At 40.8% G+C, this 259,610-nt stretch overlaps 6 protein-coding genes, 1 long non-coding RNA gene and 2 pseudogenes across 13 annotated transcripts; 3 read left to right on the forward strand and 6 right to left on the reverse strand.

Annotated features, from left to right (window-relative positions):
• Positions 1-1,582: 1,582 nt before the first annotated feature.
• LOC146575405 (uncharacterized) lies at positions 1,583-9,544 on the reverse strand (annotated as a pseudogene).
• Positions 9,545-22,325: 12,781 nt separating this feature from the next.
• On the forward strand, positions 22,326-29,261 carry LOC146575406 (uncharacterized; annotated as a pseudogene).
• Positions 29,262-37,656: 8,395 nt separating this feature from the next.
• Positions 37,657-95,787, reverse strand: LOC146575407 (uncharacterized). Of its 3 annotated transcripts, XM_085270110.1 has the most exons (15): positions 95,655-95,787; positions 70,918-70,983; positions 70,545-70,604; positions 69,703-69,765; positions 69,496-69,594; positions 69,297-69,390; positions 68,995-69,051; positions 67,998-68,030; positions 65,656-66,612; positions 56,053-56,070; positions 55,885-55,905; positions 54,840-54,934; positions 42,547-42,582; positions 41,936-41,983; positions 37,657-38,201 (listed from the first exon to the last, which is right to left on the reverse strand). In XM_085270110.1, the coding sequence occupies exons 1-15, from the start codon at positions 95,724-95,726 to the stop codon at positions 38,121-38,123; spliced, it is 1,800 nt and encodes a 599-aa protein (XP_085126236.1). In that variant the 5' UTR covers positions 95,727-95,787; the 3' UTR covers positions 37,657-38,120. The 3 variants fall into 3 exon arrangements, with proteins under 3 accessions (XP_085126236.1, XP_085126235.1, XP_085126234.1); XM_085270109.1 differs by lacking the exons at positions 37,657-38,201; positions 41,936-41,983; positions 42,547-42,582 and adding an exon at positions 43,532-46,016; XM_085270108.1 differs by lacking the exons at positions 37,657-38,201; positions 41,936-41,983; positions 42,547-42,582; positions 95,655-95,787 and adding exons at positions 43,532-46,016; positions 91,980-92,104.
• Positions 95,788-96,906: 1,119 nt separating this feature from the next.
• On the reverse strand, positions 96,907-107,232 carry LOC146575408 (uncharacterized). 2 transcript variants are annotated; one of them, XM_085270112.1, is made up of 6 exons: positions 107,221-107,232; positions 105,049-105,100; positions 99,453-100,005; positions 98,433-98,588; positions 98,103-98,198; positions 96,907-97,977 (listed from the first exon to the last, which is right to left on the reverse strand). In XM_085270112.1, the coding sequence occupies exons 3-6, from the start codon at positions 99,552-99,554 to the stop codon at positions 97,660-97,662; spliced, it is 672 nt and encodes a 223-aa protein (XP_085126238.1). In that variant the 5' UTR covers positions 99,555-100,005; positions 105,049-105,100; positions 107,221-107,232; the 3' UTR covers positions 96,907-97,659. The 2 variants fall into 2 exon arrangements, with proteins under 2 accessions (XP_085126238.1, XP_085126237.1); XM_085270111.1 differs by lacking the exon at positions 107,221-107,232 and having other exon boundaries at positions 105,049-105,690.
• A 4,759-nt stretch (positions 107,233-111,991) lies between these two features.
• LOC146575409 (carnitine O-palmitoyltransferase 1, liver isoform-like) lies at positions 111,992-171,055 on the reverse strand. Its single transcript, XM_085270113.1, has 19 exons — positions 170,951-171,055; positions 165,771-165,913; positions 157,078-157,217; positions 151,436-151,613; positions 150,479-150,580; positions 150,215-150,352; positions 148,531-148,608; positions 148,114-148,221; positions 145,956-146,043; positions 145,364-145,559; positions 143,448-143,636; positions 140,670-140,775; positions 137,796-137,912; positions 123,101-123,265; positions 122,060-122,188; positions 121,389-121,544; positions 119,405-119,518; positions 119,202-119,294; positions 111,992-114,428 (listed from the first exon to the last, which is right to left on the reverse strand). The coding sequence occupies exons 2-19, from the start codon at positions 165,909-165,911 to the stop codon at positions 114,300-114,302; spliced, it is 2,367 nt and encodes a 788-aa protein (XP_085126239.1). The 5' UTR covers positions 165,912-165,913; positions 170,951-171,055; the 3' UTR covers positions 111,992-114,299.
• Positions 171,056-172,098: 1,043 nt separating this feature from the next.
• LOC146575410 (uncharacterized) lies at positions 172,099-174,919 on the forward strand. The gene is made up of 6 exons (XR_014892119.1): positions 172,099-172,520; positions 173,262-173,422; positions 174,136-174,161; positions 174,471-174,556; positions 174,705-174,737; positions 174,830-174,919. It is a non-coding gene; the product is annotated as an uncharacterized LOC146575410 (long non-coding RNA).
• Positions 174,920-174,921: 2 nt separating this feature from the next.
• Positions 174,922-177,600, forward strand: LOC146575411 (uncharacterized). The gene is made up of 7 exons (XM_085272483.1): positions 174,922-174,936; positions 175,376-175,478; positions 175,558-175,610; positions 175,718-175,796; positions 176,017-176,513; positions 176,713-176,906; positions 177,015-177,600. The coding sequence occupies exons 1-7, from the start codon at positions 174,922-174,924 to the stop codon at positions 177,157-177,159; spliced, it is 1,086 nt and encodes a 361-aa protein (XP_085128609.1). The 3' UTR covers positions 177,160-177,600.
• Positions 177,601-177,864: 264 nt separating this feature from the next.
• On the reverse strand, positions 177,865-183,771 carry LOC146575412 (uncharacterized). Of its 3 annotated transcripts, XM_085270117.1 has the most exons (6): positions 183,577-183,771; positions 181,838-182,747; positions 181,473-181,569; positions 180,989-181,099; positions 180,376-180,542; positions 177,866-180,043 (listed from the first exon to the last, which is right to left on the reverse strand). In XM_085270117.1, exons 2-6 carry the CDS (start codon positions 182,743-182,745, stop codon positions 179,581-179,583), a joined length of 1,746 nt encoding a protein of 581 aa, XP_085126243.1. In that variant the 5' UTR covers positions 182,746-182,747; positions 183,577-183,771; the 3' UTR covers positions 177,866-179,580. The 3 variants fall into 3 exon arrangements, with proteins under 3 accessions (XP_085126245.1, XP_085126244.1, XP_085126243.1); XM_085270119.1 differs by lacking the exon at positions 181,838-182,747 and having other exon boundaries at positions 177,865-180,043; positions 183,577-183,766; XM_085270118.1 differs by lacking the exon at positions 183,577-183,771 and having other exon boundaries at positions 177,865-180,043; positions 181,671-181,980.
• A 3,975-nt stretch (positions 183,772-187,746) lies between these two features.
• On the reverse strand, positions 187,747-225,632 carry LOC146575413 (serine/threonine-protein kinase BRSK1-like). 2 transcript variants are annotated; one of them, XM_085270116.1, is made up of 20 exons: positions 224,508-225,632; positions 224,034-224,128; positions 220,605-220,690; positions 220,257-220,397; positions 218,588-218,704; positions 218,174-218,207; positions 218,027-218,095; positions 216,719-216,865; positions 212,026-212,057; positions 211,192-211,356; positions 209,050-209,147; positions 208,739-208,889; positions 208,552-208,612; positions 206,652-206,922; positions 206,357-206,405; positions 203,895-204,018; positions 203,669-203,770; positions 198,172-198,280; positions 194,474-194,563; positions 187,747-194,381 (listed from the first exon to the last, which is right to left on the reverse strand). In XM_085270116.1, the coding sequence occupies exons 1-20, from the start codon at positions 224,593-224,595 to the stop codon at positions 194,167-194,169; spliced, it is 2,244 nt and encodes a 747-aa protein (XP_085126242.1). In that variant the 5' UTR covers positions 224,596-225,632; the 3' UTR covers positions 187,747-194,166. The 2 variants fall into 2 exon arrangements, with proteins under 2 accessions (XP_085126242.1, XP_085126240.1); XM_085270114.1 differs by having other exon boundaries at positions 206,652-207,258.
• Between the last annotated feature and the right edge of the window lie 33,978 nt (positions 225,633-259,610).

Consider the following 259,610-nt stretch of genomic DNA (forward strand, 5'->3'; position numbering starts at 1 on the left):
TCACACGTTGGTCGACCTCCACAGCATTGGTCATAACTTGCTCGCAGACATCCGCCTGTAGTTTAATTGCATGTTTTAAAGCACCCACCTCAGCACACAGCTGGTCCATTCGCCGTAGTAGACAACACACATCCATGCTGGAGTATGTAACAGGCGGCAAATCATCCAGGTGATGAAAGACAAATCTTGGGATATTCTCCCCACACTCATTCAGCACTTTAATACAGAGTTTAATATTGTGCAGAACATGAAGTGTTTTAAGAACCAAAAAAAAGTAAAAAAAAAAAAATGTATCATGCAGATTTCATTTTGGGACACTTTGGGCTCCTTAGTAGACACAGTATTTATCACTAGTGCTCCCGTCTTCTATCGGCTACTTTCAGCAGAAAGTGCCACATGAAAGCTCATTCATATCAAACTCTTTCTTGAAGATGGCAGTAAGTTCAGAGTACGATCTCCACATTCATAGCGTGTGTGTGTGTGTGCGTGCGCCTCACGGAAAATATGCAGCAGTCTGAGGATCAAAACAAAAGAATAGAAAACATTTCTCCGCCTACATCCCTCTGGTCGTATTTTAGGGAAATCCAGGTGTGACTCAGTGAGCAGCTTAAATCACATCACACAGATTTGTGGGAAAGATTACTAGACACACAGCAGCTGATAGCATCTGCCAACAAAAGCTAAAGATTAGAAACTGATTACTATATTTGTGTTTCACTTCACTAATCTCCTGCCACCCTGTGTACTACTCTGTTGGTATTTTAGGGGAATCCAGCCATAGCAGAGGTGGAGGTGTGTGTCTGTGTGTGCACGGAGGCATGTAGGGTACTCTTCCACTCTTACAATCTGAGCTCAGTTTAGTAAATTCAGTCCATTCATTGTAGTATTTATCCCTATCAATTCTATCTCTATAGCTCCAAATCAAAACAATCACCCCACTGGTGGTGGTGGTGGTTGGTGGTTGGTGGTGGTGGGGGGGGTGATGAAGTTGATGGGATGCTGAAGAGGTAATCAAACCATTTGATTCAGCTGTGTTGGAGTAGGGATGCATCTAAAAACTGCAGGATAGTAGCTCTTGAGGACTGGAATTGGGCACCCCTCCTCTACCTCATCCTACTGCAAGTAAGCCTGCCTGAGTCAAGTACTTGTTTGGAGTAACATGGTACTTTCCGGTTTTTAAAATAAGATGAACCCTGATTACCCGAAACCTAACATGCAGGAGAAAAAGATCATTTTTCCTATGTGGAAAATATCAACATCACATTACATAATTCTTACATGGACAGACGGATGCAATCAGTTCTTAAATATCACCAACTGTCTTCCAATAAATGGCACGGTATTCCCAGAGCATTACATACTGATGGTGAACATTCTCTTGGCCATGTAATCTACTTTAAGTGGTGATGTATCTTTTGTCTCTGAGAAGAACCACCTATTACTACAAATCTAACTTTACTTTCACATTTTTATACAATGCTCACTGCAGTTGGGCTCTTGAATTAAGACAGAAGTCACTACACACAGTTTTAAATATACCAGGTTCATAAACACCCCCCACACAGGTTCCTTAGTGACCTCCTCACCTGTCATAACATTTCCCATGAAGCAGAGACTTGGCATAGCAGTCCAAGTTCCCCTCTGGGTCATCTCCCCTCATGCCTTGCTCCTCGTCGTCCAAGGTTACAAAGAAAGCCGCCCTCTCAATGGTATCCAGCGATCTCTTGTTGACCCCAGAGCTGAAGTACTGCTTCCTCATCTGAGCCCAAGGGATTCTGGGAGGGCATTACATGTCTTTATTATCAATTATTATTTTGCTCATGGGCCTGTACTTACTGCCAGTACATCTTTTTGCAAAATTGTCCTAGCAAAAAAAAAAGTACTAAAGTAACCCCAGAAGTGTACAAAGTTCACAGAAAAGTCAACTCAGCGGAAACTGCAGACTGTCCATAATATTTATGAGGAAACATACTCCACTAAACACTGCATCTTTCTCAAGTATCGTCTCAACTCCAAGATAAACTAAGACAATCTGAAAGTTCTCAATCATCCAGGAAAGTAAATCTCCAAAAAGTTGATTCTGTTCATCTGGACGTAGCGTTTTGTGCGAGAAACGTTTCGTCACTCATCCAAATGACTTCTTCAGTCTCAGCTGACTGCAGGTTTCCAATCTTATAAACAGTACATTTGCATAATGACTGAAACCAGCCCACTGAAGGAACAATGGGCTGGGAGGTCAGTTCCTTAATCTTAATTATGCAAATTCTCATGACCACTGATCAGTAACCACTGACCAAAACCCACTGATCAAAGCCCACTGATCAAAGCCCACTGATCAATGGCCATGAGTACCATTCACAGAGAGTTGGGGAATGGCTACAATCACAGCATTGTAAGATGGTGACAGATGGACCCTTAGGCCCCCTCCTCGATTCAGAGGTGGTCTTTCCCTTTTCACGTAAATGGCCTCCTTGACTCCGCCCTCAAACCAGCGTTCCTCCCTGTCCAGGATGTTACATCCTCATCATTGAAAGAGTGTCCACTGGCCTGTAGGTGTAAAGACTGCAGAGTCCTGGCCTGACGAGGTAGCTCTTCTGTGTTGTGCCATCCGCTTCGCCAGAGGTTGTTTGGTTTCCCCGATGTATAAATCCTGACAATCCTCCTGGCACTTAACAGCGTGCACTATGTTACTCTGTTTGTGTCGGGGGACCCGATCCTTGGGGTGGACCAATTTCTGGCGCAGCGTGTTTTGGGGTTTAAAAGCCACAGAGACCCGGTGTTTAGAAAAAATGTGTCTCAACTCAGCTTTCTTTAGGAGCCTTTCCTGCTTTGAAAAAGTCCAGCTGGGATAACCACATTTACTCAGGGCCTTCCTGATGTTCTTCTGCCTCCCTGGCTGCTGTGTCAGTGGGGCTGGTGTTCGCTCTGTGTTGTAGCGTCCTGATGACACCCAGTTTGTGCTCCAGTGGATGATGAGAGTCAAACCTTAAATACTGATCTGTATGTGTAGGTTTACGGTACACGTCAGCTTTTAGATGTCCCCCATTACTGATGGAAATCTCACAGTCTAAGAAGGCTAACCTGCCACTTTTCATATCCTCCCTGGTGAATTTGATGGGTCGGTCCACTGAGTTAATGTGATCCGTGAAATGTGAAACGTCCTGAGATTTGATTTTCACCCAGGTGTCATCCACATATCTGAACCAATGGCTTGGTGGTGTTCCAGGGTAGGATAGCAAAGCCCTCTTTTCTTGGTCGATGCTGAGAGTGGTCCTGTTGCTGAGGTTGGTGTCATCCTGTAATCTCTTATGAACTACCTCCAACGCTTTCGTGACTGGGATGCAAGTGAAGAGAGATGTAAAGTCGTACAAGACCATGGTTTCATCTGCCTCCATAATGACATCTCTCACCTTCTCAACAAAGTCCAGGGTGTTCTGGATGTGGTGTTCAGAGCTGCCCACCAGCGGGTTGAGGATCGAAGACAGAAACTTGGAGCTGTTATAGGTGACCAAGTTGATTATGCAGACAATCGGTCTTAAAGGTGCACCCTGTTTATGTATTTTTGGTAAACCGTACAGGTTTGGTGTAGACTCCCCTGGGTACAGCCTGTGGTATGAGGTCCGGTCAATAGCCTTGTCTTGTTCTAACTGCTTCAGACAGCCTATCACCCTCTTCCTGTAGCCACTTCCTGGGTCTCGTTTCAGGGGCTCATAAGTATTTTCATCACTGAGTAGTGACAAAATTTTCTCATGACAGTCTTTCTGGTTTAGCAATACTGTGCACCTACCCTTGTCTGCCGAAAGGATGATAATGTTGTTGTCATCACTAAGTGATGTGAGTGCCTTCTTCTCCTCCATGGTGATGTTGGATGCTGGAGGCTTTGCATTGCTGAGACAGGCCAAAACTTTCATCTGTAGTTGCTCTGCTTCCACTTCTGCAATATTGTTGTTACGAATTGCTGTTTCTGTGGCTGTGATCAGCTCCACTAGCGGGATTTGTCTCAGTGTGACAGCAAAATTCAACCCTTTAGCAAGGATGTTTTTCTCTGTTTGGGTGAGCTGTCTGTCAGACAAATTCTTCACCCACTTGTCCACATCCTCGGTGTCGCATCCTTCTCTCTTCTGGTCACTGAGGACACTCTCCGTATTTTGCGGTGGTTTCTGATGTACAACAAGTAAGTCAAACTTCCTTTGTTGCCTGTACTGTTTATAAGATTGGGGAAACCTGCAGTCAGCTGAGACTGAAGAAGTCATTTGGATGAGTGACGAAACGTTTCTCGCACAAAAAACGCTGAATGAAGATGAACAGAATCAACTTTTGGACATTAATTCAAGGACACACGGGACTTGGATTGCTTTAAGCCGTGCTCCATGCAAACTAAACCAAATAATGTGTTTGCAGCACAATATCCACATTGCAAGTTCTGATGTCACTACCAACTTTTCATTGATTAAGCACAATACTAATCATGCTGGAGAACAAAACAGCACGACACTAGCAACATGACACTTCCTGTTGCTAGTGTCTGCCTGCTAAAGGCACCCAGTCTAAAACAGGGAATCCTGAAGGCAGGGAGACATGTATATATGCCAAGTCTTAATGGCCTTTGGAGAAAAGTGCAATTAAACGCTCAATCATGTGAGTTTATCAAAGAAGAAAAATAAGCATGTGTAGATTTCTATCAGTGAGTGAGGGCGTTAAGAAACAACCAGTTTTGGGTAAGTTACTTTAAAATAGTAACTTAGTTACATTACTAGTTACTTCTCTCAAAAGTAACTCAGTTACTTCAAGTTACTCGTTACTTTCAGAGTAACTAGTTACTAGGGAAAGTAACTTTGGTTTTACTCAGAATTCTCTTGTTAATGTGTTTCTTCCATAACTTTGCCAGTCTTCTAGCTTGCTTACTTGCCACAAGTGCACTGTGCCACCTACCAATAGAAAGGAAAAAATAATGTGCATATTTCCACGAGAGAAATCCCAAGCCTGGACCGTCATTGACTGCTGCCATGATTCTAGCCTACGTCACAGAGTCATGTGCGCCTTTTACATCCAACACAAAAACTGCAGTCGTGGTGCTTTCGATTGTACTCAGAACTCAGAAATTCTGTCTTCTGAATAGGAAGATGTAGGTAACACCAGACTGCAGATGAGCTGCATACAGGGCTGGACTGGGACAGAAAATCGTCCCGGGCATTTTGACTAGAGACTGGCCCACCATTATAGGAAAAATCATAAAGCCTTTGAATGAAAACAAACACTGTTGTGACAGTGATGTTCACTGTTTTGATGGTATATATGCATCAATCTATCAATCGTTTGTTGTAAGATTCAGATAATTATTTTTTAAAAGCTAGACATTTTAAATGAGAATAAGAAAGAAAAGTATTTCTTTGTGCCCCCCTTTCCCTGTTAATGCCCTACCTGCCCCCCTGGCAACACTTTGCTAGATCCGCACCTGCACAGTTACCAGCTGTCAGCTACTTAGAAAAGGATCCTGGTGTTATTTGTCTCTCAGAAACAGTTCATAACTTCCCTTCAACTCATTCCTGTCACCTGAAAGGTAAACCTGTTTCTCCATCAGCTGTTCAGCTCTGATGATTCAGTAAGGACATCTCCTGGTTTCATCTTCATGTTTCCCTCTCACCAGATATACAAACCATATCATGACCAGCAGCTTTACAGCTGTGGCTCCAGCCAACATCAGCTGATACTAGAAATTAATATTAAATAAATTCTAACAACAGCTGATCAAGCTTAAACGTGCTGCTGTTGTTTAGCGCGACATCCGCTGGTTTCCTCTTTCGGCGCAAAGTGGGCGATAAACAAACAAGAGAGCCGATCAGCTGATCATTGATCAGTTTCATGATTGAAGTAGAAATGGGAGAGAGAGGGGGAGAGGATGAGAGAAGAAGAGGCAGCTGTGCAGCATAACGACAGAATAACTCCAGCTTTGTGCCTTTTTCATTGTAGCTGAATTACGGGACAAACTGTTCCTTTTCACCTCAACAAGAAACGCGTAATATTTCTCTGAATACCAGACGGGACGGTTGGCAACTCTAATAACTTATGAACAAAATAAAGTTCAACATCAGTAACATAGCACCCACCCAGCTGTATAGAAACTCCATCATGCTAGCTAGCACGCAGTACGGAAAAAGTCAGAATAACGAAAATAAACTCCGCCTAAACTTGGTTCATATCTGACCCAGAGAGACTGCAGGTCATAACTTCTTACCTGAAGTTCAGTTCACACTTGGACCGGCGGCCGCCTCGGGTCTCTTTTCCTTCTGCGTCCCTTTTCCTTCATCCACCTGCTGCCTCCACCACTTGCTAATGTTACTGAATCTGTGGAAGCTCCGCGATAGCCACCACACGAAGTAACGAGTAACGACCCTATCTAAATCCCAGTAACGACTAACGCGTTCCTGATTTTGGCATAATAACTAGTTACCGTGCTCGTTACCACAATAATAACGTAGTTACTGTAACCAACAGTTACTGTGTCCCATCACTGGAAACAACACACTGATGTGCGGGTGTTTCATGTGTTTTTCACACGTCAAAGGCAAAGAGTTCAACAGCACACTTATTTGTCATGATTGCCAGCACAAGCACACATAGGCTATGACTGAACAAAGGCACACATGTTCTCATTTCCTTCACAGTGTCTCATGGGATCCTGCTAGCAATCCATTTGCTGACACACCAGGGGTGCCAAACTCATTTTAGTTCAGGGCCCAAATGGACAAATGTCTATTCTCATGTAGGCCGGACTGGGAATGGACAGTTCAAAAAGTACAAGCACAACATAGCTGTTAATTACAAAACACCTCAAGTTATTTAAGAAATTCTGAAGACAAAGAACACAAACACACAGTGTCTCAGTGATTCACAGGACTATCATGCAGCACTTTCACAGTTAGGTCGCATAGTTTATTTGACTCCCGATACCTGGCATCTTTTAGCTTTCTCCAGCTCATCAATATCAGGTGTCACATTCTGAGTGGTAGCTAACTTCAGGATGTGATTCAAGTGCTTGTGTGTGAGCCTTGAGCGCAGTTTTATTTTATTTTTGCTCATTGCAGAGAAAACTTGCTCACAAAGATAATTGGTTGTGAACATGCACAACAGTTTTGCAGCGAGGACTGTCAAGTTGGGGTAACCTGTCAAGAGATTATGATAAAATGTGTTTGAGCCAGTTGTGGCAAATTTGCCCTTCAAATCCGAGTCACGCTGCAAGTCTATTATTTTAAGTTGGACGCTGACGGGCAGAGAGAGGGATTCACGGAGGGACGCAACTGGAACAGGAGTTTCTTTTTTGAAAAATTGCAGCTCATTTTTTACTTTACAAAATCATCTCGTGGGCCGGATTAAACCTGTTTGCTTCAATAAGCTCCTTGGTTGCTTTGTCTCATGTTTTGGGACATTATGCATCTGCATTATGAAACAGTGCCTAATCAGTTTTACTACATTTAGCTGATGTGAGCAGACAGTATGTGTCTGAACACCCCAGAATTCAGTCGGCTGCTTCTGTCCTGTGTTACATCATCAATAAACAGAATCACCTGCACTGATAGCTAAGCTATTTATTTTCCAGGATATAGTTACATCGTTACTTTGTTAGAGTTATTTGATATTATATTTTGCAACTGTATATTACTGTATACTAGTATTCTTATGGCATATATTTGTATATCTTATTCCCATGTTCCTCTGTCTCTTTTGCTGCATTGAGCATGTGCATGACAAAAGAATTTCCCAAGGGATAAAGTTCTTCTTATCTTATCTTAGTGTCCCAATGCCACTGGCAGCTGTGCACACTCAAACCTGCACGTTTTACAGATGTGGTGTGCTTTGGATCATGAGCGGTTCCAGGAGCTCTGATTAGCAGTGGCGTGTCTAGAAAATTTTTGTTGGGGGGGCCAGGTAGGGGCACAGATTTGGAGAAGGGTGGCAGATGTAATTGGCAGATAATGTTTAAAAAAAATTATACCAACCGTTAACCATAATTCAATAACCCTATAAACATAATAACCGAATGCGCTTTTAACTCTTATTAGAATGAGATTTTAACCACTACGGTGCAAAGTTTTTAGATACTGCGTTGATAAAGTACAAGAGATACAATCAGTCAGTGTTTACTCAGCATTCAAGGACAGCAATATTTGCATAGTATTTTTACTGACATATAGTGCACATATGTTTTGGGCAAAAAACAAACAATTGACAAATTAGCCAGTTCCAATGTAAAACTTTATCTGCCTGTTAAAAAAAGAAGATAATCTTCTCACAAACTGGTGTTTGATTTTGAAACAGGAAAAAAGTGGGGAAACAACTGAAAAGACTAACATTTGAATAAAACCTGAAAGCAAGTAAATATTTTCTATGCTGCCTTATGGTAAACTTTGGTAATATTGATAAAGAACAACACTGGCTGATGATGAAATACAGTCAGCTGGCATGGTGACACTGCCAGTATTAACCTGCAGGACTGGACTGGGACAGAAAATCGGGCATTTTGACTACAGACCGGCCCCCCAGGTATTAAAGCCATAAAGACTTTGAATGAAAACAAATGCTGTTGTGACAGTGCCATATGGAAAAGAAATAGTAAAAACTTATATGACTTAACTCATGAAAGTGGCCACTTTCTCATTACTTTCATATATTGTTTTAGTAAGTATCCAAAACATACAAGATTCATTATATAATCTTTCAAGGGATCTTATACCTGTTTTTACTCTTGTATGCTTTTCATACAAGTTTCACACAAGACAGATACAAACTTTATAAGATTTAACTGACGGTAAAAAGTCAGCACAACGAAAATAAACTCCACCTAAACTTGGTTTATATCTGACCCAGATAGACTGCAGGTCATAACTTCTTACCTGAAGTTCAGTTCACCTGACACTCGGACTGGTGGCTGCCTCGGGTCTCTCCTCCTGCCTCCCCTTCCCTCATCCACCTGCTGGCCTCTGTGGAAGCTCCGCCATAGCCACCACCAAACAACTGAGTTATTTTCACACATCGACCAGCATCTGGCCAATCCACCACCTCTCATTGTTCATGCCCTTACAAAAAAAAATAAAAAATAAGTCACCAGGCATATACCCGGTATGCCCGATGGCCAGTCCAGCTATGTTAACCTGCAACCAAATCTGCAGCTCCATACAGCAATGTTACGACTTAGATTATATCTTATAACTCATAACTCTTATGTTAGCTGCCCTCAGTAGCATACTGTCTGAAATATTCCACAGCTGCAATAATTCTTTAAGTGTTATTTTTTCCTTGGTATTCTAATTTCACCGAAGTTTACTAAACTCAACAAACTTAATATTACTTACTGGGACATTTATTCTGTCCTCATTTTCTTTCACCGAAAAATTGTTTCCTGCAGTGCCGTCTTTCTGCTTGGCTCTCCTACCTTTCATTCTGACATTCTGACCTTAATATAACTCCTAACCTTAGCTCAGAATGTAAACATGTAATTGTATAAAGAAGCAGTGGTTACCATTCCATAGTAGTTACTGTTGACCATTATGGGACCTCGGCTCCTTAAATAGACGTATTCCTCCCACCAGTCACTCATCTAGAGCCAAAACAGGAATCTAAAGTCTTTCATTCCAAACCACGAAGCAGTGATCACTCACAGATTACAGAGCTGGCAAAATAACATTTACTAAAGTAAAAGTTTACTGAACCCAAGTATTATCCTGAGATACTTTCATTAATAAAAATGCAAATACTGAACGTATGCATTTCATGCTTTAAATAATCATATATTTAGAAGATGCTATACTTTTCTGCACTGGCAGGCGAGGACAGGAAACATTTCAGGCACCTTCACATCAATATTATGGCTGTGAAGCGACTCACTGTGAGTAAAACAAAGTGTTTGTCAAAACTGCAGCAGAGCCACCACAAACACATTTAACTCATTCAAAGCTCAGAGCCAGAAGCTTCAGGTTAAAAGTAGTGCTGTCAAAATTATACGTTAACGCAAATGAATCCGCCATCACGGTCAACGTAATATATAACGTATCTGGAGTGAAGAATAGTGATGGGATTTCCGGCTCTTTTTAGAGATCCGGCTCTTTCGGCTCAGCTCACTAAAAAGAGCCGGATCTTTCGGCTCCGAACCGGCTCTTCAGGTTGTTTTGTTGCTTTAATTAATTTATTATTAACAATAATATAAAATTATGCACAAAAGGAATTACTAATGTAAAAAAAAGTGGTTTTATTTATATATGTTTATATATAAATATTTACGGTGGCCCCGTAAATATTTTTATTTATACTTATATTTATATATTTATACTTATATTTATATTTATACTTTATACTTTTATTTATTCACTCCACATAAAATGTAATAAATAAATCATATAATACAAAAACAAACTATTCACAGGTCAACTTTTATCTATTTCAATTTTCATTTTTTTCCTTTTAAACAATTTAAAGTGAAACAACACAAAACACTGCAAATCACAACACAATTAAATATAAATTAAAATATGAAAACAAAAAGAACATGCATATTCTCTGTCATATGGGCCTGCATGAATAAACTTTCTGAATCCTTTATCATCTGCAACTGAAAATAGTTGTGGATGATTACTATACCTTTCTAATGCTGGGCTCACACTGTGCGATTTTTGGCCCATTTTGAGCCGATTTTTGAGTCGTGCGACCGTTTTGGCGATCGGCCCGATTTTGGCCTTCATCATGCGTTGTGCATCGTGTAGTATACGTGGGGTAACGAGAAGCGATTGACACCTCACGACCAGCTCCCGATCATTAATCGCTTGGTCGTGAGGATTTCAAACCTGTTTGAAATCCTCGCGACCGTCGTGAGGGTGTCACCGCAGTTTCTCACACTGCGCACGCGCAAACACAAATGTCAGCGAAAAAGACGGCGCAGCACAGCTGTGCAGCGTGTGATCTGGACACAAGCGATGGAGGCACAACTTGTAGAACTTTGGGAAGCTCATCCGAGCCTTTTCGATGTGGCCTCACAAAATTATCACGAACACAACAACCGTGAAAATAGTTGGATCTACACTGCTGCTCAATCACAGCTGCCTGATCATGTTTTTCATTAGCAATTTAGCAAAGTTGATGGTGGTGGTGTGTCTGTGTGAGTGAAAGACGGAGAGGGAGAGCGAGCGACAGAATTTCTGTTATAACCTTCATTTTATGGACGCACAGTAGGGCTGGGTATCGTCACTGATTTCTAGAATCGATTCAATTCCGATTCACAAGGCCCCGAATCGATTCGATCCACGATTCGATTTAATTCGATTCGATTTAAATCTGGGAAATTTTGACAGTCAGAAATATTATAATTCAGATCAGTACATTTACATATTTTTGTATCAATAAAAAGGAAGCTGACACACGCAAGACTTTATCACAGGTGTGAGCATCACAGCAGAGGCCTTTGTGTCAAAGTAGCTGAGGATAAAACACAGAAAAACATGAAGGTGATTTTCCTGGCCTGGGATTTTATAAAAATATTCTGCAGTACATCAAAAACGAAAGAAAACCATTAATCAACATATGAACATCACATCTGACGTTACAGCGGTTTTATTAGAGACACGGTTCTGTCCACCATTTCAGAAGTTTTGGCGCGAGATATGTGAGGACTTATCAAAGTGTCTGAAATGTAACATTCCAACCTCCCCCTTAGTGCGGCGGAGCTGGCCCCAGGGAGGGGTCACCTGCCCCTCCCTTCCTTCCCTCCCCATCTCCAGCTGCCTCCCTCTTCCCGCTCCACCACAACCACCCACACATGCAGGACCTTGGAGTAGGGGTATGTCACCAGGGTGCAGAGGAGGCCACCCCCCCCCCCCTCTGTCCCCTTCTGGCTGCCTCTGCCTCAATTTTATCCCACAACTTAGACATTCACATTACTCACACTCTCATTACACATACATATAGGATCTTGGGGGTGGGCACGATACACGGAATCCAAAGTACCATCAGGGTGTACACCTCACCCCTGGCGTCGTTGCCCACCTCTCAATTTTAAATACACTTAGACATTGAGGGCTAGCAGGAGGGACTATGCGCTTACCTGCTGCTCCTTGGCAGGTAGCTCCATGCCCTCCTGGGTTTTAAATGCACCTTAGAACACACATGCATCAACACTACAATGAGCGGGTGGAGGGAGGTTTGGAGTCTTCTCTCACCCCCGTTCTCTGCGACCTGCTGGAGCGGGGGGGCTAGGAGGAGGAGTTGGCCGTCCGACTGCGGTCTGGAGTGTGGGGCCTTCCTGCTGCTGCGGAGTCGGGGCGGTCTGCCTCCCCCCACCGCAGGGAAAAGGGTAACACCACCTGGGTCTGGGTGCAGTTTCCCTCTCCAGGGGCAAGGGTACCTAGACCCGGTGTGTAGAGTACGCTTGGGGAGTGTGATCGTGTGTACAGCGTCTCTTTATGTCTGTCTCCACGTTGGTTGAGTGTGGAGTAAGTGCATATGAGAGCATGAGGGTGGGAATGGATGTTTGTATCTGTGTGTGCCTGTATTTCTGTGTCTATATGTCAGGTTGGGTGTCAGGCGCCACCTCTCTGGGGACATCTCAGGCCCTCCAAGGTTTGGAGGCCTATCTCCCCCTACCACCACTTCCCCTGTCAGTGGCGGACTCCCTCAGACATCGGTGCGTTGGTGGTTCTTTGTGTCTGGGGATGGGCGTCCAGGTACACACCGGCTCACTCCTTGGCGGCCGCTTATCGGGGCCTGGAGCCTGGGGCTCGCTCGGGCCACTTCGGAGGTGATGTGCCCCCGGCCTCTCGGCCTGGGGCTCGGTCACTCAGGCGCAGCTGGCTGCCGGCGGAGCTCACGGGCGCGTCACTGCAACTCCCCCTGGCTTCTGCTCCGCGGCTGCTGAGTGAGCCCTCATCTGGGACTCTCCTCAGCTCTTTCTGGGACAGTGGCGCAGCTGCCCCTCTGTTGGTCTTCCTTGGTCTCTTGTGTTCTGGGGGCCTCTGGATGTCTGGAGTTTTGATCTCCTCATTACCTGCTTCATGCCCTGGAGGACGGGGCTGTGGCCCCCCCACACCCTCTAGCAGATTATTACATGAAGGAACCTTTTAAAAAACAAAAACCAAGCGCGTCCATGCTCACAGGTGTACACACGGGTGATCACACCCACAAACTACACCCTTTTTGGCTCCTACCTCAAAGCACACTGTGTTCTGTTGATCTTATGTGCTGCACAATAATGTTTAACATTTAGTATTTACTGTCATATTCCCATATATCATTGTGATGTTGTTTATTCTATTACTCTTGTTCTCTTCTGCTTGCTTTCTTTTTTCTTTCTCAGCAGGTGATCCAGGTGATTGATATATGCATTTTTTTTTCTCTGCCCGTTCTGTTGGTTTTTGTCTTTTGCCCTTCTCCCCCGTCCCTCTTCTCAGCTGTTTCTCTTTCCCTCTTTCTTTCTCCCCTTCTTTCCCCCAGTCAAGTCTGTCCCGTATTCAGTAAGTGAAAATAAAATGAACAATAAAAGGTGAATCAAATGGACCATTACGGCAAGGCTGGGATGGTCAGTTTGGTAAAGTAAATCCGTTGGGCATCTTTCTTTGCCTTTAGACAACAATTCTGATGCAAAAGAGCCAAACGGGACAGGCAAAAAAAATAAAATAAATAAATAAATAAAAATTTGATATGCCCAAGAAAAAAAAAAAAAAAAAAAAGGAAAACTTCTGATAGAAATGAATGGACACTGCACTCTCCTGGCACAGCAAAGTGTTCCAGGGACTGCAGTGCAGGATTATCCAGATGAGAGCTGCCGCTGACCTGTGCACTCAAGAGATGAGCGTTTACTGTCAATGCACGAGCTGTTCCTGTGCCACGTGGGATGTACCAATGAGAGGTTTATGAAGGTTTGTACTGCCACTGTGGCGTCTGGAGCAGCACGCATACTGCTGTTCCAGAAGTCACATTTTTCCTGGCTGTCGTACCCCCATTCCCAGAAAAGCTACTCAATGTGTGTGTGTGTGTGTGTGTGTGTGTGTGTGTGTGTGTGTGTGTGTGTGTGTGTGTGTGTGTGTGTGTGTGTGTGTGTGTGTGTGCAGAGCTGGCACAGATGTTTGATTGCTTTGGCGTCAGTTGTATGTAGACTGCTATGAAAACTCAGTAAGGGTCAGGGATTGCTCAGTTGTCTGATAGCACTTCTTTGTGTCACGGTCCTGAGTCTGTGGACTCAGTGTTTTTCTGTTTGTATTAGTTATCTTTGTTTTCATGATGTGTTTTGATTCTCTTGGGTTTGATTTCTGTCACTGTATCCCCTAGTTTAGTCCACGTCTGTTCAGTTTCCTGTTTTACTTTGAAAGTCTGTGTACTATGTCAATGTGTTGAGTTTTGCCTCCCGTTGTCTTGTCATGTCTGATGAGTCCCAGCTGTGTTCTCCTCCTGTTTCACATTCCCTAATCACCTCAGTATGTATTTAAGCCCTGTGTTTTTCCCTGCCAGTTGTTGCGTCCTCCACGTTTGTTGTGTGTGTATCCATGGTCGGCTACCTTCAGCATCTCCTGTCTAGTTAGTTTAAGTTGTTGTTTATGTATCGTCCAAGGGTGACTCTCCAGCAAATAAAGCCGTCGTTTAAGTTAATGTTTTGTCTCCGAGTCCTGCACGTGGGTCCAGCCACTGACAGCCACACAACTCATCGTGACACTTTGTGGTTTTGGCGCTCCCTTCTCCTCTGCATTTACTGTGGCCACAGAGCTGTGATTGAAGTCTGACGTACTCTTTGTCCAGGGCAACTGCTCCAACCCTGAGCCTATGGTGTAGGTATTTTATTATGACTCCAGGAAAAGAGAACTGGCAGAGCTTCTTTTTCCACTTTATTCAGTTCTCCAGTAGTCACAAAAAACTGTCCTTAAAATGCCTGGGAAACAGATCTTTTTGTTGGACTAAAGTTGACTCTGCAGATTTTGATTAGTGACTATGCTTTAACTGTGGCATCAACAGGAAACGGAATTACACGAGCAGGAATCATAGCGAGAGGAACTGGAACAACAATGTCATGCCGACTTTCTCACCTGCTGGAAAAGTCGCTTTTCTCTAATCCTAAACTTGCTCATCCCTATTTATCCGCTAGCTCATCCACTTGATGTTGTATGGGTTATTTTTGTGCCACTGTTCTGAGCGCACGTAAAAAAAAATTGCAGGTGCAAGACTTGCATTTTAAGGAGAAATTTATTTTGAGCAAAGAAAAGCTAAATTTGAGTAAACAAAATTCATTGCTGCGTGCAAAAAATGTATTTCAGTGTTTGCTAATATCTAGGGTGACCAGCCGTCCTCTTTTCTCCAGACATGTCCACTTTTCACGTTCTGTCCAGGGGGATTTTCGAGACGGGTAAAAATGTCTGGGGTTTTCCTATCGGCCTACAGAGGACCCATATGTGCAACGCCATCCCCGAACTGCTGTGTTAAGTGTTGTTCCGCGCTCACAGAAAGGACAGCGGCGCACTGAAAAGATGTCAAAGCGCAAGAGCATCTTTTCAGACAAACTGCAAAAGAAATTTCCCTCGTACCATCCCGCTCGGAATAAATGGAAAGCGTAGTGCACTGTATGCAGAGCTGGCACAGACGTTTGTGTGTCTAACAAAGGTACCGTAGATCTTGCTGCTTACATGGACACAGAAAAACATAAAAAGGTTGTGCGAGGTGAAAACACCTGGGAAAAACGAGGATGCTGTTGTATCTGCAGCAGCAGGTGCACTGGCATTTCATATGAAGCATCCCAATAGCTACTGATCTATGGATAGTGTGTTGCTAACAACAATAATAATAACTTAAAAAAATCAAAAGCATTTCCAGACTTTAACACAGCTAAAAAGTTCAGCAGTGCCCCACCAAGACTGAAGCTGTTGTCAGTGGTGTGATAGTGCTACACTCAGTGGAAATCACTCTTGAAGCTCTTAATGAAATCCAGTACTGTGGCATTTCTCAGACTTAAGTAATCATGGAACCTTGGTCTCTTGTGCTCTGGGGGCCTCTGGATGTCTGGAGCCTGGATCTCCTCCATACCTGCTTCATACCCTGGAGGACGGGGCTGTGGCCCCCCCACACCCTCTAACAGATCATTACATGAAGGAACCTTTTAAAAACAAGCGCGTCCATGCTCACAGGTGCACACACGGGTGATCACACCCACAAACTACACCCTTTTTGGCTCCTACCTCAAAGCACACTGTGTGCTGTTGATCTTACGTGCTGCACAATAATGTTTAATATTTAGTATTTACTGTTATATTCACATAGATCATCATGATGTTGTTTATTATGTTGCTCTTCTTTTTTTCTTTTTTTTGCTTGTTTTCTCTTTTTTCTTTCTCAACAGCTGATCCAGGTGATTGATATTTGTATTTTTGTCTGTTAGTTTTGTTGGTTTTTGTTTTGTGCCCTTTATCACTGTTCCTCTTCCCCGCTGTTTTTCTTTCCCTCTTTCTTTCTCCCCTTTTCCCCAGTCAAGTCTGTCCTGTATTTAACAAGTGAAAATAAGATAAAATAAAATATAAAAGGTGAATCAAATAGACCAATACTGTAAGGCTGGGATGGTCCATTTGGTAAAGTTAACCCGTTGGGCATCAAAAAAAGTAATCATGGAGCAGAGAAAATATTCCCGATCATACTTTGACTGGAAGAATGGTAGTGTGCAAACAAAATTAATTGAGGTTAGAAACGACAAATGAGGCAGCAGAAACCACTGCACAATACCTCACTGGCAATATTTCTTACACAGATGAAGCATTATTTCTGTAACATTATTTAATTCCAGAGGTTTTTAAGTTTTGGGGGTTTTTTTGCACTTGTTGACTTGTAAAAGCTTATATGACATTTTTTATTTCACCATTCATTAACCGCACAGATAAGGTATCTTTTAAATATGTTAAAATGTTCTTTAAACAAACAGTATTATTAAAATTCTTCATGACTGGGCCAAGTGTCCTCTTTTTTTGGAAATCAAAATGTGGTCACCCTACTATTAAATATTATGCCACTAATAGAAATACTTTTCTTTCTTATTGTCATTTAAAATGTCGAGCTTTTAATAAATAATCATCTGAATCTTACAACCAAAGTTTTCATCTGATGTAAAATGTATAGAAATCCATTATTGTATTCAGTAAATATCAAGTCTAGTATATACTCTAGTAAGTTGTGGTATTCTTTCCTTTGGGAAGGTACCATCAGTGCAGTCTGCAATTCTGTTGAAGAAAGATGTTGAATCTACTTAATTACTGGAGAAAAATAATAGATTTCTGTGCATTTGTTTTATACGTGCATTAAATTAAAATCGGTTTTGTCAATTAAGCATCTTGAGGCAGAGGGTGGGGGAGTGGTTCCCTATTTTTTTCTTTTCTTTTTTTGCTGGGAGTTGGCAACCCTATTAGTGAGGTATATGTAATTATAAATCAGGTTGTTTTATATTTTTGCTAAGTACTGTTTAGAATACCAGAATAGGGAGGATGGTGTAAGTTTAAGTTTATTATAAAGGCTTTATGGCTTTTCCTATTATACCACGGTGGGCCAGTCAATGGTCAAAATGCCTGGGCTGATTTTTTGTCCCAGTCCTGCCCTCCTCCAAAGACAGCGTGTAGTGGTAGAGGCCCCGTACAGAGAGAGACGGAGAGACGGATTTAAATGCGAGCGTGATGTGAGCTTCTGTAGTAGCAGCTTCTTCTCTTCTCTTTTATCTTCTCCCCTCCTCATTATTCACCTCCCAGTGTTCAAACAGTTTGACTTAGTAAAAGAAAAACACTCCTTATCCACCCCATCCATCAAACCCACCCTCTCTCTGTTTTATCACCCCTCTCCACCTGCCCTGTGGCATCCCTCCATTTGTCTAGTGAGGTCATCCCTCTGTTCCATCTAATCCTGCGAGGTGCTCATCTTTCTGCCTCCCTTTAATCCGCCTGTGGCCCCTGGCTCCAGCCACACATACACATGTGCATGCTTTTGCACACAGACTTGCAGTTATTCTTGTATTGTATAGTCAGACACTCAGTAATTCTCACACGCATAGTCATTCAGATAGCACACGTGCACTCACTGTGCCACACCGCCGCTCTCTATAAAACTGCCCTGGTCTCTGTACAAAAGCCATTCTGTCTGTCCCTGTCCCTCTGTTTGCCTTTGTCGTCTGCTGATACCCCATCATCACACAGGTATGTCTTTCAGGTTTTTAATGAGATCTTTCTGGGGTTTTATTCTCACCAGTTAGCATAATTAAACAGTTAGACAATTAAACATCATAGAGTGCAAATTTTATAACCTTTTTTTTCTAATTTGATTTTTCTGGAGGTTTTTTTTCCCTCTGTGGGATAATATAAGTAAAACTAAATTTGTAGTATGTTCATCCCTGAACGCACCACAAAGAAGAAATCTGTAAAATCCGAATATTAAAATCAGCAATTCAGGCCAGATAAAATAAATGGAAAACACGGCAAACTTAAATGTGTTAATATGAGAGAAAAATCCAAATAAATTTCAGATTTGTTACTGCACAGGACAATTGTTAAGGCAGCAATTAAGTGTTCAAGGAGAGGTCAACACAACACAGTTGTTGTATAGCTTCTTCAGAGTTTGCTGTCTGACAGCAAATGAACTCTTATGAGTATGTGTGTGCGTGTGTAGCATATAGGGCTGGGTATCGTCACTGATTTCTAGAATCGATTCAATTCCGATTCACAAGGCCCCGAATCGATTCGATCCACGATTCGATTTAATTTGATTCGATTCGATTTAAATCTGGGAAATTTTGACAGTCAGAAATATAATTCAGATCAGTACATTTACATATTTTTGTATCCATAAAAAGGAAGCTGACACACGCAAGACTTTATCACAGGTGTGAGCGTCACAGCAGATGCTTTTGTGTCAAAGTAGCTGAAGATAAAACACAGAAAAACATGAAGGTGATTTTCCTGTTCTGGGATTTTATAAAAAATATTCTGCAGTACATCAAAAACGAAAGAAAACCATTAATCAACATATGAACATCACCTCTGACGTTACAGCGGTTTTATTACAGACACAGCGTTTTGCATTTTGAATAATTTTAAAAAGTTTAAAGTTGTTCAGTATTGAACAGCAGAAATGAGGTTTTCTTTTCGGAAGAATGTAAAAGGGAAAAAAACAGCGGCTGACAGCCTGTAAACAACAGTAGACTTGTGCGTAACAAGCAAGCGAATAATGAAGAAAGGGAAACTGTTCTTGAAGTACAGAGAGAGAGAGCTGTGCATCGCGGTGGAAGCAAAACAGTAAAAGTCAGAGTGAATTCATGACGATGTTTATGTGAAGCGTTTGGATCTTCTTTTGCTGCTGGTTCGGTCAATATTGTTTGGAGAGAGATCAAACTAACAGCTTTAGAATCGGCTCATAAAGGGCGTGAACACAAAGCGCAGACCCGCCGACAGATCAGAATCAGCGAGCTGTCGGCTTTCAGCCCCGACTGTGAGAAAAGCGACATCTCACTGATTCTGATCCGCGGGTCGCGCTGTGTGTTTAAGTCTTTGTGCAGAATCCGTGTTCCTGCTCTCATTTACTGTTTTAACTGTTTGGTGGTTCTTGAAATTTTGTGAGATGTCACCTGAGATTCTGGCATTTTGGGCAAAATAAATTTATATTAAAAAATCGATTCAGGATTTTAATGAATCGATTTTACGTTATCCAAGCCAGAATCGATTTTAATCGATGAATCGATTATAAAAACCCACCCCTAACGCACAGTGTGAGCACTCAGGTCGCATCAGAGCATCGGGTCATATAGTGTGAGACCCTGCATCGTGACCTATGAACTTCTAAACCCTGCGAGTCAACCGTAGAGTTTGAGCAGAAGCTGAATCGCGCGACTGAAAAAATCGCACAGTGTCTGCCCAGCTTAATGTGACGTTGTTGTCCCTGGCTCTCTCTCTCTCCCTCCCGCTCTGTTCCTGTGCTACTGAGAGTGTACCTATCGCCCCTCCCCCCTCTGCCCAGCGCAAAGCACAAGGCTCGCACGCAAGTGAAGCGGAAAAATAGTGTGAGTGAGACGGTGAGAGAGAAAAAAAAAAACAACCCACGGCAAGCGATAAAGAGCCGGTGTTGTGCCAAAGTAGTTACCCCCGGCAAAAATTGTTTCCCCATCTACGAGAACGCGCAAAGTAGGAGGAGCCACTTGCCCAGCTCCGTTCTGTACGCTACTTGTCACTGATCTGCAGTCGACGCAATAAAGAGTAAAAGCTGGAAAACAGCAGACTCTATTAATTTCATAGTTTCGTGACATTGTAATGTGTCGTGTGGAAGACAATTTACCTTAAACTGTACACTGAAATAACCTGCTGGGAATACTTTGTCTAGAAAAAGACTTTGATACTATAATACTGTAAAACCCGACGCGATTATGGAAACACGTCGCTCTCCGGTGAATTTGCACTCAGTTTACACTTTGCAGCGAAGCTATCATGAAGGAGTTTATTTGCAAAATAAGTCACAGTATAACCAATAAGTACAGTAACTTTGAAGAGGATTTCTTCTTCACAGCAAAAGTTATGGAGGGATACAGATTTTATCAGGCTGTGTGGCATCAGTTGTTAAAATGTGTGCCCCCCCCCCATCTATAATGCACATTGGCAGACTTTTTCTTTGTAAATAAATAAAATTTAAAACAACATTTAAATACATATATTTATCGTCTTTGTAAGTAACAGGGCTTTTCAAAATTTTGCAAGTTAGTTTTGGCCAACCTTTTGTAGGCCTACTTGACTCAAACATTGTCAAATTTTTCCAAAATCTCCGGTCACGTGGGTTTTCCTCATCAATTATGCAAATTAGCTCACGTTGTGCACACAAACCGAAAAACCAGAGTGCCTCTGAGATTACTTTACAATTTGTTTTCGAAAATAACAAACACCACAAGAGGATGGAACCAGACGAGTACAAGATTTTGGTTACATATGAACTGAAAGGCGATTATCCAGCGCTTTTCAACGAAAAAGAGAAATTTCTTCTCCGAAGAAAAGCTGCTATTTATGACATTGAAGGTAATAACTGCAACTTCGTAGCGTTTATAAATGTCATCAATACATATATATTAACACATATACAATTTTTTACTGACAGAATGTGGAATTGAACTACTTTGAGTTGATATTTGTATTAAAAATAACTCCATGATATCTGAAGGCCATTAGTTATAATTACTTTACACATCCATCACTTTTTTTAGTATCAGTAATACAGTCTTGTGTGTGGCATAATCTTTTTGGCTTCTGAAGTAGTCATACTGTCATAAATATAGAGAACCAGTCCAATAGTCACCCCCAAATTATATCACATACATAACTGATTCATTACATTCAAGATGTATTGTCATGACTTTTACCACATATAGACCTGTCGTGGTTTAAACAGCTATGATAAACTTTTCTATTTTCTTGTTTATGTTTAGGGGAGCAGCTGTTTTACTGGCGCTACAAAGGCACAGACAAAACCATAAAGACAACGGTAGTCTGTGGGGCTGATGAGGCAAACACAATTTTTTCAGATTTTTATGCCAGTCCTACTGGGGCCCATTGCGGGCAAACAAAAACAAGAGAAGCCATTTCAAAGCGGCTCTACTGGCCAGGGATGTCAGTGGACATCAATAACTGGGTGGGTACTCCAAAACAAACTCTATGTAATTCTACTACAGCTAACTTATTTTAAGAGGAACACAGCAATGTTTTTGTATCTCTCAAAATAAGTTATGTAAACCTTGATCATCAACTCTTGTGTTTCTTATTGAATTGAATTACCTTTGACTGGATGCTGTAATGTTTGGACTCAGAACTAAAAAACAAGTGACCACCAAATACTCGCCTTATTACCTAATGTTTGGCAGAGAGGCTCGCTATCCTTCCGAAATCCCAGAAGAGTTCATGGTATGTCTTTCTGTCTGTGACAAACTACACGAAAATCCCACACAATGAAACTTTTTTAGTTTTTGAGGCACAGGCAGATCAGTTTCACCGCCATAAAAGCACTACACCACTGAATATTTTTATGGATCGTTCCACCCCTCAATAACAGTTTTCTTCATGTCCAATCAATACACTGAAGCTTTGCCAGAAATACATTGTGTCTTAAAACTTAAGACACTTAATGTCAATTTTTGCAAAGTTGGTGACAAAGTTTTAAGAGCTAACATAAGAAGCCAGCAGAGGAAACTTGAAGCAAACTTTTTAGGGCCTTACATTATTACAGCAATCCAAGGTAAAAGTGCAGATCTTCAGGATTCCAATGGGACAATCATTCCAAAAGTAAATAAGTTAAGCAAAGACAGCATGCCAAGAGTGCCACACCGGGGTTTAAAGAAAACAGCAGCCACATTACTAACAGCACAAGGTCCAGCAGTACCACAAGCTGCAGCAGCTCCAGCATCTGCTCTAGCTTGACAGGCTACAGCAGCACCAGTGGCGGTAGCACCATCACCACCTCCTCCGAGAGCTACACAGGCTACACCACCAATGGCATCACTTACATCACTACCAGTTCAAACACAACATCCATCTCCAGTTCCACAAGGTATAGCAATAACGGTGTCAGATCCAGAGTCAGGAGCAACAGCACAGAAAGAGAACGAACCACCAGAACCAGCCACAAGTGCTACAGCACCAGAACACGCTACAGCTCTACAAACCAAATCCCAAACAGCAGCAGACCCAGCCTCACAGACCATAACAGCAGACCAGGGGTCCGTTCTTCGTACCTCGCTAAGTAAGTTAGCTGGATTTGATTGTTGACGATTTCGCGTGATCTTGGATCGTTCGGTTCTCCGAAGCTCATCCAGGACTTGCTGTCATAGCAACAGAGCCGTAAGCGTAAACCTGCTCAGGAGCAGGTTCACTTTATGTAAACAGGATTAGATCGCGGCCACTCAGGTATGTCCGCTTCATGTATACGAAAGCAACAGCGATATTTTACCACTGTTTCACCATAAATAAATATTATCAATGTAACTAAAGATAATGCAGTACTTGATCCTTTTATTGATTCCATACAGATACATACAGGTCATTTCCTAAAAAAAGGGAAATGTACTATTAATCATTCTATTTCATGTATGTGATTATTACAGATGTAATTCATATTTCAGAGTAGTAATTGTAAATTACTTCGTGTAATCAAGATGAGAGACCACGGCTATAAAAGCGAAGGTGGATTTGGGAAGTCTGTCGCAGCCATGTCCTGTCCGTTTACGCGAGCCACCCATTGCGGAAGGTGCAAGATTGATAAGGAGAGTTTTCAGAATTCAGCGTATATTGCGGGATAGACAGGATCCTTTAGCTCAGCGCGACAGTGTGCTCATAGAGAGATATCGATAACTTGTTGACGAGGGGGTGCAGGACCACCACCTGTCTTTTTTTGCTCTGCCCTTTTCTTGGTTGCTGTTATGAACAAACAAACAGATTATTTCAGGGTCTCTTTTCAAGAGACGAAAAGCAATATAAGTGATAAATATTACCATTCTGTAGAATATTCTTATATTTCACTTTTACTTGTTCCCATGTTCTAGTGGGTCCTGTCGTGGCTCTAATGTGAAAGGGGATATAATGTAATATAATATAATAAATTTACCCTACCGTCTACTGGTGATGGCCAGATCGAGGGGCCGATGGCGCGATATAGCAGCCTCGCTTCTGTCAGTCTGCCCCAGGGCAGCTGTGGCTACAACCGTAGCTGCCTCCACCAGTGTGTGAATGTGAGAGTGAATGAATAGTGGCATTGTAAAGCGCTTTGGGTGCCTTGAAAAGCGCTATATCAATCCACTCCATTATTATTGTTATTATTAAATCACTTACGAGTTTGATTTGTCAGCAACTTTCTGCCAGCCCTCTCTCCTTGCTTTTGCAGCCTTTGCAGTGTTCCCTTGCGTTTTAATTAAACTCTGAAACTCCTGAAATCCCTCAATCAAGAGTTCTTGCTCTGCTGCCGAAAAATACCGAGCGCGCTCCTTCGACATTTTCGCCGACCAATCAGAGGGTTGCCGATCAATGTTTCTACTATCGATGCGTAGCTCCTGTTAAGCCACCCAGTGATCTCACATTACTTCATCCAGCTATACTAATCGTCAACAACAGGTGTGTTCGGAGAACCGGAATAGCGAGCTCAAAGTTAGCGCGATGATTTGATCTTGGATGTGTCATTTGATCTTGGATGTAGTAAGCGAGGTACGAAGAACGGACCCCAGGCCTCAAAGACCACAACAGCAGACCCAGCCTCAAAGACCATGTTAGAGCCAATCTATAGAGAAATATTTTTGATACTGTTTCAGTTATTATGTTACATGTTTAATTTTGTATAATATGTTGTTAGAGAATAAATGCTGCGCGTTTAATTTGTGTCGGGTAAGAAAACATTACAGCGCATGTGTGGTAGCAGGTTAGAGTGAGCCAGGACGGCAATGGAAATGTGCGCTGTAGCAGCAAATAGTTTTTTGACCGTGACATCTTTTGTTTGTATGTACGAGTCAGAAATAAATCTGAACAGCTCACATTAAGAAGTGGAAGAAGTATTTTTTCGAAGCTTGGGACAGAAATTCGCCACTACAGACCACAACAGCAGACCCAGCCTCACAGACCACAACAGCAGACCCAGCCTCACAGACCACAGCTTCAAATGCTACAACCACATAAGCCTCACCTCCACAGATTACAGCCCAGCAATCTACAGCACAAACCATAGAAGCAACAGTTCCACCTGTGACACCAGCCCCAGCAACAGCCTCACAAGCTACCCCTGCACCACCTCCAGCATCACCACCTCAAAGATACACTGAACCTGTTGCAGAGAAATGTAAATAAATATAATATTTTTTAATTTTTTTAAAAAGGACTTTTGTTCCTATGACAGTGTTTGTTTCAGTACTCTGTAGATCATGGCATAGCAAATTTTACACCTTTAACCAGATTTTTTTTAGGTATATTTCTTAAAAGAATCTTTAAATTTAACAATATGTTAATGCTTAAAAAAAAAAAAAAAAAAACCTTCATGGGGCAAAACATTATAGAAAACTTGTAAAAGGATGTAAGCCACGTGTGTAAAATTACACAAATGAAAAAGTGAGTCCTTCAAAACTGAATCTTTCTTTTGTTGTTGTGTAACCCAGAATGTTCATGATTGATATTGTACATCTGATGTACACTAAGAGTGAAAAGTTTGGACACACTTTCATTTTAATGTTGCTTCTTAATTTCCTTGTCTATTTTGTAGATTCATTGTTGATTAGAACTCCAGGCATCAAAACTATGAATGGACACATATGGAGCACTAACCCTAACACAAAGGATGTAGTAAACCAGTATGAAAGAACCAAAAATATTTTTTATATCTTGGATTCTTCAAATTAGCCACTCTTTGCTTTGATCACTGCTTTGCACACTCTAGGCCTTCTGTCAGTGAGCTTCATGGGGTAGTCACCTAAGATGATTGTCACTGCATGAAAAGCATGAACACACAGAAAAACACTGAATGGGAAGGTGTGTCCCTAACTAGTAGTGTATGTTCATCATTTTCTTCTTTTCTAAAATTGCTGTCATATATGCTGCTAGTGACATAGAATGCCCACTACAAGAAGTATATTAATGTTGTGATGATGACTGCCTGCCAGCAACAGTTCGAAAGATCAAATACTCTTTAAGACGCTGCTTTTAACAGCCCAGAAATTGACACTCTATTTTAGAGATGATAAAACTAGTTTTGGAGGAGAAAAATAACATTTTTCCAGAAATGGTTATGTAATAGTAAAGGCCACAGGTGCAAGCCTTGAGCCTGAGTATTTTAAAATATATTCATGTAGCTTCAACTAAACATAATTTAAAAAAAATTGTTGTAATAGGTGTTTCTGCTGGAAAAAAGATTTGATAGGGGGCAAGAGCATTTCTATTTCTATTTTTTCTAAATTCCTTTTCTTTTATTAATATGAATTTATTTAAATTTATTTAAATTTAAACATTGTAAGTGTAACTTTACCCCCAAATAAAAGCAAATTTAAGTGCTCTTTTTTTCCTACAAAATACATTGTTAAACCATGTGCCCATTTTAACAGCATTTTAAAAGTATTTACCCTGAAACACGCCTTTTGTCAGACAACTACATAAGAAATTATGCATTTTAAATTTTGATTTACATTTTGCCCTGCTGACTTATCTCTTTTTCTCATTACTTTTTGTAGATATAATGGATGCCTGGGCTGGAAAGAGTCCTCACATTCTACTCTCAAAAATTGGTGCTTACAAATTATTCTACTGGGATATCCAACAAATTGGTCCGGAGATGGAGTTGGAAAGTGAGGTACAGTGATCTTTACTGACAACAATGCAACTATCAGTGTTTTATTCCTTGACAACAGTTAAAAGTCTATTAATGCATATCTTGCGATCATGGTGAGACAATGCAATCATCATAATTTAGCAAAAGCAGCATTCATTGATTCATTTTCAATGACTGCCATTTGGAAGAGAAAAGCTCCAAGACTCAAGGTAGGTATCTCTAGAAAGAACCTTGTGTGTATTGTTTAAGTACCTCGGATCATATCCACATCCAGATTTAGATTGGATAACAGCTTATGGAGAAAGAATGAATTGAGACTGGGGTTTGTAGATGTGGATAGTTTATTAGACTTGCCAGTTCTGTTTTGTTCTGTGCTTGTCTGGTTTCCTCCTTTTTTATTTTTTGTACACACTCCAATCAATGCTGAGATTTGCAAACATTTGGGCTAATATCTCTTTTGAAATCATCAACACTGCTTCATCTCTTTAATAGGTACCTTTTTATTCTCAAGTGATTCATACGTCACTGTTAAAGAGGCTTAAACATTATTCTGCAGATGGTACAAGGATCGCATTGAAAATGAGTGAAAAATGAACTCCATGTCCAAAAAAATCCTTAGAAAGACCTTTATTAGTCTTGGAGGAAGTAATGTGCAAAACCACTTCTAAAAAATATAAGATAGTTCAGCTTCTTGCACAGGTTAAAGAAATGAGGGGTGAATCATGGCTGTTGCAGAGTACTTTATAAGTGGATGATATATAATATATCATAAATTGCTTTAATAAAAAAGGACTCTAAACAACATGTTATTGCATTTCTTTTTTTTTAATGTCTGAAGTTAATATTTTTATTCTTTTGTTTCAATTTAAGATCAAACCCATGGAGCATGAAGTCATTCTGGGAACTGTAAATGAACATCATCACTGGACGTTAGTGGTAAAAAAAAAAATTGCATTTAAAATATTCATCAAATCAGTTTTATAAGACAAATGCATGGCATACAGATAGTCTTAAGTATTGAATTATTACATGTAATTCTCCACATAATTTTACTGTAGGTCATTTACCCACAAGAAAATTAGTCGCTGTATCTTGATCCACTCGGAGAAACTAAACAAGGTATCCAAAATTGTTTGGAATCAACAAGGTAAGGATAAATGTTGAAATTTATTTTGACCCTTTTTTAAACTCTTTGTTGCTGTTGTTATTTTTGTGTTTATTATGACAATTATAAGTATGATGTCAATCAAAAAAAAATGGTACTCACAATTAAAAAACTAGCAGTAACAGTTTTAAATGTTTGTGTTGGCCTTCTGATATTGTGGTGTTATGGGTTAATTTTGCCTTTAAAGAGAAGTCTCCCCATGTTTCAATGTTTATTTGAGGACCTGATGTCTGTATGAGATGTTTTTACATTAGAAAATAGAGCACGGGGAGAATAATGTTTAGTAGTTGCATAAAGTGTTGTGGAGGTTTAGCAATAAAACATCAGACAAATGTCTAAAATAATTTCACATAGGTTATACATGTGTGAATTTCATCTTTGCTCCTCCTCCACATCTCTTCAAAGTGTACTGTGTAAGTGATTGATTTCTATATCATGGGCCGAAACAGGGGAAAAAAGCACAAGTAATTGTTCACGGAAATGCGTTGTAGACTTTTTAAAAAGTAATGATTTTAACAAAACAGTGTGGTCAGTGTTCCTAACTTGATGTTCAACAGACACTTAAGCTCTCCATACTGTTCGCCTTTTTGTGTCACCAAAATTTTACGATATTAGCCTATTTAGTCATCTTAGAATCTCTTTTTCAGTTTGCTGAAAAGATCTTGCGAAAAGAGTCAATAGACTTTCCGTCTACAAAAAAAGGCCAGAAACACACACAGGCTGCAAATTGCCACCACTCCTCTCCTAGAGACAGGTAACTCATTTTCCACCATTCAGTGTTCAGACATCGTGAATATTTTCATCATGATGGCTGTAGAAACAAACCATATAGTTGTTTGAATGAACTAATAAGTGCAGTAGGTAGTATACTCTATGTGCAATTTTTCACTTTTTAAAACAGATGACTTGACAAACATCTGTCATTTCTGCGGGGAAGAAGAGCATGCAACTGACAACAAATGGGTAATGACATCAAGAAAGACTGCTAAATGTTATGATCAATTCCCATAAATGAAATTTTAACATTGGGATTTTTAATTATTTATTTTTTTACAGATTTAGTGTGAGATGTGTTTGCGGTGGTTCCACCAGCTCTGCGTGAAAAGCCCACCACCAGAAGATGTGTTTATTTGTTTCGCTTGTACATAGTTGACACTAAAGGTCCACAGCTAGTGTTCTTATGGCACACATTGTTGAGAACACATATCTACATATATAGATGTAGATGTTAAATTAAGAAGTCTAAAAAAACAAAATGGTCTCCAAAGTTATTTGTCACGGTTGGACAGTTCTTTCCGGACGACCCTGCTTGTGTTTATGTTTTCTGTGTGTGTGTGTTTGCTTCTCCCTCCCTGGTCCTCGGGGCTGTTTACGGAAGTGCGCGCCATGGGAGAGGCGTGTCCTGGCGACTGTCGTCATTGGGAGTCCCTCTTCGCTGTTGCCGGCCCACCTGCAGCTGATTACCTGACCAGCGGTTGGTAATCATTCCTCCAGGCTAGAAAGGGGTATTTAACCTGGACTCGCGGCGACAGTCGACATGGGATTATTACTCCGAACTGGTATAGTCTGTGCGATCAGTGTGAGCTTGTTATTCGGCTAGCGTGTGGCTAACGGTGGATTTTCCTTCTTCCTCCAGGAGGGGCAAGCGGAGAAGCGAGTTGGGGAGCACACACACTAAGGGAGTTACAACATGGAACGCACTGGGAGCAAGGGACGAGCATGATTGGAAAATTGCACTTTTGAGTGAATTGTAGGACTTGTCTGTCTGTTTCACTGTAAATAAACGCACTGTGTTTCTGTGAAGAAGAACCGCGCCTGGGTCCCTCTTTTCCGTGACATTATTGTAGTTATTAGCTATATGACTTATTTTGCAAATATACCCTTTGTGATAGCAACGCCAATATGGATGGGGGGGGGGCACACATTTTGGCAGCCAATGCCACACAGCCTGATAAAATCTGTATCCCTCCATAACTTTTTCTGTGAAGAAGAAATCCTCTCCAAAGTTACTGTACTTATTGGTTATACTGTGATTGATTTTGCAAATAAACTCCTTCGTGATAGCTTCGCTACAAAGTGTAAACTGAGTGTAAATTCACCGGAGAGCGACGTGTTTCCATAATCGCGTCTGGTTTTACAGTATTATAGTATCAAAGTCTTTTTCTAGACAAAGTATTCCCAGCAGGTTATTTCAGTGTACAGTTTAAGGTAAATTGTCTTCCACACGGCACATTACAATGTCACGAAACTATGAAATTAATAGAGTCTGCTGTTTTCCAGCTTTTACTCTTTATTGCGTCGACTGCAGATCAGTGACAAGTAGCGTACAGAACGGAGCTGGGCAAGTGGCTCCTCCTACTTTGCGCGTTCTCGTAGATGGGGAAACAATTTTTGCCGGGGGTAACTACTTTGGCACAACACCGGCTCGCGTCGTTCACGTCAAAGATCCGGTCTATTTCGTTCGCGACCGACACATCACTAGTGTAGAATGACTCAAACTCTCTGAAATGTTTCTGTCAACGCATTTTGGGCAGTTTGTCCAAGTAGAGTTACCTTCGCACATACGCAAATGGGCAGTTGATGTGGTAGTGACGCAGCTGAGCCAATCAACTATGCAAGATGATAAACGCACATTTGCCATCTAGATAGGAAAAAGTATTATGCACATTGTGCAAGAAGGAATTTTCTTTTCACCAAAGCACTTCCAGCATAAACTATCACATTGACGTGAAGCATACGTTAGTCGGGGATGCTGCTAGGACTTTGGCTAACGCATCACCCAACTTGCGACAAATTACTCACGAAGCATCAAGGACTCAGTAAGTCAGCCTCGAACATATTGATTGGCACAATGCCAAGTGGATTGCAACAAACTGCTGAGCTGTTAATATCGTTGAGAACACGCGCTTTACAGAGCTTTGATTCCTCATCTCAAAGACTTTAAGTGCCTCCTCGAGAGTGACAGAGAGGAGTGGATAAATGTTTACAGAGTTTTCTGTTAACATGAATGTTCAAGATGTTCAATAAACGCGTTAAGTGTGTATATTTCCCCTTTTTTCTCGAATCCGTTTGCTCATGCAAGATGAAATGCTATTAATATAAATAAAAAAAATTAATGATATTTAATTGTGATTAATCAAAAGTAATCCACATTAACCCTGTGATGAATCAGATTGAACATTTTAATTGTTTGAGAGCACTAATATATATTATATATTAGTGTACTATTAGTATGTAGGTTTAGCTTGATTACACCCAACACTGATGAGGCTGAAGTGCTAATCAGTGAAATCATGAACACAGAAAAGTAGTGTCAGCTTGAGATCCACCATCCAGCAACATTTGGAAAGTGTCAGATTGGCAACAGCTTCAAGAAGGCTGATTTCTTTTTTGTCTTTATTTTGATAAGTTTATTTGCCACATAATGCTTTGGACACGTCAGATCTGTGTTGAGAGGACTCAGAAGTACAACACAAAAGCAAAGCTTTTAAAGCCGAAAAAGGGCCTTTATTTGCAAAAATACATTGCAGGTCTATATATATCTATATCTATATCTACTATATCTATCTATCTATATCTATCTATATATATATCTATATATATCTATCTATCTATAGATATAGATATATATATATATATATATCTCTATAAACACCCAGCACGCCCCTGCGGGCGGTTTATCCTCCAAGCTCGGGTCCTCTACCAGAGGCCTGGGAGCTTGAGGGTCCTGCGCAGTATCTTAGCTGTTCCCAGGACTGCGCTCTTCTGGACAGAGATCTCCAATGTTGTTCCCGGGATCTGCTGGAGCCACTCGCCTAGTTTGGGAGTCACCGCACCTAGTGCTCCGATTACCACTAGGACCACCGTCACCTTCAACCTCCACATCTTCTCGAGCTCTTCTCTGAGCCCTTGGTATTTCTCGAGCTTCTCGTGTTCCTTCCTCCTGATGTTGCTGTCATTCGGAACCGCTACATCGATCACTGCGGCCGTCTTCTTCTGTTTGTCGACCACCACTATGTCCGGTTGGTTAGCCACCACCATTTTTTCCCGTCTGTATCTGGAAGTCCCACAGGATCTTAGCTCGGTCATTCTCCACCACCCTTGGGGGCATCTCCCATTTTGACCTCGGGACTTCCAGGTTATACTCGGCACAGATGTTCCTGTACACTATGCTGACCACTTGGTTATGGCGTTCCATGTATGCCTTGCCTGCTAGCATCTTGCACCCTGCTGTTATGTGCTGGATTGTCTCTGGGGCATCTTTACACAGCCTGCACCTGGGGTCTTGCCTGGTGTGATAGACCCCAGCCTCAATGGATCTTGTGCTCAGTGCTTGTTCCTGTGCAGGCATGTAAAGTAAGTAAGTAAAACTTTATTTATATAGCACCTTTCAAGATAAAAATCACAAAGTGCTTCACAGAAGCTAAAACCTAAAAATAAAAATCAACTAAAAGCAAGTTTAAAAAGATGGGTTTTTAGCCGTTTGTTAAAAGCAACCACTGAGTCCACAGATCTCAGGCTCAAAGGGAGAGAGTTCCACAATCTGGGGGCCACAGTTCCAAAAGGTTTGTCGCCTTTTGTTTTCAGCCTCGTGTGCTGGACAGCAAGCAAGCCCTGGTCACATGACCTCAGGGACCTGCTGGGAATGTATGGATGTAAAAGTTCACTTATATATGTTGGTGCTTGTCCATGCAGGGCCCTGAAAGTCAAGGTCAAAACCTTAAACTGGATCCTGAATTTAACGGGGAGCCAGTGCAGCTGAATCAGCAGGGGTGTGACATGGGAGGACTTGGAGGACTTGGTCAGAAGCTTTGCAGCAGCGTTCTGAACAACTTGCAGACGCTCCAAAGAGGCTTTACATAAACAAGTAAACAAAGAATTACAGTAGTCCAGACGAGATGAAACAAATGCATTAATGACAATTTCTAATTCGGAGCGCGATACAATGGGACTCAGCTTAGCAATGTTTCTCAAATGATAAAAACAGGAGCGAACCAAAGATTTTACATGGGCATCCAAAGTCAGAGCTGAGTCAATACTAACACCAAGGCTCCTGATAGACTGTTTTGCAAATGTAGCAATGATTAGTGCTTCCGTGCTGTCTTTCAGTCCAGCTTTGTACAGCCACTGGTAGGATTTCTGGATATCAGCCACCTCCTCTATCTGCTGGTGGTACATACCGTGCAGGGGCCTGTCCTTCCATGATGGTTCCTCGCCTTCCTCCACTTTCTTGGGTTTCTGCTCCCTGAGGTATTCACTGAGCACTCGGTCAGTTGGGGCCATCTTCCCAATGTATTCTTGGATGTTCGTTGTCTCATCCTGGACTGTGGTGCTGACACTCACCAGTCCCCGGCCCCCTTCCTTCCGCTTAGCGTACAGCCTCAGGGTGCTGGACTTGGGGTGAAACCCTCCATGCATGGTAAGGAGCTTTCTTGTCTCGATGTCAGTGGCTTCTATCTCCTTCTTTGGCCAGCCTATTACCCCAGCTGGGTACCTGATCACGGGCAGGGCGTACGTGTTGATGGCCCGGATCTTGTTCTTACCATTCAGCTGACTCCTCAGGACTTGCCTGACCCTCTGCAGGTACTTGGTGGTTCAGCTTTCCTAGTGGCCTCTTCGTGGTTCCCATTCGCCTGCGGGATCCCCAGGTACTTGTAACTGTCCTCTATGTCTGCAATGTTGCCTTCTGGTAGTTTGATCCCCTCTGTTCTGGCTACCTTCCCTCTCTTTGTTATCATCCAACTACACTTCTCCAGTCCGAACGACATTCTGATGTCATTGCTGTATATCCTGGTAGTGTGGATCAGTGAATCGATGTCTCGTTCACTCTTGGCATACAGCTTGATGTCATCCATGTACAGGAGGTGGCTGACAACTGCTTCATTCCGTAGTCTGTATCCATAGCCAGTATTGTTAATGATCTCACTGAGGGGGTTCAGGCCTATGCAGAACAGCAGTGGGGACAGAGCATCTCCTTGGTAGATCCCGCACTTGATGGTGACTTGTGCTATGGGCTTGAGTATGTCCGCCACATCCCCATTGAGTTCCTGATGAAGGCTCTCAGGGTCCTGTTGATCTTATATAGTTCTAGGCATTCCAGGATCCAGCTGTGGGGCATTGAGTCATAGGCCTTCTTGTAATCAATCCAGGCAGTGCACAGGTTGGTCAGTCTGGTCTTGCAGTCTCGGCTGACTGCTTGGTCTGCCAGTAGCTGGCGTTTTGCGCCTCTGGTATTCTTGCCCATCCCTTTCTGTGCCCCGCTCATGTATTGACCCATGTGCCTGTTCATCTTAGCCGCCATGATGCCTGATAGGAGCTTCCACGTGGTGCTGAGGCAGATTATTGGTCGGTAGTTTGAGGGGACTGGTCACTTCTGGGGGTCCTTGAGTATCAGGACTGTCCGGCCTTCGGTTAGCCATTCCGGGTGTCTCTCGTTAACTAGCAGCTGGTTCATTATTCATTCAGGTGCTCGTGGAGTGCAGTCAGCTTCTTCAGCCAGTAGGCGTGAACAATGTCAGGGCCAATGTTCCCTCTAAGCTGCTCATGTGCGCAATTGCGCACTGCTGGCACAGTCTCTGTGCACATAAAATCTGCGTTGCGCACAAAAAAAAAAAAAAATCTAACCTGAATTGAAATTAAAATTAATACTTCAACAATCCTGTTTTGCAGTGTTAGTGAGTGACTGGCTGCTCCCATTTGGGATTAGAACGATGCCAACTTATCCCATAGTTCAGCCAATAATGCGTATATACGCAGCCAATCAACGTCATTGACAGGCTATGACAGCGTCCTTATGTGCCGACACCGGTGTTTTAGCAAAGCTGATGTGGAGTGAAGCCACGTTAATGACAACGTGTACAACCATTGGAGATGTGAGCAGGACAGACGGAACAACAGACGGAAAAAGTGTGGACTTTATACCAGTTTTTAAATTGTGTTGATCGGCCACGTAAAACCAGAGTTGTGATAAAAAAATAAAAATAAAATAAAAATAGGCAATGTTTGTTTTTCTTCCTGAATACTATAATTGTTTATATTTACTGCGGGAAGAAACGGTAAAAACGGCGTTTTATAAGAAAAAAGGCTCGAAAGCCTGTGAGCAAAAACAAACCCCACCCCCCTCTTCCTTTCCTATTCGTCCAAGAAAGTACCATGTCGACCAATCAAAAAATGATATGGCAACGTGGCATCTAGTTGTTAAGAAACGGGGTGAATTTTTAGGAGTGACGGCGGTGTTTTGAGATGTGAGAGATTTGAGACGTTTAGTGCAAATCTTGTGTAGTTAGTGTGTAGTGTAGTTTCGTTGTGTGTGTCAGAACAATGAGGCGACGGCTGAATGTTACAGGTGTTACAGCAGTGATACATCTGCTGCTGTCAGGCCTGCAGGTATCAGGATGTTGTTCTCCTTCATCGCATAGTGGACAGAAATTATTTTTTTGGAGTGGCACAAATAATTTTGTGTGGCATCAGATTTGATGCAGAACAGCTGATTGTTCTGTAAATAGTTTGAAATGTTTATTGAAAAAAAAAAATCGCCTTGGCTGCATTAAAAAAAAAAATAGCTGCAAAAAACTTTGTTTGCATAACTCAGTTACTTTTTTTGAAGAACTATATAAATAATTGCCCAACATTGGTCGTTATATACTGTATTTTGCAGACAGAGTTACAGGACTCTCTCCCAGACCACAGACTCATAATACAAGTCAGAGATTTAAAAAATAAATTAAAAAAAAAACAAAAGAAAGACAGTTGTGTTTTCAAAATTGGAGTTCAAGTTATTTTTACTTCCAATAGTGTTAACATACTGCACAGGTCAATGACTAGAATTTTTTAATTTTTCATTGTAAGTGGGGCCAAAGCAGTTAATTAAAAGTCGTCTAACATAAATGTAAATGCTGTAATTTGATTATTTTAAACAGTAGCACTGCCAGGCTTCTACCTTTCTACCTTTAAAACCCGGAGAGCAGCCAAATGGCTTTTAGCTAAGCTTTAGCTTCAGCGAAGTGGAAGCTAAATTGGCTAGTCATTCATATGTAAATTAGGTTGTTACCTGGGAATTCTGGAGGGGAGGGGGGGGGTGTGTGATTGAGGGGGTGGGGGAGCTGCTAAAAGCTGTGAACTTCCTTTTGTGTTCGTCTTGATGCATTCTCAATCATCCAGGGAAATAAATCTCCAAAAGTCACCAACTTGGAGTGTTTCAGTTTGCCATCTTAGGGAGAAATCAACACACATGGGTGTATGTTCTTTGTTGCTGAGATTTATTGATAAAAACAGTACAAAAAAAAAAACAAAAAAAAACAACCATTTGTACACATATTTACAAATGGCCTGCTGAGTGGTGCACGGAGCATGTTCATTGGTTCATGGACCTCCCTGAACTAATGGCATTTATTGCAATTGTCATCTTGCGGGGGGTTAACAGGGTTCCATCTCTAAATGACTGCTGGTCAGCAAACCTGGGAAACCCACAGATCATTGGAACTATGGCACGAAACCGCTTCCAAGACATCATGCAACACCTACGCTTTGATGACAAGTCCACCCGCAGTGATCGAGCAAAGACTGATAAGTTCGCTGCAATTTCCAGTGTGTGGGGATCATTTGTCACCAACTGCATCACGTGCTACAACCCTGGTCTACATATCACCGTTGATGAACAGCTTTTCCCATCAAAGACTCGGTGCTGTTTCCTGCAGAATATTGCAAGTAAACCTGACAAGTTTGGGATCAAGTTTTGGGTGGCTTGCGACCTAAAATCCAAGTACATTTGCAATGTCTTCCCATATCTTGGCAAGGACCCCAATCATCCCACTGGGGAGAGACTTTCTGACAATGTAGTAATGAGGCTGATGGAACCATTCCTAGACAAGGGCAGAAATGTTACCACGGACAATTTTTTCACATCGCTTTCACTTGCGCAAAAACTTCTTAGACGGAAAACCACCATCCTCGGCCCAGTCAACAAGATTCGCAGGAAAATTCCTCAATCCACTAGACAGATCGCAATGAATTCACCACTCAGGTATGTTGCAGGTCTTTTGTGGTTCTATGTTTATGTGTTTCATTGTGTGTAAAAGGGCTATGGAAATAACAATTTATCTTATTTCTTAGGTGTTTTCAGGAACACGGCAACTGGCCAGTGCCGTGTTCCTCTGCGGACAGTGTACTCCCGAACCATCTGGTCCATCACATCCACGCCACACTTTGTTTTGTTGTAAAGGGTGACAGTGTTTGGCTTCCTTTTGATAGTGTTATCAGTCTGAACCACGCTGTGCATGCTGCTAAGAATATAGACTTCTTCCGTTTGGCCGCATATGCCGTCAGCGTGGCAGCAGAGGTTGAAAACACCTAAGAAATAAGATAAATGGATAGTACTGGATGGTACTTGGATTTTAGGTCGCAAGCCACCCAAAACTTGATCCCAAACTTGTCAGGTTTACTTGCAATATTCTGCAGGAAACAGCACCGAGTCTTTGATGGGAAAAGCTGTTCATCAACGGTGATATGTAGACCAGGGTTGTAGCACGTGATGCAGTTGGTGACAAATGATCCCCACACACTGGAAATTGCAGCGAACTTATCAGTCTTTGCTCGATCACTGCGGGTGGACTTGTCATCAAAGCGTAGGTGTTGCATGATGTCTTGGAAGCGGTTTCGTGCCATAGTTCCAATGATCTGTGGGTTTCCCAGGTTTGCTGACCAGCAGTCACGTAGAGATGGAACCCTGTTAACCCCCCGCAAGATGACAATTGCAATAAATGCCATTAGTTCAGGGAGGTCCATGAACCAATGAACATGCTCCGTGCACCACTCAGCAGGCCATTTGTAAATATGTGTACAAATGGTTGGTTTTTTGTACTGTTTTTATCAATAAATCTCAGCAACAAAGAACATACACCCATGTGTGTTGATTTCTCCCTAAGATGGCAAACTGAAACACTCCAAGTTGGTGACTTTTGGAGATTTATTTCCCTGGATGATTGAGAATGCATCAAGACGAACACAAAAGGAAGTTCACAGCTTTTAGCAGCTCCCCCACCCCCTCATCCACACACCCCCCCTCCCCTCCAGAATTCCCAGGTAACAACCTAATTCACATATGAATGACTAGCCAATTTAGCTTCCACTTCGCTGAAGCTAAAGCCTAGCTAAAAGCCATTTGGCTGCTCTCTGGGTTTTAAAGGTAGAAAAGCCAAATGGCTGCTCTCCGGGAGTTTAATTAATAAACCATGTGACTGGGCTGGATTAGATGCCGGCAGACTCCCTCATCGGCACCAATATTCCTAATGTAACAAGCCCGGTGTAGTTCTTCTGGCAAGAACTTGGTCACTTAAAACCAGTACAGCAGTAAAACATTTTACATGAGGTGGACAGTTTATTGCTTGGACGTGGAGCTGGGGTAATCCACAAAACCTTCTTGATTTGCGACTGCAGAGCAGGTACATGAATAGGCATGCTGCGGCTTGTTCGGTCTCACTCTTCTTCACATTCTTCACAAGTTTATCCTCCTTTCGAGCTCAGAGTCATTCACAGACCACCTTTTCTTCATCTGGAGTGTTAACAAGCTGTATAGAGCAGATCCTCGTACCCAGATTCTGCGATGGCCAAATTTAGAAAAGATTTTCTCATCAGTCCGGAACTTCTAAAGATGTGTTCTGTGTGGGCAAGGGCTTTCAATTATGGTGGTTTCAGGTGAATTTATGATGATGGAACTTTCAGGTGTCTGTATGATAAAGAGAAAGAGAGAAGTGTTTAGTCTGTGTATTATCAAGTCAAGTGTTTGCTTGACTCGTGAAACAAACAAACTGAGACTGGACACTTGTAGATGCACGAGGGGGGCGACAGCTAAGCTGGGTTAGAACAGATCTAACCCAGGCAGCTGAAAAATCAAGCCACTGTTGCAGTCCCCAATCTGCAGTTGCTCTAATCAGGTCCCTTGAGTATGTTTACAGCCTGTTAGAGAAAATGCCCAGGGTCTCTGTGGCAGAATGAATGGCTGTAGTCAGCTCTTATCAGTCCAAAAGTTATGGCTGCGTAGTCCATATCTTTGGGTAAGCTTTCAAGTGGAGCGGAGTAGAGCTCGCTTTACACCCTGGGCTGTGTATCTGAACTGTGATCTTTTCCAAAACCTAAGTAGTTTTGTTGCTTAGACCTCCATGTATCAGACAATACAATAGAAATAGAGGTAGTCAGTAAGTGAAAGTACATTTAAAATCCATGCGTCAAACAAAATGTCTGTGTTGACAGTCATGTGGCCTAAATCTTTCTTTTTGCATCGTTGTGGAAATTTGGGGATTTCTTGGGACTGTTATAAAAGCGTACATCTTTTATAACTTTACGAAAACAAGAATTTGGTGCAAATGTTTGAATTTATTTTGGACATTCTCTAATCCGCACCGTGTCAGAATTATACACGCATGCTCCAATATATAGATCAACCACCCCTATTAATATTAATGTCACGGCGAGTGAGATGAGCCGTGTGGGAAATAAAGGAGGATCCAAAAGCAGGCACTTGTAAAGGGGTGAGGGTGGTTTATTATATACGAAATAAATATAGACAAACAGCAAATGGAGCACGAACTAAACTAGACTGGAAACAACTAAACTACAGAGCAGAAACCTGGACAAGAATGAGAACGAGCAGAGGAGAATGACAATGGACAGCAGGGAGAACACATGGGTGAGACATGGTGGATACACAGACGGACCAGCAACTACAAACACAGAAGACGCGACTTAAATACACACAGAGAAACACAGGGAGATTACACACAGGTGGGGAACACAGCTGAGAGTAATCAACAAGACGAGACAGAGGTAAAACTGAACACACACTCACACGAGACTCAGACCTTCACAATAAAACAGGAACAAGAAACCATCACACAAAGACGCAGACTCGACACAGAGACAGACAGAAAAAACAATATTGTTATTATTGTTTTATAGTATTGTTCTGTTTGTTCTTATCCTCCTGCTGCTAAACTAATTTCCCCTTGTGGGACAATAAAGAAATTGAATTGAAAATGACACATGGAACTAAACTAAACCTGCAAAAACATGACAACTCAAAATACTGGGTCAAACTGACCCAGAACCGTGACAATTAATGTAAATGTCCTTTAGCCAGTTGCACAACAACCAGGTGCTTTTCATAGCCAAGAACCGTCTTATGGTTGGATGCTTGAACCCTCTTCTTGGCTGAACTGGTAAAGAGTCATTCGTCTCAAATTCTGTAGAATTTTAGCTTTAAATATCACACATACTTTACATACTACATACTAACATTTTCAGTGGCCTTTCTTGCCATCAAAATAAACCTGGATCTGTAATTTGGGACCGGTACATTAAAAAAAAAATGTCTGCGTGCTGACAAGTTAAATATATATATATATTTTTTTTAATACAGGGAGTGCAGAATTATTAGGCAAATGAGTATTTTGTCCACATCATCCTCTTCATGCATGTTGTCTTACTCCAAGCTGTATAGGCTCGAAAGCCTACTACCAATTAAGCATATTAGGTGATGTGCATCTCTGTAATGAGAAGGGGTGTGGTCTAATGACATCAACACCCTATATCAGGTGTGCATAATTATTAGGCAACGTCCTTTCCTTTGGCAAAATGGGTCAAAAGAAGGACTTGACAGGCTCAGAAAAGTCAAAAATAGTGAGATATCTTGCAGAGGGATGCAGCAGTCTCAAAATTGCAAAGCTTCTGAAGCGTGATCATCGAACAATCAAGCGTTTCATTCAAAATAGTCAACAGGGTCGCAAGAAGCGTGTGGAAAAACCAAGGCGCAAAATAACTGCCCATGAACTGAGAAAAGTCAAGCGTGCAGCTGCCAAGATGCCACTTGCCACCAGTTTGGCCATATTTCAGAGCTGCAACATCACTGGAGTGCCCAAAAGCACAAGGTGTGCAATACTCAGAGACATGGCCAAGGTAAGAAAGGCTGAAAGACGACCACCACTGAACAAGACACACAAGCTGAAACGTCAAGACTGGGCCAAGAAATATCTCAAGACTGGTTTTTCTAAGGTTTTATGGACTGATGAAATGAGAGTGAGTCTTGATGGGCCAGATGGATGGGCCCGTGGCTGGATTGGTAAAGGGCAGAGAGCTCCAGTCCCACTCAGACGCCAGCAAGGTGGAGGTGGAGTACTGGTCTGGGCTGGTATCATCAAAGATGAGCTTGTGGGGCCTTTTCGGGTTGAGGATGGAGTCAAGCTCAACTCCCAGTCCTACTGCCAGTTTCTGGAAGACACCTTCTTCAAGCAGTGGTACAGGAAGAAGTCTGCATCCTTCAAGAAAAACATGATTTTCATGCAGGACAATGCTCCATCACACGCGTCCAAGTACTCCACAGCGTGGCTGCAAGAAAGGGTATAAAAGAAGAAAAACTAATGACATGGCCTCCTTGTTCACCTGATCTGAACCCCATTGAGAACCTGTGGTCCATCATCAAATGTGAGATTTACAAGGAGGGAAAACAGTCCACCTCTCTGAACAGTGTCTGGGAGGCTGTGGTTGCTGCTGCACGCAATGTTGATGGTGAACAGATCAAAACACTGACAGAATCCATGGATGGCAGGCTTTTGAGTGTCCTTGCAAAGAAAGGTGGCTATATTGGTCGCTGATTTGTTTGTTTTGTTTTTGAATGTCAGAAATGTATATTTGTGAATGTGGAGATGTTATATTGGTGTCACTGGTAAAAATAAATAATTGAAATGGGTATATATTTGTTTTTTGTTAAGTTGCCTAATAATTATGCACAGTAATAGTCACCTGCACACACAGATATCCCCCTAAAATAGCTAAAACTAAAAACAAACTAAAAACTACTTCCAAAAACATTCAGCTTTGATATTAATGAGTTTTTTGGGTTCATTGAGAACATGGTTGTTGTTCAATAATAAAATTATTCCTAAAAAAATACAACTTGCCTAATAATTCTGCACTCCCTGTATGTCCCATATTTGTACAGACACTAGTAAAAAAACTTGCAAAAGGGATAATTTCTGAATGGTGTATTACTGAATTTCCCAATGCAAAAAACAGGTAATTTCTTTTCAACATAAAATTGTTAGCCACAAAAAAAGAAAAAAGAAAGAAAGAAAATCACTTCTCTTTTCAGCTCCTTGCAAAAGAAATTTATCCCAGTGAACTGTGTGTTTCTTCCCAGCAGAGAGAAGTCCAGTATGGAGCACACAAACAGACCTGGATTATTATTCTTTTTCAAGAGCTGTTGGAAAAGAACATTTTAGTAGCTACAACTTGATGCCTTCTGACAAAAAAGCAAACTTATTATTAAATCAGTCAAGGCTGCGTTTCTGTTTGTTTTATAATCCATTCTGGTCTAATTCAACCATCAGTCGAGGAAACCACGTGTGTGAAACATTAAGTCTTTTAAAAGGCACCGTTTATGAAAGTAGTAGTATAGTAAAAAATTACCATTAATAAAATGGAACCCTCTCCAATGTCGCTGCGAAATGTGTTACGCTAAAAAGAGAAGAAAATAATACTGTTAAAGCACAAACACCCTGACCAGGGTTTAACACAAAGTGGACTCCACAAATGTTAAGAAACAGACAAATCACTTCTGTTGTTCTTATTACTGAAATTCATTAGCAAGTAAGACTATAATAAAGACTCAGTCACAAATAGCTGAGTTGAAAACATTTCAAAGTATATTAAAAATTATATTAAAGAGACAATGTCCTAAGTAAACACGAGCTGTTACACTGTGGTTGAAAGGTTTGTCACTGAAATCTGAGTTTGTTTGCACCTTTATTTTCCATTATCTGCATTTGTCATTCAAAATCTAGTTTAAACTTCATTCCATCGAGCACAGCGACTAGGCTTTCATGAAAATCCTTTCATAAATATTTGTGATATGATGTGATATTCAGATCCCCCCCTTATAATAGAGACATGCAAGAGCCCACCCCTCTCACTTCATGCTTTCAAATAACTGCAACTTTAATTGGATCCTAATTCTCCGAGCTTCAGTCACAGTGTAGCATCCATCAGTAGCATCCAGTCTTAAAAAAAAATATCTGTACCACTGTCATCGCCTCTTCTTCTTTCAAGTTTGGAATCTGAAGCAGAAATGAGACAGAAGCCAAAGTCAAAGTTAATTTCCTCATCAAAGTGACAAATTTGCTATTACGTAAAGTTTAACACATACTCTGTCATGTTCTCACAGAAATTATACAGGAATTGATCTTCTGATTCTGATGAATAACAATATGTCTGGATAAATGCTGCTATACCCTTGTATAGAGCAGGACGATATGACCTAAAATATTTATCACGATATACTTTTGAAAATTTGAGATAACGATATAACTGACAATATAATTGACACGAGACAAAATTCTTTACAACTCCACAACTTTATTAGTGCAAAAAAAAAAATAAAATAAAATAAAATAACCAATGATTTTCACTTAAACAAGCAGCTGTTTTTTATGTCCAAGTTATGTAAAAATTTAACAGTGCAAATGCAAATTCCTCACTGACAGTTTAACCAAAAAGCATTTCCAGTGGAAACTGGCTGACATATCCTCAGCATAACCATGTATAATATCCACAAAACTTAAAAAGAGCTTATACATACACACACACACACAATACAGTAATATTATGTTGAAGCACAGTACGCATCGCTCCGCCTACGATAGCCGTAATGCTCCGGCAATCCATCAAGCGGTGCGGCTTCGTAGCTTAGCAAAGTCGTACTGAAACATTTGACAGATTTTCGAGCGCCGTGCACATAAAATCGTTTCGAGGTCAGTAAACACAACCAGAGTTCATACATAAGGCACACGGGATTATAAGGGCTCTGTCGACTTTCAGAAAAATCAAAGGATTTGAAGGAAATTGCCTTCCCGGGTTTCCTCCGTGGCGTGAGCGATAAGCAGAGTTCTGTCCTTTCCTTCTAAGATTCCTAATTATTTAAAGTAACACTCAGGTATGCCATTCAGCTGGGTTAGTTACGACGTCGGGAGCAGCTTGGGAGAACAAGGAAACACAGACTGCTTCAGGTTGTCTTCCCAAATCGACTCAAAGGTTTATTTGATACACAGCAGTTTATATAGATGAAAAAAAAGGTTCGTGTGTCAGCTTTCCCAGTTCAAACCGGTACAGACCAAATAAGGAAACGTCTTCCTGCCTTGTGAGCAAAGTATCCCTTGTGTAGTTTATCAGTTCAGCTATAATTTATGATCATCCCAGCAAAATACACTCCTAGACATAAAATACAGAGTTCTTTCATTAGTGAATTCTGAAACGAACCACCTAGCCTTTAACGAGCCTTTTCCAGGAGATAAAGAAGAAGGGAGGATGGGAGTAAGGAAGTGGTCTCATCTCTGTGGTGTTTTCGACCTTGGGGTACCAGCTTGTGAGTCCTACACATTAATTCTTGGGTCACAGAGAAAGAGAAAAACAACTAGTAGATGGGCCTTATTGAGTAACAGTTTTCCTGTATAAAACAATATCCTGTAAATGCTACTATGGTATCAAAATACCTAACAGTTCCCCTCTTTTATTATTTTTTAAAAATAATAACTCAAATAGAAAGGAAAAATCACAAATGTAATAACATAATATAAAAAGCAAATCATAAAATGTAATAGTTCACAACCTAATGTTCAATATACACATCAGGAACATCATTGGTAACATCTGACACATAATCTGGGTCAATTTGTGCCAATTGCAAATACATTGAAGTAGCTGTACTAGTAGCTATACGGGTTATCATTGAACGTACACAGGGTACCACACAACAGACAATAATCATCAAAAACATGCTGCAACGGTTACAAAGGCTACAATTAGTTCCTTCCATCTTCCAAACGTGTCCTGTAGCCACTTATGTAGCCACTGACCGTGACCTGTATTGGCAATTAGTTCTATCTGCAATGCTTCAAGTTTATTCATAGCTTGTGTGAATGAACCGTTAGGAGCGGTATTATTGGGAATGAAAGTACAGCATACATCAACGGTTACTAGACCACAGGTACCGGTCCAATTAACAGGTAAAGCTAATCTAAGGGTATTATTGCACAACCAATAAGCATGTGGGATTGGTCTGGTCAGGCGCGTGACCATGTGTGATTTAACTAACTCCCCCCAGTCAGTGTCATTTAAGACACCGTCTGGGGGAACAATGATCGATTCTCTGCTCGAACTTGAACTGTGTGTGTGTTCCTCCAGATATGATACAACTTCAGCCACAGAGACAGCTAGCCATGTCTCATTACAGCGTGCACCTGGGGAGTCAGAGAAGAATGTATAGTTATCCTTTGTATAATCTATGTGTGTGTCTGGGCCAGTTAACTTTAGTCTGCGCAGACATATCATACTAGTATTAAAATGGAGAGGGATCTGTCCTAAGGGCAGTGAGGGCTTTAACCTATTCTTAGGGCGTTTCATTGGGGCGCAGGTCCCTGCGGTGTCATTAGATAACTTCAATAATTCGCCTAATGGAGTCTCAGGGTTAGTTGGTGTGTGTGTGTGTCTAAGTAGGCAGTCGAGAGGGCTCAGAGTCAACTGTAAAGCGTCTTTAAAGAGAGCATTATATCCGCTGATTTTCTCTAGTCCCTCAGTGAGGGGGAAACCGGATATGGGGTATCCTACTATTACCTGTTCTGGATTAGCCTTTGAACAGACATAACAGTTACTGTTTCCTAAATCACGAGCGGCTGTTCTGGCATTTTCATACCAGGCGTTAGCTCCTGTTCTAGAGGGTGCATAAAATGGTTTATTAGTGGCGTCTATGTTGCTATTTACTGATTTTAGAGAACGTGAGGAGTGCATTAAGTAGGTGTCTTGCAAAATGGAGCATGAGGTATAGTCAGCAAAATATGACCTGCAGAAATGTGAACATGGTTGCAGTTTACAATACAAAATAGCAAAGAGAAATCCTAAGGTTAATGCGATAGATATGATAAATAACCTAAATATATAAGAAAGTATATAAGAAAAACAGTTCTTCAGTTGTCTCCTGGCCTGGTCCCAGGTTCGAGAGACATTGAATAAGCGTCGTATGATGACAATGGGCATTTCATTTTCTCCATTATCAGGATGAAATGAGTCTGGCTTTATCAGGTTAGACATCATGTGGTACTTTTGGCTTTCTGTTCCTGCTGGATGTTTGAGTACCTTGTCGTTGTTCTTTCAGACGTTGTGTGTTAATCAGTGATTGCGTGTGTGCACTGGATCCGGGCGCTGGCTCGCCTGGGATGTCATCTACCCGTGTGTGTTTATTTGCTCTAGTTCCGGGCGCTGGCTCGCCGGAGATGTCGTCTGCTTGATCCGACGCCTGAGATGGTCCGATTGGGCTGGTCTTAACCCTGCTGGCATGAATCCACTGAGGTTGTCCGTCTGTGAGGATGCTGGTTCTTCGTCACTGCCAGTAAAGCCTGGGGGCTGGAAAACGCGCGGCCTCCCAGAGTGTCCTTGGTTTTAGTGGCTTCTCCAACATGCGTCTCCTTGTCTCCACTGGTGGAACTGTGGAGGGGAAAAGCTGAGAGAGACAAACTTTCTGATAGTTATTATTCAGTTTTTCTATCAGGTTGTGAACATCAGTGGACAATGCAATATACATCACCTTCTACTAGCGGTGCCCCTCTGGAAGCTGACCATGGTGTTGGAAATAGTCTTATTTCAAATGGAGATAATTTGGTTACTGCAGATTGAGTCCTTCTAATCTCACACAGGACTTAAGTAAGTAATTTGACCCAGGTCATTAAAGTTTTAGCACACTTTTGAATTACTTCTGATGTGAATGAAGATCCTCTATCACTGTTAATCTGGTGAGGTATTCCGAATCTGGGTATTATTTCATTGCTCAACTTTTGACAGACTACTTCTGCAGTTTCTTTTGAGGTTGGATAAGCTTCTACTCATTTACTAAATTGATCCACTATTACCAGTAAGTACTTGATGCTTCCTTGTGCTGGCATATGTGTGAAATCAATTTGTAATGTATGAAATGGAAAATCTGGTTGTGGTAAATGCTGATGTTTCGCTTTTGATTTTCCTACATTAGTTCGTGCACATGTTAGACAGGTTGCTAATATGCTTTTACTGCATGTGATGTTTTCTCAATTACAAATCTTGATTTTATTGCCCCTATTACCCCTCTTTGTCCGACATGACTCACACCGTGAAAATGTCGGGCAAGGACTGGCATCAGGGAATATGGGAGGGCAATCAAACCCTTAAGATTTTGTATAAGCCATCTCTGTCATCTAAGGTACAGTCATTATTCTCCCAATAGGTGTAATCACATGCAGAGGCTTGCTCTTGTATGAATTTTAAATCAACATTTGTGTCTAAATAGTCTGGGAGTGTAACAAGTGGCAGCTGTAGGGGCACAGATAATACTTCCTGCGGAGGTGGGAGCTGTGATGCAGCTGCAGCCTTGGCTGTCACGTCTGCTAAGGCATTACCTGTTGCTTCGTCTGTGTCAGCTGTACTGTGTCCATTCGTTTTTACAACTGCAACGGCCGATGGCAGCTGTATAGCTTGAAAAAGTCTTTGAACAAAATCAGAATTTAGCAATTTATTTTCCATCAGCAGATCTAAATCCTCTCTGTCTCCACAATGTGCCAAAGTCATGCACAACGCCAAATGCATAGCGGCTGTCTGTGTAAATCGTCACATGCTTATCCAAATGTAGCTCACAGGCGCGTATTAAAGCCATGAGCTCTGCTTTTTGTGCTGAGTGAAATGGTAATGAGTGAGCCTCTAGTATGATGTCAGGCACTGTTACCACTGAATAGCCACAAAGAAATGAGTTGTCATTCGGCCTTGAACAGGACCCGTCCACATAAACCGTGGCTGAGTCTGGGATAGGTGTTTGCTCTAAATCTGGACGTGGTGCTGTGGATTCCTGTATACGTGTCATGCAGTCATGAACGTCAAGCCTGTCTGAGCCATCCTGTCGGTCAGAAGAACACAGAATAGTATCAATAAATGTGAGATTTGCATATGTTGTGTAGTTATGTTTGACCTGGTGATTGGTGTGTAGAATAGTGTCATGTGAGAGTGTGAGCTTCTCGCAGTCCCTTATCATGATAGAGCAAGCTGCTACTGCCCTCAGGCAGGCCGGCATTCCTGAACAATTCAGGCAGCACCTTTGAGTGGCGGAGGTCAGCACTCCCTGTAATGCATTGAAAGAGACAGTCATTTCTGTGGATCACAGTATTCGAGGAGGCTTGTCTTTTTTACAACAGTCACGCAGAATGTGGTCATGAAAAGAACAGTCTGGTATCCACTGTCTGCAATAGTTCACCATGCCTAAGAAGGACGACATTTCCTTCTGTGTAGTGGGACGAGGGACAGAGGTCACAGCTTTGACCCTGTCTGCAGTCATGGAACGTTTTCCGTGAGACAGTGTGAATCCCAAATATTGAACAGAAGTCTGACAGTACTGCATTTTCTTTGCTGATGCTTTGTGGCCAGTCTTTTGGAGGTGCTGGAGAAGCATGTGTGTAGCAGTTTGACACAGTTTTTTCACTTTCAGCACAGAGGAGGAGGTCATCCACATGTGGATCAGGGTGCAGCCCTGGAGGAGTGCAGCACCATTGAGAAAGCAGCAGAGCCGTCCATCATGCCTTGGGGCAAACGAGTCCAAGTGTACTGCTTATTTCTATGTGTGAATGCAAATAACGGCTGTGTGTCACAGGTACTGAGAAAAAGGAGCGGAGCATAAATCCACCACGGTAAAATGTGTATGCAATGCATGTCAATATGCTGTGAACATCTGAAACGAGAGGTGGCAGAGGAATGTTGACTGCATTAATTTGCCTTAAGTCTTGTATGAAACGCCATACGCCAGGTTTGTTAGGCTTTGGCACAGGATTGACAGGAGTGTGGGCTTTATTACTCCTGTAGTCAATAAATCTCCTATCATGACATCTAGAGCTGCGGCTTTTTCGGCAGAAATGGGATGTTGCTTGACATATACTCGCTTTTTGTTTTTTAGCTGTGCGTGATAAGGTATGCAGTCAATAAATCCTATATCATTCTCACTTTTTGACCATAATGTCATATTCTGGTATTCAGCTGGCAATGTAACTGCAGAAATAGTACAGTCGATAGGGTAGGTTAGATCTATGTCACGACATATTTCGTAACCTATGTCTGAGTTATGTAACAAAATCACTGTTTGACCTTCACTTGTGTGAGCAGTTATCATGTTGTTGAACAGTGTGAGAGAAACAAAAGTGTGGCTCCCAGTCATGGGATTACCTGTTAGTGGCGTCTGTACACGTTTTTTTTTTTGGCACAGTGTGTGACATAGAGTACCGGACAAAAAGGATGTTGAGTTCATTCTCTGCTGAGGGTCCAGCTGACACAGAGGATGTTCCTTCTCCATCATGTCGGTACATAGGGCAGAGAAAACATAAGCTGTTATCAGTGTCAGCAAACATTTCACCCTTTATGTTAAATGAAATACACAAATTCATTTTTGCTTTGGGTGTCTGCGGCTGCTGGAAAACTGAGCTAAATTTGCACCTCTAGCTTGTCCAACAGTGCATAAAGCGTTTTATGAATACTAGGATGGATTCATCAGGCTTCTGTTTACACATAGTTACTGCATTTAAGTCAATTTTGTCTCTGGACATTGTTAGCAGGAATTTCTTTAGATTCTTAAAGAAATCGGCGACTTTGTCATTATTTACCCTCCTTTTGTCCATAGCGGTAACATTTGATGCATCACGTCGCGGCATTCTATCATATATTTTCTACAGGACTTTTTAAGCAGACTACTTTTCTTATCACAAATGATATTCAACATTTCTACTGACCTGTTTTCTGGCGATAATCGTTCGGGATAAGGCTCCGGAAATAAATTAGAATGCATTGAACTTCTTAAGTTGTAAACAAAGTCAGTCACATAAGCACTCCCGCATGTTCTGGATAGGTGATCATGGACGTCTTCACCGATTCGCGGACGTAGGTTACACGTAACCGGAAATGGGAGTTATACTGAGCCGTTATTTGAGACTTTATTTTGTATTTTATTAATTTTTGGTTTTACAGGTACTTTAGATTTTTTATCGGACCTGTCTGTGGTCTTTGAATAATTCTGACCCATGTTCAGTGATTTCCAGAGGGGTTTACACGCTAGGAGGATTTATGTTAGTATTTTCGCTGCGGCACAGCTGAGGTCACTTTAAATTTATTGCTAGCAATTTTTTGTTTGTGTGAGCAACTCTCACTTAGCGAGCAACTTCTCGCTTAACGAGCAACTTCTCGTAAAACAACAGGCAACTTCCTGTGTCTTTCTGCTTTTAATTTACTGCTTTTAACCCTTGTATGGTAATCGGGTCTGTGAGACCCGTTTTCAGTTTTCTTTCGTTTGTTTTTTTTTTAACAAAATTAAATTTAATTATTTACTAGCTTTCTGTGAGTGAGCAACTTCTCACTTTTTAACGTACGTTTCAAGATAACAGGCAACTCCCTGTGTCACTCTTTGATGAGCAACTTCTCACTTAACGAGAAGTATTTAAGACAACAGGCAACTTTCTGTGTCACTTTTTCTGAGTGAGCAACTTCTCACTTTTTAACGTACGTTTAATTAAACAATTAATTATTATTATTATTATTATTATTTTTTAAACAAAATTAAAATATTCAAGACAACAGGCAACTTCCTGTGTCCACCAACACCACACAAGGGTTAATTTACTTTATTCGGGGACTGAGGAAGTCAGTCAGTGTATCTCTCTGGATCACTAAGTGAAACTTCGTCAGCATATCCCGTTTCTTTATTCGGGGACTGAGGAAGTCAGTCAGTGTATCTCTCTGGATCACTAAGTGAAACTTCGTCAGCATATCCCGTTTTTTTATGGATCGATCACTGAGAGAGGTATAATATGGTCTCTATATAAATATGAAAGACACATATTTACCTTCTGTCAGCATCCCACTTCTGACACCAAAATTGAAGGAAATTGCCTTCCCGGGTTTCCTCCGTGGCGTGAGCGATAAGCAGAGTTCTGTCCTTTCCTTCTAAGATTCCTAATTATTTAAAGTAACACTCAGGTATGCCATTCAGCTGGGTTAGTTACGACGTCGGGAGCAGCTTGGGAGAACAAGGAAACACAGACTGCTTCAGGTTGTCTTCCCAAATCGACTCAAAGGTTTATTTGATACACAGCAGTTTATATAGATGAAAAAAAAGGTTCGTGTGTCAGCTTTCCCAGTTCAAACCGGTACAGACCAAATAAGGAAACGTCTTCCTGCCTTGTGAGCAAAGTATCCCTTGTGTAGTTTATCAGTTCAGCTATAATTTATGATCATCCCAGCAAAATACACTCCTAGACATAAAATACAGAGTTCTTTCATTAGTGAATTCTGAAACGAACCACCTAGCCTTTAACGAGCCTTTTCCAGGAGATAAAGAAGAAGGGAGGATGGGAGTAAGGAAGTGGTCTCATCTCTGTGGTGTTTTCGACCTTGGGGTACCAGCTTGTGAGTCCTACACATTAATTCTTGGGTCACAGAGAAAGAGAAAAACAACTAGTAGATGGGCCTTATTGAGTAACAGTTTTCCTGTATAAAACAATATCCTGTAAATGCTACTATGGTATCAAAATACCTAACAGGATTGATTTTAAGTGTGCCGTATTTTCCAAACAACACGGTAATAACGACGGCCCGCTAGCATGCGCTACCAAAAATAGTGCTTTGTTGTGTATCTGACGGACGAAAGCTGAACCAGTTCCACACCAGTGAAGCTGCAGCATTTTTACAAACCTGGGGCCCGTTCTTCGTACCTCGCTAAGTAAGTTAGCTGGATTTGATTGTTGACGATTTCGTGTGATCTTGGATCGTTCGGTTCCCCGAAGCTCATCCGGGACTTGCTGCCATAGCAACAGAGCCGTAAGCGTAAACCTGCTCGGAAGCAGGCTTACTTTATGTAAACAGGATTAGATCGCGGCCACGCAGGTATGTCCGCTTCATTTATACGAAAGCAACAGCGATATTCCACCACTGTTTCACCATAAATAAATATTATCAATGTAACTAAAGATAATGCAGCACTTGATCCATTTATTGATTTCACACAGATACATACAGGTCATTTCCTAAAAAAGGGAAATGTACTATTAACATTCTATTACATGTATGTGATTATTACAGATGTAATTCATATTTCAGAGTAGTAATAGTAAATTACTTTGTGTAATCAAGATGGGAGACCACGGCTATAAAAGCGAAGGGGGATTTGGGAAGCCTGTCGCAGCCATGTCCTGTCCGTTTACGCGAGCAACCCATTGCGGAAGGTGCAAGATTGATAAGGAGAGTCCTCAGAATTCAGCGTATATTGCGGGACAGACAGGATCCTTTAGCTCAGCGCGACAGTGTGCTCATAGAGAGATATCGATTTTCCCGTGAGGGTATTATTTACTTAACCAACTTGTTGACGAGGGGGTGCAGGACCACCACCTGTCTTTTTTTTTGCTCTGCCCTTTTCTTGGTTGCTGTTATAAACAAACAGATTATTCCAGGGTCTCTTTTCAAGAGACTAAAAGCAATATAAGTGATAAATATTACCATTCTGTAGAATATTCTTATATTCCACTTTTACTTGTTCCCATGTGCTAGTGGGTCCTGTCGTGGCTCTAATGTGAAAGAGGATATAATGTAATATAATATGATATAATGTAATATAATATAATATAATAAATCTACCCTACCGTCTACTGGTTTTGGCCAGAGGGGCCGATGGCGCGATATGGCAGCCTCGCTTCTGTCAGTCTGCCCCAGGGCAGCTGTGGCTACAACTGTAGCTGCCTCCACCAGTGTGTGAATGTGAGAGTGAATGAACAGTGGCATTGTAAAGCGCTTTGGGTGCCTTGGAAAGCGCTATATAAATCCAATCCATTATTATTGTTATTATTATTAAATTACTTACGAGTTTAATTTGTCAGCAACTTCCTGCCAGCCCTCTCTCCTTGCTTTTGCAGCCTTTGCAGTGTTCCCTTGCGTTTTAATTAAACTCTGAAACTCCTGAAATCCCTCACTCAAGAGTTCTTGCTCTGCTGCCGAAAAATACCGAGCGCGCTCCTTCGACATTTTCGCCGACCAATCAGAGGGTTGCCGATCAATGTTTCTACTATCGATGCGTAGCCCCTTTTACGGCACCCAGTGATCTCACATTACTTCATCCAACTGTACTGATCGTCAACAGCAGGTGTGTTCGGGGAACCGGATTGGCGAGCTCACGGTTAGCGCGATGGTTTGGTCTTGGATGTGTCATTTGATCTTGGATGTAGTAAGCGACGTACGAAGAACGGGCCCCAGTTCTGGTTTCATTCATCAATCCGCTTTCGCTCTTCTCATTCTCCGTCGCCGCCATGCTTTTTCCGCCATGTGCGTATGAAAACAAAGGCACTGCACATGCGTGTTTCACCCATATTCTATCGCGATATTTTCTTATCGTTGCCCAACATTATACCGATGTTACCGTGAACGGTATGATATGGCCCAGCCCTACCCTTGTATTCTTTAAGCCACAGGTATCACACACATGGAGAAGTTTCAGATTTCTGACGTTTTACTGTATTGTCATAGCTTTTCACAATTTTCTCTACTGATAAAGACCTTGCTATCATAATACACAAAACAAATTAGATAAGAGTTCAATAATAACCATTAAAAAAACAAAACATCAAATTTCCTCCTTTTCAGTATTACTGTAAATTTCAATTCCACAAAGGAAGACCGTTTATTTGAAAAACTGGAAATTTATGTGAATTTATGGGAATTATTCTCCTTTTTTCTGTAATTTTACACATTTAGCCATGCTGGAAGATTTCTTTCATGTACTATAGCAGCATTTGTTTATGATTTAGAAAAACTGAGAGAATACTGTTGAAACTGCACTATTTTTATACACTCAACAAAAATATAAACGCAACACCTTTGTTACTGCTCCCATTCCCCATGGGATGGACGTAGAGACCTAAAATTCATTCCAGATACACAATATAACCATCCCTCCCAAACAGTGGTCACAAATCAGTCCAAATGTGTGGTAGTGGGCACATCTGCTATATTGAGATAATCCATCCCACCTCACAGGTGTGCCACATCAGGATGCTGATCTGACATCATGAGTAGTGCACAGGTGTACCTCAGACTGCCCACAACAAAAGGCCACCCTGGAATGTGCAGTTTTGTCTCACAGCAAAATGCCACAGATACCACAAGCAATGAGGGAGCGTGCAATTGGCATGCTGACAGCAGGAATGTCAACCAGATCTGTCGCCCGTGCATTGAATGTTCATTTCTCAACCATAAGCCGTCTCCACAGGCATTTCAGAGAATATGGCAGCACATCCAACCGGCCTCACAACCGCAGACCTCGTGTAACCACACCAGCCCAGGACCTCCACATCCAGCAGGTTCACCTCCAAGATCGTCTGAGACCAGCCACCCAGACAGCTGCTGGAACAATTGGTTTGCACAACCAAACAATTTCTGCACAAACTGTCAGAAACCGTCTCAGGGACGCTCAACTGCATGCCCGTCGTCCTCATCGGGGTCTTGACCTGACTCCAGCTCGTCGCCGTAACAGACTTGTGTGGGCAAATGCTCACATTCGATGGCGTCTGGCACGTTGGAGAGGTGTGCGCTTCACGGATGAATCATGGTTCACATTGTTCAGGGCAGATGGCAGCTGAGAATGTCCCAGTTCTTGCATGGCCAGCATACTCACCGGACATGTCACCCATTGAGCATGTTCGGGATGTGCTTGACCGGCGTATACGACAGCGTGTACCAGTTCCCACGAATATCCAACAACCTCGCACAGCCATTGAAGTGGAGTGGACCAACATTCCACAGGCCACAATTGACAATCTGATAGACTCCATGCGACGATGTGTTGCACTGCATGAGGCAAATGGTGGTCACACCAGATACTGACCGGTTCTGGGTCCCCAGACCCCCAATAGCGCAAAAAACTGCACATTCCAGGGTGGCCTTTTGTTGTGGGCAGTCTGAGGTACACCTGTGCACTACTCATGATGTCAGATCAGCATCCTGATGTGGCACACCTGTGAGGTGGGATGGATTATCTCATTATAGCAGATGTGCCCACTACCACACATTTGGACTGATTTGTGACCACTGTTTGGGAGGGATGGTTATATTGTGTATCTGGAATGAATTTTAGGTCTCTACGTCCATCCCATGGGGAATGGGAGCAGTAACAAAGGTGTTGTGTTTATATTTTTGTTGAGTGTATTAAATATGGATTAAATGTGTAGTTGGACATCCTTACATCTCTGCTTTAAGCAACAATCACATCTGAGCTCCCACTCACCTCATTACTCCTTTGAAGCCTCTGCGTGTACATGTAAAAAGCCACCGCCCAAAGGAAGTTGGTGAAGGTAAGGACACCTATTATAATGTGTAGGACTGTTTAAGAAGAGATTGAATATCTATTAAGTTCAAAATAACAGTCCCTTGATAACACATATTTATGCATGAATAAAAATTGTTGGGCTACTAAGAAACTTGTGCTCTAACAGAAAAGGCTCCAAAAAAGGGCCTAGAAAACTTTTTATATTTAACTAGACTATGTCTATATTTAATAGATATAGTACACACTGTATAGTTGCGCTTTTTTAAAGCGCTAAAATATGGTGCAAAATCTCCAAAAGTGGATTCTGATCATCTGAACGTAGCATTTGTGGGAGAAACGGTCTTTCCCTTTTCACGTAGATGGCCTCCTTGACTCCGCGCTCAAACCAGCGTTCCTCCCTGTCCAGGATGTTACATCCTCATCATTGAGTGTCCACTGGCCTGTAGGTGTAAAGACTGCAGAGTCCTGGCCTGACGAGGTAGCTCTTCTGTGTTGTGCCATCCTCTTAGCCAGAGGTTGTTTGGTTTCCCCGATGTATAAATCCTGACAATCCTCCTGCACTTAACAGCGTACACTATGTTACTCTGTGTCGAGGGACCGATCCTTGGGGTGGACCAATTTTTGGCGCAGCGTGTTTTGGGGTTTAAAAGCCACAGAGACCCGGTGTTTAGAAAAAAAATCTCAACTTCTCCAATACTCCTGACACGTACGGGATCACTACAGGTTTTTGCTTTGGCAGGACGCTACGTCCAGATGAACAGAATCAACTTTTGGCGATTTACTTACCTGGATGATTGAGCATCGTCAAGTGCAAAATTCTGTAATTAGTTTTATTATTTAAAAAATTATTTTTAGTTTAAGAATTTGATTTTTTTTTTTTTTTCAAAGTGGCGGATCGCTTTTTGAATTCACCAGTTTCATTAAAGCATGTTTGGTACTACAACAAAATTGTCCATATACATTTTACTGAAGTAAGAAAAAGTTACGAATAAAACAAGCTTACTGCGCGCTTTTTTTCCAGCACCTATGGAAGAAAGGAAAGACTGTATGAGAGCAATGCAATTGAACACATTACATCAGAGCAAAAACAAAAACAAAGTCAGGAAAAACTATACTAGTAATATAGTATAACTATGAACTACATTCTTTGTTTATTTCAGTAAAAACTTACTTTCGCCCTGCAATGTTTCTGTGAAAGAAAGAAAAGACTGTATAAGTACAACAGCAAAAAACCCTTTTTAATCCGAGTACAGCATCAAGACAGTTAAACTTGTGGGACATTGTTGTGGTCAGGAAAGTAGCAGAGGAGGTTGTTAGTCATTTTCAGCTGCTTTGGTGTTAATGAAATCCACAATGCACTAGAGGGACAACAACGAGACAAAAAGGAATGGTTGCATAGCTGGACTGCTTTTCGCTAGTTTTGCATTTGACTGGGGCCAGTGTCATTACTGGTAGCGTGATGGGATGCCTGAACCCTACAGAGGTCACACAGATAGTCCAGAAGGTTTTCCGTCTCTCCCAGCACAGTTTCAAGAGCATAGAGGAGATTCTACGACAGGTAGTTACTCAGAGAGCTCGACAGGATTTTAGAAGGTCCTTAACCCATCAGCGTGACCGGTATCTGCTCCTTTGTGCAAGGAGGAACAAGATGAGCACTGCTAGGCTACATAATGATCTCGAGCAGGCCACTGGTGTGAATGTCTCTAACCAAACAATCAGAAACAGACTTCATGGTCTGAGGGCCCGAATTTATAAAATACCAGAACTGGCAGGTTCCCCACTGGCGCCCTGTATTTTTCACCAATGAGTGCAGGTTTTAGGGTCTTGTTCACGAGTGAGTGGAGAGGAAACTGAGAGACTGACAAACGCATTGGGGTGGTGAACAAATTCCTGAGTCACTGCCATCAGTAGACTGTAGTGAAAACCTGATTGATAGGAACTCAATGTTCCTCACATCAGTGGAGGAAAAAGAAATAATTGACATTGTACACATGTGTAAATATAAAACATCTACTGATTGTAATGATATTGACATGAAAATCGTCAAGAAGGTGATTGAAGGAATTGTAGGACCTCTAACATATATTTGCAACTTATCATTTCAGACGGAAAAGTGCCAAACAAAATGAAAATAGCTAAAGTTGTGCCGCTGTATAAAACCGGGGATAGACGCCACTTCACAAATTACAGGCCTGTTTCTTTACTACCACAATTCTCCAAAATCCTAGAAAACCTGTTTAATAAACATTAGACAAATTCTTAGATAAATATAAATTACTCTGACAGTCAATATGGATTCAGATCAAAAAGATCAACATCTCTGGCATTAATCGAATCAATTGAGGAGATTACGAATGCTATAGATCAGAAACAGTATGCAGCTGGAGTATTTCTGGATCTCAAGAAAGCATTCGACACAATCAATCATGACATATTAATTAATAAACTGGAACGGTACGGGATCAGGGGGGTTGTACTGCAATGGGTGAAAAATTATTTATTTGATCAACTGGTCTCTGAATGCTATTGACACCCTTTTCTCAACGAGAAATCTGGGCTCGGGAGAGCCTGAGTGCCCTGGAGGGACTTTCCCTGCCGGATACACGATGGACGGGTGGCAGAACTGGAGGATCATGTGCCTGGCGGGACTGTCGATCGAGGACGCTGAAGATATCTATCTATTCGGAACCATGATAACAGGGTTCATGCTGATCGGAGTTGGCTTAGCCCTGGTTTATCGGAGAAATAAGAGAGCGGAACCGGCTGTTCAAACCCCCCCCCCCCCCCAAAGGCTGCCCGCTGGAATCGAAATGGAATGAGGCGCAACCTCTCACAACGAACGTAATATGGTCAACACCTTGGAGACGCTTGCAGCTGCTGTGAAGGCTCAAAACAACACCATTGAGCGTATGAGGGGAAACATCAGAGAGAGGCCTGCTCAAAATGAGACCCTTGAGCGACAGTTGGAAAACATCGTGGAACGGATCACTGCAGTTGTGAGGTCTCAGAATCAAAAGAATGATAACACCATGGAACAGAAGTTTGATACCATCATGGGGAGGCTCGCGACTCTCCAACGGAAATTAACAAAACCAACATAAACATTGCGGATCCCCATCACGGCGCCAGCTGCAGGCCCAAGGCTGGAGCCAAACAATCACTCCCTGATAACGACTGTGTTACGGCTATTCTTCCCATCCCATGCAAGGACACCTGGATTGGCTGGAGGACTGTTTACTTAGCCTGATAGGCCGAAGGACACTGTCTCAGCGCACGTGAAGAAACGATCACGCCAACAACACAAGCCCTCCACAGCAGCACCGAGGCACTCTGGCAGGCCACAGCCAGCAGGCCACAGCCAGGCTCCACCATCAGCCAGCAGGCCACAGCCAGGCTCCACCATCAGCCAGCAGGCCACAGCCAGGCTCCACCATCAGCCAGCAGGCCACAGCCAGGCTCCACCATCAGCCAGCAGGCCACAGCCAGGCTCCACCATCAGCCAGCAGGCAACAGCCAGGCTCCACCATCAGCCAGCAGGCCACAGCCAGGCTCCACCATCAGCCAGCAGGCCACAGCCAGGCTCCACCATCAGCCAGCAGGCCACAGCCAGGCTCCACCATCAGCCAGCAGGCCACAGCCAGGCTCCACCATCAGCCAGCAGGCCACAGCCAGGCTCCACCATCAGCCAGCAGGCCTAGCCAGGCGCCATCATCAGAAATTCCGCTTCCGGGTCCCTCGTGGTGGCCGCCTCGTGCTCTCGCTTCAGTATGCCACCCAAGAAAGGCCCAACACCAGAGGAGGTTGAGGACATTAAAACCTCCCTTGGAGCGCTGTGCGGAGACGTGGGCGCAGTCAGGGCGCAGCAGGAGCTGCTTCTGGGGCTTCTGGAGGAGGTAAAACAGCTACGCCTCCAAAATGCCGAGAAGGACAGACGGATCATGGATCTCGAGCGGCGGGTGGCTGAGCTGGAGCAGTACACCCGTACGAACGACGTGGTCATCAGCGGTATTAAAATCAAGCCGCGCTCATACGCGCGCGCGGTGACCGGGAACGTCGGGGAGCCCAGCGACGAGGAGACCCGCTCGGTAGAGCAACAGGTGGCGTCCTTCCTCCAAAGCAAGGGGATAGAGATGGACCTGGAGCACATAGAAGAATGTCACTCACTGCCCAGGAGGAGTGACAGACTGCCGGCCATCATTATGAGATTTGTCAATCGGAAGAACAAGGTCGCACTGCTGAAACAAGGACGCAAACTGAAAGGCACGGACGTTTTCATTAATGAGCATCTGACACGAAAAAACGCAGACATCGCGAGGAAGGCAAGGCAACTGAAGAAGAACGGTAAAATACAACATACATGGGTAACAAACTGTAAGATTTTCATTAAGCTAAACGGGACACCAGAAGAGGCAAAAGTACTGATAGTGAGGAACATGGAGGATCTGGACAAGTATAACTGACACCAATGTATCAATTACACCAGGAAATGACATGGACACGTTGAAATTAGTTCTTCAACAGAAAGTAATTGATCTAGATTGTGAATATAAGGAGCATAATATAATAGATCCAGAAATAGATTCTGAAAGTAACTTTCTCTCTACTTTTGTTAAAAATTGTAATTATTTCACTCAGGAACAATATGAAAAAGAAATTAACCTAGACGGGAAGCTCTCATTAATTCACTTTAACAGCAGAAGTATGTACTCTAATTTTGATCTCATTAAGGACTATTTGCAACAATTTTCTCGCCCCTTTAGTGTTATAGCCATCACTGAAACTTGGTTCAATGTCGATAAAGGAATAGATTTTTGTTTGAATGGATATGATTTAAAATACATGAATAGATTAAATAAGGCGGGCGGCAGGGTTGCTATATATGTTCATAACTCTATAAAATATAATGTTGTAACAACTATGTCTATGGCTATTGATGGAATTTTGGAATGTTTGACTATTGAGATTATGAATGAAAAAAAGAGAAATGTTATAATAAGTTGCATATATCGGACACCCAGTTCAAGTATTGACACTTTTAATGAATGGATAGAAAAAAACGTTTGCTTCGGTGAACCAAAAATTACTATTTATCTGTGGTGATTTTAACATTGATTTGCTAAATCCAACAAGGTTAAAAGCCATTGATGACTTTACTGACACGATGTACAGCTTATCACTATATCCAACAATAACAAAGCCAAGCAGAATAACTTCACATAGCGCCACTATTATTGACAACATTTTTACTAATGTCATGGATTTCCAAATTAATAGTGGTCTGCTTGTCTGTGATATAACTGACCACTTACCAGTTTTTACTTTGTGTGACTGTGATTTAAAAAAAATAGATACCAAGATCATGATAGCAAAGCGAACAATAAATGAAGAAGCAATTCATGCCTTCAATTTCGATTTAGCACAACAAGATTGGAGTTCGGTGTATGAAGAGTCAGATGTGGACAAGGCTTATGATAATTTTCTAGATATTTTTACTATGTGGTACAATAAACATTGTCCTGTAAACGAACACATGACAAAGAAAAAAAAAGATAAAAAGTCCTTGGCTCACAAAAGGAATTATTAATGCTTGCAAAAAGAAAAACAATCTGTATAAACAGTTTATCAAAGTAAAAACAAAAGAAGTGGAACAAAGATATAAAGCATATAGAAATAAATTGACTGATATTATAAGAACGAGCAAACAACTTTATTATAGAAGAAGATTATATGAAAATAAAAACAACATAAAAGGAACTTGGGATGTGTTAAACAACTTAATTAAACAAGGATCTTCTGGAACATCATATCCTGAATATTTTACTGATGCAAATGGTGAAAATCACAACATGAGTAATATTGTCAATGGGTTCAATAAATTCTTCATAAATGTTGGCCCTGAACTAGCAGCGGACATCCCGTGTCATAAAAATGAAAATATCAGTAATATAAAATCAAATCCCTTTTCACTGTTCCTCTCAGCTACAAATGAGCAAGAAGTAATAAATATCACATTAAAATGTAAAAGTAAGTCTTCAATGGATTATCATGACATAAATATGTCTGTAGTTAAACAGGTTATTCTGAATATTGCTAGTCCCTTAACATATATCTGTAATTTATCATTTCAGTCCGGTTGTTTTCCAAAAAAAATGAAAATTGCGAAAGTAATACCACTATATAAAAGTAATGACAAACACAGTTTTACCAATTATAGGCCTATTTCTCTACTGCCTCAATTCTCAAAAATTCTAGAAAAACTTTTTAATTCAAGATTAGAAAAATTCCTTGAAAAACATCAAATAATAAATGTTGGTCAGTATGGTTTCAGAACGCAAAGAACCACTTCAATGGCGATAATTGAGGCAGTAGAAGAAATTACTGATACACTGGATAAAAATAAATATGCAGTTGGTATTTTTGTTGACCTCAAAAAGGCCTTCGACACAATCAATCACTCAATATTATTGGATAAATTGGAAAGATATGGTATTCGAGGGAAAGCTGGTAACTGGTTAAAAAGTTACCTAACAGGTCGGGAACAATATGTTAGCATAGGGCATTACCACTCAGAGAAACTTGGTATTACATGTGGTGTTCCCCAAGGGTCAGTGTTGGGACCAAAACTTTTCAATGTATACATAAATGATATTTTTGATGTTTCTCAAGTACTTAAACTCATACTGTTCGCAGATGACACCAACATATTTTTCAGTAGCGATGATTATACTGATCTTGTAATGACCGTAAACAGGGAGCTAAAATTAATAAAAAAAATGGATGGACATAAATAAATTATCATTAAATATAAATAAAACTAAAGCAATGTTTTTTGGTAATTTAAAATATAATATAGAATTACCAATTATCATTGAAGGTGTACCAATTGATAATGTGAGTGAAAACAAATTTTTGGGAGTTGTAATTGATAACAAAATTTCATGGAAACCCCACGTCAGACACATAAAAACCAAAATTTCCAGAAGCCTCGCAGTTTTGAACAAAGTGAAACAATTCCTTGATAAAGATGCACTTCGTACTCTGTACCGTACCCTGGTTCTTCCATATCTTACATATTGTGTGGAAGTGTGGGGAAATACATATAAAAATACAACTAATCCATTAGTCACAGTACAGAAACGAGCACTGCGTATTATTCACAAGGCTGGTTATCTAGATCATACTCACAAATTCTTTCTTCAGGCAAAGTTACTTAAATTCCAGGATCTGGTTAATTACAATACATCCATAATTTTGTATAAAGCTTTTACTAAACTTTTACCGGCAAATTTACAAACTAGATTTGAAATTCGAGAAAAGGTTTATAATGTGAGAGGCTTTGGAGAATTCAAATTACCCAGAACTCGAACAACCCGTAAAGGCTTTTGTGTGTCTGTATGTGGTGTGAAAATCTGGAACAGTCTGAGTTTACAATTGAAACAATGCAAAAATATTCATAGATTTAAATTTCTCTACAAACAGTTGGTCTGGTCACAGTATACTCAATGATGGGTTTTAGTGTGCTCTGTAATGTCTGTCCTCTTACCATTGCTGGTATGGATTCCAAAATAAAAAATAAAGTGTGCGTATGTATGTACATATATGTACATGTGTGTGTAGATATATATGTATGTATATGTATGTGTGTTTGTTACTTGTAGTTATTACTGCCTGTTACCTGTGGTAATGCAATTTATAATTTATATATTCTGTATTCAGTTATGAAGGCTCTAATTGTTGGTTGCGAGCTGCCGCTTAGATGCTTGTATCTGCCCGGGGCTGTTGATGGGTCTGTATGCAATGATGGGCGTAGCTGCGGGAAGTTTATTGTTTTTTTTTGTTGATGAGTGAGTATAGGGGTGGGATTTAATAAGTTTTCTTCGTCCCACTCCTTTTTCAGGCAAGTTTTGTTTTTTGTTTTGTGTATTTTATGTTCAATATAGGTATTTGTTGTGCCTGAAAATGAATAAATAAATGAATGAAAAAAAACTATGGACACGCGCACACACACACACACACACACACACACACTTACACTGATAAGCACTCACTCATCCCCCCTCCCTTTCCAAACGCCTTCGATGCTTGTGCCCTACCGGGGAAGATAGCAGTCAACTGGACCAGCACAGATGCTGCAGGACCGGATGCGCTGTCTACACCGGCTCTCTCTTACCCTTTACCCGCCCCTGTTGCTTGTCTTGTGTTTCTATGGTGTATTGATAGTCATGTGCTTTTGTGCTGAGGTGTTTTTTCTGTTATCAAACTGTTCTCCCACTAGGAGCTCAGTCTGAGTGGAGTTTTTTTTTTCTCCTCCTCTTACCTCATGTTATGTATTTTCGTTGTTTTTTTTCCCTATCAGCCTACCTTTCTGACATGTCTGCCCAATGTGATGTTTGTGTAAAGTTGGTAAGAAGGTTCCTTTGTAAGTGCGCATGCGCCATTAGCGTGCTGCCTGCTGTAACCCTAATTTCCCTCGGGATGAATAAAGTATTCTGATTCTGATTCCTCATCATGCTTGGACATTGCTTGTGGTGTTCCACAAGGCTCTGTACTGGGTCCAAAATTATTTATTATTTATATAAATGATATTTGTAAGGCATCTGATATATTAAAATTAGTATTATTTGCAGATGACACAAATATTTTTTGTTCTGGGGGAATCTAAAGGAGCTGCTGGATACAATTACTTCAGAAATGTGCAAAATTAAAAAATGGTTTAACAGGAACAAACTATCGCTAAATCCAAGTAAAACTAAAATAATCTTATTTGGGAATTCCCTTAGAAATGCACAAGTGCAGATTCATTTAGATGGTGTGGAAATTGAAGGAGTACTTGAACATAAGTTTCTTGGTGTGATTATAGATGATAAATTAAACTGGAAGTCTCATATAAATCATATACATAACAAAATTTCAAGAAGTGTCTCAATCTTGAGTAAAGTAAAACACATTCTGGACCACAAATCACTCCACATTCTCTATTGTTCCCTGATTGCACCGTATTTGAATTACTGTGCAGAGGTTTGGGGCAATACTTACAAATGTTCGCTATCATCAATCTTTATATTACAAAAAAGGGCCATAAGGATAATCCATAAAACTGGTTACAGAGATCATACAAATCCACTATTCTTAAAATCAAAAATTCTAAAATTCACAGATCTGGTTCATTTTCTCACAGCACAAATTATATATAAAGCAATAAATAACCTGCTTCCTGACAATATTCTAAAAATGTTTTCTAAAAGGGAACGGGGATACAATTTGAGGGGGGAATTAAATTTAAAACATCCTCGTATCCGTACAACATTAAAAAGTTTTTGCATCTCTGTGTGTGGAGTGAAGCTGTGGAACAGACTAAGTAAAGATATGAAGCAATGTCCAAGCATGGCGCAGTTTAAAAAGCGGTTTAAGGAGACTGTTTTTACAGGGTACAGGGAAAAGGTAGAGATTTGATAGGGTGTTCTTGTCTAATATTTTCATGTGTGTGCGCGCGTCTCACACACACACACACACACACACACACACACACGTTTCTATATATATAAAAAAAATACACATGACATATAATGTAATTGCAAGGAGGTATTTCTGTAGTCTATTGATACTAGATAGTGGAAAAGGGGTGGAATTAAATAAGCTTATGCTTCTTCCTGCTCCTTTTTGAACATGAAAGTTATTTGGAGTTGTGGTTGCTCGTTTTCCTTTTGTTTTGCTTTGTTCATTTGTCTCTTTTAATTCTATTTTGTTGTACTTTTTCAACATGTTCAAAATAAAGATTCAATCAATCAATGGTACTGCAATGAAATTTCAGCAAAACGGACTGCTGTATCATATTTTACTTTGATTTTCAGGCCTACTTTGAATTCAGCCCTCTGTAGGTTGTCCATTCATTCCTGACACATTATCCAGTTCTTGTCAGTATAAATTTCCAACAAAAATCTTCCCCTTTGTGATCTTAAGGAAAAAATCATATTGCTAAATTTTTTTCAGCAGTGTTTGATAGTCAGAATTTTTATTGTTGTTGTTGTTTTTAAACTTTGAGACATTCCAACAATCAAGAATGACAACAACAGATTGGTGCAGCATAGAGTTTTGCATAGCAAATTTCTGGTGCTGACAGGGGCAGTGTTTAAAAAAAAAAAGTGCGACAAAGTGCCTTTAACTCTCATTCCTTACAATGGCCAAGAGCATAAGGTATGAAACTGCTGGTCTTTCAGATTAAAGAGACTTTCAAATAAAGTAATTTCATTAGCAAAATTTAGGAAAGTATCTTTTAAAAATGAAGAAGAAAACATTATGGGCGATCGTGGCTCAAGAGTTGGGCGTTCGCCTTGTAATCGGAAGGTTGCCGGTTCGAGCCCCGGCTTGGACAGTCTCGGTCGTTGTGTCCTTGGGCAAGACACTTCACCCATTGCCTACTGGTGGTGGTCAGAGGGCCCGGTGGCACCAGTGTCCGGCAGCCTCGCCTCTGTCAGTGCGCCCCAGGGTGGCTGTGGCTACAATGTAGCTGCCATCACCAGTGTGTGAATGTGTGTGTGAATGGATGTGTAAAGCGCTTTGGGGTCCTTAGGGACTAGTAAAGCGCTATATAAATACAGGCCATTTACCATTTATCCTAACTAGTAGTGCAATATCTTTTCACAAAAGTTTTTATTATTATTACCCTTACCTGGACATTAGCTATGCATGCTATGCAATTCTCTTTACTGGATGGTTGATTCAGCTGCAGCTGAATACGTTGTCAGAATGATCATTAATCACTGACGTAACTTACCATCCTTCTGTTGCAAATTCAACGGGGATGATGGAGTTGTTATTGTTGAAACTGCTGTTGTTGAGACTTGTGGGTTTTTTGTTGTTGCTTCTGTGGTTGCTGTTGCAGAAGGTGTCGCTGTCGTCTTATTTGTTGTTGCTTCTGTGGTTGCTGTTGCAGAAGGTGTCGCTGTCGTCTTATTTGTTGTTGCTTCTGTGGTTGCTGTTGCAGAAGGTGTCGCTGTCGTCTTATTTGTTGTTGCTTCTGTGGTTGTTGTTGCAGAAGGTGTCGCTGTCGTCTTATTTGTTGTTGCTTCTGTGGTTGCTGTTGCAGAAGGTGTCGCTGTCGTCTTATTTGTTGTTGCTTCTGTGGTTGCTGTTGCAGAAGGTGTCGCTGTCGTCTTATTTGTTGTTGCTTCTGTGGTTGCTGTTGCAGAAGGTGTCGCTGTCGTCTTATTTGTTGTTGCTTCTGTGGTTGTTGTTGCAGAAGGTGTCGCTGTCGTCTTATTTGTTGTTGCTTCTGTGGTTGCTGTTGCAGAAGGTGTCGCTGTCGTCTTATTTGTTGTTGCTTCTGTGGTTGCTGTTGCAGAAGGTGTCGCTGTCGTCTTATTTGTTGTTGCTTCTGTGGTTGTTGTTGCAGAAGGTGTCGCTGTCGTCTTATTTGTTGTTGCTTCTGTGGTTGTTGTTGCAGAAGGTGTCGCTGTCACCTTATTTGTTGTTGCTTCTGTGGTTGTTGTTGCAGAAGGTGTCGCTGTCGTCTTATTTGTTGTTGCTTCTGTGGTTGTTGTTGCAGAAGGTGTCGCTGTCGTCTTATTTGTTGTTGCTTCTGTGGTTGTTGTTGCAGAAGGTGTCGCTGTCACCTTATTTGTTGTTGCTTCTGTGGTTGTTGTTGCAGAAGGTGTCGCTGTCATCTTATTTGTTGTTGCTTCTGTGGTTGGTGTTGTAGCAGTACAGGCTGTTGGTGTTGTCGTTTTTGCTGCTGATGTTGGTGGTGGATTGAGTAAACATAAAGGTGGTTTAATAAATGTAATCACAGGGATTTTAAAGGTACAGAAAACTTAAGTATTTAGAGTTTGTCATACATTAATTATGTTAGTGGTCATAAAAATACATTTTGGGGGAAATTTCAGACCGTTTCCAAATTAATTATTAAGATTCTAAATCACTGGGTGATTTAACAGGTTGGTGTGAGAACTTCAGAAACTGCCTGAGATTTTCCTGTATACCCGTCTGTAGGGACCACACAGAGGACCTTTCTGTGAAGGGCTGCACACTGACCAGTACATTTAAAACATGACACTGTTTTACAAATGACTTTTTGTAAATTTGTGAATTTTCTATTACAAAATGTTTATTTAGCTGCTTTACAACAGTTTGGTGTTCTCTAGCTCAAAACACAGAAAAGCTTACTTGCAAAATACTGAAATGTTTCCAAATGTTAATCTTAACAGATAAAGCTTAGGAAATATGATCAAATATGTATTTCGTCCATGTGTGAAACTCAAAGTTTCTTTAAAGTCAGGATATTTACATAAAACAAAAACAAAATAAAAAAACAAAAAAGAAACTTTGAGGTTTCTTTAAACATTTTTCTTGAATATACCTCTGTTAGCGTGAATTGTTATGTTGTCATTTTTATGCTTGCCAACTCTGATGAAAGAATTCCACTGTCCCCACACACACACACACACACACACACACACACACCCTTGTCTTAGAACCACGTGGACGTTGCTTTGCTGTGATGTGTTTTGTGTGAACTGTTTCTCAATAAAAAGCAGCGAGAGGAGGCCAGATTTGGGGCACCTAATCAGAAAGTGCAAGTGAAACGATCGATCGCTTTTGCCTTGTTTTTTTTTTTTTTTTTCCTCACGGGAATAAGTCCTGGATACTGGATGGGTCTGAGTTTAGACCCAACAACCTCCATTGGATGGAGTCTGACTGCTTTTAATCTCATTTTTGGGCAAAGAATAGAAAGACAGCAGCAGCTGCCAAGCACTGGAAAAAAATGTCTTTTTTTTTTTCCATCTGCTAAACAGCAATTTCCAAAATAGAAAAACAAATATTCATCTTTTCCAATAAAATGAAAAATATAAGTCGCACTGTATGTGTGTGCATCCTCTTTTAGAAGTGAAAAGAAATTTCTTGTTCAGTCAAACACGGAGAACACACTTTGTTGTCGTTTTTCTGCTTTTAATGGCTAATCTTGATCAAATATAAAGTTTATGGCTGTATGATGGTCAACTGGGTATTTTTAGGATTTTTTTTTTTTTTTTAAAGTAAATTTCTAGGATCTGACATCAGCTAGAAGCAAAACACACACATGCACTGTTTCAGCATTAATAAATAAAATGTGTTTCCTACCTGGGTTGGGAGAATCTCGCTTACACACTTTTTCTAAACAAAAAAGAAAAGAGAAAAATATGGAGACAAGGTTGTGAATTTTAAAGTCAACACACTGTAAAACATCCCAGTCACACATTGTTTAAAACCGAAACAAAACAACAGAAAATGTGGATGTAGGTTTCAGTACCTGTACACACATCTCTACACCGGCAGACACAATAGCAGCATGGACACACATGCTTACAATGACGTAAATACAAAGCGCCGACCCGACGCATCAGAATTGTGAGATGTCGGCTTTCTCATCCGACGGCACGAACGCAGACACGCTGTCGGGGCTGAAACCCGACATGTCACAGATTCTGATGCTGCAGGTTTCATCACTCTCCAACCAAAGTTCACTGAACCAGCAGGAAAAGAAAATCAAAACTACGCTTCACATTTGATAAACATCGTCTGTGTACTTCGAGGACAGTTTCCCATCTCAAATTTCTGTTTTCTGCATTATTTGCTTGCTTTTTAGTCTACTGTTGTGCACAGCACTGCACTGCCGTTTTGTTTGTTCAAAAATTACCTGTGACAAGAAAGTTTAAAGAAATGTAAACTTTTTAAAATTATACCAAATTGCAAATCTCTTAGCTATGTCTCTGATAACACCTCTGTAACTTTGCTCAGCAGCATCAGGTAATGTTCATATGCTGAGTTCAGTTTCAACTGCAGAATATTTTTAGGGTTATCTGCTATAAAAAAAAATAAATTAAAAAAAAAAACAGGCCAGGAAAATCACCTTCATGTTTTTTCTGTTTCATCCTCAGTTACTACAAAGGCATCTGCTGTGATGGTTACACCTTTGATAAAGTCTCACAAGTGTCAGTACTGATACGTGATCAGAATTATAATATTTCTGACTGTCTGAGGCAAAATTTCCCCGATTGAAATCGAATCGAAACCTTGTGAATGGGAATCGAATCGGTCATAGAAATCAGTGACCATAGACCTGTGTATGTGTACTTACCGTACACTTTACAGATGTCTTCTGCAGTGGGTTTTTGTGATCCTCCATTTGTTTTGTCTTTGGTGAAAAAGAAGAAAAATGTTAGCGGTAAGAACCAGAAGTTCATTTTAGGTTTATTGTAGGAGATCCACATTTTACGGTTTGAGGAAGACCTGCTCCTTTTCTTTCTCTGAATTTCTAAAACGTCTAAGCTCGTTACAACAGTCGGTGTCACAGTGTTGCTTCTCACAAAGCCATTCAAGCAGCAAGTCTTTAAACTAACCACAGCTGAATGTTAGACAAGTATCAAAATGAGGCGATACCTCGTAGACCCTTGGCTATATTTGTCAAGCACATGAAGTGGTAGAAAGGGACACTGATGTTCTCATCCGTCTCGTTACATGGCGGTTTATAGTCCTGCAGGACAAACAACATGTTTATCAGATATATTCCTTGTTTAACCTGAGCAGGAGTAGAAAAAACAAACAAAACTTTAAGAAGAAGAGATTTTTGTTTCCTTGCCATGTTATTCTCGTCCTTAAAACAGTCCCGTAGAAAGCAGGTTTCTTCTTTTTTGTTATCACAGTCTTTGGCTTCCGTTAAACTACATACAATGATGTCCTGCAATGAAAGGGCACATTTATCATTAACCAAATATAAGTCACTCCAACATAAACTTAAATACATTTGGACATTTTCTAGTTTTTAAACAATGTTTCACAAAGTTACCTCAGACTTGTTCATTATTTTGACGGTAATATTCTCTGGCAGCCTGTGTAGTGTAGTTGTATTCTAAACATAGAGAAATGGTAAAGAAGCAAAATACATCAATAGTTATGTTTATTTTTAGTGAGTGATCATCACAACTGAAACTGCAAAAATCCAAAGAGAGTGAAATATATTGGCTGCTAAAACACAAATCTGCTGGGGTTGGAGGCCCCCAGAGGGCTGCTGGTTGTCTAGAACCTGATCCCAACACCCAAATCTGATTGTTGGCTTTGTCTGTCATTTCATTGTTTTAAATAAAAATGTAATCATTCAGAATTACAAGAAAATGGAAACAAAAAAATGTCACCAAAGGCACCAGGAAGTTTTTGTATCATATATCTTTAACTAAACTTTTTTTGGGAAAGTAATGTACAAGCTATAATGACACCAAACCCTTGTTTTATATTCTCAACAGATTGCATACAAAGCTTACAATCTCTGACCTTGTGCTCACCACAAGTCCTTAAAAATGTTGTCAGTGATGGAAAAAATACAAGTAAAAACTTAACTTGGAGCTCTGTGTGTTTCACACTGAAACAGACGCAGACTTCCACACTTTCTTTACAGACCATTTAAATATGGGACCACTTTTAAAGTAGCTTATTAGCTCCTAAGATGTAGACAACAGCATAATGCAGTTAAGCAGAAGTAAACACTCATTACAGTCTTTGAATATTTGTTGTTTTGGGGCCTGATTTACATCATCCTCATATTACCTTTTATCTTAACACCCTTGTCATCCAGCATTAGAGATCAGCCTATTAAGAAATTTAATAATTAGGGAAAATAACATTTTTTGTTACCCAGTCTTTTTTTGTGAAGTGGTCCATACAACCTGCTTCTGATGGCTCGATCAGGATTACCTGGTAGACAAAACGTTGTTTAATTTGACGGACAGAATTACCACCATATAATGAACAGAACTTGTATAACACTATATAAACTAAACTAATGCAGACCTAAATTTAAGAAGGACAGGCTACCAAAAAAAATGACAAATGAGTACTTTAGGTCTCATAGCTTTTTAATAAAACCAGAAGTTACAGTAATCAACAAAACATTAAAACTAAAAACATTCGCGCTCCTCTCGAAACTATTAAGTTCGGATCACCAAGAGCACATTTTACAGCACTTATATAAAAGCAAATAGAGTAAAACTGCAAAGAGAACACTCACACTAAAAAGCAACAGGCAGAGAAAACAGCCGTGTGACGTCATGATGCCCTCTGTGATCTTTGCAAACTACAGTGAAACAAAAAAAAGCAGGAGAAAGGTATATTATGGACACAGACACACAGAAGATTTAAAAAATAAAACGAAATCCCAGAAATAAACCCTAGACAAAACATATCTGTCAACTAAGGTGTAGGTCTGTTAGGTTATGTTGTGGTCAATGTTCCCTCTAATTTTTCACGTGTCTGAGCGAACACACAAACTCCCTGAGCGATCTCTTGGACCACTGTGAGCGACATCAGACGTGTGCACTGTGGTCATGCTGGCATCGAATCCATCGAAGTTTCATGGTTTATTAAAATAATCAAATTACAGCATTTACATTTATGTTAGATGACTTTTAATTAACTGCTTTAGCCCACTTACAATGAAAATGGAAAAAAAAAAAAAAAAATCTTGTTCATGACCATGTTAACACTATTGGAAGCAAAAATAACTTGCACTCCAATTTTGAAAACAATTTTCTTTTCTTTTTTTATAAAGCTCTGAGAGAGTCTGTAACTCTGTCGGCAAAATACAGTATATAATGACCAATGGTGGGCAATTAATTATATAGTTACTTCTTCAAAAAAGTAACTCAGTTTGGCAAACAAAGTTTTTTGCAGCTTTTTTTTTTTTTTTTTTTAATGCAGCCAAGGCGTTTTTTAAATAAACATTTCAAACTATTTACAGAACAGCTGTTCTGCATCAAATCTGATGCCACACAAATTATTTGTGCCACTCCAAAAAAATAATTCCTGTCCACTATGAGATGAAGGAGACCAACAGCCTGATACCTGCAGGCCTGACAGCAGCAGATGTATCACTGCTGTAACACCTGTAACACTCAGCAGTCGCCTCATTGTTCTGACACACAACAACACTATTGACTACACTACACACTAACTACACAAGATTTGCGCTAAACGTCGCAAATCTCTCACATCTCAAAACACCGCCATAACTCCTAAAACTTCCCCCTTCCTAAACAACTAAATGCCACGTTGCCATATCATTTTTTGATTGGTCGACATGGTACTTTTTTGGACGAATAGGAAAGGCAGAGGGGGGTGGGGTTTGTTTTTGCTCACAGGTGGAGAGTGCTTTCAAGCCTTTTCTCTTATAAATCGCAGACCAAGAGGACCGGAAGTGCGAGGCTATGAAATGGGACCGTTCAGCCTTCAGGAGTTTATTAAAGGCAGCCATCTGCTCCTTGCTCCCTAAAATATAACAGGACATTGGAGTCCATCTCACACTTCAGTTCAATCAGTTTTCTGTTTGACGTTTATTCAGCTGTGTGAAAACTGGAACTTTAATTTCAGCAAAACCGATTTAATCAAGGACAAATAAAACACTGAAAAAAGCCAAACAATAACATTTTTGTGACTTATATATTGTGCTTAACCCAAGTAGCGAAAGACCACGGAGGTCTGAAAACAATGTTCCGGGAGTCCGATGTTCTCGGTGGCTCTAATGAGCCTTAAACCCCGGGTCCCCTATTGAGCTGGTATGGAGGACCACAAGAGCCACGCGCATCGAAATAAAAAAAAAAAAAATTCGTGCTTAAATAATGAATTGTAGAATAAAATCTGCATTTGTAAATTCATTTTTGAATTCCAATTTAATAAACTGATTTTTAAAATGCTTTTTAAGTCTTCATTTCAAAAACCTTTTTTTGAATTGCACTTTAATAAACTGCATTTCAAAATCCATTTCCCTTTCCTGTTCGCTCAGGGATTAACATGTGGATTAGCAGTTGGATTAACAACTTCATTTTAAAAATCCTGCTGCTATTCAAAGGAGATTGGTTGGTCAGACACAGGCTGTCTGCCAGCCTGGATTTTTCTAGCTCATAGCTTCACCCTGCTAAGAAGCGTGTGTGCTTGTACAAAGGCCGTTCAGCCTCGGGAGGGACCCTGCAGCGAAACGGAGAGCACAACCTCTGACTGAGTGCCTGTCTGACCACCTGTGAAGGTAACGTGCTAACATGGCTAACGCTAGCATCACCGCACGTAGCCCCGTTATTTTAAGGTCATCTTAGCTCGTGAAAGTTTTACGTCGCAGCTGTACGAGCTCGCTACGTGTTCTCTAAGCTGCTGTGCTCTTCACAAATAAAGCTGGAAGCAGCTCAGACTATTAGAACCCGTAGGGTTGCCAACCGTCCCTTAAAATACGGAATCGTCCCGTATTTAGAAACAAAAGTACACGTCCCGTATTGAGCTAATAAGGGACGCACTTTGTCCCGTAATACAGTGAGAATCAAAAGTAGTCTATAACTTTTAATGGAATTAACGCTTTGTTGGAAAACATAATTCCCAGCCCCTCTCCTGCTTTGTGACCAATGAGCTGACAGCACACTTATGACAATTCGAGTATGACAATTCAGATTACCGCTCATCTCATTGGTCGAGGAAAGGTCGCTTGCGGAGAAAATACCGGAAGACAACAGATGACCACAACAAGAAGCATGGCCAACAGGGAAACAAACGCCGACACTGCGGTGCAAGTCTCGGACGACAGTACACCTAAAGCTGGGCAGACACTGTGCAATTTTTTTCAGTCACGTTATTCAGCTCCTGCTCAAACTGCACGATTGACTCGCAGGGATTAGAAGTTGGTAGGTCACGATGCAGGTCTCACACTATACCGCCCGATGCTCTGATGCGACCTGAGTGCTCACACTGTGCCTCCATAACATGAAGGTTATAACAGAAAATCTGTCACTCTCTCTCTCTGTCTTTCACTCACACAGACACACCACCACCATCAACTTTGCTAAATTGCTAATGAAAAACATGATCAGGCAGCTGTGATTGAGCAGCAGTGTAAATCCAACTATTTTCACGGTTGTTGTGGTCGTGATAATTTTGTGATGCCACATCGAAAAGGCTCGGATGAGCTTTCCAAAGTTCTACAAGTTGTGCCTCCATCGCTTGTGTCCAGATCACACGCTGCACTGCTGTGCTGCTCCGTCTTTTTCACCAACGTTTACGTGTTTGCGCGCGAGCAGTGTGAGCGGCTGTGGTGACACCCTCACGAGCGATTGATGATCGGGAGCTGGTCGTGAGGTGTTAATCACTTCTCGTTACCCCACGTATACTACACGACGCACGATGAAGGCCAAAATCAGTCCGATCACTCAAAAAAATCGGCTCAAAATGGGCCTAAAACTGCACAGTGTAAGCCCAGCATTAGAGCAGCAATGTTTGTTCCCCTCAGAGAAAGGGAAGAATGGGAAAAGGAAAACACCTGGCTGGAAAACGTTAATATGGGCATGTGCAGTGAATATCAGCGCTATGTGGCCAGAAGTGTGATAATATAATTTATTTTGTGTAATAAACAACTGCAAGGATAGATGATTACAACAAATTGATGACTAATACATAAAAGTAATACATAGATGAATAATGATGATGAGTTATGATGCGTAATCAAGGGAACAAGCGGGTTTACAAACAGGAGCAGCTGATTAGCATTAAGCCAATTGTACTAAATGCACTAAATGTGCACTGTTACAAGAATGTTTTTCTTTCTATTGTTTTCTATTATTTTAAGTTAAGCAGGACAGAGTTCTTTTAAAGAAAGATTTACTTATATTCTCAAAAGTTAAGCATGACAGGCTTCTGTTTAAGAAAGAGACCTGTTTTATCGTGTTAATGTTGTCATTTTGAGCTAAAAATAAATGGCTAAATGATCATTTGTTTCACATGTGTTCATATCACAAAGAATAGAATATGCATCTACTTAAATCAACTTCAAGTCAAATGGTTAAAAAAATAATTTCACACACAAAAAAAAGAGCTAGAAAATTCACCACACTGGGAAGGGTGAAGACAACTGGGTCGCCCGGCCCTGGCCACGAGGTGTCCCTTATTTATTTTTCAGGGAGTTGGCAACCCTAAGAACCAGCACTGAGGCCTGTTACATTTATACAGCGTTAGAGCAACAGCTGCAGCCTACAGCCTTTAAACTAGCGATTAAAATGCTGACAGTAAACTCGTCAGTCCAGATGTTACCACATTACTTTGTGATACTTAAGAGTTAAAACAACTGAGACAGGCTGATTAAAATAACATCTGTCAGTTCTCACATTTAATATATCAAGACTGGAGATCACACTACTGATTTCAGTTCATTTAATATGTGAGTGCACAGATTCATTCTCAACTGGACATAAACGATGATCAAAGGTTGTATATATGATGAATTCATCAAATCCCAGCCTCTAACACGGTGCGCTGAATCTTAGCTTTGAATGTCCAGTATATTCTAATCAGTGCAATGTAAGAATTCACTGAACCCACAGTATCTACACCTGTGTGGCAAAGACACAGATAATGAAATTTAATTGTTAATACAATATATATCATGAGAAACGAAAACTGAAATTGATTCAGCTCAGTACTTTTCTCTGTATGCTCTGATTATAAAGGCCTTAAATTCTGTGATATATACTGTAAATGATTTTCACAGAGGTCTTAAAGTAGTTAAATCTCTGCTGATAGTCTGGTTGTTTATATTTTCACGTTTTTGTCTCTGTAGGGCTGTTTGATGACGATTTGGACTCCTCTGGGAGATGTCACACCCACATCTGTTCCATGCTGCAGCCATGGATGGTGTTATAGCTCTGAGTCAGCTTTGGGCCATCAGACGCACACACTGGAAAACCAGCACCTGGACTTCGTCATGCTGCTGTTGTGAAAATACTGGTTACTTGTAGTTTTCTCAGTATAATAAAGTGATCCATTGCTCCCACTTCAAAAGTGTTAATTAGCTCTGACATCTGTCTCTGTAAGCAGTGATTTATCAGCACAAAGTATTGACAGATCAAAGGCATTCATTACAGTGATCCACAGCACCACATGTTAATGTGTTTGTTTTATTTAGTATCACTGATCCGTCTGTGCTGCAAATTTCCTCACTGTCAGGGTTTTGACTAAAGTCTATCTTTATTGTTTCTGCACACCACACAGTTTGTTTCCTCCATTATTTTATCATTTAAATTATTATTAACTCATTCACTGCCATTGACGTCTATAGACGTCAATTGAAAAACTTACGTTGACTGCCATTGACGTCCATAGACGTCAATGGCAGTCAACGTAAGTTGAACTGAAGCCCACCAGCAGTAAAAGTAGACCTGCAAGGAGGTGCAGGGTTTGAGCACGTATGGGATTGCGCAGTGAGACAAAAATGTGGTGCAAGTCTTGTTGTGTTTCACTGCCAGCCATTTGAAAATGGCTGGCAGTGAATGAGTTAATAACGATTATAGATACAAACCCAAATCCAATTTTGTTAATAAATCTAAAGGCAAAATACAATGATTTTCAAATCTCATTGTGACAAAGTGGGTGAGAACACCATTTGTCCATTTTCTTAGTTGACGTTCTTGTTTTGAATTAACCATATTTCATATGTAGTGTTGCGGCTCCTTCAACCAATGGCCGCGGCAGGCTAAACATGAGGACACAGATGACTCGCAACAACAAACTGATAAAATACACTTCTGTACCATTTGCTCCTTTTATTCCACATGCAACTGTCCAATATATAAATCAGCACATGGGATTAACTATTAAACAAATGCACAAACAAATAACTGCAACTCACCAATAACTAGGGTTGCCAACTCCCTGAAAAATAAATAAGGGACACCTCGTGGCCAGGGCCGGGCGACCCAATTGTCTTCACCCTTCCCAGTGTGGTGAATTTTCTGGCTCTTTTTTTGTGTGTGAAATTATTTTTTTAACCATTTGACTTGAATTTGATTTAAGTAGATGTGTATTCTTTGTGATATGAACACATGTGAAACAAATGATCATTTAGCCATTTATTTTTAGCTCAAAATGACAACATTAACACAGTAAAACAGGTCTCCTTCTTAAACAGAAGCCTGTCATGCTTAACTTTTGAGAATATAAGTAAATCTTTCTTTAAAAGAACTCTGTCCTGCTTAACTTAAAATAATAGAAAACAATAGAAAGAAAAATATTCTTGTAACAGTGCACATTTAGTGCATTTAGTACAATTGGCTTCAGTTGAGGTATTATTTCAGCTTTTCTAATGCTAATCAGCTGCTCCTGTTTGTAAACCCGCTTGTTCCCATGATTACGCATCATAACTCATCATCATTATTCATCTATGTATTACTTTTATTTATTAGTCATCTATTTGTTGTAATCATCTATCCTTGCAGTTGTTTATTACACAAAATAAATTATATTATCACACTTCTGGCCACATAGCGCTGATATTCACTGCACATGCCCATATTAACGTTTTCCAGCCAGGTGTTTTCCTTTTCCCATTCTTCCCTTTCTCTGAGGGGAACAAACATTGCTGCTCTAATGCTGGGCTCACACTGTGCGGTTTTAGGCCCATTTTGAGCCGATTTTTGAGTGATCGGACCGATTTTGGCCTTCATCGTGCGTCGTGTAGTATACGTGGGGTAACGAGAAGTGATTAACACCTCACGACCAGCTCCCGATCATCAATCGCTCGTGAGGGTGTCACCACAGCCGCTCACACTGCTCGCGCGCAAACACGTAAACGTTGGTGTAAAAGATGGAGCAGCACGGCTGTGCAGCGTGTGATCTGGACACAAGCGATGGAGGCACAACTTGTAGAACTTTGGAAAGCTCATCCGAGCCTTTTCGATGTGGCATCACAAAATTATCACGACCACAACAACCGTGAAAATAGTTGGATCTACATGCTGCTCAATCACAGCTGCCTGATCATGTTTTTCATTAGCAATTTAGCAAAGTTGATGGTGGTGGTGTGTCTGTGTGAGTGAAAGACAGAGAGAGCGACAGATTTTCTGTTATAACCTTCATGTTATGGAGGCACAGTGTGAGCACTCAGGTCGCATCAGAGCATCGGGCGGTATAGTGTGAGACCTGCATCGTGACCTACCAACTGCGAGTCAATCGTGCAGTTTGAGCAGGAGCTGAATAACGTGACTGAAAAAAAAAAAAAAAAAAAAAAAAAAAAAAATCGCACAGTGTCTGCCCAGCTTTAGGTTTACTGTCGTCCGAGACTTGCACCGCAGTGTCTGCGTTTGTTCCCCTGTTGGCCATGCTTCTTGTTGTGGTCATCTGTTGTCTTCCGGTATTTTCTCCGTAAGCGACCTTTCCTCGACCAATGAGATGAGTGGTAATCTGAATTGTCATACTCGTCAGTGTGCTGTCAGCTCATTGGTCACAAAGCAGGAGAGGGGCTGGGAATTATGTTTTCAAACAAAGTGTTAATTCCATTAAAAGTTATAGACTACTTTTGATTCTCACTGTATTACGGGACAAAGTGCGTCCCTTATTAGCTCAATACGGGACGTGTACTTTTGTTTTGAAATACGGGACGATTCCGTATTTTAAGGGACGGTTGGCAACCCTACCAATAACTGCACTAATTACAATGCCAACTTACAGTTTGGCCTATGGCATCAATTAGTGAACAAATATACATAAACCATCAAGTTCCAGTCAAAATACATCAAAATCATTCAAGCTGCAGTCAACAGAAAGTTTTGCCTCATGCTCATCCTACCTTTCTGCTCATCAACATCAGGTGCCGTGAACAGGCGAGTGCAACCACATTTATCATCTACCACACCCATGAGACACGCCCCACACCCATGCACCAATACAGTGAGTCCATTTAAACCAACCCACTTAGTCAAAAAGGAACAACTCATATGGCTCCTACATACCGGCCCCTAATTATTTTAGAGCAATAATTACATCATACTTACCATGTAGGAGACGAAGGCTACATTCACACTGCAGGTCTTAATGCTCAATTCCGATTGTTTGATCAAATCTGATTTTTTTGTCTGCTTGTTCACACTACAAATAAAATGCGACAGCAAACGCGCTCTAGTGTGAACGTGTTACACCACTCCAGGACAACTTGGTGTAAACAGCAGAACCGAGTTTATTTGGGTACTTCAGAACCGTGGCTTTCACATACAGAGCCCAAGAATACACTCTTCTTCTTTTCCTTTTTCGAACATAGTTTCTTTTTTCGTGACTGCCCCCTACTGGTGGAAAAACATGTAGCAGCCAAAAATCCAAACATATAGTTGAATAACACAAATACCAACAGATTTATGCAATGTTTTGGACATATTTTAGCTTTACACTTTACCAAGTGCTACATTCCTCCCCTGCTAAATAAATGTTGTCCCAACATTGAGGAAACATGACAATAAGAAACAAAAATAAACAACTATACTTCTCTTTTCCTTGTGACAACGTAGAGATGGCGTAAGTCGGAATAGGGTTTAGCAGTGCTTTAAGATCACTTTCACGATGCACTATTGGACCTCAGGTGACAGAATCGCATGTTACTCTCTTACCAGATAAGCATCGGCTTATAACAATGCTGAGTTGTTTCCAACAGTCCACATACAAGCACCGCAGCAATTTCCTAATGTTGTAAACCTGCTCAACATTTGGCAATAAACCCCATTATGATTCTGATTATTACCCTCTAAGACATTACTATCACTTTATCATGTGCTCCGGAGCTTATCAACTTAGATAGTAACCATTTAATCACAATTAACCTCATCAAACATAACGATCCAATGTCTTACGCTACCATCCCCAAAAGTATCAAATACTTGTGTCACCATACTGGTAAGGCCTTGTAAGTCCCCATACATTTTTGAAAAATAACATCATTTAAATTAAAAAAAAACTCTTTCACAGTTCAATAATAACTAACTGGCACATAAGCTGCATAGTAAGGCATTTGTAGAGCAGGCCAAGGTACTCCAAACTGGTCATAGAATGGCGGTGCTGCTGCACTGGCATACAATGGGTTAACACTGTGACCAATTGCTCTTTGAACTGGTTGGCCAAACGCATCATAAGTCAATATTTTCCGTGGACATCTGTCCCTCTGAGATCTTCTCGGCTGCGGTTCCGACAGTTCTGGGTTCATTTCACTGGGCTGACCTGGCAAAGCAACAGTGTCTGATGATGCTGAGGTGTCATGTTCAGCGTTACCTTGTCCATTCACCATTTCTACTTGAAACTCTTCAGTATCCACTCTAAGCTCCGTGCTCTTTCGCTGAAGGTCCTGGTCCAGTTCAGTAGCAGGTGCAGACACCATTAAATCCCCTTGAGGCTGACAGTGGTGGTGCCTCACTCTCTGAGACCAATACTGTTCTTCATCATCTGAGCTCTCTATATGGTTCGATGCGTCTTGTTAGCATGTTTTGGTTCGTGCAACTGGTCCGTCCGGTTATTGTCTCCCCAGAAACATTTCCGTTGTCTTTTTTCCTATTTCCATTGTGTTGTGTGTGCTTTTGCAGCGTTTTTCTTCTTGCAAGCGGTTTTCTTCTTGCAAGCGGTTTCTGAAGTTGCAGTCCGTTTGGCCTCTCAGGGCCACCGTACATTTGCATCAACAGCATGAACTAAAATGGCCATTTTAATCTCTGGATCATTTAAAGAGATCTTTCCAAAATCAAGGTTCACTGGCCAATTAATTTCTGGTTCAGCAAGAAACTTTGGCCATGACAACCAGGAATCATCCATTTTTACCTGATTGCACCTAAAAGGTAAACCAATGGTCTAATGACCATCAACCAATTTAAGAGTCCATCACTGACTTCATAAACTGCTGATCTTCTCTAGACAAAGCAAATTGCTCATCCTGAATACATTCTGGAAAATCAGCCTTCATTTGACGTTCCCACAGCTCATCCAATCTTGCCACGGAAATCCTATTGAAACTCACATCAAAAATGTCAGTCTTACGATCCTCTCTGAGAGGACCATTCACCGTCCAACCCAGCATAGTTTTTACTGCATAGGGACCTCCATCCTGACTTCTAACAACCTCCCATGGCTCTAAAGCCTTGGGCACATTGGTCCCGATCAACAGGTCTACCCCGGAATTTATCTCCAGTATCTTAACAGGGCTCTAGAGTGCGACCAAATTTTTCAGTGGTGCGACTAAAAATATATATATATTTGGTTGCACCTGTGCGACCAACTGTTCGGGTAGCAAAAAATAAATAAATAAATAAAAAAAAAATAAAAAAATCTGCAACCTTCCCTGTGGTCAACAACAGACACACATTATGCCCCTATCGTGGAAGTGCAGGTGGAAGTGGGAGGTGAGTAGCTTGACTAAAGCGACATCAATTCATTATATCCTGAATCGACTTTTAAATATAACCGTGTTTTGCCAGAAACGCCAGATTCTCAGATTAAAGCTCACAAAACCATTTCAACAACAACCAAACAGCAGATGAGAGCAGGTACACGGACTCCACACAAAGACGTAAACACAGACCCGACGCATCAGAATCAGCTTTGTCTTTCTCGGCTTTCTCACCCGACGGCCCGTAGACGGACACGCTGTCGGAGCTCAGCGATCCCGATGCGTCCGGTCCGCGCTGTGTTTACGTCTTTTTGCGCCGATTCTGAGCTGCAGGTTTTGTCTCTCCAACCAAAATCCACCGAGCCAGCAGCAAAAGAAGCAGCAAACTGCGCTTCACATTTGATCAATGTCGTCATGAATTTTGCTGTTTTGCTTCCACGACTATTAAAATCACACTTCATCTTGAGAGGGGCGTGCTTCCACCCACCCTAAACCTTGCCCATATATCCCTGATCTTAAAGAAGGATAAACCCGCGGATCTGTGTACATCCTACAGACCTATAAGTCTACTTAGTGTGGATTGTAAGATTCTGTCCAAAATTTTATCCAGACGTTTGGAGGAGGTTCTGCCGGTTCTGATAAAGCCTGACCAGACGGGATTCGTCAAGGATAGATACTCCCGCTCCAATGTCCACCGACTCATAAATGTTGCGCAGTTCTCTCAGAACGCCAATTATAGGGCTCTTGCGATCTCTTTGGATGCTGAGAAAGCATTTGATCGGGTGGAGTGGGAGTATCTATTTGATGTTTTGGACAGGTTTGGTTTGGGATCTGAATTTGTCAAGTGGGTCAAACTGCTGTATGGGGCCCCAGCTGCAAGGGTCTTGGTTAATGGCTCGGTCTCGGATGTCTTCCCACTGGGTAGGGGAACGCGGCAAGGATGCCCCCTCTCTCCCCTGTTGTTTGCACTTGCTTTGGAGCCACTGGCAGAGGCTATAAGAACTGATCCTGAGATCTGTGGGGTGACCTTGTCGAATACTGAATACAGGATTTCCCTTTATGCAGATGACGTGTTGCTCTTTCTCACTAAGCCAGAAACTTCTATTCCTGCACTGACACATATCATCAACCAATTTGGCCTCTTCTCAGGGTATAAGATAAATTATGATAAATCTGAAGCTTTGCCACTGGGTGACGGGGGGAGGTGGGACGCTCCTCCTAATTTCCCTTTCAGGTGGTCGACCACAGGTTTCACATATTTAGGTATCAGGGTGTCCGCAGACACAGCGGAGTTGTACAAGTTGAACTTCAAGCCGATTGTGGCCTCAATCAAGAATGACCTCAATAGGTGGTTTGACCTCCCCCTGTCTTGGACGGGTAGAATAAGTTTAATCAAGATGAATGTGCTACCCAGAATATTATACCCCATTCAAATGTTGCCTCTCAGGATCAACAGAAAAACATTCATAGAGATTGAGGGATGTCTTTCTAAATTCATATGGCGTGGGAAGAAATCTAGACTAAAGATACAGATTTTACAACTGCCCACGGATGAGGGGGGTCAGGCACTGCCTAACTTTTTATATTACTACTGGGCTTGCCATGCACAAATAATCTCAGGGTGGTTACATTCCTTCCTTCACCGGGGCGAACCATCGGTAGATGCCTGGTGCTGTGACCCTCTCTCACCTCTTAGTCTCTTATCCACTGACCTGGCGGACCTCCCTCTTGGTGTTAGAACTAATTCCGTCTTGATGCCCACTTTAAAGGTTTGGCGTAATATTACTGCCCACGTCGGAAGAAGAGGTTTCTCTAGTGCACTGCAGCCTCTAACTAGGAATAAAGCTTTCCCCCCGGGTATTGGCATTAATATATTTGATGATTGGTATTCTAAAGGTATAAGATTTATTTGTGATCTGTTCGAAAGGGGTAGTTTTATGGCCTTTAATCAAGTTCAAGTTAAGTATAATTTACCACAGAAACACTTCTTTGGATTCCTGCAAGTAAGGCATTATGTGAACTCCCTTAAATTTCCAGCCAATCAACCAGTTTTGAACCCTGTTGAAAGCTTTCTTCTCAAAGTTAACGAGGAAATGACTACAAAAAAGAAATTTATTTCTCTTTGTTATGGGAAATTGTTGTCTTTGAACTTTATAACCACTGATAAGGCCAGGGTTCGGTGGGAAACCGACCTCGAAGCTCAGGTTGGTGCGGAAGCATGGTCCAAAACTTTCAGATCTGCCATGAAATTGTTTCCCTGTAACAGACTAAAGGAAAGCCAGTACAGAATCTTACATAGACTACAGCGTACGCCGGAGTTCCTAAATAAAATTCACCCTCAGATTTCTGCTCTTTGTGTGAAGTGCAATACGGCTGTAGGGACCTATTACCACTGCATATGGCAATGTCCTTTAATTACTAGATTTTGGAAGAATATTGCTATAGAGCTTTGCTCTATTTTCCACCGAACGATCCCACTGAACCCTATGCTGTTCGTTCTGGGTCTATCTATAGAAGGGCTCTCTCTGTCTTCTGTACAGATGCTTTTGTTAAGTAAACTTTTACATTTGGCGAGGCGATGTGTACTGTTTCAATGGATTCAGAGACGGCCCCCTACTGTTACACAGTGGTACAGAGAACTGCTCAGGGTGCTGCCGATGGAGCGCCTCAGTGCCATCATAAAGGGCAATTGTAATGCATTCTGTAGCATATGGCAGCCTCTGCTTGATCACCTACCTCATGACCTTACTGTGCTATTACATAAAGGGGACTCGCAGTTTGTTTTTAAACACACTGATTAATGTCTGTGTTTCCCCCCCCCCCTTTTTTTTTTTTTTTTTTTTTTTTTTATTGTTTCCCTTGACTTCGAATGTAAAACGCTTTACATATTTTGTCCCAGGCGTGTGTACTGGTAACTCATATACCTGCATTTGCTTTGTTTTTTTTTGTTTTTTTTGTGCTTGGCTGTGCTGACTTGTTGCTGTTCGTGTTGTTCTGACAAAATCAATAAATCATCGTTTCAAAAAAAAAAAAAAAAAATCACACTTCATGCACAGCTAGCTCTCTCTCTATCTCTCTCTGTACTTCAAGAACAGTTTCCCGTCTCCAATCTCTGTTTTCTGAGTTATTCATTCACTTATTACCCACCAGTCTACCGTTGTTTACAGCGCTGTGGCTGCTGTCTTTTTCTTTTTGTCACTTAAATGACCTCGGACAAGAAAGCCTGTTTTTTCTGTTGTTCAATACTGAAGAAATTTAAACTTTATATGCAGAACATTGTAGAATATTTTTAAGGTTATCTGCTATAAAAAGCCAGACCAGGAAAATCTCCTTCATGTTTTTCTGTGTTTTATTCTCAGTTACTTTCACACAAAGGCATCTGCTGTGATGTTCACAATTCTGATAAAGTCAGTACTGATAAATGATCAGAATTATAATATTTCTGACTGTCTGAGGCTAAGTTGAATCGAATCGGGACTTTGAAAACCGGAATCGAATGGATTATAGAGATCAGTGATGATACCCAGCCCTAGTGAGCAGCCTAGGCACGACAGAAGTGGATGTAGCTGTAATAGGAAAAGAACTATTGCTAACTTTTCTGTTAAGGCCTGATCCTTCTGAAATTCATAGCCAGTGCTCTGACACGGTGTCATCAATCTTTGAATGCTGAAAAAGCACAGTGTATCCAGAAAAACACATATTATATCAATTATAAAATTTGTGTGCGCCTAACTTTTGTACCGGTACGCCTAACTTTAAAAAGTTAGGCGTACCGGTACGCCCATGGCAAAAAGTTAGTCTAGAGCCCTGCTTAATATAGCGCAAATGTGGCCATCTATCGAGATCTTCCTGTCGAGGAATATTACATTGATGAACAGGCATGCTTTTCTGAGTAAATAAGTCAGGCAAGTCACAGTAGTGATCTAAATCCAAACCAGCTACTTCAAAATCTGAAACAACATAACTACTGACCATTTTCTCCTGACCCATTGTCCGCAAAAGAATGCCAGTTTTCCTTCCTGAAAGATTCAGCCTATTCATGAGCCCTTCAGTACAAAATGAAGCTGGGCTCCCAGGATCTAGGAAAGCATAGGTTATCAGTGACTGATTACCTTTCTTGGCCTTCACTCTAACGGGTATTATGGACAGAGCACTATTTTACTCACTGGCCCCAGTAACACCACTGCTTTGCACAGCACATGAAGGACCTTCATCTGGTGGTTCTCCCCCTCCTATAGTTTGCACTGCAACACTTTCCCTCCGCTTGGAGTGAATATGTAAGAGTGTGGGGTGTTTCTGTTTACAGACTTTACACAAGAGACGTTTCCTACAGTCCTTGCTTCTGTGCCCAATGCGCAGACAACCATAACACACGCCATTCTCTTTCAAAAAAGATAATCTTTCAAAGTGCAACTTTCTTTCAAATGAAGGACACAAATCCAACATATGCCCTGCTCCACAAAACAAGCAAACCTTGGTCACAACTGAACCACTCTCTCGCCTCAATCTTCCCTTCCACCTTGGCCACTGTAGTAGCAAAACTACTCCGCTTAGCCTTAGGGTAAAACTGAGACTTACCATTCCTCGCCTCTTTTCTGGTGGCTGTCGGAGGATCATGTATATCTCCAAACAATGGGTCACTTGCGATCTTAACTTGCCTTTCAACAAACTCAACATCGCTAAAAACCACTTTACGTTGAAACCTCTCCTGCAGATCGCAGACAACATTCCTCCATTTATCCCTGAGCTTATAGGGTAACTTTTTTTTTTTTTATAACTGCTTGCATATTAGCAGAGACATCCAACTCATGCAAGGACTCAACATCTCCCATTGCATTACAACATTGCCTTAATAAAAACCCATATTCCTGCAAAGCCTTCACATCATCAGATTTTATAGGTGGCCATTTACTGACCCTTTCAATGTAGGCAGCAGCAATTTTCAGCGAATTGCCAAAGTTCTCTTGGAGCAAAGATTTAGCTTTAGCATATCCATACTCAACAGGCATATACTGACAGCTTCGGACCATTTCTCTGGGATGGCCTCTAGTGTATTGCACGAGAAAATATAAACAAATCTTAGCACTGTGAGCTTGACTCTCCACCATGTGCTCAAAAGCTCTCATAAATGTTTGATATTGCAAAGGATCGCCATCAAATAACTGAATGTCACGACTTGGTAGCAAAAACAGAGACTGCTGCTCAGCCAGTAAAGTTGTCATTTCATTTTGTTTCTTCAAAACTGACTAGATGATCATAACCCTCACCACCTTGCACTGTATGTGTAAGAGGTTTCGATTGTGCGTGAGACTGCGACATCATCCGAGTAGTCGAAACTGCACCTGGAAATACTTGATATAACTTCGTCTCCGACTGTTCCAACGAAACAACCTTAGGCTGAGAAGTATTTTTAACCTCGGGCCTCACATCCAATACATGTGCTTGATGATCACTTGCATCGACACCCTGATATGGTTGCTCTGGTAACACAGGCTTGAACGTCGGAGCATTGGGATTTAAAAACGACTAAACGCCCCTGCTCTCGTTCTAAATACGAATTCATTCCATCAGATTTACCATTAACAGCACTTGAGACTCGGGACATTTCAGAAGCTTTTAAAACATTCACCTTTGCTGCTGAGGCTGCTATTTCAGTCAAGCAGCTCCTTTCTTTTCTTAGGCTGTGTTTCTTGTTCTTCCAAAGCATGCTTTTCTTTCAACAACCTCTGTCGAACAAGAAGGGCAGCCATGTCAGCCTCTGCCGTTATGTGTGCTGACAAGGCAGATGAAACCATTGAGCCACTGAGTGATGATTTACTTTTCCTACAACTTCTGCTTGCAACATTAGAGACGTTATCACTTGGATTAACATCATCTATCGCAGCACCTTTACCAACATTCCCGGCGTGCCTAGAAGCACCAGAACCATTTCCAGCAGGTAATACATCAGAAGACTCAACACCAGGTGGATTTAAATGTGGCAAATCAAGCTCAGACACCTGATTTCTACTCTTCAGGTTTCCCTTTGCATCATGAAGCAATTTCTTTATCTCTTCCATAAACTCAGTATTATGTGCTTGCACACTTATAAACCAAGCAGTTTGTTTTTCTTGCTCCTCTTGAGGAAGCAAAGGAAGCAAGGTTTCATGCAGACGAGTTGCCTCATTAAGCAACACAGACAAATTCTCTAACTGAGCCTGAACAGTGGAAACATTATCTTCAGATTGCTTTAATTCTTTAACCTTTATGACCTTTTTAATTTTATTAATCTTAGTGTGACGTTCTGTTTGAAGCTGTCTTTTCTTTCCATCTGCATCACCACATTGTATTAATTGGCGTGTCTCCATTTTTTTCAAAACATTACAAAATCCAAACACTAAACTGCAACTATGCCACACATATTGATTCCAACACATCAACTTGATGACATTCCCTTCAATAAACCTTGGACACACACAATTAACAGGAGCAATATCCCCCACTATCTGCCTATTAAACCTAACTCAACCTAGTCTTCCGTACATACTAGCGGTGGGTATTTATGTACCTCCATACTGTCAGCTGTGAGGAAGACAAACTGTCTTAAACACAAACTGCGGCGGTACTCCCAAGCCAATGGCTTCAGCCGCCTGATGCACAATACCTAGAAAGCAAATCAGTACAACGCCTAGTGCAGCTGTACTGCTGAAACCTAACGGGAATAAGACTCCTGAAAGAAATCTGTTGTGTGTAGCCAAAGGCTTCGTCTAAAAGCTGCATGGACAAAGGCAACAGCAAACTATAAAACTCATCTATATATAAATAATCCAATAAAACCTACAAACTTTTCTGTTGACAATTTGTTGCGGCTCCTCCAACCAATGGCCGCGGCAGGCTAAACATGAGGACACAGATGACGCACAACAATAAATGCATAAAATACACTTCTGTATCATTTGCTCCTTTTATTCCACATGCAACTGTCCAATATATAAATCAGCACATGGGATTAACTATTAAACAAATGCACAGATTGCACAAACAAACAACTGCAACTCACCAATAACTGCACTAATTACAATGCCAACACACAGTTTGGCCTATGGCATCAATTAGTGCACAAATATACATAAACTAGTGATGGCCCGCTTGAAGCTGACGCTCCGGAGCGTGTGTCGAAAAAAACAACACACTGGTTCAGAAGCACTGTGTCGAGGCTTGCTTCGTTTGGCAAAAGTCACGTGACCAGTGACGTCCGAAGCTTCATTACGCACGTAACTGCTTCGGTACCTGATTCAAACGGATATAAGGAAGTGAATCATCCACGGGATTCGTGGAGTGTGTTGATGGTGACAGATAGCGACGAGGTGATCATTCCACTGACAGATATGGAGCCAGCGAGGAAGAGAGGACGTTCTGGCGTGTGGGAATATTTTGAGTTGATTTTGCTCAATTCATTTTATCTGCCGAAGTGAAAAACTTGAAATGTCCAAAATCATGTTTTCATAATGTAAATATCATTACAGCATATGACTTCAGGAACACTTCCATGTGAATTAAAGCTGATGAAGACTACAACAATGTATTTGACACTATACGTACATGACATTGCTACAGTTTAGAAAATCATTTTGTTTATTGTTTTTAGGTGATAGTCTGCAGGACCCAGGAATACCTGCATATCTACCAGCTTGCAGTGTAGTTCCTGCACTCCACAGCCTCTTCTGTTCCATGCAAGTGGATTTTCTCCAGGGCAGGAGAAACTATTTCTAAGAAAAGAAACAGACTCAGCCAGCGCACAGTAACACTAATCCTCTTGTTAACTGTAAATAACAAAAGGGCTACCTTACATTGATCATGTTTTTACTTTGCAAGTTCTTGATTAGGGGTGGGTTTTGATTATCGCTTTTCTGATTACAATCCATGCTAAATTGAATAAAGTGATATTGATTCATTAAAATCCCGTGTCGATTTGTAAATTAACGTTATCATGCCTGAAACGCCAGCATCTCAGGTTAAACCTCACAACATGTCGTCAAACACCATGCAGCTAAAACAGTAACTGGGAGCAGGTTTACGGATTCTGCATACAAACGTGAACACAGAGCGCGGACCCGACGCGTCAGAGTCAGATTTTGGTGTGTCGTCGGGTCCGCGCTGTGTTTGCCTCTTTTTTTCCCCGCTGGCTTCTGCAGCTGCAGGTTTCATAACTCTCTGTTTACATCTCTAATTAAGTCTCACATGTGTCAGCTTTCTTTTAATAGATACGAAATTATGGATATATACTGTTAAATGATCAGACTTGTAATATTTCTGACTGAGGCAAAACTTTCCAGATTCCAATCAAATTGAATCGGATCCTGTATCGAATCAAAATGATTCTACAAATCAGTGACGATGCAGCCGTACTCAGCTTCCTAAGCATTTTCCCTTTCCAGTTCACAATCAATCCCACCCCTAGGTCAAAAATATGTATAGGACAATTGGCCTAATCTAATATTTTGTATGAACCTGTCCAGCTGTGATTAAATGACAAGTAGATGGAGGCAGGACTTCACAGCAGGGGCATACTCCATAATGTGCTGTGCATTATCATATGTATATTATATATATTGCTCACTTATTGTATTTACCAACATCAAGGAGTTATGAGCAAAGAAAGGCCACCATAGTGCATGTTTAAATAGGGAAAGTTTATTGATCAAAATGTATTACGCAAATACGCATTACATTTTTTTCAGCCCCCCAATCGAGAAAACAAAACCAATTACATGTTCAAAGCAACGGAACGGTGGCCCAATATCAGAGAGAACTCCACTCTTGAGTGAGCAGTGATAATTGAGCAGTCCGTTTTATTTTGCAGATTCAAGCTGCTCTTCAAAATTTTCACCACCAGATGTCACCGGAGAGGACTGTGTTGAAAAGCTTCGAGTAATGAACCGTTTTTCAATACAAGCTTCAGTGCTTCGGAAAGCTTCATTTGGCCATCACTAACATAAACCATCAAGTTCCAGTCAAAATACATCAAAATCATTCAAGCTGCAGTCAACAGAAAGTTTTGCCTCATGCTCATCCTACCTTTCTGCTCATCAACACCAGGTACGGTGAACAGGTGAGTGCAACCAGATTTATCATCTACCACACCCATGAGACACGCCCCACACCCGTGCACCAATACAGTGAGTCCATTTAAACCAACCCACTTAGTCAAAAAGGAACAACTCATATGGCTCCTACATGTAGTCTGCAATAGGCAAACATCTACTATCCCAGGTTTCTTTATGTTTTGCACTTTTACAGATTATATAATATAACATCTTGGTTTAAATCAATTCCTACGAGTTTGTTAAGTTAACATGTTCTTTATTTCAACTGTTAATTTTTATTGTTTAAAGTTACCTTACCTACCTGTCTTACAGAAACAAAAGGAGGAAATGTTGTTTTACTTCCTGCTTTATACCTTCTGGGTTAATCTGAGATCACAGGAAGAGACCAAGTAGTTTACATTGAGTAGGCTAACCACGTTATCAAATTAATGCATTTAAGGTGAACTAGCAAACACCGTCGTAGTTACATGCGGCTGTCTTGTTTGATGGCAGATACTCCCTTCTCCCTGGACAAAAAGGCTAAAATGACCAAAGAAAAAGTGGAAAACAGCTAAACGTGAGAGGTTTTTGGATAAAGTTGGTGTTTATTTTTTTTCAATGATTAAGCACTGCTTCCAGCCAAGAGTGATACCATATATGCCCCATAGCTGCAGAAAAGGCTAACATTGTTATCTTTTTACAAAAAACAGCTAAACATGAGAGGTTTTAGGACAAAGTTTGTGTTTTTGATTCTTTAAGCACCGATTCGAGCACCGTTTAAGCACCAGCACCGTTTCAAAAGTACCGGTATGGGATAAAACCTAAACGATACCCATCCCTAATGATGGTAACAATCTCCAACCTCCTCTGAGCCTTCCTTCAAAACACCGAGCAATGCACAGCTTCTCAGACGTAAAGACTGGCAGAATCTCATCATCTGCAGTACATCTAATCGAAACACTCAGCCAAAAGTCTGAAAATTAGTTGATCCTGTAATGGATATTAGTGCATGGGCTCAGCACCACACTTTGAGAGATCACTATCTGTGAACTCTGTTCACTGTGTGATCCGCATCTGCATTGAGGATGTTTGAAACACTGTCATTTTCTCTGAGCCAAAGCTCATTTAAAATAAAAAATCTAAATTTTAAATTTCTTTCAACTTCAAAACATGTTGATGATGTAATTTAGCCATTTAAATCAGCTGTGTTCAAGATATATCTAAAACCCTGCAGGACCCCAGCCTTGAGGCCTGGAGCTTCCCAACCCTGTTTTAAAGTAACATCTGCTCCCATCCAGATGACGCCTCTTGAATATAGCACAAAAATAGCAAGACGATGCTAAAACACACGCACTGCATCTATTACAGTAGAAGTAGAAGAAAACAGTAGAAGAAAAGCCTGCCTGCCATGCACACCTTTTAACAAGTCACACATTTAAGGTGTGATGAAACAAAAAAAAAAGGAAAAAGCAGACCCGGACTGCTGAGCAGATAGAGTCCTCCAGGATAGCATTCCTCTCAAGCATCTGCCTGCTATGTTCCCAGACTGTAGTTACAGGAAGAGCTGATGTTATAGTGTGGTAAACTTGACACTATCCAGATGGTTTTGAGACATGCTCTAGTTATCAACATTATTATTAAACAACAACATGTCTGTTGTGTAAATCAGATCAGTAACAGGCAAAGATTAGTCCCAATTTTGGTTCCGATCATCACATAAACTTTTGTTCCTAAACAAGCAACAGGTCAGCTGAAGAATCCTTATTGTTACCTAGAAATGTACCTGGGACAGAATTTTTAAATCAAACTTTTGTTTCACAATTGTTGCGCTTTGTTTTGAAATCTTACTTGGTAAAAGGTTAAAATGAAGCATGAATGCTGGTGACCAAGTTCGCCACGTATGTAGCTCACGCCGAAGGCAATAGTCATGCACAGTGGCGGTCCTAGCCTGTTTGGCGCCCTGGGTGAACACTCCATCTGACATCCCCCCCCACACACACACACACGCACACAAAGACACACACACACGGACACACATACATAAAACATATTAAGGGTTGTACATTAACATAAAACTGTTGTCGGGACCACACTGAATTTCACCAGAGAAGCACACACACATGTGAAGAGAGAGAGAGAGTATGCATTGTATGCAAACAGCTACCAAACAGCCATCATAATTCGTCATACAATGAGAACAGGACAAATCAACAACTGACAATGACTAATTAATATTAAACTGTGTATCATAATGTATTGTTTGGAGTTTAGTCTGTTACTGTTGCTATTTTTTCCATTTCTTCTTGGAGCAACTGTAACTCACATAATTTCCTTAGGGATTAATAAAGTATTCTGATTCTCATTGTTTCAGGATGACCTGCCATTATCCAATGACACATCTGCTTACCTGTATCTGTTGCTCGTTTCTCCTCCTCTTCTTTTCTCTTTTTTCTAAACTGAGCACCTGATGGCTTTGAACTTTTCTTTCCTACACCTTAGTTCACAGATTCGCTTTGTCTTTATTTCTGGGATTTCGCTCAACCCAGGATTCAAATCATGCAAGGGCGTAGATTTGGCATGGACCACCAATATTCAGCGATTATTGAATTGTCCCCACCAATAATTTGATCTCTTCGAGTAAAGAAAAACAAACCCAATAGAAAGAAAAAAAAACGATCTGTCGACATCTCATTCACCCAGCGGTGCAGAAAGAGTTCAATTACATTCTCTACTGGAGTCCTACGTCATGTGACAAATATGGCAATGTGATTGGCTGTGCCTTTCAGGGAGCTCTGCAGCAAACCTGCGCTGCCAGGAGGAGAGGAGGACGGCAGCAAAAAGGAAGAACCTGGATATAAGAAAGTATTTTTCAAAGAAACCTGTAAGTCACTTAAAGCCAAGTTCACTCATAAAATGTGTCATAATAATGTTACAGGCTATGCTAGGCTTTGGCCCACATCAGTCTAAAACTGTATGTAACCATGAATAACGTGTTTTGGAAACTAACTGCACAACAGGCGGCACTATTAGTTCTCTCAGTCTCAGAGCAGCATTTCTAATTTTGATTGAAACTGTCAGAGAAAACGGCAGCCTCGAGCAGCCAGGATATTAGTTTACAGAGGCTGTTAAAATTATATGTCTAACGTTAAAATGTTGGTGACACAATAATTTCATCCTAATGGTGCTGACATATTCATAGGGTTAATTTTTGAGACAAAATGTCATGAGGTAGTCATGATTTTGCAAATATTCCAACCAACACAAAGCTCAGAGAGTAATGGTGACACAGGTGAAATGATGACTTGATGGTTCATGACTGTATTTGAAGCACATGTGTGACTGCATGTATGTGGAGTGTCTCACTGTTATTCATCAGGTGACAGAGGCAGCTCTGCCATGTTGTAGCTCAGAGGTGGAGAGGCGAGGTCACAGGTGACTGATGAGTTGGTGCTATAGATTAACTAGTATTTATTATCATGACAATTGTTAGGCTGCTGATATAAATTGATTCATTAGTGTATGTTTGACAAAGAATCTGAATTGACATGTCTCACTTTTTATATGGCACGAATCAATGTGTTATTTTATCAGGTGGCAATATGTCCTAGTGCAGTCAGAGGGGAGGAGCCAGGGCCAAAGCTGAGGCACATCAAGCACAGAATAATACTTTTAATCTGAGGATAAAACGCAGGTACTGAGGCTGTAAGAAGCTTCAGTGCTCTCAGAAGACTAAAAAGATGGGTAAGGTTAACAATGACTCAAAAGAGATTAAACAATGCTGCTGTGTGTCCACCAGGAGAGGCTGGACAGTATAGATGTAAAACCAATATGCCAGCAGTTTATCTCAGTTAACGAGAGGAGCAGGCATGTGTTTGGCTGCTTCACATAGTGGACATTGAGTTGTTGTGTGGGACACCAGTAGTCCATGTCTGTTGCTGTAACAGTAGTTCATGTTTGGAATAAAAAAATCCCAGCTCACTGAGTTAATCGGGGCAGTAGTGCCTAAAATGTTGCATAATTTTGCTGAGAGATCTTTTACTTTGTGGTAATCTTAGATGAGTAGTTTTATGGACAAAACCCAGCAGGTCATTCAGTGTTCCCTTAGTGCTAATAAGAGATGTTGGTGTAACTGAAGTAATGTTGTTAAGTCCTTAAAGTCATATTATTTTATTGTCATGACTGTATTTGAAGCTATTTTTATACCTGATTTATATGGAATATGGCTGAAGTGAACTAAAGCCTAAAATAGTCATTTGTTTAATAGTAATTTAACATTATATAATTCACATATAAAACTATGAATTGTGATTTTAAATGGTTTAAAAGCATGTAGAATAACATATGTACCAAGTATATTTCTCCTCTTTTTATTAAGAAGCAAAAACAAAAAGGAAAAAAGAAACAGGGCAGGGTTCGGTGGTTGAATCATCCGTCCCCACCAATGCCAAAACCAAATCTATGCCCTTGAAATCATGAATACATAATGGGCTTGGATTGACAATATTAGGAATGAAATGCGCTCTATTTGGAAGCAGCCGGCCCCGCCCCTTTCGACGGGTTGTGTGTGTGTGTGAGACTTTAAATCATCAAACTGTAAATTATAAATTTTAAATTGTTATTGATCCCTTTACCCCGAGTCCTAAAGTGTATATTTGTTTTCTTACTCTTCTTATATTTATTGTTTGTTTACTTGCACTGCTGTAACTGGAGCGTCGTCTCGTCTCTGGACTGTATGGAGCGGCGATGACAATAAAGTTTACTTTGACTTCAGCAGCGAGCATGCGCACCGAGGGCTCTCACGCTCACTTTTCGCACACAGAATTTCGAAAAAACATCGGTGCAAATTATAAGTCTGTATCATGATGTCTGGTGTTTTCGTGTTTGTTGGTTATTAGATGCAGCTCCAGCCAGAGACTCCCCCGCCGACCCGCCCTCTCCTCCCTGTGCCGCAAGCAGCAGGCGCACCTCGCAAACGGAGGGCGCCCTTACTCCCGACAAAAGGGCGATAGAAAACCGATCCTAAAATGCGCTGGCCCTCCACCACGATGCACCCCTGGGCCACCGCCCGTATCAAAAACCGCTACTGGTCACGCAGGCATGATACCCACGAATCCGCTCTTTGTACGTGTTTCTATCGTTAACGGTGAACGGCGACGGGATTAAAACACTCTGAAGTCGGATGATTGTTTCTGATTTACCCCCTCGGATGTGTGCGTGTATCGACAGATCGATAACAGCTGACCTAGAACTCAAGCATGTTCTTTATTCTGAAAACGCGCTCTGCTCACGGCGCACACATTATATGCCTGAACCAACTTTGCACAAATTTCACATTATTTTCGCTCGTCACACTGCGCACAAGATACTTTGACAGGCGTCACAGCGCTACTGCTCAGCCACATGTCTATGTCCAGTTAACTGAACACGCGCAACACCGATTTCGCAGAAAAGCTAAAGATGACCCAATTTCAGCGACACACACTGAACACACAGTTAGAATGAAGAATGCTCTTTGCTGCCTACCTTGGAGAGATGCTGATTCGTTCTGGCATCTTTACTTTCACTTTCAGCTTTTGTAGTGTTGCACGTCGTCATCGCCGGAGTCTCCAGACTATTGCCCGGGGCCTATTTAAATTGAATTATTATGAATTATTTTTGTCACAAAAGCAGAGGCGGAGCCAGACATTTGAAAGGGTAGTATGCATGTGGGATTTTCTTTGGGGGGGGGGGGGGGAGGTTATAAATGACTGAAAGATTAATTGGCTCTGTTTTGAGTTTTGTTTAAAAAAATGGCTTCATATAGGGAAAAATATATATCACATGTGCAGGACACCTTAAACTAGTTTTTTAATTAAGCAGCGAGGCAGAACAAAGTCGGGGCTGTATCAAGACACAGGGACTAAACCCCAATTCAACCAGACCCAGAACTGATCCAGAATTAAAGCAGGACTACAACAGTTCAAAATCAGGACTACTGAGGACTTAACCAAGACAGAATCAGAACTAGATGATAGTAGCACTAAAAATCATCATAGACCTGCACTACACTTATTTTTTAATTCTACCAAAGTACACTATTTAGATTGAGAAAAGTTTATATAATTATTTATCCTTGTTGTGCAAACAAGCCTGCATAACTTAATAAATATAGAATTTGAAAAATAACAAACCTAAAAAGAAACACTAGGTACGAGATACATGAGGACCTGTGATACGGTGATACTTGTGGTAAACAACCATTTGACTAACGTGTGTCTCACCTGCTCTTGTTCATCTCTGTTCTGTCCTCATTCTCTCTCTCCCTCTTTGTGCTGACAATCAAGCCAAACACCAACATCATCAAATATACATGTACACTGAAAAATGTTTTGTTCAATTTACTAAATTTTTTTATGACAAGTGGTTGCACGAAATAAATTTGTTTGAATCCAGAAATATTTTTTAAGTTAACAGAATTTAATTTAAGCGAGTAAAGCCAACATATATTTTTTAAGCTACTTTAACTTAACTGTTGTGGATACGACTTAGTCAAATAATATTAGTAATTCCAACTAAGGTTGTGTTAAGTGTACCAGAATAATTTGTTTCCTTTAAACTTATGTCCCAAAGTTATATTCAAATCAATAAAATTGTTAATTTCTCTCTATTTCAATTAAGTAAATTTTACTTAAAAAAAATATTGCTTACCCTGATTTGTAGTTCTTTTTAATAACGCCAATAATGAAAACTACAAAATTCTTTCACATCATTTATTAATGCAAAATTTGTTGCAAACAGAATAAGAATCCACATGTAAGGGAAATTGCTGTAATTTGTATAATACAAATTACAAAACTTTTGCCTATGAACTAATAGCTTTAAAAAGCTCTATTCAAACAAAACAGAAACAACAGACAAGAGAAATGTTAACCAATGTTTCTCTTCCTCTAACAAAGAATAAAACACTGCCAGCAGTATAAAGTATCACAATTACAAACTGATGCATCCACAAACTAACCAAAGTTTCAGACTTGCTGTTCTGCGATCCATATTTAGAAATTGCATTTTAATAAGGTAATTAGACTTAAAACTAAACTTGTGTTTTCCTTACTGCTTTCCATTCTAGTCCTTCCTTGAGGATTCTTAATGTTTTACATGTTTTCTGACCTAACATACTTGCTTCAAAACAATAGTCCTAAAGTGTTACCAGTGTGCTGCAGTGTGGTAATCATGCAATTATTATTTATTTATTTATTTATTTTTAAATCAGGTGAGTTAACACTGATTATAGGGCAGCAGCTATCAAGGACCGGAATAAAGAAAAATTGCTTCGGTAAACTGAATAATTACAAAGTTGCTCTTCAAGCTACTCAAATGTACCAAACGTGAAACATTCATTATTGAAAGTGAAAATGTTCAATCAAAACATAACACAGAACGTGAGAACGAATGATGGTTATACAAATATTTCACTCCTTTTCACAAGAGCACCAGTCATTGGTAATTTACATAACAAAATGTAAATGGATGTGTGGTTTTAGAAATCTTCCTATCCAGTAGCAATTTTGTTCTTCAGCCCAAGGACTTTGGGGGAGAGCTTTTTCCCATCCAATCCCATCAACACTTTCTGAATGAATTCATAATAGTGCCTCAATTCCTTGGGGTAGGCTAGGTTTAGTGCATAGATTACTCCAAGCATCAATGCACAAGCTTGGGCCGGAGATCCAATGTTGTCCATGACCATCTCCCCTTCAACAAATATTCCAATGTCATCATAATGTCCATTTTGTCCATCCTCCTTGTTGATGACATAAATGCCCATGGTGTGCTTCTTTAGGCCTCTCTGGATGTCATCTCCTTCAATGTCCTAAACATTTAATAAAAAGGTAAAAGAAAAATTAACTCTACAATTAAATTCCAATCTAGTCGTTTGTGTGTGTGTGCAAATATCTAAGAAGTGTGTGTATAGATGACTTGCTAACAATGACTTACCAAGTACTCCCGAATAAGGCTTCCGTCCTCTTCACCAAGGTAGAGGCAAAGTGCCCTGAGAACTGCTTCCCTCTTCACTTTAACATCACTTTCAGCCTGTTTAAAGAGAGTTGCTGATTAAACCAATTTGGAAAAAAGAACAATGTCTGACATTCGCAATAAGTAAATTTTATCATAAGTCAGTTCAAACATAGTAAATAAAATTTATATATGAAAATTTCAAAATTTAGATTGCTTGGCCGGTCACCTAAAATGGCTTATTTGACTCACCAGTGACTTGCCACTTAAGACAAATTAAATCCAAATAGAATTTGCAATATTCAGATTTACCTCTTGCATGATCTGCAAGTGGTGGGCAAGTTTCTGCCCAGAAACACCGCCCTTCTTCTGGAAAACTGTCATCAGCCGAGGTGTAATTCTGTCTAACTGTGCCGCGAAGGTCGTCTCCAGTTGAAGTGTTGTAATACGCTGGAATTCAGCATTTACCTGTATCACACACACAGAGAAAAAAAAAAAAAAAAAAAAAAAAGAAGACTGGTGCTTAATCATTGGTATGGTTATTTTGTTATTTCTTCATTAAATGCTACAATGTAATTGCCATCACTTCATAAAGCATGATTATGCACTGTATACTAACCCATATGCTAAAGGATGTTACTACTGTTAATCAAAGAAGAAATGAATGGCATCAGTCCATTTAGCGGGTTTAAAGGGTTTTAAAAAGCAGATATTTGTCTGTTTCAGGTGGTTGGCAACACATTTTCCTGTGCTCTTTGTCCGCTGGTGGGAGTGTCTCACCTGTGAGGTCAGCACCTCTCGGTGGTGAGAGGTCTTAGGGGTTTTAACTTGACCCATTTATTTTTTTATCTTATGAGCAACAAAGTTTGTTCATCACATTTTTAATTTACATTTGTTTAGCACATGCTTTTAACAATCTGAGGCTAACTAAAAACTAATAGCTAAATGAAAGGTTTTAGGTTAATTCACAATTGATAATCTGATTTCACTCTATTAATTATTGAGATGATTAATCAATCATTTCAATAATCAAACTCACTATAAAATAGTTTGGGCCCTATATGTAGTGCAAACTTACTTAAACAATCAAAAATTTATTTTATTCATGTTTCTACACTTTAAGTCACTTATGTTTTTCATACACAACTTGTATTTTAAGTGCTGCTCAAATAAATACTCTGTACGGTACACAGGTCAATCACTATAAATGCCAGCCTCTTTATACCTATATTAGGGATCGTCTTAATCCAAGTGGCCCAGATTAATTAATGTATAACATAAGGAATTACTGAAAAGAACACTCAGCAAAAAAAAAAAAAAGCATGCCTTTACCTCATTAATCTGGAAAAGTGCAGGCCACCTAGCTTTAAACTCCCCAGCAGTTGGACTTCCCTGCACCACCTCTTGTCTACGGTAGGAAAATGTTCTTGACATCTTCTGTCTTACATCTGAGGCACTGTTTCTTCGTCTGACGTCGGTCAAAAGCTCAACCCTGATGTTTTCTAGACTGTCATCCGTTTCGCCAGCTGGGTGTAATGGACAAAAATTGACCTCAGCCTTTTTAGGCTGAGGTCAATTTTGCATGTGGGATACTGTGTGGGATACTGCTTTGACAAAGATGCACTTGTATCCAGATTTGCCATGTACACAAGTTTGATTGTACTTCGGTCTTGAATGTCTTGCATTGATGTTATGTTCATAAACTCATTATTGAAGTCAGGATCCATGAATTGAATACGAAAGTCTCTTTCAATTCCAAATGCTTGGCAAATTGTGCTCTGAAGATCAGTCAAAGTTCTTGGCATCCCAGATGGAACGTCAAGTCTCCTAAAATCATCATCTGCCACAATGACTCTCAGCTTCAGCTGCTCTGCCATTCTTCAATCTGATTTTTAAAGACATTAGGAGAAAAAAAAAAGTTAAAATACTTTGCATTGAATAATTTTATTAGGGAGCACAAGAGTGCAGAACTGCAACACAGGTTTTACGGGTAAAAAGCAGTTTATTTAATTTTATTCTATAGCTTCATACTGGGTTTTTTGCATACGTCAGCCAGAATCCTCAAAAAGTGTCACTTTGCTTTTAGTGGTATGTGTTGCAATTCATCCTTTATCAAAATGTTTTGAGCATCATCAATGATGTTTTTTTAAGACACATGACAACATGAGGCATGTTTGGCCAAAAGAACTCAAATGTAATGGAAAAAAAAAATATTACCCTTGTGGGAAGTATCCAATCCTTATTAAAAATAAGCTAAACATTTGTGGTACCCCTCCTGTTGCCATGAAGATAACTGCAACTGAACACATGCAACTGAACACATGCAATTGAAGACAACATTTACTACCTTCTATATGTATGAATCTTTTAAGTATGACCATTCGCCGGCCTCCAATCCTGTAATCTGCCAAGGGGTACTGGTCTACCAAGGCACCAAGTGTGATGTGGGAAAAAGTTCAAAACCTCTAAAATGCTCCCTATACCAGGCACCCATCTCTTTGACAATGAAGCTCAGGTTTTCCTCCACAACAACCATTTGGACAACTTCTGCAAATTCAGGCAATCCAGCAGAGGAGCCATAAACTACAATCATGCCAGGCCTGTAGTTTGTTCCATTCACAGAAGCATTCTTTGTGAGCTGAATATGGGTAATATCAGGGAATTTAATCTTCAAGTCTCGCTGTACATCATGATGCAGAATGTCAACAGAGACAGTAGAAACAGCTGAGACAGTTAGGCTCGGCCTTACAGTTGTGACAGACTCCAAGTGGTATGCCATCATGAACTGATGTTTCACTGCCAGTGACAGTAGCACATTTTTAAAGCACCGTGTGTGACGAACAACCTGTTTGAAAAAACTGTGCTTTGCCTCGAACCTCATGGTCCACATGCCAACAAGTGGCCCAAAGAATTTAATCATCTGTGGATAATGCTCCACAAAATGATGTTTTGGTAACAGCTTCAGTCCTGGAAACAGCTCTTTCAACCTACATCTGTGGTCAGAGACTCTAGACTCAAGGAAAGCAATTGATTTTTCTGTGTGTGCTGGTGCAACAACTAGTTCAACAATATCCTTTAGGTCCAAAATTACCTGCCAAGCTGTTTCATCTGGAGGTACCAAGTGTCCTACCAACAATGGAAGGAATCGTAAGAGACTCCAATTTTCATGAGCATTTCCTCCAATGCTTTTGTTCTGCATGAAAGTCCTGGGAATAGCATGAGGGCGATTACTCTTGTCTGCCCATTTGTAGGGAAATGTCAGAATGGACTCATTGAGGCTGTCAAGTGTAAAAAAAATTTTCAAAATTAAGATATTCAGGCAGTATGCCAACTCAACTGGTAATATGCCCTCAAATATGTCATGTGCAATATCTGGAGGATATCCACTGCAAACACTGAAATGGGAGAGATGTGCAGAGAAAACACACCGTCTTTTAACACCGTGACATGGTTTTGCAGAACTCTGTGCAGAACTTACATGCATTTCATGTGTCTCTTTGCTTCTCAGAGTAAACACACCTGAACTAACCTGTTTCTTGAATATCAGATCTTTTGGCCTCACAAAATCTGCAAAAGTATTCACCTGAAAAACTCTCAATAAATCCAGAAATACTGTGTGCTCCTAAATTATCTGCTATGACACACTGTATTGTGCCCCTGACAAATTCTCCAAGATGTGCAATAAAAATCCCTTGACTTTCCAAAGTAACAAGATCACTCAACAAGGGCTCTAGAATCTTTTCATATCCATATGTCTTTACATCTTCAGACTTGCAGAGTAAAGCCAGATAAATGGAAGTCAGTGATGAATGGCAAGCAGGTGGTAAATTGCTAAGAGTCCAATATATGGCACAGATTTTGTGCTTTTTACGGGAAGTGCCAAGTGGATTGCAAATCTCAAAATCGTCAATATACAAATTCAGTAAAACTCGCAATTCACCTGCTGATAAAAAACTGTTTTCTTTGAAAAACAACCCCTCCCTAAAAGACCTGTAAATCACTTCTTCCCCACTTTGTTCTGTTATGCGACTACCATCCAAAACCTTAGCAAGAAGGTGGCAATCACTGAAAAGCTGCTGTAAAACCTTTAAAACTGGAACATACTGAAATGTTCTTTTATTTTTTTCATCCAAAACATACTCTACAGGCTCTACAACTTTAAAATTTTCCTTGTAGAAATTTTTGCGCTTAAAGGATGTTGCTAGGGGACAACCTTTACCTACCGATTTATACACAGGATTAGATGTACACAGTGCAGATGCAAGTTCTTCAATGACTGACTGGTCTATTTGCAAGCTGTGACTGTTCAATGTGTCTTGGATAACTTTTGCTGCCGTACACAAAGATGCTGTGCCCAACAAATACTGAAGTTCCTCCAAAAGTTCATCAACTGCAGCACTTGGAACGTGAAAAATATTTTCTAGTTTTAATAACACTGCCGCAAGCTTTAGCTGAACTACGTCTTCATGATCATTTGATGTCTCTAAATCAACAGGCTGTTCGCCACCCCACAATTCCTCAGCATTTGAAGCATCATGCTCTGCAGTTTCAGTTGCAAAAGATCCTCTGACAATATCCTCTTTGAAGTCTACCAGCGAGTGTAAACTGTGCTTGCAACTTTTGTGTGACTTAAAGGTACTGTAAATATTTGATTTGTAGTCACAACCTTTAAACATACATGTTACTGTCTCATTGTTTTTTAAATGACGGCTAATGTGCACTAAATATTCACGCTCTGTTCCTAATTCACTACAACAACATAACTGACAGGAAAAAGTTGTAAATTTGTCAGAGTGCTCTGGGGTATTGCTATGATTCCTTGACAAGTGTATCAGAAGTGAATTCCAAGTAGGGCTGGGCGATATATCGAGTTTTTAAAAAATATCGATATATTTTCATACGAGATATAAGATGTGACAATATCGTTTATATCGATATAGTCTATGTTACGTTATAATTATACTTGTGGAGCCGCAGGTTTGCCTCTCTTTCGTCCACTTTTGTCTCTACGCAACGTTACTCGGCCTCGCCTCTCCTGCACTGAACACAACTCCCCCATAGCTTCACCTGCAGGCAATGACAAGATGAAAGCGGAAAATCTCCGTTAGCGAGTTACCGTGCGTGGGGCTGGATGGCGTCAACGTGTTAGCGAGCTAACCGCGCTAACGACATGCAGCCCAGAGGGGCTGCACGGCCTAAAATCCTTTCCTTTTCTCAAAAATCGACAGTGCGCCTTATGTATGAATTCTGGTTGTGCTTACTGACCGCGAACCGATTTTATGTGGTACACAGCGCTCAGCAATCTGTCAAAAAATGTTTTAATATGACTTTGCTAAGCTACGGAGCTGCACCGCTTGATGGATTGTCGGAGAATTACGGCTACAGAGGAGGAGCCTCGCGGAGTGATACGTACTGTGTGTGTATAAGGACCTGTTCAGAGACGTGGAGCAGCTGTGAAATCTGTCTCTTTGTTATTATGCTCAGCGTCTATTAGTTTACATTTTGACTGCACAATTGTGAGCTTTTTGTTATGCACAAAAACAACATTGTTTTCTTTTATTTATGGACCATGATTATTTAATATATGCTGATAATTTATTTTTGAGTAATATCTACGCTGTATGTAAATAAAAGTGCCCGTGTGACATCTGGGACACAGTGTGACTAAGAACTCTCTTTTTGTTCTTAACTTATGGCTTAAAAAAAAAAAAAAAAAAAAATCGAGATATATATCTTATATCGCCATCCAGCTAAAAAATATCGAGATATGAATTTTGGGTCATATCGCCCAGCCCTAATTCCAAGTCTTTAAAAGACATGGACACTCAGGATATAGGCACTTAATGTGATGGCCACGCCCAAAATGACTATGTTTCAGTCTATAGTGCTTAAGAAGTTCTGATCGTCTAGAAACTTCTGCACTGCAGTCTTTACACTTCCACATAAACTGGACAAAGAGAGAAAATTTGAAACAAAAACAAAAAACACACTTAGTACTTTACACAAAGAAAACTTTAGCCGTGGTTAACCTACAAGAATGGATGCATCTTAGAAGTATGCTTGTAGGCTGTATTATCTAGAGCAGGGGTGCTCAATCCCAGTCCTCGAGAGCTACTGTCCTGCAGCTTTTAGATGCATCCCTACTCCAACACAGCTGAATCAAATGTTTGATCACCTCTTCAGCATGCCATCAAGTTTGGAGAAGGCCTGATAACAAGCCATTCATTTGATTCAGCTGTGTCGGAACAAGGATGCATCTAAAAGCTGCAGGACAGTAGCTCTCGAGGACTGGGATTGAGCACCCCTGATCTAGAGCATTCTTTTCCCAACTCTGTTCCTTGAGGATGCCCATCCTGCATATTTTTGATGTTTCTCTGCTTCAGTGCACCCTGACATATTAACTATGTCAGTGACAGACTTGTGCACAACTTGAAGAAATTAGGCTAAACATTAGTTCAAATCAGTGTGGCGATGCAAGGAGGCATCTAAAAAAATGCAGAACAGAGGTCTTTGAGGAACAGGGTTGGGAAACACTGATCTAGAGTGCACCTAAAATCTGATCAGGTTAGAAAGCAATACCATAACAGTGCCAATTGAACAATCAAATAAAAGGAAAAAATAAAAACTAATATGTTACAGCCACCAACTTTCATGTTCAACTTTAAATAATTTTCTCTAAAGGATGGGAACTGTTGGCAACACATGGAATCAGTGTTCTACGCCCTAGTCTTTATATATTAAAAAAAACAAAAACAAAAAACTGTACAAAATATAGAGGCATCTTTTCTTAAACTATATTAATCATATGTAATAATTGATATTAATTAATATCAATATTAATAATCACAAGAACCCTTAAGATGAGATAGATAAACTTGTCAATGCAATACTGTCGTGATAAATATGTAAAGAATTTGCATGTACTTACCAAAATAACACAGTTTCCTCGAATAAACAATAACACATAAGGGGAAGAAAATCTGCCAGAAAAGGAACACAAATACAAAAAATTAAAATGAGGACTTTAGAAAGACAAACAATTACCATTTCCAAGCTACTTCATGATACTCCCTTGTAAAAAAAACAAATCTTACTTGTGCCTCTGTAAAAACTACAGATGGCACGATACCATTTTTTTTAATGTCCGATACCGATATCATAACTTTGATTATCTGCCGATGCGAATCCGATAGTGTATTTTATAATAAATAAAACTGGGTTTTTTAAATAAATATTTTGCTGCATTTTGTATAAGTTCATACTCAGTTTAAAAAAAAACATTAAAACTATTCTGTTATACCTGTATGCAAAAAATACACTGCACTCAAAATATTTTATACTTCAGCAATACTGATCAACCTAAAAAAAACTTACACCATCCTCCTTATTCAGGTATTCTAAACAGTACATAGAAATATTAAACAACCTAACTAATAGGGCTGCCAACTCCCAGCAAAAATATTAGGAAACCACCCCCCACCCTCTGTCTCATAATGCTTAATTGACGTAATCTACTTTAATGCACAGAAACAATTATTTTCCTACAATAATTCGATTCAACATATTTCTATACATTTAACCAGATCACCACTTTGCTTGTAAGATTTAGATAATTATTTATTAAAAGCTAGACATTTTAAATGAGAATAAGAAAGAAAATTATTTATACCCCCCTTTCCTTGTTAATGCCCTACCTGCCCCCCTGACAACACTTTGCTAGACCCGCCCCTGCACAGTTACCAGCTGTCAGCTACTTAGAAAAGGATCCTGGTGTTATTTGTCTCTCAGAAACAGTTCATAACTTCCTTTCAACTCATTCATGTCACCTAAAATGTAAACCTGTTTCTTCATTACCTGTTCAGCTCTAATGATTCAGTAAAAACTTCTCCTGGTTTCACCTTCATGTTTCCTTCTCACCACATATACAAACTGATATCATGACCAGCAGCTATTACGGCTGTGCCTTCAGAAAACACAAGCAGATACTAGAAAGTAATATTAAAAAAATTCTAGTAACAGCTGATCAAGCTTAAAAGTGCTGCTGTTGTTTATCTGCCGTTTTCCACTTTCTAGCGCAAACTGGGCGATTAACAAACAAGAGAGGCAGGACTAGCGACAGAAAAGCCGATCAGCTGATAATCGATCAGTTTCATGATTGAAGTAGCAACAGGAGAGGGAGGGGGGAGAATGAGGGAAGAAGTTTTAGCTGTTCAGCATGAAGACACCGAATAACTCCAGCTTTGTGTCTTTTTTCATTCTAGCTGAAGTACGAAACAAATCGCTTCCTTTCTCCCTCAATACAAAACTCTGACAGCCAGTCCAGCTGTGGCTCCATACATCGGTTGTTAAGCTCAACATGGAAATACTATGCAAACATACAGAGATGAACTTACACACTTGCTTTACTTCTCTGTGTTAGTTTTCTCTGAGATTAAATGCAGCGGTTTGGAAGCAGGTAGCGAGGCTTCAAATGCTAAACCAGACCGCTGACAGGTCTCGCACTCAGCTCTATCAAGTGAAGCAACTTCTTTTCTGAGTTAATTTCAGTCCTGACAAACATCACTCTCAGTGCCTTTTGATCTCACATTTTTGGCAACCACTGAGTTATTCTCCTCCACAGTTTACAACCATTATTTGTTTCTGCACAAAAGACGTTGTGCAACGCCAATCCTACTTATTTCCTACTGCACCCCTGACTGTGCAGGTGCGTTCAGAAGCCCCCTCCCCCGCCCGACTATTCCTTAATGCCAATGTTGTGGCGGGAGGGACGATTTCTCCACTTAAAACTGCAGGCGACTGTAAAGTGAACTTCACAGCTAACTACAACAGAGAAATTGCCTCGTTACATAATTTGTTAGTACAACGTGTGCCACCAGAACTAAGCTAAAAACATGACAATTTAACGTAGCAGTTTTAAATTACTCTTTTAATAGAGCAGTAGCTAATAGAGCACATAGCTAGCTTAAGTCAAATCACGACAAAGTTCAGAGGTGTACAACTACTTAGACTTCTTTCTCCATGTGCACACGTCTTAAAGAGTCAACATGCTTTGACTGAGGTAAAAAAATAAAACAAAAACGACCGGAAAAGGTTTACTTACCAAAGCTAGTCCACCTTTACACGAAGTTGTGTGATTAACTTGAGCCCGCTTGCAGCACACAAAACGTCTGCTTTCAGTCCGCGCGCAAAATGGTGGCCTGTCCTAACGCATGCGCAAAATGGCCCAGCAGGAGGCTATGAAAAACATACTTAAGCATTTTGAGCTACATTTAATTAACTAAAATTAATTGGATTAAAACGCAGGGAATGTATTCTGGAGTTACTCGAATTATATATGTAGACAGGAATTACTCATTTGAATTAAAAAGATATACCAAAATAAAATATGCTATATCTAAAAGGAGCTAATATCACTTTTTTCAGTGTATATTTGATAATACATAGTACATAAATATCTGGTTTCAACTGCAGTTGAAACCAGATATTTATGTACTCTTCAGATAAAAAACTTTTTTAATTGTAACATCAAATCAGACTAAATGTTTATTTTTTTAGATTGATAAATATAAAAAACATATTTGTTAACTTTAAGAGTAAAGAGAGAAACTGTCTGTATTTCTTAATTGCAAATGGCACCAAATTGTATTCAAAACTGAGCCACACTTATGGAGCTCCACAATTCTGACACAGAAACAGCCTCTGTGTTTTGCCTTATATGCATCCACAGGTGTGCCACCAGTTTACTCACATGGACTCTACTAACCTATCAGAAGCTTCTTCAGCTCAGAATGGAATCGTCTGGAGTTTCTTATTAATTAACAATAAACTTAATTCAATTCAATTCAATTTTATTTATATAGCGCCAAATCACAACAAAAGTCGCCTCAAGGCGCTTCATAGATACAGAGAAAAACCCAACAATCATATGACCCCCTATGAGCAAGCACTTTGGCGACAGTGGGAAGGAAAAACTCCCTTTTAACAGGAAGAAACCTCCGGCAGAACCAGGCTCAGGGAGGGGCGGGGCCATCTGCTGCGACCGGTTGGGGTGAGAGAAGGAAGACAGGATAAAGACATGCTGTGGAAGAGAGACAGAGGTTAATAACAGATATGATTCGATGCAGAGAGGTCTGTTAACACATAGTGAGTGAGAAAGGTGACTGGAAAGGAAAAACTCAATGCATCATGGGAATCCCCGGCAGCCTAAGTCTATTGCAGCATAACTAAGGGAGGATTCAGGATCACCTGGTCCAGCCCTAAATATATGCTTTAGAAAAAAAGGAAAGTTTGAAGCCTAATCTTGAAAGTAGAGATAGTGTCTGTCTCCCGAATCCAAACTGGAAGCTGGTTCCACAGAAGAGGGGCCTGAAAACTGAAGGCTCTCCCTCCCATTCTACTTTTAAATACTCTAGGAACAACAAGTAGGCCTGCAGAGCGAGAGCGAAGTGCTCTAATAGGGTGATATGGTACTACAAGGTCATTAAGATAAGATGGGGCCTGATTATTTAAGACCTTGTATGTGAGGAGCAGGATTTTGAATTCAATTCTGGATTTAACAGGAAGCCAAAACAGGAGAAATATGCTCTCTCTTTCTAGTCCCTGTCAGGACTCTTGCTGCAGCATTTTGGATTAGCTGAAGGCTTTTCAGTGAGTTTTTTGGACATCCTGATAATAATGAATTACAGTCGTCCAGCCTGGAAGTAATAAATGCATGAACTAGTTTTTCAGCGTCACTCTGAGACAGGATATTTCTAATTTTAGAGATGTTGCGCAAATGGAAGAAAGCAGTCTTACATATTTGTTTAATATGTGCACTGAAGGACATGTCCTGGTCAAAAATGACTCCAAGGTTCCTCACAGTGTTACTGGAGGCCAAGGTAATGCCATCCAGAGTAAGAATCTGGTTAGATACCATATTTCTAAGATTTTCAGGGCCGAGTACAATAACCTCAGTTTGATCTGAATTAAGAAGCAGAAAGTTAGCAGCCATCCAGGTCTTTATGTCTTTAAGACATTCCTGCAGTTTAACTAATTGGTGTGTGTTATCTGGCTTCATGGACAGATAGAGCTGGGTGTCATCTGCATAGCAGTGAAAATGTATGCTATGTCTTCTAATGATGCTGCCTAAGGGAAGCATGTATAATGTAAACAGAATTGGTCCTAGCACTGAACCCTGTGGAACTCCATAATTAACCTCAGTGTGTGAAGAGGACTCTCCATTTACATGCACAAACTGGAGTCTATTAGATAGATATGATACAAACCACTGCAGCGCAGTACCTGTAATACCTACAGCATGTTCTAATCGCTGTAATAGGATATTATGGTCGACAGTATCGAACGCTGCACTGAGGTCTAGCAGGACAAGCACAGAGATGAGTCCACTGTCAGAGGCCATAAGAAGATCATTTGTAACCTTCACTAAAGCTGTTTCTGTGCTGTGCTGAGCTCTGAAACCTGACTGAAACTCTTCAAATAAACCTCTGCAGATGATCTGTTAGCTGTTTGACAACTACTCTTTCAAGGATTTTTGATATGAAAGGAAGGTTGGAGATTGACCTATAATTAGCTAAGACTGCTGGGTCTAGAGATGCTTTTTGAGTAAAGGTTTAACTACAGCCAGCTTGAAGGCCTGTGGTACATAGCCGATCATTAGAGATAGGTTGATCATATTTAAGATCGAAGCATTTATTAATGGCAGGACTTCTTTGAGCAGTTTTGTAGGAATGGGGTCTAAAAGACACGTTGATGGTTTGGAGGAAGTAATTATTGAAGTTAACTCAGAAAGATCAATTAGAGAAAAAGAGTCTAACTTAACATCAATGGTACTAAGAGTAGCTGTAGATAATATTACATCTGTGGGATGAAAGTTTTATTTGTAAAGAAATTAATGAAGTCATTACTAGTTAATGTTGAAGGAATGCTTAGCTCAACAGAGCTCTGACATTTTATGGAGCCTTGCAGACTCGCTACTGCTCTGTGATTGTGAAATAATAGACTGGGTTAATTTAGACACATCAGCAGGATGCAATGAGGCATCTCTGCAGCCAAAAACTGGATCAGTAATGAAGATAGATAGTTTGTTTCCGTGGTTCGCCTTAAGACAACCTACTATCCACCTCTAAGGGTTTGACATGAAACATATGGAAATAAAAGTAACAGAATGAGAAAATAAACTGACTGCAAGCATTGAAAATCCTCCATATTCTCCATCTGTCCATCCCAGGAATAGTCCCAACTACCAAGACTGTATGTGGTAACATCCAGCATGGAAGCTATTCGTAATGAATGAAAAAACTATTGCTGTGCCTGGTTTCCTATGCACGAGGCCATTTGTGATGTTTGCTGGAGTATGAACAAAATCACATGTCAGATCTCTGATTAATCCATGTTGGTACTGCACATATACAGATTTTGTGAAGCAGGCTCACTGTCTCCAATATGGAAAAGTGCACCTCCGGGTGCTGCTACTTCCTCCCACATTCCAAAACCACAAAGTCAATATTTTCATGTTAACTTGTTTTAGGATGTGAACTCTGTGACAGTCTGGACACGTCCCCAGACTGTTTGGCATTATGTTCTTTTCATTAAATGCTAGCTATGCCAGATATAACCTCCCGATCAGCTGCCAAAAAGTGGTTTCTGATGTTTTTACGTCCAATATCTTTACTTATATTAGTAAATTGACTGTAGGGAACAGGATTCATGAAGGGGGCATATATAAAATACATAAACGACCTGTTTTTGAAGTACTGTATCTTTATCACTCTGCCTATTTGTACCCATATTGTCATCAATCCAGTTCTTGTTGATCTGTTAAGTAAGTCAAGTAAGTTTAGAAAACTGTGATGCTGTTGCAATTTTTGCTGCCATCTTGGCTAAACTTCGAGGAAAACACATTTTTAATGTCAATAATGTTTTTTACCTAAATGAAATACAAAAGACGCTTTGCCAAAAACTGATTGCAGTGATAGGAATGTTCTTTGTGAGAGATATGACTGACACATTTTTGAGACTTTAGGGTGAAGTCATTTATAACAGCTTAAATTCCCGCAATTACTTTTTCCACAACACTGGAACCATTTGAAAAGTCACGTATTGCGTTAGAACCCGAATTCTGAACCCTGCTGCCGTAACTCTGAGGCTCTGGCCTCACCATCATCGCCATCACCGTACTTCCCAAAGCGTCAGAAATGGCTTTGTAGCCCTTGGATGACTGATTGTTTCTCATCCTTTTCTTTAGATGTGTTGCTTTTTCTTTTTAGCCTACTTCACTTTGGCAGTGATTTCTTGATGCAACATATCTGGCAAAACTGAACTGAGCTTTCAGTTAAATCAGTTAATTAAATAAATAAGTGCATTTAATCAGTTAATTCATGATTTAAAAAAACCAAAAAGCATTTCTTTATCTAGAAGGGTAAGCATTTTCCCCATGTATGGCCAGGTATGTTTGGATAAAATTTGTCTACTTTTACAAACCAATTAATCATTTTAAAATCTGCACTTTGCATTTTCTTGAATCATCCTTGAATATTAAAATTTTGACAATCTGAAGTATTCGTGTGACAAACATGCAATGATGCAATGCAAATAAGAATCACAAAGAAGGCAAATACTTCTTTCACAACAGTGAATTCGCTTCCGTTCTTAACTTCAGATCATCTGTAGCAAATATTTAAATCTTTATTCAGCTGGCATGTGACTTTGAGACACAGACACATAAAGACTCGGCTCTAATTATAGAATTTGACCCAGTCGGAAAACTGGAGCACTTCTGGGCTTCTTGTCCAAAGCAGAGCTGGGACTAAGCAATTTGATAAATTCAACACATAATTATGATAACAATACGACATCAGCTACAGACACGCTGGTGCAGACAGTAAATATTTTATTTTACACAACGCATCAGATCCATCTGTGGAAGGTGATCAGAGTCCACAAATGCATACAATGCAGATTTATATGCATTTTAGAAAGAAAACGATGTACTAAGGGGAAAAAACCCAAAACCCAGCAACCAAAGAAAATCATGAAACAACTCGAGCAGTTACAAAAGTGTTACCAGGTTACACACACATGTCAAGAAAAAAAAACAAAAACAAACAAGCATCAAACTTGTTTTTACATCAAACACCTCAAAGCATTTAAAACCAAGAAAGAAACAGTTAATAATAACAAAAAGACACGTTACAAGGTTTGCTGCAGGAAGTATACTAATTGGAGAAAAATGCACTGAAAGAGTTTCACTTTGTGAACATGTTTCTTAAACCTGAATACAGAAGAGGCTCTGTGGGAACGATCCACTTTATGTCCCGTGGAAAATTGTAAAATAACAAGTGGGCTGTTAGTACTTCTGTCACTCTGCCCTTAAATGGCAAGCAGCTGGCAGGAACAAATCATGTCTGGCACAAACAGATAACAAATATAACTTTGTATAGTGACATGAATGCAGCGAGACACAGAAACACAGCTGTATTCCCAGCTGTCAACATCTGTAGATCACATGCTGCCATCTTGCCCTTCCCATAACCCCTGTAACAACTGTTACTAAAATACAGAAGTATAGCCACAAATTTATCAAAAGCGACATTCACCTTTTTAATCGCTACGCTAAGCACACGACACAAAGAACATCATTGTTCTGTTCCCTTCTTAAAATGCTGCACTTTTAATAACATCCCTGGATCCCAGACAGAACACAGCCTGAAAGCTCTAACTTGATGTTGTGAGCCATCAGAGACGCCCATTCGGTCATTTCACAGCGTTTTCTCATCACTCTGTCTTGCTTTGCAGTCTGTTTCTGGTGCTCTCAGCACTTCCCCGATAAAGAAAGAACAACAGACGCGAAATCTTCCAGCTGGGCCAAAGACTTCTCATTTAACGTTTGTTCTAGTTACATCGCATTTGATCCAAAAGTTCAAAGCCTCTGGTAAATAACTTGTCTCACGTTGTTTACTCAATGCCAGTTAGTGTCTTCTTAAGCTGTGTTTTGGACAGTGTCTGGACAGTTAAAAGGAATATTTGTCTAACTTTTCTTTGCCGTTTTACTCGAGCTTCTTGGACTGGATGGCCTGTGAATGTGAGGAGAGCCAAATCTCAAGCTTGAAATGATAAGAGACTTTTGAAGCTTGTTGTCTGGAGGTCTGAGTTGTAGTTGGCTTTTCCCCCCCTTTCTTTACACTTTTACCACCTTTATCCAAAAGCACATTTATTGATAATACTTGAACTTGAGGAGATCTTTGAATGCAGGACTCTTACTTGCACTACTATGAGCAGTGTTTTGTAAGTATCAACAAGCCTTAGCAGAGCGTGGCTAAGCACCAGCAAGATAAGTGAAGAAAAAGCCCACACGCTAGCAAACAAACTAAAAACAGCATTTTAAAAAAATAAAACGTGACAATCGTTTTAAAATGCGGCTTTGATTCCCGAAGCTTCCCTAAAACTCGCCCACATATAAAGCGATGTGCTTTGTGGCTGAACAGTCGGTTCTCTCTCCGGTTTTAAAAATTAAACTAAATTGTTAATTATTGATTCAGGCTTATGTACTGCTTTTATCTGGAGAGCGAGTGACCAGGTTTACAGAGACTAGACTTTCACTGGAAACCATCACTCCCAGCTGATAAACCAACCTTTTCTGTGTCCACTGACTTTAACAAAGCCCAACATGCACAGTAACCTCCAACATAATGCTGTAATGAATGGTGTCAGTGCGCTCTTCACTTTTAGTGAGATTAAGGGCGTCTTAATGCTTTCCGCCGATTATCAGGGACATTCGTCTCACTTTCTCTGCCTCCAAACATTTCCTCCTCGAGCGATGACATCTGCCCCCATTTTTTCCCAACATAAATACATATTTTGCTGATCACAGATTTTCATATACTGACAGAAAACTTTAAAAAGTTGAATTATTAAAGTTCAGAATACAAGAATGTTTGTGTGTTTAGTGCTGATGCACAAGAGGCTTCCGAACGGATGAGGTACGGGAGCGTCGTGGCTTATCTTTTGTCACTGAGTAGGAGGTTTTAAAAAAAGAACAACAACAGTAGTTATGTTAATCTGTTGGCCTGTGAAAGACTGCTGTAAATGTTTGTTTTGTCTAAAGACCGCAGAAGACAAAATATCTGTATCTCTGAAACAAGCTCTCTGTTGTTTGGCTCCGACTTTCCTTCGCTTTTGTTTTTACTGGAGCTTCTTGGACTGTGGCTGGCCTGTGCCTTTGGATGACAAGGTGGTTTTGGGATCAGCTGAGAGAAGAGCCATGATGTCCTGCATAGCCTTACTTATCTGAACTCCAAACCTGTGAGAGTCCTGGGAAGGAAAAAAAGAAAAAAAGTATTGAGAAGTGAAAGGGAAGTGTAGAAAGCAGACAAACGTGTTATTGGGTACATAAATAAAACCACAGAGAAGGAAGAAAGAACATGGACAGAAGTGAGAAGTCAACCCCTCTTTAGAATGAAGAAGGGATATTTAGCAAGTTTCAAAATAAAAAGAACAAAATGTTTATAGACACTGATCTCATACATTAATTTCAATTTCATTTCAAGGGTCCTTGGGTCCCAGCATTCATGTGGCCCCTTCTTAAAAATCACTAAACCCATTTATACAGTCTTGCCACCAAAACACACATTAAAAGCTCGGGGAAAAGGACACAACGTGTGAGGCATCCGAATGTCCCGAATTCCAGTCTGACTGCACAATGAGTGCGTTCTGCAAAACCAGAGGCTCATCTGAGGAACATTTCCTGGCCGAAATGTTCCTCAGATGAGCCTCTGGTTTTGCAGAACGCACTCATTGTGCAGTCAGACTGGAATTCGGGACATTCGGATGCCTCACACGTTGTGTCCTTTTCCCCGAGCTTTTAATGTGTGTTTTGGTGGCAAGACTGTATAAATGGGTTTAGTGATTTTTAAGAAGGGGCCACATGAATGCTGGGACCCAAGGACCCCTGACTAACAAAAAGTATGTTATGTGAAGGCCACATGATGAAAAACTGAATAGGCCTTAAAAGGTGCACATTAGTCTCAACTCCATGAACTGGAGGGCATAACAGACTGCTTTAAAACAGGACCGAGTTCTCGTTCCAAAACCCAAGTACTGTCAGAAAATGCTTAAATTTTTCTTGCATAAAGTGAATCAGACGAATCTCAACATTCTCAGAAAAAACAGGAACAAATGTTGTCATTGCTTTTTCCTGTCAGAGGTTGTGTTTTCAGGTTGTCTTGTCTTTCTGTCTGAGAAGACTCAGTCCAGACATTATGTCCTTTAATCAAAAAGACTGATTTCCCGATAAGCCCAGGGAAATCAAGGTTTCTCACTGTATCCTCAACCGGCCCTACCGTCACGTTTGCATCATGTAAACTGAGTATTTTAGGGATCCAAACATTTAATACTATTTAATTCTGTTTTATCAAGATTGTGCGCTTATTGTGAAAACTCCCGCAATAAGTTACCACTGTGAGGCTCGGTTCATCGTCGTGTTTTTGCCCCATTCGAAAAATGTTGATGCTTTTTTTTTTTTATTACCAGCAAAACAGAAATATTGTTGATATTTTTTTGACTTTTCAAAGGAAACTTCCCAGGGTTTTATTCTTTTGTGAGTTGGGATTCATTTAAGCTTAGATAAGAGCCTAAGATACATTTTTTTTGTTCCCAAAACCCCCAAAATTTGAAGGTTTCTTAATTTCAGGTAACCAATTTTGAGCCAGAACTAACATTTAGGTCTGATACGAGTTGTGCCTGTGCTGTGCAAAGGAACCAAGTTGTCTACACTGATGATAAATTACAAAAAAAATAAATAAAATACAGCAACTTAGTGTATATGGAGCTAAATTGATGTCCTTAGTTTGCAGACTGTTCCCCTTTTCTCATCATCAGACACATACTTCACTGGAAATCCAATGCGGTTTTCCTCTGAAAAGGCCTTTCATCTTCTAGACTTTTTTTTGTTGCTGACGACGTCATCAAAGCTTGCTGCACACTTGGAATCAACCCACAGTCACATTAAGTGCGGAAAGATTTGGTATTGAGGCTCAGAATTGCGAGGATCACCAGGTAAAAATCAAATGGCTGTTTTTGGCATTTATTCTGAAATTTAAAAAAAAAAAAAAAAAAAAGAAAAAAAAAAAAGATTTTAGATGAATGTGTGTTGACTATGAAGAGCTGATGATTAAAAAGGAAGTGAAAATGAGCGAAAGCGTACATTCTTCCCTTTCGTGGAACAATGGCCTAACCTGTATACATGACATCATAGCCTGTCTTATGAAATGATTCTGTGAAAATTCAGTGACAACTGTCATTTAAAACCACAAACCCATCCCAAACATGAAAAATCCTCCACCGTTTGTGGTCATGCTGATGTGTGATGTTAACCTTAGTCAAAGTGTTTGTTTACTGTGTAAATACAAGGATGAGAGGTGCACAAGTGTCAAGCTGGCTTCAAGCATGACATTTCAACTACACTGAACAAAAATATAAACGCAACACTTTTGTTTTTGCTCCCATTCCCCATGGGATGGACGTAGAGACCTAAAATTCATTCCAGGTACACAATATAACCATCCCTCCCAAACAGTGGTCACAAATCAGTCCAAATGTGTGGTAGTGGGCACATCTGCTATATTGAGATAATCCATCCCACCTCACAGGTGTGCCACATCAGGATGCTGATCTGACATGAGTAGTGCACAGGTGTACCTCAGACTGCCCACAACAAAAGGCCACCCTGGAATGTGCAGTTTTGTCTCACAGCAAAATGCCACAGATGCCACAAGCAATGAGGGAGCGTGCAATTGGCATGCTGACAGCAGGAATGTCAACCAGATCTGTCGCCCGTGCATTGAATGTTCATTTCTCAACCATAAGCCGTCTCCACAGGCGTTTCAGAGAATATGGCAGCACATCCAACCGGCCTCACAACCGCAGACCTCGTGTAACCACACCAGCCCAGGACCTCCACATCCAGCAGGTTCACCTCCAAGATCGTCTGAGACCAGCCACCCAGACAGCTGCTGGAACAATTGGTTTGCACAACCAAACAATTTCTGCACAAACTGTCAGAAACCGTCTCAGGGACGCTCAACTGCATGCCCGTCGTCCTCATCGGGGTCTTGACCTGACTCCAGCTCGTCGCCGTAACAGACTTGTGTGGGCAAATGCTCACATTCGATGGCGTCTGGCACGTTGGAGAGGTGTGCGCTTCACGGATGAATCATGGTTCACATTGTTCAGGGCAGACGGCAGCTGAGAATGTCCCAGTTCTTGCATGGCCAGCATACTCACCGGACATGTCACCCATTGAGCATGTTCGGGATGTGCTTGACCGGCGTATACGACAGCGTGTACCAGTTCCCACGAATATCCAACAACCTCGCACAGCCATTGAAGTGGAGTGGAGCAACATTCCACAGGCCACAATTGACAATCTGATAGACTCCATGCGACGATGTGTTGCACTGCATGAGGCAAATGGTGGTCACACCAGATACTGACCGGTTCTGGGTCCCCAGACCCCCAATAGCGCAAAAAACTGCACATTCCAGGGTGGCCTTTTGTTGTGGGCAGTCTGAGGTACACCTGTGCACTACTCATGATGTCAGATCAGCATCCTGATGTGGCACACCTGTGAGGTGGGATGGATTATCTCAATATAGCAGATGTGCCCACTACCACACATTTGGACTGATTTGTGACCACTGTTTGGGAGGGATGGTTATATTGTGTATCTGGAATGAATTTTAGGTCTCTACGTCCATCCCATGGGGAATGGGAGCAAAAACAAAAGTGTTGCGTTTATATTTTTGTTGAGTGTATTTAAAGGATTGGAAGTCTGAAGGAGGCCATGTTTTTAAAAGTTGGATTTGGTTTTGGCACCATTTAGAGCAGCGGTCCCCAACCCCCGGGCCACGGACCGGCCCGTGAGTTGTTTGGCACCGGGCCGCTAGAGTTGAGGCTCGGGTGTGAAATTTATGGTTTTCATCATTAACTCAGTTTCCCTGGGTCTTTTCCTGTGTTGTAGTTTTTATTTTGAAAGAAATATTTATGCGTTACCATGGTGACCAGAAGAGCATCAAAGGGCAGACAGGAGGACGTTACTCTCACTGTTGTTGGCGCATTTCATTTTATTAGCAGCTTGACAGTGCTAATAAAGTTACTCAATCACACAGTTTTGGTCTTGGTCATATAATTTTATTTTGTTGTATCTGCGACACCTTAAAGGCCAGGCCATGAAAATATTGTCTGACATTAAACCGGTCCGTGGTGCAAAAAAGGTTGGGCACCGCTGACTTTGTGAGAACCAACTTCTAACTTGTACTGTAGGGACTTATCCAAAGGTCCATCTGAGCCAAGGAAAACTAAAAACTATTCAGCATAAAACCAACACTTTAGGATTGACAGAGCCAAGATAAACATCCTGGCTTTTTGGGTCTGTATGCTGGGTTCACACAGTAAAAAATCTTGTTTACAAATGTGTTACATGGGGTGGGACTACAGCTCAGGAGGTAGAGCAGGTCATCTACTGACTGGAAGGTTGGATCCAAGGGAGGAAATACTTCCAATTTAGTGAAGCACCTAACAGGCCAACACCCAGATCTGTTCAAAAAATTCAAGTTAAGCATGTTTCAGTTCAGAGTATGTTGTCCTGAAATGCACATCTCCATTGGGTTTGAGAAAGCTGACACTGCCATTGAGAAGTCAACAAAAATTTCTGCAATGGCTAACACCAAATGCTAATGCTATGCTACCATAAAAGCACTATAACACCAACAGGATACCATGGCAACCATCTTAACATTTCAGCTTGTGTCTTGTCATCAAAGCATGTTGTCAACATTTTAAATAAATGAGCAGCCACCGTGTCAATGTTTTAAAACGACTTAAACTTAAAGTTTAAATATGTTGTTATCAAGAATTCTACTGGTATTGGACACTGGAATACCAGTACTACCATTCTGGGATTTGCGATCTTCTCTTTCCAAGACTGTGCCAAGTTTAAAAGGCTTGAGAATATTGTCTGGTGTAAATGTGATTTCCTACAACAGTGTGTGATGTCTCTGAACTCCAAGACACGGAGACGTTACTTACAGTCTGACTGCAGGAGTATTTGGAAGACACGTGGAAGTTGACCATATCTTCACCCACGATGATGTATGAAACTCCATAACCATCGTCAGCGACCTGACATGACAGTGAAGACACGAGGTTTCGCGTTAACGCCTCACATACCACCCACCACAAATACATTATCTAGTCTCCTTGTCTTAAAAGATGTAAATGTGCCCACTCACAGGTCCAAAGCCCCCACCAAGCGAGATGAAATCTGGGTGGTTCTTCAGGTCGAACAGATTCATCTGCTGAACTGGAGTCTGACTGGTGGAGAGACGCCAAGGCTCAGACAGAACCTTTAATGAGGGATTGAGTGAGAAAAACATGGGGTGAAGCAGAAGCAGACGTGACCAGCTAGAAGACACCAAATTACACAAAACCTAATTATGATCTTTTGAGTGTCGCTGTGGTTAGCACTGTCGCTGCGGAGCACGAAGGTCCTGAGTTCAATTCCACCATCAGGCCGGGGCCTTTCTGTGTGAGTGCTGAAGATATGCGTAGCCTATTTGAGAGTTTAGAAATGTGTTGGAAGGTAGAATTATTGTAGAGACGCTGCCCTCGATGTAATAAAGGCCTGAGTGTGTCACGAATTTAGGAGTAGATTTCTAGGAGCCCCCCCCCCCCAGTTTGAACTGAAAGTGAGACAAAGAGAAGTGAATGTTGAGTGGAAATTCCCAGGGGATACCTGGGTGGGAGTCTCAGTGTTTGCAGTTTGTTAACTCTGTTTTGTATGTGCTTTAAAGGAATTTGGTGGGTGAGGACATTACTTTTATGACCCCCAGGAAGTCACAGACATAGACACACACATCCACACTCACGTGTGCACACACATACACACAGGTACGCGCATACATTCACTCACATAGACATACGGGTACGCGCGCACACAGGCACTCACGTGCTCGTGCACATAGACAGTGTTACACTGTCGGCTCAAAAGCCGCAACATAAAAAAGGAGATGAATACCAGAGTGTTAGTGAGAAGAGGCTTTATCTTAAAATGGCATAGCAGGTTGGCTCAAATGGCTGGTACCACCGAGGCAAAGACTAGTGAGCTCTCTGGGAAGCTTGCCTCAGGTGTGCTTTTATCCACACCTGACTAGGTGTGGTCAATTAGCACCAGCTGAACACACTGAGCAGATTAGAGGCGGCAGAGGGACGTAACAACAGACACAGTTTGCAGCACACCGTGGGGGTTTTATGATGGGGTCGCTCCTACAAAACTGTGTTTCACAGACAAAGGAGTGAAGATTTTGCAGAGGGACGGCCTGGCAAGTCTTCCCTTCTAGAAGATTGCATGCTTAAATGAAGATGAATAAAGATGAATAAAGTTTTTGTGAAAATGACTACTGAGTCCGGTGCCGTCTCTGGATGCCCGAGGAATAAAAGAACCGAGGTGAATGGTTGTCTGTCGCTATGTGTTAGCCCTGCAAAATGTCCAGGGTGTACCCTGCCCCTCACCCTGTGGTAGCTGGAATAGGCTGCAGCCTGGATGGAAGGACAGCTTTGCATTCTTGACTGATTATATACATCGACTCTTTATTGGATCAATATGGATTGCACAAAGGGAGCCAATAGTCATGTATTCATAATATGTTAGATATGCATCTTTAAAGCAGCTGATCAATGACACACTCCATTTTGTTGTTGCGCTCTTAATTGTTTTATGGTTTGTATTAATAAAACTGAGACAGTGTTAAATTTCTACATTTATATGAGCTCTCCAATCCATCAATAAGACTGTAGGGTCACCGGAAATCCTTTTTCTCTTTACTCAAAGCATGCTGTGTGCAGTATAACTGGAAACTAGAGCCTGAGGACATAACGTCATCAGGACAGTGTTCTGATCTGAAAGCTACACCCACACTTGGGCATATATGGGAGCGTTCACTGGCTTTCACTTTCTTCTGTCCACCTGACATCAGAGTCTTTGGTGTTTGTGTCTTGGTGCAAGTTTGTTTTGTCCAACAAGAATGCTGCTAAAGAAGTGCACGTCCATTTAAATCAATGCAATCTGTTTACATATGAAGACAGTCACGACTTTTCAAAGAGCTGAAACTCATTCGCGTTGGTCCCGTTTAACCTGTTTGGACTTTTAAACCAAACAGTGTATGAATATCAGTACATCTAAATGTAGCCATCCTCTGGAAAAGAGCCAAGGCTTACTTCTTTGAGGAAAGGCGACTCCACTCCCAAGTATTTGGAGACTACGTAAAGGCAGAAGAGATGTCTGTCGATTCCTGCTCCAGTCATAGCCATCCGATAAAGGTTCTGGTGCCTCTCAGAAGCCAGTTGGAAAAGGCGTCTGCATTCCTCCTCTGTCTGTCAAAGCAAACAAACTTCTGTCACGACCAGTCCTGTCCGTACTTAGTAGCACTTATGAACTTACTGCTGTGCTATGTGGGTGGATGTGTACACATGTTGCTCCTGCTGGACGATTTAACACATAATTACCAACAGTTTGATCCACACAGCTTACCAGCTGGATTTCTGTAGACCCACTCCAAGTGTTAAAAGGTGTGTGTGTGTGTAATTGCTGGTGAATACAGTGTAGTGCCCTGCAGTGTGTGTTCTACATACACTGCAGGGCACATTAACTTTCATGTTCACTGCTGCATGCAGAGAGGCGCTATGAACGGTATCCTTTCTGCCATTACCCAACTTGTTGACCTTAGGCCTACGGCTGAGGAACTTGAGCAATATTCCAATGTAGTTCTCACTGGTTCACTCAGCTAAGTTTGGACAGGCACCTTGAACACTGGCACTCTGCATTCGTTTTTATTTTTTCAACTTTAAGCTTAAAAAAATGAATAACAAGTATTTTAGTACTTCGGTACCTCTCCACTCTCCAGAGCTGTGATGAAAGCACAGCTCTCGTTGGAGCAGGAGCGCACAGTCTCTGTCCGGCCCTCCCTGAACAGACGGGTCATCGATGCCTCGTAAGTCAGACAAAAGCCACCGCGATCCTGGAAGCAGAAAAGTGAAAGCAGGTGGGGAGAAGTGGTTTGAAGCACTAAAAGCCAAACTGGACATGCTAGCTGATATGTGTGTGCGCTACAGATCTGTTCTGAATGGAGGATTTTTCCACTTTGATAATACAAAAAGAATATTGTGTTTCAATTGAAGAGGGAAAAAAGGGGGCAAAGCTTCCTTTGAAGGCTGGGAGATAACTACTCCAGGGATCAGGAAAGTCAATTTTGATGAAAGTCTACTATTATAAAGAAAATGGTTATTAAGGAGTTACACAGGACTTAAGGAATGAAAAAATCTCCACCTGATAAGCAGATTCACTAACACCATCAACACAAATATCCATCCTTAATGACAGGTCGTCTCATGGGAACACAGGAAGATTGAAAAGTTGCACAGACTGAATACAGGCCTGCAGTTGTGTTTTCTTGGCTTGTAAAGCCAGAGATTAACAAAACAATTCATATACAGGGTGTGTCGAAAAGAATAATCTGATTTCAGAAGGCAAGATATTTTAAAATATGTATTGTAGGGAGCTGTCTGCTCAGTATGTTATTTGTACAAGCTGAGATGTTGTTGCGTTCTTTGAGTATTGTACATAATAACTGTAAATTAAATAATGGTATATTACTGATAAACAACTGTATTTGTGGAGTTTCTAAATCCAAACGGTGTGCAGGATGCCCACCGTCCTTATTTATTTTTGGTTGATGTTTTTGTTTAATGTTTTACTCCAGTACTGCTACCGGGACTGAATGAATACATCAGTTGTCTTGCGATAGTATTTAAAGGAACAAAATGTCTGTGTGTGCTCGCCACTTCTTTATTTAACTCTAATCCAGTAGGACTGTTAAAGATTCAGCTGCAGGCTCGGTTTGGAAACTGAGAAGTCTTTCACTGTGTGGTACCCTGTAGTATGCCAGTTGTAAGCTGATCTGGATGAAGGCGTCTGGGCTGACTCGGCATTTCTTGATTCGTCCTTTGCCAAACTCTCTGAATGGAAACACATGACAGTCGACATCATCTGCCAGCGCCTGTGCAACAGCTAGAGAGCTGCTGACCTGAGCCTGAACCTGAAACACAGAGAATCACACTGCAAAATTAGCATTGCGTGTAGAGCAGGGCGATATGGCCAAAAATATTTATCACGATATATATTTGAAAATTTGCGATAACGATATAACTGACGATATAATTGATGCGAGACAAAATACAACTCCACAACATTACTAGCACAAAAAGACAACCTTCCATTTATTTTCACTTAAACAAGAAGCTGGTTTTTATGTACATTAAAGCTTTATAAAAATGTAACAGTGCAAATGCAAATTCCTTGCTGAACGTTTAACCCAAAGGCATTTCCAGTAGAAATGGGCTGACATATCCTGAGCATAACCATGTATAATATCCACTGAAGTTAAAAAGAGGTGCTTTGCAACATTAAACTGCAGTGTGCAGTACGCATTTTTTGGACCATAAGGTGCACGGGATTATAAGGCACATTAAGCGAAACAAAGCAGTCAGATAAATCAAACTTTATTAAACTCATTCTTCTTGCTTCCTCCACTTCTGTACCATTGATTCATTAATGTTGAATTCTCTGGCAGCTGCTCTGTTCCCATGTTGTTGCAGTATATTAATGACTAACCTCGTATTGTGGATGGATTATCTCAGTTGTTCTCCTGACTGAAGTTTGGTCCGTTTACAGCATCCTGCCATGCGATTGCATTTGTCTCTAACCATGAGGAACCTTCACGTTAACTTTTATAAGTGGAAAAGTGTTAGTGTTCGTCCTCCAGCTTCACTGTTTATGTTATGCTAACATAGCTGTGTCGCTAGCGATCACGTAGCACATAATTATATACCAGCTAGCCCAACTTCAGTAACCCTACAAACGTCACCACTGTTTAGTTTCCTGTCTTCATTTATGTTGGAAGTGATAGCAGAGCTGTACGTTTGAATTTTTTCAGAAATCTCTCAGTCAGAACATGCAATATCATGCTTAGGTAACTAGCGAAACTAGCGAGCTAACTTCCGCTAGCTTCCTGCTAACTTCTAACTCCGTTAAATGTAATAACTTTTGTTTTCATGGATGCCTGGAAGTTAAACTTTATAGTTACACCTGGTAAAGCAGCAATGCTGATCGTTTTATTAAAGATGAAAGAATTTAGACAGTTTTCAACTCTCAGTGATGCTGCAGTGTTCGTTTGACCTGAAGTATACGGAGTTTGGGACCCAGATTACTCCCAGATTTAAGAGCATCTTAGTCCGACAAATACGACAATAACAACGGCCGCTTGCATGTTCTGCAAAAAAATGTGCTTTGTTGTGTATCTGACGGACAAACACCAAACCAGTTCCACATCATGGAAGTTGCACCATTTTTACAAACCAATTCTGGTTCCTCAACAGTCGGCCATGTGCGTATGAAAACAAAGGCACTGCGCATGCGCATTTTACTCCCATTCTATCGCGATATTTCATTTTCCTATCGTTGCCTAACATTATACCGGTATTACCGTGAACGGTATAATATGGCCCAGCCCTAATTGCGTGACAAGATTTTGAGTGAAAGTCAAAAAGCCCCAGATGTTGTCGTGCAAATCAGTTTACAGCTGCCATACAAGGCAACACCCTTTAAAAGAACGCACACATTTGAGCAAAAACCCAGTACAGTCTGGTTTCTTACCAATTCTGTATAGAAAAATTTTTCTCTAGATTACAGTGGTGAAAAGACCACAGCAGATAAAGGTGGAAGCAGTTTTGTGTTTTGTCCATTTCTAGTGAAAGCTAAAGACTGAAGGAGTGAGCAGAGGTCAAACAGAGCCTGTATCCATAACTGTACAAAATGAACAATTCCAAAATTGTTAAGATATTATGAGATATGTCTGAAAGTTCTCAGTCATCCCGGTCATCGTAGACTTCTGTTTGAAAGAGGCACTTACTCTCTTTCCTCCACTTCTGCCAATGTGCACAAACCTGGACTTCCTTTTATGAGGCCACATATAACATCTGTTATTCCAAAATGTGGGCCTGTTGAAATCGGTGCTGATTTTTTTTCAGTGGTTTACCAAAAATTAATACAATACAGTCACAGAAAGAAAAATAACAGTACTTTGTCAGTTTCAGCCTTGTTTAAGATTAGTGTGACAGATTGAGATGTACAGTGATATCTGCAGAGTCTTTGACATCAGTTGGTCCAATGTTAACTTCCATCTTTGTCAAAGGAGCTTGCAAAGAAAAGCGTCTGGACTTCTTTAAGTTGCTTGAAGACGTTTCACCTCTCATCCGAGAAGCTTCTTCAGTTCTAAGGTCAAATGGTGGAGAGTCCCAGATATAAACCTAGTGGGAGTATCCCCCCACAGAGGGACAAAAGGACCCCCTGATGATCCTCTAATCGCCTGAGCCAAGGTGGGAAACTGGGCGTGGGTCCCAATCAGCCAGAGTTTCGGGTGTGTTCATTGTGAAACCTGGCCCCACCTTATCATGCGAATTCCTGAGGTCAGATGGCCCAGGATGTGAGTGGGCATTAAGGCGTCTGGGAAGGGATCTCAAAACTGGATTATAGATGGCAGAGAGTTGGTGTCGTAAACCCCCGCCTCTGTTCAAAGATGGTCGCTCACAGTGGACATAGACATCTTTGTACATTTTCTTCTGTAGATGAATTACAAGACAAAGCAACGCCTACTTGACTCCACAGTGTGCCGAGGTCACTCCACTGTAGCTACAGTCCTATTCCTGTCCTCACCGGATGAATTTATATTCCTATTCAGGTGGAACGTGGGTACTAGCTCACAGTGTGAGATGCTCGAGAATATACTCCGGTGTCCCGTTATATTATAGATAGCAAGGAGTTTATTAAACTTCACCGAAACAATCTTCAAACTTCATTATTTTTAGTTAGCACATACCTTAAACACTTAAAGCTGTAAGCTAATGATATATAAGAGCAGATGCTGCTGGTGCAATAAGCTGTACGTTTTACGTCCAATGGATGATGATCTGATTAGTCGACTAATCGCAAATATAATCGGTGACTAGTCGACTATCAAAATAATGGTTTGTGGCAGCCCTACAGCCCACACCTACAAACAGTCAGACTCCAACCTCCACCATGGCCAAGACCAGAGAGCTGTCTAAGGACACCAGGGATAAGATTGTACACCTGCACAAGCCTATCTCAAACAGGCAGGAGTTTGGTGAGAAGAGATCGACTGTTGGAGCAATTATTAGAAAATGGAATAAAAACAAGACCACTGACTATTTAAAACAATATCAATACCCATTATCTATGACATACTCCTACATGTTTGTGTAATCCATGTAAACATCTGTCATGCCCTTATCTGCTTTACTTCCTGAAAGAAAAAAAGAAAACAAAATGACTCAACAGAATACAGCACTGTCTCCTTAAAAGTAAATACTGCCAGGAGAGAGAGTCACTCTGGCAGAATTTATGTTCCAAGTGCTTCTTGTTGATTTTAATGATGTTGAGGCCAGAAGTTGGAGGACCAAGTGAATGTTGGAAAGAATAAGCAGCAGCCTTTACGCTTCTTTCAGAAACCAAGTCTTTCCTCTTTTTACTGACTGTATGTGTTAAGAGAAGGTCACTTTTATATAGAAGCAATTTTAAAAAAAAAAACAAGAAAAACCATGGCTAAGTACACAGGCCACTTAGAGCTTTTCAGAGTGCTTCACATTAAAAGGTTCATTAACAAACACACGACACACACTCATCTGTGGACGCACAGACATAAACGTTTCCGATATTTTGGTTTACAAGGTTACAAGACTCAGCTCACAGCTAGGGCTGGGCCATATCATACCGTTCACGGTAATACGGTGTAATGTTGGGCAACGATAAGAAAATGAAATATCGCGATAGAACATGGGTAAAACACGCATGTGCAGTGCCTTTGTTTTCATACGCACATGGCGGAAAAAGCATTTCGGCGACGGAGAATGTGAAGGGCGAAAGCAGATCGTTGAATGAAACCAGAAGTGGTTTGTAAAAATGCTGCAACTTCACTGGTGTGGAACTGGTTCAGCTTTTGTCTGTCAGATACACAACAAAGCACTATTTTTGGTAGCGCATGCTAGCGGGCCGTCGTTATTACCATGTTGTTTGGAAAATACGGCACACTTAAAATCAATCCTTTGATTTTTCTGAAAATCGACAGAGCCCCTTATAATCCCGTGTGCCTTATGTATGAACTCTGGTTGTGTTTACTGACCTCGAAATGATTTCATGTACACGGCGCTCGAAAATCTGTCAAATGTTTCAGTACGACTTTGCTAAGCTACGAAGCCGCACCGCTTGATAGATTGTCGGAGCATTACAGTGATACGTACTGTGCTTCAACATAATATTACCGTATTGTGTGTGTATAACCTCTTTTTAAGTTTTGTGGATATTATACATGGTTATGCTGAGGATGTGTCGGACAGTTTCTACTGGAAACGCCTTTTGGTTAAACTGTCAGCGAGGAATTTGCACTGTTACATGTTTATATAACTTTAATGCAGATAAAAAACAGCTGCTTGTTTAAGTGAAAATACATTGATGGGTTTTTTTTGCACTAATAAAGTTGTGGAGTTGTAAAGTATTTTGTCTAGTATCAATTATGTCATCAGTTATATGGTTATCGCAAATTTTCAAATGTATATCGTGATAAATATTTTTGGTCATATCGCCCTGCTCTACTCACTACGCAGATATGTCTGTACATGGAAAGAGTACGCTTGAGTGGGTAATCAACCTCATCCACACAGGCAAGATCACGGAAAATCAATTTCCAATGTGCAATTCAAACATGGCAAACAAACAGCTGGTGTATACTCTAATTGACAGTTAAGACTGAATACTCATTTGTATTACTTGTAATACTTACTTCTCTAGGAATCAATAACCAAGATATAACCAGGACAAGCAGGATGCACACGCACACACACGTGCGCGCACACGTGGCCACTTTCATGAGTAATCACATATAAGTTTTTACTATTTCTTTTCTGTATGGGAACCAACATTAGCTGACACTAAAAACAAAAATTAAACAAATAAAATAAAAATGTGAGCATAAGTACAGAGTCCTGTTGCCTGCGCCAACAACAATTTAATGACACAGTTGTGGACTATTTAAACTGTCTGAATGAAATGCATTCAAAGCACAGTGGCTTGGACCTTCCAAGCCACAGCGAGATGCAGAGTTAGCCAAGACCCAAAGCACAAACATATGTACACACTCATGCAAAAAGAGAGATTTGACACGACTGAGGTTGAATGATTTGGAGAAGAGAGAGAGAAGGAAAAAAAGGAGACTAAAGGAGATTAAAAACACTCCTCCACTCCTTACAGATGCCCGCCCACTGAGTCAGTGATAACACAAACCGAATCCAAAACTGGGGAGATCGAAACTGTAAGAGCGGGGGATATTCCAGTGACTTAATACAAGAAAATAACAACATGAAAACACCGAATTCTGTCATCATTTGTTGGATCTTTCATGGAAAGACTGCGTTATCAAGAAAGCATGCTCCCTGTCCTCTGTACTTTCACCCAGCACATGAAATGTCCCACCAGAGACAAAACTTTGGACTTATGGTATACCCTGTAATTAAGTAATCTGCCGTGTTCAGTTGAGTTCTCACCCTACTGACTTGGATATTGTGGGAATGTTTAGCTTATTTTAGAGTTTAGGAAAGTGTTAGAAGGATATAGAATTAGTGTAAAGACACTGACGCTGCCCTGGATGTAAAAAAAGGCCTGAGTGTGTCATGTGTCCCTTTGTCCCACACGCCATCAGACTGTTTAACTCCTCTCTGGAGGGGAGAGGGAGGGGAAACAGGAGGACAAAGGAGGGGGGAACAACTAAGCTGTAGTGCCTCTGCACCTCACTGTACAATACCTTGTGCAATACTTTTTGTAAATAGTCAACAGTGCAATAGACTCAATACTTGAAATGTGCAATTCACTTGTATTTTTATTTTTTATTCTTATTTATTCTATTTATCCCCTTTGTATATTTTATTTATATTGTCTATGTATTTATATATGTGTGTGTGTATATATATATAACAGTTCTGTAACTGTAACTTCGGTCGTTGCTGTGCTTTTTTTGGAAGTCGAATTTCCCAGAGGAACCCACCCGAGGGATTAATAAAGTTCTATCTTATCTTATCTTATCTTAAGCTTAGGAGTAGATTTCTCGGAGACCCTGCCCCAGTTGAACTGTGAAAGTGAGACAAAGAGAGGTTAATGTTGAGTGGAAATTCCTCAGGGCATGCCTGGGTGGGAGTCTCAAAGTTTGTAACTAAATAACTTTGGTTTGGAAGGGAGATGGACTTTTATGACCCTCAGGAAGGCGCGTACATAGAGATATACGCACATAGTGCTTTAACTGTTACGCCCACACATCCACACGCACACTCACACTCACCTGCACTCACATACACACAGGTACTGTTTCACAGACAAAGGAGTGATTTTGATTTTGCAGAGGGGCGGCCTGGCAAGTCTTCCCTTCTAGAAGATGCATTGTTAGAGTGAATTGTTAAATGTTTGTCATTTTTATGTTTACCATTTGTACATTGTTTTAAGGAATTCTTTCTGTCCTCCCCTCCCCAGATTCTTAAGATTCTGGGAGGGGGGCGGTAGTGTTTTTTATCACAGGAGCATCCTTGTGAAGGTCTGTTTGATGTTGGTAAACTTCCTCCCCTTTGTATGGCTTCACTGTGTTATCTAGGGTGAACCATCTAGGGTGTGGGGGAGACTACCCCCTTTATGACCAAGGATGTTCCTCCTGCTTTTACACACACACACACACACACACACACACACACACACACACACACACACACACACAATGCTTTGTCTTAGAACCAAGGGGGCGTGGCTTTGTTCTGACGTGTTTTGTGTGAACTGTCTCTCAATAAAAGGCAGCAGGAGGAGGTCAGATCTGGAGGTCATTTTCGTGGTGGACACAGACGAGGCCTCATTGCGCAAATAATCGATCGATCGACTGTCTTGTTTTCTTCATGATGAATAAGTCTCTAGAATTAGCGGGGCTTGTAGAAACACAGACCCAACATGCATGCTTAAATGAAGATGAATAAAGATGAATAAAGTTTTTGTGAAAATGACTACTGAGTCCGGTGCATCTCTGGAGGCCCGAGGAATAAAAAAGAACCGGGGTAAAACTGATTTCCCAACAGTTTACGAGCAGATGTTTTATAGCGAATGAGAACGCAGGAAGCCCGATAAGGGGCAGGTCTTGGGAAGTGTTAAATTTCTACCTACTCCCAAAGCTTTCACTAAAACTGACACTGCAGACTGCACCAAGTTATGAATTATCCATCATCAAAAACCAACTCATGACCACTATACTTTTCATATCCAAAACGAAACCAAAATTCCAGGCAAAGGCTCAAATATTATGTACAAGCTGCCGCTACCACAGAAAAACACACTTTAAGTTGTCTAGGCTGGTGGTATTGTGTTGTGAAAGGGAGATGAAGAAAATCCCCGCCCGTTTCCTCACGCTTATTTGGCTTCAGTGGGATTTTTCCATTATAGGAAAACACCTCAGTCCCCAGAATGAGAGCATGAGTGTTCTTGACAAACATTTCCACTAACCAATACAAATACAGAAAACCAATTAGACATGTACTGTACCATACAAACGTGACACATTCCTCACCACTGTATTTTTAATCTTTTCCTCCCTTTGTCTAGTTGACTGTGCACTTTGTGGATGAATGAATAAGATTCAACCTGCAATCAGAGCATTTCTCAAAAGACAAAACAAAAAAAACAACCAAAAAAGTTAAAAACTTTAAAAATAAAATGAACGAATAACATCTGTCTACACCCATAATCACCAAGAAGAACAACTTTTAGCCAATCTAGTCAGCTGTCCTTATCCCTTGCCTCTGAGCTTTGTGCACGTGAGCACATGTAGGTGTGGCACTAAATGATTAACACATCTTCCATAAAACACTGGACCCTCTTGTGCTGCAGTCTATTCTAGTGCACAATCAACAGATTTTATGCACTAAACGGGAAGACGCCACTGCAGAACTAATAACACTAATGTATCACTAATATCACACTAATGTTATGAGTAGACAAAAGACCCACAGACTCGCATTAATGTTTCAAAAACAACTGCGCATTGTGTGACATCGGTTGGAGCTACCGTATTTTTTGGACCATAAGGCACACCGGCTTATAAGGCACATTAAGCGTCTCTCTCTCTCTCTCTCTCTCTCTCTCTCTCGCAAGCCCTGGTCACATGACCTCAGGGACCTGCTGGGAATGTATGGATGCAAAAGTTCACTTATATATGTTGGTGCTTGTCTATGCAGAGCCCTGAAAGTCAAGGTCAAAACCTTAAACTGGATCCTGAATTTAACGGGGAGCCAGTGTAGCTGAATCAGCAGGGGTGTGACATGGGAGTACTTGGAGGACTTGGTCAGAAGCTTTGCAGCAGCGTTCTGAACAACTTGCAGACGCTCCAAATAGGCTTTACATAAACAAGTAAACAAAGAATTACAATAATCCAGACGAGATGAAACAAATGCATGAATGACAATTTCTAATTCGGAGCAATGGGACTCAGCTTAGCAATGTTTCTCAAGTGATAAAAACAGGAGCGAACCAAAGATTTTACATGAGGATCCAAAGTCAGAGCTGAGTCAATACTAACACCAAGGCTCCTGATAGACGGTTTGGCAAATGTAGCAAGTGGACCCAAGTTTTCCATAACACAAGGTAAATGGTAGGGGTGCAACGATATTCGTATCGATATTGAACCGTTCGATACAGTGCTTTCGGTTCGGTACGCATATGTATCGAACAATACAACATTTGTAATTTATTTTATCAACTTTCCTTCTGACGATGCTGTCTGTGTTGAGCGCTCAGTGAATCTGCGTTCGACTACTCCGCCTAGGGTCGACAGTGCAGCCTAGGCGGAGTAGTCGAACGCAGATCCACTGAGCGCTCAACACAGACAGCATAGTCAGAAGGAAGAGCGCAGGGCACCTCCCCCACTCTCATTCAGATCTGGCGTTTGGAATTATTTTGGTTTTCATGTGACGTATGACCCTGAAGGTAAGCGAGTCATGGATTAAAGTAAAACAGTATGTTGGATGTGCCATGCAATGCTCAATTACATGGGTGGGAACTAGTGTGTTAGCGCAGTTAGCTCGTTAACGTGTTGGCCATCTAGCCCCATGCACGGAGCGATCGGCGGTAGCTCGTTAACGGAGATTTGCCGTGTTGTGGCGTTAAGGTCATTTCAACGAGATTAACCTGAAAGCACTAGTGGGAACACAACGAATATGACTGCACATTTATGCTGACATCATCCTAGTGCAAAGACAAGTGGAAGCAGACAAAAACAACAACAAGCATGCTACTAACTTTAGCCGAGTCATTTAGACAGCTGTTAGCACATGATTCTCCTTATGCTGCTGAGAATATAGCCCAGAAGAAGCGGATAGTATAGCTTTTATTTTGGAAAGAGACATTTCTCTGTAATAAACTCTCTTTTACAAAGATGAGTGATTCCTCAATCAGATACAGGGCTTGCAATATCACTAGCCCGACGTCCTGGGGCTAGCGATTTTTTTCAGTCGGGCTACCAAAATCTATCTCTGCCCTGCCCGTCGGGCTATTGTAGGAAAAATATATGTCAATGCTTTTGCATTCTTTCGGAAATGTAGCTGGGTAATTATGTCATTGGCATCGGTGAGCCACTGTCAATATGTGACATATTGAAGTCGCGTTTGAATTTGCGCTTGTTTTTTTGCTTTCACTTTGCAATCGTGCGAACTGTGTATAGAGAGCGACAGCACTGATCTGTGAGTGATGATAATTTGCGCACCAATTCCTCTGACATCGTCTTATTAATCGTTAGCTTACTATGCAAACATGACAAGTGAAATCTCCCGCAGCAAGCTTAAACATGTGAGGTTGATCGCGCAGAGAATCGCTGAGCTTATGTGAGTGCGTGTGTAAAAGCAGCAGGATATATATTTTAGTTCTGCTGAGCCAAATAAGACAGGTCAGGGTGAAGAAGTGACAGCCAAAGAAAAGCTTACCACAAAACGGAAAAGTTATGACAAATCAGACTATAAGGCAAAAAGAAAGTGCAGCTTTATGGTTTCATGGACAAAATAATTTCTGTGGCTGCAATATGACGAGCTAAATAACCAGGGCTGCACATAAGTGGTCCGCAGGTGCGCATTCGCTGTCAAAATAAAAAACACGCACAAGGGTTAGGGTTAAATTTAAAAACTGTACTTTTGAGTTAAAATATATATTTATAATTTTAATAAATGACAAATTAAAAAGGCATGAACATTTTTTTTGTATCGAAAAAATATCGAACCGTGACACCAAAGTATCGAACTGAACCGTGAATTTTGTGTATCGTTGCACCCCTAATCAACGCGTATATTAAAATCCCCGACTATAACCAGTCTGGACAGCTTCGAAGTCGAGGATAAAAAGTCACTGAACTCCTTTAAAAACATACCGTTTAGGCCAGGTGGACGATGCACTACAGCGCAGTAGAACAGTCGCTCCTTATACTGTAGATTTTTCTATAAGAAGACAATCTGACTTAGTTGAAAGTCAGGTTAAGCAAGACCTACTTAGAGTTTACAGAAGTCTTCAGGAAGAGGTTCTTATCCATGTCTGTGTGTGATTTTTAAGACATGCAGATAACACAGTAACTATTATCTCAATGAGTATAAAATGGAATTACTACTGTTTAACACAGACTGGAATATGTTCACCCACACAGACATATTCAATCTGTCCTTGGCCCACGCTGTGGTACCGGCCTGCTTCAAATCCACCTCCATCGTCCCGATACCCAAAAACTCCAACCCATCTTGCCTCAATGATTACCGCCCAGTAGCACTCACCCCCATCATCACTAAGTGCTTAGAGCGACTGGTCCTAGCACACTTCAAATCCTGTCTCCCCCCCACCCTGGACCCCCACCAATTCGCATACCGCCAGAACAGGAGCACAGAGGATGCAGTCTCCATCGCACTGCACTCTGTCTGTCTCACACCTGGACAACAACAACACCTACGCCAGAATGCTGTTTATAGACTTCAGTTCAGCATTCAATACAATCCACCCCTCACAACTCATCAGGAAACTGACAGACCTGGGCATCAGTTCCCTAATCTGCAAATGGTTACTGGACTTCCTGACCAACCGCCCCCAACATGTCCGGCTGGATAACCGCTGCTCATCTACCATCACAATGTACCACAAGGCTGTGTGATGAGCCCTTTCCTCTACTCCCTCTTCACCCACGACTGCAGACCTGCTGATGGTTCCAACACCATCATTAAGTTTGCAGATGACACCACGGTGATTGGCCTCATCAGTGACAACGATGAGGCCGCCTACAGGGAGGAGGTGGATCGTCTGGCTGAGTGGTGTGACAGAAACAACCTGCTGCTTAACACCGAGAAGACCAAGGAGCTCATCGTGGACTACAGGAGGAATGCTGACCCACATCCACCCATCCACATTAAGGGGACGGCTGTGGAGCGTGTGAGCAGCTTCAAGTTCCTGGGAGTCCACATCTCCGAGGATCTCACCTGGACGACCAACTGCTCCAAGCTGGTCAAGAAGGCTCACCAGCGCCTCTTCTTCTTGAGGACCCTGAGGAAGAACCACCTGTCCTCAGACATCCTGGTGAACTTCTATCGTTGCACCATCGAGAGCATCCTGACCAACTGTATAACAGTCTGGTACGGGAACTGCTCTGCCTCGGACCGGAAGGCGTTGCAGAGGGTCGTGAAAACTGCCCAGCGCATCGCCGGAGCACCACTTCCTGCCATAAAAGACATCTACAGGAAGCGGTGTCTGAAAAGGGCTGGGAAAATCATCAAAGACCCCAGTCACCCATCACATGGACTCTTCACCCTCCTGCCCTCTGGGAGGCGCCACAGGAGCCTCCGGACTAAGACCACCAGGTACCGGAACAGCTTCTTCCCCACAGCTGTCAGACTCCTGAACTCTGCCTCCTGACATCTGACCCACGTTAAACTCATGGACTGAACATACACACACCCACAATGGACAACTGTACCCTCAAACACAATAATAACATGGACTGAACCACCACTCACAACCACTAGCACTTTATATAGCCTCTGTAGAAACTATCTACACCCTCACTTATCTTAACTGCACTACTGTATAGCTCTGTGTAAATAATCATTCTGTACATTCGATAATCTTTAATCCTACAACTGTTTACAACTTGCATAGTTCCCATTTCTGTATAGCTGTATATCTCAGATTCTGTAAAGTTATTTATTTCATATTCTGTATAGTTTTTCATATTTATATCCTGTTCATAGCCTGTACATAGCTTGTACTCACTACAGCCTGTACATACTTATAGTTATAGAATATTCACAACATACTTCATACCGTGTACATTATAACATACCATAATAGACCCATTTCTGTAATATACTCACATATCTATATTATTGCTAATATATATTGTAATATATCTATATCACTAAAGCACTTCTGGATGGATGCAAACTGCATTTCGTTGCCCTGTACCTGTGCATGTGCAATGACAATAAAGTTGAATTCTATTCTATTCTATTAAACATCAAATTGGTTGCTGGGAAAGGATAAGACCTGTTACATCATGCTTTCATTTTACTGCGATGTTTTCAGTTCCTTTTAACCTGCAGTAGTTTTGAGGACTAATTATTTTGTGCGTCCTAATTTCCATCCGTGGCAGCACTTTGTACACTAAAAATAAATAATAGGATGCAGTTTCATGCACCTCCTGCTATTGAATAATGCGCTGGGCTTGCTCTGTCAGGATGTCAGTGGGTGGGGGAGACATTGTGGAATAAAATATAGGTCAGCTTTTCTCCAACAGAAGATTTATGTGTTGCTCATGAACGTAGTCACTGCTGCAGTCCCAAAGTGGAGCCACAGGTCTTACAGAAGAAGGCTTAATGGCGTCTGAAATCCTTCAATTGTTTCCGCTTCCGCTGACAACAATTGACATTGTCATAGCTGTGAGTGTTGCCACGGCCCACAATATCTTTTACTTTATTCAAACACTTGCAAAGGCAGAGGGAGCAGTACAGAAACACTGTTTTAATGCTAGCATGGAGAAACTTGAACAAAGTTCATAAAAACAAAAAAGAAAACCAGAGTGAAAACAGCTCAAGGAAAGAGGGCAGCAGAGTTGTTCGATACTTCGCGACCCTTGAGCCCTCACTGCTGAATTGCACCTGCCTTCCTCCCACCCTGTTGACAGCATTTAGCACCATGACAAGTATCATTTTGAGCTAAAAAAGCTTCTGCTGTGGACGTAACCTCACAGCTTAGACGGTTTGGGAGTGAGACCGGAACTCTTTCTCAAAATGCAAAGTGACAGTTGAACTGGAAACGAACCCATGCTAACACAATTATTAGCATATCAGTAGAATAGAGTAGTTAGGTTTGTGGTTGAAACCTCAAACTGTTCCTGTGTGAAGTTTGCCTGCTCTCCCTGATGACCTGACTGGAAAGCAGTAGGAAATCTCCCAGTTCAATTATAACTCGCTTCAGTGACAGTGAAAGTTATAGTTTAGAATAGTTTCACTCAAATCCTGATGAGGAAGATGGGGTCATTAATTGCACCATCGGTTAATGTTGTGGGATAGAATTAAAATTCACCCCTCAAACTGCTGAGCTGGTCTTATACTCTGACAGTGCTCTCGCTGTCAGCCAAGGGCTCAGTCACGCAGGCCTAGAGACTGGTTAACCACCACCTGGTAATCTGACTGCAAGTGAAAAAAAATGCAAAAAAATCCCTTACAGATTTCAGGATAATATTCTTCAACACAAAAACGCTGCAGAGAAGAACGGAACATGATCAAGAAATGCCAAAGCCAACCCAGGACTGTTCCAAATGGAAAGACATTCAATTTCATAGAAATCATCTATGTCCACTGTGAACGACCATCTTTGAACAGAGGCGCTGGCTTACGACACCAACTGTGTCTCTATAATCCAGTTTCGAGATCATTTCCCAGACGCCTTTATGCCCACTCACACCCTGGGCCTTTTGACTTCAGGAAATCATATGATGGGGTGCGGCTAGGTTTCACAGTGAGCTCACCCGAAACCCTGGCTGACTGTGACCTACACCTCGACTTGTGCGATAAGGTAGAGGATCAACGGGGGGTTTATGACCCTCTTGGGGAGACACTCCACCATTTGACCCTAAAACTGAAAGCTTCTCAGATAAGAGGTGAAACGTCTTCAAGTAACTTCAAGAAGTTCAGATGCCTTTTTTTCCAAGCTCCTTAGACTATGATCACCTGCATGACGGAGAACCTTCACAGACTAAACAGTGAGACTTAAATCACATCTGATGTACATCAGACTAGAGTCTGTAAGGGCAAGATGGTCTAACATGGTGTCAAGACTACATGCATACATCGTATATACACACGAGATTCCAGCGAGTTACTTTGCCCTATCTTGAGACAAGTGAGGGCAGTTTCACACTAATCAGACACACACATGTTGCCCAGCATTCCTACCTCTGCCGGGATGTTCCAGACAAGTCTCTGAGGTTGGGGTAGAGAAGGCTCCACATCACCTTTACAGTGGCCGTCCTCGGTGTAGCCTAGCTGGAAGGCATCTGTGGCCAGCGTGTACTGGAGGAAAAAATAATAGTGAAGGAAAAGATTATTGAGACTTAGTATGAGAGTTAGCACAGCCATACTTGCAAAAATGTACCCCATTATAAAAGGGGAAAAAAGGTTTTTTTTAATGGACGACACAAAAATACAAGAGAGCTGATGAGTGCTTGAAAACTCAGCATAAGCATTTTTTAAGTTGCTGCTAATGCACTTGATTAACTGATTATCTACAATTGTTAACATTAAATGTTACATTTCATGACAGCCCAATTACAAAAAGACGGAACTAATTTTTGGAAAAGTTGCCAGGACGAAGTCTGTTCTCTCTAAAGAGCAGAGTTAGGTTTGCAACACTGCATCAAACAAACCACAAAATCTGTGACAAGCTGGACTTATTAAGCCAGAATCAACAGCGCAACATTTGGAAACCTTTTATAGACAGGAAACTACAGAAAGTCTAGAGTTTTTGGATTTTCAGACTAAACCAGATAACAATGGTAAGACCCTTGTGCATAATTCAGGCTAGCTGGCAACATCAAAGCTTAACAAATGAACTCAAGGATCGAATATTTCTTTATCACTGGCCAAAAGAAGAAGCTACTTAAAGTAGAATATTTAAAATGAGCTCAGACAAACATGATGCATTCATGTGTATGTGATATACACATGAATGCACTCTATTCTTTTCAGCTGCCCGGATCATTGGCTGCAGCTAACCCTCTCTATTCCAGCACACCAACCGCCTGCACGTCCTCCTTTCACTACATCCATGAAGCTCCTCTGAGGTCCTCCTCTTCTCCTCCTGACTGGCAGCTCCATATTTAACATCCTATATTCAATGTTCCCTCTAATTTTTCATGTGTGTGAGCGAACACACAAACTCCCTGAGCGTCCCTTGGACCATTGTGAGCGACAGCAGACGTGTGCACTGTGGTCACGCCAGCATCCAAGTTACATGTTTATTAAAATAATCAAATTACAGCATTTACATTTATGTTAGCCGACTTTTAATTAACTGCTTTAGCCCACTTACAATGAAAATGAAAATAAATCTTCTTCATGACCTGTGTAGCATGTTAACACTATTGGAAGTAAAAATTACTTGAACTCCAATTTTGAAAACATTACCTAAAAATGCAGCCAAGGCGTTTTTTTAAACAAACATTTCAAACTATTTACAGAACAATCAGCTGTTCTGCATCAAATCTGATGCCAGATTTGATCCAGATTTGATTCCTGTCCACTATGAGATGAAGGAGAACATCAGCCTGATACCTGCAGGCCTGACAGCAGCAGATGTATCACTGCTGTAACACCTGTAACACTCAGCAGTCGCCTCATTGTTCTGACACACAACAACACTATTGACTACACTACACACTAACTACACACTCACTACACACTAACTACACAAGATTTGTACTAAAAGTCACAAATCTCTCACATCTCAAAACACTGCCGTCACTCCTAAAACTTCCCCCTCCCTAAACAACATGTTGCTATATCATTTTTTGATTGGTCGACATGGTACATTTTTCCACCAATAGGAAAGGCTGGGTTTTTTTCGAGCGTTTTCCTTATAAAACGCCGTTTTTACCGTTTCTTCCCGCAGTAAATATAAACGACGACAGTATTCAGGAAGAAAACCAAACATTGCAGATATTTTATCATAACTCTGGTTTTACGTGGCCGATCAACACAATTTAAAAATATAAAGTCCACACTTTCTCCGTCAGTTGTTCCGTCTGTCCTGCTCACATCTCCAATGGTTGTACACGTTGTCATTAACGTGGCTTCACTCCACATCAGCCGCTTTGCTAAAACACCGGTGTCGGCACATAAGGACGCTGTCATATCCTGTCAACCACGTTGATTGGCTGCGTATATACGAATGTGAATCGCATTATTGGCTAGACTATGGGATAAGGTGGCATCGTTCTGATCCCATACAGGAGCAGCCAGTCACTGACTAACACTGCAAAACAGGATTGTTAAAGTTTTAACTTTAATTTCAGTTCAGGTTAGATTTTTTTTTGTGCGCAACGCAGATTTTCTGTGCGCAGAGACGTGCCAGCAGTGCGCAATCAGAGAGTAGCTTAGAGGGAACATTGCTTATATCTGATATATCCACCATCTCTCCCCTGCACATGTCCAAAGCATCTCAGCCTTTCCTCCAAAATGCTCGACCCAAGCGGTTCCTCTGACGTACTCATTTCTAAATCTGTCCAATGAAAATTCCTCTTTTGGTACCCCATCATACGCTTTCTCAGTGCAGCTCCTTCTGACATTCTCCACCATCCACCATCAAACGTGCAGTTTAAGGTGCTCTTTCTCAGCGTGAAACCATACTGCTGCCTAAAGATAATCTCTGCTCTCCTCTCTTCTTAACCCAGGGTTAGAAATGTTCATTCTTAAACATCATCATGTAACTGAAACACAGATTTCTGCAGTCTTAGTAGTTTTGCTTCTTATATCAAGTCAAATTAATAAATGCTGCTAATATTATCAGATAGCATGTTTTAGTCTTGCTTTTATCTCACTGTGGTAAAAATGGTGGGTGTTGAAGGCCATTAGTTCAAGTCTGATTGTGTCCCCGTAAGTGTCACTTCCTCTTTGCTGTGCTTTCTAAGATAATACTGTAACACAATCAGATTCTTTTAACACAGCCAGTTCCTGGAACTGGCTCCATCTGGAACTTTCAACTTGCAGCTGTGCTATCCCTGTGTGATAAATGCATGTCAGCACAAATTCAGAAATAAGACCAAGGATCACCTCCCAAAGGTGCGCTACAGTTGGTGCATCAGCCCAGGAGTGCTCTGCATTCAGCCCGCTCTTCCCATTCTTGTAGATCACAACGGAGAAGGATTTATCAAACCACCTGGGAGAGGAGAGAAGATAAAGCATAAAAGGAGATGCGTGTTGCCACAGCTTGTGTAAAGGACACCCGAGTCGAGTCGCAGATGCAGAAATAAGAATCCTGGCTTTAGACCAGACAAAACAGATTGGAACAGGGCAGGTCTATAACCAGTGTCACAACAATGATACCGATGCCATGCAGATATGCATCTTATTTTTCCTTGTATTCTTAAAACGCATTTAGTTTAGACAACTACCCTGCGAGACAAACTGCTCCACGCACCATCCCCCACACAGAAAGCTTTAAATCTGTCAATCCTTTCTGTCAAGGTTTCCTGTGTGGAGTCCAAATCAGCCTCAGGTGTCTGTTTGGTGTCTGTAGCTGAATTTCAATGAAGAAAGTAAAGGATTAAATAAAGGATTCATCACAATCCTTTATTTTTACATGTCTGATAGTGGTTTTTGTCACCATCACAAACCAAAGGAGAATCCTTGGCAGCCTGAGGCCTGTGAGAAGTGGAGTAATCACAGACATGTTGCTGTGGAGGAATGATTCTGTGACCTCAGTCCTGAACTCCTAGTAATGCACATTTATTCTCCAGAGATGTAAGTATTACTGTTAGCATCACAAGTTTTTTGCCAGGTGTGACTCACTGAGCAGCTGAAATCACGTTACACTGTTTTGCAAGAAAGATGACTAGATACACATAGCAGCTGACAGCATCTGTCATAAGACAACAAAAGCTAAACATTAGAAACTGATTACTAGGGCTGGGTTATATCATACCGTTCACGGTAATACCGGTGTAATGTCGGGTAACGATAGGAAAATGAAATATGGCGATAGACTATGGGTAAAACACGCAGTGCCTTTGTTTACATACGTACATGGCGGCGACGCAGAACGAGAAGAGCGAAAGTGGATCATTAAATGAAACGGATGAACCAGAGTTGGTTTGTAAAAATGCTGCAACTTCAGTGGTGTGGAACTGGTTTAGCTTTCGTCCGTCAGATACACAACAAAGCACTATTTTTGGTAGCGCATGCTAGCGGGCCGTCGTTATTACCGTGTTGTTTGGAAAATACAGCGCACTTAAAATCAATCCTTTGATTTTTCTGAAAATCGACAGAGCCCATTATAACCCCGTGTGCCTTATGTATGAACTCTGGTTGTGTTTACTGACCTCGAAACGATTTCATGTACACGGCGCTCCAAAATCTGTCAAATGTTTGCTAAGCTACGAACCCGCACCGCTTGATGGATTGTGGGAGCATTACGGCTATCGTAGGCGGAGCCTCGCGGAGTGATACGTACTGTGCTTCAACATAATATTACCGTATTGTGTGTGTATAACCTCTTTTTAAGTTTTGTGAATATTATACATGGTTATGCTGAGGATATGTCGGCCAGTTTCCACTGGAAATGCCTTTTGGTTAAACTGTCAGCGAGGAATTTGCATTTGCACTGTTACATTTTTATATAACTTTAATGCACATAAAAAACAGCTGCTTGTTTAAGTGAAAATACATTGATGGGGTTTTTGCACTAATAAAGTTGTGGAGTTGTAAAGTATTTTGTCTAGTGTCAATTATGTCGTCAGTTATATCGTTATCGCAAATTTTCAAATGTATATCGTGATAAATATTTTTGGTCATATCGCCCTGCTCTACTGATTACTATATTTTTGTTTCACTTCACTAATCTCCTGCCATCCTGTGTATTACTCTGTTGGTATTTCAGGTGAAACCAGCCATTATTATGTACAAATCTTGCCACGCTAACCAGTATGTTTTTGACACGATTGAATGAACTGACAAAAGACACCAAAACAAAGCATAAAAAAGTGTCTAGCACAGGTGGAGATGTTTGGTGTGTGTGCAGGCATGCGTGTGGAGTACTCTTCCACTCTTACAATCTGAGCTCAATAGTTTAGTAAATTCAGTCCATTTTTTGCAGTAGTTATCAAATTTGTCCCTATTAAGTGTCCAAATCAAAACAACAGTCACCTCATGGCACTTTATACTGCGAGGGAAAGCCCCTACAAGAAAGTCCAATGATATGAGCTAGCACTTGGCAACAGTGGGAACACTCTCCCCCTGCAACTAAGGCATGGGGTGTTAAGGGTCATGTGACTCAGCCCTAACTATATGCTTTATAAAAATGGAAAGTTTAAACCTAATCTTAAATGCAGAGAAAGTGTCCGTCTCACTAATCCAAACTTGGAGCTGAAGAGGGGCCTAAAGGCTGAAGGTGCTACCTCATCCTACTTTTAAATATCCTCGGAGGCACTGAGTGAAGTACTTGTTTGGAGTAACATGGTACTTTCAGGTCTTTACAATAAGATGGACCACGATTAGCCAAGATCTTATATGCATGGAGATAAAGATCATTTTTCCTATGTGGAAAACATCAGCATCACATTACATCATTCTTACATGGACGGACTATGAAGCGATCAGTTGCCACAGGATTCCCAGAGCATTCCCTTGGGTATGTATTCTACTCGAAGTGGTGATGTGATGAAGTATCTTTTGTCTCCATGATGAACCAAATAATGCTACAAATCTACCTTCACTTTCCAATTTTTATACAATGCTTACTGCAGTTAGGCTCTTGAAGGCACCAAACACCGTTTTAAATATACCAGATCCATAAAACCCCTCCCCACACAGGTTCCTTAGTGACCTCCTCACCTGTCATAACATTTCCCATGAAGCAGAGACTTGGCGTAGCGGTCCAAGTTCCCCTCTGGGTCATCTCCCCTCATGCCTTGCTCCTCGTCGTCCAAGGTTACAAAGAAGGCCGCCCTCTCAATGATATCCAGCGATCTCTTGTTGACCCCAGAGCTGAAGTACTGCTTCCTCATCTGAGCCCAAGGGATTCTGGGAGGAGATGACATATATATATTATAAATCATTGCTTTGCTCACGGGTCTGTACTCACAGTCAGCAAGTCTTTTTGCACAATTGTCCTAAAACAAAGTACTAAAAGAGCCTCGGAAGTGGAGAAAGTTCACAGAAGGCTCAACTCAGCGGAAACTACAGACGCTCCATAACAATCATGAGAAAACGTACTTCACTAAACACTGCATCCTTCTCAAGTACTTAGTCCACTCTAAGATAACTTAAGACAATCTGAAAACTCACAAAACATCAAACTATTGTTTCCATCAAGCAGACTGAAGCTTCCAACAAAGTTTCCACACAGTCAAAGACATCAGCATGTGCTGCAAATGTCAAAATCAGATGACAGTTCTTGGACAAAAGCCCAGTGATGTTTTCTAAGATCTCGTACTGTGTCCGATTTGCTGGTCGGCTCACTACTTTAGTAATACACACAGCTTGACGGACGGGCCATTAATGCAAAGGCTCATTGGACTGTTCCTGCTAAGCACGTCGGTGGCACTTTTCACACTTTGTTTGCTTTAAGCCATGCATAATGTGCAGGCAGCACAATATCCAGACTGTAGTTCTGATGTCATTTCCATCTTTTTGTAAATTCTGCACAATACTGATCATACCAGAAAACAAACCAGCACGAGACTAGTAACAGGATGGGAGCGCCTGCTAAAGACACCCAGTCTAAAACAGATTTAACATACACAACAATATTTAGCTTTAATCACAACAGGGAATCCTGAAGAGAGGGAGACGTGCATATATGCCAAGTCTTAATGGCCTTTGGAGAAAAGCGCAATTGAAAGTTAAATCATGTGAGCTTATCAAAGAAAATCAGTATGCATAGATTTCTATCAGTGAGGGCATTAAGAAACAACACACTGACATGTGGGTGTTTCGTGTGGGTTTTTTTCCACATGTCAAAGGCAAACAGTTCACCAGCACACTTATTTCTCATGATTGCCAGCACAAACACACATAGGCTATTATTTTATTACTACCTGTAATTTATTGCAGATTACTTGTATTTGCTTAATTGTTTACTAAATGTTTGAGGTGTTAAATAAACCAAAATGGAGCAAAATATGGGCGTGTGCGGTTGGAGGATGAGTGCGTGCGTGCGCACGTGCGAGAAGGGGGGGGGGGGGGGGGGGGGGGGGGGGCGCGAACATTTTTCTTGTAAAACAAGGGGGGCCCAGCAAAAAAGTTTGGGAACCTCTGGTATAACTAATCATATGTATCAGTAAAGAGCTCTGATTAGTATATTATGGTGCCATCCAGTGGTCGCGCTGTAGCTGCCTCTGAGCAACCTGCTAAATATAAAGACAGCAGGTTCAAACAGCTTTATACAAACTGGCTGTGTTTCAGTAAAGAAATAAAAAAAATGTAATTATTTTATTTTAATGAAAGAAAATAGTTTATTTTAACCTTAAAAGGTTTATTCAGTTTTAAAGAACCTCTTATCAATAAACCTTAAATACAGACTAGAACCTGTTCATATTTCTCCCAAATATTTCAGTTAGTCAAGTTAGAAAATGTATCAAAATTGCCTACTATAGCCTGTATATAAAAAGGGATAAAAAGGCATGTGACGTCACCCGCTTTTCCCCGACATTTAGAAAATTCCAACAGCAGCACAGTGTGCCATGTCAAATTTTTGGAGCCAGTAGTAAGCATATCAGGATGATAGGGGGCTGCCACTTTGTACGCACCTGTCTCCAGCAGTGAGAGCTCCCAGCTTCTCCTCTCCAGGAAGCGGGGGTGAAGCGTCATCCAGGATTCTCTGGATCTGGTCTTCAATCTCCCTGGGGGACAGCAGGCGGCCTGCCCGGTACACCCACAGGCGAAAATAGCGCCCCCTGTGGTACACTGCTACAAACTCGCTGTCTAGCCAGTGCTGGAGCACATCTGTGAAAAAGAGTAGGGCCGTGCCAAATTATACAGTCTGCAACAACAATAAGATATAACCATGAGATGTGTTTACATTGCCTAAAGTGTGTAAAAAGACAAGCCCGGGCATGTCTGAGTGTAAGAGCGCATCAGCCTCCGATGATAATTTAGTACCTGATAATGAACTTCAATACCATACTTCAATAATGCTACTTCAATAGCCTCATATCCTGAATATCTGGCTTCAGGTAATAGAAATAAAACGGGCATATAATAGAAGAACAGCAATCAATAGAATTTAGCAGAGAAACAGCTTCCCTTATTAAAGACACTTGAGCGAGAGAAATACAACTGCAACAATCAAAGTGCATGTTTATGTGCTGCATCTACTCTGAGTATGTGTGTGTTTGTTACCAGTCTCGACTCCTGGTGTGCGCGTTGTGTTGAACATCCTCTCACACTGAGCAGCACACAGGGGGATGACGGTACCCGGAACGCGGCTCTACAGCACAAAGACACAAACACACTGGCTATTTTCCATTTGTTTTAGATGGACATTAGACCCTTAGATAACACAACCCATTGTTATTTGAATCAATGGAAATCAGCAGCCACACAACAGCCACTGACCACTAAATACAGCCTACACAGATGGCTGCACCCTTCCGTTGCTCTCGCTTTAAAGGGGAGCTGTAAAAAAGCAAGGTGGGTAGTAGACAGACGATTTTGGAGCACATCAAAGGTTCTGCAGTACCTCACGAAACAAGAGTCACTGCCAGAATAAACTGACTATCAAAGGCATGTGCACCCATATTACACAATGGGCTGTGGACTACCTTCCAAAATTAATGATAAGTTTAGGACTTTTTACTCTCAACATTACACCTTCCCGCAGGAAAGCACCTTAATGGATAACTTTAACCCTTTAAGACCCACCATAGAACCAAGTCTGCCAGAGCATATCGTTATATTTTTACATGTAAACTGATCTCCTGCTATTTTAAAGTGGAGGTTAGTATAGTCATACACTGGTGCCCTTCCATCCACAGGAAACAACTCACTTTTATATAGGTTGAGCTTGTATCCTGAAAACTGACCAAATTGGTGAAATTCAATTTAATTTTATTAACAATTCAATCAGAGAACAGTTGGAGGGGTGCTTTACTGAGCTGTAGGTCCTAAAAGAATAAATGCCTTTTTACATGCCAGCCCAGCAATTTCCTTCATCACCACGAAGGAAAACAGTCTGTGTGTGTCCGAGTTTGGTTATTTTTTGTGTCACAGGTTAACCTGCTTATACAGAGACCCCCAGTATGGGCTACTCCAGAGCCTTTTCAACAGAGATAGAAACGACAGGGAGCAGGCGCATCTAGTACACGTAGAGGTGCCGCAAAACCCCACAGAGCTCAGCAGCCAGCGCAACAAATTCTGGATCCTTGGCTTTTAGTTAGCAGTTAGCAGCTGTTTCTGCTGTGAAGGGGCCTTTATGTTTTTTGTGTGTTTGTTTTATTTTGTTCTGCTTTGTCCTGTTGTACTTGCAATGGCGTTTTTTGTTTCTGTTTCTTGTTTTTGTACTTGTCCTGAGGGATAGGGCTACTATGTGGTATGGGTAGGGGGGTAAACTGCTTAACGCAATTACAAGATATGTGAGTGTGTCATTATTCTGTATTCTGTTCCTTCCTATCCCACGCAAAGCCACCTGGGTCGGCTGGAAGACTGTTTACTTAGCCTGGCTGGGCCAAGGACACTCTCTCAGCTAAACTCAGGATACACACAAGCATGTGCTGTCTACACCGGCTCTCCCTCACCCTTTACTCACCCCTGTTGCTTATCTTGTGTGTCTGTGGTGTACTGACAGTCATGTGCTTTTTGTGCTGGGGTGTTTTTTTCTGTTCTCAAACTGTTCTCCCATTAGGAGCTCAGTCTGAGTGGAGGTTTTTCCCCCTCCTCTCACCTCATGTTGTGTATTTTCGTTGTTTTTTTCCCACCAGTCTCTCTCTCTGACATGTCTCCCTAATGTAATGTTTGTGTAAAGTATGTTTGGTCATAGGGTTTCTTTGCATGTGCCATTTAGCATGCTGCCTGCTGTAACCCATAATTTCCTTCGGGATTAAAGTATTTCTGATTCTGATTCAGTTCAAACAGTCATTGTGAAACCTACTTGTTTGTTGTTTAACAATTCTGTGTGCATCTGTTTTTCTTTGTTACTTCAATTTAATAAAAATATCTTTGAGAAAAAAAACTTGTCTTTTATTCTGATCAGTCCAATTACATCTGAGACCATGTGTTTAAAAGCAATGCCACAATATTAATGCAATATTTCCATTGAATCCCTCTGTATTAAAACTGAATCTGAACTTTGAATACATTCTGGTCAACATAATAAAACAGGAGCTCATCATTTCAGCCTGAGAGACACTGACCTTTTTAAGATTACTGATGCAAACTTCTGACAGTGACAGGTATCATCAGAAATTTTATTTTTATTAATTTTAAAAACAAACAGCGCAACAGACGCAAACCCACTCCATCGCATTATTTTTCCAATCTGCAGAAATGTGTGCAGCCTCACCGGCTTCAGTTCCTCCCGGTTCACCTTGCGGCGGTAGAGCAGCAGGGCAGTGATCGTGTTCCCTGCCCTGGCCGCCTGCACTGAGGTTGGTGTCACGTACAGAAAATCCTGGAAGGACCACACAAGGGATAGATTTAAATAAAAGACAACTATCAGAAGATTTTTGATTTAGAACCAGAGGAAGGAGAATGAAATGTTGGATGATTCCCTCGTCTCTCTAAAAACACAGCCAACAAGATAAGGCTAAAAGGTTGAGCTGGACTGACAGGAAGCTCAGGTTTAAAAATGACAACAGGATATGAGGTGTAGATTTAATCAGGATCACGGGTAAAGAAAATAAAACATTCTGACTTTAATATAACTCCTAACCTTAGCTCAGAATGTAAACATGTAATTGTATAAAGAAGCAGTGGTTACCATTCCATAGTAGTTACTGTTGACCATTATGGGACCTCGGCTCCTTAAATAGACGTATTCCTCCCACCAGTCACTCACCTAGAGCCAAAACAGGAATCTAAAGTCTTTGTTCTTTTCAAACCAGGAGCACAAAGCATGAGGATTAAAAGTTGCAAAATGTATTGCTTTACAGTTGCAAGCTTTATAAGAAAACTTGCAAATAAAAAGGGATAAATTACATTATGCATCAGCTGTGTCAGTAAGGGCACACTGACCGTGCACCACAGAGCAGTGACTCAAACCTGTAACAGTCAAACTCAGCACCCGAACAAGACGCAGCTCCTCAAGTTTAAAAAGTTCAAACACCAGGACGTGAGGACGTATTGTAGTGATAACAGAGGTCGTGACGATTTACAAGGAGGACAACAACAACAATTTGCTTTTTAAATAAGTACTGCGTCACTTCTGTCAGTTGTCACTCACAGATTACAGAGCTGGCAAAAGAACGTTTACTCAAGTAAAAGTTTACTGTGCCCAAGCGTTTGAAGTACTTTCATTAATAAAAATGCAAATACTGAACTTATGCGTTACAGTTCTCCCTCGCTATATCGCGGTTCACCTTTCGCAGATTTTTTTTTATTTTATAAATACAGCACATTGTGTTCTGCGTCCTGATTGTTTGACAATGATCTACAGCCAATCTCGTGCCATGTTTCCTGTACAGTAAAGAATGCATTCAGCTTGTCAAATTTACATAAATCTTAGATCACCAGCAGTGTGACTAAGTGCAGTACTGTATGTTTATAAGCCTTCTTCCCAACAAACACAACAATGTTGATGAAATGTTGCCACCTGCGTATTCCTTTGGTTTCCGTCTATAATACTGGACTTATTTTTCTACAAAGGTTTGAACTTTGAGAGTTTAAACAAGAGAGAAAAGTGTGAAAATGTTCGTGCCTGTCTGAGAAAAGTGTATAAAGTGTGTAGGGAGGGGTTTACAGCCTTAAAACATTATAATAATTGTAAAAAATAAAGTTGGCTACTTCGCAGATTTCACCTATCGTGGGTTATTCTTAAAACATAACCCCGGTGATGAATGAGGGACCGCTGTATATGCTTTAAATAATCATTAAGATGCTGCTATACTTTTCTGCACTACCAGGCGAGCACAGGAAACATTTGTGGCACCTTCACATTAATATGAAGGCTGTGAAGCGACTCACTGTGAGTGACACAAAGTGTTTGTCAAAACTGCAGCAGAACCACCACAAACACATTTAACTCATTCAAAGCTCAGAGCCGGAAGCTTCAGGATCAAAGCAGCTAAATGATGGGCATGTCCTGTGACCTGGTGAAGTTGTTAACAAGCTGGAGAAATGATGAAAATAACCGACATTTGTGTTGTTATATAAACCTGCTGCACCTGCTCTGGCAAGGTTAAAAAAAAAAAAAAGCAGCCATGCACAAATTCATATTCATGAAATTATTGGGGAAATTGTAAAGTTTAGTAATTTGTTTAATTATAAAAATGATATTATGCAGTGAAGAAGATTGTTTTTTGTTTGTATACAGAGTCAATTCATTTAGTTTGGACAAAGGTCAGCGTGTGTTGCCCTTGAGCATGAGTAACTCTGGGTTAGTCAATACACCCTCCTGTACCCCTCGCTGTCAGCTGCACTGGGTGTACTTCCTGCTGAATACCTACATAATTGGTGGCCCACAGAGCTTTAAGTTTCAGGTAGCGTTGGAGGCGGTTCCCCAGATTCGACTCAAACTCATTGGCCAGGTCTGACATGCGTTTAAACTCCGGGTCCGTCAGCAGAGGGCGCACCGACTCCAAGTACTGATAACAGCAAACATTCAGGCAGCGTTAATCTGATTCTTGAACACAAGATGATAAGGATAAGGATGGGGAGAGAAAACAAACTTAAATGTGCCACCATGTGTTCAGGTGTATGTTCACGCTCACCCTGCTCACGGTGTCTTGGATGGCTGGAACGGGGAGGTGAGGTAGAGACGACTGATAGCTGTACAGCAAAGGCTTCCTGCTTGACAGCAACCTCACCAGAGGCTGAAAGAAACAGAGGTCAAAGAGGGGAGACAGTTTTAGACGGTCATTACAGACAGCGTGCTTTCAATAAGAAAATGTAATCTTATCCCTAAAAGAGATTTTCTACCTTTTACAACAAAAACCCTCAGTCTTTGAATATTAGAGAGGGCTGGGTGCGATCTTTATCACAGGAGGAGGTTTAATGACAATGAAAATAAAGTTTCTTTAAAGTAAAGCTCCCTTTCAAAGTTCTCTTCCAGCTAGGAGGCAGATACTGCTCCAATCCAAGACTGAAAAACTGGAGCTGTTTATTTAATCATCATGATTTTCAAAACCAGACTCCATGGACCAATCCTCCAAGATCAGATGAATATTCCTACTTCCAAGCAAAACTCACGCTTAAGCGAGTATTAAGTGTTGCTGTAAATCATCACCAGCAGTAGTTGAATTTTTTCTCCCAGTCAGGGCTCTGCAGGCTTGACAGTGTGTGCTGCCATCTACTGTAGATAACAGACGAGCTCAGAAGCTCGAACAAGCCCCACTTAAAAGGAATTAAACTACAAGAATGAGGCAAAGCAAACAATCCAGTGAGACTGTTACTCTTTCAAATCAGAGAAACATGTTTAAAACAGCTTTACATCATTTCATGTTTGCAGCATTTTTGGACGTGTTATGTGCTTGAAAAGAAAAAACCCACACAACACTATAACATGGAACCATTCAGCCTAAAAATAATCAATGTGCTTTTGGTTCATGTTATCCAACATAAATATTACACAGTCCAGGAAAATATTAATGCAATAACTCCTCGAGTCCAACACACCCACACAGCAGCCTCTGGAGGAAGCTGTGGGACCGAGCAGGAACGTGGCTTACCACCCAGACTTTGGTGGTGTTAGACATCCGGCCGTGCTTTTCAAACATCCACTGGTGGTAGGACAGCAGCAGTTTGAGGCAGAACCTGAGGGCGAGGATGAGGGAGAGCCACAGCAGAGTGCTGAAGACCAGCGCCGACACCATAGTCTGGCCCTGGGCACTGAGGGACATGTGGAGACTGCACAGAGGGAGTGAGATCGCTTTAATGATGCGAGCAGCTACAAGGAAACTTTTTCAATAGACAATAAATAATACAATCTGCAGGAAACTGGGAGGAACAGTCTTGATAAATGACCTTTTTAAGAGATGTCCCGTTGCTCTGTTTGTTACTTTAACAGAGCAGTGGGACATCTCCCATATCTGATAAAATAACTAAAAAAGACAATTTTTGTAATTTTGCCTCTACACACCACCATGGTAATTTACAGCCATATTTATCGGCAACACTCAGAGTCCAGCCCAGAGAGGCTCAGATATAACCAGACAACTGCCTGGTAATCAGTTTCAAATGTGAGGTAATAAGCAGTATTATCTGATTACAGCTACACTAAACACCGATCGGAAGTATTTTTATCTACAGCTAAGAACTGATGCAAAAATACTTTAGCAAAACTGAGAAAGTGTGCATTTCACTCACATAGCTCATGTTTAATCTTACCGTGAGGCTTCTGACAGTATAAAAATACAACAGCAACACCTAGCGGGCCACTGAGGAAGTGAACTGTGCATAGTATTAAAAACAATAAGATGTTAGGATATTAGATGTTATGATATTAGATTGCATTTAAAAAGTAATAAACTCATAATGAAGGCAACAAGCACGGGCAGTTCAGTTTTTTTCTGTAGTCTAGTACTGCACTAGTACAGCTTGGTAATCAGGAAAGTGAGTTTTGACTCTCCTGAGAAACCTCGGTTCCTAGCGTTCAGGTGGATGTAACTGAGACTAGAGCAGGGCGATATGGCCAAAAATATTTATCACGATATATATTTGAAAATTTGCGATAACGATATAACCGACGATATAATTGATGCGAGACAAAATACAACTCCACAACATTACTAGCGCAAAAAGACAACCTTCCATTTATTTTCACTTAAACAAGAAGCTGGTTTTTATGTACATTAAAGCTTTATAAAAATGTAACAGTGCAAATGCAAATTCCTTGCTGAAAGTTTAACCAAAAGGCATTTCCAGTAGAAATGGGCTGACATATCCTGAGCATAACCATATATAATATCCACTGAAGTTAAAAAGAGGTGCTTTGCAACATTAAACTGCAGTGTGCAGTATGCATTTTTCGGACCATAAAATGCACGGGATTATAAGGCACATTAAGCGAAACAAAGCAGTCAGATAAATCAAACTTTATTAAACTCATTCTTCTTGCTTCCTCCACTTCTGTACCATTGATTCATTAATGTTGAATTCTCTGGCAGCTGCTCTATTCCCATGTTGTTGCAGTATATTAATGACTAACCTCGTATTGTGGATGGATTATCTCAGTTGTTCTCCTGACTGAAGATTGGTCCGTTTACAGCATCCTGCCATGCGATTGCATTTGTCTCTAACCATGAAGAACCTTCACGTTAACTTTTATAAGTGGAAAAGTGTTAGTGTTCGTCCTCCAGCTTCACTGTTTATGTTATGCTAACATAGCTGTATCGCTAGCGATCACGTAGCACATCATTATATACCAGCTAGCCCAACTTCAGTAACCCTACAAACGTCACTGCTGTTTAGTTTCCTGTCTTCATTTATGTTGGAAGTGATAGCAGAGCTGTACGTTTGATTTTTTTCAGAAATCTCTCAGTCAGAACATGCAATATCATGCTTAGGTAACTAGCGAAACTAGCGAGCTAACTTCCGCTAGCTTCCTGCTAACTTCTAACTCCGTTAAATGTAATAACTTTTGTTTTCATGGATGCCTGGAAGTTAAACTTTATAGTTACACCTGGTAAAGCAGCAATGCTGATCGTTTTATTAAAGATGAAAGAATTTAGACAGTTTTTAACTCTAAGTGATGCTGCAGTGTTGTTTGACCTGAAGCATACGGAGTTTAGGACCCAGATTACTCCCAGATTTAAGAGCATCTTAGTCCGACAAATATGACAATAACAACGGCCGCTTTGTTGTGTATCTGACGGACAAACACCAAACCAGTTCCACATCACGGAAGTTGCACCATTTTTACAAACCAATTCTGGTTCATCTGTTTCACTCAACAATCGGCCATGTGCGTATGAAAACAAAGGCACTGCGCATGCGCGTTTTACTCCCATTCTATCGCGATATTTCATTTTCCTATCGTTGCCTAACATTATACCGGTATTACCGTGAACGGTATAATATGGCCCAGCCCTAACTGAGACACGCCACCTACCTATCAGCTGTTGGCGAAGACACTTGCTGACGGCAGCGGTCGTCCCCAGCAGGACAGTGCACCCCACCACACCACAAAACTAGTCAGGAACATGACAAACGGTCCGAGATGTTGGCCCGGTCTCCAAACTCCCCAGATCCCAATCCGAGCCAGGATGTTTGAAAAACAAGCCCAATCACGGAGGCCCAACCCTACAACCCCAGGAACCCAATGTCTCCATCCCCCTGGAGTCCCACGTCCATGCCCCGACGGGCCAGAGCAGTGTTGGCACCATGAGAGGGGACCTACATACAGTGGGGCAAAAAAGTATTTAGTCAGCCACCGATTGTGCAAGTTCCCCCACTTAAAATAATGACAGAGGTCAGTAATTTGCACCAGAGGTACACTTCAACTGTGAGAGACAGAATGTGAAAAAAAAATCCATGAATCCACATGGTAGGATTTGTAAAGAATTTATTCGTAAATTAGGGTGGAAAATAAGTATTTGGTCACCTCAAACAAGGAAAATCTCTGGCTCTCACAGACCTGTAACGTCTTCTGTAAGAAGCTTTTCTGTCCCCCACTCGTTACCTGTATGAATGGCACCTGTTTGAACTCATCATCTGTATAAAAGACACCTGTCCACAGCCTCAAACAGTCAGACTCCAAACTCCGCCATGGCCAAGACCAAAGAGCTTTCGAAGGACACCAGGAAAAGTATTGTAGACCTGCACCAGACTGGGAAGAGTGAATCTACAATAGGCAAGCAGCTTGGTGTGAAAAAATCAACTGTGGGAGCAATCATCAGAAAATGGAAGACATACAAGACCACTGATAATCTCCCTCGATCTGGGGCTCCACGCAAGATCTCATCCCGTGGGGTCAAAAGGATCATGAGAACGGTGAGCAAAGATCCCAGAACCACACGGGGGGACCTGGTGAATGACCTGCAGAGAGCTGGGACCAAAGTAACAAAGGTCACCATCAGTAACACACTACAACGGCAGGGAATCAAATCCCGCAGTGCCAGACGTGTTCCGCTGCTGAAGCCAGTGCATGTCCAGGCCCGTCTGAAGTTTGCCAGAGAGCACATGGATGATACAGCAGAGGATTGGGAGAATGTCATGTGGTCAGATGAAACCAAAGTAGACCTTTTTGGTATAAACTCAACTCGTCGTGTTTGGAGGAAGAAGAATACTGAGTTGCATCCCAAGAACACCATACCTACTGTGAAGCATGGGGGTGGAAACATCATGCTATGGGGCTGTTTTTCTGCCAAGGGGACAGGACGACTGATCCGTGTTAAGGACAGAATGAATGGGGCCATGTATCGTGAGATTTTGAGCCAAAACCTCCTTCCATCAGTGAGAACTTTGAAGATGAAACGAGGCTGGGTCTTCCAACATGACAATGATCCAAAACACACCGCCCGGGCAACAAAGGAGTGGCTCCGTAAGAAGCATTTGAAAGTCCTGGAGTGGCCTAGCCAGTCTCCAGACCTCAACCCCATAGAAAATCTGTGGCGGGAGTTGAAAGTCCGTGTTGCTCGGCGACAGCCCCAAAACATCACTGCTCTCGAGAAGATCTGCATGGAGGAATGGGCCAAAATACCAGCTACTGTGTGTGCAAACCTGGTAAAGACCTATAGTAAACGTTTGACCTCTGTTATTGCCAACAAAGGTTATGTTACAAAGTATTGAGTTGTATTTTTGTTATTGACCAAATACTTATTTTCCACCCTGATTTACGAATAAATTCTTTACAAATCCTACCATGTGGATTCATGGATTTTTTTTTCACATTCTGTCTCTCACAGTTGAAGTGTACCTCTGGTGCAAATTACTGACCTCTGTCATCATTTTAGGTGGGGGAACTTGCACAATCGGTGGCTGACTAAATACTTTTTTGCCCCACTGTAATATTAGACAGGTGGATTTAATGTGGTGGATGATGAATGTGTGCACTGGTGATTGAGACATGTGATCACCCTTACACTCATGTTGGTTTCAGTTCATTCATGTCACATGTTCAGCTACAGTCATTATAATGAATGTCACTGTTCGCTTTCACCATGCCCTCTATCCTGCCAGTTATATTCATCTGTTTATTAACCTTGCTGTCTGAAATGACTCAGAACATCATGAAGGCAACAGGTGCAGTCAGTGAATCAGTGATGCTTTATGCAAGAATATAAAGCTACAGTTAGTAGTCAGGCTGGTAGGAAGTAGAGGAAAGTTCAGGTTTAAGCACCACACCCACAATCCTCTGTACTGACTCATCTTGTTAACATGCTGAAAAACCTGCTATATATGTATACACAACTCCAGCCCTCCTCACTGTAAGGCCTTAGAGTGCTGCTGCACCTTTAAGAAGGAAAAACTCACACACTTGGAAACACTTCAACTGGACACATAATTCCAGTCCTAGTTATCACAGCAGTTATTGTCATATGGTCCCCATGAGATGTTTTTAATAAAATGTTTCAGGTTTCTGAGTCGCGGCAGCATCACCATTAGCAGCAACACAGCACAGGGACATGAGTGAAACTGTGGGCAAATACAGTGTGCAGAAATAAAAGCTACTAAGCAACATAAAAACATGAGCAAGAGCAAAACTTCCAGAACAACATGGCATCAAAGACATAACAACTGAACTGAGGAGGTAAGGAAGATGCTGGGCTTAAAATAAGCATCACATTATAGTTTCTTGACACTTGATTTGTCTGCAGAACTCTGAGAGAAGTTTGATTAATCATGGGCCTTGCTCGCTTGCTCGCCAAAAGCTCCTTGGGGAAGATACAGAGCTGCTCTCGAGGCGTTCTTCACAATGAATGATTGACAGAACAGCTCTTAGATGTAGAAAAAGAACAAAAAAGTGCTGTGTGAATGGGTGAATGAGCTGTATGAAGTGTTTTACTCGAGTATAGAGTAAAAGTCTATGTGCAACTGTTAAGTCAGATAAAGTACCCATGAACCATTTTACATTTTCACCACTTCATGTATCCACCAATCATGGTAGCTTCATCATTCTCTGCTGCACGCACACACATACATACACTTCGTCCCTGTCGTCACCCACAGCAGACGAGATAAGAGCAGAGTTTACCCTGATAAAGCTAAATTATGATTCCATGTGCTCACCTATTTTTGCACCTTCAGCTTTGTTACTTTGATTAAAACAAAACCCAACAACGACACAATTATGGTCTAATTTGTCTACTTTGCATTATCAAATCATTTTGCCCATTTAAAGAACTTTGCCACTGACATTGCCGTTGTGTACCTTAGCGGCAGGTGCTGCTGTATCTTGGTGATGAGCCCCATGCTGGGATCCGACTGCATGTACATGGTGGCCAGGATTCCTATGGCAACGAAGAGCCAGGATGACGGGCTGGCGGGGTACACTCCTTTAATCAGACTGTTCTGTTAGCAGAGAAAAAGAAACAGGCATTGGGATTATTCAGTGGTGGCTCTGAAACAAAGTGCAGGTCAGACCTTCAGAGGTGAAAAACCATCTTCCATTAGCAGCTTTAATAAGGAACGCATTACAGATGTGAATATGATCCAGCACACCTGGTTTCACAGCTGTGTCATTTCAGATCATTTTTATAAACTTTGCTCTAAAGCCAAACATGACACTGATGTGTTTCTTAATGTTCTAATCATGAGTGGGGAAACATTTATGGGTTTCAACTGTGTTTGGCCTCATTTGATTTCATACACTCACCAACAAACACTGAAGGTTACAAAGAGATTGTTACTGAACATAATGACTTCCCACAAGTGGTGATGCAAATATTAACAGCTGTCACCCAGAAGGGCAAACATCATACCAGGGTTACCCAGGTAGACCACGTAATACTGCCATGTGCAGTCAGCCCCATCCTGGACACGAATGACCCGCCTACTTCTCACAAAGGTAACAACAAGTAGAGAGTGCTGATTTGGCGGAAACACTGAAATTTAGTCAACGTTCAACTGCATACAGACTTCTGATGTGTAGCAGTATAAAACCACGTGACCACACGTGAAGCACGTCAGTGATTGTGAAATAATAGTAATCCTCTTGCAGCTGAAATGTTAACAAATCTTATATTGACCAAAAAAAAAAGTAACAATGAAGGCATTCCCTTCCTGATTAATGGTATTCCAAGTATACCACGATAACTGTCAGTGAAAAGTAATAATTTTGAAAAACAGACATTATGACAGGACAATTAACAACATTTAACCTGTTTGTTTGCATTACTGATGAAGCTCAACACACACAGGCCTTCTCTGGATTTTGGTTGCTGAACAAAAGCTTAAAACTGAATCAGTCGATATCATTACAGCGGTGGTGCTGCCAGCAGGGAAGCTGCAAACTCTGCAACATCAAACCCAACATGGTTGAAGGGCGTTTCTCCCGTTTCTGCTTTCCTTTTCGTTTTCATTTATTGCCTGATATAAACGCCAATACCAATATATCTGCAAATAGCTAACATTGATAGATGTTTTGGCCCAGCTGATAAATCCATCAGGCACAAATCAGTAGAGATATTACAATAAAAAGTCCAAAGTCTAGGTTTTATTTTCATTTCAGTTAACTAAAATATTTTTCTCTTATTAATGCTTACAGATACAGACAGGTTTCACAGCAGCATCAAAGCACATCCTGCAGGTGTTTCAGGAGCATGAGTCCATAGTGAGACTGCAGGTGCACTGTAGTGTTTAAAGCTGAAACCCTTTATCAAGCAGGAAGAAACATTTCGCCTGATATGAGACTTTCTTTAAAGCACTTTGTTACCTCAGCTCCTGCACAGCTGATTTTAGAGATGGACAGATCCGATATTACGTATCGGTATTGGTCTGATACTGACGTAAATCACTGGATCGGATATCGGAGAGAAATAAAAAATGTAATCCGATCCATTAAATATCAAAAAAGCACCTCACAAAACTTTCGACACGGCGTAACTCAGCTCGTAGCACGTCGGAGCAGTGTGCTCACGTGATAGAGCGGCTGTGGCATGCAAGACCTGTTGTCTGGTTGAGTATTTGTAGCCTCGCTACCAACCCGGCATTTCATCTCCGAGGAAGTGATCCCAGAGAGAAGTAAAGCAAGTGTGTAAGTTCATCTCTGAATGTTTGTAAAGCATTCCCGCGCTAAGCTTAACAAACGATATATGGAGCGACTGCCTCTTCTTGCTGCTACTTCAATCATGAAACTGATCAATGATCAGCTGATCAGCTTTTTTGTCACGAGTCCGTCTCTCTTGTTTGTTTTTGGCCCACTTTGCACCAGAAAGAGGAAACCAGCGGCTGAACAACAGCAGCAGGTTTAAGCTTGATCAGCTGTTGTTAGAATTTATTTAATATTACTTTCTACACCAGGATCTTTTTCTACGTAGCTGATGCTGGTAACTGTGCAGGGGCGGATCTAGCAAAGTTTAGCCAGGGGGGCTGATAGGGCATGAACAGGGAAAAGGGGGCACAAAGACATACTTTTCTTTCTTATTCTCATTTAAAATGTCGAGCTTTTAATAAATAATTATCTGAATCTTACAACCAAAGTTTTAATCTGATGTGAAATGTATAGAAGTCCATTACTGTATATAGTGACTGTTAAGTCTAAGGCTACGTTCACACTGCAGGCGAAAGCGCATCAAATCTGATTTTTTTGACCCTATGTGACCGTGGCTCAGGGGTTTGGGAATCGCATCTGTAACCGGAAGGTCGCGGTTCGATCCCCGGGCTCTCTGTCCTGGTCGTTGTGTCCTTGGGCAAGATACTTTACCCTAGAGTCTGCCCCAGGGCAGCTGTGGCTACAACTGTAGCTGCCTCCACCAGTGTGTGAATGTTAGAGTGAATGAATAGTGGCATTGTAAAGCGCTTTGGGTGCCTTGAAAAGCGTTATATAAATGCAATCCATTATTATTATTATTCATATCCGATCATGCTATGACAGTGTGAACGGCGCAAATCCGATATTTTCAAATCCGATCTGGGTCACTTTCGTATGTGGTACTGAATCCGATACATATCCGATGTTTTAGAAAGCGACGGTTTGAACGGTCATGTCGCATTAAATCCATTTTTTACGTCACTGACACAAGACTGAAGCCAATTATCAGCGCTGGAGAAGACATCGTGAACGCTTCCTGGCCATCCAGTGTAGATGTTAGTGAAACTGTTGGGAAGACAACGTGAACATTTTCTTTGTACTGTATAATCTGCAGATTCTGACAGAAATCTGCAGCTATCCTTTGAAGCAGCGCTCCTCTAAAACAGCAATAAGGGTCATTATTAGGTTATTTACATTATTATGTAAATAACAAAATAACTTAAAGCAAAAATTGGGAAACGTGAAGTCCGAAGTCTTTATATTAACGGCCATCAGTCAAACAATACTGTTTGTTCTTGGTCTAAACAGAGCGCGTTGTGTGTGACATCTTCTTTTGCGCATGCGGCCGCTTTGAGCGTTCACACTAGAGCGCGTTTGCTGTCGCATTTTATTTGTAGTGTGAACGAGCAGACAAAAAAATCGGATTTGATAAAAAAATCGGAATTGAGCATCAAGACCTGCAGTGTGAACGTAGCCTCATATACCCTAGTAAGCTATAGTACTTTTTCCTTTGGGAACCATCTGTGCAGTCTGCAATTCTGTTGAAGAAAGATGTTGACTCCACCGTAATTGTCGGGCTATAAGCCGCTACTTTTTGCACAAGCTTTGAACCCTGCGGCTTTTAGTCAGGTGCGGCTTTTCTATGGATTGTCCATGATTTTTGTCATATCGTAAGATTTGTTCCGCTGTTGTACGGCACTACGTTGCCTGGCGGAAGGATCGGGGTTCAAGAGTGGTGTGTTGGTCACATGTCCATCCGCCAGGAAACATAGTGCCATACAAGTAGCGCGAAAAACAAACTTCAAAGCAGCGCTACGCGTTCAGCGGGAGACGTGGATGACGAGCGGCGATAAACTTGCGAAAAGCAAGTTATGCTCAACTCCACCGGTGGAATCTGACAGCGTGGAAAAGTGTGAAAACATCCACGATCACCAACGGATTTCGAAGGGCTGGACTGCTGCATGATGGAGAGGAGGACACCGCCACGGCCCTTCAGAGGGTGTTTGACTCTGACAACGAGGATTTCTTTGGTTTTGAAAGTGACAACAAAGGAGAGAAGCGGAGAGTGGATGACGAATCCACCCTGAGCCTGTTCGTTTCCGACACTGGAGGAGAGGACTTTGGTGGTTTTAGTGCAGGAAGAAGAGAAAGATGGTGGTGAAGGACTGACTTTTCTTCTTGTTGAAGCCGTGTCACTGCACCTGAGCCTAAAAGGTAGTCTGAATCTATTTTTCTGGTGTGCTGTAGGTTACTGTTATGTACTACATTTGTTACTCATTTATGAAGCACAGTACATGTTTCGTCCTTGTAATTACCGCTACTTGTACATATACCTAAAAAGTTATGCAAATATGTACCCATAACTTGTTTTTCACAATATTAATAAAAGTGATTTCTCCAAACAGCCGTCTCTTTCTTGACAATTCGCTTTGTGCATATTCTCTTACATATGATGAGTCAACATTGAAACACCTGCGGCTTTTAGTCAGGTGCGGCTAATGTATGTACAAAACAGGATTTTCCCCTGATTTTAGCTTGTGCGGCTAATATTCAGGTGCGCTTCGTAGTCCGGGAAATACGGTACTTAATTATTCTTGAAAAATAATTTATTTTTTTGCATTTTTTTTTTAACTGCATCAAATTAAAGTTGATTACGTTGATTAAGCATCATGAGGTGGGGGTGGTTCCCTGTTTTTTTTTGTTTTGCTGGGAGTTTGCAACCCTATTAGTTAGGTTGCTTACTCTTTAAAATACCAGAATAGGGAGGATGGAGCAGGTTTAAGTTTATTAGATTGATCAGTGATGAACTATGAAATATTTTGGGTGCAGTGTATTTTTTGCATACAGGTATAACAGAATAGCTTAAGTGTTTTTTTTAAACTTCAGTTTGAACTTATACAAAATGCAGCAAGATGTTTTAAAAAAAACTGTTTTATTGATTAAAAAACACTATATCGGATTCAGATCGGGATCGGCCGCTATCCAAATTTATGATATCGGTATCGAACATAAAAAAGTGGTATCGTGCCATCTCTAGGTGATTTAACCACGATCACAGTGACAGCATGTGCCTATGGAGCGCCAGGACTGCCATAATGAATTAATTAAATACACCATTAAATAATTAATTAAATGTGGCAATAATTAATTAAAATTGGAATTAATTAATTAAATAAATAGTTATGACACATGTAATTAATTAATTATTGACACATTTCATTAATTATTGACACATTTAATTAATTATTTAATGATATATTTATTTATTTCATTTTGGCAGTCCTGGTGCCTGGCTCTCATCATGAAATAATTTTATCTGTCAGCCTCACCCATCAAACTCAGGGGGCGGGGTTAACGCTGATCGAGTCAAAACCATTGCTTTGGCCTGGTGGCCATTGTTTCTAGCACACAACAACCGGCATGTGGAAGCTAACAGAACTGAGCTTTGAAAAACCCTGTTTGTGTGTCACCAAATACCGTTTTAATATTTTTTTAGCCGAGAATGTAGTGGTTTAATCTTCATGTGTCTGGTCGGTTTGTCAAGATACAGCCTCTTTGCAAAAGTGCTTCGATGATTTCGGAGATGTCTGCCCAGTCTCACGGCAAAGCGCGGGATAGACCCGCTCGCCTCGCAAGCAATCCCACCGACAAAGCGCAGGCCCTGGTACACAGCTGTAGTAACCCTCGCTGATTTCTTTTACTGAGGTTATATTTATCGGTGTTTTATTTCCTGATGTTCTTATGTGTCCTACGTGTTTCAGTCGCCAATTCTGAATTATAACTAACATTAAAAACATGTTTAAGGAGGCGAGAGAGCAAATAAATCTGTTTAACATCTGATCTTTGGGTTTTTGTTCAGTAATCAGCGTGACCTGTGTATAAACACATAAAAGAGATAACGTTGGTGTTTCCGTCGTGTAGTAACTGCTGGCTTTAACTGTACAAAGGTTGTTCGACACTATGAAACACATACAGACTTCATGATGTTCGGCTAATATTTTTATTGTGAATATTAATCATGCTGACCTCGCTCTGTACACCACGGAGCGAGGTCAGCATATCCACGATATCCTCAGCTCCATGAGTTAACACAAAGTTTCCCAGCTGACTATCTAACTGCCAACTATTCCAGAGACGTGAAAATATACAGCATAAAGAAAAGTGTAAGAGACTCAGCAGCAGATTAGAATAACAGTTATACATTTAATAAATCACCAAATGAATCCAAGAAACGAGCAAACCTGTTCCGACAGTTTGAGTTTGTATTCCCTCAGCTGCAGACTCGCTGCTGTTTAAATGTTTGAAAAGGAAGATTAGATATAAACAAACGTCAAACATAGACTCAGTCTGCCTTCACATTTGATATGAGGCCAGCACATATAGTGGCTGTGTCCTGTTTTAAGATCATACGTGTAAAATTGTTGTCTGACCTCCGTCGATCCAGCCCCTCAGAGTCCGTGGTTACCATGGTTACTGCATAAGCAGCTATAATGTTAACAGCTGGCACTGAGGAAACCTCCCGGCAGCATGGGTGTTTATGTTTTTCACTGCAAAAGAACTGTCTGAATGGTTAACTGAAGTTAACTTGGATGAATTATAGTTAAGGAGTATCACAGATAACGCCTACGTGAGCTGTGCGACTGTTCACCACTACACTGAAATCAGCAGGCTATTACTGAAATACACGTGCTATATCATAAACTATGATATAAATAGGGAGGTCCTATTAACATGTTTAGTTTTACAGGACACCTTCCTGCCTTTAGTCTCATTCATGAGCAGTATTAGTTTTCTTCTAACATCCAGAAGTCTGCACAATGTGTTTCATAGTTTGTAACAAGCCTTTGACAGGTAAACATAACATGACCGAAAAAGCAAAAAAAAAAAAAGAGAGAGAGAGAGTGTTGACATAAGAAGAGAAAATGCTCTCAATTATGGAGACAGGCAAATGGTTCATTTATGTTTGATGTGTGGTTCACATTTGTGTGGCTGTTAATAAAGTCAGTGCGCTCTAGGGGGCGTATGCGTTCATCAAAATGGCCGAAGGCTGATGTGTGTTTATTCCTCCCTAAATATCGTCGCTGAAGTTTGCCATGCACATCAGATTTTCCTGTGCATTTTTATACCTCTGCCAACAGAGAGAGAAAAAATCACATTCTAACAGACAGCTGGTGCTTAGAATACAGTTGAATAACTATTAAAAAACAGATGATATAATATTTCTGTCCAGGTTGCAGACTTCATGATGAACATGCTGTTGCAAACTCTGCTCCTCTCGGTGGAAATGTGCCTTCTCTTTGTATAAAAACATTTTAAAAGTCAGTTTAATCTCAGAATTCACTGTTAAATCCAAAACACACCAGATAAAGAAAAACGAATAGTTCAGTCTAACACATGTGCCAGTGAACCATTAAACGTCTGTGAAACTATGCAGTTATGAAACGTAACTTTAACCTCAGCCAAACCGATTTGCTCAGTTGTAAATAAAACAGCGAAGTAAACGTGACCCGACAGACAGAACCTGAGTGAATGAAGTCCAGCGTTTAACCACTGAGAGCTAAAACTCAGCTGAGGTTTCAAAGCTGTGTGCTGGTGATTGGACATCAGCCGCTGATGAAGCTGTTCGCCTATAAAGTGCTCTGTAAGGAAACAAGCTCCAGCAGCTCTGCGCTCGGGGAAAACACTATATTTACTTATCTTGTGCAGAAAAATGCGCTGACATTGCGTTATATTGAGCACCGGCTGCCCAGTTAAACTGTGACTATCACCAGGTAACGTAGGCGTGTTTCTTGAATTAGCAGCAGGTGTTAAACAGCTGACAGATGAGGAGGAGGATGCATGCAGGTAAACTGAGGGTCTGTTGAGCTGATCGCTGGTTTCGTGAGAAAAATGTCAGCTCGTTCTTTATGTTACAGAAGCACAGAGACACAAGACCAGGCGGAAAGAGACGATCGTTCGGTGAAAATGAGAATCTGCGAATGCAACATGTGGAACACGGAGAGTGGAATATGTAAACAAACCGGTTAACGTAACCCCCTGGGTGCACTCTGCATGCTAACTGTTAGCAGAGCTAGTGAAATCTCTGAAAACATCTGAGCACTTTTGCAAACATGTTCTATGTTGACAACCTGACCAGACATACGGCGTTAAAAGTGTAGCTGGTGACAGAAAAACGGGGTATTTTAAAACTACACCACCACCATTGCTGCCTGTGATTTGATCTGCATTCTGGGATACCTGGCTGCCCCAAGTCTACACAAGCAATCGATTATCTAGGATCGACCTGTTTTGACTTACTTTGCACGGCAACCAATCAAATGTTAGAGAAGCTGCATGGGCAGCGTTAACCCCGCCTCCTGAGTTTGATGGGTGAGGCTGACAGATAAAATTATTTCATGATGAGAGCCAGGCGCCAGGACTGCCAAAATGAAATAAATAAATATATCATTAAATAATTAATTAAATGTGTCAATAATTAATTAAATGTGTCAATAATTAATTAAAATGTGAAATACATAAATAATTAATTAAATGTGTCAATAATTAATTAATTACATGTGTCATAACTATTTATTTAATTAATTAATTCCAATTTTAATTAACTATTGCCACATTTAATTAATTATTTAATGGTGTATTTAATTAATTCATTATGGCAGTCCTGGCGTTCTATATGTGCCACCCATTCCACCTGGAGTCTCCTCCAAGCATTAAACATTTATGGGATTCTCATACCTTTGTCCCCCCCCCACTAGTACAATTTTGCATTTTGAACATTCTAATGAAATAAATGCTTTAAATGAACAGTAAACAACTTTTTTTTTAAAAATAAATCGTACACAGCCTGATTAGTCTGGGGTTGTGATGCTCACCCTCACGCGGCTGACTCGCTTCTTCCAGGATCGTACTCCAGACAGGTAGATCTGGTTCAGCGCCTGGTAGGACAGCTGCAGATCGATGCCCTCTGGTGTTATGGTGAACTGGAATGCCACTGCCTGGTGGGCCTCTGCCATTTCTATGGAAACACAAGCACAAATGTGAACACCAAGAGGAAGCGGTGTTTTGTTTACTTCTTATCTGATCCAAAACTAAACTCGATCTCTGCAGCCAGGAAACCATCATGACTTTGACTGTGATTGTGGAGAAGAATGTGAGCGATTTCAGATAAGATTTCATAACCTGTAAATTTTTGGCTTGCTTTATGAATGAACAGCCAATTTGATAAGCCTCAACGTAGCTCTCTGCACGATATTGTTACACTAATTTAATGAATCATTGGAATGTCGTTGTCTCACGGCAGCCCCATGCACACAGAGTACATGCTGCTTGCTGTTTGACTAAACCTGCAGTTGCACAGTCTGTTTCAACACTGAACTGTGTAAACAGCAGCCACCACGCCGACACGTCTCATCCTCAGTGAGCTCCACGCAACACATTTAATAACTTCAGTGGCATTTCTGGAACAAGCTAGATTTTGGCTTGTATAATTGCATATAACTCATCCTTTTTCCTATCAGACTTAAATTTCTGACCAGGATTTGGCAAGTCTGAGCAAATACCATCGTGCCTTCAGCAGCAGACAGACAGACCAGGTTTAACAGGAGGAACACGAGTCTGACAGGCAGTTTCACTGGAGGACTGACTAAATACTCTGAGTCACCGCTGCTCCTTGTTAGCGGAACATTGAATGACATCACTGGTTTCTCTGATGTTTTTTTGGAGTAAGGGTTCCGTTGAGGGGCAGGAGAAGAGCCTAGAGGGGCCACATGCAGACTAACAAAGTTTCAAGTAAAAGATGGTGATCCAACACCCATGAAGTTACAGAAAGCAGGCAACACACAATCTTTGAAGTCACGTTGCAGGGAGCGTGTTTGTGTTATTGCTTCCTCTTCTCGCTGCGCAGCCAAGCAACTGATTGCCACACATTTCTCACTTCCAACAACTATTTCTCTGCTGGTGTGTGTGAACGTGGGAGGGGTGGATGTGGACAAGCAGACACTGTCTCACAATGAACGCAGTTGCTGAAACTTTGCCCGAGGACACAGAACTGTTGTGTTCTCGGGAGGACGGATGAATGATCTGGATTCCTCCATAACCATAACTTGTGAACCCAAACAAGGTTTCACTGCCTTGTTTAAAAGCCCCACAGTGCTGGATTTCATTAGTACAGAGGTTCAGTCTTGCTTAAATAATAACTTGTGAGAAAAAAATAAATATTGGTAGGTGCTTTAATCTTCAACTGACAATATTTTGTATGTGTATTTGCTGACTAACTTAATAACTTGTCCGATATCGGTTTGTAGCAGCTAGTGTTGGGCGATATGGAAAAAATATTTATCACGATATGAATTATTTTATATCACGATAACGATATATATCACAATATACCACCTGACCTGTGGTCATATGGAAAGTATGCAGTCTGTAAACAGCGAGCGCAGAGGGTGGAGTCATTGTTAATGAAATGGATGGTTACGCTCATGTAGGACTGCGCATCTCTGCTCGTCCATAGGTCAGTCGTCAAAGCATAATGCACAACACTGCAAACATCCTTCTCTTCTTTGGCCCGGCATGCGTCATATAAGCGAGGCAACTCGACTTTACTGAAGTGCTTATGACCGGGCATAACGTACCTCAGATCAAGGACTTTGACGAGGTCATGAAAGCTGTCCTTCTCAACTACATAAACAGGGGCCATGAATTTACAAATGTGCGAGAATGTGCAACCTTCCAATTACAAGGCGAACTCCACAATCGCCCCAAGATGTAAGTACAACTCCTCCGGTTTCATATGCAAAAAAAATTATTGCCCTAGCTTACATGGTTCCAGTTATACAGGGATTTAAAAATAATTAGGCAAAACGGAGCGTGCCCACTCCGACCGGTTAATGACATATTTTATGTAATAATTTATAAAATTAGGTTAGAAACGATAGAAGACAAATGGCACGATAGACACTTTTCTATAGTCCACACGATATATATCGTCATATCGCCCAGCTCTAAATGGTAAATGGTAAATGGCCTGTATTTATATAGCGCTTTACTAGTCCCTAAGGACCCCAAAGCGCTTTACATATCCAGTCATCCACCCATTCACACACACATTCGCACACTGGTGATGGCAAGCTACATTGTAGCCACAGCCACCCTGGGGCGCACTGACAGAGGCGAGGCTGCCGGACACTGGCGCCACCGGGCCCTCTGACCACCACCAGTAGGCAACGGGTGAAGTGTCTTGCCCAAGGACACAACGACCGAGACTGTCCAAGCCAGGGCTCGAACCGGCAACCTTCCGATTACAAGGCGAACTCCCAACTCTTGAGCCAGCTCTAGTAGCAGCTCAGCAGTTCTGGGTCTTCTTTAGTCACCATTTGTCTTTCATGATACTTCAAATGTGAAAAGTCTGGACCGCAAGCCATTCAGCAGCCGGACTAATTTACTAAAATGCCATGCTGTTGTAATAAGTGCAGTGCGTGGTTTAGAAATGTTTTGCTGAAATATGCCAGGCTTTCCCTGTAAATTATGTCATTTGGATGGAAGCAGATGTGCAAGCTGCAAATCACAATTTTTTTTTTGTGAGCATTCATTTTGTCAGTTCAAACATTTGATGCATTTTCTCTGTTCAACTCCAAATAAAATATGGGTGCATGAAATTTGCAAATCTTTGCAGTCTGTTTTCATTTACATTTTACCCAGTGCACCAACTGTTTTATAACCTTGCACTGTTTTTGTAGTTACACTGTTAAACTGCTTTACTGTCAAGCAGTTACACACTTCACTTGGAATTTCCAGGAAAAACATCACTTGGGATGCTTTTGTGCTTATATTTGACTTATGCTGTGTCACTATAATGCTGCTGCCGGCAACTTGTGGCAATATATTTATACTCTAAACTAGAGATGGACCGATCCGATATTACGTATCGGTCCGAAACTAGCGTAAATCACTGGATCGGATATTGGAGAGTAACAAAAAAATGTAATCCGATCCATTAAATATCAAAAAAGCACCTCACAAAACTTGCGACACAGCATAACTCGGCTCATAACCGTAGCACGTCGGACCAGTGAAAAGGGAAAAGGGGGCACAAAGACATACTTTTCTTTCTTATTCTCATTTAAAATGTCGAGCTTTTAATAAATAATTATCTGAATCTTACACCCAAAGTTTTAATCTGATGTAAAATGTATAGAAGTCCATTACTGTATATAGTAACTATTAGGTCTAATATACACTAGTAAGCTATAGTACTTTTTCCTTTGGGAGGGAACCATCTGTGCAGTCTGCAGTTCTGTTGAAGAAAGATGTTGAATCTATTTAATATTTCTTGAAAAATAATTTATTTCTGTGCTTTTTTTACACACTGCATCAAATTACAGTTGATTACGTCAATTAAGCATCATGAGGTGGAGGGTGGGTGGTTCCCTATTTTATTTTTATTTTTTTTGCTGGGAGTTTTAAAGCCCTATTAGTTAGGTTGCTTACTCTTTAAAATACCAGAATAGGGAGGATGGAGCAGGTTTAAGTTTATTAGGTTGATCAGTTTTGCTGAACTATGAAATATTTTGGCTGCAGTGTATTTTTTTTTTTTTAAACATACAGGTATAACAGAATAGCTTTAGTGGGGGGTTTTTAAACTTGAGTATGAACTTATACAAAAAGCAGCAAGATATTAAAAAAAACTGTTTTATTGATTAAAAAACACTATATTGGATTCATATCGGTATCGGCAGATATCCGAATTTATGATATCGGTATCGGACATAAAAAAGTGGTATCGTGCCATCTATACTCTAAACGAGGTAGTGTGTCATCAGTGAAAGCCACGACAGATGTTTTCCACCACTTATGTTTAAACTAAACAACTACACTTCTCCCCCCACCTATGTAACCAGAAACAGGTGAAACGGACACTTGACCTTTCACTGGCTTTGCACACTTCGACTAGCTACAAGCCATTGCACCTTTTCTAAATGACCTCTGTAAATTCCTATAGGATTCCAGTCCTGTGTGAATGAGACGTCGACAGATGTTTTTTTCTTTCTATCGGGTTTGTTTTTCTTTACTCGAAGAGTTTAAATTATTGGTGGAGACAATTCAATAATCGCTGGATATTGGTGGGGACATGTCCCTTCCGTCCATGCCAAATCTACGCCCTTGTGTTCTAGTAGCGTTAGTAAAACTACGAAATGGACTGTCTTGCTGAAGCATCTGAACAACGTAGACAAGCTGGTTTTTCCTGCCGTTGGCGCGCGTGCACACGAGGAGGCGCGCGTGCACACGAAAGCATTAACATACACTACCTTAATGTAACGTATAGCCAGTAGGAAAGCTGTTTCTAGCTTTTTAACACGGAAGTTAAACTAGCACACACCAAACACGGGTGCTTTAAACAGTGGTTTTAAACTCTTACCAGTCTACTTAACTACTATCTTAATTATCTTGCCCACCGATCTTTCAGACTGAGAGTTAGATGCCATAATTAGCTTCGTCAAACTTTGTTTTGGAATGTCTTGCATATTCTTCTTTGTATGTTTCTATATTTACACCCGCCCATGGCACAAGGTCAAGTCCAATGAGTCAGTTCTGTTTGGTGTAAGGGCTTGTCCCAACTCACCAAATCAATACAAGGGAATAATGATAGCAGATTTGAGTATCGGGGAACGGCTAAGCTCCTTCCATTCTTGGTAAAGAAAATGCCAACAATGCAGCCATCCTGCTCACTCGCAATCACTTTGTTTTGTAGTCGCTTCTAAGTGTGGAGCGTGAGCTACCAAACAAAAACAGCTGCCACTAAAACCCCACACCGAGATCACTTGTGTGAACTACACCGTGTTAGTTAGCATATATATATACTGCAAGTGCACATTACTCCCATTTCACTTCAACTTCACAGTGGTCCATTCATGCTCGACACCAGCTTCCACCCCGCGAGATTCACAAAAGCCAAGAGCGCGGAAAATGTCCAGAATAGTTTAAACTGAGAAGTTAGATTTTTCTTTTAAGGTCGCAGTTCAAACAGTGGTCTTCAAAGTTAATCTAAACGTACCTCTGCAGTTTCTCCGTGTGAAGTTTAATACGCAGACGCTGGTACGAACCGCACCTCTTCCAGCAACAGAGTGCACGCCACAGATTGAAAACCCCCAACCGCTCCGCCGTCTGACAGAGATCGTCTCTATGTACAAAGATGCTGCACTCTCACACGCTCATGGGCCTTAATGTGTACGCATAATGGGCATATGGCAAATAACATGAAATTGACACAAAGTTATAAAAATACATAGAAATGAAGTGTGTGTGTGTGTGTGTGTGGGGGGGGGGGGGGGGTATTTATGTCACTTTGACATAAATACATCAAAGGCAAATGTATTTATGTCAGAGTGAGACGTCTTTGCTGTAAATTTCTCCTCAAAAAACTACTGTCAGTGTAGGAAAACCCGCCCACTTGTGATTATAATACGCTCCTTTTTCTCATTAATTATAGCTTCTGAATTACATGAACGGGACCCTGGTAAGCAACATCTAGAAAACAAAAAGAAAAGAGTGCGAGACAGTCTTAGTTTGCCTTTATTTTATTTTTATTTTATTTTATTTTATCCCTCTACTGCATGACTTTTTAATTTTGGGGGAAAAAATATTTCTCCCTATTTTGGGGGAGCTTTAGGGTCCCTAATAATATATCAATCATAAATTTGACACCCAGCCCCCCCAAACAGATATTGGTTTGTTGCTTCAAGGCAACACTGTGCGACAAGGGTACTAAAATGCCAAGTTATTCTATAATAAGTTGTATTAGTACAACAAGGATAAACAAATAAATACACAACAAATAAACAATGTAAACATTTCACAGAACAATAAAACACCAAAATGTCCAACATTTGACCCTAACCCCATGCACGCGCACGCACACACACACAAACAGACACCCACACACACACGTTGTGTTTCCATCACTTTTGGGAAATTACATTAACTGACCGTAATTGTCGGGCTATAAGCCGCTACTTTTTGCACAAGCTTTGAACCCTGCGGCTTTTCTATGGATTGTCCATGAGCGGATTTGTTTTGTTTGTTCCGCTGTTGTACGGCACTACGTTGCCTGGCGGAAGGATCGGGGTTCAAGAGTGGTGTGTTGGTCACATGTCCATCCGCCAGGAAACATAGTGCCATACAAGTAGCGCGAAAAACAAACTTCAAAGCAGCGCTACGCGTTCAGCGGGAGACGTGGATGACGAGCGGCGATAAACTTGCGAAAAGCAAGTTATGCTCAACTCCACCGGTGGAATCTGACAGCGTGGAAAAGTGTGAAAACATTCACGATCACCAACGGATTTCGAAGGGCTGGACTGCTGCATGATGGAGAGGAGGACACCGCCACGGCCCTTCAGAGGGTGTTTGACTCTGACTCTGACAACGAGGATTTCTTTGGTTGGTTTTGAAAGTGACAACGAAGGAGAGAAGCGGAGAGTGGATGACGAATCCACCCTGAGCCTGTTCGTTTCCGACACTGGAGGAGAGGACTTTGGTGGTTTTAGTGCAGGAAGAAGAGAAAGATGGTGGTGAAGGACTGACTTTTCTTCTTGTTGAAGCCGTGTCACTGCACCTGAGCCTAAAAGGTAGTCTGAATCTATTTTTCTGGTGTGCTGTAGGTTACTGTTATGTACTACATTTGTTACTCATTTATGAAGCACAGTACATGTTTCGTACTTGTAATTACCGCTACTTGTACATATACCTAAAAAGTTATGCAAATATGTACCCATAACTTGTTTTTCACAATATTAATAAAAGTGATTTCTCCAAACAGCCGTCTCTTTCTTGACAATTCGCTTTGTGCATATTCTCTTACATATGATGAGTCAACATTGAAACACCTGCGGCTTTTAGTCAGGTGCGGCTAATGTATGTACAAAACAGGATTTTCCCCTGATTTTAGCTTGTGCGGCTAATATTCAGGTGCGCTCTGTAGTCCGGGAAATACAGTACATTCATTTCCTGGAGACTTATCCTGACTCTACCCATCACAAGTCCCTGCCTGAACCTTACCCTAACCCTGACTCAAGCCTTCACCGTAAAATTGAATGATTTACCTTGCAATTTGTCCCCATAAAGTAGGCGAGACCTCACAATGTGAGTGTGTAAACAAATTTGTGTCCCTACACCAATAAGTAATACACGACCACACACACACACACACACACACACACACACACACAAACACACACACACACACACAGCAAAATTGGTATGGCCCGGATCAGGCCCACACAATGTGCTTACACATGGCCCACATACGGACGATCTGATTTCCTCGTGTCAGCATTGTTCCCACATCATCATAATTAATGTTGTTCCAGGTTCAACATTGCAAGTGACCAATCACCTTCTTGTGACGTCATTCCTTTGCGACTTCGAAATACCCGCCTTCGATTATTTCGAAATACAAGTGAAGAAGCGAAAAACCGCCGCCTGTCCGCCGAATTTGAAGTCAATTTAGGATACTTTCCTTTAATAAACGGTAAGCATTATACATATGTTCCTCACTTGGCTTGCTGTTTGTTTGCTAGCGATAGGCTACTTGACAACAGCATTAGCTAACCAGTGTTCTCTAGACCAGCGTTCCCCAACTTTTTGGGTGTTTCGTGGCCCGGGGGTTGGGTCAGGCAAAATTGCAGTAGCTTCCCTGATCATTTTACAAACATAAGTGAAGAGAATCTGGACTAAAAGGCCTAGACTTATGGTTGTGTGCTGAATCTATGACTCAAACTATCACCTGGAAACATAATTAACTGGTCCATAGCTGTGAAACTGGACATGAGTTCTTGATTCTATGGAGATTAACAGTAATCCAGAAATTTACAAATTTGTCCTGGTACATCGCGTAAATGTTGTCCCTGGGACATCGCGTAAATGTTGTCCCAGGGACATCGCGTAAATGTTGTCCCTGGGACATCGCGTAAATGTTGTCCCTGGGACATCGCGTAAATGTTGTCCCTGGGACATCGTGTAAATGTTGACCCAGGGACATCGTGTAGATGTTGTCCCTGGGACATCGTGTAAATGTTGACCCAGGGACATCGTGTAGATGTTGTCCCTGGGACATCGTGTAAATGTTGTCCCTGGGACATCGTGTGATAGCTTGTAAATAATGGAATGAAAATTATTGATTGTTATTAACTTGTGAAAAAGAAGTGTAACAAATCCACATGTTATGTTCTTACACCCTTACAGAAACTGTGACTCCTTCACAATGTCAGGTAAATGTCAACTCATGTTGAATAATCAACCAATCAAGCCTTTTATTATCACATGCAATGTTACACGTACAACTGCAATGAAAATTTCACCCCCTTCTGACCATACATATATTGCTTAAACATCACATTGGGAAGACAGGTCGGAAACAGTTAGGAAGGTCAGAAAACAATTTAATTAATAGATGAGGGGAGAGGAGGAGAAAAAAGAACTACAACCAGACAAAGCTCCTAGAAGACTGAAATGGATGATGGTTGCAGCATGCAAAAAGAAAATGATATCTGTTGACTACAGCATATGCTTTCTCACAGATTACCTTGTGGGAGTAGCTGGACCAAACTCTATTGGTATTTCAAGTTTGAAATCCCTGTTTGACCAGACTAACATTTCAGATGAGGTACCTCTTGACATAAAAATCCTTTTATGTTGTCATAAAACTAATGTTAAATTCTGCTTTAAATACACTTTATTGTACAATTTACTTAATGAATCGTATTCCTTAGTTCTGTTTTTATTTATATGTATTTATTTATTTGTTTTATAAGGTAATAGATGGCCTAATCTATTTGCAGTGTGAGGTATGTTGAAAAGCTTGTTTGATCATAATGACATAGCATGTTTACGTTTTTTGTAATGTATTTGAAAACATGTATTTATGTTATTTTTATAGAATTTCCCTCACATTTATCCAATACCAAGCCAAATCACTGGAAAAATTTTGGATGGGTCCACAAGAGCACAAAGTGCATACTTTTTGAAGGTATGACTTGGACTGTGGTAACTATGTTCTTATCACAAAGGGTTTATAAGTTGCCACTATAAACAAACAGCATTTTCCAAAATTGAAGCCTTGTCAGAAGAACCTGAAAAATACCTTTCTGAAACCTTTTCTGTGTAAAGACTTGTTCAAAAGCAATGCACACAGATTAAAACATTTCTGTCTTGGCCAACTGATAAAGAACACCAAAAATTTAGTGGTGCGTGTTGAGTCTGTGGTCTTGATTTGTTTTGTACACACTATAGAAATTAATTAATGTAAACAAAAAATGACACTTTCTATATGTTTGTGTATCTGCAGAATTAATTACAAGTCTCACCTGACAAGCTTTTGCAGTTTTGCAGTGTCATTCTTGACAGAAAAAATAAACAAACATTTCTTTGTTAATCTAATTCTTTTTGTTCTTTTTTTTTTTTTTTCTTCTTCGTCAATTATTAGTTTGCCCACTCTCTCATTGACGGTAAAACACAAGTGGAGGAGTACAACACTGAAATCACAAAGCTCAGGTCCCGACTTTGCCACTACTTATTTTCCTCAATAGGTAAAGATAAAATTAGCTGCCTTCTTTTTCTCTAACATTGGAAAATGTAACTTGTACTTAAACAAATTATATTTTGCAGATCGAACTAGGAAGTGCAGTCAGTGCTGGTGTGTGATTGCAGCCAAAGACCGGGTACACTATGACATGTCCTTAGCCATATAGATTGTTTATTTAATGGACTTTGTTCATTTGCTTTTTGTTTGTTTATTTCTTCTTCTTCTTTTTTTTTTAATTCACAGGTGCAGTGCCAGAAATGTGGTGCATACAAGCACATGCGTTGTTCAAAGTCTGTTTGTGGCATCTGTATCTTCTGTGAGAGTAAGTCACAATATAACAAAATAATGTCCAAAAATGTTTAAAGTGAAAAAAATTTCGTAATTTTGCCTTTGCACACCCGGACTGTGTAATTAAAGTGGACGTTTCAAGATCCAGTTTTTACACAAAACTATTTTAGACATAACTGTGTCGTATTGTGGGGATTTCTCTTCACAATTAAATTGATATAGTGCTGTTTATATCATTCTTCTTTATGTAACAGCACAGTGCAGCACAGCAGAGGGAAAGGAGTTGTGCAGCATAGTAGGTGGCTATACAGGAGGAGCAATAGAAGTAGCCAGTGAAGAATGTCATCAGGGAAAGCATCAGGCAGCGAATGACAAAGGAAAAGTTCCTAAGGGAGAGAACATCTGCAGCAAATCGACAAGTAACAGTGAGATAGGAAGACTGACAGTCAGAGATGAAGGTACACAGACTGAAAGAGATGAAGGTACACAGACTGAAGACAACGAAAAAGAAGCAGAAGTATACGGCACAAGTCTGAGTACAGATAATGCTGCTGCTGATGATGTTGACAGGATCGATGCAGATGCAGAATTTCAAACTGATTCAGAAGGAACTAGTACAGTTTACAGAGTGCATGGTCGCTTATCTGTACCAAGCTCAAAAAAGAAAACCTACACAATAACAGAAGACGAGATCAAGCGCAGAATCAACGCAGAGAACATGTCAGTTCATGTTTTCAGAGGTTTGATTGGGGTAGGTATACATTTCGTGATTTTGATGTCACCTGAAATAAATCCGGGTTACTCGTATCAATGAAGTGACAATGTGGCTGGAAGTTGTGCATTTGCTGCAACATATACACAATTACACCATGTAAACAAAAGCATTTAACTTTGTGCGCGTGTGTGTGTCTCTCTCTGCTCTTTTGGTGTTTGCACTTTTTCTTTTTTAGGGCCGTAAAGCCAAACTGCCCGCAATGATTCTTGACAGGCCTAAGAAGGCCAAAACTAAAGTAACAGTGTTTAGTGTTCTGAGTGAAGAGGAGGCTGGGGAGCTAGCCCTCGGGTTTGCCGGAAGATTGGCCTGCGATGTCACAACAGACATGGTCTGTAAAGGCATCGACCATTCAAGTGCTGATATGACAAAGTAAGTTAGTAAAACAATATGAAAGTTGTATCTTTTTTGGTATTATTTGTCATTTCCCCGTATTTGGGTTATTGGTGTAACATTGTTAATCTTACTTTCTAATAACAGACAGACTCTTCTCAAAATCCAACACAATCTTAAACATGAGCTGACTGATTCCTCAACCTTCAGTTTGCTGACACACACCTTTGGCCCCGCTGCACTGGATTCTGTCATTTCATTCCTGTGTGAAAAACTTGATCTTGTCTCTTAAATAATGAAACCTTTTGTGACTTTTGTTTGTTCTGTAAATCAGAATCTTGAAAATTGTTCATTGTTGTTCTAAGTTTGTGTTAACTATTTGGCAAAAATGATTGGTTCCTAATCCAAACAGCATAATGACTGTTCTAACACATATCTTAAAAATGCTACAAAGAAAGAAAATTATCACATATGTTTCAATATGAATGTAATTGTGTCACACTCGGTTTGTAGTAGCTTTCCTGTTTTATTTTGAGTTTTGGTATGTTTACACTGTTATTTTTATTTCCCGTGTGTTCGTCTTCCCTTATTAGTTTTACTGTATTTAATTAGTCTGATTTAATAACTTATAATTATTTACTTTCCAGTGTGTATATATGCTCCTCGTTTGGATTATTGTTTGTTTGAGTTCTGCCTGTCTTTTCTATTAAAGATTTGGACTTTTGGACTATTAGTGGACCTCGTAGGTTTTTATTCTGTTCAATTGGTAATTGACTGGGTTTAATTTAGTGGCCTGGAAAACAGGCCGGAGGGGTCTGGTCATTTTAACCCCCTAAGACCCGAAATCTTCCATGGCATGCATTTTTAATTTCTCTTTGATATTTGGGCCGATTGGAACCCGATGAATGTAAAAAGAAAGAATTACCAGGTTTTGTTTTTTTTTACCTAATTTTTGTTTCTGAGAAAAATGAGAGCCACATATGAGGACATTAATTTGAAATTTTGATAGAACAGTTGCAGTATAATGTCCTCATAACTGTATATCAGGCACTTGTTGATCAAGATTTAGTATTTTGGTCTAAATAACCCAAAATGTGATGTCCACATGTGTGGACGCCAGGCTGGAGTAAAGTGTTAGAGCTATTTATACCTATGTAAACTTTTATACACTGGTTTTTACCTGTCTTGTTTCAGAAAGGTTTAAAAGGGTAATGTCCACAGTTTATTTGTTTATTTATTTGTTTGAATTCAACATATTTTATTAAAGTAATTGAGCTTGAACACAGAAAAAACTGAATCAAATAATCATAAAATCAAATCACTTGCACTATACTGAAGTCTAATCTACTCTGAGCTAATGCCGGTTTCCAACACTAATGATCGGGTGAAGGAGAGAGATGAGGGTGTGCACGGCCACTGGTGCTCTTATCCCTGTTCTTTGTGATACAATCCAACAGGAAAGCAGTCAAACCCTTGGACATTAGCCAAGTTAACGTTCACAAATATATACACACAGAGGAACTCTGAGCCCCAATGTCAGCATTAGCACAAACATGCCACTTCATACCAAATCTCAGTGTGAGGTCAGGTGTTAGTCTCATTCCATTATTCTGGCTATATTTTCTTACTCATTACTATTAAACTTATACTTAAGACTAACTATTAACAAAATCACACCCCAATAACTCTGTTATTACACTTTGTATTTAATCATAAAACGGCTGGATGTTGAAACCTTTTACTTCTATTTTGTATGAGCCAGGATTCTCAACAGCTGATACTCTATGTCCAAAAAGTGACAGGTATCGTTTTATGGAGCAAAAAACTTAAGAGCGCATATTTTATAAATAATACCAACAATTACAAATGCAGACCTTTAATAGTAATAAGTAATCCTTTATCTATAATGCATAGCAATATAAAAATAGTAACATATGAAAATATTACAATGGGCACAGATGAATTTGTATCAAAAACAGCAACCAAGCCAAAGTAATGAATAACACACATAAATAACAACTACTTGAGAGACCAAACAATTTCTTTTCATCTGTTCCTTGGCAGAAAGTTAAGACAGCTTTAGTTTCAATAAACAGAAGTAATGGATGCAGTCCCTTTGAAATGTCACACAAAAGTCTACTTGTGCATATACTTAGCTTTAACTCTTCTCTTTTTTGTTTTGTATTCCAAAAGGTTTTCATTTTCTCCAGGGGATGTCTCTCTTTCAGTGGTTATCGACTGTTCACATTCATTTTCACAGACTGTTGGAATGTCGATGCTGGCCGAACGTTTCTTGCTAGAATACAATGGCCTAATTTTGCGTGCATTATCTGTCGTCTTTATTTCGTACTGGCATATACTTTTGCCTACTTGTTTTGTTTTTAAGACATTTGTATGCAGTTCATCTATCATTGCAGTAATACCCTCTGGAATGAATGCCCACTGTTTAACTGTGTCTAAAACAGCATTTAGTTTTCCAACCGCATCTTCTGTGCATTTTTTGTCTGTGCTTTCAACTACAGGAGTGTCATTCAAAGTTGATAGAGGACTTTTCAGAGAGTTTTTCATTTGTTTAAAATGGCTACAAGCCACCTTCAGGCAAGCACATGTGTTATAGTGAGAGAACGTACAACAAGTGCACTGAAGTGTTTCAGCCGATGCAAAAAAACACAGATTTCCAAACAAACTTGGCATTTTTATCACTTTCAAGTCCTCACAGTGTACAAAGTAATGCCTTTCTTTCACTGCAATTCTTGCCAAGGTCTGTTTCCATGTTTGGATAGATGTCATTGTCAGCCTCTGCTAATTTTGCAAGTAACACTAGATGCTTGCAAAGAAGTCCTCGTAAGCCATATGTACAGTTGCAGTAGGACTCAACAGGGCAGACATCATACACCATGTCTTCTCTAGACTCAGATGGGACTTGATATGCATTAACTCCATGGCTGTTCTGGACTGTAATTTTAAGAGCCCAACCACTTTCCATCAGTCTTGAAGCAGAGTCTGAAACTTGAGACAAGGTGTCAGCAAACCTGTTTTTCATGCGGCCCACATCTTGCAGGGTTTTTATGACTGAGAAGTAGTCGTCGGCCTTCCCTAGGAGCACTTCAATCAGATCATCCAGACGCCTATTCTTGTAGCCAGATAAAAACTGGCATTTCAGGCGGTGGAAAAATCTGAAAAACAGTTATTTGAAATGATTAGTAACTGTAATTGAAGGAATTTAAAGTTTTAATCAAGACTGTATTATTTTTTAAAAAATTGGAATACCTATTGCACACGTCTTTTATAAAGGAATGCTCTGTGCCGGTTTAGCTGATTTAGGCAAATCCACCTACTCTGTTTTTTGTTGTGATAACATAAAAAACGCTGCTAGAATTTAAAGGATTTGCCTAAAACCTGTTCTGGCAATGACATGACGAACCTACTCAGTTTAGCCTCTTGGATTAAAGCATAATATCTTTTTTTCAGCAATACAATTGAATGAGGTCAAAATAATAAATCATACCTTTCAATCACATTGTTTGTTTCAGAACGAGCGTGACTGAACCGACGGCCGTAGTCACACCACATGTGGCCAATGCCTTCCCAGTGCTTCTGAAAATACTGGCACACCAAAGGGTATTGCTTAAATGTCTGGCAGAACTCTGCTGATGTGGCTTTAAAGTCGTCCTCCTAAGAGAATTGGATGCAACAGAATATATTTCAATCCATTTAACAGACCTATTGAAATCTTTAATATTATGTATTGAAGCCCTTTTCCTTTTATTGAATAACATTAAGAATTTTAAGTTATTAATAATATGTCGTGTTTTTGTATTAAGAAGCAATTATTTCTTCCCTTACAATGGCTAAGAAGGAACACTAAACCTATAAGCATATTTGGTTTCAGCATCTGTCTGTGAAAGAATCCCACTCACAAGTTCTACTGCACAGTGGGTGACACAATGATGTTCTGCACAGCTTAAGTACTTGTTTTGATAAGCAAGATAAGAAGCCAGTTTTAGAAATTGTTTCAAAAATCTATTTTGTATCTCTGTAACTTTTTTTAGCAACTGAAAGTTATTATGCTCTTAGTGTAATCAAGAAGTCAAAATGTGAAATAGACAAATTACACTTACAGATGTGCAAGCTTTCAGCTTACAAAAGAAAGAAATGATTTCATTTCTCTTTTGGGTGTTAGAAAGCCCATGGACCCCGGACTCTGATTTTGAAAGCCATCGATTAACAGCCTGTGAATGTAAGAGAAAAAAAGTTAATCTGGAGAGAGAGACAGAGGAGCAGCTGTACAAAAAGCAGAAAAGAAAGCTGACGTCCAAAAATAACTTTGTCACTCACTGGACAAGAGGACCTGTGCATTACAGAAATCAACCAGGCAAACATATTTTTAAATGTCAAAAAGAGCTTTGGGAAGCAGCCACCAGAAGATGAGTGCACTGTGGTCTTAAATGGATGGACATAGTCACTCAACATTTTATCCCTTTATATTCATTAACCTGAGTAGGTGAATATCACAATGAGGCAAATCATAACAACAGGACCCTGTTGTAAAAATGTGTTTCAGGTGCATCTTAGACAATGTGAAAAGAAAACAATGTGGTTTACCTGCAAGACATGGTACCAGCATAGAAGGATAGCTGACTCTGGAAAAACCTTCTGCAAAGCATTTATTTCCGCAAAGTCTTTGTCAACCATAAATGCTCTACAGAAAAAAAGAAAACACTAAATGAGATTAAACAGTATGAAAATGTTTTTGCTATCTCAAAGCACCACTTCAATGCCAAATTAAACATTTCAACTCACAAGTAGATATATAAAATACTGCATACAGCCTATAGGAATAACTTTAACAACTGGAAAGGAAAGTTTTTTGCAGCCCATGCTGCAGCTATAGCATTAGATTCTGGCATGTTATAACTTTTTTGAAAAGGAATTATTTCAAAATTAATAGCTGTCAATGTATTATTTACCTCGGGGAAGTTGGGAAATGCTCACAAACTATTCCAAGAACAGTTTCCAGGGTTTTCTGACTTTCGTTGCTGACAATAGCATAGGCCACAGGGACTCCATGCCCATGATCATCTCTTACAACAAGTGTGAATAAGGGAAATGAATACTGGTTAACGCAGTGCGTGGTGTCAACAAATACTAACTGTTTTGCATAGTTCTCCATGTTTGATTTCATTACAGGTGTCTGCAAAACAATCATTAGTTCTTGGTCAGATGTGTATGGTTGATAGAAGAGAACATGTTCTTGATGTTTTCCATTAAGTAAGGTATGTACACTTTGACTGTCTCCACAGTTAAAGTGCTTCTTCCTCATCATGCAGGTTCTAACACTGTCAATGTCACGTGGTGTGACAAAATGCTCTCTGTTGTGAAGATCTCTGTGTCCATGTTCTTTGGCCCATTTATGACATTTGGTTAGTATGATGGCTGGCTTAGTTCCAAGGGAAAGCAGTTCCTCAATCTTCCTCCTCAAATCACTGGAAATATTGTTGAAATGTGCGTCTTTTGGGTCCGAAGGATCATGCCCATCATGCTTATCATATGTACGCTGCACGATGACTGTGTGGTCTTTCCAACATTTGAGTACTTTAAATGAAACATAGGCCTTACAGCCCACTGCTCTGTAGCTGTTTCGACTTTTTTCCCCAGCTCTGATGCAGTTGAATTTGTAATAGTCTCTTTTCCTGTCTTTACCTGAGGCAACATTTAAACATTTATAATGTCCATGAAGGGTTAATGAGTTCAATTTTTCTAACACAACACTGAATGGGTCCTCCTGGCATTGTGACACATGCACACAAAGTTGTGTGTCTTTTCCAGTTCTTTTTTTTTCGTCATTCAGAACACTTCTTCTAATTATGTCGTCCATTTCTGGTGGAAAAATAACGAAGGTTTAATTAGTCAATATTCATTAATTCATTTTAACTTGTTTTGGGGTTTTTTGCAATACAATGTAAATATTAAATATAATATTAAAAAAAAAAAAAAAAAAAAAAAAATATATATATATATATATATATATATATATATATATATATATATATATATATATATATATATATATATATAAAATAATATAAAACAAACAGGGGCTAAAAGAAGCTAAACTTTCATATGGTATGTCTCTGGCAACTTTAACATGATGTCCCAGGGACAACATCTACACGATGTCCCAGGGCAACTTCTACATGATGTCCCAGGGACAACATTTACGCGATGTCCCAGGGCAACTTCTACATGATGTCCCAGGGACAACATTTGCGCGATGTCCCAGGGACAACATTTACGCGATGTCCCAGGGACAACATTTACGCGATGTCCCAGGGACAACATTTACGCGATGTCCCAGGACAAATTTGTAAATTTCTGGATTACTGTTAATCTCCATAGAATCAAGAACTCATGTCCAGTTTCACAGCTATGGACCAATTAATTATGTTTCCAGGTGATAGTTTGATTCATAGATTCAGCACACAACCATAAGTCTAGGCCTTTTAGTCCAGATTCTCTTCACTTATGTTTGTAAAATGATCAGGGAAGCTACTGCAATTTTGCCTGACCCAACCCCCGGGCCACGAAACACCCAAAAAGTTGGGGAACGCTGGTCTAGAGAACACTGGTTAGCTAATGCTGTTGTCAAGTAGCCTATCGCTAGCAAACAAACAGCAAGCCAAGTGAGGAACATATGTATAATGCTTACCGTTTATTAAAGGAAAGTATCCTAAATTGACTTCAAATTCGGCGGACAGGCGGCGGTTTTTCGCTTCTTCACTTGTATTTCGAAATACTCGAAGGCGGGTATTTCGAAGTCGCAAAGGAATGACGTCACAAGAAGGTGATTGGTCACTTGCAATATTGAACCTGGAACAACATTAATTATGATGATGTGGGAACAATGCTGACACGAGGAAATCAGATCGTCCGCCCACATACCGCAAAGAATGACGGCCCTTTGGTCGCCCAGACCTGGTTTGCCAGAGGTGGCCCACACATGGGCCAGCACAAGGCCAGTTTCAGACACACTGGTGTTCCTGTGCTAGCCCATGTGCGGATTAGCTCTGGCAAACCTGATCTGGGCCACCAAAGGGCCGTCATTCATTGCGGTGGGCCATCTGTAGGTGGTGTGCTGCCACGGACCAGTTGTAGACACACTGCTGGCCTTGTGCTGGCCCAGAAAAGTTTCAGCTCTGGCCCCAGATGTCAGCCTAATGTGTACCTTAATCAAGCCATGTAATAACAACATGTGTCAGAACATGCAAAACAGTGCAAAAGTAACATGCCGAAACTCTGTTCATGCCAGAAGTCAGCCGGCTGCTGTCAGCTGGCTTGATACCAGATCCAGACCAGACCTGCTTGCTATGTGGGCACTAACACACACAGACACAGGAACTTTACCAACTGACCCCTGACCCCTGAGCTCCTAAGTGTCCCGCAAACCTCATTCAGGGATCCACTCCTCTACTTCAATGTCACTCCCTGAAAGCTCACTGTCCTCACTTTCTGAGGACAGAAAGTGCACATTCCCATTTACATCCACGTCCTGTAATTATGAGTAGATTTTAAAGTAAAAAATATTGACTATGATCATATAAATGCACACAAACACATCTCTACACACATATGCAAATGCATTATATTGCCTGAAAAAAATTGGGCTGACTGCGCAGTGTTGCCATGACAGTTTTACTGTATAAATAAAAAAAAAAGTAGAACAAACAATCAAATATGCTTCTTAACATATTCATGCACATACAAGTATTTTTTTAATATACATTTATTTTACTATAAACATGTAAAATAGTGATCTTTATCTTGCCTCCTAATGGAGATGTCCCTCGTGTAGTGCAGCTTGCAGAAAGGGGTCCTCCCCCCCCCCAAATGAAAGTCACACCACCTTCAACTCATCATTTTATTGGAAAGAGATGTGTCTGGTAGCACTATTTGAAAAAAAAACAAGTGTTTTTTTTTTTTTTGAAGGGCTAGTGTAAGGCATGAAAATGTGGCTTGTTGCCTCAGAGCAACGCTATGCTGTAGATGGTTATGTTTTGTTTTTTCGAAACATTTGGTTGCTTCCATTTACATCCAATTTTTTGTTCCCAAAAACAGAAAATAGATTAAAAAAATATGTGTGTGTGCGTGTGTTATTGATTAAATAACATTTTAAGTAACACGGTCCAAAGCTCGTTAGGTTAATTGGTGACAGAAAAATTCTGTCTTGGCTGACCTGTGGGGCATGGCAAAGTAGCAGAAGAGAAAGCGACAGGGCCAAGAAGCAGGCTGCATTTATTGTATGAGCATCAGTATGGCTAAACATTTAAACAGCTACAGAGAGACCAGCAGAAGGGAAAGAAAATGCAGTGAGGGTTGGAGAAATACCACTGAGGCAGAGAGGGCTGGTGGACAGGATACTAGTTGGCAGAGCGACTGATGCCTACTTCTCAAAGATACAGGTTGATAAGGCCCATGGCAATGGTTAACCTATCTTATCCAAAGATAAGATGTAGTCTGAGCAGGTGAAAGAAGAGTAGGTGTGCAGGAAAGTGGGGCTCAGACACCGGAGCAGAAGGTGGGAGAGTTTATTGCTGGAGAATTAGCTGGTCTAACATCATTCAGGAAGGCTCCAGTTGGGTTGGGTTCCTTGTGGAAGCCGTCTATGATCTCCTTTCAAGTCCAGCAAACCTACACGTCCTCCTGTCCTCTGTGCTAAACAGCTGAGTTCAGTATTGAGGCACAAGTGAAACTTGCAGACCCTACAGACCAAGTTTGACCTCAACATGTTCCCCTACCTGTTGCAGTAGCTGCAGGTCTGGCTGATGATATAGACAGGTGGTTGGGTCGTGGTACAATTGTAAGGAGCAGAAGAGTTGGAGTTACCTGAAAATGCTGAGCTCCTTCAGGAGCAAGACAAGTGGATTCTGGTTGTTAGAATCCAAGAACACCTGATTCCTGAAGATTTTTAGTGACATGGCATCCACAACAACAGCTTTACAGTGTCACATGTAGATGAGCGCATCATCTGTGAGGCTGACATCAACTCTGCATGCAAACATTTGTATAATCCACCTGTTGGACTTCTTGGAGTTACAGTAGAGCATCAGTATGCTGCTTTTTTTTTACTGTTTGACATGGTAACTTACCTATTTCTTCATCTTGGTGTCACTGCAGAGCTGGTGGCCTGCAGACAGTGGGGGTTGAGGATATAGTGCTGGCCAGGATGGAGACAAGATGGCAGCTGGTACCCGTGGCTTTTTGTTCAGGTATCAGGGGGAAAATGTGGGGCTCTAGTGCCCTTGTTTAGAACCACATCGTGAATGAGGCAGTCCTCAAAGGCACTGGCAAACAATTTGAATCCTCATTTGTCTTTGTTGCATTTCTATACCACCTTGACCTCATCCACTGACTGCTTGGAGATCTGTGGCTCACTCCTGAAGGCAGTAATCATTAAGCTGAAAAGTCTTGAAGAATAGATCAGTGTCTGGTGTTCTGAGTATTGTCGTTGTCTTCCTTTATCAGCCTGAAACGTCGCAGACAAAGACTTGGCATGACGTTCCTGAGATGAGGGCTCCTGCTCCCCATTGCCCAGTAGTGATGAATGGAGGACAGCTCAGCAATCCCCATGTGTATCAGGATCATCACAAAGTTCATCATCTCATCTTCAACAGTGGCAGAGGTAGTTTGGATGTCCTTTAAAGCAGCGGTGCCTAACCCCCGGTCCATGAAAATATTGTCCATGGCGCAAAAAATGTTTGGGACCGCTGCTTTAAAGGTTTCAGTAAGTTGGCCTGGTACCTGCTATCATGTTTAAATGGTGAGCACTGGTACTCAGCCAGGGCTGGGTTTTCCTGATCAGGTTTAGTTGGCTGTCCGTTGGCTTCTTCTTCTTCTTCTTGGTGGGCCTCTTGGCTTGTGATGCTGGCTAGTTATCATCCTTGTCACTGCATTGTTATCCACAAGCACCTCAAGTACATACTCCACACACTTTCTCTTGGCAGAGTGGTCCATGTCACATAGGCCTGGAGTGTTGACATCGTGGGTTGGTGGGATAAAGTTGGGCTCTTCACATTTTCATCTTCTTCCTCCGTACCCTCACATTAAATGGGCAGAATGGGACAACGACATTCTCCATCATTCCGTAAAAGAGTTGATTAGGCTGCTATGTAACTAAAGAGATAATGTAGTTGAGTCAACATCAAGGCCACTTTTAACTATTTGTGAAGGTAAAGAGAATAAGGTCCAAGGTCCAACAGACCAAACCCACACAGATTTCATTATTAGTTTTCATAATTTCTATAAATGTGTTATCTTCTGACGGGAGTCCCTTGGGTTGAAGAACAACCCTTCAACCATATGATATTTGACTTTTAATAATTTGCCACTGTTATACATATGAAGTCCTAACCTTCAGTGTTATTACTGTAGGGCTGTAGTTTGAAATGGTCCAGGCCACTGGTGATTAGTCAGCTATCATGACTTCATTGTGAGAAGCTTGAAGTTTGCAGATTGGCTGGGAGAACTCTACGTGGCTCGACGTCCTCATGGAAAGGCATGGGGAAGCCATTTTTGGATTTCCCGTTTCACCAAGTTACCAAATACAGTAACCTCTACTGGGAGAAAAAGAGCTTACATCATGTTTGATATTTTGTCACCAAAATGATGGACTGAGGAACACCATCAAGTGCAGAGTGTATTAAAGGGCGTCTTGCGATATACGTGATTTGTGCTGTTGAGTTGCATTAACTGAGGAAAGGAAGGAAATGACAGGAACTAATAACTATGATACTGATTTCGATACAATTTCAAGTAAAGATAATTACTCGGCATTTTAATGAGTTGAATGCTTTGAAACACATCACAGACACACACATACATATATCCATTGTTGTTTATTGGTCAGTATTTTTCACAGGCAATAATAATCATTGTCATAATAGTGCACTTTTCCTCTTTTGTAATTATACTACAGACATTTCTCTTTGTCATTAATTGGGTGAGCTGTTTTCTCGACCCCACCCTCTCCTACGCTCCACCTCCGCCCTCCATTTATTTCTCACATCATGAATTTCTCCAGAGTGAAACATTCTTTTTCTTCTGTGTGGAGTGTGGGTCACAAGATGGGAGTTGGGAGTGGGGCTTGAGTGGCGGAGCAAGGGCGGACATGGAGGAGGGACATGATAGGAGATTATAGTCGTACAACTTTAACTGCAGAAGAAGAATGAGCAATAATGATGAGAGGAAGAATTGTATGGTGACTACAGTGTCAATAAAACATAGTGAACGCTACATAGATATGGATGGCATACAATGGAGACAGGCACACAGCGTATACAAATGTATACAGCATCTTTGTCGAAGTATACTGGGTATAAAATGTATACAAGAGGGGTGGTTATATACGGAGGTGAGATATGTGCATGTGGTGAGGGATAGGATGGGTGGAGCAGGAGTCCAGGAATACAAAGGGGAGGAATGGGAGGAGGAAAATGTAGAAAATCTTAAGTGAATAGGTGGAGGATAAAGGAGGAAATGAGTGAGGGGGGAGATTTCTTTCAATAAGGGAGTTTTGCGCAATCAAGCCAAGCGCCCTGTTGTGTCTTTGAATGGATTAAAATGCAGTGTTTGCTCAGTGGAGCAAAATTTAGAAGGTTCCTTTCCTCTTCTTATTTCAATCCTTTAGCTCTTTTTCTCTTCTAAGTGGATGAAAGATGAACCTTTGTTTTAATAAAAAGATCTAACACTACCTTTTGTGTATTTGAGTGTGCAACTTTAACACTCGCCAAACTCTGACCTGTCAGGTGTGTGGATCTCACTGCTGGGTTTTCCCACAGGTGTACATTATGAGAATGGGAATGGAAAAAAATAAAATTTTTGAAGACAGCACAAGTGATTGTATCCACTAAAAGGGAAAGATGTCAAAACGTCATGAGGGGCTCTGCTGTGAAAACTTTCATTTTGCAGCTTCTTCTTTTAAACTATTTATAGGCAGCTGAAGCAGAATTTGTAAAAGCAACCAGGAATATAGCAAAAAAAAAGAAGGAGAAAAAAAAGATGTAATGACAAACACGCCTGAAGGTCAGTGAGGAATGAAGCTGGTTTGCATGAAACTACACAAAATGTTTTACAAGGAGTGCACATGACTGCTCTGTAAACTGTTAGCATTGTAATACTTGGCAGTGTTTGAGCTAAATGTCAATGTTAGCATGCCAAGCAAGTAACGTCCTCTGGGGCTCAAATATGAAGCCAAAGTAGAAGCCCAAAAACTACAGTACCTCAAATGTCCACATCAGTCCCATCGATTTCCATATTAAAATGCAGAATAAACTCATTTACACGGTGGTACAAAAATAAATAAATATTTGTTTTCTTGTTAGCTAATATCCCAGGGGGTGACACTTTATATAACTTGCCCTTACATAATTTCTTAATAATAACATTAAGAATGAATAGGGCTGTTTTGCGACTGGGTTAGGCCTGTAGCCTTTTGCTAGCTATCACCTCAGCTAACTGGAGACACTGTACTGGTATTCTAGAGCAGTTTAACGCAATTATTTGATAAATAACATGGCTTGGCTTTTGTTCAGAGTGAAATTATATTTTATTAGACTGTTAGTAATAATTAAGAAGTAACTGTGTGCAGTGTACCCACAACAGTTACACACAGTCTGTAAATGCACCATGCTAACCAAACATGCCAATTCTTAACTGATAGCTAACTGTTAGCTCAGCAATAGTCATTGGTAGCTCTGAAACAGTAAGATTGTAATTGCTATGTGTATATATTGTTAATATGCAAATGTTCAGCAGGTATAATGCTCACCAAGTTCTTTTTTTTAGATGGGCCTAATAGCATGCTAACATTTACCAGTTAGTTCTAAACACAAAGTGCAGAAAACCACCTAGAATACATGAATTTGGTGCCAAATTACTAAGCCAATTTAGTGGACAAACTGGAATTTTCCCACTCAAATCAATTCAATAATTAAGATAATGATGCTCCTTTTATCCACAAAGACACATATCTAACTGGGCTGAAAAGGACCTTTAATTTGAAAGGCCTTAGCGTGTGTGTTGTACATAGAGACACACAGAAACACGGACTTCTTTGTTACAACAAGTAATTACATAACATTCCAGCAGATTATCATCCTGCTGTCTTTTCGTTTGAGGTCTCAATTAAGAAAAAAAAATTGAACTGAACAAACACCTAAAAGAGGCAAAGACTCAGCACTGAAGGTATTTTATGTGTGTGAAATCTTGGTCTCGCATTATAAAATGGACATCTCTAATGGCAAAAATAATAACAAAATAAATCTAAAGTGCAGAATCACAACATAAAGCTTAAAGGGCTGTTTTGCAGCATTAAAATGTTAGAATTTTAAACAAAAAAACTTTGGACTAATTGTTTAGTTTTTGTCTGCAGTACCAGACATCTAACTAACACTTCCCTGTCTTTATAACCACCTATATCCATTATTGAAAATAATCCAGGAATGCAAATAAATACATACACAAATACATAAATACATTAATAAATAAATAAATAAAATTTTTCAATAAATAGACAAACAAACTATTTCTGCCCTCTTAAATAGTTTCAAAAACGTTTCTTGACATTCACATGGTTGGTGCTATCTTGGTGTTAGACTCTAAAACTTAAAAAACTTAAAAAAACAAAACATACCCATACGCAAAAGCTGGATCAGAGTATAAAAATGAAATACAGTAGAAACCAAAAAAAGCATCTTTCATTCCTTAGATGTGGCTTCATTTTCCTTGCCAGGCAGTTTGTGTACAGAGTCTTTATGACTACAGACACAAAGCAGTTATTTGTAACCTGCCAGTTTTGCATTGTTATCAAAGGAAATGCAGCTGAGGATGGGTTTCTGTTGCCCAGCTGTTGGGCAAAAAAGCAAACAAACACCTGGGTGTCCTGTTTAAAAAGACTTCTTCCACATTTACCTTTAAGAGGACCTATTATGATTTGTATGTCTAGTGTTAAGATATATTAATGCAAACATATTAATACAATGAACATATGTAAATGTAATGCCAGTGAGCCAAAGGATTTCAGTCAACTCACAGTACAAGTTGACATCAACCAGAATGAGTTTCTTTTCTTCATCTGCTACAGTCATAATTCAGTCAGTACAGTTTACAAGCTCTGGGTCCTGCCCCTCTGCAGGCTTCCAGAAACAAGACAATTGGAAGAAAGTGGGCTTGTAGGGAGGGTCTAAAACAGGGGTGGGCAACTCCAGGCCTTGAGGGCAGGTTTTAGATGTGTCCTTGAACCAACACAGCTGATTTAAATGGCTAGATTAGCTCCTCAACATGTCCCGAAGTTGTCCAGAGGCCTGGTAACGAACTAATCATGTGATTCAGGTGTGTTGACCCAAGGTGAGATCCAAAACCTGCAGGACACCGGCCCTCGAGGCCTGGAATTGCCCACCCCTGGTCTAAAACGACTGAAGGGTTACAGGTAGGATTTTTAAAAGATTAAAGAAATTATATTTTAAAAACTGTAAATCATGCAATGATGCTCTAGTGTTCCAAAGTAGAAATATCATGGTCTGGAAATGAGCATAGAAGTTCCCTGCAAGTCATTTCTTAATTGTCTTTTCTATTGAGGGAGAGGTTTGAATTTTTCTCAGTACAATATTCACATGCACATATATCTGCTGCTCGGTAGAATCAGCGCCCTACCCTGCATATAAAGGTTTAGCAAATATTGAGCTGTAGCTCATTGTATTCTAAATTTATCAAAATGAAATTGTCATATTTGTCCAGCATGTGCTGGCTTGTGTGTAACTTTTAAGAAAGAAATATCAGGAATTTTACAAACCACTTATTAAAAAGAACTACAAAAAGGAAATTACATATCTGCTAATTTCAATGATTCTGTTTCAATCTATTTAGGTAACACAGAAAAGGTAGCTAAACTATAAAGCTAGCAGTGTGTACAGCCATCCAAGAATACTGCATGAATGCTAAAATCTGAATAAGGGTGGATAATGTTTTTCCATCGTGTCATCGCTGTCTGAAAACAGCACTGTTCATGCGAAATGGATAAGATAACTGAGTTATTTGCAGCTTTCAGAATTCGGAACTTCATAAATAAAAAAAATAAAAAACAGTAGATATACGACTCATTTTTCTAAACCAAATTACTTGACTGCCATCTGGTTGCAGTAAAAAGACATGTCAAGCCTAAACTCCTATTGTGTGCGGGATCTCTACGTAAGTAGCCATTTCCAGAATTTATGCCAGCGGGATGGTCAGATGGTGATGTGTAGTCACATTTCAAGGGAGATATACATCAGGTTACATTACAGATTGTAGCACAGTGCTTCAGTAAAGCCTTGATGGATGCTCAATCATCCAAGGAAATCATCCAAAGGAAAGTTAAGCTAAGTTAAACGATTTGCTGATAGTGTGTTTCAAAGTTTAAAGGCTGGCAGTTTCACCAAAATTTTAATGACGATCTGTGTAGGTTCTCACTCATCACCAAGTCATCATTAAGACATGCTACCAACAATCAGAAATTGAAGACAAATTTACTCACAACACTTTTGGGTAGCTGGAGCTGTTTGATTCAAGTTGGCCTTTATAAAGACACGAAAAACAAAAATGGAGAGGATGTGTAGATACATAAACAATCTCTTAGGACCTAATAAGTTCTAAAAATATGTTACTGTAACTTAAGTCAAGCTATCAGGTGAATATTTGTGGGTTTCCAATGTGACCGTATCCTGACGCTGGTTGGACTAACACAGACTTGTGTTAGAGCAAGGACAAAAAAGGAAAAACAGAGAAATGCTGAGAAGCTTAGATAAGACAATCAGCATTTGACAGGTCCACATACTTGCAAGGCCTTCATGTGCAACTGCTGTTTGTGGAAAAGGAGACTGGTTATTTTTAACGCTAAAGCTTCATACTAGCTTTGTCTGAACGCTGGCGTGCACTTTGCCAGGGAACAAAGATTTTGTCACTTCTTTGTTGGAGATCCACTTATGGAAGGTAAAGCTTGATTTAGACTTCTGCAGGAAATCTACATCCTAACTTACGCAGTAACCAGAAACAACCAGAAGGTTGCAGCGTAGGGTTAAAATGGGGTTCCGATTAGGGCGCAAGTTTAAGACGTCATAGCCAGTATGTAGAACAGAACTACGGTGAACAATAAAACCATGTGTATATGGCATGTGAATGTTATATGAGACAAACCTCTTTTAACAAAATATTTCTCCAAGATTGCTTTGGAGGCTTTTCACAACTTGTTCTTCTTTTCTACTACTGAACGGATACTGCTCAACCTCCTGTGTTTATGTATCCACCTTTTTCTCCCCTAGCATTGCCTGTGGTGTGTCCTAGTGTCCTTAAAATGGGGCTAAATCTAACTGGATATCCACTTTTTCTTCTCCTTCATTAAAGGCAATATGGTATCATAGCTTTAAATAAGTGTAATTCAGAAATGACTGTGGGACTTCTCATACACTCAAGCAAGTTGTGTTTGTTGATTAAGATATTCACTTTGCTGTAGGGTTATGTTACATAGCTACATCAGATCCATTGTCAGCACAGCATTAAGTTGGCTAATAATTTAAGAATTAAATCCATTTTCACAACCGAGTCTAAAACAGGACTCTCCCTATAGCTCTTGTTACTTTCATTCCTTAACGCAGCCTTCAATTAGAAACTGATGAGACGAGAGCAGAGATGGTTTCCTGTCATGTTAGGTGATGCTGAAAAGACTTGCTGATTCATGAGACAGCCAGGAAATGAGGAATGAGAATGCCTTGATGCGCTCCGTCACTGACCAACATCTTCACGAGCCACTCTGACTGACGGGTGGGAACTTGATTGTTGAGTTTGAACAATGTGTTGCATGTGATTGGTCAGTGGGAACTTCATGTGCTTTTTTTTTCGATCCATAGGAACAGGTGAACTAAATTTCTTCTATTTTCATAGTAAAGTGGAGCTTTTTGGACATCATTTGTTTTTAGGCTTGTCCCACCAGGGTGAAGCTATCCTTTAGGGCTAATTAGAGATCAGCTCCAGTAGTCTCCAAAAATATACATTTCTGAGAAAACGAGCCATTTCAGGGGGAAATCTTCATTAAATCCCTAGATCAGCTTCAAGGAAAATCTTCTCCCTTTTTCCATCCCATTGCTTAGGACTAAAAGTATGAAGCAAGGCAGGAAGTAAGGAAATAGGAAAGGAAAGAATGTGGAAAGGACTAAAGAGAGGAAGAGAAAAGGGCCCGGCATAGGGCCCTCACTTCTCTTCCACAACATTCTTTTCAAGGGTGAGCCTGTGTCCCGTTGGACGGCGAGAGTCTGGCCTTGTCTTTCCCCGACCCTCGTCTTTGTAAGACGGCTCCGCTGCTGCTTCCGCTACTGCTCCCCCCGTCTGCCGCATGCTCCCCCTCTCCCCGCTCCGATCCGCTTTCAGATCTCCTGGAGTTCTGACGTGTAGGAGTGCTGGGCTGGCGGGAAAGCTGACCGTTCTTCTCATCTAAACAGCAAGAGGTAAAGTTAGGGAGAGATGAAGTAAAGCTAACAAGCTACTACTCCGTGTGCTGTTGGTGGTGTGTTGGTGCTACTCACCAACCAATGCCTGCACAGAAGGCTGATCATGAGTACTCAGTAACTGAGCTTGAATGGTTTCCACTACCCTTTTGAATCTGCGGCTCGGACCTGAATAGAGGAAAAAATCAGTATGTCACTTATGAGTTAGTATTTTAGGTAAAAGGACAGTAGTCTAAAAGTCCAATTTCTACTGGGTTTATCCACAGACAGCATAAAAAGTGGAAACAGCTTCTGAGTCAGAACAATAAAGCCGATGTGAAAGCACCTTAAACCTGCACCAGATGACAATATCTCTGGTTGGAAAGCGACTTCCTATCCTTTGGAAGGAATTGAAAAACAGCTTTCTGAACTCGACCTTCGTGAACACTTACCTGCTGAGTTTATGGGTTCAGTAACTCATTTTGGGTCATGTTTGGCCCACCCAAACCTTTAATCAAAACTCTGATCATCACACATGGAGAATATGAAGTATTTCTTTGTATTTTCAGTAATACAGTTTGATCTTCTGATCATTTACTTGTTGAACTGCGCCATTACATGCTTGACCGTTCTTTCCTATGAGGAGATATCCAAGATGAAAAACAGGTCAAAAACAGGAGTGTTGGTAGCAAGAACCAAATGGATGAATTTGTTTTATTAGATGAGTTTGTCCTGTAAGGCTTTCCTAGTATATCTAAGCTAAATACCAAAACCTAGATGAGAATACCTTTATCCCTTTTTATTTATCCAAAACAATAATTAAAAAAAGAAAAGACAAATCCTCCAAGTATCAATAAGTTCTTAATATGCAGACCCACATGGAATACCTTCATTGCCCACTAGAGGGGCTCAGCTATTAAGTAAATTCTTGGCATATCTCAGCATGATGTGTGTGACAAGTGGAGGACAAAAGAAGAGGCAGCAGGCCTAAAAGCTATCTATAGCAGATGAACAGTATGTGAAAGTCATGACCTTAAGAAACAGGAAGAAATCCAGCAAAGACCTGGCACAGGACCTGAGAGCTGAACTGCCCTTCAGTTGATCATCAGAAATGATCTCAGTGGAAGGGAAACAGGGCTGAGGTTGGCCAAATTACACAGGAAGTATCTTGATGCATGCTCAGTCATCCAGGTAAGTAAATCTCCAAAAGTTGATTCTGTTCATCTGGACGTAGCATTTTGTGGGAAAAACTTCTTCAGTCTCAGCTGACTGCAGGTTTCCGATCTTATAAACAGTACATTTGCATAATGACTGAAACCAGCCGACTGAAAGAACAATGGGCTGGGAGGTCAGTTCCTTAATCTTAATTATGCAAATTCTCATGACCACTGACCAAAACCCACTGATCAAAGCCCACTGATCAAAGCCCACTGATCAATGGCCATGAGTACCATTCACAGAGAGTTGGGGAATGGCTGCAATCACAGCATTGTAAGATGGTGACAGATGGACCCTTAGGCCCCTCCTCGATTCAGAGATGGTCTTTCCCTTTTCACGTAAATGGCCTCCTTGACTCCGCCCTCAAACCAGCGTTCCTCCCTGTCCAGGATGTTACATCCTCATCATTGAAAGAGTGTCCACTGGCCTGTAGGTGTAAAGACTGCAGAGTCCTGGCCTGACGAGGTGGCTCTTCTGTGTTGTGCCATCCGCTTCGCCAGAGGTTGTTTGGTTTCCCCGATGTATAAATCCTGACAATCCTCCTGGCACTTAACAGCGTACACTATGTTACTCTGTTTGTGTCGGGGGACCCGATCTTTGGGGTGGACCAATTTTTGGCGCAGCGTGTTTTGGGGTTTAAAAGCCACAGAGACCCGGTGTTTAGAAAAAATGTGTCTCAACTCAGCTTTCTTTAGGAGCCTTTCCTGCTTTGAAAAAGTCCAGCTGGGATAACCACATTTACTCAGGGCCTTCCTGATGTTCTTCTGCCTCCCTGGCTGCTGTGTCAGTGGGGCTGGTGTTCGCTCTGTGTTGTAGCGTCCTGATGACACCCAGTTTGTGCTCCAGTGGATGATGAGAGTCAAACCTTAAATACTGATCCGTATGTGTAGGTTTACGGTACACGTCAGCTTTTAGATGTCCCCCATTACTGATGGAAATCTCACAGTCTAAGAAGGCTAACCTGCCACTTTTCATATCCTCCCTGGTGAATTTGATGGGTCGGTCCACTGAGTTAATGTGATCCGTGACATGTAGTATGTCCTGAGATTTGATTTTCACCCAGGTGTCATCCACATATCTGAACCAATGGCTTGGTGGTGTTCCAGGGTAGCATAGCAAAGCCCTCTTTTCCACTTCTTCCATGTACAAATTGGCCACGATGGGTGAAACTGGGGAGCCCATGGCACACCCATGTTTCTGCCTGTGGAACTGACCCCTGTATGTGAAGTAGGTGGAATGAAGACACAGTTCCAAAAGCAAACACACTTGGTCGATGCTGAGAGTGGTCCTGTTGCTGAGGTTGGTGTCATCCTGTAATCTCTTATGGACTACTACTACTGTTTATAATATTTGGGGAAACCTGCAGTCAGCTGAGACTGAAGAAGTCACTTGGATGAGTGACGAAACGTTTCTCCCACAAAACGCTACGTCCAGATGAACAACATTCAACAATCAACATTTGGAGATACACAGGAACTGGACTGAAAGTCAGTACTAACACGTCTTTGTCAACATGTGCTGAGAAGGTTAGCAGAAAGGTACAACAGTGACAGTACTATCTGGAAAGTGTCTGATTAGATGTCTAATGGCTTCATTTTTCAGCATGACAATAATACTAAACACACTTCCAATCCAGTAAAAACATAACCTGGATAGAAAAACGCACAATGGAACACAATCGGTTATGGATTGGCCTCCCCAGAGCCGCGTGGGATCATCTTGACAGAGGACAGAACAAAAGGCAGCCAACATCCAAAGAAGAGCTTTGAATGTCCTTCAAGAACCTTGGAGAACTATTCCTGAGGACTACTTAATAAAGAAATAAGGAGAAAACATGCCTGAGAGTTCAAAGTATGTTGAAGAATAAAGGTGGTCCTACCAAATACCGTCTGTCAAGCTCAACTGCACATCACTGCACACATCTTCTGATTTCCACAGCAAAATCTAAAGACTTTAGTTAGCACTGTATTTTCCTCTGTTAGCTGATAAATCAGGTGCTGTTATTGGCTCAAACATGATGATGTCAGACCCAGTTTAAGTGTTTGTGATCGTTTCAGTAATTTTCTCTATCTTGTATTTGTCACCTTTAGGAATGCAGTCAACCATCCTCACAGTGGATTCAAACAGATTGTGAAGGAATGAAATAACACATGCATATAACAGAGAGTAATACAGTTTCATTAGTGTCAGCCTTGCTGTTTCTTGCTCCGAACGCTGTAGATCTTCTAGGAAAACAAGCTGGGCTTTTATTGTGAAGCAGCTGCAACAAAAATAGTGTATTTTCCAATGTGTTCATCACTGACAGTGACTTCTCATCTAATACTATAAATCTTAAACTATAAAACGAGACGTTTTTCCTCCATTGGTTGAATATTAAATTTGTTTTAGACGTATCACATGGCTAATTTCCCCCCTTTTCCCCTTGTTTAACCAAACCTTAACTCACAGAGGTTCTGCTTTAATCTGCTGAATGGGTGAGGTTGCAGAAACTGAAGTATGCCCCTGACACAGTGCAGCATTCATTTGCATCTGTCTGGTAACTCCTCACATGTGGAAGCGTTAGGACTCTGGTCTCCTACCTGATATTAAAGTGAAGGTCACGCTGTAAATGCCCAGCTCTCGTCTCCCTTCTCTCTCTGCTCGTTCCCTCTCTCGCTCCCTCTCTCCCTCAGAGAAAGCGATGTCCACCTACGGGAGGAAAAGGACTGTAAATCAAAGCGCCCACGTAATTGCTGCATTTTTGAAAACGCTCACTTTCTTTGTCATTGGAAATTTTCAAATTCTACACATAGTGACACCAGATTACCTCGGCTAAAGAGTTTGTAAAATAAACCGAGCAACCTTCAGCCGTACTCCATGGAAGATTAGACTATAACATTTTTTTTATTAATTTTAATTATTATTTTCAATTAAAATACAGGCAGACAAAGACTTTCAGTGGTTTACCACTTTACATATGAATAACATTTCTGATCTGTACACTGTGTAAGGCAGTATTTGTGTGTTATCAAAATAATAGGTCCGACTCAGCTGGGTTTGTGTTAAATAAAACCAAATTTAGTGCCTGCTTCATTCAGCACTATCAGCTGCTTGTGGGCCACACGGGTCCCTGAGGGTAATCACCTGCTACAGCTCCATGACAAATACATACCGTTACTTAGAACATGAAGGTGACATTACTGTACTGTAGTACATTTGATGCTTTTCTTTATATGATCTTCAGTATATTATAAGACCTCTTCGAGTACACTGCAGCTCCCAGTTCTTTGATAAAAGCCTGAATAATGAACGCCATTACCAGGTGTGTTGACCCAGGGTGATATCTAAAACCTGCAGGACACCGGCTCTCGAGGCCTGGAGTTCCACACCCCTGCTCTAGTGCTTGGTTTAGACTTCTTGTTGGTCTGATTGTCTTTACTTGTTTTCATCTGTGGCTTGTTCCCCAGTTGTCTCCACTCATACAGGGAGTGCAGAATTATTAGGCAAATGAGTATTTTGTCCACATCATCCTCTTCATGCATGTTGTCTTACTCCAAGCTGTATAGGCTCGAAAGCCTACTACCAATTAAGCATATTAGGTGATGTGCATCTCTGTAATGAGAAGGGGTGTGGTCTAATGACATCAACACCCTATATCAGGTGTGCAACGTCCTTTCCTTTGGCAAAATGGGTCAAAAGAAGGACTTGACAGGCTCAGAAAAGTCAAAAATAGTGAGATATCTTGCAGAGGGATGCAGCAGTCTCAAAATTGCAAAGCTTCTGAAGCGTGATCATCGAACAATCAAGCGTTTCATTCAAAATAGTCAACAGGGTCGCAAGAAGCGTGTGGAAAAACCAAGGCGCAAAATAACTGCCCATGAACTGAGAAAAGTCAAGCGTGCAGCTGCCAAGATGCCACTTGCCACCAGTTTGGCCATATTTCAGAGCTGCAACATCACTGGAGTGCCCAAAAGCACAAGGTGTGCAATACTCAGAGACATGGCCAAGGTAAGAAAGGCTGAAAGACGACCACCACTGAACAAGACACACAAGCTGAAACGTCAAGACTGGGCCAAGAAATATCTCAAGACTGGTTTTTCTAAGGTTTTATGGACTGATGAAATGAGAGTGAGTCTTGATGGGCCAGATGGATGGGCCCGTGGCTGGATTGGTAAAGGGCAGAGAGCTCCAGTCCCACTCAGACGCCAGCAAGGTGGAGGTGGAGTACTGGTTTGGGCTGGTATCATCAAAGATGAGCTTGTGGGGCCTTTTCGGGTTGAGGATGGAGTCAAGCTCAACTCCCAGTCCTACTGCCAGTTTCTGGAAGACACCTTCTTCAAGCAGTGGTACAGGAAGAAGTCTGCATCCTTCAAGAAAAACATGATTTTCATGCAGGACAATGCTCCATCACACGCGTCTAAGTACTCCACAGCGTGGCTGGCAAGAAAGGGTATAAAAGAAGAAAAACTAATGACATGGCCACCTTGTTCACCTGATCTGAACCCCATTGAGAACCTGTGGTCCATCATCAAATGTGAGATTTACAAGGAGGGAAAACAGTACACCTCTCTGAACAGTGTCTGGGAGGCTGTGGTTGCTGCTGCACGCAATGTTGATGGTGAACAGATCAAAACACTGACAGAATCCATGGATGGCAGGCTTTTGAGTGTCCTTGCAAAGAAAGGTGGCTATATTGGTCGCTGATTTGTTTTTGTTTTGTTTTTGAATGTCAGAAATGTATATTTGTGAATGTGGAGATGTTATATTGGTTTCACTGGTAAAAATAAATAATTGAAATGGGTATATATTTGTTTTTTGTTAAGTTGCCTAATAATTATGCACAGTAATAGTCACCTGCACACACAGATATCCCCCTAAAATAGCTAAAACTAAAAACAAACTAAAAACTACTTCCACAAACATTCAGCTTTGATATTAATGAGTTTTTTGGGTTCATTGAGAACATGGTTGTTGTTCAATAATAAAATTATTCCTCAGAAATACAACTTGCCTAATAATTCTGCACTCCCTGTAGTCCCGTCTACCCTATTTCCTTTGATGAAGCATCTGTGTATCTCTCCTAGTGTATTCTCTGTAAATGACGATTTTTTTTATTTCTTTTTTTTAAATTTTTTGGATATCTGTTTCTTGCTTTTTGTTATTTTCTCTGCCTTGACTCCAGCATTTGGGTCCTTCGTTCTATAAATTGGCTAGCTAGCTAGTTTCACTCGTTTTAACAAGTCGGCATCGCATCTTACTTCGTCTGTCACATAAGGCCTCCACTTCAAAATAGGTTAATTTTGCTCTGTTTTGGTTCATTCATAGAGCCAAATATTTGTCCTTTGTTCACATTTACATTTTAGTTTTACATCTACTTAGTTTACAGGGGTGTCCAAAATCATAGCATCAGGCTGCTTTTGTAGACCGATTACATCACAGTGACGCGACGAAGGCTGTCCAAATTCGAAGACTCCTCCAAATGCGTCCTTCATTTCCCCATTTTTGAAGGATGGGTCGGTGTATCCTTCGTGGCCCAACCTATCCCAGAATGCATAGCGCAGCCAATTCCAGTTTCCAACAATGGCGGCAGCTACAGTGGGGCAAAAAAGTATTTAGTCAGCCACCGATTGTGCAAGTTCCCCCACTTAAAATGATGACAGAGGTCAGTAATTTGCACCAGAGGTACACTTCAACTGTGAGAGACAGAATGTGAAAAAAAAAATCCATGAATCCACATGGTAGGATTTGTAAAGAATTTATTCGTAAATCAGGGTGGAAAATAAGTATTTGGTCACCTCAAACAAGGAAAATCGCTGGCTCTCACAGACCTGTAACGTCTTCTGTAAGAAGCTTTTCTGTCCCCCACTCGTTACCTGTATGAATGGCACCTGTTTGAACTCATCATCTGTATAAAAGACACCTGTCCACAGCCTCAAACAGTCAGACTCCAAACTCCGCCATGGCCAAGACCAAAGAGCTTTCGAAGGACACCAGGAAAAGTATTGTAGACCTGCACCAGACTGGGAAGAGTGAATCTACAATAGGCAAGCAGCTTGGTGTGAAAAAATCAACTGTGGGAGCAATCATCAGAAAATGGAAGACATACAAGACCACTGATAATCTCCCTCGATCTGGGGCTCCACGCAAGATCTCATCCCGTGGGGTCAAAATGATCATGAGAACGGTGAGCAAAGATCCCAGAACCACACGGGGGGACCTGGTGAATGACCTGCAGAGAGCTGGGACCAAAGTAACAAAGGTCACCATCAGTAACACACTACAACGGCAGGGAATCAAATCCCGCAGTGCCAGACGTGTTCCGCTGCTGAAGCCAGTGCATGTCCAGGCTCGTCTGAAGTTTGCCAGAGAGCACATGGATGATACAGCAGAGGATTGGGAGAATGTCATGTGGTCAGATGAAACCAAAGTAGAACTTTTTGGTATAAACTCAACTCGTCGTGTTTGGAGGAAGAAGAATACTGAGTTGCATCCCAAGAACACCATACCTACTGTGAAGCATGGGGGTGGAAACATCATGCTATGGGGCTGTTTTTCTGCCAAGGGGACAGGACGACTGATCCGTGTTAAGGACAGAATGAATGGGGCCATGTATCGTGAGATTTTGAGCCAAAACCTCCTTCCATCAGTGAGAACTTTGAAGATGAAACGAGGCTGGGTCTTCCAACATGACAATGATCCAAAACACACCGCCCGGGCAACAAAGGAGTGGCTCCGTAAGAAGCATTTGAAAGTCCTGGAGTGGCCTAGCCAGTCTCCAGACCTCAACCCCATAGAAAATCTGTGGCGGGAGTTGAAAGTCCGTGTTGCTCGGCGACAGCCCCAAAACATCACTGCTCTCGAGAAGATCTGCATGGAGGAATGGGCCGAAATACCAGCTACTGTGTGTGCAAACCTGGTAAAGACCTATAGTAAACGTTTGACCTCTGTTATTGCCAACAAAGGTTATGTTACAAAGTATTGAGTTGTATTTTTGTTATTGACCAAATACTTATTTTCCACCCTGATTTACGAATAAATTCTTTACAAATCCTACCATGTGGATTCATGGATTTTTCTTTCACATTCTGTCTCTCACAGTTGAAGTGTACCTCTGGTGCAAATTACTGACCTCTGTCATCATTTTAGGTGGGGGAACTTGCACAATCGGTGGCTGACTAAATACTTTTTTGCCCCACTGTACTTAGTTTTAATATTACTCTTATTATTCTTTCTGGGTCACAAAATAAACTTTTAAGATATTTTCAGGCAAGAATGTAGCTGTGTAAACTTCAAATATCTGCTCTGTTTATCAAGACACCACATATTTGCATATAATGCTCCGACAGTTTCGGAGACGTCTGTTACCCACCAGCTTGATAGCTAGCCAGGGCGAGTAAAGCGAACTCCCGGCACATCGTTTCAAACCCCCCACGGGGGTAAACTCTGGGTAAACAGGATATATGAGTCACTTAGATAACTTAAAAATGTCATTGTTTGGCTTTTTTCAGTGTTTTATTTGTTCATGAGTAAATCGGTTTGGCTGTGATTAAAGTTATAGTTTTCACACAGCTGAATAAATGTCAAACGGAAAACTGACTAAACAGAAGTGTGAGATGGTCGAGGATTTCCGCCAGTGTCCTGTTTCTTATATTTTAGATAGCAAGGAGCAGACGGCTGAGTTTATTAAACTCCACCGAGACAGTGGTGACGCAAAACTGAAGACTAGACCCATTTCACAGCCGCTCACTTACGGCCTACCCGGCCTTCGGAGGACCCGGTCCACGTAGACCATGAAGGCCGGGTCCTCAGAAGGATGCAGCCTATGAATTTGGACAACCCCTACATCTACCATCTAGACCACTCACTGTACATTTACATCCCTCAAAGCTTCTTTTGAAAAAAGTGTTAAACAAAGATCCACAAATGGGGTTTTAAGTACTTTTATAACCCTCAATTCTTTTAAGGAAGGAGTATTTCCACCAAAAGGTTTTAGAACTTCAAAGCGTTCATCAAAAGTGCTTATTCCTTACAAGACTGACTGACAACATGCAAAACACTTCTGTTAGAGCTGAGGAGGTAATAAGAACGGAGTAATACTTGGAATTTGACAGGTTTCTGGAAGACAGAAGGACCACCAGAGGACTTGTATTCTGCCCGGAAACTATTCTGAGACACCACACTGTGGCAGAGGGATGGGATCTGCAGAAGACAAAGAAAAAAGTGATGCCAAGTTATGACGATCGAATCTCAAATTTGTGCGTTTAACACCGCCGTGGGAATCGTACTAATATGTCGAAGCTTATCTAAGTTTGTCTGCACTCACGGAGAGAAAAGCTTGGACGATGTCAGCCTTGATAGAGCTGAGCGGCTTGTCTCTGATCAAGACAAAGATCTGCTCCTCTTTCTCCAGCGTGATGAAGTTACCAAACCAGGACCGCTTCACCAGCCTGCAAATTAATCAGATTAGTTTCAGTCACACGTTTTATACAGTACAAATAGAAAAATAATGGCTCACTCATCCATAAGCACTGACACAGCACAGAGATTAAAGGTTAAATTCACTAAAAATGGACAAGAAAGCACAACTACAACCAAGTCAGTCGATAACACAGTAATATCACACGTCACAGTGGAGAGCTAAGCAACATGTATTTTCATCCTTGATGTGTCAGCCCACAGTAACAGAGTTGTTTTTTGGCTTTTGGGTGAAGCACAGTAAAAGTGGTAAAAAGTTACCTGGTTATTTAGTGAAAGATGACTGTTTACTGTCATTTACTCTTTTTCAGATATGTTGCTGCTGAGTGTTTTAGGCTGAACTGCAAATCAAAGTCTAACAGTGTCTAAAACCATATAACAAGCTCCACATGTTCTCTCTTTCTAATATGATAATGTAAGTCAGGCATCTCTACGGTGGCCTGAGAGGTCAAATGCACTGCAGCTTAAGAAAACACCAGCAAATGTTGGTGTTTTTGGACAGGAAATAACGTGACTGAAACCAGAGCATGTAAAGGAGTCCTCTGAGAGAGTGCCGTGAGGGACAAAAAGATGAGATTCATTTAATACTGTAGATAAATGTTTGCTATCAGCTGTTTGCTATAAGCTTGTCACTTCTGCAGCTGGTCCATGACGTTACCGTCTCTCCAAAAAACACTCGCTCGAGTGTTTGTTGTGTTTTGAGTGCTTTTGTAGCATTTTTCTATGTGTTGGTGTTTTGTTTTTTAATTTGAAGTGCTTTTGGCCAACGTACATCCCCCCAGTAGAGGTGTGCCATATTGTAAATTCTGGTATTGATCCAATACTAAATACTTACATGGCCTAAACCGAGGCCGATACCAACAGCGATATGTTCAACCAATAAGTGCAGCTTATGTAGTGGAGGGCAGTGTGTCATGACTTACGAGATAAATCTTCACCACTAAATCTCTGTGATTTTTACTTTGAACATTAAAAAAGTTCAGACAACAAAAAAACCCTGTTCAGCCTTTCATGAAGTTTGAAACAAGCTTTGTTGGAGACCTGGAATGTCAATGTGTCTTTCTCTAAACGACTTTGGGTCAGCTGTAGGCTACGAATAAAATCAACAAAGGTTACATTGTTTTTCATTTTCAAAAAAAGAATTCAGTCGGCTACATACTGAACACAGAGGATAGAAACAAAGTATCGATCTTGTCGCGCCAGTATTGGTCCAATACTGATACCAGTGCTGATATTCAGGCTATTAATATTTTCGATCTGCCCACCTCCTCCCCAGAGTGTGTGTTTGAATCTTAAACTTAAGATACTGGAGCAAACTTACTCTCTGCTGTGTTATAATAAACTAGCCCTTTAGCCCTGTTCTAAATGACTTATTTCAGTGTGAAGCATGGTGTGAACATGATGCTTCAAACTCTCAGTTTCTGAATGTTTATCTGCAAACAGCAGCTTTAACTTGTGTCTTAAACCAATGTCTATGGTGATTTTGGTAAAATCGTGACTTTTATCTTGGAAAATGGCTTGCAAGTGACGGCTAATTAACAAGGAGTTAACGTGCCATACCTGTTCTGTTGTCTGACAGCAGAAACAGAAAAATTATATACATGAGAAGAGCTTTAATGGAAAGTTGGCTGTATTAAAACACAGTAAATGCGAAGAGAGATAGTAGCACAAAAGCAAACAGCGCTAAAGAGGTGAAAGCCAGCTAAGTGTAGTTTGCACTGAAGCACAAAAGGCAAAAGAAAAGATGAAAAAAGCAGAGCAACCAACAACCAATACACAGTTCCTGCATATTGGTTTCAAATCGGTCTTAAAACTGTTGGCTGTGCCTCAGCATTACACTTTCAACACATCTGTGTGCTGTGGGGGACAGTCAGTGCTGATGTTGACTGTAGCAGCATTAGATGCTACGTGCTAACACAAACCGGTTCTTTAGAAATAAATAAACATTGTTGTATTCACCCTGGCAGCCAACAAATGTTTGATATTTGTTTTTTGGCTGTGACAGTTTAGAGCTAGCAGGAATGGCTCCATTCATTCTGAATGTAAGAGATCAACATCTAAAAATTGCTGCTCATTCGGTTACGACATCAGAAATGACTGCAAACTTGAATTGTTGATTCAGAGACAAGCCCACTGATCTATAGAAGGAAAGGAACAAAGTGAGAGGATGATCTGATCGGTGATGGGGGATGGGCTTTTCTCTTACTTTGTGGGTCTTTAGACATGTAAGTGAAAGAAGGAGGATTTTGCAAAACACAGTGCGCCCCTTTGAGTTGTAGGAAAGAAAACTGATTGAATGTGTGTACTTACTCTGGGCTGGATTCTGGCGTTAAGCTGGACATATCCTCTGATGTAGGAACTGGAGTCAGAGAGAGGGAAAGAAAAGGTCAGTAATTCTTGATGACAGGCTCAAATGTAATTGCTGTAATTACATATTATTAGAAAATAAGATGTTACTTAACACTGCCCCAGGCATCAGGCTGGAACACGTGCTACTTTCTTAGTAACAATAGATTCTATCTTGGATTCATCTCTTCATAAGATTCATTTGCTCTTGGCTAAAAGACTATTTTCTTTAATTGTGTGTCTTAAACTCCTTATTCACCTTGTAGTTTGCGCCTGTGGAAGCGCGGAGAGCCCAGAAGGTTGTTCTTGAATGAGTTGAGCCTGGATCTCCAGTGAGCAGAGCCCGAGGCAGCCATCCCACCACTGCCCCCCGGGCTGGAGGGCGGGGTCAGCGACAGCGAGGCAGCTCCGTCCGCTCTGGAGGAAGAAGACGAGGAGGAAGAGGAGGGAGGGGTGGTGGAGGAAGGGTGTTGGAGTTGGTGCACAGGCGTGCCCAGCGGGGTGGGCAGCGGCGAGCCTTGCGGTGTGACCTGCGACACAGGGGGAGGGGTGGCAGAGGAGTTAGAGGACGAGTGGACGTTCTTGGACTTGAAGACAGATGGTGACGGGAAGTTGAAGAAGCGTGGAATGGGGGAGAGTATAGGGGAGGGCGAAGGGGAAGGGGAGCGTGGTGTCTGGAGTGGGAGGGACTTCATGGTGTGAAGCTGGGGCCGTTCTGCGGGGCCTTTTGAGGGCAAGGTCTGGGTTTTTGGGTCAGGCGCCGGGCGGGTAGGTCGAGGGGTGGTGGCACTTCCTGGTTTGGGGTCTTTGGAGGAGGAAGCGGAGGTGGAGGTGACTTCTGATTGGCTGAAAGTGAAGACCGGACTCTGATTGGTAGACAGAGAGAGATGGAAACAGGTACAGACAGATGTGAGAGGAAGAAATGGTCATGAAATATGATTCATGGATATGATTTATCAGCGAACCTCATCGAGATGCAACAACGAACGATGGAATTAATTACTTCTACTTCTATCATAAATGTGTATCTGTCAGACACTTTTTACCCATGTCAGCATGAGAACAGAGATCTTTGCATGAGGCAGCATGACATGGCAATGCATATGACTCAGGATGTAACGATATGATGGCGAGGCATGAGAAGCGATGACAGCTTGTGATATATATGAAAAAGTCACAATACAGGAAATTTGTTTTTGTCAAGACGTGAACTGATGATGCATGTACTAAAGCAACTGACAACACACACACACAGACACACTATTTGTGTTTTACTGGTACCACGCTACAACACACTACCTTGCAGAAAAGCACGTGAGAATGATATTTAATGATATATTAATAATACTAATAACTACCAAAATGTAAGTTTTCCATGAAATTATACATTAAATAAACATTCCGTTGATAAATTCCTAAATGATTAATTATTGGACCTGTGATTTTGTATATTGCAGTTACATTTTATTAAATGTATTTTGGGCAAAGAATAATGTTTTTGTATGTGTTTGTGTGTCTTTAAATAACCATCTGAATCCAAACACAGCCTCACACTACTGTTACTTTAGAAATTCAGTTTTTAGCAAAAGATATGGAAATGGAAACATTCCTGCTGTGGAAGAATCCACACTTTGTCTGCTAGTTGATATTTCCAGCAGCTCATTATGTACAGTCTTTGTGTCCAGCTAAGCTAACTTTCTGGCTCTACTAGCTTTATGCTAATGGTTTATCGTTTAAAAAGTTAACTCTTCGTTGTAGTGCTCATAAACAATAACAGCAAATCTGCGGAGCGCTACATTAGCATATGTAGCTAATACAATAAAACTGAGAAACTGTGCACCTGTTAGCAAGTTACACTGTATCAAATCTGAGAGAGTAATGAAGATGAGCTGTAGCTTAGTGTCCTTACAAAAACAATAACTGTATAAAGACTCTGTCACATGGGTGCACATTACAAATGAACTGTAACAGTCTGTGCCACTCCTATACTTTTACACAATCATGTTGTCAAATAATATAAAATACAGCATATGTATTCTGAATAGATATACGTTGGTTATATGGACTATGTTTAAAACATTTAAAACAACTAAACAGAAAAATTGCCTAAACCTAGCCACCGAGATCCACACAGAAACAATATAGGGTGAAGTTCTTACCCTGGGACTGCTAAGAGGACTGGAGGACAGACCTGTGGAGGCCCCACTGACTGAACGAGACCTTTCAAAGACAGCAGAAAGTAACACATGCGCTCAATCATCAAAAAAATATTCTGGCAGTTTGTAGCTCTAATCTCTTCCAAAGCTGAACACTTTGTTCTCACTTGTAGTTTTAAACAGTTAGTACCTCTGGCTGTATGCATTAGTGTCCAGGGCCCTGCGAGGCGGGGTGGGAGAAACCTGTTCTGTGACACTGAGGACCTCTAAACTCTTCCTCTCCGGACGACTGCGGCCATAACGATTCAGCATGGGGGAGTCAACACGCTTCCTGGGTGGGTCTGCGAGACAAAAATATTTGTGAATTAATTGAAATGGAAATGCAAGAAATAATTAAAAACATCTCTGGACATTTTCAAGAATAAATAGTAGCATGAACGAAGGTCAACATATACATTTAGAGCTTTACATCTTATTTTTTTATGGTCAGGACGATCTCACCTATGTCATTCCTTGGTGGCAGATCCTCGTCCTCACAGCTGGGGTATCGCTCTTTCCTGTCCAACAGGAGGTAGTAGATCATCTTTTCCTGGTTCTCCCTGCAGAAACAAGCGTAGTAAAGCAGGAATTAAATGCTGGGGGGAAAAATGTAACAGCCAAAAGGTCAGTCTTTGGTCATCATAAAGACTTTACAAAGATGTTAAAAAAGACGTGCAAGGCGATGATGTCTTTGTTTGATTTCATGGATTGCTAGTTAAAGTTCTACAGGACCTGAAGTGTTTTTGCAGGATTGTGTGCTAGTGGTCATTAAAAAGAAATGACTTTTTTAACCTACCTGTATCTATGTCTAGCTAGCTGGCTAGGTAGCAAACTATATAACTGAGAGAAAGTGGTCATCTTTTGCTAAATCTAATATCTATATGTGAAAAAAAACCATGTATTAGAGTAACTTGGTCATACAGTAAGTACATTTTGATGCATAATGTCTAAATAAAGTAGACACACTACTAGCTAACTTTTTTTGCTTGCTTTGGGTCACTTCCTGATTGGGGAAAGTAAGTATTCATTGTTCATGTCAACAAAGTTCAGTGTCAACTCTAAACCTGCCTTTGTGAATTATTTGAAGGTGAAGCAACAAATTAACAAGTTATTACAAACATTAGCAGTTTTGGAAGTCATGTTGCTGCCACACGGATCAGCTAGCTGCTAGCGCCTCTGCTACAGTGGTTGCTAACCCTGTCTGCATGCTTGTAGTATGAAAAACTGCTCCTCCTGCTGTGGCAAGTAAAAGAGCCAGGATATAATAAGGATAAGAATACGAATTATTTTGCACTGCAGACATGTTTCATAAAGCTAAGGACTGCACAGCTGGATAATTATATATGCGTCTAAGAGGATTTTCTGATGGTTTCTCTATATAAATAATTGCACTTTGCTCCTTTTCACTTTTACTCTTATTGTTATTTTGTGGCTTTTCCCCCTAAAATTATTAATACTTGCAACTGAAATATACTAAATCAGAAAAAAAGTTTAGAGATCAGATTAAGGACTCTTTCAAATCACGTCACCTTTAATTCTCCTCCAACTGTAACCAAAGCCGTCCTGCCCACCTGCTATTCAAACCCTTCCAAGGGGCAGCCAATCAGAAGAAAGTTGGCAACAGAAAGGGAGCTTAAATGGCTAAAATAAAGAACAAATGATTCACACTATGTGCAGAGCCACTCCACTCATAGCGGCGACCTTCGAAGGACATTTGAAAATGTACTTTTTGAATTTTCTTAAGTGAATATTCAGGAAATAGATTAACTGTCCAGGCTACCAATTCTTGTTTCTGTTACTCTATATCACAGACATTAAACTGTCATATATCCCATGATGTTGCAATTGTTGCAGGTTTTAAGAGAATTTAAAGGAGCTTTTTATCCCTGAAAATTTCATGTGGCTAACTTGTTTAAGTCATAAGGTCAAATCTGACATGTGTTACATTTATTAAATATACATTATATATATAAGTTCTCATCCAAAAACATCTCAGTTGATTCAGAGGGTGATTGGTTTTATACAGTAGTATCCAGCTCCTTTCCTCAGGCTGAGTTCACTTCACAAAGAACAAAGTTTTTTAATAACTTTTTTAATGACTCTTTTATGTATGTATTGTTTTTATTACTGCCATGAAGAGACTAAATACAATTTTATTTTGGAGCCTCGTGTGGTGGGTGAACATCCACGTTAATTCTGCAGACGGAGAGGACGGACAGAGAGGAAAATGCGAGAGGCATTGTTTGCATTGTTGCTCTTGTTCCTGCCATGTCAGGCAGTTCATGATGTAAGTAACTGGCTGGCCACAATGAGACAAAGAGATAATGAGAAAAAGAGAAATTAAATCAGCAACACAGAGTCGTGTTTTCTGTTTTTACTTGCTCAGTATGTATACAAGCACACTTACATTTAAAAACTGCACTTAGCGCCTGTGTAAGAGCTGAGATGCCAGCGGCTGTGATGTTGTAAACTCAGGAATCAGGAGGAATAACGGAGAAACAGGCATGTGGACGTAAATCTGATTTGTGAGTTGAACCGTGGTTGGCACAGATTCGGCAATATCTCGGATGTAAAAGTGGACATTTCTGTGTTGTATTTACTCACTCCTCACTTGTAAGGTCCTGTGTGAGTTTAACCCGATCTCTGAAGCACCCTAGGGAGTACATGCTTTCCAGGACATCAGGGTCAAGCTCAGTTAAGGACAGTATCCTCTTCATACACACTCGGCGAGGGGGAGGCTGCTCTGGACAGGGCTCGTTCCGACCGCCCCTGGCACAAAAACAAAAAGTCAGTCTATTTAGGCTGTGTAATTAAAAATGCTTTCTCTGAAGAAAGTTTAGCATGTGGTGCAGTGAACACCGCCACATCAGCCACAGGCTTTCATGTTTAAGTATAAATAGATCTGGTTTAAGCATGACTATTGAAAGAGATAGTAGAGGTAGTATTGTTTCACTTACACCCTGACAGAAAATAAAAATCTGTAAATAACTGAAAAGCTTAATTTTGCTTTCCAAAATCCAGGCCGGGAGCTACTCTTGGTCTCCAAGACTGCAGGACTGAAGAGAGAAATCCCAAAATAGATCACAGGATTCACTCACCTACTTGTAGTTAACGCTCACTGATGGTGTACTTTATGTATGAGACACGGTATTTCAGTACCAGCATGACTTAAAAGCTTTATATTTAAGAATTGGAATTAGGAAAGACATCTTATGATTCCATAAAATGCTATTTGACTTTGTTAAATTTAACAAGGGGAAATTCTGCAGAGATTTCTTACGCTGCCTTTGAAACAGTTCCTTTGAAGGATCATAGTAAGCTGGTATGTATAAAAAGTCAGCAGGGGTGGAGGTGCATTGAATAGAGAGGGGAAAATGTAAAATGCAAAAAAAAAGCCAGACGGACAAAAGAACAAAATAAAAAGTTAAATATACTTACAGGTACCAGGGGTGTTTCTGTATTGCTTCAAGCTGTATTGAAAAAACACAAGCCAATATTAAAGCACATTAAAGCATATTAAAGAGAATTATTGTGACTTATTTACATGTATAATCACATCTCAACTCTGGGTTCTGGGAAAAATGTCAGCGTTTTTAAGGAAAGCACATCTGTTTATGTTTGATATAACATAAGATGATCACGTTTATGATAATGATTGAGTGATTAATCGTAAATTACCTATAATTTTGAATAAAAATTTTAGTAGATTTACATTTTCAGTAACTCCACCCATGTTCTAATGTCATATTGTGTTACCTGATGTGAGCTTATCATGCTAAAATGATGATTGTTAATAGAAATACCATTATTCTAATTATGTTAGCACAGCTGAAATACGTGCGCTATTTTAAGAAGCAGTATGTTTAGCGTCTGTGTGTCATTTGTCTCATTTGACCAGTTTCGTGTTATATCGGACCATTTGCTTCATTAAAAAAAAACAAAAAACATCTCAAAATGAACCCAGACTTCTGACTCAAACCCATATTTTACAACTACAAGTCCAAAAATAGTTGTGAAGTTGTATCAAATGTACATAAAAACAGAACAGAATGATTTGCAAATCTCACAAACTCACAGTTTTTTCACAAAATAGAAACCACTGCTTCTTGTTTGCTATTGCATTCGAGCTGTTCAACACTCAGCAGCCTAATTTTTTAATTACACGATGTTTTCCATTGGTGAAAAAAAGACATTGTCTGGATGGAAGCATATGTTGCTCTAAAACGTGTACTGATGCCCCCTCAGTTCAGAAACTCTCATCTTTGGTCCCTCACCTTTTTAGTCCAGGAGATGCAGGTCCATGTTTTTCAAAAGGACTTTCAAATTTCAGTTAATCAGACCACAGAAAAGTTTTCCACTTTGCCTCAGTCCATTTTAAATGAGCTTTGCCCAGAGAAGACAGTAGCATTAACCTGCATTTGGGTGTGGCGTCGTGTGTTCACAGACAGTGATTTCTGGAATTGTTCCTGAGCCCATGCAGCGATTTACAGGACAGAATCGTGTCTGTTTGTTGCAGATTCGTGAACCCCTACCCATGTTTTCTTCTGAGTCTTTCTAAGATGTTCTTTTTACACGCAGTTGTATTACTGACCTGTTGCCGGTTAACCTTATTAGTTGCAAAATGTTCCTCCAGCTGTTTCTTTTAGTACCACTTACTTTTATCGCCTTTTGTTGCCCCATCCTAACTTTTTAAAGACATGTTCTAAAAGAAGCCATTTTTCTTACAGGGAAGGTAATGAAACAATGTGAAGCCCATCTTATTAGTGGAAATATTTCAATCTCTACAGGAGTGGACATAAAACCCAGGTCAAACCATGCAATGCCCAGAAGGACCCACGAGCTACATCTCAGGACTGTTTAAAAAGAACATGCCACTACAGCATTGGTTTGCAAAGGTATATCTGAATAAACCACAAAGCCATAGTCCAGACCACAACCTCACTGAGATGCATAAATGACTGCTCACAAACCTCACTGCACTGAAGCGACATTGTAAGGGAGAGCGGACAGAAAATTCCTCCACAGTGATGATGATGAGTGATTGATGAAGTTGACTTGAGGTTATTGCTACCAAAGGTGGTTCCACACGCTGCTAATGTACTCTGTTTTTCACAGCTCTATTTATTAGGCGTTAGCTACTCTTTCTAGCTAGCTAAGATTTGCAGATTTGACAGGCTAACATGATGGTAAACATGCTAACTATTTTTATCTTCATTATATCAACATGTCAGCAAGGTCATTATAGTTATATGAGCTAACTGGTGGAGCATTTAGCCAGTAAAGGGCCACAGATTCTAGTTTTCACAACATGGTAAAAAGTTTCCCTGCAGCAGTCCTACATGCCCTCGTACATTAGATTCTCTGCATTAGGACTGCATATAAGTAGAAGCCATCCCATCGGTCCTGTGCAGCATCTCTTGGGGCTAGAATAATGAAGCAGCTGCAGTTCTGCAAGTGTATAAAAGGAGAAAGTGGGCCTACTGTGTAAGCACTGCATTTATACATCTGCAGAGAGGAAACTTGCAAGCATCTGCACACAGCTAGGGATTTGCATTGGTGAACTTGCTTACAAAGGACTGCAGACAGGAGCCTTTCCAACCGCCTCCTGTTATAAATTAAATGTGATGAAACACTAAAGATGTGTTGCTTTATTTGATCTTAACTACTACTAAACTGGTGTGGAATCTGTCTCCTTGTGCAGTGGGTGGTTTCCATGGAGGCAACGAGGAAGCGGATAGAGACAGAGAGAGTGAGGGAGAGACAGTCTGACCTGGTTTCAGGCTCCATTAATCAACAGCTCATCAGACAAACTCACAGCTTTGATTAAATCTGCTGTAGTAGACTAACTAACCAGACTTTTCCTCCTCTCTGTCCTTATTTTACAGCCCTCTGTGACACACATTGTCACAGTTGTCCCCATCTACCTGCCTGTTAAGCATGAATTAATTTCCACACGATTGCTTTATCTCAGCTTCATTTTATAACCTGAGTTCAATGGAACTTCATCTAGCTGCCCAGAGCATTCACTCATTTCTTTATTCGTTCACTTACTCACCCTACCAGTCTTTTCTTTTTCAAGAATCTGACCTGTAGTTAGAAAAGGTTTTGAGTTCCTGGATTCATTTAAAAACTACAAACTTGCGTCTAAGAATAGAAACAACAAATAGTGGTAGTTCTGTCATTGCTGACTCTACTTCTGTCTTTTAGCAAAACCTTACGGCCATGCCTCTGCTCACTCCTTCTACCCTCCTCGTTTCTCTCCTTCATCCTCCCTCTGTAAGGTCTCGTGTCAGGTTTAATGTCTGTCACATCTTGAAGCAAACCCAGAGGCCGGGTCTTTTCTTTTCCCCTCATCCACCCTTTTAAATGTCCAGGCCACGTGCTGTAAAAAATCCGATAATCCCCACCCTCCTTTGCTACTTTTACGACACCTGAAAGGCTTTTACATTTGATGCAATTTACAAGGATTATGGAAGCAGATCTAACATTAAAATTAGTTTTCGAAACAGCATGATGTTGATTTTAAATAGAGGAAGACAAAAACAGGCCTTTCATTTTAATGGTGCTACAGTTTATCTGGCTGAAATGTTACTGACAAATCATACAAATTGCAGGTACTTAGCTAGTTCAGTTAACACTACATTCCACAGTTCAGTGAAACAGCATCTCCACCTTTATTTTTCGAAATTTTAAAAATGGGAAACGTGAACAGACTGGTAACACACACAATACTGTTCCATAACTCATGTAGGAGAAAAAGAATTGTAGTTTAGTGTTAAGATAGTTACCAAGTACATTTTGATAGATAAGTACATTTTGAGATTACACTGATTTTTACCAATTATTAGGCTACTGCACGTGTTCATATTTCCAACCAATGAAGGAGCTTGCAAAGAAAAGCGTCTGGACTTCTTTGAGTTGCTTGAAGACGTTTCACCTCTCATCTGAGAAGCTTCTTCAGTTCTAAGGTCAAATGGTGGAGAGTCCCAGATTTAAGCCCTGTGGGAGTGTCCCCCGCCCCAAGAGGGTGAAGAGGTGAAACGGCTTCAAGCAACTCCAAGAACTCCAGAAGCTTTTCTTTCCAAGCTCCTTAGACTACGATGACTTGGATGACTGAGAACCTTCGCAGACATATTTCCAACCATCCATTCCACTTATCCTTGCTAAGTTGCGCTGGAGCCTATGCTAGCTACCATGGGCCGAGAGGCAAGGTACACCTTGGACATGGTGTTAGTCTGTCAGAGGGCTAACAAATAGAGACAGACAACCAATCGCACTGATGGGCAATTTAGCATTACCGATTAACTTCACCCCACTAACTGCATGTCTTTGGACTGTGGGTGGAAGCCAAATTACCCGTAGAGAACCCACACAAACACAGCGAGAACATGCAATCTCCACACAGAAACGCCCCGGCCAGATGGTGGAATCAAATCATGAACCTTTTGCTGTAAGGCAACAATGCTAATCACCACACCACCATGCTGCCTATGTGTTCATATTTCAATAAATATAATTTATTTCAATGTCATGAGGCAAACAACTCACAGAATGGGTAATAATTTATGGCTTTGACTCTTAGCTGGTAACACTGGCTAGGACCTCCTACTGCGACAAGCAGGACCAACCTGCTATCTGTGCAGGCGGTATTCTTAAGGAAGTAAAGCCCAGTTAATACTGTTAGTAGGAAGCTAGCTTGCAGATATGCTAATGAATGTCGGTCAGATGAGCAAGTCCAACAATGTCTTTATCTGGAACAATCCATAGCCTGACAAGTTAGCTTAAAGTCAGCCATAATTACAAAATGTTTAGTTGTGTTCGTTGTAGACAAAATGAATCAAATTAGAGTACACTTTTTGATTTGTATAGTCATGCCTAATCTTGTGGGTTGAAGCTCCTTTATTCTCCTTCCGACAGATTTTAACAGGAAAACGAAAAGAATTCAGAGAGAGCTCTTCATCTTTGCTTCCAACATGATGTTGGATAACCTCTTCAATGTCACTGTAGTTACATATCTTGTGCGTTGCTGCATTATTATTATATAATCAACGAAAACTAAAACATGGGCTCAGAAAATCTAGGTAAATCACCATCAGCTAATGTTGGTAATAGTGACATGTTCCCTTCTTACCGTTAGTCTCTTGTCAGAGTTGACTTCTATCATTCCTTTGAGCAAAGCTTGGCAGTCAGGAGGTATAAAGTGTGGCATGTGGAATACTCCACTTTTCACTTTCTCTAGAAGCTGCCGCAGGTTGTCATGATCAAAAGGCAAGGCACCCTGGAAAGTGACGGCAGACGATGGAGAGAGAAAGGATGAGATTAAGAAGTACTGGTGGTTTAATCAAAAAGAAGAACTGCTCACCAGTCTGCAGCTGGCAACTTTGTGTCAAAATTGTTTTCCCAGTCAACCCTAACCATTTAAAGTCTTTATGTACAGATATCAGAATTGCTTTTTTGGTCCAACTCTTCTATCCAAATTGAGATGTATCTCATCTAATAATAGCTGGTGACATTCAGAGTAAGTACCAGCTCCACACGTTACACCTTACGATATCCTGAGGACTAAGGACATGAACATGTGAAGCTGTGGACACCACTGATAACCAAGGCTGCTTCAAGTCCACCTTAAGGAGGATTAGTTTGTGCAATGTGGTATAGTGTCTTGCAGACAAGTCCCAAAAAACTGGAAAGCACTTAGACATGTGCATGGCACCTTGCATTTATGATGTGACAATTGACATCACTCAGACCCAAGTGGACCCTCGATTGCCGTGTCGAACTGATAAGCTCTAAGTCATCATCTGTAACGAACCCAGTCCAACCCTAACTCTAAATCCATCCCAGGGCAATCTTCGTGTTAAGTAGTTCTCTCTTGTCTTGGCAATCAGGAAACAAAGAAAAATAATAAATAAATAACTCTAACACATTTCAAAAACTATTCAGATTTTTTCCAGAATGATCCATTTGGCCTTTCTCCAAGATATAAAGTTAGGACAAATCACCCAGGGTGACCTCAGGGGTAAAAGCACATGGCAGACCTCAGCCAAGATCTTGGAAATCAGATCACTGTTATTAACCCACATCAAATATTATCCATTGTTTAGCATTTATTGTGAAAGGACTGTGGAAAAGCTGGGAGGGAGAGCAGGGGGAAGACCTGCAGTATATGGCCTCAGGGCAGATTCCACCTGGACCTCTTTAATAACCTTACAGCATATGGTCCCCAGCTTTCTTTCTTTCTTTTCGTCAAAGAAGCACTTTTTGTTCATCTCTCAACCACAAGGTTCAGTTTTGGGTTACGTGGTTACAGCTAATAACTGAGAGCTCAAAGAGTAAATGTTCTAAATAGACATAAGTCGTACAATCATACAAAAAAGAAAAGAGTACACACTATAAGAAAGAGATATAAAAACCCCAGAAGCTGAGAGAATCTTCTTACCACGAGGAGAGCAAACAGAATGACTCCACAACTCCAAACGTCCGCCCTACGACCATCGTACTTCTCACCCTGAAACACCGCAGTGGGTTAATGTTACACATGCAAACACACACAAAAGACATCATTCATTTAAAGTAGGTAACTCACCCTTATGACCTCTGGGCAAGCATAGTGGGGAGATCTGAAAGGAAAGAATTATTTTATTCACCAAGATATCAAAAACGCTTTCATGGATGTTGATTGTGTTGTGATCTGAGAGTACAAAAACTGAGAACACCTGCTTTTTAATCCACGGACTGAAAAGGTGAATCCAGGTAAAACCTACAATCTGTTGCTAATTTTATCATTTAAATCCACACTCCTCCCAATGGGCTGAGCGTTTGAGCTCTTGGTGAATGCTGCCATTGATTATGTAAAAAGCACAATGGATGTTTTATGGGTTGCTTAAATTCATTAAAATACTAAGATACTGCACACATGCTATCTGTTTTATTCATTACAATAAAACTGATAAGACAACTGAACCACAAAATCTTCTTTGTGGTCTTTGCCCATACTCACCCACAGCTGGTTTCCAGCAGACTATCCCCAACTTGTAGCGAGGCCATGCCAAAGTCTGCTATCCTGATGTTGTTCTTCTCATCCAGGAGAAGATTCTCTGGCTTAAGGTCTCTGTGACTGAACATACAAACACTCAATGAAAGCACTGAAGTATTTTTTCCAAGCCGTAAGTAGAAAGAAGAAAGGTACTTATTTGTATATTTGGTTGACTAGTTTGACGTGAACATTCATAGCACAGTGTTTATTAAAGGTTAGGCTTCTGGAAGAGAAAGCCTCCATGTGGTTACATGGAGGCTTTCTCTTCTTCTAATAGGGAACTGGTTTCAATCAGACCAATTATATAAGCAGGTGACATGGCACTCAGATAATGCTAAAAAAATCAACCTGTGTTAGAATTCAAACACAGATGGTGATTGTCATGACTATGCCTCCAAAGAGCCAATCAGCAGTGAAACATGTAAGCCAATCAAGTTGCATATGTGTCACGTTCAGTGTACGTTACCCACACATTACTAACAGTCACCAAAATTTGTATCCACAGTGCAATTTTGTTTGAGTCACCACTAAATATGAAATGAGGAATTTGAAAAATCGCTGTTATCTAACAGCCACAATCAGCAATTTATTAACAAACAAAAATTCTTCATTAGAAGTATATGATGGGCCTAAAAAAAATCACATACAGCTAGCGTATAGGTTTGGAAAACCTTGGGGCTCAATCTGCATTTGGTAATAATTCCACCAGAGACAATTCCTCATTCAAGTGGACTGATTATGCTCTTTTCCAAATCCTCATTTTTATTGAAGAACTCTACTAGAGTAGCTTTCCACAACTGATGATTTAAAATAATCCTTTCCTTAAAGCTAGCCTCTCTTTAAGACAATTTTTCTGCCCCTCAAACAACAAAATAGGAAGTGGGCGGTGCCCGATATGACCATATTAGGCATCTTTCCCTCTTACTGAAATCATGAAGACACAAGAGTAGAAAAAATGATCTGAAACTATTAGTGTTTTGAGTCATAGGCACTATAGATACATTAGCTGACCTGAGTTTTTGAAGGTTTAATGGCTAATATGAGCACCTACCACTGTTTAAAGGGTCCCTTTAAACTTCTAACATAGTCTCATTTGTGCTTTCTTGGCTAGGACACTCATCTAAAAGAGTTTTAATCCTCTACCTTTTTTCTTTGTTAAATAAAAATAAGTGAAATAAATTTAAATACGAATATTCAATAATATTTATTTTAATTCGCCAAATTCTATTATAAAAAGACGATGAGAAGCTAGAATGTGGCTAAATGAATAATGAATTATCTCTCATTTATTCCATCTTGGGAGCCAGTGGGCTAAACCAGCTGCTTGAATATGAAATAGATAAAACAAACCCAGGTCTAATTATTATTCATAACAACCTGTAAGGCCCAGGCGGCAAATATCTGCAGAATCAGTATTTTTGCTTGCAGTTTATCTGATAATATTCATACTGTTCCTTGAGTAGGAGTTTGTAAGCACTGCTTTTACTTGTAGATCTTTAAATTGTCATACTGCTACTTTAACTAAGTAAAGGATCAGAAAAACTGAGAATGATTTAGTTCTTAAAGCCATTAAAGAAAAGTCATCAACAGGCAAACGACAAATGAGAAAGGTTTCCTGTAGCTTCTCACTGACCATATGGAGTGACTATGGCAGAAGTCCAGGGCAGAGATGATTTGTCTGAAGAACTTCCTGGCCTCTTTGGGGGTGAGCCTACCCTTCTTCACCAGGTAATCAAATAACTCTCCGCCAGATACATGCTCCAACACAAGGTACCTGGGTCACAGACAAGAAATAAGTAACATAAAAAACAAAAGGTTTATCTCTGCAGTATATCTTCTATGCCATGTGCTTATTTATCTCGCTTTTGTCTTACAGAACATTCTTCCCTTTTTAATTCAGTGTTGTTTCTGCTCTAGCAGAGATCCAGAAGCAGATTATTTTATGTCAGCAGAAAGGAGAAAGACACAGAGATGTACTCACAGGTATTTGTTATTTTCATAGACATCATGCAGCTTCAGAACATGAGGGTGCTCTATTAGTTTAAGAATAGCTATTTCTCTCTCCACCTGCACAGACGGAGGGAGGGAGAGGTGTAGAGAAAGGTTAAGAGAGAGGGAGAGAGAAAAGAGCAAGTTAGAAATGATAGAAATGGAAATGTCAGACAGAAGAGGAAGGGAAATATGATGTAAGACAGCAAGAGGGAGGACACAAGCATATAAAAAAAGTTGGGTAAAAATTCAGAATAGGCAGACTTGTTTTTCAACTTCTTTTCAATAGTGTGCTACATTTAGTGCAGAATAATCAGAAATAGTAACAAAGTAGAGATGCAATACACAAATTATAATTTAGAACAAAAAGTTCTGAAATTGAAATTGTTAAGAAATCATGAATCAAATGTGCCCTGTTCTAATACCATTATTTACTTTGCGCAAGCTAGTAAGCAGGTCAAAGCCGTAGTAAGCTAGCTCCATTATGCTAGTTACTAATCAAAATGCTAGTTTAAAGCCTGTGTCTTATCTAAACTTTCATGAAGATAAAGACTTGGCATGTACAGAGTGTGACTGTGAATTTCTGGGCCACTATCCAAGTTAAAAATAACAGTTTGGCACAGCCGCTTCTCTTTTGTTTTGTTTGTTTGTCTTTTAACTTTTAATTATAGAAAAATAACCAAACCTTTTAAAAGTATTTTAGCTCTTCACCACACCATCTCTGAACATTTTAACTAGTGCAAAATTGATGTGTCACCGTACATAAACGTGTACCGCTGCAGTAAATATCATCTTACTTTGACAATACGCAGATATCGTTCACGAAGGCCCGTATTAGCTTATAGAGCTATTCTGACAAATTATTAGTGCATCCCCTTTTAGAGCCTGTGTTTTGTTTTGTTTTTTTTTACTCCTGCTTTATGGATGAATAACATTTACAACTCATAGCTAACAAACCTCCAAAGAAATACATAATTACGTAATTTTGCTGCTAACATTTTAGCCTTTTTTAGCAAGCAGCTTCTTAGCTAGCAGGGCTACTATGGTTGAGTCATTTTGTCTCTCAGAGACCATAGTTCAAATTCCACACAGAATTAATAATTGATGTTAATGATGTTTGGTTAGCATCTGAAAACCAAAATAACTTTTTAGGTTTATGAACTAAAACACGGTTTGGATTCAAATATGGCTGCCACTTTTTCAAAGCTCTGTCAAGGTGACGTATCCCTTTTGAAGAGTCCAAAGAGCACAGCTTAAGGCATAAAATCTACTTCCTATTGTAGCACATTACCTGTGTTTAAATGAACCAAAATATTTCTTTTCGGTGACTGTTTCACATTTTGCCTTGAGACCAGGCCGTGTCAGTTGATTCCAGGAGCAGTTTTCTGTAAAACTTATATAGTCACACTTTTTTTTATTAATCTTTGATCAGTCAAAAACCAAAGATGATGAAACCAAAGAAAAAAGCTAGTTTTTCTGTCTAAAGGCCATTCTCAAGATTTATCTGACTAAATTCAGTACTTGTACTTCCTTAGACAGGGGCAGACAGCCCTCATATTAGCTATTGCTAAACTTTTTATGCTTATTGCTTATGTTTTATTACAATACATGAAAATATGGATGCCTATTTTTTAAAAGAAATGTAATTTTAAGTGTTCCTTTTAAATATTTATTCATTCATTCAGCTCTAGTAGCTGTCCACAGCATGACCTATTATAGAGCAGAACACGTGGCAGAGAACTAGGCGCAGCATTGATTTTCCTTCCACACTGGAAGATTGATTGCTGGACAGTAAATTCATGTCATGTCTACTGTCTTTTAAATAAACTTTACAGCTGAAAAATATAGTCTGAAATGCCCTAAAAGTTTAAACAAAGACCTTTGTGAGGCCATTTAAGGACTACTTGTTGTCTATGTAAAACACATCTATGAAAAACTGCTTGGTTTAATTGAATACAACAGGACTGTGACGCAAGAAATATATTTTAAGACAGCATAAAACTAAACATATATGAAAAAGTCTGTAGCCACACAGTGATATCTTTATATTTTGGTAGGAAATTGGGAAATATGAGCAGCAATTTATTGAAACATTCAAAAATGTACAGCAATACAGTATATGACGTAAAAAAAATATTGGTCATACTAAATATAAGTCAGCATTTAGTATGACCACATTTATTCTTCACCATAGTCTGAACTCTCTGAGGCCATTTTCTTGTCATTTCTTAAACTAGTCTTCAGGAATAGTCCTCAAGGCTTCTTGAAGGACATCAAAAAAATCTTCTTTGGAAACTGGCTGCCTTTTGTTGTCTGTCAGCATGATTCCACTCTGCTTCAATACAAGTGAGGTCAACTTTCAGATATTGTTCAAGTTTCAAAGAGAGCCACCTAGACTTCTTTTGCGTTTCTGAGATGGTTCTCCTTCTTCAGGTCATTGACTGCAGATAGTTTTTAGGCCTGTCATTTCTTTTGTCCACCACTTGTTTTTAAAGACACACCACACATGACAAGATTTGCCATGTTTTGGAATCACTTTGTTGGTGCAAAAATTTATTTATTTTTGTCTGTCAAACTGTTCTTTGACATTTTATTTTGCATATTCAGCTAAAAAAATTGGTACAAATTATGTGTTTTTGCAGCACTAGCACTAACTCTTTGCTAAGTTGTCCGTTATGTGTGGACACAGCACTGGTTCATCCCTTGAATTTTGTGCCTTTTTAAGCTTGAGTGATTCAGGGCATTTGTCACGTGCTATTGGTGAATGCTGCTTTTTTCCCAACACAGTTATCAGACTATAGAAAGAAAACATTATTTTGTATTGTTCTGATAAAATAAACACACACATGGAAATGGGACAGGAGCAGGTTCGTGATGTTTAAGCCAAACATACCAGATGTGTGATATATATCTGCCTCACCATGAAATCTTGAGCTATCCGGTGTTTTTAGGATGCTGACATTTTTGCACATCTTAAAACATATGCTAGCACCGTGCTGCACGTCTAGCGCCTAAAGTGTGCCTTGTGCAACCTGCCAGTTCTAAAAAAGACATACCCTGTAAAGCTCCAAGCAATCAACCACATTAAAAACGCCAACATGAACAAGCTATTTAGATTTCAGTTCAGTCCAGTGTATTTCTGCTGCAGTTGCTTTCATCAGAGGGCTTAATTAGCAGAATGAAATCATCCCTATTGTTCGGTATACAGAAGCAGTGCCCACACACACTCGGCAGCTCCAGGTTCCAACACACTGCCGGGCTTTTCTTGACAAAAATAAAGACTCATTTTCTGCTGCTATTTCTGCAGAGTGCAAGCTTAACATGATTTGAGCTTGGCAGCCACCATAATGACAGCCACAGTGCACGGCACAGCTAGAAAGACAGCTGGATAAGTAGATGAGGTGAATTTGGAGTGCTGTACCTTCATTAGAACCGATTCAGAGAGCTTCTCTCTGTTGACGATCTTTATGGCCACCTTCTGCCCTGTTATACAGTGGACACCCAACTTCACAAGTCCTGAGAAGCAAGACAGAGGGAGGAGAAGAGAGCATCTGAATATCGCAGATCATGATGCGGTGTGAATAACAGGAAGGAAGGGACGTCATGATTAATTCAAAAAGCTTTATTCTTCCAACTCAGCTTCAAAAAACTGATTTAGAGTTATCTCCATTCTCAGAAACCTCCTCAAAAATGTTTAGCCTTTGGGAGGCCCTTTAAGAAGGCCGTGGAGGGATAAAACTACAGGAGATGAGAAGACTTAGTGTACAGAATAAATACGGATTAAACCATGAGCTTCGATATTACAGAAATGTTAAAGTAGCTTTGCAGTGGGGTGTTACACCCCGGCGCACCTTGCAGACGCCCTGTTTTTTGCGTTACTCTGCAGGGTGCCTACCTGTCTGTCCCTTCCCGAGGGTCTTCTCCAGCCGGTAAGGCCCCACAAACTGACTGGACTGGCCCACCGTCAGCTCTTTGCTGCTCATCCTTCCCGAGATGAAATTCTATTCCAGATATAAGGCAAATCAAGATAGCGCTCGCTCCTGCTCCGTGCGTAATGCCGTAACGCACATTACAGGCGGCTATACGGCGGTGCAGAGAGGAGGAAAGGAGAAGAGAGGAGGTGCGGACTGGTCGTGATCTAAAGCCGGGCCTCGCAGGCTACTCCCATGCAATTGTTTGTCATGCGGTCAGGAGTGAGAACCGGTCCTGTTTCCACTCTGTAAATCCAGAGTCTTTCAAGTCAGTGTTACCAAAGCACAGGAAGCGGCATCATTCAAGGGAAAGGTAGGAAAAGATCAGAGATGAGGACGTGTGAGGTTTAGCCGGTACCAGAGATGGGAGATGTCCACAGAGGTGCGAACAGTCACATTAAACCCACCCCCCTGCTATAAATAACTGTAGTTTAAAGCTGATTGATCCTATATAGCTTATTCAGCTGGCCAAGAGTACAGCAGTAACGAAAAATCTCATTCAGACCTGGACAGGAAGGCTACATTTGCCACAGATTGATTTCTGTAAGAGCAGTCTCAAATATCCGAAGCCAGAATGCCCTGATCGATATCAGGGACCCCCGTTCTTCTGTTGCCGTCCAAAAAAACTGTTTTCATAATCCTCCCGAGCCCATACATTCCCCTCTTCCTGTCAAGTCGGGCCTCATTTGGTCACAATCTGCCTTTCTGTGTAGATGCGGCGTTGCCCAGATAACAATCTATTATCACAAACAGCATCAGCAAGAAGAATGGGTTTTCCAATATCCGGTGCACACTTTGGCTCGCCCCCTCCCCGGCCCTGCATCAGGAAATAGAGGAAGAGGGGGAAGAGCATCAAAAAGGCAAACAGCCTCGGGGGCAGACCGGGCCAGACGGCCGAAAGGCGTGCTGGCTCGGGACAGCTGCAGCGTGGAGAGGTGCGCTCGGTGCGCCGGGGGAAGGATCAGCGCTCAACCCGGTGATTAATCCCGCTTCTAGAAACAACAAGCATCCTCAGCTGGCCTGGTGGTAGCCGACTCCCCGCCTCTCCTCTTCCCCTGCTCCCTCTCCCCCTCCCTCTCTCTTCTTCTCTGTCTTTCCTTTCTTTCTCGCTGGCCGGTTTTGCTCATGATATCACCGCATCTCCTCCCTTAGCCGGCTGCTTCGTGCACAAGGAGCAGAAGAAAAAAACGCTAAATAAGTAAAAACATTTTAGTTTCGAGTCTTTCAGGTAGTCCGAAGTTGGCCGCATCCATGGGAGTGTTTATCATTGACGGGATGTCCTCCTCTACTCCGCCGCTACCCGTTTTTTACCCCTCTTGTTTCCTCCACCTATTACACTCCTCCTCCTCCTTTTCATGGGTCAGCATCAGCATCCGGGTTCCATAGTTCCCGCCCCACCCCTCCCTGGTGCTACGCCTCTACCTCGTCCAACTCCCCACTCCCCCACCCCACCATCCAACTCCCCACCTCCCCCTCACCACCATCCAACTCCCCACCTCCCCCTCACCACCATCCAACTCCCTTCCTCCCCTCCCCACCCATCCTTTTAACTACTGCAAAGTTCCACAAAGTAAAGTAGAAGTTATAGCGCCAGTTATAATGCAGCCAGTCACGCAATCGATGTGCACATGTTCAGCACACAGAAAAATCTGTTTGGCAAAACTTTTGAACAACACATAGATGAAGAAAGTGTAAAAGTTCGATTGTATTGTTTCTTTGTTTTTCTGCAGGTTAGATGGCAGCTGCTGTCCAGGTTCTGGTTTTAGATTTTATTACTGTATATGACTGCAAAATTGGATGCACTGTAACAGGATCATTCCATATTAAATGAATCCAGTCTGCCAGTTGTTAACCCCTCAGAATCAGCTTTTTATTTTTCTTTTAATACCTGTCTCGGTTACAGGAAACACTGAAGTAAACGAGGTGGGCATCAAGAACATAATACTACCAGGGTAAAATTTGAAAGGATAACACTGAAAGCACTGAAGGCTCCAAAGTGAGTGTTAAAAATGAAAAAATGAGTGTACTGTATTCAACAAATGGAAGGAGTCACAGCCAGAAGACAAGTCTGGTGTCAAAGTGTAGATTAAAAGAAGAACTTTCATATACTATAACTTGGTTTGACCAGCCGCTTATACCTGTCCCACATGCTGTTATCCTTTAACATTTACCCAGAAAGCTCTGTTTCAGTTTTTCTTCTAATGCTAATGCTAATCCCCCCATATTTAAGAAGTTATGAACGTTTAAGATTGCAGATAAATAAATAAATGAAAATTTAATTAAAAATAAATATGTAAATAAATGAAAAACAGCCAACTCAGACCTGAGGACTGTTACTGCATCTAAGAAACAAAAATGCAATGGTAAATTTTTGTATGCTTTCAACGGTTACGCCAAAGTTGCTATACTAAAAAAAATATCTGATTCTGTGGGTGTCAGGTGGGAGGCACTTACTAATAAATTTCTAATTTGCTTGACTGTCACAGAAATTCAAACTTACAAATATTTTGGGCACTTTGTCATTAATTGTGAAATATATTTTCTGATTACTGAAGTTGAAAATAATTGCAGGAGTTCAGCAAGGCTCTATACTAGGGCCACTCCTCCTCCTACTTGTGGTTGCTAAGAGACGACCTCCCAGTTTGAAAAAACGAATCCAACTGGATTTAATCAACCCCCAAACACTCCCAAGTTAAATGTCCAACAGCTGACTTTGTGTCAGCTGCCTTTTTAGAGTTTGGCAAAAAGAAAACCCCCCACCACCGCTTTTTGCTCTTTTGTAACTACTGTGTGGTCTGGCAGCCTGGGATTATTTTATAATGCAGCCTTTATACTCTATTAAGGCTTAAAGTTAGGGGTGTGGCTTCTTAGACTGACAGATGGATCCTAAAAGTGGTGACTTGTGGCCTTGCTGTGTGCAGAACCTCTCCTCCACTAAGTGGAGTCACTGTTTTTGTGGTGCTGGTCCTTTTTAGGTGTGTTTTTGTCGGAATTATCTAACAAATAATGCTTTGTTGCTAATACAAACAGCCTATCCTAGAGGTCTGTGCTCTTGGTGAGTTCAATTCTGATATATGTATGCTCGGCTATTTAGCACCAGTGAGCAGGTATTTGTGACTAGTGTGCTTTGCAACCTTTACTGTTGCTTGTTGATATCTAAGCATGATAACTTAGCACTCGACCCTCTTGTACAAATATGTGCACTTCTGACTCAACCCCCCTCAACATGGCCTAAACACTGACTGCTAGCAAAAACCAATGTGTGACTTTGTGCTGGTCTCTTACATACAGTTTGTGGTGATCATGCTGATTGTTGTTGTTCTGTTTTCCATCTTAAGAATTTGCTTGCATGACTTTATTCCACCTAAAATACTTTGAGTGCTTCCTTAAGATCCAGCTTGCACTCAAACGTCTCTCTGTGACAGGACTGGCAGCCCCAAAACACTGGAATCAGTTTTTAATGAAGAATAAAATCTATAAACCCACTCACAGCAGTAGCTATTACGGGCTATCAGCCATACTTCACTAAGCTTGTAGCAGTGAGCATTTGATTTCTAGGAGGAAACGTTACTCTGTTATTGGAGGATAAAGCAATGGGGTCAAAAGCAAGAAATCAATCAAGTAAGTGGACAATAAAATCTTTAATAGCAGTTGTTTCCAGGGTCAGGAATAACTTGGCTTACAGGCACATGGTTTGCACATAAGCAGTGTATATATAGCAGCACTCTAGTTTCTTTTCTTTCATTGCTAATCTAGTTCACAACTGATGTTAAGACTAGAGTGTGGCCAGCCATGCTTGAAACATTTAGCATTAGGCTGATCTGTCAAAGGTGTATGAAGTGCTTCATGTATAGCAGACGTCAGTGATGCACACACACACACACACACACACACACACACACACACACACACACACACACAAAACCAACGCAAAACCACTGGGTGCTGCATCACTGTATGTGATTAAATTTCCACATTGTGATAACTGTATGACGTATCCAAATCTTAATCCCTTTTAATCTTAATCTGTGGATAGAGTCAGGTTGATGTAGCTCAGATTATCCTACAGTGCTTTGTGAGTCTGTAAGTCCACTCATGCCAGGTTATCTTTTGTGTCACAGATGCTGTTTTTATCTCATTGCACATTAAAATTCTATATTTGTGCACATTATTCATTAGTCAAAGATAGAGGAGCACAAAACTTGATTTTCACAAGAGTAAAATAAATCTTTTGTTTTCATAGACGAGTCTGTATAACTGCTGGTGTAAGTGCATTTTCGAACCACAGGGTGGTGCTGTTAGGCTACTACACTAGCGTCTTTCTTTTTTCTCCTGATGGAAAGTTGCAGTGTCCATCAGTTTTATAAAAGATTTGAAATTTTGACACATCAGACCACATGGCAGTTTTCTGCCTTAGCCAATGTTAAATGATTCATTAACAGAGAAGAAAGGAGCAAGTCTGAATCTTGTTTATATCTGGCTTTGCATTTCTGAGTGTATGGGCAGGTGATCTTCATCCTTCCTTACCCGCCGTGTATCTTATAGCACTTCATTCCAACGGTTATAGCCTAAAGCGTAGTGGTTTCAAAATGTGGGAGCTTGGCATGTGCCTGACCAGGTGCCACCAGACCAAGGTTTGTCCACCAAATGCACACCATCAGGCTCCCGTGCAATATCTGGCTCCAAGAGGAGCTCGAATCCATACAGTTCAGTCACTGTGTGAAGCTGGAACCAGTCTGGCATAAATTGGTAGCAACCTGGTTGCCAGAATCAAAGGGATGCACAAACATCCGTCGTGACCTCATTTATAGCACCAAAGAAATACATGCAGCTACATGTCTGTGCAGCTACATAGGCTGGTATCTGCACAGACCAAGGAGGACTACTTCATAATATATATTAAAATGTTTGCTCTCACACACACACACACACACACACACACACACACACACACACACACACACACACACACACACACACACACACACACTTCCCCTTTTAGGCTCTTCTCTTGAGAGTCAGACAGAAATACTGCATCTCCTCCCCTCAGGGGAATCTTCCTGAGGCATTTAGCATTTAGGTTGTTGGACACGGTATATCTGATGTCAAGCACAGAGCAGGCAGTTCGACACTGTGTTCCTGTAACATATGCTCCACGTTATGATTGATGTTACTATTTCTGGTGCTGAAGAAAGGGTCCTTATCAGGGCCGTGCAGAGAGGTTTAAAGGGGCGGGTGCTCAAAGTTAAAAAGGGGCACATTAAACCAGGCTGAATAACAACAACACACATTCATCAAGAATCTAATATGGGAAGGGCAGGGCTGTGTTGATCTGAGACTGTAGACATTAAAAAGTCCACAGGAGAGATGGTAGCTGATTAAACAAGTGTCATGAGATAATAACAAAATGCAAAGATTGGTGACAGCGCTTGGAACCATAAGGCAACGAAAAACTGTGAGAAATAATTTAGGCTCTGCCTGTGAATCACTCTTTGCTTCTCTTCTTCCTTCCATCGCATCATTTCATATATCACTCTCCACTTGCTGTCTATGTGAGAACAAGGCACAACTTGCTATTGCAATAAACTATAATCTAATTATCCACACCTAACAACTCTTGCACTTAATCTAAATGATGACAGAAAAATGTTATAGCACTGCCTTTAGTAGCCTCACACAGCTCCTGCTGTTTCCTCCTCATGTCCTTACCAGCCATGTCTGGACAATGTTATATCATGAGTAATATTTTTTTTAAAAATCCATCTAAATAAAACACACACATGCACACACAGTGACATGTTAGACCTTCTTCAGAATACTGTATATACTATGGGCATCACTGTGCTGATCCAGAATCCTTACATTATTATTTATTACTAGAGCTACAATAATAAAGCAAAGAGGAGGGGGAAGTAATAAATATGAAATAATGTCATTATGATGATTCCATTTGTTTCACTATCCACTCTGTGCAGGGCAAAGCTTATTACATTTTTAAACTGTAGAGATACAATCATTTTACTGCTGTAAAATCCACATTTTGTCTTGTAACCCACCTAAAATCTGCCTCATGAAAATGAACTGCTGTTCCCAAAGAATATCAGTAGGTGGCACTATGAGATTGTTTAGTGCTTGTGAACTTGAGTTGAGAACTATAGAGAAGGAGAATAGCGCTAAGGCTACGTATGCTGGTCGGAGCTACTCACCGAGTTTTTCTTTAATCCTTGTTCAAGAAAAAGGTTATGTGTGAAGCCACAAATTGGATTTTACTTTTCCGCTTGTTGGGAAACGCGGACACTTTTTGTTGATGCTGATGTACCTCTGTTTTTGTGTTTTTTGTTCATTTCCGGTGAGTTGACTAACTGTGCTAGCATAGCAAGCTAATCGTTAGCTAATCATTAGCTTAGTATAATGTAAATTTCATGTGTTCCTTTTAAGTGCTGTATTATCTTTTTATTTCTTCACTTGTGAATGTTTTAAACCAATCGGAAATATTTCTTTGGAAGCTAGTAGTTAAGTTTTATTTATTGTAATGAGATGATAAATATGAGCAGTCTTTGGCTAAATAGTACTGCGACCACGTTTTGCACTTTCCTCGTGCATCAGTAATGTACATTCTCTCAATTCATTGGATTGATGTGACTGCTGTTCACAAAATATGAGATTTGAGTTAAATTTGTATGATGTGGAAATTGTTTTAAGGTTCTTTGATTAATTTTATTATTGATTGCATTAAGTCATTATATACAAAGAGTGAGAGACATTTGGTCACTAGTGTTGATTAAGTTGTTATTAGAGCTGGGCGATATGAGATTTTTTCATATCACGATATGTTTTTTTCATTTCAGGCGATAACGATATCTATCACGATATAAGCCAAATAACTATATTTGTAAGATTTAAATGTGCCGTTGCTCACAAGTAAAATGTGAAATAATCAGCAGCTTGTTTTTATTTAAATATTATTTCCCATAATAAGTTCAACAGGGTAGATGTACTTAAGGAACATGAGACTTTTTCAGATAAATAAAGGCAAATATTACAAACTACACAAAAGGCAGCCGCTAAAGCGTTTAAGTTTCAAAATAGAACAAACAAAACAGACTAAATTGTCAATTCCACTTAGAAACAAAATATTAATTCTAAAAATAAATCTTAGTTTGTTTTACAGAAGAACAGACAAAACTGACTAACTTTTGTCAATATCAAATAAACTGAGAACTAAAAGGAAATTCTCAATCTCTCCTTGTTGTATAGCTGAGCTTTTCAAACAGTTTTAACAGTTACTTTAGTCTGACAAAAGCCGAATGACGAATTAGCGCTTCCAGTCAGAGACTGAGGCTACGTCCACACGTACACGGGTATTTTTTAGGGGTGCAACGATATTCGTATCGATATTGAACCGTTCGATACAGTGCTTTCGGTTCGGTACGCATATGTATCGAACAATACAACATTTGTAATTTATTTTATCAATTTTCCTTCTGACGATGCTGTCTGTGTTGAGCGCTCAGTGAATCTGTGTTCGACTACTCCGCCTAGGCTGCACTGTCCAGCGCAGATCCACTGAGCGCTCAACACAGACAGCATCGTCAGAAGGAAGAGCGCAGGGCACCTCCCCCACCCTCATTCAGATCTGGCGTTTGGAATTATTTTGGTTTTCATGTGACGTATGACCCTGAAGGTAAGCGAGTCATGGACTAAAGTAAAACAGTATGTTGGATGTGCCATGCAATGCTCAATTACATTGGTGTGAACTAGTGTGCTAGCGCAGTTAGCTCGTTAACGTGTTGGCCGTCTAGCCCCATGCACAGAGTGATCGGCGGTAGCTCGTTAACGGAGATTTGCCGTGTTGTGGCGTTAAGGTCATTTCAACGAGATTAACCTGAAAGCACTAGTGGGAACACAACGAATATGACTGCACATTTACGCCGACATCATCCTAGTGCAAAGACAAAAACAACAAGCATGCTACTAACTTTAGCCGAGTCATTTAGACAGCTGTTAGCACATGATTCTCCTTATGCTGCTGAGAATATAACCCAGAAGAAGCGGATAGTATAGCTTTTATTTTGGAAAGAGCCATTTCTCTGTAATAAACTCTCTTTTCCAAAGATGAGTGATTCCTCAATCAGATACAGGGCTCGCAATATCGCTAGCCCAACGTCCTGGAGCTAGCGATTTTTTCAGTCGGGCTACCAAAATCTATCTCTGCCCTGCCCGTCGGGCTATTGTAGGAAAAATATATGTCAATGCCTGGACTCCGGATTCCGGATCCCCAGCTGCGATGCAGGAAAGATTTCCAGCCTACTTAGAAGTGACAACTGCGTTACTTCTTGACAGATAAGCTTATGAGATCTCAGAACAATACACTACCCGGGTAGTACTACTAACATTAACACTATACACACACACTCACACGCCTGAACTGAAAAGACTGAAAAGAACACTGAACTCTGAACTCTGAACTCTAAAACTGAATACACAGACTGACAAATATGGACAATTGGAACTGTTGTGAACTGTTGAATGACTGTTTTTGGTTTTGTTTTGAATAAATGTCGACTGTTCTTTTAGCTGTGTGTCATTCGCTCCTTAGTCGATTCCTAGAGACCATAAGCCTAAGATCCTAACTTTCTCTACATTCAGTAGTGGTAAAGTATCGTGTGTTACAGTCTTATTTAAAATATAAATCTAATATAATCTGCTTCTTAATGTATGTTCTTTAAAATACAGCGTGTGTTTTTTAATATATTATAATTATAATAATGCACAATTATGTGGACATGCATATTAGATCGTTTTTTAGTGAAATATAATCCCTCCAGAAAGGCAGGAAAAGCGCTGTAACTTACTTTAAAACTAAATATGTTCCCTAAAACGGTGACAGAGCTACAGACCCATGACAGCCTTACACAGGTAGCCAGCAGCTATGACCAGCACTACTTGTGCAGTTAATAAAAGGACAGATAATGTTTGTCGCGCTGTTGCACACACAGCACGCTCGTTTGTTTCAGTTCGTCAGTTGCAACAAGACAGCTTACCAACGTGTACGTAATAAGCTAATACTCCTGTGTGCTATACACTACAGTGTGCGCTGTACACCTACTTACTGGTTTTGTCGCATCAGTCTGTGTCTCTGAGTTAACTTGTGTTTCTCCTACAGTTCCGGACCGCTAAAAATGTGCGTGCTCTTTGTGAGCTTGTTCCCGGCTCGTAACCAGCGCGTTCTGCCGTCAAGGGCGATCATTGGTTAAATGTGATCATGTGACTGATGCGAGCCAGATCCTTTTATTTAGCAAAACTGTGATTAATAGTTAAATATTATTGTTGAGGAGCACAGACAGGACTCCGCACGCACACACACATTAAAAATAATAATAATTAAAAAAAAAAAAGTTGCCTCAACAAAAGGGCACCTTGGGCACCCATCAGGAAAGGGGCGGGTGCTCAAGCCCCTCTAGCCCCCCCGCTGCACGTGCCTGGTCCTTATACAGTCAGGCCTACAGACTGACTGTGGACATTACAGGGATACATGTGCATCTGTGTTTGAGAATGTAGGACATGATGTGTCCTGTCAGGTGTTGATAGCTGGGGAATATTTCTGGAAACATAGCGGGGCTGCTCTGACAATATGTGCATATGTGTAACGTTGCATAATGTGGGCTGCTGGTCACATTTTCTTCAGTACAGTTGACTTAGACTCTCTGAGTTCCAGATCAGCAGAGGTTATAATCTTAACCCTGCCTTCAACTCATCACAGAAGATCCCTTAGAGCTCAGCGGGTTAAACAGGAAAGACAATTTCAAAGAAGAAAGAAGACCTTATGGAAAGTGAGCGGAGGGTCTTTGGCTCCCTCTTGTGCTCACTATGGGTACTTTTACAAATAAAAGAAGTGGATACAACTAGGGCTGGGCCATATTATACCGTTCACGGTAATACCGGTATAATGTTAGGCAACGATAGGAAAATGAAATATCGCGATAGAATGGGAGTAAAACGCGCATGCGCAGTGCCTTTGTTTTCATACGCACATGGCCGATTGTTGAGTGAAACTGATGAACCAGAATTGGTTTGTAAAAATGGTGCAACTTCCGTGATGTGGAACTGGTTTGGTGTTTGTCCGTCAGATACACAACAAAGCACATTTTTTTGCAGAACATGCAAGCGGCCGTTGTTATTGTCATATTTGTCGGACTAAGATGCTCTTAAATCTGGGAGTAATCTGGGTCCTAAACTCCGTATGTTTCAGGTCAAACAACACTGCAGCATCACTTAGAGTTGAAAACTGTCTAAATTCTTTCATCTTTAATAAAACGATCAGCATTGCTGCTTTACCAGGTGTAACTATAAAGTTTAACTTCCAGGCATCCATGAAAACAAAAGTTATTACATTTAACGGAGTTAGAAGTTAGCAGGAAGCTAGCGGAAGTTAGCTCGCTAGTTTCGCTAGTTACCTAAGCATGATATTGCATGTTCTGACGGAGAGATTTCTGAAAAAAATCAAACGTACAGCTCTGCTATCACTTCCAACATAAATGAAGACAGGAAACTAAACAGCAGTGACGTTTGTAGGGTTACTGAAGTTGGGCTAGCTGGTATATAATGATGTGCTACGTGATCGCTAGCGACACAGCTATGTTAGCATAACATAAACAGTGAAGCTGGAGGACGAACACTAACACTTTTCCACTTATAAAAGTTAACGTGAAGGTTCTTCATGGTTAGAGACAAATGCAATCGCATGGCAGGATGCTGTAAACGGACCAAACTTCAGTCAGGAGAACAACTGAGATAATCCATCCACAACACGAGGTTAGTCATTAATATACTGCAACAACATGGGAATAGAGCAGCTGCCAGAGAATTCAACATTAATGAAACAATGGTACAGAAGTGGAGGAAGCAAGAAGAATGAGTTTAATGAAGTTTGATTTATCTGACTGCTTTGTTTCGCTTAATGTGCCTTATAATCCCGTGCACCTTATGGTCCGAAAAATGCGTACTGCACACTGCAGTTTAATGTTGCAAAGCACCTCTTTTTAACTTCAGTGGATATTATACATGGTTATGCTCAGGATATGTCAGCCCATTTCTACTGGAAATGCCTTTGGGTTAAACGTTCAGCAAGGAATTTGCATTTGCACTGTTACATTTTTATAAAGCTTTAATGTACATAAAAACCAGCTTCTTGTTTAAGTGAAAATAAATGGAAGGTTGTCTTTTTGCGCTAGTAATGTTGTGGAGTTGTATTTTGTCTCGCATCAATTATATCGTCGGTTATATCGTTATCGCAAATTTTCAAATATATATCGTGATAAATATTTTTGGCCATATCGCCCTGCTCTAGATACAACTGTGGACAGATTTTATATGAACGTGTGTTTTTTTAAAGTAAAAGAAAAATAATTGCAGGAGTAAAAAAAAAAAAAAGTGTTTTGAGGTGTCTAGAAAAATGTTTTTATCACACTGGTGCTACTTTCTGAATGTAATAATACCTCTTTTATACCTCTGAAGTGACTGTACGGTACTACTGCAAATTATGCAGTCTATAATATACTTTTTCTATATGTCTGAAGTATCATAAACATGTACAAACTCGAGACCTCTTGAAAGCAAGGCTCTGTGTGAAAGCTGAGGACAGACTAATCTGGGAATGTATGGGTGTGATGCCAAAAAGAGTCCGAATTTACCCCCTGGGGCTGGATTAGGACAGCCAAACAGACAGCTGACAGTTAAGGCCCATGTTTGAGGCTTCTTACTTGAACAAGTTGAATGACTGGGGGTAGATGTTGAATTTCCCTCTCTTCGGCAATTTATAACCTTACGTAATCCCTGCTGTTGGTGTATCTATGTCAACATGCAAGATATATATGATTATGTATAAGTCCAAATGGTATCTAGGATGGTAATATATACTGTAGCACCTATATTGGATTTACTACTTACTCTGTCATACACTGATCATCTGCAATATTTACACTAGAACAGGAAAACCATAAAAGATTCATGTATCAAATCAAAATCAAATCAAATCACTTTTATTGTCACATCACATGTGCAGGCACACTGGCACAGCACATGCGAGTGAAATTCTTGTGTGCGAGCCCCACAAGCAACAGAGATGTGCAAACACAACAACACAAACGAGCAAAATACAAGAATGGCCAACCTAAAACTAATAAATATATGTACAATATATAATAGTGTATAATACTGTTCATTCTGTTACAGTGCAATGTTCTTGATTTCTGACATTCAGTTACCCAATAAACCATTGCTACAGTGGAAGTGGTCTCAGACACTTCACCTCACCAAAATGCAAATACTGTTGAAGTCCAGTCTCCAAACTCCCTCAGGTCTAAATTTAATCGAGCATTTCAAGGATGTGTCAGAAAAAGTTTGACCTACACAAAGATCTTGATCTACCGCACTTACGTGTGTTGTCAGTGAATTTTAAAAATACAGGAAGTTGTGGACTTACTAGAAAGGACCACTACAATGCTGTACTGTAACTGGCACATTAGCTGCTTGCTCTTTCTTTCTTTCTTCTTTTTTTTCTTGCTACCATTTGTTGCAACTTGTAGAACCTTTGCCCAAACAGTTGTCTTTTGCACTGAGAACAGCAAGATATGTAAAGTTATAATTAGGGATGGGTATTGATAAGATTTTCACGATTACGATTCAATTTTCGATTCTGTTTAACGATTGGATTCTTTATCGATTCTCTTATCGATTCTCTTTAAAAAAGGAGAACACTAAGGTCGATTAGCTTAGAACTTTGTTTTATATCTTCTCTTTGAACAAGATAGAAATTTAGGAGTAACATGGCCTTACAAACCCAACATTGAGATCTTAAGAGATCCTTAAGAGATCCAGCCTACGGCTCTTCAATGGGGTGTCACAGGGTCCCCTGGAAAAAAAATTGTAAATGTAAAATAATAAAATAAATATTCTTCTGTAGCAATAACAAAGTGTAACATAAATTATTCTGTAGCAATTACACAAGAATATCCAGAAATGTCCCTGCCTACAATTGAACACATTCACTTACCGAAAATTGGGGGCATCTGCTGCAGCAGCCTTTTACCACAAACTGAGTCACTGCTCGGTGACATTCGTCTATCCTGGCCTGAAAGGAGACTCTACCGGTAGACTGCAGCGAGAACTGCCAGCATCTAAGCCAGACTCTGTCTCTCTCATCATGGTCACCTAAATGCACAGTAATGGCAGGTTTTGTAATAAGGCAGATCGCGCTAACATAATATGCACTGTTAGTTGATTATTTACCTGCCGCATTAACGGGAGAGGACGTGCAAACGTTACCGCTGCCGCATGGGTTGAGATTCACGAGTCCGGAGCGGAATTAAAAACACGACATTCATTTAAGGTCATCGCGTGTTTTGTGAGCAAATGCTTTTGCATATTCGTAGTGTTTCCTCCCTTAAATGAAATATCTACTTTGCAAGTATTGCAAGTTGCCCTGTTGTCATCCGTTTTCGTAAAGTATAACCAAACTTTTGAGCGCCATGTTTCCTGCCAGGTAAATGACGCTCCGCAACGTGGTGACGTCATTCAGGGCGACTGGAATCGATAAGGGAATCGTTTGCAAAAATGGCAAACAATTCCAAGGAATTGAAACAGTGGGAACCGGTTCTCAACAAGAACCGGTTTTCGATACCCATCCCTAGTTGTAATGTAACCTAAAATATTGTGTGAAAACTCTGGTTTGCTGGGTTATCAAGATTGCCAACATTCATTAAAGGAACAACCTCTAGAACTCAAAAATCATCTTTTTATAGACTTTATTCTTCATTAAAAACTGATTCTTGTGTTTTGGGTCATACTGGCTGCCAGTCCTGTCACAAAGAAACAGTTGAGCACCATTTGGCTTTGAAGCTAGCCTTTAAAGTATTTTAGTCTGAATACAGTTAATCAAGCAAAGCTGATTGATCTAACGGACGGAAAACAGAGCAGTCATGGTCAAAAAGCCAGGTATAAATAAGAAAATAATAAAAAATAATAAAAAGTTTAGACCTCTATTAATAGTTTACACCTTCATTAAAAGTCATCCACCTGTCCAGTTATGTTAGGGACATGTCAGCACTGATGTGTAGGGATGGGTATCGAAACCCAGTTCTTGTTGAGAACCGGTTCCCACTGTTTCAATTCCTTGGAAGTGTTTGCCATTTTTGCAAACGATTCCCTTATCGATTCCAGTCGCCCCAAATGACGTCACCACGTTGCGGAGCGTCATTTACCTGGCAGGAAACACGGCGCCAGCGGCTCAAATGCTCAAAAGCTTGGTTATACTTTACGAGAACGGATGACAACAGGGCAACTTGCAATACTTGCAAAGTAGATATTTCATTTAAGGGAGGAAACACTACGAACATGCAAAAGCATTTGCTCACAAAACACGCGATGACCTTAAATGAATGTCGTGTTTTTAATTCCGCTCCGGACTCGTGAATCTCAACCCAGCAGCAGCGGTAACGTTTGCACGTCCTCTCCCGTTAATGCGGCAGGTAAATAATCAACTAACAGTGCATATTATGTTAGCGCGATCTGCCTTATTACAAAACCTGCCATTACTGTGCATTTAGGCGACCATGATGAGAGAGACAGACAGAGTCTGGCTCAGATGCTGGCAGTTCTCGCTGCAGTCTACCGGTAGCGTCTCCTTTCAGGCCAGGATAGACGAATGTCACCGAGCAGTGACTGAGTTGGTGGTCAAAGGCTTGCACCCATTTGCCACAGCAGATGCCCCCGATTTCACTTTGGTAAGTGAATGTGTTTAATTGTAGGCAGGGACATTTCTGGATATTCTTGTGTAATTGCTACAGAATAATTTATGTTACACTTTGTTATTGCTACAGAAGAATATTTATTTTATTATTTTACATTTACATTTTTTTTCCTGGGGACCCTGTGACACCCCATTGAAGAGCCGTAGGCTGGATCTCTTAAGATCTCAATGTTGGGTTTGTAAGGCCATGTTACTCCTAAATTTCTATCTTGTTCAAAGAGAAGATATAAAACAAAGTTCTAAGCTAATCGACCTTAGTGTTCTCCTTTTTTAAAGAGAATCGATAAGAGAATCGATAAAGAATCCAATCGTTAAACAGAATCGAAAATGGAATCGGAATCGTGAAAATCTTATCAATACCCATCCCTACTGATGTGTCCCCATCAAATCTGCTCTCCTTCACTACTCTGACTCATTGAATTTGACCTTGTCTCTTTGTGTGTGCTGTTAGTGCCATTTGGAGCATTTTTGCAGATTGCCTGACTGATCACGTGCTTTGCTGTGTGGTACAAACCATCCAACAAATTTGTCCTTCAGACTTGGTGAATGAGATTCTAGTATTTTATTAGTTTTAACTATCTTATATGTTAGGGTGACCATATTTTGATTTCCAACTTTAATAATACTGTTTGCTTAAAGAAATTTTTAACACATTTAAACAATGCCTTCTCTGTGCGGTCAATGAATGGTGAAACAAAAATGTCATTTAGGCTTTTACAAGTCATCATGGGCAAAAAAAATAAGTCAAAAACCTCTGGAATTAAATAATGGTGCAGAAAAAATGCCTCACCTTTATAAGAAAAATTACCGGGACCGTATGAGGGAAATTTATTTTGCAGTTTATCTGAAAAGCTCCACTTGCGCTTTGACGTCTTTTAAACATCATCAGGCGCGCTGCTGCACGCTGTCTGTCCAGTCTGTGAGCGCAGAACAAGCGCTCACAAAGCATCAGCTCGGAGATGACATCACACATATGGTTCCTCTGTAGGCCTATAGAAAAACCCGGACATTTTTATCAATCTCGAAAATCCTCCCCGACGCTCCGGACAGAACGTGAAAAGTGGACATGTTCGGGGAAAAGAGGATGGTTGGTCACCCTATTATATGTATATTGCAACTAAGCTAGCTAGCATTAGCTGATAACTTGGAACTCCACTGTTTCATCCTTAGCATCAAAATGCTAACACTGAAGATAGCTAAGCATTAACAGTCACTAGACAAACCAGTCCTTACGACATATTTACTTTATAAACTGTCATTAATAATTAATATATATGTTTTTGAAAAAGTGTCAGTATGTTGGGAAAAATTTGAGATGTTGCAGAAAATAAAGACATACTGTAGCAATACAATAATGTGTCTCTGTACAGCCATTTTAACTAGCATTGATGTCAGAAGCAGTGTCATCACTCTATCCTTTTGATGATCACAAAGATGTTCAGATTGCTACTCGGTTATTTAGAAGTTATTCTGCGTATTTACTGTCTTGGTGTACATGCTAACCTCTAACCTCTACAAGGCACAACTAGGATTGGGTCAAAGGTTGCTGCATCCTCAGTATTACAAATCAAGAGACCAGAAATCACAAGTTGGTTTTTATACCAAGTATTTCATACTTTTTATTACCATTTATAAGTATTCATTTCAAGTCGACAATTTACATCACAGCCCATTGGCTCTCTGGAATTGTCAGTATAATGTATATCAGCCATAGGGACGAGGGGAATAGCGGGTAAGACTACGGGACCCAGAAAAACCTAAAACATGAGGGGGAGGACAGGGGGGAGGAAACTGTGGTTTCTGCCACCAGATCCCAAACTCGGCCCAAATCAACACAGTGTTTGCCTCTCTGTGATGATCATCATCATCATCTTCATCATTCGAGTTGTTGTCATCGGTCCAGTGCTGTTGTGCAGAAGGAAAATGCTGGGAACTTGGAGGACTCAGTGCAGTGGACCTGCAATAGCGAGAGACATTTGAGCTTGATGAAGGCAAAGATCCTTTGGGCAGACCTGACAAATAATCTGATATCTAACCGCTGATCTCAAACAGATACAGACAAGGAGCGTCACATGTTGCAACCTTCCCAAATCATACCACTTGCTTCTTCCCTTTTTCATTATACAGTAGGCCAGCTGAATACCTTTGGCCACGGGTGTTGTCCAGGCTGCATTCCCACATGGCTCAGATCCAGTGAAATCCAGATCATCTCTGTATGTGGTCTGGCTGATCCAGTTGCATTCTCATCCTTTGTTTTGCATACATTTACGCCTGCATTAAAGTACCTGTTTCCTTACCAAGAACTGATATCTACAGCAGACCGATCACTCAGTCGGGCTGTTTGTTAATTCTGGTGAGTGGATTGTTATTTTAAGTGTCTTCTTATTGAAACTGCTTTTCAACTGACAAAGCGGCAAATATTTTAAAACTCAGCATCTCAATAATGAGATTTTGGATCTTTATTTAGTCATATATATGTATTTGATTTGCCAGTTTATCAGAATATGTCATTTTTGTTTCTCCTAAAAATTATCCTCCCAAGTCTTGGCAATAATAACAAACTTTTGATATGTCAAAGTAAGGCTAAGCTGAGCATTATAGTCATTATAGTCAGCGTTGGAACAGTAAACCAGCAGGACCAGCTAAAGAGAATTCAGCCATAGTTCATTTTTTAAAGATATATTTAGAGAATAAACACTTGTATTCTCTATTCCTGTTGAAACCATTTTCAGACGATTCACAAAGGTTTCTATAAATAACCCCCCACCGAAGCTGTTATGGAATTAATCATTCAATTATACAACATGCTTACATTTGAGGCTGGAGGGCGACTCCTCATGACGTCCCTTCAGCTGCACTCTTCACACAAGCAGCGAAGGCCTCCATCAGATCTTTGCAGCCGCCGGCTCCCTTCTCCGCCACACTGGAGGAAAGATTAACAACAGTTAGACCTCAAGTAAACCCACGTACAGGAGTTAAGCATCAACTGGATGCCAATCCAAGGAATTCTGTTGGCAAAACACATGCATGTTTGGTGTGCTAACATTGGTAGAAGCAAAAACACGAGCAACAGCTCTCAACAAGAGGGAAAAGCTGAAGAATAGGAAGAAGAGATGAATGCGACAGAGCGAGAGAGGAAGAGCGATTTCAAGCTTGGGAATAATTTCAGGCTTCCCATTCAGGAGCGAACACAGCCGACACTGCCACAGTGCATTAGGGTGATGGAGCGAGAGAGAGGGAGGGAGGGAGGGAGACAGAACAGCCATGTGCGTGGACCCATCTGTTTGATGGGAGGGAGGGAGGTTGCGTGATAATGGAGAGATAATAAGACACAGAGGTAACAGGGGGAGGCCACAGGAGGAGAGGGTTCATGTTACATGAACGTAAACCAATTGACTGGCTCCTCCTCCGCCTTCATGATGTCTCATCATCTCTCTGCTCCACTTTTCCTGCAACCCACCGAAGAGCAGGGGCCTCAATCCCTCCATCCTGACTCCAATTCTATTCACAACGGTTCCTACTCGCTGCCAAGATAAAGGTTTTGCTTTTCATCCAGCATGTAGATTTACTCACTTATACGGTATAACTTCTATAAATATTGGTTTTTAATCTGTCTGCTGCTTTTACCTTTCCTTTATGATCAGAAGATTGGTTTTCCTTTTATTCATTTGGCTGCCATTTTGGTGATGTCAGCAGACAGTTAACCCCTCGAGGTCTGAGTGGGTAACTCTAACCCTAACTCCACCCTAACCATAATTTGGAGAAAGGGAAAACAAATTTTCTGGGAAAAGCACACACACACACACACACACACGCACACACACACACACACAAACACACACACACACACGTCAGGTGTTGCTGTCCTAGTGGGGACATCTCATTGACATAATGCTTTCCCATGGCGCTTACCCTAACCATCAAAAATGAATGCCTAACCCTTACCCTAAACCTAACCATAACCATAACCCTGACACTAAAACCACACTTTGAGTGTGAAAAATGCCATCGAACTCATGGGAACCAATAGGGCTGGTGGTCCCCACGAGGATAGTAAATTTCAGATTTTGGTCCCCACCAAGAAAAGAAAAAATGGCACACACACACACACACACACACACACACACACACACACACACACACACACAGCGCCAGGACATTGTTAGCTTACTTTAAGCTGTAAGCTAGCTGTTGGGAACAGCTAGCTTACAGCTTTGGTATGGTACAAATGCATTTTTCCTGATTTCATTTATATATTTGTACTGTAATATATATTTAATATTACTGTACTGTAATATTACTGTTATTGTGAATTTTTTTTTCTTCAAATAGGTGAAAACCTGACATTGGGATATTTGGTCACATGTGGAGTATTCATGCTAAATTAAGCTAACTAGCTCCAGAGTAAATAAAATAATATACGGAAAATACGAAGAAAGGAGGCCAGTTTGATTTTCAGCCTTCAACTTGCAACTAAGTGAAATGCAGTCTATTCTGTAAGTCTGAAAAGTGTGTCAGATCCATTTTAATACACCAGCTGAGCTACACTGAGCATACTGCTTTATCGTTTCATATTGTGGCCTGGCGCCTTCAGAGTGATGTAACGTACAGCTGGCTGCTGCAGATTATCACTCAGCACTTTACTTTGCCAGGAGAGTTGGAGAGAACGGTGTGTGTCTGCTGCTTGGCGAGGGTGTGCAAGGAAATGGGAGTGGGGCATTGAGTGGTTATGTTGCATGCACTGCAATAATGACCCAACATCAGAGCTGAGCAGAATCGAACCCTGAGGCTGTGTTGCCAGATAATCCTGCCACAGTGCCATCAACATGCATGTACATGTCTCTGAATCAAACCCAACAAGAAGAAGAAGAACAGGAACATTATTGTACTTGTAAAGTCCTACTATCTGCATGTGAACAAATATTAAGAAAATATAGGGATTACATAAAGCATAGGAGCAGGGTGCTCACATGCATGGGCAGACGAGGGTAAGGATCTGATGACATCATCGCAACTACAGGCATCACGCAATCTTCTGAGAGAGGGAGAGAGAGCGTGATTCTGAATGAGCGTGGTACAAGCAACCAGGAACAAAACCAATTGGTTGTTTTAGTGAATATATGACCACAGACTGAATGAAAGCAACTCTGCACCACTGAGCACTAGTATCCTGATCCAAGCATGTCCAGGTCCGATTGCCACTCTGCACGGGGTGGAGGAGGGACGTTGTCTCCTTGTCTTGGACACAATCAGGAAGCGTAATCTGAATTATTTAGGCTGGGCTTGCTATAGTCAGTCCACTGGGACCAACATGTATAATAGATCAGTGAGCAGGTGCAGAAGGGTAAAATGATGATGCAGACGCCAGGATTTAGCCAGGAGGTCATGTGATTAGCTGTGTCACTGTCCTGTGAGGTAGCGATGAGAATCATCAAAGCACAGAGTTTATTAGGACGGTGATTGTCCAACATTTCTGCTTGAGACTTCTTAAAACAATATATGTCAACAAGTTAAGACCCAAAGAAGTAAGGATGTTCCATTTTGTGCCTTTATTGAAACATCTGAGTCTTTCAAAAATCTGCTTTTGTAAAATGCACTTTACCCATCTGGATGTTGAAAAAAAATCACCAAAACAATGAATAAACAGATTCCACAGGCGTGAAAGCTGTTGTCCGTCCAGCATGGTGAGCTGGAGGGGAAGAGGCTGTAGCTAGTCTGACACAGCAGCAGTGCTACACTCAGATTACTGACGTCTGCCGAGTCACCAAATTCCAGCCAGAAATTAAATGCATGTGCGTCCATACAGCCGCAGGCGATCGGGCCCAAAGAGGCCGACTGTGGAAGTGAGTGTGAGAGTGTTTATGGAAGGCAGAGGAAGAGTAAGGCCAGCATGTCCACGGTTCCTATGGCTAACATTCAGCATGTTCACTGTAGGAGTTTGCATAGATCGCCATGGCATGCAAACAGGTGTCTAAACCAGCCTTGACCTCATTTTTGAGGAGACTTTGAGACTGTGGCTACTCTTCAGTGAGCTATCTATGACCATTTGGTACTTTAACTTTGCAATTTCATTAAAGTAATATCATGTTTTGTTGCATTTATTTAATTATTGAACTAAAAAAAGAGCTTGCTCTTTAAAAAAAATACATTGTTATTATACCAGCAAAAGAGAACCTGAAGTAGAGGAAGTAAATATGTGTTGGTATGTCTATGCTTATGTTAAAAGCTAAAGAGATACTTTCAGTCCTACCTGTATTTTTGCAAATGAATCATAATAAATAAAACACGTAGCACCCTAGGTACATACAGGTATAGGTTACACGTTTTTACAACTAGACAATTTAAGGAATAATTTTCAGCAGCAATAAATAGAAGTTACATTGATAAACATGGCACATTGCCTTCTTTTATAAATTTATTCATTTATATAAATGAATTTAAATAAATTAAGGGAGCCACTGGAGCAGCTAGAGGTGTTTTGAGACTAGGGATGGACCGATCCGATATTAAGCATCGGTCCGATACTGACCTAAATTACTGGCTCGGATATCAGAGAGATATAAAAAATGTAATCCGATCCATTAAATATCCCCAAAGCACCTCACAAAACTTGCGACATGGCGTAACTCAGCTCAGAACCTTAGCACGTGGGAGCAGTATGCGTCACGTGATAGAGCGGCTGTGGCGCGCCAGACCTGTTGGCGATCTGGTTGAGCATTTGGAGCGTTGCTACCAACCCGGCATTTCATCTCCGAGGAAGTGATCCCAGAGAGAAGTAAAGCAAGTGTGTAAGTTCATCTCTGAATGTTTGTAAAGCATTCCCACACTAAGCTTAACAACTGATATATGGAGCGACTGCCTCTTCTCTATTTACTTTCTACACCAGGATTCTTTTCTATGCAGCTGACAGCTGGTAACTGTGCAGGGGCAGATCTAGCAAAGTTATGCCAGGGGGCCAGGGACGGCAATAACAGGGACAAGGGGGCACAAAGACATACTTTTCTTTCTTATTCTCATTTAAAATGTCGAGCTTTTAATAATGAATTATCTGAATCTTACAACCAAATTTTTCATCTGATGTAAAATGTATAGAAGTCCATTACTGTATATAGTAACTGTTAAGTCTAATATATACAGGGGTACACGTAAATGGTCCGCAGGTGCGCATTCGCTGTCAAAATAAAAGACGCGCACCGGATAAGAAGTTGGAACGTGTGTTTGTGTACATAAGATGTTCTGGAGGAGGACAGACATTTGTTCAGAACTCTTAAAGATGTCGAAGAAGCAAGCTCCGTAAGCAATTACTTATGCAAAAGAAGTGCGTTTTCTCGAATATGTGCTTCTTATCTGGTGCGCATCTTTTATTTTGACAGCGAATGCGCACCTGCGGACCACTTATGTGCATCCCTGAATATATACCCTAGTAAGCTATAGTACTTTTTTCTTTGGAAAGGTACCATCTGTGCAGTCTGCAATTCTGTTGAAGAAAGATTTCTATCTATTTATTTATTGTAGAAAAAAAATTTATTTCTGTGCATTTCTTTTAATTTAAAAAAAAATTTTGTACACGTGCATTAAATTAAAGTTGATTACGTCAATTAAGCAAAACGAGGCGGAGGGTGGTTCCCAATTTTTTTGCTGGGAGTTGGCAGCCCTATTAGTTAGGTTGTTTAATATTTCTGCTAAGTACTCTTTAAAATACCAGAATAGGGAGGATGGAGGATTTAAGTTTATTAGAACTATGAACTATTTTGGGTGCAGTGTATTTTTTGAATACAAGTATAAGAGAATAGCTTTAGTGGTTTTGTTTTTTTGTCTTTTTAAGACAAAAAGTATGAACTTATACAAAATGCAGCAAGATATAAAAAAAACAAACAGTTTTATTGATTAAAAAATACGCTATAGCAGATTCATATCAGTATCGGCAGATATTATTACAAATTTATGATATTGGTATTGGTATCGGACATAAAAAAGTGGTATCGTGCCGTCTTTATTTGAGGCCTCTGGTTGAAACAAATAACACAACATGTGATTCATTTATCAATAAGAGCAATTTTTGAAAAATGTATGGAATAAACATATATTTATAATTTATAATGTTTTTAACACTTTATTAATGCTAGTTAGTCATCGTCAAGTTCAGTTCATCATAAATGTCAAGGAAAATATAGTTGATATACTGTTCATGCATTACATTTTAGTTTTTAACCTGCTCACTTCACCTCTGTGTGACTTTGCCACTGTGACCTTGACAGGGTCATGACTATATTAATCATGGCTGCCCTCTAAGTTTCCAGCTGGGTGTGAAAGAGAAGCGTTTGCTTATTTGGCTGCCCTGCTTAAAAAGGAGCAGGTGTCAGGTGGAGCAGTAATGTGACCTCCGACTAGTAACATGCAATGATACCCAGCATATACAGTCACACTCGTAACATTTCTATCCATGACTTTGACAAGCTGCTGTCTATAAATACGCAGGTATTTCTGATATATTGCTTACACAGGGCAGAGCCCTCTTGGCTCTACAGTTGGCTCAAAATTGGCTGGGATAACACTGATGGAGACCGCAGTATAGCAAGAATTCTTCCTTTCAGCACATGAATGTACACAGGAGCATCCATCATATAAGCGAGCATGTATACTGATGCAAGTCCTATAGAGAGCTGACTTGTATAAACTGTACCTTAAACCAAAGAAGTTAATTTGAATGTCAGTATCAGCAAAATAAATCTACTTTTTACATGTAGCGTATGAATTTAGGAGCAAAGCTGAATGAGTGTGGGATTCCCAACAGCTAAGAGGTTAGACTTTCAGTTTCATATAAAAAAGTCTGCTTACAGATCTTAGGGAATTAGAACGATGGGGCCGTGCCTAGAATGCTAGCATTAGCTGCTACCAACACGACACACCCCTGTAGTTTTAATTTAACATTTAGCTGCTAATTGCTAAGCAGGTAAGTGCTGTGTGTTTACCAGTTAGTACCTAATTCTCCCATTCTTAATGAATGGGTCATTTACAAGGCCCATGTGGCCAAAAATAGCACTGTAAGAAGGTAAACAACAAACCAGGTCTGTGAAGCTAGCTTAAACTAATAGCTAAAATTCCTTAAAAATACTCTGTAAAGTTGCTGATTCTGGTGACATTTCTAAGCTCAACACACACACACACACACACACACACACTGATTTCACAGTGATTGCCATTCTGCACTCACTGATGATTAATTTGTTAGCATAATTATTTTTCTGTTAAATTTATCCCTAGTTTAAAAAGTGATGCCACAGAAATTACAGGTTATGGGACAAATATCAGTGTAGGACAATTAACTCTGGCTCTATACAACTTAAAGGACAAATAGTGCTGGTGCTGCCTGATTTTCAACCTTTCAAGGTTAGGTTCAGGTCAGCTTCATGCAATGACCCGCATACAGTATAATCTTGTAAAACCATGATATGCCGCATGAGCAACAGAACATCTTATCACCTTAAAACATTTACTTTCAAATACTCTTGAGAGTGCCAGCTTTTGCCAGAGTGCCCAGTGTATTCTTTAACATAAGAGGAACTGAACTTATCAATCAGTTATCAGTTGTATATTTCATTTGAATATATGTTAAACCTCAACATTCACCTAGAAATATCAGAGGTATCGGAAAGGTCATCAACACACTGGCGCATGATTAGCCAATTACCCATGCCATGCCTTCCATTCCCACTCAACCTGCTTGCTTATCTAATAGCTTCACACATTCATATCCACCTTATCAAGACTAAACAGGCTGGCTGAAGAAAACTGGGCAGCTTTTGCTATCAATAAAATGTGTTTACTTTGCCAGCACATAATTATTAACACCAGAACAGCTCAAATTCCAACTACAACTGAAGAAATCACTATAAAAACTGTTCCCTGGAGTTCATTGAACTTGACTGTGAAGAACTCAGACCTCTAAATGTCTGTAGTAGTGTTATGTCATTGCTATCCTCCATTCTCACAAAGCAGCATCTGTTGTGTCCGTTGACATAGCAAGAGGCTAAAGGAGACACTGGATACGAACAGAACGAGCTAACGCGAGGAATTCTGGGGAAAGGGAGGCAAGTGACGTAAGCAGATTCCCAGCCTCCATCCATCCGTATGGCCAAGCATCGAGCATCACCACCGCTGTCACGCATCATTAATCCCTTAATCGCTTTGCCCTACATGGGGTACCCTAAGTTTTCATAACCTTCAAACTTGCGCTCAGCTAGGTTGTCAAATTCATTTACATCTCAACACGCAAGATGTGGAGACTTTTAGTGCAAACGCCAATGACCGCTGAAGCGACTCCATTTTGGGATGGCGCACTTTAGGATACCGCAGTCCACGACCAGCCGCTGCCACACATGCGAGTCTCCCCCTTAATTTGGGTGCCGTGGTGTTTTTCTTTCCAGTTTGATAGCTCGTTAAGTAACGGCCAAGAACATCACGAATGATCCAGATAATTCGGTTTTGACTTCTCAGCGTGTAAACGTTTAAAGGCAACTCTGAGAGTCAGAGATGAACTTGTGTAGGCATCAAAGGTGTACCCAAGAACTGCAAGAGGTTCCTATTATGTTTTTGGCGTCTGGGATAAGAACCTTTCTTCAACTCTAAAGGATATGCAAATATGCAAATGAGAAACATATAAACTGTTTTTCTGTTAATCACTCCAACATGCACCTACCACTTGTCCAGGTCAGCCTTGATGTTTGCACAAGCAGCAGGGACGGGGGCCTCAGCAGGGGCGGCGGCGGTTTCAGAGTCCGACATGTCTGCGGTGGTGCTGCTACGTGGTGTTGAGGGTGCGTATGCTGTCCAGTTCTTGTCCTCTGAACGCCTATGGATCCCAGCGCCACCAACGGAGACAGACAGAGAGAGAAAGTAGAGATGTGAGCGAGCTGGTGAAAGGGGAGGGGAGCACAGCGGGAGGTGGGAGGAGATAAAACATGTGAGAGGGGAAGCACACGTGTGTACATAGCAGTCAAGAACTGAGGGAGGGGGTGGAAGAGGTGAAAGGGCAGTGACCCAGAAGAGGAAGATTTAGGAACAAGGACAGAAAAAGGATTCTAGAATTTGTTGGGGTTCCTTATTTATGAGGTTCATCACACAGGTTTGATGCCTATAATACTACTTAACAGGTGATAGTTCAGGCATTCAGAAAATAGATAAAAACTCCATGATACACTGAAGCGACCAATACCACTACTATGTCTGTGAAATGAAAAATCAGAAATCAGAGTGGCCTGAAGTCAGGTTTTTAAAGTTGTTGTTTTGTGGACTGTGAAATGAACGTACGTGTGTGTGTGTGTGTGTGTGTGTGTGTGTGTGTGTGTGTGTAAGCAAGTACACACACACATGACAACCATGACAGCTCGTCTTCCAACGAGAGCTGTCTGTCAAAAAGCTGCCATCTACTGGTAATTCTGTGCAACTGCAAGTCTTCATCACAGCTCATGGCTGCCATTCCTGAAAGGTCAAGGAATATATATAACAAGGAAAAACGTTAAAGGGCACCATCTTTTACAATCACTAGGCAAAATTAAATACCTTTATTTATTGCATTTAGTCAAAATCAGTGAAGCCAAGTGTCCTTGTGGGAAAATGTGACCAAACTCCAAAGTTTTCCCAAGGTCACATGAGAACTGCGTGGAATGTCAGAGTTAGGACGAAGGCTGCTAATTGTAATTTTTACTATTAATTAATGTTCTGATTGAGTTTTTTGATGAGCTGCTGGTTAGATTCTAACAAATTTGTTTGTTTGTTTTTTGGATACAGACTAACTTTGCTTTAAAAAAATTAACCTTCATGATGTCTCATCATCTCTCTGCTCCACTTTTCCTGCAACCCACCGAAGAGCAGGGGCCTCAATCCCTCCATCCTGACTCCAATTCTATTCACAACGGTTCCTACTCGCTGCCAAGATAAAGGTTTTGCTTTTCATCCAGCATGTAGATTTACTCACTTATACGGTATAACTTTTATAAATATTGGTTTTTAATCTGTCTGCTGCTTTTACCTTTCCGTTATGATCAGAAGATTGGTTTTCCTTTTATTCATTTGGCTGCCATTTTGGTGATGTCAGCAGACAGTTAACCCCTCGAGGTCTGAGTGGGTAACTCTAACCCTAACTCCACCCTAACCATAATTTGGAGAAAGGGAAAACAAATTTTCTGGGAAAAGCACACACACGCACGCGCGCGCACGCACACACACACACACACACACACACACACACACACACACACACACACACACACGTCAGGTGTTGCTGTCCTAGTGGGGACATCTCATTGACATAATGCTTTCCCATGGCGCTTACCCTAACCATCAAAAATGAATGCCTAACCCTTACCCTAAACCTAACCATAACCATAACCCTGACACTAAAACCACACTTTGAGTGTGAAAAATGCCATCGAACTCGTGGGAACCAATAGGGCTGGTGGTCCCCACGAGGATAGTAAATTTCAGATTTTGGTCCCCACCAAGAAAAGAAAAAGTGGCACACACACACACACACACACACACACACACACACACACACACACACACACACACACACAGAGCGCCAGGACATTGTTAGCTTACAGCTTTGGTATGGTACAAATGCATTTTTCCTGATTTCATTTATATATTTGTACTGTAATATATATTTAATATTACTGTACTGTAATATTACTGTTATTGTGAATTTTTTTTGAGAATTCTGCTCCCACTATGTGGCTTGAAAAGATTTATACACTTGTCACAATCCCATCTAAGGAAGAGGGAGTGAATGCATGTGTGTGAGCATTATTAACTTAGGCCGTTTTTGTAGCCACCGCTGCGGAGTTTCACGATAAAACAACACATGCTTTTCTTTTCTTTTTTTTACTTCTTTTCTTTTACGATCTCAGCCACACATCAGCCAGGACTCACACTCGGATTGTTTCAGGACCCTGAAACAATCCAACAGTCCAAACTCCTCATTCATATTCCACAGAGAAAAGTGTCCCTAAATTACATTAGCATACAATGCCAACCACTTAGTTCTTTGCTTTTAAAAAACAAACAGACTCCTCTTTCCGTCACCTTCTCTCCCAAAAATAATGCTCACTCATGCGTAATTTCACTCTCATGAAGTCATGGGGTAAAGCACGAACAAATTATGACCAAATTCCACTATTCAAGGAAAAAAAGACATGTCATCAGATTACCCGGTGTCCACTGTAAGCATTATTTTTACAGAAAAGAAGGAAAACATCTCTTTGGGCAAAACAACTATGTTGCTCATGCGCGTCAGGACAAGTACACCATGTACTTTCAATCACAGAAGTGGCTTCCTGTGCAGAAACCCCAGCATACCTGCTTAAATGTATTCACCAATGCTGTTAAATCCTACCTATCTGCAGATGGGATGTCTGGATCCTGAGGTGGACAGCTAGGGGAAAAAACTGTGCACGGTGGGTTTGCTGTCAGCAGTCTGAAAGACAAACAGGGAGTGTTTGGGGGAGGGGGAGTGGCGAGGTGGAATATGGAAAGTCAAAAGAGCAACAGCCTAAAAAAGAAGATGCTTCTGTTTGAGACACCATGGGGGTTAAAGGGAACTCAAGAGGAGGGGGGGGGATTCACATAAATGTGTAACATTTAATGCATAGCGTGCTGGCAGCACTGTGGTGCCCTGCAGCAAGGCCACCCTAACAGTCCATAAAACAATGAAATATGACTCTGGAGGTTCTCACATTTTTCTTTTTCTCTTATTCTGATTCATTTTTAGCTCATCTATGTGCAGCTTCCTCCCTCATACACGTAAGACCCTCAGGCCGCATGCTGACTTGGCATGATTTAAACACCACATGCATATTTACTAAACATGCAAGCACACAGTCAGTGTTGCTCTGTGAGACAAAGCCAACAACATGAACTGTTTTCTTGACAATAAACAGGAATCTGCTGCCAGCAGGTAGAATACAAAAAAGTGTGTGTGCATGCTGGAGGTGGTGCTAAAATCAGAGGAGCCTTCAAAGTCAGTCTGTAGGTCACACATGAGACGCCTGCTGTGGTACTTTGGTAGTATAGTCTGAAAGGATAAGGTTGGGGGGGGGAGTGTATGGGAGGGCTGTTTAAAGCGAGCATCACATACATGACCTCTTGACTTTTGGAGAATGTGTCCACAAAGGGAACAGGAGCCCGTTTGATGAAACAGTCAACACCACATCACAAACGTGCCTTTTTGTGCTCGAGGCATCGATAAAAGATAGACGTCGCCACTGTCACGTCACAAACTGGTTTGGTGTTCATCGCCATCGCTGTCTTGATGATGACCCTACCATTACAAACTGTAGACTGTAGGTAAAACAGTAGAGCCACAGACTGTATGTAGAGACTGTATTGGTTAGGCAGTCCCATTATGAAGTCTCTTTTTACAATCAGAAGTCATGATGTGCATTGAGAAAATCTGACTACTCACTGATTGCTTAATGACTTGGTAGTCACAAAATCGTCATCAAATCGGCTTTACTGTCAAACAACACCTTTTATTCGTAGTTGCCCAAATGGCACAGGACCTGAGGTTGAGACAGAGCACAGAGCTCTAGAAACAATTGCTCATGTTCTTTAAGAAAGTGAAATGTTTGGTCTGTTTGCATTTAGACCCCTGAACTCCAGCCCACCATGGCAGATTGTAATATTGTAGGTGCTGTTGCGTTCAATATAAAGCACAGTTGAAACAGCAATTGCTGTGAATTGGTGCTATATTAATAAAATCGTTTGGTTGGAACTTTCCACACAACGCTGAGCTGAGTTGTGGGATAAAAATGTTTGTAGTGTTTGCAACTTCAATCCACCAGTGCAGTCTGGAGTCCATCTGTAAACACTGGGATAATCCAGCCATCCATTTACTTAGCCTCTTATCCGAATCAGGCTCTTTCAGGGAGCCTTGAGTCAATCTCAGCTATTGACATGGGCGACCAGTCCATCCCAGGACTAAGAAAGAGAAAAAGACAAGAATTCAAACTCACATTCACACCTATGACCAGTTTAGAAACACCAGTTAAGCTTATATGAATGCATGTGGGAGGAAGCCTGGAGTACCTGAGAAGCCAGAAAACACAGCGACAAGATGCAAAGTCCACACACAAACGTCTCCATGGCATAACAACACCAAAAGGTGGCTAATTTATATAAACTTTTCATGTGGTATAGACATGAAAACTCATAGATTAGCAAATCAGGCAGAGAAAGAGTAAAACCTTGTTGAAGGTGACCTGTGATGGTGATCTAGTGAAAATACTTTTTTGGGTTCGGGCATGGGAAAAGTTTCATCTTCATGAGTGGGCTCTAGGAAAGAGGCAGCGCCATAATCAGCTCTGCTAAAATCTCCATGGATTGCACACAAACCTGATGGAAAGAGCTGCTTGGAAAAAAATATCAATAAAATCATCATAAATTAAATCACAGCACCATTAAGAATGAGGTGATTACAGACTTTGTCGGTCGCCAAAGACGAGACCAACAAGGATCAATTGCTGATACTCTATAAAACGAGATGAAATCTCAGAAAAGCTGAATTTTACGTCATGTCGTTTGTTTTTTGTCACTTCAATTCAATTCAATTCAATTTTATTTATATAGCGCCAAATCACAACAAAAGTCGCCTCAAGGCGCTTCATAGATACAGAGAAAAACCCAACAATCATATGACCCCCTATGAGCAAGCACTTTGGCGACAGTGGGAAGGAAAAACTCCCTTTTAACAGGAAGAAACCTCCGGCAGAACCAGGCTCAGGGAGGGGCGGCCATCTGCTGCGACCGGTTGGGGTGAGAGAAGGAAGACAGGATAAAGACATGCTGTGGAAGAGAGACAGAGGTTAATAACAGATATGATTCAATGCAGAGAGGTCTATTAATACATAGTGAGTGAGAAAGGTGACTGGAAAGGAAAAACTCAATGCATCATGGGAATCCCCCGGCAGCCTACATCTATTGCAGCATAACAAAGGGAGGATTCAGGGTCACCTGGTCCAGCCCTAACTATATGCTTTAGAAAAAAGGAAAGTTTTAAGCCTAATCTTAAAAGTAGAGATGGTGTCTGTCTCCCGAATCCAAACTGGAAGCTGGTTCCACAGAAGAGGGGCCTGAAAACTGAAGGCTCTCCCTCCCATTCTACTTTTAAATACTCTAGGAACAACAAGTAGGCCTGCAGAGCGAGAGCGGAGCGCTCTAATAGGGTGATATGGTACTACAAGGTCATTAAGATAAGATGGGGCCTGATTATTTAAGACCTTGTATGTGAGGAGCAGGATTTTGAATTCAATTCTGGATTTAACAGGAAGCCAATGAAGGGAAGCCAAAACAGGAGAAATATGCTCTCTCTTTCTAGTCCCTGTCAGGACTCTTGCTGCAGCATTTTGGATTAGCTGAAGGCTTTTCAGTGAGTTTTTTGGACATCCTGATAATAATGAATTACAGTAGTCCAGCCTGGAAGTAATAAATGCATGAACTAGTTTTTCAGCGTCACTCTGAGACAGGATATTTCTAATTTTAGAGATGTTGCGCAAATGGAAGAAAGCAGTCTTACATATTTGTTTAATATGTGCGTTGAAGGACATGTCCTGGTCAAAAATGACTCCAAGGTTCCTCACCGCGTTACTGGAGGCCAAGGTAATGCCATCCAGAGTAAGAATCTGATTAGATACCATATTTCTAAGATTTTCAGGGCCGAGTACAATAACCTCAGTTTTATCTGAATTAAGAAGCAGAAAGTTAGCGGCCATCCAGGTCTTTATGTCTTTAAGACATTCCTGCAGTTTAACTAATTGGTGTGTGTTATCTGGCTTCATGGACAGATAGAGCTGGGTGTCATCTGCATAGCAGTGAAAATGTATGCTATGTCTTCTAATGATACTGCCTAAGGGAAGCATGTATAATGTAAACAGAATTGGTCCTAGCACTGAACCCTGTGGAACTCCATAATTAACCTCAGTGTGTGAAGAGGACTCTCCATTTACATGCACGAATTGGAGTCTATTAGATAGATATGATACAAACCACTGCAGCGCAGTACTTGTAATACCTACAGCATGTTCTAATCGCTCTAATAGGATATTATGATCAACAGTATCGAACGCTGCACTAAGGTCTAGCAGGACAAGCACAGAGATGAGTCCACTGTCAGAGGCCATAAGAAGATCATTTGTAACCTTCACTAAAGCTGTTTCTGTGCTGTGCTGAGCTCTGAAACCTGACTGAAACTCTTCAAATAAACCATTCCTCTGCAGATGATCTGTTAGCTGTTTGACAACTACTCTTTCAAGGATTTTTGATATGAAAGGAAGGTTGGAGATTGGCCTATAATTAGCTAAGACTGCTGGGTCTAGAGATGGCTTTTTGAGTAAAGGTTTAACTACAGCCAGCTTGAAGGCCTGTGGTACATAGCCGATTATTAGAGATAGGTTGATCATATTTAAGATTGAAGAATTAATTAATGGCAGGACTTCTTTGAGCAGTTTTGTAGGAATGGGGTCTAAAAGACACGTTGATGGTTTGGAGGAAGTAATTATTGAAGTTAACTCAGAAAGATCAATTGGAGAAAAAGAGTCTAACTTAATATCAATGGTACTAAGAGTAGCTGTAGATAATATTACATCTGTGGGATGATTATTGGTAATTTTTTCTCTAATGATAAAAATTTTATTTGTGAAGAAGTTCATGAAGTCATTACTAGTTAACGTTAAAGGGATGGTTGGCTCAAAAGAGCTCTGACTTTTTGTCAGCCTGGCTACAGTGCTGAAGAGAAACCTAGGGTTGTTCTTATTTTCTTCAATCAGTGATGAATAGTAAGATGTTCTGGCTTTGCGGAGGGCTTTCTTATAAAGCAGCAAACTATTTCTCCAGGCTAAATGATGATCCTCTAGATTTGTGACACGCCATTTCCTCTCCAGATTACGAGTCATCTGCTTTAGGGTACGTGTTTCAGAATTATACCACGGAGTCAGGTACTTCTGATTTGAGGCCTTAGTTTTCACAGGAGCTACAGTATCCAGAGTCGTACGTAGTGAGGAGGTGAAATTATTAACAAGATAATCGACCTCTGTTGGGGTAGCGTTCAGATAGCTGCTTTGCTCTGTGTTGGTACAGGGCATTGGAGATGATAACAGTGGGTGGATTATATTCTTAAACTTAGTTACAGTGCTTTCAGAAAGACATCTACTTTGATAAAGTCTACTCTTCACCGCTGTGTAATCAATTATTGTAAAAGTAAATGTTATCAGGAAATGATCAGACAGGAGAGGGTTTTCAGGAAACACTGTTAAATGTTCAGTTTCTATGCCATATGTTAAAACAAGATCTAGAGTGTGATTAAAGTGGTGGGTGGGTTCTTTTACATTTTGAGAGAAACCAATTGAGTCTAATAACAGATTAAATGCCATGTTGAGGCTGTCATTTTTAGCATCTACATGGATGTTAAAATCACCCACAATAATTATTTTATCTGAGCTCAGAACTAAATTAGATATAAAGTCTGAGAAATCAGACAGAAACTCTGTGTAAGGCCCAGGTGGACGATAGATGATAACAAGTAAGACTGGTTTCTGAGTTTCACAGCTGGGGTGGACAATGTTAAGCATCAGGCTTTCAAATGAATTAAAAGTCTGTCTTGGTCTTTCATTAATTAATAGGCTGGTGTGAAAAATTGCTGCCACACCGCCCCCTCGGCCTGTGCTTCGAGATTTCTGGTAGTTAGAATGGCTCGGGGGTGTTGATTCATTTAAACTAACATAATCATCCTGCTGCAACCAGGTTTCTGTAAGGCAGAGTAAATCAATTTGTTGATCAATTATTAAGTCATGTACTAACAGAGACTTGGAGGAGAGAGACCTAATATTTAATAATCCACATTTCACTGTTTTACTCTTTGGTTCAGAGGTGGATACTGTATTGTTCTTTCTTTGTGATTGTTTATGTTTAAGTTGTTTGTTGCTGGTTTTTAGTTTGTTTTTTGTCTTTTTGGAAGCTGACACAGTCTCTATGGAGATGGGTTTTTGGGGGGGTAGCAGGAGGAGAGAAGCTGCAGAGAAGCGTGTAAGACTGCAACTCTGCTTCCTGGTCCCAACTCTGGATAGTCATATTTTGGGGGGTTTAATAAATTTGTCCATATTTCTAGAAATGAGAGCTGCTCCATCCAAAGTGGGATGGATGCCGTCTCTCCTAACAAGACCAGGTTTCCTCCAGAAGGTTTGCCAATTATCTATGAAGCCCACATCGTTTCTGGGACACCACTCAGACAGCCAGCAATTTAAGGAGAACATGCGGCTAAACATGTCACTCCTGGTCTGATTGGGGAGGGGACCAGAGAAAACTACAGAGTCCGACATTGTTTTGGCAAAGTTGCACACCGATTCAATATTGATTTTAGTGACCTCCGATTGGCGTAACCGGGTGTCATTACTGCCGACGTGAATTATGATTTTACTGAATTTACGTTTACCCTTAGCCAGCAGTTTTAAATTTCCTTCAATGTCGCCTGCTCTGGCCCCTGGAAGACAATTGACTATGGTTGCCGGTGTCTCTAGCTTCACATGTCTGAGAACAGAATCGCCAATTACCAGAGTTTGACCCCCGGCGGGTGTGTCGCCGAGTGGGGAAAAACGGTTAGACACATGAACGGGTTGGTGGTGTACCTGGGGCTTCTGTTTAGGACTATGCTTCCTCCTCACCGTGACCCAGCCGCCCTGATTCCCCAGCTGCTTGGGGTCTGCCGGGGAACAGCTAGCGGGGCCTACGCTATTTTCGGCTGCACCAGCTACAGGGGCCTGGCTAGCTACGGGTGAATGAAGGGTGCGAAGCCGAGTCTCCAATTCAGTAATCCTGGCCTCCAGCGCTGCAAATATGCTACATTTGTTACAGATATCATTACTGCTAAAGGAGGCCGAGGAGTAACTAAACATCTGACACAATGAGCAAGAAAGTGCAGGAGGGACAGGTGAAGTAGCCATGGTGCTAATGAGTCGGCTACGAGCTAAGCTAAGCTAGCGAGACAGTACAGAGACAGTGAGTGAATACTTTGGCTATAAATTAGGTAGTGAGTACACAGAAAGTGTGCTTCGGAGGAAGCACGTGAAGATTATACTATGAAAGAAGAATGTATTTAAAAGTTGTTAATTAAATCGCTAAGCAAATAAGCTACTCAGAAACACCACTGTGTTTGAGCAGGAACAGGAAG

Source organism: Mchenga conophoros, linkage group LG4 (assembly GCF_057382185.1).
Source record: "Mchenga conophoros isolate Kocher_MC1m ecotype Shallow Benthic linkage group LG4, M_conophoros_male_GT1.1, whole genome shotgun sequence".
NCBI classification, from domain to species: domain Eukaryota; kingdom Metazoa; phylum Chordata; class Actinopteri; order Cichliformes; family Cichlidae; genus Mchenga; species Mchenga conophoros.

Bases quoted from the DNA above. Each gene is read 5' to 3' on its own strand.
- LOC146575407 (XM_085270110.1), bottom strand. From the start codon at position 95,726: ATGACGACGTGCAACACTACAAAAGCTGAAAGTGAAAGTAAAGATGCC. The intron at 69,595-69,702 runs GTAACTTTGTGA...CTTTCATTGCAG, and splicing joins AAATAATGAACAAGTCTGAG to GACATCATTGTATGTAGTTT. The intron at 68,031-68,994 runs GTAAGTACACAT...TTTTTTGTTTAG, and splicing joins AGACATCTGTAAAGTGTACG to AAAAAGTGTGTAAGCGAGAT.
- LOC146575408 (XM_085270112.1), bottom strand. From the start codon at position 99,554: ATGTCAAGAACATTTTCCTACCGTAGACAAGAGGTGGTGCAGGGAAGT. The intron at 98,589-99,452 runs GTAAAGGCATGC...TGTGTGATACAG, and splicing joins CACTTTTCCAGATTAATGAG to GTAAATGCTGAATTCCAGCG. The intron at 97,978-98,102 runs GTAAGTCATTGT...TTAAATGTTTAG, and splicing joins GCCTTATTCGGGAGTACTTG to GACATTGAAGGAGATGACAT.
- LOC146575409 (XM_085270113.1), bottom strand. From the start codon at position 165,911: ATGGCAGAGGCCCACCAGGCAGTGGCATTCCAGTTCACCATAACACCA. The intron at 157,218-165,770 runs GTGAGCATCACA...CTCTGCTAACAG, and splicing joins AGCGAGTCAGCCGCGTGAGG to AACAGTCTGATTAAAGGAGT. The intron at 121,545-122,059 runs GTACCGAAGTAC...TTGCTTTGACAG, and splicing joins CAGCTCTGGAGAGTGGAGAG to ACAGAGGAGGAATGCAGACG.
- LOC146575411 (XM_085272483.1), top strand. The intron at 175,797-176,016 runs GTAAGTCACAAT...TTTATGTAACAG, and splicing joins CATCTGTATCTTCTGTGAGA to CACAGTGCAGCACAGCAGAG. The intron at 176,907-177,014 runs GTAAGTTAGTAA...TTCTAATAACAG, and splicing joins TCAAGTGCTGATATGACAAA to ACAGACTCTTCTCAAAATCC.
- LOC146575412 (XM_085270117.1), bottom strand. From the start codon at position 182,745: ATGGACGACATAATTAGAAGAAGTGTTCTGAATGACGAAAAAAAAAGA. The intron at 180,543-180,988 runs GTAAGTGTAATT...CAATTCTCTTAG, and splicing joins AGCTGAAAGCTTGCACATCT to GAGGACGACTTTAAAGCCAC. The intron at 180,044-180,375 runs GTATGATTTATT...ACTGTTTTTCAG, and splicing joins ACAAACAATGTGATTGAAAG to ATTTTTCCACCGCCTGAAAT.
- LOC146575413 (XM_085270114.1), bottom strand. From the start codon at position 224,595: ATGAGCAGCAAAGAGCTGACGGTGGGCCAGTCCAGTCAGTTTGTGGGG. The intron at 203,771-203,894 runs GTGAGTGCAGAC...TGTCTTCTGCAG, and splicing joins TCGTCCAAGCTTTTCTCTCC to ATCCCATCCCTCTGCCACAG. The intron at 194,564-198,171 runs GTAGGAGACCAG...TCCTCTATTCAG, and splicing joins GACCTTCACTTTAATATCAG to GTCCGAGCCGCAGATTCAAA.